Genomic DNA, 213577 nt, shown 5'->3' with positions numbered 1-213577 from the left:
GGGAAAGTGACTGAAATCTGGCAGCAAACAGAGCAAGCGCCATTGTTCCCTCTCGGACCCCTGCCCCCACATATAGAGTCACAACCCAGCAACAGGGTTGCCCTGCCCTGGTGAACACCTAAGGCTCTGCCCCTCACTACTTAACAGGCATGTCAGGACAAAAAAAATGACCCAAACAAAAGAATAGATCAAAGCTCCAGAAGAAATACAACTAAGCAACGAAGAGATGGCCAATCTATCAGATTGCCAATCTATCACAGTTCAAAACACTGGTAATCAGGATGCTCACAGAATTGGTTGAATTTGGTCGCAATTAGATGAAAAAATGAAGGCCACGCTAAGTGAAATAAAGGAAAATGTACAGGGAACCAATAGTAATAGAAAGAAAATTGGAACTCAAATCAATGGAGTAGACCAGAAGGAAAAAAGAAACATCCAATCAGAAAAGAATGAAGAGCCCTGGCTGGTGTAGCTCAGTGGATTTAGCATGGGCCTGCAAACCAGAGGATCGCAGTTCGATTTCCAGTCAGGACACATGCTTGGGTTGCAGGCCAGTTCCCAGCAGGGACACACGATACATTGTGTGTCCCCGGTAGAGGCAGCCATACATTGATTAAAAAAAAAAGAAAGAAAAAAGAAAAGAATGAAGAAACAAGAATTCAAAGAAATGAGGAGAGGCTTAGGAACCTCCAAGACATCTTTAAATGTTCCAACATCCGAATTATAGGGGTACCAGAAGGAGAAGAGGAAGAGCAACAAGTGGGAAATTATTTGAACAAATAATAAAGGAGAACTTCCCCAATCTGGCAAAGGAAATAGACTTCCAGAAGTCCAGGAAGCTCAGAGAGTCCCAAAGAAGTTGGAGCCAAAAAGGAACACACCAAGGCACAGCATAATTACATTACCCAAGATGAAAATGAAGGAGAGAATCCTAGAAGCAGTAAGAGATAAGGAGATAGTTACCTACAAAGGAGTGCCCATAAGACTGTCAGCTGATTGCTCAAAAGAGACCTTACAGGCAAGAAGGGGCTGGAAAGGAATATTCCAAGTCATGAAAGGCAAGGACCTACATCCAAGATTGCTCTAGACAGCAAAGCTTTCATTTAGAATGGAAGGGCAGATAAAGTGCTTCTCAGATAAGGTCAAGTTCAAGGAGTTCATCATCACCAAGTCCTTATTATATGAAATGTTAAAGGCACTCATCTAGGGGAAAGAAGATAAAAAACATGTACAGTAAAATGACAGCAAACTCAGAATTATTAACCACACCTAAAACAAAAACAAAAACAAAAACTAAGCAAATGACTAGAACAGGAACAGAACCACAGAAATGGTGGTTAGCAACAGGAGAGTGGGAGGAGGAGAGAAGGGGAAAAGGTACAGAGAATAAGTATCATAGATGGTGGGTAGAAAATACGGGAAGGATAAGAACAGTATGGGAAATTAGAAGCCAAAGAACTTACATGTATGGCACATGGGCATGAACTAAAGGGGGGAATATAGGTGGGAGGGGGTGTGCAGGGTGAAGGGGAGTGAAGGGGGGAAAATGGGACAACTGTAATAGCATAATCAATAAAATATATTTTAAAAATAAAACAAAACAAACAAAGAATCCCAGTATGATACACAGGCACAAAAAGCCAGTAAAGATGTTTGAGATAAAACTTCATTTATGATTACAGAATAAGAACCAACTTAAACTAGGGATAGAAAGGAACTTTCTTAACTAGATAAAGAGCATCTACAAAAACAAAAGCCAGCTAACAACGTGTGTGTTGGATGTGTCCACCCTATACTTAGCGGTAAAAATGGCACACTGTTCCCCTAAGGTAAAGAACAAGATAAGGATATCTGCTTTCACATTCTTTTTTAACATCACACTGGAAGTCCTGGCAAATGCAGTAAGGAAAGAAAAAAAAAGACATGCAGGTTGGAAAGGAAGTAATAAAACTTCCTATTGACAGGCAACGTGATCATCTCTGTGGAAAATTCCATGAAATCTACTCCCCCCGCAGAAGCCCCTAGAACTAACCAATGAATTTATCAAGATTGCAGGACACAAAGTTAATAGTTAAAAATCCATGGTAATTATATATACTACTAATAAAACATTATAAATTTAAAAAATTTTTAAAGATTTTATTTATGTTTAGAGAGAGGGAAAGTGAGGGAGAAAGAAAGGGAGAGAAACATCAATGTGTGGTTGCCTCTTCTGCACCCCCTATTGGGGACCTGGCCCACAACCCAGGCATGTGCCCTGACGGGGAATCAAACCGGCCACCCTTTGCTTCTCAATCCAGTACTCAACCCACTGAGTCACACCAGCCAGGATATAAATTTAAAATTTTAAGTACCGTTTATAACAGCATTTAAAATGATATAGTTAGATATAGTTATCATTTAGATTTAGATATAAATCTAAAGATATGTGCAGAATCTATATGCTGAAAATAACAAAGCCCTGATGAAAGCAATCAAAGAAGATCTAAATAAGTGAACAGGAGAATCATGTTCACAGTTCAGAAGACCAAAAATTATTACGATCTCAACTCTTCCCAAATCAGTCTATGAGCACAACACAACTTCAACCAAATCCCAGTAGGTTTTTTTTTTTTCAACAGAAACCAACAAGCTGATTCTCTAATTTATGTGGAAAGGCAAAGGAACTATAATACGCAAAAACAATTTGAAAAAGAAAAAGTTGGAGGACTCACTACTTGATTTTAAAACTCACTCTAAAACACCCTGGCCAGTGTGGCTCAGTTGGTTGGAGCACTGTCCCTTGACAGAAAGGTTGCGGGTTCAATCCCCAGTTCTGGTGTGTACAATTCCTAGTCTGAGCTCATGCGAGAGGCAAACAATTTTATTTTTCTCCTGCATTGATGTTTCTCTCTCTCTTCCTCCTTCTCTAACAGCAATGAAAAAAATGTCCTTGGGGGAGGATAAAAAATAAATAAAAATAAAATTCACTGTAAAGCTACAGTAATCAAGACAGTGTGGTATTAGTGAAAGGGTATAAACATAGATCAATGGAACAGAATGTTTCCTAGTTTATGGAAACCCACATAAGGCCAGTAGATTTTGTCGAAGTTACCTCTATCAACAAATGGTACTAGAACGGCTGCACATACGAACACAAAAAAAGAGAACTTCGACCTATACTTCACATTATACAAAAATTAACTCAAAATGGCTCAAACTGCAAAGCTATACCTTCTAGAAAAAAAGCCTAGAAGAACATCTTTGTGACTTTGGGTTCATTAAAGAGAAATTAGATATGATACCAAAAGCACAATCCATAAAAAAATAATCATTAAATTAGACTTCATTAGAAATTTAAAATTTTTGCTCTGCAAAAGCTACTGACTGTTGCCCTGACCAGTGTAGCTCAGTGGGTTGGGCACCATCCTACAAAGCCAAAGGTTGCCGGTTTGATTCCCAGACAGGGCAGATGCCTGGGTTGCAGGCCCAGTCCCCAGTCAGGGTGCGTGCAAGAGGCAGTCGATCAATGTTCCTCTCTCTCTCTTTCTTTCTCCCTTCCCCCCTCTCTAAAAATAGATAAATACATGAATACATACATTCATTTTTAAAAAGATACTGTTAAGAGAATGAAAAAACTGGAAGAAAATACTTGCAAATCATATATTCAACAAATGACTTGTATTCAGAATATATAAAGACATTTCACAACTTAATAAAACAAAAGCAACCAAGGTTTTAAGTGGGCAAGAGACTTGGACAAAAACTTTACCCCAAAAAATGCAGATAAAAAATAAGCGCGTGAAAAGATGAGCAGCAGCATTAGTCATTAGGGAATGCAAATGTAAAGCACATTGAGATACCATTACACAACTATTAGAGTGGTTAAAATTTAAAAATAAAAAACTATCAAATGCTGGCAAGAATGTGGAGTAACTATAACTCTCAAACATTGCTGGTAGAAATGCAAAAAGGTACAACCACTTTGGGAAACAGCTTGACATTTTTCTTATAAACACAATCCTTACGATACAGCCCGCACAAAGCAGCAATCCCACTCCCAGTATTCACCCTAGTAAATGGAAGTCTATGTTTATACAAAAATCTGTACATAACAAACTTTATTTGTAATCCTCAAAGATGGGAAACCAAATGTCCCCCAGGTGCAGAATGGATACACGGTGGTAAATCCACAGAATGGAATGCTGTTCAGCAAGAATATCGACTTAGCTGTTGATATACATAACAACATGGGTGAATCAAATGCAGCATGGCAAATAAAAGCCAGACTCAAAAGACTACATGCTGTGTGACTGCATTGATGCAATATTCTCGAAAAGACAAAGTTGAACAGAACAGATCAATGGTTGCCAGAAGTTAAGGAGTGGGAAGGGACTGACCTCAAAGGAACTGAGGGAAGAGTGGGGAGCTAGGGCCCATGACCAAATTGTTCTGTATCTTGACTCAATGCATTTTTCAAAACTCAGAGATCTGCACACTGTGGACTTTACTGTATGTAAATTTAACAAACAAAAGTTTGAGTCAAGTTGATTATTTTTAACATCAGTCTCTTCTGAAATGAAGCTTCAGGGTAATCATTCTAGAAATGGAAACTGTTACATGGCTTGGGAAACCAAGTTCTATCAAACTCATTTCCGCTCTCTCTCCTCCCTCTCTGCCCTCTTCATCCTATGTGTTCTCTTACATGAATGGTGATACCACCACCCTAGGAGTTATCCTAGGCCTCGTTCTCTCTCTTCACCCACACTCAGACTTGAGGCCTGAGCTTCCTACCTATGTATCCTTCTGGAAGTGCTCCTTCTATCGCCCTAGCTGTGGCCCTCATCAGGCCTCATTTCTTGCCTGATCCACCTGACCAGCTTCTCATCTGGGTCTCCCTGCCTCTAGCCTGGCTCCTCCAATCAGTCCTCCTCTCTACAGCTAGATCCAGCCATGCTGCTCTCCCGGCTTATAGGCTTCTGAGTGTCCCTGGCTCTTTGGGGGCAGCTACTGTCTTATTTGCCACTGTAGCCGTTACCAAGCACAGTACCTGGTGTCCGGGCACACTTGGTGAAAAGGTGGTTGAATAAATGCATAAATTAATAGAGTGGATGAAGGGGTTGTTAACAGGCCCTCCAGAAACTCATTCAGAGAGGTCAGAATGGCAGGAGGAAGCACCAAGGTCTATGGCCCACAGCAGCCTTCATCCTGATTCGACATTGTCAACTTAGCACCTACCACATCCCAGACACTGTCCTAGGTACCAGAGATTCACGGTTCTTCCATCTGAGGGTGGACACTTAGTCTTCATGCAAATGAATGCATACTTACAAACAGAAGTCCCTGAAGGAGAAATATTCCATGCTATGAGAGGAGGTGAAGCAGGAGGAGGGTCAGCGTCTTGATGGAGAATGTGATGATTAAGATCTCAGAGGATAAGGAGTGACTGGTTGTAAAGTTGAGGAACAGCATTCCTGCAGGTGGAGCAGCACAGCAGAAGTCCTAGAACGAGAGGAACTAAGACTCCTTCCAGGCAGCAAAAGGAGGATGGGCAACTGGAGCCACAGAGCAAGGGGGGGAGAAGGCACCCAATGACACCAGGAAGCTAAAGGGCTGGATCCCAAATCCATGAAGGATTGTAGGTGGAGACTGACATGATCAGATCAGTTCTGGAAATACTCTGGCTGTTATATGGGGGGGGGGGGGAATGGATTAAGGAAGGGGCAAATGTGGGTGCTAGAAGCACACTCAGGAGAAGTCCCAAAGAGAGATGCTGAGGGACCTGGGCCAGGGGCTCGGGGGTCAGTGGAGATGGAGAGAAGTGGCTACAATACAGCTTTATTTTGGAAGTGAACTTGACAAGCTTGGGTGATGGGAATGAAAGAGAATAAAGGGAAAAAGAAGCTGGGTGTCTGGAAGACTAGCAGTTTTCGAGTTTGGAATTTCCCCTGGGTGGCCCAAGGCATTCCTCATCCTTAATGGTGGTTTCTGGAAGCAAAAAAAAAAAAATGCCACAATTGCCAGGCCACTGAGTTATACCCCTTCCTCAATCTCATTACTATGCAACTGCTTTTCCATAAAAATGGGGTTTTTTTTTAGCACATCACTGTATTTGTGGGAAAACAGAATCAGACAATATAAAATGCATGTCATATGCTGCCAATGAAGACAGTAAGATTTGACAACTTGAAAAGATATGAGGGACCATATCAGTTATCCATACAGAAGGGGCCTGTTATTTATGGAAGCACAGAGAACCATGCCCTATGGCAGTTCCTTTGCTATACATTACTGCAGACGGCACAACATATACATGCAATACAGACAACCACCCTGTGAAGAGGGTAGAATTGTCTTCTATGAGAAGACAGATGAGGAAATGAAACCCAGATCGGTGAAGTGACTTGCCCAAGGTCTCAGCTAACAAGTGGCAGATTCAGCGTTCAGTCACAGGTCTACTAGACCCTAAATACCATGACCTTTCCTTTGGGCCACCATACCTCATTGACAACTGAACTGAAACATTCTGCCACCTGACTCTCCTTTTCTTTCATCCAGAATACCTTTGTGGCTGACCACTCCCACCCGGACCCAGGTAAGTCTCCAAGGCTCACCTCATTGGTCTCTTCCATGTAGCCCGCTTCCCCTCCCAACCAATCACCAAACACACAAGGCCTCTCTCAGGGCACTTATTCTCTGCCTGATTATATACCCATTTGTGTATTAGTGCACTCCAATAATAAACCACAGACCCCATGAAGGCACAGACTTCAACGTGTGTGGGAGAGAAGCAGTAGTGTGTCTATTTGAACACGTGTCCTAGCTTTTTTAAACAGGTCAACAGTTGAGAAATGAGGCTACAACAAATGTAGTATGGAGTAAGAAATGGGATAATTGTCCTGACCAGCATGGCTTGCATGGCTCTGTTGGTTAGGTCTCCTTCTGCAAAGGCCATCAGTTCGATTCCCAGCCCAGGCGTGTGCCTAGGTTGTGGGTTTAGCTCCTGGGTGGAATGCGAGCAAGAGGCAACCAACTGATCCTTCTCTCTCGCATCAATGTTTCTCTCCCACTTTCTCTACCACTCCCTTCCCCCCTATCTAAAAATAAATAAATAAGATCTTTTTAAAAATAGGACAGTTGTTTATTCAAGTTTTTATTAAAAATTTTTATTATAAAATATCAAGTTTACCCAATACATGCTAGTATTCCATAATTCATGTTTCTTTTCAAGCATACATTAAACTCATCTATATCTATATGCAGAAAGCCTTCTGAAAAATAGAAGAATGGTATTGTACCCGTGAATGTTTGAAACAAATCTTTCAATTACAAAAATCACTTTTAAGACATTTAACTGACATCTTTTTGTATAAACTTTTCTTCAAGACTTTTTACCTTTTATGAAAACTATACTTACCTTATTATATGACAAATGCGAAGACTCATGCAATGTCACAGTTAGAAGGGAACTTAAAAATCATTCAGTCCAATTCTTTTATTTTGCAGTTGAGACAGAGGTTTAATGATGCCATCTTAGTTCAAAGTCATACAGCTAGATAGCGCCAGAGACAAGACTAGAACTCACTTCTTCCAAAACCCAAACTCTGGGGTAGACACTGCACTGGCAGCCTATCTCAATATTGATTCGAAAGCCCAGTAACAGCACCCAAACTTTATTTAGGGGTCACACACAACCTCTAAAACACATTTCCTAGACTCCCTTGCACACAGATGTAGCCATATGAGTCCATTTCAGCCAAGGAGATACAAGGATAAGTGTGTAAACTTTTAGGAAGTCCCTTAAAAAGGGAGGGGGTCTGCCATTCTCCCTCTTCTTCCTGCTTGTTGCCTGAAATGCAGATATGATGAGCCAAGTTCTGGCAGGCATGTGGGGCCATGAGGATGAGGACCACACCTTGGGGTCAGGTACGCAGAGAGCTTCTTTGAAGGAGCCTGGATCCCTGATAACTTACCTGAGAGCTGCTGGCAGAATGTCGTGGAGCATAAAAGAAAACAAGCCATTAGTATCGACTCCGAGGCTTCTGGCCTGAGCAGTTGGTAGCGTGAAAAGCCATTTACTGAGATGGGAGAGGAACCGGTAAGTACGACCGGTTAGTTAAGTTTGACTGCATACAACTGAAAAGCTCAAAATAATAGCAGCTTACGGAACATAGAAATTTATTTTTCACATAAAAGAAGACCCAGAAGTAGGTCGTCTCACCCACTCTTTCTTCATAATAGACCCAGACCCGTCTGTTTCTCACCTATTTCACTGCTCACATGCCGGTCCAGGGCAGTGTCCTCTCTCACCTGGCTGACAGCAATAGCCTCCTGACTAGTCCCTGGCTTCCATGCCTCCTCTCCCCAGTCTGTTTTCCAGCCAGACTTAATTTCTTAAAACACAAGTGGGCCCAGATGATGTACTATAGAATTATATGCTTTAAACCTATGTAATTTTATTAACCAATGTAACCCACATAAATTCAATTAAAAATAAAAACATAAGCGGGCCCATGTTACTCCTCTGCTCAGAACTTTCCGATGGCTGTCTCTGACCCGGAGTAAGACCAAAGTCTTATTGTGGCCTACCAGGCCTGACACCATCTGGTCCCCTCCTATGTCTCTGACCCCGCCTCCCACTCTTCCCCTCACCCACTGTGCTCCCTCACCCTGTCCTCATTGCTAGCCCTTGAACTTGTCAGGCGCACTGTGGTCTCAGGGTCCTTCTACTTTCGGGAACTCTGCCCACAGACAGCTACTTACACTCCTTCTTACCTCCCAAAGGCAGAACATCGCTTCGTCAGGGAGGCCTTCTCTGACCACTGTCTCCAAGACAGGATCCCACCCTCCTGTCTCCTTGCTCTTCAGAGCGCTCACCACCATGGGACGTTTGCTTATGTTCATTGGCTACGCCCCCCATGAGCTTTGTTACTCTGAACTACCCCGCTGTCCCCGAGGAAGCCTGTTAAACATTCACTGATAACAACAACAAAGCCAACTCCATTTTATTAGTTAACTGAGAAGCTCTAAAAGGGTAATATGGTTTTCTATTCTAATAATAATCAGCACAGTTAATAGCAGCCACAAAACATTGAAGAATTAGACACAAGGTTGGTAGACAGCAGCACATCAGGCCGCTTTGTCAGACCGCCTCCAGAACCACGCGTCCTTCAAGAGCAGCCCCAAAGACACACAGCCTTTTCTTGCTGTTCTCACATGACCCCTGCAGTGAGAACGGGGGGTCAGACTGACCACTCACTCTCTGGTGATGAACACAGCCGTCCTCTCACAACTCTCCAGCTTTTATGGAAAATCCTGGTTAAAACACGAATACATAAAAGCCTACTAAAACAGATTTATCTTTTCATTCACAAACAAGCGATTTCTTTCAAAGTTGGGGGGGGGTGTTTCTGTTGAACTTGTAAAATGAAAAAAGAAATTTTTGTAGTAAATTTTACTCCTAAGTAGGTTTTCAGCTTGAGACGTTTTTAGAGACAATATATGACTAATATTTGTTTTCATGTGGAGAAGGAGCAAAGTCTGACAGAACATCACAGCTCCTACCTCCAAAGACTAAGAAGTCGAGCTTCAAAAAAAATAACAGGCTGAAATTTGCAAAGGGAAAACAGAAAGCTGTTTCTAAGGGTTTGTTTCCAAAATACATACTCCTCTCATACATTCCTGGTGAGTGCTGCTTCAAGCAGCTAAACTATTACTTCTCTAGGGGGAAAAGCAGAGCTCCCAAGAAAATGAAGAGCCTGGCTTTGAAGCTGGACCTCCCCTGCATCTGAATCCCATCTCCACTAGCTACATCCTTGGGTAGCGACATCACTTCTCCTGCCTCCGTTCCTCTTCTGGAAAACTTAGGTAATCTTCGCAACACCCCTGGAAGAGAAGTGACTGTTAAAAATAACGTGTGTAGAGTGTGAAGCACAGAGTCCCGCACCCAGGAGGTGCTCAATAAACGGTGCAATTATCACTCCCATGACCAATGATCTACAGAAGCCCACTGAAGCCATCAGCACTGGTAAATGCACCATATAAAAAAACTGATTTTTAAAGAACACTAGAAGATACCAAAAGTACAAAAAAAAAAAAATGCTCCCGCCAGTACTATGAATAAAACCTCCCCCAAACAAAAGAGGTGTGGTCGGGAGACAATTTTTCCTCTAACGACTTTGAAATAGTGACCTCTGCTGGCTCACAGAAAACATGAGTTTTTCAATCAACGTTTTCATGACTGAGCAAGGGTTGGGTTGAGTCAGCCAGGCTTGGTCCCTGTCCCTGGAACAAAAACCAGGTGTTGCATTACAAGGGACAGAACTCGTCACAAGGGTTACCACGATGTAATTGGGATGTTAGCAAAATTAAAGCCTGGCCTTTCCATTTGCTCATCCACCCAGAAGATTCTTTTTTTTGCAAACCCTGCAGTCTCCTATTTTTAAAATGTCATAATTGCATGCAAATGTTACAGCTGAAAAACAACACAAGGGGCATTAAAAATCAATCTTCCATGTAAGCCTCAGATTTTCCAGCATGAAGATCCAAAAGCAGAAGTGGTGACAAATGTGTAGAAAATAGAGTGAAAAAGTCAGAATGCATCATTAAGAATATTAAAACAAAAGGAGGGGGAAAAAATCTTTGGGAACACATGCCTAATTCAGCTGGGGTAAACAGCCAACTACAAAGACGGCTTTTAAAAACCTTGCAAACCTCTTACAGATATGACCCAGAAATCCAATTAGGAAGCAGTCATGACCCTTTCCTTCAGGCAGAAATATGCTTCATGGAAGAGGCTGCTGGAGAGTCTCCTGGCTGGAACGGTTAAACATGACACACATTCCCACCTCCCGAAGGTGTGAAACGGAACAGAGGATGCAAACTGGCAGCCACAGAACCATGTAATTTGGCTTGGCACTCACTGTATTATTTTTTTTAATTAGTTTCCAACACTTTAAAAATGGAGATTTCACATCAAAATCTGAATTCTTGCCTTCTGATAAACAAATGGGGAGCTCTGGACATTCCAGGCAAGCACTGTCCCGTGGCAACCACCAACCAGGGCGGAGCTGCTGCACAGTCGTCCTTCAGAGGGGCATGCCCTCTCTCCAGTTTGCCATGTTCCCTGTAAGTAGGTCGTAGGCCAGCCCCACTCCTTCACCTGCCTGGCTCTTGTAAACACTTGAGTTTGAGACCCTGGGTTTCTGACAACCCTAAGGCACTAAATTGACTTTAGTTCAAACAACAATCAATGGTGTGCAAGGTACTTTAATAGGCACTGGAGATAAAAAGAATTAAACACGATCTCTGAACCCAAAGAACTCACAGATCACTGTTCCCAGTGAGGGCATGCAAACTGGTTATTAAGACATGTGCATTGAAAAGGTATAGAAGTGGTAAAAACTAAAGTAATTCAATTAACTTTTATCTTTTTGTGATAATATTCAGCTCACTGATGTTCAGGTTTTTTCCCAACACGTGCATTTAAGGTATAAATTTACCTCTAAGCTTGGCATTAGCTATAGCTCACAAGTTTCCACATGTATATTTTTATTATCACTCCTTTAAAAACATTTTTCTAACTCCCACTTATGTGACTGCTTCTTTGACCTGTGGGCAATTTTAAATGTATTTCTTAATTTCCAAACATACAGGATGTTCTGATTACCATTTTTAACCAATGTTTAATTGCCTTACAAACATACTCTAAATCAGGGGTGTCCAACCCACAGCCTGCGGGCTGCATGCAGCCCAGGATGGCCACAAGTGGCCCAACACAAAATCATGAATTTACTTAGAACTTTTTCTTTCATTCATCTGTTCTTATTAGTGTTTGTGTATTTAATGTGTGGCCCCGAGACACCACAAAGTTGGACACCCCTAATAATTGATTTGAATCCTCTGAAATTTGTCTAGACTTGCTTTACAGTCCAACGCCATGACCAGATCAGTAAGTGTGCGATGAGAGCTTGAAGAGATGTTCTTCAGTTGTTAGGGGCAGTGATCCACGTGTCCATCTAGGCCAAGTCTGCTGATCATTCAAGTGGTCTACTCTATATCCTTACTGATTTCTAAAATCTACTTGTTCTATCACTTCACTGAGGATAAAATATCATGTTATAATTGTGCATTTGACTATTTCCCCTTATAAGTGATTCTGGTTTTGCTTCATGTATTTTAAGGTATAACATTCATAAAGTATACAATCTTACATATAAATTTCGATGCATTTTTGTATGTGTACACCCACACAAGGTTATCGAACACTTCCAGCACCTCAGGCTTCCTCATGTCCTTCTAAGTCAATATACCACCCCTTTCCATTACCACCACCCTGACTGAGGGGGATACCTGCTCCTGAAATGCACATAAACACAATCATACTCCTTTGCATCTGGCTTCTCTTGCTTAATGTTAAGTCTATGGGCTTGCTTCATATTATCACAGAAAGCAGTTCATTCTCTCGATTGCTGTTTCAAATTGCACAGGACAATTTATTTACTCATTCTATTGACGGCCATTTGAATTATCCCCAATTTGGGAGCTATTGTGAACAATCTTGCTATAAGCATCCTTGTAACCACTACTTTTGATGTGCGTACACTCATTTCTCTGGGGCATGTTTATTAGTGGGATTTAACAGACCCTAAGATAGGCATGTGTAGCTTTAGTAGGTACTGTCCATTTGTTCATTCCTTCCAGCAGCTGAGTGTCAGTTGTTCCATATTCTCAACACCTGTCACGTCAGCCTTTATTTTTAGCCCTCCTGATGGGTGTAGTGGTATCTCAGGATGAATTTGTATTTCCCTAATAATTAATGATACCAAATACCTACCCTCCTTTCTGAAGTGTCTGTTCATCCTTTGCCCATGTTGTTGCAACACACTTTGAGGCTATATTATTAGGTGCACTAACATTTAGAACTATCTTTCCTATGAATTGCATATTTTATTATTTTGAAGTGCCCCCTCTTTATCTCTAGTAAGGCTTTTTGCCTTAAATTATACTGTGTCAAAAATTTATACTACTATACCAGCTTTTAGTGCAAGAGAGTCACACTCATTTTCACCGGGGGCCACATCAGCCTTGCAGTTGCCTTCAAAGGGCCGAATGTAACTTTAGGGACTGTATGAATGTCACTACTCCTTAACAGTTAAGCGAGAACTTGGAGCTACCACCGGGTAGAAACAAGCTGCCAACCAGATAAAACAAGGTGGAGGGCCAGAGCCAGCCCACCGGCCTTTTTTAGTGTTTAATTTTCCCTATCCTTTTATTTTCAATTTATCCTTATGTTTAGATGTGATTATTAACAGCAAAGAGTTGGCTTTCTTTTATTTGGTTTGATGAACTTTGCTTTTTTTTTAAATCAGAACATTTAGTCCATTTAATGTAATTACTGATATATTTGAGGTTAAATCTACATCTTACTATGTGCATTTTCTTTGTCCTATTACAGATTCTTTTCCCTCCTGCTTACTTTCTTTCGTTTTTTGTTATTCCACTCTTTCCCTGTCTCAGCTTGACACTTTTACTGTTCTTTTAGTGGTTATCCTTAAGTTACAATGCACATCTTCAATATACCAAAGTCTATTGTTGGCACAATGTAAAGACCATAGGATATTTTAATTCGTAAATACTCTTACTTGTATGTCATTGTATTGTGTACTTTAATTCTCTGTACAGTTAAAACTCCATCAGACATTGTTTCTAAGTCAACAGTCATATTTACCTTGTTATTAATTTCCTCCTGCTTCTCTGTCCATCTTCTCTCTGGGGGGAAAAAACCCAAAACCTGCCTTTATAACTTAAGTTCCATCAGTTCCTCTGTTGATGGAATCTCTCGGCTTTTGTCTGTCTGAAAATGCTACTTCCCTACCACTTCTGTAGATTAATGCTGGGTATGGAATTCCAGGTTGGTGCATTTCTTTCAGCCTTTAAAAATTTCCATTCTATTGTCTTCAATCGTTTTGTTGAGAAATTAGCTATCTAGTTGTTGCTCATTTAAAAGTGGTCTTTCTTCTCCTCTTGCTATTTTTGTCATTAGCCTGTAACACTTTTACTATGATGTACATCAGCAAACGTTTTCATGTGTCTAGGGTAGACAGAGCTTTTCCAATCTGTGATTTGATGTCTCATCAATTTTATAGTTAGTGGGTATTAAATCTTCAAAACTGCTTCTGTACCATTAGATCTCTTTCCTTCCAGGAGTCCAACTAAGTACACTTATAAACTTTCTAATTATGACTTCTTGTCTCATGCTTTTTTCTGTAATTTAATATTTTTTATTTTCTAATGCTTTATTCTGGATTCCTTCTGACCTACCTTCCAAGTCATTTTTTTTCTACCTATGTCTCATCTGCAATAAGCCTATCCAATTAATTTTAGTTACTCTATTTTTGTCCTAGAATTTCTCTGTGGTGCTTTTTCAAATCATGAGCTCTGTCCAGAAAGTATCCACCCACACCCTACAAAAAAGACACATTTATTGAAGAAGATACAAGATACAAAAAAAAAAAAACCCACTGTACACAGGACAATGATACCTCAGGCCCCTTCCAATAGACACCTTGGGACCACACAGTTTTCCCAATCGTCATCAGCTGCCCCGCCCATTGTATTTTCCTGAATTTCTTCAATGGTCTGAAATCTCTTCCCTTTCAAAGGTGATTTTAGTTTTGGGAAAAGCCAGAAGTTTCAGGGCACCAAATCTGGGCTCTAGGGGAGCTGAATCACCTGGGTGATTTGATGTTTCAGCAAAAACTGCACAAGACATGATGCATAAGTGGGTATATTGTCGTGATGAAGTTGCCAATCACCAGTTGCCCATAGCTGCCTTCTCAATCATCCGAATCGTTTCCACGGAGGAATGTTCAAGCTTGATGCAAAATCCGACTCAGAATTGTTGCTCTACTTGCTCATTTTGAATGTGACCACGGCCACACAGTATACATACTCTCTTATAATGGCATTATGAAGTCTCCAGTGTTCATGCATGCTCATTCCAGTCCACTCTCCTTGGCTGCCAGGTTACATCAATGTCACACAAACCGTTCTCATTCTTTAACAATGGTTGAACTTTTCCCAAACAGACCTTACATATAGTTTACATATATACTGTTAATACATGTAGTTTCTATTATACATGTGTAGTTTCTAATACACTAGTTTCTAGTTCTCTAATAAAGTAGAATTTTTAATCTTATTGAAGATAGTAATCATAATTATTTTTAAATGTTTGATAACTCTTAATATCTGGAATCCCTGTGTCTATTTACTGTCTGTGGCTTTTGTTTTTCTGGTTCATGTTGTCTTGCCTCTTCCTGTGCCTGATTATTTTTAATTGTGTACAGACACTGTATTTGAAAACTTGTTTGTAGAAATAATTGAGGCCCAGAGTATTGTTTTCCTCCAGAGAGGGTATATGATATCTTCTCCCAGGACCTAGAAACACTGGCAAAGAGAGATTACTGCAATTCAATTTGATGAGGATTCTAACTCAACTACATACAGGTCAAGCAATCCACTCCCTCTTTACGTTCCTTCTAGAGTGCAGCCCTCTGAAGTTCCAAATCAAAGCAAGGGGACTTACCAGTTGGCCCTGAATCCTAAATTTTGTCCCCTATCTTGGAAAGCTCTGAGAACTGCCCCTACATTCCACTTTCTCCTAATGAACAGAGGTCTTCTCTTAGAAGGCATGTTGGCACTGCGTGACCTTATTCTTAAAGCCTAATAGACCCTTGGACAGGTGATCCACTTGGACTAATTTCTTTCAATCAAGAATTTGGCTGGCACTCAGAAACAGCTGGTCAGTCTCTATTATCTATAAACTCAGGAGCTAGAGAGCAGATGGAAAGAGAGGTAGAAAGCCAGTAGACAGGGAAAGAGAACTAATGCACTGATACACAAAGAAGCAGAGAGGAGCCATTTACATACCCTGAGAGATTCACAGATTCTTCATGGCGTCTGGAAGCAAATCGATCCTTGTGTCCACCATGACTTCCCTGTGCCCTTAGGGTCAGGTCAACTACCCCTTTTAAGGCTCAAACTAAGCTGAGGTGGGGATTGCATCCTTGCAACTAAGAGTCATTATATAGTTAGGGAGGGACTATTCATTCAAGCTGCAGAACACTGTTTTTAATACGTTGAGCCCTGGCTGGTGTGGCTCAGCAGACTGAGTGCCAGCCTGCAAACCAAAAAGTCACTGGTTCGACTCCCAGTCAGGGGACATGCTTGGGTTGAGGGCCAGGTTCCCAATAGCAGGGGGAGCATGAGAGGCTACCGATGGATCTCTCTCTCCCACACTGATGTTTCCCTCTTTCTCCCTCCGTTCCCCTTCTCTAAAAGTAAATAAGTAAAATCTTTTAAAAAATAAATAGAAAGATAAAAAGGATAAACCAATCAATAGTCAACGCATCTTCAAAAGACTATCAAAGCAAAGGCCTGTGATTGAGAGGTCACCTTCCAATGTTTCTCTGCCAGAGGCATCCCACACATCATCCAAAACTACTTTACCACCAGCATCACTTGCAGGGCACACTCAACGGTGTCTGGTAAGATATGTGTGTGCAAGGAGAACATGAACACTTTAGGGCAAGGAAGAGCCACACAGCTCCTGCAAAATAACACAAGTGACAAAGCAAGCTAGCACAAGGGCATTTAAGTAGATGCATTTAGTGCAGCTAAGAACAGAAAAGATGCTCCATCATCAAGGAGATGGTAATAGCAAGATACATCAATTTTGTAAGTAAGTAGAAAAAAGGTCTGTGCAAAGAAGCATTGCCTCCACTCACTTCATCCATACAAGGTGGTGAGCTTTGAGGCCAGTGGCTATGACTTTATACCAGCAGAGCCTATCACAGAGCCTGGTATACAGAAGGCAGGGAGTGAATGCTGAATGAGTAAATATAAGAATTAACAGCACTCTACAAAAGCAAGTCTATGACACATTGTCTTAAACTCCTGAGGCCAGACCTGTAGAGTCTGAACAGTACCTCATAATTAAACATACTACAGGCAATGTCAGCAGAGTCATACATACTACATGAAACAAATCAACAGTCTCACATAAGTTAAGATCAGGTTTAGCTACCAAATAAATGTTGATCTACTGAGAAAATGTAACTGGAACCCTGGAAGGAGGGTAAGCTCATAGCCTATAAGGGGATGAAGATTTATAATCAGTTAAGTTACAATTCAGTGTGATAAGGTCCAGAAAACTAGGAATGGCAGAGCATTAAAAAAACAAAATCTTTGGGAGTATATGGGAAGGCTAAGCTCATTGGGAAGAAGGAGAATTTTGCCAAAACAGGGAACAACATGAGCACCTAATGGTGTGAGAGAGCAGCTCATGTCCTATCACCTGCTGTAGTTTCAAGATAAGCAGATAAACACCTGAGTACATCTCAGCATTTCTACTTACAGGGTCTAATCATACTCTTCACGCTTCCCAGTAAGCAAATCAGATGGAAAAATTGCACCTTATAGCAAATGATGGCTCCTATGCCTCAGACACTCACTGGACAGTCCAGCCCACATGAGAGAATCCACTGGAGCAGGGGTTCCCAAAGGGTGCTCTGACTAGCAGCTTCACCTGAACGCTTGTCAGAAATACAGGACCTTGGGCCCTGCCCCGACTTTACACGATCAGAAACTCTGGAGGTGCGACCCCGTGTTTTAACAAGCTTTCCAAGTGATTCTGAGGCATGCTCAATTTGGTGACTCCTGATCTATACAAACCCTTCTCACAGCGTGATTCTGGTCAGCAGCTTGCTAAGAATAGCGAGATTGTCAACTGATAAATAAGGCCACCTTAAGCTATTTAGTTTTAAAGAAAGAGGACTGCACTGGGAGAGCAAAGAGGGGTGAGAGGGCCTTAGTACAGTGCATCAACCGGCTTGAGGTGAAGCTCAGACTAATTTAAGTAAAGCTGACAGATATAGCTGTTAGCCTGGGGGAATATGATCCGTTCAGAAACACTATTCTGGCAGGAAAAGAAACTTCTATTAAAAGATGGCTTTCAGCACCTGCCTCCTTTGTTTAGTTTTGAAAGGAAGGAACCAAGATGATGAAAAAAGAGATTTTTTTAAATTCACGCTCCTTAGAGTTACCATTAAATACTGGTCACCCATCAAATTAATCTAGTTAAGAGCAAAAGCTGATTTTTCAAGAAATTAAACTTCTTTTCAAGTTTTATAAGCAGCGACAGTAGAGAAGGAATTGAAATGGCCAAGGAAACAGACCAGAAATTAAGTAATTGACCTTGTATATACAAATTTCAATTAACAGCCCTATTTTTTTAAATGTCGATTTATTTTTCTACTCAATTCAGTGTTGGTGATATACAAAAAGATATAAACTGATTACCACATTTACAGGAAGACATACAAAATAATTACCAAAGAACAAACCCAGCAAAGTAATGAATTGTAGCTTATCCAGGTCCACTGAACTGTCCCAGGTTTACCCTAGGACCCTTTGGATGTCTACAAGAAGTTACATGGATTTACACCTTCCGTAAGGGACAAGCAAACATTACAAGAGCTGACAGAAGCATGTTTTATACTGACAAGAGAAAAGCTGCCAAAGAACACTAATTTTTAGGCCAATGTTATAGCACCAGTGGGGCTCAAGGCACGATACGACTTCATCAAAGGAAATGCTGCTCCCCTCCTGGCTCTCAAGGCCCCCCTCACAGAGCAGAAGGACCTCTCTTTAATAGCAGGTGACTGCACCACACCCTGCCCCGGCAGATGGTGTGGGGATTATCAACACACAATGGGGAAAAGGAACTGACTTCCTTCCCCACTAAATACAATCCAGATTTGGGGAGAGAGTTTCCAAATCCTACCAAGCAGACTTTATGAGACCGATATTTTGTACAAAGTACATTTTCTAGAGAGAGAACAGGAATGAACATCTCAAAAATGTTCACATTGCTCATCAAACATACCTTTGCCCAAAGTCTCAGCCAGACATTTCACGTAAGAGTTTAAAGAAATCATCCTATCATCAGTCTCAGGAAGAAAATGGGTTAAATACCATAATTCTTTATGGCAACAGAAGGTTAAGAGTCTTTCTCTCCCAAAATGTGTCAGCCAGGGGGAACACAGCGAATGGAATATAAAAAGCTCAATAGTTTTAAAACATAAAACTCAGCAGTTCTCAGTCAACTAGTCACAATTTTCTGGCCATCTGTAAGTAACTACCACATCCGAAATTCAACTTTCACATTTAAAAAAAAGATCAACTCCACTTCAGGGAGGAAAAAGCAACGGCAGTACCCTAAATCCTCCAAACCCTTGACAACCAGGGAGCTCTCACACAGACACTTTACAGGTTAGCAGGGCACATTTATAATCCGGCATGTGCTGGCTGAAGGGGCAACAAACAGAGGGAATAAAGATAAAATACATCAAGTAGTCAGACAAACTGTAGTCGCATATACCACATTAAAAAGTCATATACAACACTGTGCTAAAAAAATTGGGGGGACACCGGGGGAAAGATAATAGGAAAAAAATTACAATGAAACATTTCAGTCCAAAGCTAGTCCAGTGAACATCTACTAGTAGAATTTCCGATCTTTCCATTTACAAAGAAGTTGAGCGAATAAATTATAAAATGACCTCGGCTCACTCTAGGGACATACAACAGGCTAGCAAGTAATTCCTCTGATGTGTTAGTCTCACTTGCTAGTTGAGGACTAAGTCGTTTCTGGCTGCAAAGACTTTCCTAATGTATTTTAATTAGCCAGTTCCCTCTGTGAGGCCAAAAAAAGCTTCACAAAATGAAGATGAAGGGTAGGAAAAAAGGAAAGTTTCCTGGTTTTTCTTGCAAAACATTTTCTCTCACTTGAAAAACTCTACAATCACTTAATGTTTTGTTCCACAAAAAGAAAGTAAAACTAGATGGGAAAAGAGTCATACACGTATTGTTTACCAGCAAGATACAAAATAAATTCATACATGTCAGCCGTTTGTCTTTCAAAAACCAAATGCGAATGTTTAACCTTGTAACTTAAGAACTAAATTTTTCCACATTCCTTTATATAGAGTTAGCATCTGTAAATTGAGACTTTTTTTGGACAATCATGCAAATTTAATTTGTCTCTGGAAACAAAAACACAACCTAACATATTAACAAAATATGTCCTTTAGACAATATTTTTTCTGTGAACTTTTCTCCAGTGTTACCATTTTTATCCTTTAGCAAACAGCAGCAACTCTTAAAAAGTTTATGTATTTCAAGTTTACAGAGAGCTAAGCTCTCAGAACAATCAGGAAGGAAGACTGAAGCAAGTCAACCTACTTTACCTTCTGAACTGGCTCCACTCCTTTCAAAAGCAAATTCTAAAAATTTTCTAATTATTATTATTAAGCTATATAAGCTCGAGACATTTGCGCTGCCATAGATGCATCTGTGAAATTGAATATTTTATTATACCACACACACAAGGAGGAACTGGTACAGAAAAGGCCGTTTTCAGTTATTCTGTTGAGGATTTCTTTCCATGATTTCTCCCATTAAAGTATAGTTTTCAAAGCAACCACCACGACAAAGGAAGCATCTAATTAGTCCATTTTCTTCTGATCCAAGAATGCTGAACATTTACTGTCCCATCTGCAGTTGTATCAGCAGTGTAATGAACACAGTTTATATTACTTAACTACTCTTTGAACTCCAAGAACTGTTGAAGTCTTTTCTGATGTTCTGCAGATGCTTGCACAGCACTAAATGAAACATAAATTCAAAGCATAAGCTTTATTTTACATTAAGCATATTAAGTGAACCACAGAGCACAGAGTCAATATTTTTCAAAACAATTAAAAATGAAGAGAAGCCCTCACTTATTTAGTACTTCTGAAAAAGCTGGATGAAAACTCCCCTTAATCTAATGAGGAGGAGGGCTTCATTCAGTAATGGCACGCTTCCACCTTCTGAAAGACCAAAGCAAATTAAGACCGACAAGTAAAGGCATCGATTTTAACCTGCTCTGCTGTGGAACCTGCTGTGCAGAGTTCCAGGCCTTACAGATTTTCTGGATTTTATTATTTTATTTAAACCAGATTCCAACATTATCTTTGAGTTGTGGAGTATTTGAATTGCCTTTAATATAAAATCCTTTAAACTAAAATGTTTGGTTAAAACATAATAGACTCCACTAATCGTTTTCAAAGGTAACAGCTTGGTGGTTTAAATTTACTTTTCCCTTTGAAAATAAATTATGTCTTGGATGGGGAAATTGAGTTCTCTCTCAATCCTCAGCCCCACAAAAACACATTACCTTGACAAAGTTAGAAGTATATATTAAAACTAGCATAAAACTTCCTTTTACACTTCTAGGCAAAAAAAAAAGAAAGAAAGAAAGAAAGATTTTGGCTTTCTAGTTGTTGAATAGTAATATATTATTACTGAATGATAAAATTCTAGTAACTGAAAATCACCAGTTTTAAAAGTGCCTAAGAGTCTGACCGTAACAATGTTGCTGCAATCACTCTAAGACCTTACACATACAACTCTGCTTCCTTAAACCACGTAGCTGCCTCTACCTGAACCATCTCAAGTGCTTTTCTGTGCAGATTCCCACCGTGGTACTAGTGGGGTTGTCACCTCCAACTAAATGGCTCTGAACTCTCTCAAACACCAACTCTGCAGCTTTTTTCATGCGTCTTCTCTCCGCTAGCAGGCACTACACATTCTCCCAACTGTCAGTACTCTCGACTCTAATACCTGTCTCTTCCCCTCAAATTTTAACATTATGCACTAGTAAATCAGATTTACTTAATTTAAACCTGGTTCTCAGAAATAGAGCTCTGGGTAATGAATAAATGAGATATTATACAGTAATAAGTTATTTTCCAAACAACATATAATGGACAGTAGGGGCTTCATAAATTTATGGTCCCATTTTAACTCTATTAACAACAAATGGAACAAGGTAGGAAGAACAACCTACTGGTTGAGATTAGACACTGCAGACAGAACTCTCAGGTCAGAAAGTTCTGAGTCTGAAGTCTGTCTCTGCAATTTCCTACCTGCAAATTCTTGAGCAAGTTACTTAAATCATTAGAAAACTTGCCCACAACCAATGACAGTCAATGATGTAATCAGACACAAATCTAAACGTTTTAATTCTAACATTTTTTCACCCTGGCCGGTGTGGCTCAGTTGGTTGGAGCATCTTCCTATCAACCAAAAGGTCACAGGTCTGACCCCTAGTCAGTACGCATGCCTAAGCTATGGGTTCGGCCCCCGGTCCAGATGCACATGAGAGGCAACCAAGTGATGTTTCTACCCCTCTCCCTCCCTTCACCTCTCTTTTCTAAAATCAATAAGCATGCCCTCTGGTGAGATTTTTTTTTTAAATCTAACACTTTTTTCCACTATATCATTCTGTCCTATTTTTGTACAAAAGAGCCTGTATTAACCTCATCAATTTTAATGCACATATAAAATTTGGCTCTTCTCAGAGAAAAGCTACGGCAAAGGTTCATTCTCATAACTTGTTATCAGTCATCTATCTCCCTCCCTTTTTTTTCTAAGAAATCTCAATTTTCCCCTTTCTCCTGTTTTTGCACTGTCACCTGTATTGATAGGGATATCAGCATATCTCTTTTATTCTCTAGATTCATTGGGTGTTTGCTGAGAGTATTCAGCAGGACGGTTCACATTTGTTAGGCAGTCTAGTGGTGTGGTGGGAAGGAAGAATTTTAAAAGCAACAAAGACCTCAGTTCAAGTTCATGTCCTAACACCCATTGAACTGTGCTATTAAGCAAGTTCTTAATCTCTTTGGGCCTCAGTTTCTATTTCTCTACAGTTATGACAATCTCACAGGCCCTTTGAAAAGAATATATAAAAAGAAATATATGTATATTAAGTGCAAAGTTATTGTCTAGGACAGCACTATCCAACAGAACTTTCTACAGTGATGAAAACGTTTTGTATCAAAGTTGTACAATACAGTAGCCACTAACCATTGTAATTACTAAGGACTTGAAATGAGGCCAGTGTGATGAAAAACTAGATTTTAAATTTTATTTAACTTTATTTAAACAGCCATACATGGCTATAATTTTGGAGAGTGCAGATGGAGGCGGCACTCAATAACAGATTTTGTTTCTTTTTAAACAAGTGAATAACCTCTTAAGGAGAGAGGATTATCTACAGCCCTTCGGTACTCCCACTCAGAACCGAAGTGTTCCATAATACGTGCTGCTGCTACCGCCTAGTATTATGGAAGTAAAGGAAAATACACCACTGTTTCTAAAAGCAGGTGTGTGAAGAAGTTCTCAAGTATTAACTGACTGCATACAGAAAAAGCAGAGTAATCTCTTATCTTCTAAAGTTCATTTACAATTATGATATAACACAGTTTAGTTAATAAACTAGTATCCCTTATCCTGCTTAGCTAAATTATTTCAGGAGAAGAAAGCAGTAAACATCAATGAAGCTAAATATAAACAGGTTTGGCATTTGTGGTTTTCTCTCTGGCTCTGTGTCTAAAGGTGTTGTGATCTGTCACTGTTTTTCCAGCATGATTCACAAGCACCGAGGACTCATTTGTGGAAGACTCTGCTCACCCCCCGTCTTAGTTTGCTAACCAAGATGCAACAACAGAATTATTATTTTTCTGCCTTTTTTCTCCATGAAGGATGTTTTGGTAATTTTAAAACACCAATATCTAATTACATTTGCTGCTTTTATAACTTTCTCTCCCTGTCTTTTGGTCCATTTGAAAGAAGGCCTCAAAGCCTATACAATAGGCCAACTTTTAAAATATAAAGTCTCAACCCAAGCTGTTAACTCCAGGAGGAGCCATGAAGGTCCCAAAAGAACCCTTTCCATGTGTGAGCCCTTCTAATTTTCATACCTATTTCTCAGGAGATGAGAATGCACTATCTGAAAATGTACTATCATCAGGGATCAAAATGGGTCAACTTACTTTAGATGTTCACCAAATGTGGTAGTTATTCGATAGATGGCAGTTTTTAGTGATGCTCTGAAGGCAAATCTTAACGTTTTATAAGAAGTATCCACAAGGGTTCCTGAAGTCCGCGGTGGTTTACTGGAAGCATGAGGAAGCTTGAAGTACTTGTCAACGGCCTAGATCAAAGAAAGAAAACACATCAGAGCAGACTACGATGGAGGCCAACCTAGTCCAAAGGGTTAAGGTGGTTTTATTTAGGATAGACTGAGAGATAGACACATACTATCAAGTATTTATTTTGGACCACAAACCATTTGAAAAACAACGCAGTAGAAGTCCAGCCACTCCAGAGGTTACCTGAAAAAAGTCCTTTCCTCTAAAAAACAGAATCTGTATTTCACAACATCCTCGGCAATGCAAAGCTGGGAAGTGAAACACAGACATCCTACTCTGCTTATGTTTAACAGTATAAGTCCTTATTAAAAAGCTCGGCAAAAACAAGGCCAAAACTTTATACTTTAGATAAATAAAAGTCATTTACTTAACTATCTAATCTTCCTTTTTGATGATAAAGCACGGAGGAGCAAGAACAGATTGGGAGAGATAAAATTCAAAAGTGAAACTGATTTCATTTATAGTTGACAGAACAGAGATTTCAGTTTATCTTTAAAGGCCTAAGGTAAATAATATCATTTTTACATGACATAACTACAATAAGAGATGACAGGTGAAAATAGAGAAGTGTAAGTGTACTAATCTATTACAGCAAGATAACGTCCAAAGGGACAAGAATTAATAGTATAAGCCTATTATTCATAATAATGAATTTAACCACCAAAAGAAATAAAAACAAGCTATAATGTTTTTAATTTCAAGAGCTTTTTAATGTCATCTAGGTGATCCTTTTTATTTTAGCATCCTACTTTTGTTTCAAGGATGTTAACATTCTCTCGTTTCTGAGGATTTTGATTATTTTTAGTAATTTATTTATCTAATTTTTTTAGAGAGAGGTGAAGGGAAGGAGAAAGCGTGGGAGAGAAACATCATTGTTTGGTTGCCTCTCATGTGTCCCCTACTGGGGACCTGGCCAGCAACCCTGGCATGTGCCCTGATTGGGAATCGAACCATCGACCCTTTGCTTCACAGGCCCATGCTCAATCCACGGAGCTACACCAGCCAGGGCTGGATTTTGATGATTTTTTAATGTTTTTGGTTTTTGGTTTGTTACAGCTTTCTTCCACATCGCTTTCCCCTTCTTTGCATCTTTATCTTCATCTTCTGCATTAGAGATCTTTATCAGCAATCTAGTGATCCTCACCCTGGCCAGTTGGCTGGAGTGTTGTCCCAACACCAAAGGCTGTGGGTTTGATTTCTGTTCTGAGCACATACTTAGGTTTTGTGTTTGATTGCAGGTCAGGGTGCATACAGGAGGCAACTGATGGATGTTTCTCTCCCCCCTCCTCTCTAAAACCAGGCAATAAACATATCCTCAAGTGAGCATTAAAGAAAGAGAATGAGAGTAGGATGAAAGGAAGAGAGAGAAGGAGGGAAGGAGGGAGGGAGGGAGGGAGGGAGGGAGGGAGGAAGGGAAGAAGTTACCCTTGGCTCATGAATGAGTGTGGGATTTCCTATCTGACCAAAAGTTCTGAGTAAGGTTAGATTATTGACAACCCCCTTCACAACAGGTGATCTTTGTGAACTTTTGCGGGGTGAGCACCCAACTCAGTAACTCTAGGTCTTTCTTCTTGGATTGTCCAGAATTCCCAGAGAGGAGTTTTCCAGTCCTCCAGCCCCCAGTGTTCAGGCAGCCAAGTGGAAAACACAGCTACTAAGCTTTTAGTACAGTACCCAGAACTGTGTGTCTGGATGGACCCTCTCAGTCCAGAAACCTGGTGTTTTAACTTCTCTAGGGGATAAACTTCAACTACTATGGGAGTGAAGGGGAGCACCAGCAGCAGAGAGTCTAGAGATCTGTTGTTTTTTTTTAAAGATTTTATTTATTTATTTTTAGAAAGAGGGGAAGGGAAGGAGAAAGAGAGGAAGAGAAACATCAATGTGTGGTTTTTCTTGCATGCCACTACCTCTCAGGGACCTGGCCCAAAACCCAGGCATGGCCCTCACTGGGAATCCAACTGGTGACCCTTCAGTTCATAGGCCAGAGCTCAATCCACTAAGGCACACCAGCCAGGGCGGGATCTAACTGGTTTTGTAACAGCCCTCACCTAAACCTCTTTTGGTACCTGTGTCTTCATCCTTGATTCCAGAGGCACTTGGTACTGGCCCCACTAACAGCTTCAGGTCTGCCTCTGAGCTGCTTAGTCCTTTATCTCAACCATCTGCTTTCCAGCTTTGAAAATTTTGTTGCTGTTGTCTCTTCTCCTATTTATGGATTTATGTCTTTTTAAATGCCCCTTTACTATAGTTTAGCAGAGTTTGAGGGAAGGAACAAAATTTGATATGATATGTGTTCAGTCTGCCATGATAACTTCAAATCTAATCATTTATTCTTTCACCAGTAACTTATAAGAATATTTCCCAAGACTGGGACATACTTGAGATAATTTTAGGCACTAGGGAGGTGGTATTCCATAACATATTAAACAACAGTAAATAGCACTGAATCACAATGGGAAGTTACTTCCTCTTCAATTTCCTTGTAAACCCTCTAATTAACTCTCAGTATTATCAGGAAAAACAGTCACCATCATTTACACCTCGGTCTAATGAGCCCTTTTTACAATTTAAAGTTATTTTACAAACAATTTACAAAAAAAATGACAGGATAATGTAAAATAATTTTCTAGAGATTTAAATAAGAATATAAACATATTTTCCAGGTTTTGAACATACAGATATCTGAAATGGGCAATGCACTTTGAATGCAACTCATCAGCTATCATGCATAAACCTGGAACACATCCATTTTGTAATACTAATTTCAAATTGAAAATATATCTTCAATAGGTTCTGGCCCATCATTACTTCTGGTTCTTTTTCTTGCATTTGTATGATCAAAATGCAGTATTTTAAAAAACTTTTAACAGCTTTTAATTTTGTTGAAGAGAGTTCAACAAAATTGTCTTCACAGCACAATTGCAAACATTTTCATTCTTAGGTTTACAAAGACAAATTCAAAGAATTAATCCAGTGACTTTTTTCATTTTGCCATCATCTATGCCTTCCAATCACTTTTGCACCCTTTTAGCATTTACCCACTGATGAACTGTATAAAGTAAATTTTGGTGCACATGTATCATAGAAGATGAAGGATTATTATCATGTATACTTTTAGCAAAAATGCAATGATCTGAGCTCTAATTTATATTGTGGGACGAAGTTCTTCTTGTTAAATGACTTACTAGATGAGAATATCACATATACATATTTCCTTTTTCTCCTTAAAAATATATTCTTCTCATCAATTCTTGAATTTGTATTTTAGAAAATACATCTAGAATATTATCATTTGAAGATTTAATCTGAAATTCCTCTTGTATGATCAATTTCACCACCATTAAAGGGTATNAACAAAATTGTCTTCACAGCACAATTGCAAACATTTTCATTCTTAGGTTTACAAAGACAAATTCAAAGAATTAATCCAGTGACTTTTTTCATTTTGCCATCATCTATGCCTTCCAATCACTTTTGCACCCTTTTAGCATTTACCCACTGATGAACTGTATAAAGTAAATTTTGGTGCACATGTATCATAGAAGATGAAGGATTATTATCATGTATACTTTTAGCAAAAATGCAATGATCCGAGCTCTAATTTATATTGTGGGACGAAGTTCTTCTTGTTAAATGACTTACTAGATGAGAATATCACATATACGTATTTCCTTTTTCTCCTTAAAAATATATTCTTGTCATCAATTCTTGAATTTGTATTTTAGAAAATACATCTAGAATATTATCATTTGAAGATTTAATCTGAAATTCCTCTTGTATGATCAATTTTACCACCATTAAAGGGCACAGCCGTTCTGCCCACCGTGGTGACCACTAAGATACATGTAGCTCTTAATCACTACAAATGTGGCTAGTCTGCATTCAGATATGCTGTAAGTGAAAAATACACAGATTTTGAGAACTTACTATTAAAAAGGGAGTATAAAATATGTCAATAATTTTATACTGACTACATGATGAAATAATATTTTAGATATATCAAGTTAAATTAAAATAAACTTCACCTGGATTTTTAAAATGTTAACTACTAAAAAATGCACAGTTACATATGTGCATTGCACTATGTTTCTAATGAATGGAGGGGGTGGTCTGGAGTGCTGTTACCTGTTTGTATTCACCTTCTGATTTATCTCAATGATTAAATTATTGAAAGAGTATATTATAATAAACAGTTATGGCAAAACTATGAAGGCAGTATATGAATAACTTGATCTAGGAGATATTGGCTTATAATATGTAACGATGTGCTCCATGGTTAGGCAAACTGAAGTCCTTAACCAGCTGTGCAATTACACAGGTACCTGCTGAGGCTCTGCTCATGCACTGTCTGTGGTGCCTGCCCTGAAGACTTGGTTTACACACTAGGGTCTCAAATATTTAGTTAAGAATTATCCCGAACAATGAAAAAGGGGACGCAGTGAGTACAACACACCACTGAACAATGTATTCTTCAGGAAAAATAAAAAATTCCATGAAGGCCTTACTTTGGCCCTAACAGAAATTTAAAGCAGGCTGTACTATGAAAACAGATACTTTTTGCCCATTTATATTTATCTGCAGTAGCATATGCACAAAAGCCAAATAAAGAGAAAAGTCCAGCTGCTCTCTCCTGAATATTTATCTACCAGAGTTATTAACAAACATCCAATGTGAAGAGCTTTGGAAGTTCCTGGTCTCAAGGACCCTACTTATAACCTAGTTTAAACAAAAGTTTTACTCTACTAAAGCCTGAATCCCAAACAAGCACTAAGGATAAGAGCAGATTCTGTTACTGGAAGTTGGGACTACAGAGCAGAGTGTCTCAGCCTCAGGACTGCTGACATTTTGGGCTGGATAACCATCATGGGGACTGTTCCTGTGCACTGTAGGCTGTTTGGCGGTATCCCTGGCCACTGTACAATGGATGACAGTAGCACTTCCCTAGTTATGACCATCAACATGTCTTCAGACACTGACAAATGTCTCCTGGGGAATAAAACCACCCCTGGTTGAGAACCACCACTATAGAATAAAACTATTAGGTGATGACGATAGTCAAGTACCAGTGATATGCTACTGAGACAATGTCCCTGCCTCTACTCCAAAAGACAGTAAAGTAAATGCAGTGCAATAAAGTATTGAGATGAGGGGTATAGGGCAGACACAGACAAAAAGAAAAATATGTTCTAAGCAAAGAAAAGAAAAGACATCATGTAGAGTTAGAGTTAGGTTAAGAAAATCTATTTGGGAGGAAAAACTGAATAGTCCATGGTGGTTATTAGAGCAGAGGGCTCATAGGGAGAACAGGAGGCTGGAGTGGGAATGAAGAATCTCTGTCAAGAACGAGCAGGGACAAGAGGCTGCAGAAATAATTCAGGTCAGGAATGGCCCAAGCCTGCAGTAAGGTCCATGAGTAGGGATGGGCAAAAGAGAACGAATGGGTGGTGAATATGGGATTGATCTCTTGGGGTTTTGCCATATGGGTGCAGCTGAAGAACATGTGGACAGAGAGTAGAATTAGTAATAAAATGACTATGACAGACATAAGGTCTAAACTGGGTGACAGACAAGGACTACTCTGGGTAAGAGAGACAAAGATGTAGCCAGGAGGAATCTGAAAACACTGGTGAGGACAAAGTGCACAGAAGCAGCAAGGGAAGGAGAGGCCTGTGTTTGGCGCAAGGGCTCTTCCATGAACTCACAGACCAATGGGTAAAATACAGGAGCATTAACTTTAGGATAAAAACTGCATATTTACTTTCGCTAGAGGACACAATCCTTGAGTTTTAAGCTTTGGAGGTGGAGAACTCAGGTGACAATGAGGCAAGGATGACGGCCATGGGACGAGACTGAGGGCATGTAAAAGGGCAGTGAGGGGGACAAGTCAAAGAACCATGGTACCTGGTGTGGGGCAAATGCCCATCCACGTGGATCCTGAATAACTCATTATAATCACTCTGAGGATTGATTACGGGAAAAGACTGTAAGGTAGTTTGCAAAATCTAATGACTGCCAAGCATGATAAAAAGGCTGACTGCGGTGTGGCCTAGGGGAGAAGAGATACCACAAGTGTCACCAAGGAAGAGTTTCACACTCAGGACCAAACCACCAGGCCTGTTCTCTGTTCCTTTCACCTCTTTGAGTTGACAAACACTCTGCCACCTTCCACTCTGCGCCTCAAAAGTACCCTCCTGTCCAACTCCTGTTTCAAAGTAAAGAGGACCTAACTTTTGCAAATCTGTAACTCCTACCTTCCTAACCAATGGTATGAATACCTATAATCAAATAAACACATTGCTTTTCTTGTCATACCTAACCATAATCAACTACAAAAAAGAATTAGAAATACAGTGGAGAGGTGAGAAGAAACTAATCTGGGTACAGAATATCTCTGGGTAATGGGATTCCCTATGAAACCAATTGCTTTAACCAGCATTTAAAAAAAAAAAAGAAATACAATAAGCCCTGGCTGGTGTAGCTCAGTGGATTGAGTGCAGGCCTGCAAACCAGAGGATCGCAGTTCGATTCCCAGTCAGGGCACATGCCTAGGTTGCAGGCCAGTTCCTGGCAGTGGACACACAATACATTGTGTGTGTCCCCAGCAGAGGCAACCATACACTGATATTTCGCTCCCTCTCTCCTTCCCTTCCCCTCTAAAGATAAATAAAATTTAAAAAATACATATACAATTAAAAAAAATGAAATACAATAGAAAACATCAGAATGCAATACACATAGAAAAAGTAGGTACTGTTCTAAGAATCTTTAGTTCTTGACTTGAGGTGGTGAACACACACACAGATACACAGATGCATTATACAATTATACCTGAAATCTAGATACATTTATCAACCAATGTCACCACAGTAAATTCAATTAAAAAAGAATCTTTGTTACTGTGCCTTCTCCCCCCTTCTCCTCCTCCCACCCCCCAGTTGCTAACCCGCCATGTGTTCTTCATTTCTATGGTTCCACTCCTGATCTAGCTGTCCTCTTGGTTTGCTTTTGTTTTAGGTGTGGTTGTTAATAACTGTGTGTTTGCTGTCCTTTCACTGTTCATATTTTTCATCTTCTTTTTCTTATATAAGTCCCTTTAGCATTTCATATAATAAGGGCTTGGTGATGATGAACTCCTTGAACTTGACCTTATCTGAGAAGCACTTTATCTGTCCTTCCATTCTAAATGAAAGTTTTGCTGGATAAAGCAATCTTGGCTGTAGGTCTTTGGATTTCATGACTTGGAATACTTCTTTCCAGCCCCTTCTTGCCTGTAAGGTCTCTTTTGAGAAATCCGCTGACAGTCTGATGGGTACTCCTTTGTAGGTGACTGTCCCCTTATCCCTTGCTGCTTCTAGGATTCTCTCCTTCATTTTGGTCTTGGCTAATGTAATTATGATGTGCCTTGGTGTGTTCCTTCTTGGGTCCAACTTCTTTGGGACTCTCTGAGCTTCCTGGATTTCCTGGAAGTCTATTTCCTTTGCCAGACTGGGGAAGTTCTCCTTTATTATTTGTTCAAATAAGTTTTCCACTCGTGGCTGTTTCTTTCCCCCTTCTGGTACCCCTATAATCCGGATGTTGGAACGTTTAAAGATGTCCTGGAGGTTCCTAAGCCTCTCCTCATTTTTTTGAATTCTCATTTCTTCATTCCTTTCTGGTTGGATGTTTTGTTCTTCCTTCTGGTCCATTCCATTGATTTGAGTCCCAGTTTCCTTTCCATCGCTATTGGTTTCCTGGACATCTCCCTTCATTTCAATTAGTTTAGCCTTCATATGTTCCTCTAATTTGTGACTATAATCAACCAGTTCTGTGAGCATCCTGATAAACAGTGTCTTGAATTGTGCTTCTGAGAGGCTGGCAATTTCCCGGTTGCTTAGGGTTATTGGCTCTGGGACTTTTGAGTTCTTCTTGCGCCATCTTTTGGGCTGTTCGTGCCTGTTCTGTAGCAGGATTGGAGCCCTAAAGTGTTCACTAGAGTAGGGCAACTAAGTCGCTGGGTTGTGACGTTGTATGTGGGGGCGGGATCAAAGAGGGACAATGGCTTCCCGTCTGCCGCCTCCCACCGCATCCCCCACCGGCGCCGCAGCCGCCACCGTCACCAGGCCCACGAGTTTCATTCCACTGCACGCGAGTGTGCTACCACTGTCAGCCCTCCACCACTGGGTTCGTCCCCTGGGGCCTGCGTGGTCTGTCTCACTGTGCACGAATGTGCGATTGCGGTCAGCCTGCCCCACACCCCAGCTGGTTCCGGGCTGCCTGCGCGCCTAGGTCGGGGGTCTGTCCTGCCCGACCCAGCTCTGCTGCTGGCTCCACCTCTCTTACCGTCCCTGTTGAACAGTTCGTAGTTGTCGGACTTCCGTATAATTCAATTTTCTGGTCTTTGGGTGTGTCTTTGTTCTCCAAACCTTTGTTGTATTCAAACTTGGCTGTGGGAGAAGGCACAGTGTTTCCACCTATGCCTCCATCTTGGCGGAAGTCCAGAATCTTTGTTACTTATACACACGCATACACATTCCTAGTCTAATATAAAATAAATGTACTATAGGTCACAGTTCCAAACGTTTGAAAGCCATGGTTCTACTGGTAGAACCTCTCTCTCTGAAGAGAACCCCATGTGAAAATAAAAAGCCCTGAAGGAGAAACAACGGATCTGGACCTGTAGCTTTCCCTGGGGTCTACTACACTATTAACGTCCTTCAATCAGCTTCGGGCTCCAGGCCCAGCTCTGACACCCAAAAGACTTTGTTTAAGGAAGTCACAGCACTACCAAGCCTCCCTCTAGGAGAGCTAAAAACACCTACATCTTCATTTCTTCACAAGATAGTTACAAGGACCAAAACTAATATGAAATTGCTTCATTGACTATAAAGCATCATATTTTATTGTCATTTGAAACTACACAACCAGAGTGATAAAAAACAAACTATGCCATGAGTACCCAACATATGCCCAAATCATTATTACCCAACTGTGTAGTTAGACAACGCAAGTATTAGCAGTTGTGGAAAAGTACTAGAAAGTTGTTGCTTTAGAGAAAAGTAACTAGAAAAAGAGGACAAATAATGAAACATACATGTCTAAAGTAACATACATGAGAAAGTGGACACAAAGAGGACTCAAAGCAAAAAAAATCACTGGTTTTGATAAGTAACACTTTCTTAGAGGCAAAATGAACTGTGATGAAGAAAGGAACAGTGAAGCATGTTTTTTCTTCAAATCTTTAATTGCCTCCTAAGTCCAAAAGATGTACCCACTGTTATCCTTAAAGCCTTGTTCCCCATCACCTCCTCCAGAAAACCTACTGTACTCACCGGCCCTACTTCTAAGTGTCTCCAGCACTAAGTGTTCACATCCCACACCTGACACACACCAAGTACCAATAGGCAGTATAAAACACAGCACTCACATGACGTTAGGAAAAGCAACCAACTGGAAGTAAGAAGTATACATTTTACTTTTCTGCCTTTAAGTCTAGGACTAAAAAGACCTATTGGTTTAAAACTATGCACCTATCCTGATGATAGGGAATCCATCAGCCTCACCTGTATCCTTTTCAGCCTCTGGCCAATAGGTAACTTATCATCTTCGTGGGTAATTTAACTACAGGTCACTTTCAGTAGCTACACATTGTATAAGGATCCAAACTTGTACTATGAATGGAACTGCAATCTCCTAAATAACCTGTTTCATACCAGAGGTACAACCTATGGATTTAATATAAGTAATTCCTTTTTCTGTTAACTACAAAATCATTTATACATGAACTAAAATGATCTCTTCCTAGTCTCTCTTAGATTGCAATTCCTAAGGGTGAGAATAGTACCATTATTTTAACTTCCACTATATGTTTTGTTACTTAATAAATACCATGATATATAAAAAACAAATGAAAAACTGGGCTGGGTGGAGTGAGGAGGAGGAAAAGGACCTTTACCTCCACCCAACTCACATACTGCCTACCTCCTGCAGCGTCAACAAAGTATTGAGAATTGCTGGTAGAGTAGTCTGGACAACTCCAAATCTGTCTTCTGTAAATGAGGCTGCTACCAAGTGAGAGAGACCTTAAAGGGAAAAGAAAAAGTTAAAAGCAAGTTAAAATTAGGCATATCAATTTGCAATATATCTGTCTGATAAAGGATTGGTATTCTGAATATATAAAAACCTTCGAAATAAAAGAGAAGTAATACAGTAGAAAAATGGGCCACAGACCAAAAGAGGCACTGGAAAGCAGCTCAAATGCAGCCGGCATGAATAAGACACAGTCTGTCTGCTTTGTGTTCTAGCAGAAAAATGTTTTTTAATGTAATATTGTATTTGGTAGTGATAAATGCTAGGAAGAAAAACAAAGTCCCCACAGACTGAAGGTTGTAAGGGTACTTTCATTAGGTGATAGAAAAGGCCTCCCTGAAGAATTACCATTTAAGCTTTCAGAAGGAAGTATCTATAACACAAATACATAGTTTCTTTAACAACTAAGTTTTCATATTTAACCTAAGTTAAATATATTAAAATATATTAAATAAGTTACATCAACATAAAAAGTAAAAACATTCTATTAATTGCAGTTTTTATGAAGGGAAGATATGCAAAACTACCAGGCTCAGTTTCTCTGCTTACACAAGGTCTATTCAGAAAAAGAACAGCAATTGTTAATATGATGAGAACCACGTGACATCATGTAACCTGGCAGCCAAGGAGTAGGCTGGAATGTACATGCATGAACAACGACAACTTCACTGTACTAGTCAGTGGTAGCGGTAGATGCCATTGAGTGAGCATGTGTACTGTGTGGCCGTCACATTCAAAATGACTGAGCAAGTACAGCAATGACTCTGCATCAAATTTTGTGTTAACCATGAACATTCCTCCAAGGAATCTAATCAGATGATTCAGAAGGCCGCAGCTATGGGCATCGGTGATTGACAACTTCATCATGACAACACACCTGCTCATGCATCAGGTCTTGTGCAGAGTCTCCAGTGAAACATCAGATCACTCAGGTGACTCGGCCCCTCTACAGCTCAGATTTGGTACCCTGTGACTTCTGGCTTTTCCCAAAATTTAAATCACCTTTGAAAGGGAAGAGATGTCAAACCTTTGATGAGATTCAGGAAAATATGACAGGGTAGCTGATAGCAACTGGGAGAACCTGTGTGAGGTCCCAAGGTGCCCACTTGGAAGGGGACTGAGACATCGTTGTCCTACGTACAATGTTTCTTGAATCTTGTATTTTCTACAATAAATGTCTATATTTTCCATATTACATGGCTGGAAACCTTCTGGACAGACCTCACATACAAGGAAAATTTCTGCCCAGATTAAAGTGCATCTAAATATTTAAGAAAAATAATTTACGTAGAGCAAAGATATAAAAATATATCTAAAAATTCAAAGGTTGACATCAAAGTCCAAAACTGACCTTTAATGGATCACACTTCAAAATTTAACTGATAATTAAAATCAGACTTCCGGCCAAGATGGAGGCATAGGTGGAAACACTGTGCCTCCTTGCACAACCAAGTTTAAAGACAACAAAGTTTTAGCAGCAAAAATGCAATCAAAACACAGAAAATTGAACTGTACAAAGTCCAACAATGAACCATTCATCCAGACCAGTAAGAGGGACGGAGTCAGTAGCTGGTGGGGTGGAGCAGGGATGTGCAGGAAAAAGTGGCCAGACTGACCCAGGCCCGCAGGCGGCGGTTGGCAGATCCCAGGTGTGGGGTGGCAACAGGTGGACCCAGTGAGGGAGCAAGGCGGCTGGTAGACCGCGTTCACACATTCACACTCAGATAAACCAGGCGAAGGAGCGAGCAGTGAGACAGATTGGGCAGGATAGGGCCCCAGCGACAAGAATTAAAGCCTAAAAGCACCAATCGGTAAAACTTTCAGGGTCAAGGTGCTGGGAGAAGCTCCCAGGCTCACCGAGAGTTTGTTGGAGAGACCCTCAGGGTCCTGGAGGGTGCACAGGCCCACACCCAGAAGCCGGCATCAGGGGGACCTGGTTTGCTTGCGGGAAGTAGCAGAGGGGACAGAAATCTAAGAGAGAGCGGAACAAACACCATTGCCCCTTTCTGACCCCACCCCCACATACAGTGTCACAACCCAGCAACTGGGTTGCCCCACCCTGGTGAACACTTAGGCTCCGCCCCTCATAAGTAACAGGCGTGAACAGACCAAAACATTATGGCTCAAACAGAAGAACAAATCAAAGCCCCAGCGCCAACACTTCTAAGCAGCCAAGAGATAGCCAACCTATCAGATGCACAGTTCAAATCACTGGTGATCAGGATGCTCACAGAACTGGTTGATTTTGGTCACAAATTAGAGGAACAAATGAAGGCTAAACTAATTGAAATGAAGAGAAATGCACAGGAAACCAATAGTGGTAGAAAGGAAACTGGGACTCAAATCAAGGGAGTGGACCAGAAGGAAGAAAAAAACGACCAAACAGAAAAGAAGGAAGAAACAAGAATTCAAAAAAATGAGGAGAGGCTTAGGAACCTCCAGGACATCTTTAAACGTTCCAACATCCGAATTATAGGAGTACCAGAAGGGGAAGAGGAAGAACAACAAGTGGAAAACTTATCTGAACAAACAATAAAGGAGAACTTCCCCAGTCTGGCAAAGGAAATAGACTTCCAGGAAGCCCAGGAAGCTCAGAGAGTCCCAAACAAGTTGGACCCAAGAAGGAACACACCAAGGCACATCATAATTACATTAGCCAAGATTAAAATGAGGAGAGAATTCTAGAAGCAGCAAGAGATAAGTGGACAGTCACGTACAAAGGAGTTTCCCTCAGATTGTCAGGTGATTTCTCAAAAGAGACCTTACAGGCAAGAAGGGGCTGGAAAGAAGTATTCCAAGTCATGAAATCCAAAGACCTTCATCCAAGATTGCTCTATCCAACAAAACTTTCATTTAGAATGGAAGGGCAGATAAAGTGTTTCTCAGATAAGGTCAAGTTCAAGGAGTTCATCATCACCAAGCCCTTATTATATATGAAATGTTAAAGAAACTTATCTAAGAAAAAGAAGATAAAAAATATGAACAGTGAAAGGACAGCAAACTCACGGTTATTAACAACACTTTAAAAAAAGGCAAACTAAGAGGACAGCTAGATCAGGAGCGGAACCACAGAAATGGAGATCACATGGAGGGTTAACAACAAGGGAGTGGGAGAAGTGGGGAGAAGGTACAGAGAATAAGTAGCAATAGGCAGTAGGTAGAAAATACACGTGGGGGGCAAGAGTAGTGTGGGAAATATAGAATCTAAAGAACTTGTGACACATGGACATAAACTAAAGGGGGGGAATGGTGGGGGAGGGAGTATGCTGGGTGAAGGGGAATAAAGAGGGGAATGAGACAACTGTAATGGCATAATCAATAAAATATATTTAAAAGAAAAATAATAAAATAAAATCATAGNACACGTGGGGGGCAAGAGTAGTGTGGGAAATATAGAATCTAAAGAACTTGTGACACATGGACATAAACTAAAGGGGGGGAATGGTGGGGGAGGGAGTATGCTGGGTGAAGGGGAATAAAGGGGGGAATGAGACAACTGTAATGGCATAATCAATAAAATATATTTAAAAGAAAAATAATAAAATAATAAAATAAAATCATAGTGCAGTGCACTTAAAGTGCTTACCTTCCAAAGCCCAAATATGCATTTGGGCCTCTGAGAAAACAGCCTGAATGGAGGCCTCTGGGTGCTACAAATACAAACAAAAACAAACATTTAAGCAAGTTCTCCTGGGCAAAAACTCTTATTACTTCATCTGATCAACTATGCAGACTATAACAATAAAATGTTCAAGCTGCCTCTCAAGAACTAAAACCTGAAATTTTTATACAATATGATTTAACTACAATAAAGCATTCTGCCACCAACTTATGTGACCCTTGCCAAATCTCTAAATCTCTATTTTACTATGAGACCCTTGCCTCAGTTTCTCATTTAAAATAAGAGACACACTCAACCTACCACAAAGGATTAGTATAGAGATCGCTTAGAAGAATGATTACAAAAACTTAAAAACAAAAAACACAAACCTACCTAAATACAAACTACCTCTCTTGAATTGTCTATCTCAATCCTACTCCAAAGAAAAACCACCCAACCTTCCTTAATATAATAAGGCTGAGTAGCGTGGTGCAACAACGGGCCCATTTAAATGAATGCTGGCTTTGGTAACACAACCAATGTAGCCTATTAAGTACAACATGTTACACTCCTCAGCATCAAAGGGCACTGCCCATAACTCCTTATCATACAATAGATCCACCTGCAAAATTAGAATCAAAAGTAGCTGTTCACTTCCAGGGAAAAAGGACATCTTTTTCGGTGTCTGCTCTGCCACTTACTGACCACATGCCCTAAGGCTAGCTACCTGACCTCTCAGAGCCTCAGGTTCCTGATGTGTAAAATGAGAACAAAAAGACAACTCACAGGAAGATTGTTAGAAACAAATGAGGGAACTTAAGTGAAAAGAGCAAGAGTGAGTTCTCTGTAGCCTTGTGAAACAAAGCACTAAGTAAAACTTCAGACAGCCCCTCCTCTCTTGGTGGAAGGCCTTCCTCAGGGGTCAACTAGTTTCCCCAAAGCTCTGGACAGTCTAAGGTAAGATTATTTTGGATAAAGGTAATTGCTAAGGGGGTGATCTTCCCTGCCACCACAGTGAAAAAAGTTCCACAAACTTTAACTGATTCTTTGTTATGTGACAGGTATACCCTATCAGAGCTACTCAAATCTCTCCCCACCAAAGTACGACTCCCAACAAATAAAAATAATGTATATCAATGCAAACTTTCACTTGAAGGCATAATTGCATGCAATATTAGCTAATACTGCAATATCTTCAGAAAGAGAAAAGCTAGATTAAAAAAAACTAAAACAAAACAAAAATTCTTTCCCCTGCATATGGACAAAGGTTTTGCTCATCAAAGGATTAGCTAACACACAACAGCTGTAGCCAGTGAAAACAGGAATGAATTTTTAGCTTCTGCAACTGAGATTTACTCTCCTGTGGCAGGGGAGCAAGCAACTAAGAGACAAGTTGGAAAGTCATTTAGCTTTTGGCCTGAATTACAACTTTTTATCTAACATAAGTTTAACATCTGCTATCTAACCCAGTCATCTCTCTAATGAAGAGCAACTTGGCCACAAAGATGTTAGTGGGACAATGAGTCACGAAGGCCTGTCATGGATTTGCTCCTTTTGCAGGATGGGGTTGCCATCAGCACAAAGCTGCCTGCAGTCAAGAGACTCAGGAAGCAAGTGTAGTCAAGCCCCAGAAGGCCACTGAGGTGACATGTGAATTGACAGTGGGCAGCTATGGTTAAAATGGAAGTTCAGTGAAACACTAATGCAAAGCTGTTTGGCTTGCTAGGCTCAAGGTAAATATTTAGAAGACCAATCCTATCTCCTACTTCATTTCTTTTTTTTTTTAAGATTTTATTTATTTATCTTTAGAGAGAAAAGGAAGGAGAGAAGGAGAGAAATATTAATGTGTGGTTGCCTCTTGTGAGTCCCCTGCTGGGAACTGGCCTGCAACCCAGGCATGTGCCCTGACTGGGAATCGAACCGCGATTGTGTGGTTGTCAGGCCCGCGCTCAATCCACTGAGCTACACCAGGGCTTACTTCATTTCTTATTTCATTTCCTCTCCCCCTTTCCCCAATGCTGTAACTACATATTCTTACCTTACTGAAAAAATACATTATTAGCACCCGTTTTGACAAGAAATTCTTAATCTGAGTTGGAAAAAAAGAAAAAATTAACTCATTTACAGTTTTCAATTCTATTCAAATATACGTTTTCAACTTAAATAAAACAAACAAAATACAGAGAATGAACAGTATTTACAATAAACCATATAAGGAAGTACCTTTGTACTCTAAGTTGGATAACCAAGACAGGCCAGGCCATTGAACCTAAACTGCACCACATGTACACATTAAAGACCTCCAAATTAAAGACCTGTCATAATGAAAGGAATTCTAAGTAGACCTGGTATTATTTCCTAAGACCATATTCTTTCTCAATTCTCCACAGCTGTCTTGTCCTTTAACCTCTTAATACCAAAAATGAGCATGTTTTCCCTACTCCTCTCTCCCCCTCCTCAAATCTTAAGATGTGGAGTGGTTTTCTACTAGTTGACATTTACAGAGAAAATATCTTAGTATTATTATAAGCTGACAGTATTTAAGACACATAAGCATATTAGATACTGAAATCCATAAAATGTTTTCAGTTCTTCCCTCAATTAAGCCTTCCACCAGCAAATGTTATTATTCCTCCCATATTAAAAGGTAAAACCCTTTCTTGACCCTTCAACTCCCCCCACATTTACCCCATTGTTCTGCTCCCCTAGGAGCAAAACTCCTAGAAAGAGCAGGCTTTTCTCATGGCCTCCAATTCCTCTCCCACTCTCTCCTGACCCCATGCCAATCAGGCATCCATCCCCACTACGTCACCCAACAGCCCCAGACAAGGATTCCATGGCCTGCACATTTCTACCGCAACACTTCATCGTCAGTTTGACTCTCCTGCTGCTTATTAGCAGCAGTACCTGACACTTCTTGGTTCTCTTCTCACCTCAATGGCCACTTGGTCTCCTCTGCTATCTCACACCTCCCTGACCCTTATTACTGGAAGATCCCAATTCTTGCATCTCTTTTCTTCTGTATCTACACTCCACAAGAGTTTTCTTGGAGTCTCATAGTTTTAATACTGTCTATACTCTCATGACTTCCAAATTTACATTTCCATCCCAGAACTTCCCCCTACACTCCAGATATATGTCTAATTTCTTACTCTGTATTTTTACTTGACGATCTGCCAACATTGGTTTGAATTAACATGTTTGAAATCAAACTCTGGATTTCCCCCACCTTATCTCCATCAAAACCCTTCTTCCAGAATCATTAGCAAATTGCACTCAATAAAGTTTAACTGTATTATTTCAGATCCTTGGGCCAAAAACTTTAGAGTCAACATTTAGTCTGTATTTCTCACCACAAACAAATCATAAGCAAATCCTATTACATCTACCTTCAAAATATATCCAAACCGTGACCACATCTTACAGTCTCCACCACACCCAAGCTGGTCACAGACACCACCATCTTGCACTAGGTACTTCAAGCGCTTTACTACTGGCTCTCTGCTTCTACCCCTCCCTCTGAGAATGTACTGTCAGCACAGCAGGTTGAGCAGCACTCTCAATTTGTAAGGACAAAACCATACAGTGGCTTTCCAACTCACTCAGAAAATGTCAGTCCTACACAACACTAATGGGCCCAATGAGCTCTGGGTGCCGGTGACCCCTCTGACCTCATCACCCACCGACCTGCCACAATCCCCTCACTCACTCTGCTCCAGTCACACCAGTGTCCACATTCCTCACACAAACCAAGCACAGCTCAAAACCAGTTGACTGGTAATTTCATATGGGACAACTGAATATAGGAAGGCTCAAAAAAGTCCTACTAATCCCTAGTAGCTTACTCCTGTGAGATCCTTGATGATCAATGTTACATGCAAATATGAATCCTATAACCGTATCATCATACCTGTTCATGTTTATTATGAATCCATGAATATATCACACTGGGCTGTCTCACTGTCTTACCCTCAGCACTAAGAGTAGATGGAAAATTAGAAAGTTCATTCATTTGCTGGTCTATTAAAAAAAAAAAAACAAGGTGAAAACTCAGACTATCTGATTCTCTGCAACTATGACATTTCAAAATACACAAAATAAACAGTCCTCACCAGAAGCAGAAGTCCATAATCGTGGCCCTCTTCTTACTAGCTGAGAACCTTGAGGTGAGCCATAGCAGGTGTTTACATCAAAAATCCCAGCCATCCGATTCACTACACTAGAGCCAAATGGAGATCCAAGGGGGCTGGCAACACCAGGTGTAGATAATTTCGAAGACAACAGTGATGTCTTAATTAACGGTGTCATTGAAGGCCGAGGCATCTGGCTAGACGTGGGGGTCAAAAATGTAGTTTCTTCTGCAAAAGAACAGATCCAGCGCTAAAAGGGCAACCTAATCCAAACAGACCAACATGGGGGTTCTCAAATTTTACGCCTCTCCATTTTTTGTTTAATGCATATCCTAAGGCCCAGTAGGTTGTTTCCACTTAGGTTTATATTCTCAAGATCCAGTTTTTACTACTGCAATTCAATGGCCACTCAAGGAGCTTTAAACATCTTTTTCTGTCAGATTGGTATGGCCTCTCTTGTTTTTTTCTCCTCATGCATATCCTCATCTCCAAGGTCAGTTTCTCTAAGGTGTTTTGAATAAACTTCTCAATTTATATTTTATTTTTATATGGCATCAACTTTAATTACTGCAATATAATCTTTCCAGTTTTACTGCATGCTCTGACTGTAACTATTACTTGGCTAAACATAACCAAATTTATATTACAATAATATACAGATAAAACCCAATTATGAAATGGGCAAAAGACCTGAATAGAAACTTCCCCAAAGAGGACATACGAAGCACCTGTTGACATGAAAAAATGCTCAGCAGCACTATTCATCAGAGAAATGCAAATTAAAACCTCAATGAGATATCACCTATACCTGTCAGATTGGCTACCATCAATAAATCAATAAACAAATGTTGGCAAGGATGTAGAGAAGAGGGAACCCTAATGCATTGTTGGTGGAAATGCAGTCTGGTAGAGCCACTGTGGAAAACAATAAGAAGTATCCTTAAAAAACTAAAAATGGAGCTCCCTTATGACCCAGTGATTCCAATTCTGGGAATACATCCCAAGGATCCCAAAACACGAATACAAAAAAATACATGCACCCCTATGTTTACAGTAGCACTTTTTACACTAACCAAGATTTGGAAACAGCCTTAGTGCTCATCAGCAGATGAGTGAATAAAAAAGCTGTGGTACATTTACACAATGAAATACTACACAGCAGTAAAAAGAGAAGAAACTCTTCCATTTCCCAATACCAAGGATGGACCTGGAGAAAATTATGCTAAGTAAATTAAGCCAGTCAGTGAAAGAAAATTACATGATCTCATTTATTACGTGGAATCTAATGAACTAACAAACAATAAACTAATGACTAATATAGTGACAGAAGCTAAGATACATAAAACAGACCAAGAGCTGTCAGAAAGGGGGGTGGGGTAGCGGGACAGGATGAAAGATGGTGAAGGGACTAACCAAAGAACATTTACGCACAACCCATGAGCATGGATAAGAATACAGGACTGGCTCAGGAAAGGGCAAGGGTGGAGCTGGGGAAAGGGAAAAAGAGTGGGAGCAACTGTAACAGCATAAATGATAAAAATAAAAGGTGTACAGGAAAAAAATTATAGATAAGAGGGCTAACCTTATCCCATTTTCCCAAGTTCTTTCAAATTAACAAAAGTCACATCAAAGACCAATTTGCCCAGAATATGTACACGTGACTACAAATCTCATCTGTAAACAGCTTTTTCACAAATTAACTCTATGAACTTAGTTATAGTATCTGCTGTACAAAAACAAAAGAACATTTTCCCTGACACTACAGTAGAAGGCATAAAGACAAATCATACACTAGTATTCTATCTTCTTAATAAAACCACAATACAATAAGACATTAAACATTTAAAGTAGCAAATTTCCATTACATAACTTTTTAGAGTTGGTGGCAATTAGAACTCTCTGAATACTCAATTTTTAATACTGAAGTTTTTAAGTTCAGCAAAAATTCCTCAAAATTAGAGGTGAATTGTCTGCATGATGGGATAGGACAATAATTTAAAATAATGAAAATCCACCCCAGCTGGTGTAGCTCAGTGGATTGAGTGCTGGCCTGTGAATCAAAGGGTGGCCAGTTCGATTCCCAGTCAGGGCCCATGCACTCAGTCAGGGTTGCACCAGGTCCCCAGTTGGGGGTGCCCAAGAGGCAACTGCGCATTGATGTTTCTCTCCTTGTCTTTCTTCCTCCCTTCCCTTCACACTAAAAATAAATAAAACCTTTAAAATATAAAAATGATGACAATCCCATTTAGAAACATAAGTCCTCCAACCCCAAATTATAGTGATCTTTGTAAAATGCTAACTTGATGTACCTAGGCTACTCAAAATCCTCTACTGGTTCCATCTCCCCATGGGATAAAAATCTTTTTTTATAATGTACATGAACTCCTTTTATTACCAAAAATCTCCTTACCCATGCAGACTCCTCTTTGACAGCTTTCTTTTTAGCCATAACATTGTTTTATCATAATCTGTGTGCCTTTCACTAAAAAGTCAGTTCCAAGAATATTTTGTCATCTTTGATTCTCTGGCTTCTAGAACATTGTTTGGTATGTGGTAGGCAGTCAATAAATATCTGATCTATATATAAATACTAATCTGAAAGCTGATAATGTCTGAAACATTCTACAATATTTTAAAATCTGACATTCCTGGCCCTGACCGGTGTGGCCCAGTTGGTTGGGCATCGTCCTGCAAAGTGAAAGGTCGACGGTTTGATTCCCACTCAGAGCACACCAATCCGGGCACATGCAAGCAACCGACTGAAGCTTCTCTCCTTCTCTCTCTCTCCTTCCCTTCCCCACTCTAAAATAAGTAAATAAAGTCAACTAAAAAGTAAAAATTAAGCCATTGTTTAAAATCTGACATTCATACACTTATTTCAAGCATTTTTCAACTGTAGTCTATTTGTTTTTGGTATATGGTTTCTCCAGAGTAATAATGTAAACATGTTTGTCTTTTGGTCCACTGAGAAATTTTTTTAACTATCAAGATTAATTGATGTTTAAAAAGTGGAAGATTTCACATAAGATTTTTTCAGATTTTAGGCGTCTCTTTAAAAAAAAGACCAAGAGTTCAGCCCTGACCATCGTGGCTCAGGTGATTGGGCATTATCCCACAAAGCAGTTGCAGGTTCAGTCCTGGTCAGGGTGTGTGTGAGAAGCAACAGATCAATGTTTCTCTCCCTCTTTCTCCCTCCCTTTCCCACTCTAAAAATAAATAAACAAAATCTTAAAAACAAACAACAGGAGTTCAAATTCCCCTTCAGATGATGCCTGTTCTCTCAAGTTTACCACAGCTCACCTAGTCAGTTTCACCCATTTGTACTAAGTAAATGCTTAGCACCAAAAGACACTGAAGAGTCTTAAATTCCAAGGCATTTTCTACTAAAGGGATTTGGTAAAATAAAATAGCATTAAGTTTCTCTACCTGTATTTCTTCCTCACAACCTTCATCTTTCAAACTAAAGTAGTACTAACATTGTATTAAGGTATCTTAAAACAATGAATGTATTTAAAACATGAAGATTTATTCTTATGCATAACAATGTATCTTAAAACAATGAACTGCCAAGTTACTCATCATTTTCAGCTGTTCTTTGGACATTTTCCAGAAACTTCTTGTATCTCTGGGATACTGAAATTAGAACAGCATCCAATACTATTTGTAAAGATTTACCTGGCTTTGCATTAGGGTAAATTGAAGTCTCCTATTTGATAACCAACATTTTTTTATCCTTTTAATACCACCACCACTGGACTGCATTTTTTTCTACCTATCATGATACCAAATTCTTTTACTTGGTTCAGTATAATATCCCATATACTAGATCAGTTTTCCCTAAAAATATATATCCCCCACTCGCATACATATCTTTAGATTAACTACCACCGTTCTTAGGAAATAAAATGCAAAAGCTTTCCCCTCTCTTAGTAACACAAGCAGCTACCTGGAGAATTCACTTTCTTGGGTTCCACGGTGTATGATGAAGACATTACCCTTCCATTGGTAGCAGCAGCTTCTTGGTGGAGAACCAGCTTCTGAGTCATATCATTGAGAANATCAGTTTTCCCTAAAAATATATATCCCCCACTCGCATACATATCTTTAGATTAACTACCACCGTTCTTAGGAAATAAAATGCAAAAGCTTTCCCCTCTCTTAGTAACACAAGCAGCTACCTGGAGAATTCGCTTTCTTGGGTTCCACAGTGTATGATGAAGACATTACCCTTCCATTGGTAGCAGCAGCTTCTTGGTGGAGAACCAGCTTCTGAGTCATATCATTGAGAAGATTTAAACACTCCCTTGAAATGGCTGTCCAATTGTGGGGGTGTCCACCTAGAAGGTCCAAACACCAAATTTTAAAACTTAGATAATTGTAGTCTCTCAAATGAGGAGAAAAACCAATTAGAAATGCTTTGTATCAGGGCCCACTTTTCTCAGTTAAGCTATTATTTATATTCATGCCATCTAATACACAGCAGGAGTTCAATAAATATTTGGAAGAAATAATTTTCCAAAAAGTCTATAAGCATTCCTATTTTACCATAAAAAAATCTCCTGAACTGATCACTAAAATACAGCCAAGCACTAGAGTGTGGTGTGAGTGTGGGCGCCCAGGGCACTGCCCCAGCAGTGCTGAACAGACTGAGACAGCAAACGCTAGCATGTCTAACGAGACACACCTGGCCCCTGGTGACCTCTAAACTGTTGTTTCTGATCCACTGTGCTTCCTTATATTTTCATTTCTATAACAGTCTCTATTTGCTCTTACATCCACATGAGTCACATATTATTTTGTAATAATACTTTATACCTGAAGAGCTTACATATCTGTTTAACTCAAACTACAATGGTCCACACTCCTATTCCCTTACTTCTCATTGCCTTTTGATTTTTTATGTCCTAGAGCTGTCTGTGAAAATCAACTTTGCTTCATTATGTGTTATGAATAGCTGTAATCCGGACTTCTGGCCAAGATGAAAGTGTAGATGGAAATACTGTGCCTCCTCACACAACCAAAATTAAGGACAACAAAGATTTAGGAACAAAAACACAACCAGAACAGACAGAAAATTCAACTCTACCAAAGTCCTACAACTACTCAACCAGACTGGTAAGAGGGGCGGAGTTGGCGGCTGGAGGAGAAGGATCGTGGCAGGAAAAGGTGGTGGCAGGAGTACATGTGGCGCGGGGCTGGCAGACCCTGGGTGCGAGGAGGAAACAAGCAGAGCCTGCAAGGCTGCTGGCTGACTGCGGTCACACATTCACACACAGATAAACTAGGCAAAAAGGGGCAGTGAGAGACTGCGAAACCTAGGGCAACAGAGCCCCAGCAACCGGAAATAAAGCCTAAAAACACCGACTGAAAACGTGCCAGGAGAGACTCCTAGCCTCATAGGAGAGTTCAGTGGAGAGACCCACAGGGTCCTAGAACGTACACAAGCCCACGCAGGAACCAGCACCAGAAGGGCCCAATTTGCTTGTGGGAAGTGGCAGAGGGGACTGAAATCTAAGAGAGAACAGAACAAGCGCCACTGCTTCCTCTCCAACCCTGCCCCCACATACAGTGTCACAACCCAGCAACTGGGTTGCCCCGCCTTGGTGAACACCTAAGGTGTAACCCCTCATACGTAACAGGTGTGACCAGACCAAAACATTATGGCTCAAACAGAAGAACAAATCAAAGCCCCAGAGCCAATACTTCTAAGCAACAAAGAGATAGCCAACCTATCAGATGCACAGTTCAAAACACTGGTGATCAGGATACTCACAGAACTGGTTGATTTTGGTCACAAATTAGATGAAAAAATGAAAGCTACATTAAGTGAAATGAAGGAAAATGCACGGGGAACCAATAATGATGGAAAGAAAACTGGGACTCAAATCAATGGAATGAACCAGAAGGAAGAAAGAAACAACCAACCAGAAAAGAAAGAAGAAACAAGAATTCAAAAAAAAATGAGGAGAGTATAGTGGAGGTTCCTAAGAACCTCCAAGACCTCTTTAAATGTTCCAACATCCAAATTATAGGAGTACCAGAAGGAAAAGAGAAAGAACAACAAGTGGGAAAGTTATTTGAACAAATAATAAAGGACAACTTCCCCAATCTGGCAAAAGAAATAGACTTCCAGGGAGTCCAGGAAACCCAGAGAGTCCCAAAGAAGTTGGACCCAAGAAGGAACACACCAAGACACATCAGAATTACATTAGCCAAGATTAAAATGAGGAGAGAAGTCTAGAAGCAGCAAGAGATAAGTGGACAGTCACGTACAAAGGAGTTTCCCTCAGATTGTCAGGTGATTTCTCAAAAGAGACCTTACAGGCAAGAAGAGGCTGGAAAGAAGTATTCAAGTCACGAAATGCAAGGACCTACCATCCAAGATTGCCCTACCCAGCAAAGCTTTCCTTTAGAATAGAAGGGTAGATAAAGTGCTTCTCAGATAAGATCAAATTCAAGTTCATCATTACCAGCTCTTAGTATATGAAATGTTAAAGGGACTTATTTAAGAAAAAAAAGATAAAAAATATGAACAGTGAAAGGACAGCAAACTCAGTTATTAACAACCACACCTAAAACAAAAGCAAACTACACCTAAAACAGGAGCAGAGTCACAGAAATGGAGATCACATGGACGGTTAGCACAGGGGAGTGGGGGAAGGAGGAGGAGGGAGAAGGTATAGAGAACAAGTAGCACAGACAGTGGGGAGAAAATAGATAGAGGGAGGGCAAGAGTAGTGTGGGAAATGTAGAAGCTAAAGAACTTATGACACATGGACATGAACTACAGGCAGGTAATGGGGGGGGGGATGTGGAGGGGAATGAAAGGGGGGAATGGGACAACTGCAATGGCATAATCAATAAAATATATTTTTTAAAAAAGAATAGCAGTAATCCACTGAAAATTGGTTTCCCTATCCTGGGTGCCAAATAATCATTCTCTTTACTAACAGCCTTCCTTAAACATTTCCCTTTTATAACTCAAGAGGAGCATCACTTCACCTGCAAACAAAATGCTTCATCAGTAGGCCCTAATGTTTTGTACTGCTATAACTCAGGACCGCTAGAGAACTACGTTAAAGGTCTAATCAAATTTTAATAATATGCCCTAGTTCTCTGACAGAGAACGTGCCACCCTGTTATAGTTTCCTTGAATAGCTGGTGAAAATATTCAATGTACAGAGAACCTAAGTCTGATAGAAAAGTATTGCTACAGCCCTGACCGGTGTGGCTCAGTCGGTTTGGTGTCGTCCCGTGATGTGAAAGAAAGGTTACGGGTTCCATTTCCAGTCAGGCATATGCCTGAGTTTCGAGTTCAGTCCCCAGGCAGGATGCATGACACAGGCAACCAAATGGTATTTCTCCCACACAATGATATTTTGCTCCCTCTCTCCTTCCCTTCCCCTCTCTAAAATAAATAAATAGAATCTTAAAAGAAAAGTACTGCTACATTTATTCTCCATATTTTTCATGTTACTAAAAGTAGAATGGCTTCGATCATTTATATTTTTATATAATCCGGATTGTATTTCCATGTAACTTTTAACTATACATAAGGTTTATTTTACAATGTGGGAATTGGCAAGTTTGGCAAAATAATAAAGTGCTCACTAGACAGAAGATGAAAAGCTACCAGTTCTTTGTTCCCCACTGGTGGCAGGGGCTGGAATTTTCTCCTCCCTAGGAACAAAGCAGAACACTGGTACAATTAAATTAGTCTTGAAGAGGTTGGCAAGTAACAGAATTGCCGAGAGCACCTTTGGGTCACCATCAAATCTAGTTCCTTTCCACTCTGTTTCAAGGGAGGCAGATAACATGACAGCAAGAGGGAGCTCTGCACTTGCGAGTCAAATGACAGAATTTCTTATTCCAGCTCTGATATCAATTTTATTTAAGTTAATGTCAGTTAAACTTTATTTAAGTTTAAGTTAATGACACTAATCTCTCTGAGAATAGGAACACCTGATATTTAAGACGCCCTGTAGCATTAAAACTTTGAGAATTCTTAAACTGCTTTACTGCTCTAAAACTGTCAACCTACCAAGTTAAGAGAATAAGGGGACTAAAACAAATAATGTGAAAGTTTAAAAATACCTTTCTTGATGATGTAACTTCTAACCACAACACCAACACTTTGTTTCATAAGATTTAAATTATGGCTTCATTTAATGCACTCACTCATGTGTGATATTTTATTAACTATACCTATCTCACCAAAAGTGGAACAGTTCCTACACACATGTCAAATCAGGTCTATTACTTTTAGTTTTGTTTTTTAAAATTATTTACTTATTTATTTTTAGAGAGAGGGGAAGGGAGGGAGAAAGAGAAGGGAGAAACATCCCTATGTGGCTGCCTCTCAAGCACCACCTGCAGGGACCCGGCCTGCAACCCAGGCATGCGCCCTGACTGGGAATCGAACCAGTGATCCTTTGGTTTGCAGGCCTGTGCTCAATCCACTGATCCATACCAGCCAGGGCAGGTCTATTACTTTTAGCATTACCTGGTTGGCTAAGACTAAAAACTTCTTGTCTTCGTGAAGGAGAGTATTGAGAAAGCAACATCAGGTCCTGCAAGGCCAAATACTAAAAAGAAAAAAATACATATTGTTTAATTTTTTAAATCTTTNGCCTCTCAAGCACCACCTGCAGGGACCCGGCCTGCAACCCAGGCATGCGCCCTGACTGGGAATCGAACCAGTGATCCTTTGGTTTGCAGGCCTGTGCTCAATCCACTGATCCATACCAGCCAGGGCAGGTCTATTACTTTTAGCATTACCTGGTTGGCTAAGACTAAAAACTTCTTGTCTTCGTGAAGGAGAATATTGAGAAAGCAACATCAGGTCCTGCAAGGCCAAATACTAAAAAGAAAAAAATACATATTGCTTAATTTTTTAAATCTTTATATAAAATCTTACTTATGAATTGGGCTCAGCATAATATATCTAAGGGGGAATTAGTTAAAATTTTCATAAAGAAAACAATATTTATCTTTCCTTTTTATACTTCCAGAACTTTCTTGCCCCTACCCTCTATAGGCTACCCCACCCACTGTAAGTTCCAGCTACAAGGAACTACAGAACTCTCTGTTTTCCTACCTCTGTGGAGGGAAACTTAAACATCACTTCCTCCTGGACCTTTCCCTGGCCACCCCCACACTAACATACAACACAGTTCTCAACTGTGGTACTTAATTTATCGTAGCTGCCTGTTTACTTTTCTCACCTGGTTCCACCCACCAAACCGTGAGGCAGGAACAAAGTCTTGCTTGCTACCACATTCAAAGGTAGTGTCTAACACACAGCAGACACGCAACATCTATTGTACACTCTCACCGAAAATTTTCATTTTGTTCTCTGGCAAACCTCCTCACTCATCATGCAAGAGACCATCCCTTCTGTGAAGCTTTCTCATATTGGTCCCAAACAGAATAAGTGCTTCCCACTGTACTCACCACAGTAAATTTTCATTACTTTGTCTATCTGCCTTTTCCATTAAGCTGTTCTACATCTTATTCATCATTACACCCTAAGTAACTAGCAGTGACTAACACGTGCCCAGTAAATAAAGACTTGTTAAATAACCAAATGAATGATACTTTTGTTTATCTATTAAACTAGTCATAATTGATATTTAAAAGTAATCACAGCCTTAGTGGTTCATTTTCTTATTGATTTGTAACTTCCAGAGTACAATCAAAACTGTGGGTTCTAACTATTTCAATTCTTTTTTAATACTATGACTTCACAGGATCACTTATAGTGTAGATTTACTTTAAAATTTCAAAATGCAATTTAAATTAAAATTTATTTTCACTTAGTTTGATTTATAAATTAATTGCAACTACTTTAAACTTTTATTAAGTTTTGTTTTAAGGTCATTATCACTATTTGTATCTTAAGTGAGTCGCTGAATGTCTACACACTACCAAGCACCACCTTTGATCGTAACAGCCAACAAGAGTACAGGAGTAAAAACACATACTGATCCAATGATAAAAAAAGTTAGCAGTGGTTTGTTCTGCTACCATGAAGAGTTTATGAAAAACTAATGAATATCATACACCATGCTTGGAAATATTTTCATATCTACCCCGAATATAGAATTAACTTAACTTGTGCACATGCATTGCAGTACATATTTCATTTTAGTCACTTGGAAAGAAAAGTGAAAAAGTGAACTGCATTCAATGTAGCATGTAAGTGATTTTATACCAGTACCAGAATAGTCTAGGCCCTCAAAAACATATATTCAAATACCTAAATATACTAAATATTAAGTCCTTCCACAAGGTAAGTTAGCTGTGACTGTGTGGAGATACAAGGACAGTTCTAGTACCTTTATAATGAGGGGAGGACTGCTGTTTAAAACTTTTGGGAGGCATTCATCTGACTCTTCTGCAAATGGTGGCTGAACAGGGAACAGATGAGCCTATCAAATATAATCAAAAGGATTATGATAATGAGTATTTTCATGACTTTATTACATAAAGTACTTACGGAAATTAATTAGAAACGGAGGCAATACAACCAAATTAACATCTTCAGTGTTCCTTGAAAAAATAGGTTGTATTAGAGTTATATATAACCAAACATACTACTTTCTAAAATGTTACTCTCACAGTTTTATTAGATCTCTGGCTTCCAATAATAGAAACAAATTTAAGAAACAAAGGTTCTTTGAAGGCACTAAAGGACATAAACTTACAGAAATGGTAAAATGAAACAGAAACACTCATTTTCTAAAACAAACACTTGGATGATAAAAACAATGTAAATCCCATTCATTAAAAAACATTTCTTCAATATAAATTTTTTAAGTTTCATTCAAAGAACAAATATTTCATTGCCGTACATTTAAAGATTTTAATAGCATCTATGTCAATAGCACATAAAAATTCAGTATGTATTTATACTAGAAGGGAAAGGAAGGAAAACCTTCAGAAAAGAATTAGATAGTAGATAAAGCTAATAGTAAATAGAGACCACTAGCAATCCATTCAGTTTAGTTTCCAACAATTAAGAATACTAACACTGTTCCTCATAAAAATAAAAAGTAATAATAACAACGTAACTGATGGTTATAAATGATACATGCCTAATGAAGTCTCAGAAGAAAAACCAAAACTCAGTTTACCAAAATGGCTTTGGGCAAAATAGCATGCTAATCAGTGCTCTACTAAAAATAAATTTGTGTCCTCCAAAATGCAAACATAATAACAAAAACTCAGCACTAACCTCTGTAGCATAGATTTTGAAGAGTATCCATGAGATGTACCAAGTCGTCAGGAGAAAGACTCCACATAACCAGACGTGGTAGAGTAATGAGAGATTCAAGAGGCCACTCACAGTATCAAGAGGCCTATGAAATTGCCTATGAAAGCAGAAATTAACTGTTTAATACCATGGGAAACACAACTGAAGCACTTAATGACTTGAGGCTCAATACCGAGAAACAAACAAATCCTATTTGTAAATGATAATGATAATGGTAATGGACCCCTCTCACTTTGTACCCTATGGAGGTCTTTCCCTTCTACCTTCTAACAAGGAGCATCAAGGGAGCCTGAAGGGAAGAGCAGACTAAACTGGAGCACAGCTCCTTGTGTTCAAAACCTTCACTGCCATTTACTATGGAGGAAGAATATGCCAAGACTCTAAGCCAACCCCTGGAGGCCGAGTAAAAGTTTATTATTATTGCTTTTGTAGTTTGACACTTAAAAGTCATTCGACATAACTAGCACCTCTCCTGGGCCCCATTTCAGCTCTATGAAGAGTTTCTTACTAATTAAATGCACATGGTATTAACTAAAAAATCTTTACTTTTAAAATAAGTTAAGAAACTCTCATCGGAACGCTAAATAAAACAAATGCTATCTTACCAAAACCTTGAACAGCTCAATTAGCGAAGTCATCATGATCCTACAATCACACAACAAGCAACTGTGAAAAAGGATTTGAACCTCTGACTTTGCCATTTGTAAGTGTTGTGATTACACAAATTTCCTGGCCCATGCCCCTCTCAGTTTCTTCATCCAGGTAATGAAGGCCTAATCTCTTTGTTCTACCTCTAATGGCTATTTTGAGATTTAAAACACCTTATGTTAGGAGAGCTCAGCATAGTATTTGACATTCACTTGTGGAGTGGTGGGCACAATAAATGGAGTTATTTTCAGCTTTTAAGTAAACATTTACTGAGGACCAAGCATACATTAAGGACAGAATACCAGTCACATAGAAACAAAACATTTTTTAAGTGAAAGGAGGAAAAAAGTGTTGTTAAATTTCTGTCAATTATCATTATTATTTTTCTTTTTCTATTTGACCCAGTTTAAAATCTGGGCTAACATAATACATGACCCATGCATTTGGTTTCACATCTAGCAATTCATCAGAAGACAAAACTAAATTTTACCTAGGAATTTAAAAAAATTAGAGATTGACATCTACACTCAAGAAACCATAATGTCTCATAAACACCCATATATGCCAATGTTCCCACTCCCAAAAACTAGTGCAGTCTATATATGATACAAAAAGTCTCACAGTGAAATAATAATTAAAGGAGCAAACACTAATAAAGACATTTACATTTATCTGCACAATAAAGATTAACCCTTTAACTATGTACAGAGTGCATCAGGAATACACCTGATTGCCATACATGACCTTCAACTGGTCACATGACACTCACCAATTTTGGTATCCTCACAGGCAAAGTCAGAATAATGCCCACAGCACTGCAGCTGTCTGGCACAATACTGCATAGAATTACTACTAAGTAATGCAAAAAAAACAAAAGAGAGGCATGCTGTGCAACTAAAGAAGTCTACTTTTATGTAAGGGCTGTATCTAACAAAAAATGAATTACTTCTGGGGACAGTAACTGGGTGACTGGGGTGTCAAAGGGCAAAAGGAATCTTCTTCACCACATACCCTTTTATACATCTTTGGAATTTCTGACTATGTGAACTACACTTATTCAAAAATGAATACAATTTTTAAAAATCTTAAAGGCTAACCAACTGAAACACCTGGAAAGAAGCAAACATCTAAAAGAATGAAACCATCTAAGAAGAATTACAATTACACTTCTCATAGAGCACTTACTCATCTACTTGAAGGTCCATAGCAGTGCTAATCCAAGCTTTGGGAATATGGCCTAAGCGGGGGAAAATACAAAGCTATGAGTATAAAAAGTTATAAAAGCAAAGCTTAACCATGCTTAGAGAGAGGGGAAAGGAGGGAGAAAGAGGAGAGAAACAATAATGTGAGAGAAAGATCAATTGGCTGCATTCTGCACCCACTCCAACTGGAGACTGGAATTGCAACCCAGGCATGTGCCCTGATGGGGAATCAAACTGGTGACCTTTCAGTTGGTGGGCTGATGCCCAACCCAGCCACACCAGCCAGGCCTTAATCGTGCTTTGAAACATGAGTTTAATGACACAGCCAAGTAGACACCAAGACCTCAGTTTAAATGCTAGATTGTCTGATTAGGAATGGGCAAGAAAAAAGAATAATTTCTAATTACAGGCAATCCTTGCTTTGCAGTTCCAGTATGTACATACTTCACTTACCATGGTCATCTATTCACTAAGACCAGTCCTCTGACAACTCAAATTTCAGTTTCCATGGCATATTCACTGTCAGCAACTCAATACAGTACTTCTACCTTTTCAGTACACAAATCAGTATGTAGATAATGAATGTACACCATGATTGATGTCCAATCACATCTCTTCTTTCAAAGTATGTCTGTGACTGGTCACTCACGTTATTTAGTTCAGGCACAGACAAGGCATGTAGTTGTGTTGCCTCCTTGTCTCCCCTGTTACCCCCACATTAGAGGGAACCATTCCGCATGGCATGGCAAAGGTAGCCTAGCCCCTGACTTGGAAAACCGGGAGCCACTCGGCACACAGGAACCAAGCCCACCAATCGGTTTTCCCGTGGGGAATCAGGCCTGCATTGTACCCAGGCTGCTTTGAGGCTTACTTTTTGCTAAAACTCCCTCACCCAGAATTGAGGCAGCAAGTGTTTATTGCATATCTTCAAAGTACTTCATAAAATCTATGCCAAACCTTCCAAGCATAGAGTGTAACCAGTTCAATCACTTTTTCCTTTGCATTTGCAAATATCCTTTCTCTTTGTAGTAATTAGAAACTTCCTCTCCTCTGTTATCTGTAAAGAGTAACCACCTAAAGGGAACCTGTGCATAGTAACATGAGGACCATCCTCGATGTAATGTAACCAGAAAAGCAATAAAAGCCTGTCCAGGCGGGGGTGGGGGCCCCCTCTCTCACTTAGAGAGCAGCCATGCCGTCCGTTTCTCCACAGGACTGCTGTAGTTGGTGTGAATTGGTTCGTCATAGCCACAGCACACGGACCCCATGGGCCAGAGTCTGCATCACCATATAACATGTTACAAATATGAATAACTGAAAGAGGAAAATGGCCAAAAAACCCAAAGTACAACAAAAAAATGAAAAGTGGTAACACTGGAAATAAAATTTAAAAGAAAGGGAAGAAACAGCTGACCATGGAAATCCTGACATGGCCCCTACTTCAGCCCAACATACAACTGCAGGCACACCTCGGAGATACTGCGGTGCTCCGGAGTACTGCAATAAAGCAAGACGTAATCTGTTTGCTAGTGGAGGGTCTTGCCTTTAATTTGTAAAAAATACACTGCACCTGTGAAGTGCAATAAAGTGAAGCACATTAAAAAAACAAGGTATGCCTGTATGAGAGAACAGCTAGGCTGTTTGTAGTAGGTTAATACAGTGAAGGATTAACATTAGAATGCCATGTTTGAAAACTATGTAGACAAATGGATTATATAAACTACAACGGAAAAAGTACACAACAAAATGGCCTACCCACAATGAGAACAATTTTGTGAAATTATATCCACAGAATAAAATAGGATCAGAAAAAGTTATAGTCTGAAAACTGTTTTAGAACATCAAATTTTAGTTATATTATTATGTGTTACTACTGAGATTAATGTTTTCCATCTAACTTGTACTGTTCATTATATTAAAGAAGCTATAGTTTGCCCTGGCTGGTGTAGCTCAGTGGATTGAGCATGAGCCTGTGAAGCAAAGGGTTGCCAGTTTGATTCCCAGTCAGGGCACATGCGTGAGATGCAGGCCAGGTCTCCAATAGGGGGACACATGAGAGGCAACCACACATTGATGTTTCTCTCCCACTTTCTCCTTCCCTTCCCCTCTCTCTAAAAATAAAAATAATAAAAAGAAGCTGTATTTTTATATTTGAATTCATGCTAATAAATCCTACAAATTCTATAAATTCCCTTAGCAACAGGCTATTTCTGTTGTATTAATACCAAGTTATAAATTCATAAAAAGGAGTATGTTATATCCAGAGTAATGGATAACCAAAGTAACCAAATCACATACAGTATTTTCCTTTTTTAAAAAACACTTTTGCGGCAAAAAACACATAACAAAATTGTATCATATTAACCATTTTTAAGTGGGCACACACTGTACGTGCCTTGCTGTGCGCCAGATCTCCAGAGCTTTTTCATCTCGCAACACTGATGCTCCACACCCACTGAGCAACATCGTCCCTTTTCTCCCTCCCCTCAGCCCCCCACAGCCACCGATCCTACTTTCAGTCTCTAAAAGTCTGGACTGACTAGACACTTCATACACATGGAACCACATACTATGTCTTTTTGTGACTGTCTTATTTCATGTGCTATAATGTCCGAGACTCAGCCGTGTTGTAGCATGTGACAGGATTTCCTCCTTTTTTTAAAGCTGAATGATATTCCCACTGTATGTAGATTCTACATTTTCTTTAACAATATTTTCCCTTAATTAAATATTCTTTGACAATCTAAATAATGAATCAATTAGGCTAATTACACATATACAAATGTAGGAAATATACAAAAACAAGAAAAAATGACTTTGTAACTGACATTTTCTGAGCTATATGCTAATACATATACTATAAAAAGCATAAATTCTTACCAAGAAAATAATACACAATGCAGAAATTTCTAATCAGGAACAGTGATTCCATACAACTGTGTTTAACTAGTAAGGGCAAAGATCTCCTAAAGCGCAAGAACTTGTATTGCTGTGGAAAAAGAAAAACAGAATCGAGTAATACACCCAAACAGAGGTTCTACTCCATTCTAAAGCAAGCACGTAACTGTAAGAGTTCACATATAAACTACAATCATTGCATAAAAAATAAAGGTCATTTTATTGTAGAATCAAATTATCAATCATTTCTGATGTTAAAATAGATAATATTTATAACATCTCATTGATATAGACCAGAAGTAAGAAAATTTACAATATCAAACTATACTAAGGACTGTGGGAATAAAGTATGAAAATTATAATACTAATAATAGCATTTAACATTCTTTGGGTGCTTAACACCTAGCAGGTACTATTCTAAGCACTTTACATACATTAATCTATTTAAACTTCACAAGAATTCTATGAAGAAGATTCTATCATTATCCACAATTTACAGATGAGAAAATCAAGGAGGCAGAGAAAGGTTAAATAACTTAACAAATACTACCACAGAGAAAAAGGAAAATCTGAGATTTCTAATCCAGGTAGGCTAGCTTCAGAGCCTGCAATCTTCAAGATAATATATATTGCGTACACACTCAATTTTTTCACGTTATTTTCAGAAAAAAACAATAGGCAGTGAAGACGACACTAGCCTAGGAGTCAGGGGACCTGAGTTCTAGTGCTCTCTCCTCTTTATGTACAACACTGGGCAGGTCACGTCTCCTCCACTTATCTTCGAGATAAGAAGGCTGAACCAGCTACGTGGTTCCTTAGTGGATAGCTTCCAATTCTATCAATCTAAGTCAGTGATTTTCAGCAAGTGTGCCGCAAGAATTTTTAAAACATGCAATACCTGACTATTTAGTCAGGGGCACTGACCTCTTTTCCCTTACTTAGATTGCAAAAAAAAAAAAAAAAATCACACTTTTCCCTTACTTAGATTGCAAAAAAAAAAAAAATAGCCGGCTGATGTGAATAAATCAAAATTATATTTTTGATCAGGTTGGCAAAAAATATATTTTGGGGGGGCCCTGGCTAGTGTAGCTCAGTGGATTGAGCACAGTCCTGTGAACAAAAAAATATATTTTGGGGTATGCCGTAGAGTTTTTAGTAACTCTGTGTACCATGAGACGTGTGCCTTGAGATGATGAAAAAGACTGAAAATCACTGACATAAAAGAATCAAATAAGAAAAATATACAACCTTTCCTGAAAAAAACTACACTTATTAAACACAAGCTGTCTGACCTTCCCCCATCCCTGTCCCTAAAATGCCAATGAAAAATATTTTTAAATTATTAGAAAAAAATCTAAGGAAACCTAATGAACAATAGATAATCTTCCCAATTTCTGGTTTTTGTACTTATGATATTCCTATATGTATAAAAGAATATATATACTACACATGAATACATAATATGTAAAAGAACACATATATTATTTCATGCTTATTATAATATTACGGCCAATCCTTTAAGTATTTTCAGAAGCTAAAGAACAGTAAAATTGTTAGTGCTCAGGTGGAAGCTGTATCTCCATACTATGTCTGCAGACTCCTACAGTACTGTACTAAAAGCAGCCCATACGAGTACGTGGTCACTCACCATACAACTTCAAGTACACTGGCTTATTCAAACATTTGCCAAGTGCAAGATGTGTAACTGCACGATTCTGTGCAGTACCCGGGTGTTAGCACCTTCTCCCTTTGACCCCTGCCCCCAATAAAACCAGCACGGTTTCCATACTATTCTGTACTACTGCATCCTTTGCTTTAACCGTTACTCACAGGGCACAGAGAGGATAGGGAAGCAAGTAGACATTTCAGTAGATAGGCTCCTAAACTGAAGCGTTTTTCAATTCCCTGCTGGGTTTCTTATGTGGTTTGGTTATGAGCTACCCTTTACTGAATATTTAGTACGTGCCAGGTTCTATCAGTCTCATCTTACTTAATACTTTCAAACAGTCTCACTGGCTTAGAGCTTGCCAAACCCCATCTTGGTGTATATCCGTTTCTTTGCCCTCTACTTCCTGCTAATGTTCCACTTTTCCCTATTGTTAATACTTTTTTTTAAGTTACAATTTTTTTTTAAGATTTTATTTATTTTTAGAGAGAGGAAGGGAGAGCGAAAGAGAGAAATATCAATGTGTGGTTGCCTTTCACATGGCCCCCACTGGGGACCTGGCCTGCAACCCAGACATGTGCCCTGACTGGGAATCGAACCAGCGACCCTTTGATTTGCAGCTTGTGCTCAATCCACTGAGCTACACCAGCCAGGCCTATTGTTAATAATTGTATAAGGGCAATGCAACTGCTTTTAGTAGTGTAGGCAAATTTAATGGAAAAAATCAAATGGGCTAGTTCAAATTGGTTAAAATTAATTTATATTTTACATTAAAAAGTAGTTACTGAATACTATGCACAATATAAAACTACTTACAGAAACTTCACCCCACAAAATGTATAATGTTACAGATACATAAATGTACAGTCGGGGGTCAAGAAGAATATATACTAAACCAGTCACTATCTCTGAGGCAAGGATGGAGACTGGTCACAGAATAGGCAAGGACCTTTCACTTTATCTATAGTATCTGAATAGTTTATAAAAACAACACCACTATACTCTTGAGAAGCTAGGTGACAGGGAACACCAAAAATAAGGATAATAATAATAAATTTTAAGGTCTAACTTTCTCTGGTCAGCCTAACTATTAAGAATGAATAAAGAAATGGCTATAACAATCATATCACTTTATGGAGTTTCAGAAAAATGGGTTTGATTTCTCACATCAAGCTTGCAAGTTTCTGAAAACCAACCCTGCTTGAGTTAGCAACTTAAAACGCCTAAGGAACAGCCATACACTGTATGCCATGCCCTTAGGACTAATGAAAGAATGCGAAGCTATGGTATCCTCCTTCTCCCTTTGTTTTCTGAAGAGGCCAAATTACCCAACTAGGTAAACATAGATACTTACAAACTTGATGGACCCAAACTTTATGGTCCCAAGCACAAAAGCCATCATTTCAACTACTCTTCACTTACCGAAATCTTGCCTCCTGTCTCCACTGCACCCACCCACTGAAACCCCTCCAACACCAACCATCACCTCTCAGGGAGCAGCACCCACTGGGCAGACTAAGCACCACGGTACACCCACAGTTACAAGAGACACCCCCAGATTTTGGCCAAATACTGAATGGCCAAATGTTAAGAATCAACATTCTGCCAAAGTGAAACCTGAAGCCAAAGAAATTACAGAAAACTTTAGCAGTCAAATTTTACAAACATGACATTACATGGTAGTAATAATTTATCAGATTTAATTTATCAATAATTTATCAGAACTGTCAATTACTGGACTGCTCCTATGTTCACACCACTGCTCCTCCGTGATGTTAAATAAATGGCCACTTCCAACTGAGGCCCAAAGAGGAGCAACAGGTTTTACGCTATCTTACTTGCCTCTAACATTTTCTTTTCTCCATTCTCTATATTCTTAATTATGTATGGATCAAAGATAATTTACCATGGATATTTCTACACAGAATTTTGAAGTCTTTCTCCTCATGAAACTTTGAGGTGGCAAAGCTGACACTCTACTTTTTTATTTTTTAATATAGTTTATTGATTACGCTACTACAGTTGTCCCGTTTCCCCACTTCACTCCCCTCCACCCTGCACACCCTCTCCCACCCACATTCCCCCACCTTAGTTCATGTGCATGCTGACACTCTACTTTTAATTCATCTTCACGAGCTGTGAAGAGTCGCCAAACAGGACTTTTTATCTATAAGCTCACAGACTGCAGAGGGCTAAGGGCCCTCTGCGTGCCCTACCTCCTCGATGTATGTTGTACGTTCATCAGATTGTCCCAGTGAATGCCCAAGCACAGGCATGTTAAAAGGTTAGTTAAACCAAGAGTACCCTAATCCACCACACTCATACTTCACACTCTCATGACATATAATTTGTTTACATATCCTTCTCTCAACAAACTGGGTTCTAATGGGAAGATGCTGGTTCTAATATGTTTGCTCCAAAGCCTAGCCCTCAGCCAGCCAGACTGGGAATGAAGCAAATAACAGCACAGTCAGGAAACTGGGAATAGGCTGGGGATAGCCTTGATGGCACAGGGAGAAATCACAAGCAATCTCCTCCTCTCCCTCCCAGAGGTGGTGGTTCTGCATTTGAGATAGCACCTGCCCAATTAGTAGACTTTAAAAAACCTAACTGAAAGGTAGTTCAAATTGTCCCACTTGAACCAACAGAAACTATTTTATTCATACACATCAGGCTTTGTTCTGAAGAGAATTTGAGACAGTAACTGACATATTCTATACTTACTTGCACATCCTCAAGCTCATGAAGTTCTTAGGTTCAAAAAGCTGGCAGCTGCACAGAGGTACTTTGCATGAGTGACATCCTCATCCTGCCCCAGCCCTGCTAGGTCACAGCAATTGCCACGACCTAGCAGGGAGGGAAAGAGCGGAGTAAAGCGGAATTCTAAGAGCGGCAGCGGGAAAGGTGGCTACAGCTCTCAGACACATGCTCAAGTCTCAGGAAAACAAATCTCTCCTTTCCAAATGGCATTTTTAGGACATAAGTTTCAAGCCCTAAGTTTCACTGGTCAAATCTTGAATTAATCAGATGAAGCCAGTCATATACACATACACCAAGGCAATTTTAACTATGCCAAATTCTGATGTAAGGTAATGGTCAAATGATAGCTTACCTGTATGATGGGAAATGGAAGATAGTCCATGTTGTTAATAAAATAAAGGAGGCTATAACTATAGCCCATAAATGCTCCAGCAAGTAGGAAAAACAGATGATATTCATTTAAGCAGGTTTGTGCAGTAGGGCCATCTAAGCTGAAAAGAAAAAGTTAGGTTATTAATTCAACGGTCAGGGACACATATCTCAGTTTTACGCTCAATATTTAACACAAAGGTTTAACTTAATTACTTAAGAAATGTCTCAAATTCTAGCAAAATGATTTGTTTTAAGTAAGTACGGACAAAAGATTAACAAAACCCTTTTCCCTGACACATGAGATTTTGATCCTTAGTTAACTCTTTAGCTCTGTCTTCTGGAAATCTGGTACAGTGGAGAATGTCCCTTCGATAGTAAGCAACGCTACTTACAAACTGGTAAACTGCACCCGCACTGAGAGAAACTATAAACTATACACCGCACACCTGGCAGAGGTGCCACAACTCGAGCTTCTGTCTGTGTTATCTCTTACAGCTGGGCGGTCCCTCATGAGGACCCTCCTCACTAAAGAAAATGCATCATGGGGGCGGGGGGGGGGGCAGGAACTGCCTTATATGATAGTAGCTAGGGCACAAAAAGAAATCAAATATTCAGTAGTACTCTTGAACATTGTTTTAAAGTCAGTGGAGAATAGGGAACTTAAGATTATTTCAGTAATCTTACTTGATTTTCTTTTTTTAAAGATTTTGTTTACTTACTTTTAGACAGGGAAAGAGAGGGAGAAAGAGAAACAGCAATGTGTGGTTGCCTCTCGTGTGCCCCCCACTGGGGACCTGGCCTGTAATCCAGGCATGTGCCCTGACTGGGAATCCAACAGGCGACCCTTTGGTTCACAGGCCAGCACTCAATCCATTGAGGCACAGCAGCCAGGCCTTTTTTAAATTATTTTTAAAGTCACAGAATGATGTGCAATTTTTATCAATGCTATATGTTCAAGAACTGTTTAAATTTCAATGAAAGCATTTTTACTGGAGGGGTTAGTTATAATTATTTAATTTTTTCTTCATTCTTCCCATACTATCTTTCCTTCAAACTCCAATATAAATGCCACATCCTTGGCTCCTCAGAAAAATCAAACAGAAGACCCACCTATCTGTCTGTGCTTTCTCCAAACCAAAGGGAAAAAATCTTTTTCCAAGGAGGAGCTGGTTAGCAGTGATCGTGAAGGAACAGCTGGCAGTGGAAGTCTTTCCAAAAGGAAGGAGTCTTTCCCCAAAGACGAACCAGTTAGTGATCCTGAAGCGGCAGGTGAGAGGCGTGTGTCCGAGAAAAAGAGGACGTTCTCTTCCAAGGACAAAGCCCATCAATAGTGGAACAGAAAAAGCTGCTGGCAGCAAGAGCAGCAGCTCCAAGAAAAAATTCTAGCAAGTGCACCAGGAAGATTAGAACGGACATGTCCCTAGTGGGATACTGCCCATCCCACCCATCTTGTATACCTCAATAAAAACAAATTTAGAAGAAAAAAATGCCACCTCCTGTAAGAAGCTATGCCACTTCCCTGCTTTCTGAACTCTCCACAGGTCTTTTCTGCACATCTCACTTTCTTCCTAGTACCGCTTATTTCTCACACATTGCTATTTCTCTATATATCCATTTGGGTCTGTAGCTTAATTCCTCTCTCGTTCTCAACTCTCATGGAGTTTGAATAGCCTATGTGTGAATCACTCTTATAAATCCAATAGCATCTATATAGGACTGTGCATAGGACAAATGGTTCTAAAAAAACGTTGAATTCAAAATATAAAACATTTGATGTATGTAGAAAAGCCCCTTCTATAGGAGCCTAGAAAGCAAATAATTCCCTAAACTAGTAAACTATATAAGTCATCTTTGGCTAAGTAACTAAACAGGATTTCTTAGGAAAAAAATTAACACTACCTCTCAGTACGAGTGCAGGGAACCACGAGGAAACTGTACCGGCCCTTGGCCATCACCGCAGCGCACCAAGCCACCATCATTCCCATCGCAGCGTGAACAAACGAGTGCAGAAGCTGCGGAGGATGGACGACCTTCCCCACCAGTGCCAGTCTGGAGCAGGGGACGGAAGGCACAACTGCAGAAAGAACACATCCGTGTGGCTTTACAATCTGCCGTGTGACAGCAGAGGACCTAAATGATTCCCCCTCATCCTTGCACAAATACTTCAAAGGGCAGGAAGAAACCCAGGGTCAACGCAAAATATAGTGCAGAAAAATCCTTAGTTAAAAAATTCTAAAGTTAAAATAATTTGAGAAAAGATTAAATACAAGGAGATGCATATACAAAGTAAGAAAAACCAAAGAATCTGGAGCGATGAAATCTAAGGAGAATATGAGTAACATCTTTCATTTCTTTTTAAAATTCTTGATAGCTCAAATGGTGCCTACCCTGGCAATCTCCCAAGTGCCATAAAAAATAAATTATTTTTAAAAGACAGTGCTTGCCCTCTAGCAAGTTACCTCTCTTTCAGCATTTGATAATTAGCAACATATAGCCCATCTGTGAAAAACCACGAACTAAGTAAATATTGACAACACTGAATACAAAAATAAACATTTCTATGGGAATTTCCATTACCTTCCTAATAATCCAAAAAAGTTTTTTGGACAAGAGCTGGGGGTGGTGAGTGTGGATGTGAGGTGAGGGATGTTGGCCATTTAAACAGCTACAACAGGGTTTCCTAACCTACCTCTGTAGGTACTCCTCTTGTAACACTCACGGTGGACAGGTTGGGGGGGGTAGGGGGGTGGAGAATTAAGTGTGAAGGGAAAGGGCTTAGGTGCTTTGCACTTCGGGGAAGACGCTGCTATTCCTCACCCTCTTCACTAGAAAAGCCCACAAAGGGCCTTGTGAAAGAATGCATGCAATAGGCCAAAGAGTTCTGTACATGGTTTGAACAGAAAAAAGGTCCATTAACAAGTAGTAAGATTAGGAAAACAAAGGAAAAGGGTACATATTGTGAATCCAGAGTTAGATTTGAAACTTTATACCATATCTAACATGAAACTGAGGAAGAGCTAAAAAGAGGAATGAGTTACAGTCAAAACAAGTACTGCCAGAAAAAAACTTATTATATCTTAAGGAGAGACTCAAGGAATCTGAGAGGCAAGCTGAGAGGGGAAAAAAACTCTCTGGAATCTAACATGTGATTCTCCCAAGCAAAACACAACATTTTTAAGTTTTTTTTGGAAAATATAGAATTATAGACCTTTACACTTGAGAAAGACCTAAGAAATCACCTGGTCCTAATCTCATACACTATAAATGCTTTATTTTTATAATATTTACATAGGCTAAATCACAACTTGAACACGAGCTGTGAACCATTAAAAGACCTAAGTTTTTTTGTGGTAAAATACACTTCAAGTTTACTGGTTCAGCCCTGACTGGGTAGCTCACTTGGTTACGCATTGTCCCAATTCTCCAAGGTTGCAGGTTCAATCCCTGGTCAGTGTGCACACAAGAATCAACCAATGAATACACAAATCAGTGGAAAAACAAATCAAAGTTTATTTTCTTTCTCTCTCCCTCCCTCTCCCTTCCTCTCTCTAAAATCAATAAATACAAAATAAAAATAAAGTTCATCATTTTATCCATTTTTTAAGTGTATAGTTCTGTGGCAGAAGTACACGTACACTATTGTGCAAACATCACATCACACTTTCCCAGTTTCCCCAACTGGAACTCTGTCCCAGTTAAACAGCAATTCCCCACAATTCCCCAGACCCCCCTCCTCGAAACCCCAGGCAACCACGAGTCTGCATTCTGTCTCCATGCATTTGACTACTCCAGGTATCTCATAAATAAAACCCTATGTTTGTCCCATACAGAGAAACTAGCACTCAAATTTTAAGGTAAGATACTCAAAGCATATGATTCTGTACACATTTGTACATAAAATACAGCCTCTATTACACACACTCATATACAACACACATTGAGTCTGCCCTTAATAAAATAAATTCAGTTATTTTAAGGTAATTAACTTTTGAAAACTTACCTTTATAAAATTCCACATTGAAAATACTTATTATTATTATTACCACTGACAGCAGCAGGAGATAAAAGATTACACGGGAACTATACAGATCATTGAAAGAATCTAAAATACAAGAGAGGAGTTAGTAAGACCCATTCAGTCATGTAGTCATACTCAGTATCCTGCAATAGAAGAGGGGTTTGAACCACAAGTATAATTTTAACTTTACAAGTTGTCTTTTCTTTAACAGTATCCTTATAACCTGGCTGGCATGGCTCAGTGGATTGAGTGCCAGCCTGCGAACCAAAGTGTCGCCAGTTCGATTCCCAGTCAGGGAACATGCCGGGGTTGCTGGCCAGGTCCCCAGTAGGGGCACATGAAAGGCAAGCACACACTGATGTTTCTCTCCCTCTCTTTCTCAGTCCCTTCCCCTCTCTCTAAAAATAAGTAAATAAAATATTTTTTTTTTAAAAAGTGTCCTCGTACACTGCTGACAGGTCCTATGGAACATCCACTCAAGAACTACAATGAGACTTATTTGGACCAAGCTCTGGATCCTTCTAATTATATTAGAATTTCTTTCAAATGATTCAGATGTTAACATCAGACAAAATACTACCATATGCAAACATTTCATCATGTGAAACAGAGAAGTACCATATTTAGTAACATACCAACAAAGTAAATATCAGTAAATATTTTTCAGATATCCTCTTTAAAAATATGATTAGCCCCTATAGCTAAAAAAAAAAAAAAAGAATCATTTCTGGAGTTAGAATAAATCATCCAAATTAGCTGAATTTAAAAACAAACAAAAAATCAGGACATCCCCATTAAATACCAATGCACTGACATTTTATAGTAGTTCAACAATCACCCATTTCAAAACTATAACAAACTTTAAAATATGTATTTGTTATGCCTAAAAACATGATCGAAAGAAATAAAAACCGCAAGGACATATGCTTACTGAATAGACTACCTCTTAATGAAACCAATCATTTTTTAATGCAAAAATAATTTTTAAATTATTTTTAAATGCATAATTCATTAACTAAATTAGTGAACATTTATGGAGCATCCACAATTAAACCCAAGCATTGTTCTCTGCTAAAAAAAAAAAAAAGAAACTGATTCATGTGACTAAAATAAGTAAAAAAAATACAATTTCTCTGTAAAGATTTTGTGAAGCAAAAGTTGAAGAGAACAAGCAACATTTGATAGAATAAAGGCATAAATCAAATCCAGTTTATGAGATTGAAGAGAAACTGTTATTAGGATTAAAGAACACTTGGCCCATGAAATGGCAAAGTTTTTATCTTGAGTGCCAATTCTGAACAACTAAGAATGGCTCCAGATTACAATACTGAACACTGTGGGTGTGTTGTGACTAGACAGCCAAGATCAAAAGAATGTAAGTAATGCAGATTCAGGCAAAGCAGTTACCAAAACACTTGGCATCCCTACACTGGTTCTGTAACAGTGGGCATTAACAGTGGAGAGCTGTAAGCTACCCTACCCTTTTTTGACATTGTTTCCGTAAATGCTGACTCTAGTATTTGGCTTATAGAAAAACAGTATGTTTGTATAAGAACTAACTTCAAAAGACAGACCCCAACCTCCAGACATTCCAGCTCCAGATTTGCTGACCTTTGACCATGGAGCCAGGATGACATTAAGTTAGATGACGTGACACCAGGATGATTAAATCAGGATGATGCCCACCGGACCATCACTTTTCTCACGGGAATGGACTGTGCTCATCTCCACAGGGAGAACTTTGCAACCCCCTCCCCCTCCATCTCTTTGTTCCGTTTCCGTTTCCCTCTCCCCCTATGAAGACCTCTGTCTCCACTGAGAGGTGGAGATGCACTTAGAGCTGCGAGTCCCCATCTTCCCAGGAGATGGGGCTTTGAGAAATGAGTCCCCCATCTTCCCAGGGAGATGGGCTTTGTGACATGAGTCTCGCATCTTCCATGTTGCCGGCACCCGAAATAAAACCACTTTCCTCACATTAGCACCTGCCTCTCAACTCTTAAATATTGGCTTTTGAAGCAGCAGGCAGCTGGACCTGCATTTGGTTATAGTCTATGGCTTAATTTCATCTGACCTGTGGGATCCATCCAAGAAGTGATTGATATGTCTCAACAAAAATGTAACATGTCTTTAATTCTTTAGCAGAAATTATCTCCAAAGGCCACAAAGTAAAGCTTCAAACTCCCTGAAAATTGGCATTTTCTTCTGAAATATTAAGAACACACTTCCCATTTTCCAAAGCAAAAAATAATTTGTTATTGTTGTTGAGAGGATATAAAAAGTATTAAGAGAGTATTTGTTTCTTAGCCTTAGGCAAGACTTTAAAGACTTCAAAACTTAGTCTGGCAACATTTCTCTTTCTTTTTTTTTTAAATTCTAATGTGGCACAGTGGGAAGACATGGGCTTGGAAGTCAAAGACCAATGTTCAAATCCTAGTTCAGTTACTTATCAGCTGCGTGTCTCCAAAGACTGTAACCTCAGTTTCCTCATTTATAAAGTAGGGGGGTTAATACCTCTTTATTACACAGAATTATAGGAAGAATAAGAGGTAACTTACTTAAGGTGGTTAGCACAGTGCCTACCACAGAGTTCACAGTAATAACTGAAAACTTCTCATCAATCCTCACATTTAAGTCTATGTTCTTTAGTTTTTAACTTTTGTCCTTTTCTCCTCATCTTTCTCTTAGTAACTATAATACAGAAATGAAATATGCATAATTTTACACAGTTTTTAAAGGTATGTTGTATTTTCTATCAACAATTTTTAAATAGGTAAAAGGAAGCGTTCTCTTTAAAAAGACAATTTTAGCCCTGGCTGGTATGGCTCAGTGGATTGAGTCCCGGCCTGTGAACCAAAGGGTTGACCGGTTCGATGACCCATTGGGACATATGCCTGGGTTGCAGGCCAGGTCCCCAGTGGGGGGTGTGCAAGAGGCAACCACACATTGATGTTTCTCTCCCTCTCTCTGTCCCTCCTTTCCCCTCCCCCTAAAAATAAATAAAATCTTTTTTAAAAAGACAATCTCAATAAAGCTATCAAAGAGACAATCAAAATTAAGTTTTCATTTACGTGCTCTTCCCATGATTTTTTTTGTTCGTGCGATAATAAAGTGTCTAGCAGGTTTACTAATCTTATTATTATATAATGAAAATGTGGTTTAAGTTAGGAAGGGAATGCCTTAAGATTACCTCAACGCAAATGTTTTCCTATGTCAACATAAGCAATAACTGAAAGTATATTTGAAATATAATGCAATTTTTATGTTGAGAAGTAGATACTGCAAATTTGTTTTCCCAAACTGGACATCACTTACCAGACAGCCACTGTATAGGATGAAATAAATCAATGCTGCTTAAGACTATAAATACTGTGGTACAGATGGGTAGAAGCAGCACTGACCAGACAACACTTGAAACTATCCTCCAGCCCAAAACCTGTAACAAACAAAATCAACAAAATCATCCACTCATGAAGTCAGTTAAACTATTTCAGTTATGCAAATCCTATCTTTTCATACAGGATGTTAATTACTAATATTTACACCCAGGTCATAGTCCATGCAGGTATATATATTAATGGTAATGGTTATTACCATTAATACTCTAATTTGCATACCACTACAGAATCTTGTAATATCAGTGAACTGATGGTTGTATTAGTGGAGTCAGGTGCCACATTAAAAGTCCGGAGTGGGGAAAGAAGGAGGTATCTTTTAAGTTTTACAACTGCATTTTTACAGCAACTTACACTGTAGGCTTAATTGGCAAATGTGTCAGTATCTAAAAAGCTGTATGCATTTTATAAGAACCATCTGTACACTGTAGCTGTTTACAATGATGAGATACACACTCCTTATTGGGCAACTGACACATGGTTTTCATGCCTGTATCACCAGTGCCTACCATATTAAAGGCACAAGATTTACTGCTGACTGAAAGGTTTTAAGCACGAAAGTGACCATCGAATTTATCTTTGGAAGGTAAAATACCCTTGTGTATGTAATGTGGCTATGATGAAGAGGGATTCTAGGGGACAAGACCCGGACAGGAGGCAATCCACCGCAATTGCCCAAACCAAAGATTAGAGTCTGAAGGTAGCCAGTGGCAATAGAATAGGAAAAAAAGGGGGAATAATTGCAGCCACATTTGTGAAACACAATCTACACGACGTCGGTGATTGATAATATAGGTAGTAAAGGTTATGTAAGACTTGACTCCAAAGTTCGTAGTTTGGGATACAGGGTAGAGAATTATACCGTTATGGTAGTCTAAAGGGATATTACTCCTATTTCTCTTTGCTCTGCACAGAATGGCAGGGTATTCAACTTCAACAAGAAAGTATCTCCTCATCTCAGTCCGTCCCAGAGTGCACACATTCCTTCTAACTTAACAAAGAATACCTGTCCTCCTTACTTAGTTCCTAACCCCAGCCTCTGCTAAGGCCTCGCATTCACCTTCTTTTCAACTCTTCGCGCTTCTAATCCCAGGGATAAACAAGTTATTTAGGTATGCCTACTAGGTACACCACCCCTGCATAGGTTCTTCCTCCATTCCCTGCCCTAATTCCCATCCAGGTCTGCCTCCCACTCTAACTAGCTTCCACTCTGAATTCCCCTGTCACCACGTAACAAGTTTGCACTCAAGACATCACAGCACGCACACTCCCTGTATCCAGCTTTCCCTAGCACATTCTTCCCATCCTGTAATCAGCTTCCACTCACAATGTCCCCCCTACGACCTCGCAAAGAGCCTCCCGGCAAGAGGTCCCTTCCCCACGCGCTCCCCACTATACTCGAGCCGGCTCCTTCCCCGCCCAGCACGCACGCGCTGTCAGCGCCCGTCAGTCCAGCCGAACCCCAGCAGCGGCCAAACGCACACCACAGTGAGCGCAGCACTCACGCGCCACAAGATGTCCCGCGACCCGCCGGCGCAGGGCTGAGTCGCAACCGTGGCCATGGTGATGGCGGCCCCTACTTTGAGGGATGCTGGACACTGTGAGCCCGCCCGCCACTGTGGTTCAAAGGGAGGAAGGCCCCGGGAGGACCCCGTAGGGGCTGCCTCGAACGCCGCCTGAGCGAAGCCCGGCCCAGGCCCCAATCCATTCCTTCGAGGTTTCGTCTGGACAGGCCCAGCAGACAAGAATTGCCCTGGAGACACTTGTCCAAAAGCGGCCCTGGACTCCAGAATTCGCCTTCTGGTATCGAAAAGGTCCCTCCGAAGCAGGGTCCAGCGAGGCCCCAGAAATTGGGGGCGGTGCCGCTGCATGCTGGGAACTGTAGGCTCGAAGGCCCTCTGGGAGCAAGGGTGAGCGTTGCATTCTGGGAATCAGAGGTCCAAAGTACTGCAGGTTGGGAGCGGAAGTCTTCCTGAAGGTGCCTTGTGGCCTGCTGGGATTCGTAGTCTTTTATAAGGCCTATACTAGCCACAGTGTTAGTGTACAATCGGAATTCTACAGTTAGAAAGATCTGCCAAAATGATTTGCCCTCCTTTCTCCGGATTTTGCTTTAATGACCTCCTGAAAGTGAAATCAAAGCATAGTGTGGCCCTCTCCACAAAGGTGCTCACTAATTTTACGGAAATGGAAAATTCTCTTTCCCTTAAGGTGCGTTTAGTTTTGTAAAATCTGGTTTCTAGTTCCATCCAGCTCTGCCACTTGCTAAGGAGAATAATTGACCCTCTGTGAGCCTCTATTTCATCTATAAAATAAGGATAAAAATAAAGATGCCATCCAGTGATGTTGTAAAGATACAGTAATGCTATATAAATATCATCATTAATTTCCTGCCAGTGATGAAAACAGCTTTTTACCAGCCCAAGTCCCACTTAATGAAGTCTTTGATTGTATTCGGCCTCAGTGAGATACCTGGAGCCATAGTGCCTACACCTTTTAATGCCCAATTACATACCACAGTCAACATTCAGTACTCTAAGACAAACATAGATTCAGTGATTTACTCTGAAGAAACTCAGTGGAGAGAGACAAATTGAGATCGCCCATACTGCTCTGCAATGTTTGTTAATAATGGTTTCCTGAGTTGCTTTAAGATTGCATCATATTAACCTCCAAAGAGTTAATATCACTCATGTCTGAAGCACTGCAGGACAAACTGGGAATACAAAGGTAGATCAAGTACACTGACTGGTGTGGCTCAGTGGGTTGGGCATCTCTCTGCAGAGTGAAAGGCCAACAGTGCAATTCTCATCAGTGCACATGCCTGGGTTGTGGGTCAGGTCCCTGGCTGGGATGTTTGTCTCCCTCTTTCTCCCTCCCTTCCCCTCTCTCTTAAAAATAAATAAATAAAGTCCTTAAAAAAAAAGATAGGCAAAGAAGATCTAACATATAAATAATGGGAGTCCCTGAAAAATCTAGACTTTTTTTAAAATCAATGTATGGTTGCCTTTGGTGCGTCCTCTGCCGGGAGTTGGCCTGCAGGGAACCGGCCTGCAACCCAGGCATGTGCCCTGACTGGGAACCAAACCACAATCCTCTGGTTCGCAGGCCTGTGCTCAATCCACTGAGCTACACCAGCCAGGGCTAAACTCTCATTTTAAACCACTACTTTCCCAACATCATACAGAGACATGGGAATTATTTTTTCTTCTCAAATTATTCTAGTATTGTTAATGAGTCATCATTTTCCTAAAGTTTTCATTTCAAAACCTTCACTTATTCTATAGTTCTGGGTATCTTACAGCTTGGAAAATATTAGGGGGGGTGGCAAATAACTCTTCTTTCTCTTCATCTGTAACCTGGGTACTGTCAAATTCAGTCCTTCCTAGAGAGAAGGCTGCTAACTCTTGATAAATATGATTAGCCATTTCCAAAGGTAATTAAGACATTTATTTTGAAAGAACACCTGGACAGAACCAGAGTCTCTTGTGCAACAGAATTTTGATGAGTCAAACAGAAATAAATAAATTCAAAACACATGGATATTTTCTGGGGTAGAGGGCAGGAGAACACATATTTCTCAGGATAAACCTAAGTTGTTGTTGTTGTTATTTTACCAAACTCTAAACACCTTAGGGAAGAATTTGAAAGGGTCAGCAAATTGAAAATAAGGCTCAAACTCCTCCTTCCTTTGAAGCCCCTTCTCCGGAGCCAGGCTTTCCTTTAGTGGGCTGTTGGGTGGGGCTGCCCTCTGCTGCCTGTTTCTTGGGGATCAGATTCAAAGGAAAGAGAGTAAGGGAATATCCACATAGTAGAAGCAAAGTGTGAAACCCTGGTTTCGGGAATGGCTTTTTCTCCCTTTTAAACTGGCCTAGGTTATTTACAAAGCCTGATTTAACTTTCTGCCTATGATAGACAGTAAAATGAAGCCCGTGGACAAAGTTGAGTGTACTAGGTGCCTCGTCTCCAAGTATATAAGGAAGAGGCAGGATCAAAGGTTTTTCACATGAATACTTAAGTGCCTGGGAAGCATTAGGCAAAGATTTTGGAGAGTCAGACACATGAAGATTTGAATATCAGCTTCCTGTTTAATAGCAAGTTAGTGTAAGTAACTCAACCTCTTAGTGCACTAAACTGTACAAAGAGGAACAATAGTGTGCATTCTTTTGTCTTTTTATCCATGTGTCTAAGTTGAGCCCCATTACCCACCCTTCAAGGGTGATAGTCATTCATACAGCTCACCAAGTATTTCCAGCTCTCTCCTTTCGTGACATATAAAGGGATGGCATTTTATGGCCCTCTTTAAAGTTAAGTATGACCATGTCACTGTGCCTGCCAACAAATTGCCAGCATAAGTGTCCTATAGGTGAGAGATTTACTTGCCATTGTTAGACCCTTCAGAGCTCTCTGTTCCCCTGGCACAGTGACCAACAATATTTGAGATGGTGTTCGTTCCACTGACCCCAGGGACCTGAGTGATTAGAATGAACAGTTTCCCTGCTAACCTGTGATGGACTTGTAACATGAGCAAGAAATAAAACACTTTAAACTACTGATGTTTTGAGGTTGTTTATTATTGCAGAATAACCTAACCGATCCTGTATGACACAAAGAGTAAATCAACAAATGCAGTCTCATGAAGAGGGCTTCAAAGCCCTTGAAAACCTTTGTTTATGTTGCTACCTCATTAATTCACCCCACTAGCAGTTACTCAGCAATGATTATGGGCCAGGCACAGTGCTGAGCCCTGTGGGGGTGTACATTGGAGCAGAGTCCCTGCTGTCAGGATCTTCCTCTGGTATACAAGCCCCACCTTTAGACACTCACTCTCCTAAACCACACTCTCAACGAATGTATCTCGTAGAACTGGTTATCAGTTTTTAGTTTATAAGTTGTTCTTGGGGAAAGGATCGTACAGGCATAAGAAGCTAAAACTGGCTTGCTAACAGACCCCTCACCTCCTCACCAACATGACTTGCTTTTATTCCCCCTTGCCTCTGCTTAAACTGGACTCTCTGTATCTTCAAGGGGCCATGTCTTCCAGGAAGCCTTTCCCGTCCAATCTCTCCTTCCTATATTCCCACCATTTAGTGCAGAGACGTCAAACTCATTTTCACTGAGGGTCACATCAGCATCACGGTTGCCTTCAAAGGCCTGAATGTAATTGTAGGACTGTATAAATGTAACTACTCCTTAACTAGGGGCATGGAGCTCAGTGCTGCCACCAGGTAGAAACAAAGTGCCAGGCCAGATAAAATGAGAAGGGCCAGATTCGGCCCTGTTTTGCCACCTGTGATTTGGTGGATATGTCTTGCCTTGCACAGCACAGTACTGAAAGAGCAAAGTTTGAGGCCAATCATGTATTCAAGCCCCAGTTTTGCCCTCCCTCCCTGGCTCAGAAGGCTAGAGATCTTGCTTTGGTTGAACACGTATATCTTTTTTTTTAATTTATTATATCTTGGACACTAGAAATCATATCATATACATTTAATTCCCACACTTGCCCTTCAAGTGAAGCAAGAATTCACACCCACATCTATTGGAATGTTTCAACTTTCTAATATAGTTTTTTAGTGTGTGATCGATTTGCTTGCTCTCTCCTTTTTTTTAGTCTTTAAAAAGGTTTGTATTTTTTTCTAATTTATGTAACACCTTTAATCCCCTCTGTTTGGGAGGGCAGTTATTGTAGGTCATTTCTCTTATGAACAACATGGCATTTACCTAATACCTTCCTCCTCCCCCAGTATCTGATTTGAAGCAATATTCTTTTACCAAATAACTAAAGGGCAATCAGCAAGCTTATTCTGCCTTGTAAATGTTCCCCCTCTTCTTTTTCCATTTTTGTTCGCTATGCTATGTTTTTATTTCACATGCACAAAACCAGTGCTATTATCAAAGTCTAAAAGCAATCTGACTTTTCCTTATAAGTCAATTTGTCTTTTAGCCTGGATACTCCAAACGCTTTTTCTTTAAACTCCACTAATTGTACGCCCTGGCAGATGTGGCCCAGCTGGTTGAGTTTCCAGTCCGGGCACATACTAAGGTTGCAGGTTCAGTCTCAGGTCAGGGCGCATACAATCCTCAGTTTGAGCGCGGATGAGAGGCAACCAATTGAAGCTTCTCTCTTGCATTAATGTCTCTCTCCTTTTCTCTAAAAAGCAATAAAAACATGTCCTCGGGTGAGGATTAAAAATTTTTTTAAGATCCACTAATTTTACTAGAATGTGTCCATGTTGACCTTCTGGGTTGAGATCTCCAGGTATAAGGTATGTTCTTTCTATATGAAGTCAAAGTCTTTTTCATTTTTTTTCAGGAAAAGTTTATTATAGTTTTTTCATATTATTATTTTTTCTTCCAGGACATGCATGATACACTTTTAGAACTTTTTAGATTATCTTCTATATTTGTCATTTTTTCTTTGATTTCTCCTTATTCATTCTAGAATTAAAATTCTTTTCTTCTTTTCAATTTTTACTCCCTTAAGGCATTATCTACTGTGCAACAGCTATGTCACCCCGATATTCCTTCCAGTGTAGTCTTTTGTGAAGTAAGTTTTCCCTTTTCTTTCCTCTTCTTTACTGTTTTATTACCTAACTTCTGCTTTTTAATTCTGATGTGCTTTTTTATCTTGTACTATTTTTTTAATTTGCATTAGCTCATTCTGAAATATTATTAGAGTTTTTATCTGGTTTTGTGGACGTGTGTTTCTGGAATGCTTTCATTCATTAGGAATGTTATTCTGCTCCTTGTTCTCATTTTTTTTAATAACTTTGTTATGAGATTTGTTTGCAATCCTTTCAGTTGCTTGTTTTTACATGAAATTGTTTTTCTGCACATTTAGGTGGAAGGAGTGAGCCGGGAGAGCTTTGCTAAATTCAAGGCTCTGTAAGCAGGGGTGTCCAACCTTTCAGTGTCTCTGGACCACACTGGAAGAAGAGTTGTCTTTGGCCACACATTAAATACATTGAGACACGTAATCACAAAAATATCTCATAATGTTTTAAATAAACTTATGATTTTGTGTTGGGCTGCATTCGTGGGCTGCAGGCAGCCCATGAGCAGCAGGTTGGACACCCCTGCGACAGCTTCCTTTCCTGCATTTTCATGAAGTACTCAGAAATACAGCTCCAGATGCTCTGAGACCTCCTGGCTCTGTTCCCCAGCCTCGCTCTCATCTGGACTTCCGTTTCCTTTGCTCCTGATATCCCTGCCCTACCCTATTTGTATTCCATTCCTGATTTTTTCTCTCTGGTGTTCTGGAAAGACTCTTGGTCTGGTATAAGAGGTGACAAGACCTGGACTGCCCCAGCTTCTTCAGATCTTACTTCACAGCCCTAGCACTTACCAGCTGCAAACTGGGTTGTACAAAACTCCCCCAGCCCCAGTACCTGCTGCTGTTCTCCTATTGGTCCTCTGCACTTCCCGGGGAGTCCTTGCTGGCTATCTTGAGGTCCTCTTATTTTTAGATTTCTCAGACACCCTGTTGCTTCCCTCTGCTTTCCACAAAATTGCTTATACCATCTAAGTCTTGCAACTGACAGTGGTTTCCGCCTACATGAATTCTGGGGTTTGTAGCGATATCTTGTCACCCAGTTCTGTTGTAGATGATGTCCCTAGGTTTACCAAGGTGACCTTAATCTCACTATCACCTGAATTTGTGCGCATCTTTCTTCATCTGTCTGGTTGGCCTTTTAAGTACCAATGTGCTTTGTAGCCTACTCAGAAATACACAGGGAACTCCTGAACTGAAGAAGACAACAAACGGCAGGGAACTGGCAATCCTGACCTGGCAGAAGCTCAGCCTCCCAGATGGTGTGCATTTTGAATACAAAGTATTAAAAAATATCTTTGAGGTGTCACTGGTTTCTCCCCTGAATGCACTCTAGCCAGGAAGGCACGCCACCTTGCAGGGGCACTGCAAGGGCCCTAAAAGAAATGTCTAAAATCATCGTCAAAGCAGGCTCTAAACGAGCATGTTCTTTCAAACAACTGTTTCACACTCACAGGAAAAAAAATCAGGTGTGCCATGGAGTCCCCACACCACAACAGCTGGTGCATTTCATCAAATTCTTGGCAGCCTCCGGCATGCTGACGACAAAAATCAGGGAAGAACTTGAGGTCAAAGGCATGAGGTGCAGACACAGCTGTTAGGTGAGGTATTTATTTTGCAACCGTTAGGTTCGGTTGCCCAGTGTCAGGTCACTGAAGACAAGTTTTCAGGCGCCTAATGAATCGCAACCAAAGTTCATGCTGTTTGGCCACTTCAGGGTGGCAAGCATTCGGAGAGAGGAGGAAATCTGCACACAGTTCAGAGAAAAGACATGGGAAGTTGGGAGGGATCCACCTTGGGAATTAAGGATGTCCCGAGGGCGAAGCACATCACGTGAGGAGGCGACTCTGCCTGAGCCCACCTCGCCCACTCCCTCATATTTCACTCCAAATCAGTGTGTGGTCTCAACGACCACGGACAGTCAAAACAGAAGAGCTGAAAGACATAGGTGCTGAACAATGTTTAATTTCTGTTTGGTAAACGGGCAATCAGCCTTCAGTGTGGCACCATACGGATTGGATTATAGGGGGTTTTGTGCCATTCTCTCAGTTTTCCTGCTGGCTTTGGTGTCGGAAAGAACCAGACTGCAAAAAAAAAAAAAAAAAGTGAACTGAAAAACAAAAAAAGTAACTTTCAAGATAAAGGCTCCCTCATAGAGAAAGGGACTAAATTGTAGAAAAGTGTATCATTTATGTTTAAAGATGCAACTTCAACACCAAGGCAGTCTGCCGCCCCCAGGCAGCTTTTCTCATATAAACTATGTCACTGGAGAGCCAAGTGGTAGATGAAGGGCAGTCTCATAGATGAAGCATTCCAGTTAATAANACGGCAAAAAAAAAAAAAAAAAAAAGTGAACTGAAAAACAAAAAAAGTAACTTTCAAGATAAAGGCTCCCTCATAGAGAAAGGGACTAAATTGTAGAAAAGCGTATCATTTATGTTTAAAGATGAAACTTCAACATCAAGGCAGTCTGCCGCCCCCAGGCAGCTTTTCTCATATAAACTATGTCACTGGAGAGCCAAGTGGTAGATGAAGGGCAGTCTCATAGATGAAGCATTCCAGTTAATAAACAAAAGGAAAAGTAGATTTGAAATATCACCATTTTGGAGCTCCTAATACAGCAGTAGATCTAGGCATTGCTTATTAACAGCCACTAATGAAAAAAAGAAAGATAATTAGGCATTATGAGTTCATGGATAGTAGAATGTGACAGCATTTACCAAGTAGTTTTGCCCCCCCACCCCAAAAAACCCTGAATCTGATCAACTTTTTTAAAAAATATTTATTATTTTTACTCCAGTTACACAATGTGGCCTATGATGGCCTACACATCATTTTTTTACCTTCTTCTTTTTTCTTATTTATTTATTTATTTATTTATAGTTGTTTGGGATCAACTCTTTAGATACAACCACCAATTTAAAGAAAAAAAAGACAATAGGGCAACATGTTAAATGACACTGTGGAGATATAATCAGCAAACTGCAGATAGTAAGAAACTATAAGATAGACAATTCTTCAACAAATAAATGGCAAAGGGAGAGAGGGAGACAGAATAACATTCTGTATTTAAGACATTTATGCCCTCGCCAGTGTGGCTCAGTAGACTGAGTGTTGTCCCACAAAGCAAGAAACTGCCGGTTCGATTCCCAGTCAGGGCACATGCCTCTCAGTCCCAGTGGGGGTACTTATGAGAGGCAACTGATCAATGTTTCTCTTTCACATTGAGTCTCTCCCTCTCTTCCTCCCTCCCTTTCTCTCTCTCTAAATATGAACTTCTAAAAAGGACATTTAAGAGATACATCAACCAACTTCAATATGAAATTCAAACACTTAAGTATTGGGCTAGCCAAAAAGTCTGTTCCGTTTTTTCCATAAAATAAAAGACACATTTTTCATTTTCATAAATAACTTTATTGATTTGGATATTTTGAGTATGCCAGCCATCTCCTGCTATTGGCTTCTAGTGCGTAGAGGCCAGGGGTGCTGCTGAACATCTTCCCGTGCATAAGACAGCCCCACAGCAAAGAATGATTTGGCCAAAATGTCAATAGTATCAAGAAATTTCACCAACCACTTCTGACACATTCCATCAGTCACAGCACCCTCTCCATACACTGCACAAATATTTTTTTGCATTTCAGTTGAGTTTTTACCTTTCTGGAAATAATAAAGCATAATACACTGAAAATGTTGTGTATTTTCTTCCATCTTCAATATTAAAATGGCTACACAAGAAACAACCAGTTTTGATAAGTTTGTCTTCAAATGCACACTGATATGACAGCTGTCACAATGTTTCGAATTGTGAAACAGCTAACACAACTGTTCCCAATGAAGATGAGGACAACTAAGCGCTATCAGAGGAGTCATTGTACAGAAAAGACAGATGGACTTTTTGGCCAACCCAATATACTTGATATTAAAGAGTTACAATTTTTTTTAGATGTGACTATAGTATTATGGTAATGTTTTAAAGAGTGTATTTTACAGATGCAGAATTTAAATATTATGGGTAAAATAAAAGGATGCCTTACATTTGCTTCAAATGTTATAAGGGACAAAAGTGGGCGTACAGATGAAACAAGATCAGCCAGGAGTTGACGCTCACTGACAGTGGGGAGGAGTACTGGGGACTCAGTGTACCAGTCACTCCACTCTTATCTACATTTAGAATTTTGCACTAAATAAGTTTTTTAAAAAGAATGAAAAGTTATTATATTGGCCTACTTGCCACCTCAGATTCTCCCAATTTACCTAAAAGAAAGGGAAGAAAGAAGAACATTGAGAAAGAAATAGCCCAGGAATTGAGAATGGATTCCCTGGGCGGGGACATTTCAGACACAGCGTGGAAAAGAATAAGGGGCTGGGAGAAAGTAGTGTTAGCCGTGGTGTAAAGTCATGAGGTTTGGATGCTGTGTTAAAGGGGATTATAGCAATGAGTTAAAGCTGATTCAGAATAAAAGAACTGATGTGCGTAAACCTAGCAAAAAGGAGTGTAGCTTTGGCTCATAACATGAGCACTCTTGACGTGAGTGAAGAGATAGTTGCGTATAAACCCTGTGTATGAATCAGGAGGGTTTTAATTATAAAGGAGTCTCCTGATGCTCATCTCTTATTAACGTCCTCCTCGCACTGCAGGGTAATTATCTGCCCGCCGCGCTCCTCCGGACAGACCCACTTGTCACGGCCCTGGGAAGGCCACCCCAGTCTAGATGCAGCCCTTCCGATGTTCCCTCCCGCAAGCCGAAGTAAGACTTTTGGGGACAGTTCCCAGGCTTTACCAGGGTTTTGGCTCAGAGAAGACATGGCACTGGCCCTCAGGTGATAAGTTAAAATTTTAAAAGGAAGGAAGGAAAGAAGAACGCCAGATATTCTCAGTAACATCAGTGGCTTATGCAGGGGTAGCTTCCCTGATTACAAGTAGTTGGAGGTTTCAGAGAGAAATGGGGTTAATTTTCTCCCGGAATGCACTCTAGGCTAAGCCCCCAATGCACAGATTTACACGAAGAAGGTTATCTGCGAGATTGGAAGCCATTACTTTTTCAGCGAAAGCTGGGAGTCCAGAGATCGCAGGCGAGGGCACAGCCAGCCCATCGATCTGCAGAGCCTGGAGCTCTGGCGGCCCCTCTCCCTGGCAATGAGATTGATGCTTCTGCCAGGGAGGCTCCGCAGAAACTGTTCATCACGATCTCATTTGGAGACTTGACACCCAAATGGAGGTGCTGACACCCAAGTTTATAGATCTGAGCAAAGCCCAGAGGTATCAGACCTCTGTAAATCAGGATGGGGGGTCTACAAGGGCCCTGAGAGCCAGTGTCTTCTCAGATGCCAGCTTCTAACTCTTAAGGTTACAGCATCTGGGACACTTGGTCTGGAGCCTTCTTAACTGTATTATAAGGAAGAAAATGAAGTCTCAGCTCAGCAGCAGGCTGAGAGAGGCCCCCACCAGAGCCTCACCAGGGGGATGCCAGGTGTCCTGGGCCAAGGCAGGGACCCAGGCAACTGTCACCACTGTGTTCTCTACCTCTGCCTCTCTCCAGATTTCCTTGTTCTCAGTGATATGGCATCACCATGTCCCAATGAACAGTCCACGTCTTCACCTTCCCAGAATCATGGGAAGCTGACAACTCCTCAGAACAATGGGTAACTGCTTCTGCTCAACCTTCAAGACCCAGTTCAAACAAGAACCCCTCTGTGATATACAACACAGGGTGTAACAGGGTAGCAAGGTAAGTGATGACCGTTGGAAGGGAAGGAATGTTTTAGACATCTGGAACAGCAAAGGGAAGGCATGAGGAGTCTGGCAACAGCAAGAAGTTCGGTGTGGCCACAGCCTTGGAACACTGAGTAGGTAGAATACGGAGGCCAGGAACGGCCGTGGAGGGATCGGCGTTTCTCCTGTCCTCTCACCCACTAAGCTAACCACCAACAGTGGAATCATTGGAGGCCTAGAGAACGTACCAGGCATGAGAACTTGTAAGCTTTAGAGAAGCCATGGGTAATTTAAGAGAGGTCACATTCAGAGCCTGAGGCCAGGTGGAAAAGTCACAGGGAAACTAAAAAAAAAAAAAAAGCAAAAAAGACAAATAAATAAAAAAACCCACCAGGATTCTAACCAAAGGGAACAAACCTATATTACGCCACTGGGAAGGAGATAGGGAGTAGAGGAGAAGGGATGCTAGGCCCAAAAGGCAGGAGCACCTCTTCTAGGAGAACCTAAGTACTTGTGTTTCCCAAATTTATAAAGTCAGATTATGTGGACTTCACAACTGAAGACTTCAGCAAGAGGAACATGTGTGTACACAAACACCACACTAAATTGTGCAAAAAGATAAAAGGGTCTGGCCCTCTGTTCCTATGCTGACTGTACCAACTGACGCGCCTGCCCGTTTTCCACTGCACCACACGGCACGGAGATAAAATGTAGTCTCTTACTTTCCTCTTTAGCTGGACTTGGCTGCTATCACTGTTTGGTTTGGAACAACTGTAGTTGTTGGGAGATGTTCCATCTCTGGTGCATCAAAAAAGTATGCCTGTAGAAAAAGAAGGCCCATAGAGAGTTAAAACGCACTAAAAAACCGCACACCAGACTCCATGCCAGTAGTGCTTCTGGGTTCTTGGGGCCCCTATGCTTCCCCGTAACACACTGGTCATCACGCTGAACTACAGTCGTCTCTGCTTCCATCCGTCTCACTTACTCGGCTGGGAGTGCCTTTTTAAATTTCACTACCACTTACTGAGCATTTACCACATGTAACTTCATCCTCATAACAGCCCCATGAGTTGTTATTATTACCCTCATTTGGCAGACGAGGAAACTGAGACGCAGAGGGGCTGTTGTTCAGTCAGGTGCATGTGGCTAATGAGCGGTGAAGCCAGGACTCAAAGACGGGTCCTTCTAATTCCAAAGCTCTAGTCTCTCCTCCAAAGACTATCTTTCTGGGCTCTGCGCTGCCAGCTCCTCACTCGGGCCTGGCACACAATGTAAAGATTAATATTTAATGAATTGAACTATGATAGGCTGCTGCTAACCAGGTCGCTCTGTAAAGACCTGAAAAAGAAAGTGCCAGGCAGGCCGCACCTCATAGTTCTTCAGCTTGGAAATAAAAGGTTTGGTAAGTGCTTCCGCTTACCATCTACAATTTAACTGTCAAAAATCAGGAGGAGACGAACAGAAGAAACAGGAAGGAGGATCTTCCTACCTGTGTCATGGTCTGAGAATCCTAACTTTTAGCTCAGGAAAATACCAGTCTCACTAGCCTGGAACACTGGATGTTTAGACCACTGCACGTCCAGGGCGTTAGGAAGGTAAAAAAATACGCTGGTAAGCCAAGAACCATTTCACCTGCTCTGCTCTCTATTGGCCAGAAGGGGGCACCAACACGACACACAGGAGCTCTCCCAAACAGATTTTCAGTTAATAGTCCATTTCTAGCAACAGACTCCCTCTAGTTTGTGTTGTGTTGTCTCGAACACAATTAAAAAGTTTCTAGCAACAGACTCCCTCTAGTTTATCACATTCCCAGAGTAGTCCTATTAGCTTTAAAAATCTTCGTCTCCAGAACCCCTTCCAGCAACTTTTTTCTGAGGCAGGGAAAGAACAATCGCAGCTTAAGGTTGGGGTCAGGGGCCATGCTGCTAGTGTTGGGCCCCTGCAGTTACCTGGCAGGAGCTGGGAGCCACGGAGCTGCGAGGATGCAGGAACAGTGCTTTTCTCCCAGACTCCTGGAGGAAACCCTCATCGGATGGATGGAACAAGACAAGAGGCCCCAGTTCTAAACTGGGAGCTGCTAATAAGTCGCACTGTGACTTGGACAAGTCACTCCACCCCTCTGGGCCTCCGTTGTGTTTTGCTGGGAACTTTAAATTTGATAGTTTAATTTAACTTTACAGATTAAGTAAGGAATTCTCTCTCTTAAAAGAAAAAAGGAATATATTTTTTCCCACTGATTTTATTTTATTTTTTTAATCCTCACCCGAGGACATTTTTTTCATTGCTTTTAGAGAAAGAGAGGGAGGGAGCAAAACATGGATGCAGGAGCGAAGCATCCATTGCCTCCTGTACTCATTTGCATCTGGACAGGAGGTTCGCACACAGGGGGAGGGGGGCGGGGGAGCCACATGTACCCGCACCCAGACGGAGGATTGAACCTGTAACCTAGATGTGTGCCCTGACTGGGATTCAAATACCACACCCTTCAGGTTACTAAGTGACTACAACCAGATGAGCCACACTGGCTAGGGCCCAGATTTTAAACACATGTTGAACAAATTCTAATAAAAAAATGTGAATGTACCCTGTTATTTTTTTAAAAAAAACAATCTTTTAGCCCTTTTAGTTTTTTTTGTTTTTCTTGATTTAATCTCTATTGTATTTTTTCCCTTACCATTTAGTCCCTTTATACCCCACTCTCCCCTCTTTTTTGGTTTCTAAAAATACATGTGACACATAGGCCTTAGTTTTCTTAGCTGTAAAACAAAAGGATTGTAAAAAAACGACCTCTAAGGGCAAGTTACGATTGACTAGTTGCACAAATACCAAGGCACAGGGCCCTCTGCTACCAGTACTTACTGCCTCAAACGTAGGCTCACACATCTCCAATCACACCGGGCTCACCCTCTTCTGCTTCCTCAGTGGTCCCTGCCAGGTGTGTGCCAGCACCAACACAGAGCTTGTGTACAGGTGCAACACCAAGGGGACCTCAGTAGGTGCAGGGCTGTCACATGCCTCACTGGACTAAGGCAAAAACACCAATCCGCGTTCCCAGGGGAGAGTGAGAAGGCCCAGCTGTCTGGTTCAGCCAGAGTCCCTTGGTTCAACTAACCCCTGCCAACTCCTCTCCCTGCCTTTCCAATAATGTCTTCATTTGTACAGCTTACCCTACAGTTCACATTGCACATACCATTTCATCCTTAACAATAAGGGTGTTACTACAGCTCCTTTTTCCAAGTGAAGAGGTGGGGGTCTAGCGAGGGAAAATAATCAGAGCCCGGAATGATGGAGCTGGGACTAGAACCCATTCCTAACTTCTTCTTTGGCCCTCCTGCACTGCACATTCCCTCCAGGAGAGAAAGGAAGAGCGCTCTCCAGTGTGGAGAACAAAACCCTGGGCACTGCGGGCCCCACCACACACCTGATCACAGGGTGGCTCCCTTCTCTGAGGAGGAAAAAACTGCTGCCAGAAAAGGCCCTGCACCCGCGATTACCTCCCTGCTCCACCATCCATGCGGCCCTGCTCCTCCAAGTCCCTTAGAGCTCAACAGGGCAAAGCCTTTTCTCCTGCTTCCTCCCCTCCTCCAACTTCTCAACCAGATAATAACGGGTAAAAAGTTCAGGAGAGAGACAAAAAGATGCCGGTGCATGGCACCGATGAATGGGCACAGTCTTTAGAGTTGTATGACCTTGGGGCACTCGGGAGGAATACACAGCAAAGTGGTCCTGGAGGTTTCCGATGACACAGGGCTCTTAACCACTTCTTCGTATCTGAAGACACTGTCACGGTATATGAAGGGCTTTCGCAGCCACTTCATAATCTCCGAAAAAGCCACTGAAAACAGGAACCTCCCTGACAGACGGTTCTGAGAGTCGCATCACCTGCCAGGGCTCCCAGTGCTAAGCAGCTCCCAGTCAGTGCCCTTCCCACTCCATTACCGTGCGCTCTTTTACCAAGTTCCTGCCCTGGCCAACTCGACTCAGTTGGCTGGCCCGTCATCCCATAACTGAAAGATGGCAGGACTGACTCCTGGTCAGGGCACACACCTTAGATTTTGGGTCTAATACCCGGTCTGGGTGCAGGTGTGTGGGAGCCCCACCCCTAGGCTGGAAGCATAACAATCCCTGTCCGTGCACCAACCTCCAGGAGCATATGGGAAGCAACCAATGGACGCTTCTCTCTCACACTGATGTTCTCTTTCTCCCCTCCTCTCTCTCTCTCTTAAAAGCAATGTAAAAATGTCCTTGAGTGAGGATAAAAATAAAGAAAATAAAAATAAGAAGTTCCTGAGTAGCAAGATGGGCAGGTAAATCCTACCTTCAGTGTCATGTACCCCAAAAGGGAATAATAAGCCCAGGAGGTAAAGATCCTGGCCACACATACCGGTGAAATGGGCTAATAACAGTAATAACAACCACAACAACACCTCCCAGCTCCATCATCCACTCGGCCTTCCTCCTCTCTATCCTTTACAGAACCAAAAAAGGCAATGCCTTTTCTCCTCACCAACTTCCCCACCAGGTATGTAAGGAGAAAAAATTTCAGGAGAGAGATGGGAAGACGCCAGTGAGAGGCATTACACTCAGAGTTAGTTACAATAAACAGGTTATTCTTCGTTGAAAAACAGAAGGGTCCCAGCAGCATTTCAAGGGATAAGCCAGAGACTCCAAGCACCAGGAGTGAACAGTGTCACTCTGCCACGAGTCAAGTTCACAGTCCTCTGTCTCAAGGGTTCAAAGCTTAGGCACATGTGAAGTGTGTGTAAACCAGGTCCGTGTTCCCAAACTTGACACGTTTTATGAGACTTGTCCAATGATAAAGTATTAGAATCTTACCAATGCACTTAGGGAGACCATGGTTGTCTACATAAAAATTAAAGATCAAATGGTGCCAAGGAAGTATTTCCTCCCATAACTGCCAAACCTGACCAAGGGTTTGGACATGGGCTACGTGGACAACTTCCCAGGGGCACGTCCTTTCTTTCACCAGTGACCATTCACATTGGTGAACGCAGTTTTTTCAAAACCTGCTCCAGCCCCATTAAGGCCATGGACAGACATTTTTGTGCGCCACGTGTGCACAAGATACAAAGCCACATCTCCTTCGAATCAAAGGAAAGGCGTCTAATTCACGGGATGCATTCTACATTCTGTGCTCGCTCTACATTATTTTATTTTATCCTCAGAACATCCCCCTGAGGCAGGACCTATTATAGCAATGTTACTGATTCAGAGAAGTTCACCAGCCAGTGAGCGACAGGGCTGGTCTTCAATCTAGGCCTGTCTGACTCCAAAGCACATGTTCTCCCTAAAAGGACACCTAAACTCGGACTCAATAACTATTTTACATGTTGTTCCCCTTAAAACTAACTCTCCCCTTTCCTCTATTTGGCTGCATTCTCATGAAGCTTTAAATTTCAAAACTCTTTTCTAGTTATGTGCAGAAAACTGGCAAAAGCATACAAAGGCAGAACCCCCCAATCCTATTCACAGACACTGACCCACCCCAGGGCCTCTGGCCAGACACCAAACCTTAACCAGACGTAGGAAATGAGGTAAAGCTGGAGATGACAGTCAAATCCTCACGACTTTACCACCTCTCATCCAGCAGAGTCTGTCTAAAACAGGACTTACTTTGTGGAGCCAGTTTTTAAAGAACGATCAGGTCTACAGTTTGAGGCTTTTCGGCACCTGCACTTAAAGCACACAGTAAGGACACAGGAATGAGACCGTACCAAGCAGCCCACAGAAAGCAGCGTGTGCAGCAACACAATCATCACGATGGTGGCCAACGCGACACGCCGGCTATCCTCCCGAACGGCTGGCCAAAACGTCATTGCCAAGACAGAGCCTGAGATGCCCAGGGCCACCATGACTAGAATCCAGCGAATGGCCTTTTGGGGGATAATCCACAGTACCTGAAAGAAGAGAGGGAGGGGAAGGGTTTTTGGAGGCATTTCAGAGAGGCATGTGTACATTCCAAGGCCATATGTTTATAAAGGCCCGTGAGTCAGTCAGCACCAGGCCCCCACAGCCTCTCTGGTTTCTCAGCACAGCCTGGAGAAACACGACCAGCATGCAGGCTGGGGAAAGCTCTGGCAGGAAAGGGTTTGGGATCCACTGAAGGCACTTGGCCCTTCAGCCCCCATTCATGCTACAGCCCCCTACATTCACAGAGAATTTTTCAGGTGCACATCAGTATTAGGCTAGAAATAATGATCCTGGTGGAATACGCAACCAAGGACAGGACATCACTCAGAGTGAGTGTGGTACTTACTGCCGTGGGGATATAAATGAAGAGCGAGTATCCATAGACGCACACAATCTCCAAAAACGAATAGGAAACGATGTTCATGACTTTGCTGTTTCTCCACAGGAGGAAACCCCAGAGTGCGAGAGGGACCAGCCAGGCGTAGGCATAGATGACTGTGGCTGCCATGGACACTGAGGATGACAGGACTCAGCGTCACACCCACCGAGCCTGCAGCGCACTGTCAGAGCACTTCCAGTACCTCCCAGGCTGACCTCCCCCGACGTCCATCTACCACACTCGACCACACGATCGCGGCCGACTGGTCTTCGCGAATCCGAGGCTGGCCCAGCACCCAACACACAGTAGGTGTTCTAGAAATGTGCTAAACTGATGAATCTTTGGCATTTGTCTTGGTAGTGATGATGACCAGTAGTCTCTCATATGGTTTTTAAAAATTTAACAACTAACGACTAATATTATAAAATTGGTTACTAAAAACTAAATTATTCAACTGATACACGTCAGAGGGCCACACTGCAAGTGTTTGAATATACTAAGCATTTCAGTCAAATAAAGCCAAGGAAGAACACACCCTCTTTCCTAGTAGAACAAGAGCTGACACTGATTTCTTTAGCCAATTTATCAAAATGCCCTGGGTACAGATTAACTTGCTCTGCATGCTACTTAGGGTTCCTTCTGTCTCTGAAATAGTGAGTTCCAGCTCATCAATGAATTGCTTGAAATATTCTCCAGTTTCACTTCCTTCTTTAAATAATTCTGTCTCTGTGGTGGAAAAGCTATTTAGTGGCTCCTGAGAACAGCAACGTGCAGTGCAGTACTGCACCTCCCTCCTGCTCCGGCAGCAGCGCACCCTAGAGGATTCGCCCTCCCTCCTCTGGAGTGGAGGGCCATAGAGCGAGGCCAAGCCGGTGGCACCAGCCAGCCCTTCCTGCACGAAAACCAGCAGGTAATTCACTTAACGCTCTTGGCGAGAACAAAGGCACCCATCGCAATCACAGTCAGACTCTGGTTGAGACGTGTGATTGTCCAAAATTGTTAGCTCCCAGAGCAGTTTTCTTCACATTGGAAACTTCCTGATTAAGCCAAACGTAAACATGCTGACATACTGGGTTTTTTTCTTAGATAACTAAATGAAGGGGAGAGGAATCACCACTATGGTTACAGCTAGTCACTGGGTGTCAGGCGTCACAGTGACGGCTTTATCTAGAGGCAACACTGTGTAATAGTCAGGGGCACAGACTCTGGATGCAGGTTCCATGGGTTCTGATCCTGGCTTGCCACTTACAGCTACATAGCCCTGGGTAGAAGTCACTCAACCATCACCTCAGTTTCCTTATCTGTAAAATGGGAAAAATAACAGTATACTATACCTTAAAAGATTATTATAATTAAATGAGTAAAAACAGGTATACCTAAAATACTGATTGATGAATAATAAATAACCAATAATTAGCTTTTTATATCGTTAACAGATATGTAAACATATTATTTCATATAGTCTATATCTTCATTTTAGAGACGAGGATACAGGATCCGAGAAGCTAATGGTCAAGGTCAAATAATTAATAAGTAGTGGCAGCAGGATCTGAACTTGGATGTGTGATCTATAGTCTTTAGATAAAATGGAAACCTGTTTACTGACAGAGGCAATGACTCTCTTACTTGGACACTCATCCCCTGACTCCCGGATACTGGGGTGCTCAGCCAAAGAGGGTAAGAACAGACAAAGACCCTCCTAAGCGTCCAGACCCTCGGGCAGGTAATCAGCCCTTCTCTTCTGTCAGTATACCTGTACATACTTCCAAGACAGAAATTAACACATACTGTTCACAACAATGTGCATTTCCCAGTCTTTGTTTGATTAACCATTGAAGCTACTTGAAGGCAGGGTCTTTACCTCATGGGTAGTATTTATTGAGTTAACCTCTAACCAATGTCATCTGACAAATGGAGTTGGGAATGAATCCAGGTCTGAGTCTGTGATGGGAAGGAAAGAGAAGGGAAAGTGGGCATGGAGGGTGCAGGGGAAGAAAGACAGAAGGCCACAGAGGGGCACACCCACATACACACAAGAAAATACACATTTCTGCATGCATGTATGTATCTGTTCACACATGTGTATACACATGTAATATTGCTTTGCATACATCAACTCTTTATTCATATAATAGTCCTATAACACAGGTACTATTATTTCCATTTCACTGATAAGGAACCTGAGGCCAACAGAGATGAAGCAACCTGCCCAACAAGGTAGAAGTTACGGAGTGGAGGGGCTGGAACTTGCAGCCAGTGACCTGGTCTGCGAGACCGTGCTTCCACACCTGTGCACAACCTTGCAACAGGACGGCAGGCAGGGCGGGAGGAGAAAATTGAGGGGGTGGCACGGGTCCAGCTCCTCCAAAGCCAAACTTTCTCATTCTGGAGTGGCTCTCTTCTGCAAGTCCCTGAGAACTGTTTTTGTTTCTAATTATCCAATACTACCACAAGAAAGTAAGTTTTAAAATGGGAATGTCACCCACAAGCCCCCGGCTAGGACACATGCTCATTTCTGCATTCCCCCTTCCAGGCCCTGACCACGCACAGACTTCTCTTTAACAAAGCTGCTGACAGCACAGTCTGGACCGGTGACAGATATTGGTCTGGATGATTGACCTTCACCTTGCTCTAGACGCAGGGGTGGCCAAGCTTTTGGCGTCTCTGGGCCACACTGGAACAAGAAGAGTTGTCTTGGGCCACACATTAAATACACAAACACTAATAAAAACTGGTGAGAGGGGGAAAAAGGGGTTTTAAGTAAATTATGATTTTGTGTTAGGCAGTATTCATAGCCATCCTGGGCCGCATGCAGCCTGCGGGCTGTGAGTTGGACACCTCTGCTGGAGCTTCATAATTAGTGGCTGCAGACCCTGCTAGTTGAGTCATTGTGAACAATGCCCCTACTGTGCCCAATATTTAGATTACACAAATAATGCCACAATGGAAACTTTCATGCACACTGCTTTTTGCTTATTTTGCACATTTTTCTTTGAATTAATTCCAATTGCTATTAGGCACTCATTTACTGTTTTCTAGAAGATTATATGGATTCAAAATATTGTGACTTACTTAATACCACTGAATTTTACACTTAAAAATGGCTAACATGGCCCTAACCAGAGTGGCTCAGTGGGTTGGGCATTGTCCCCCAAACCAAAAGGTCTCTGATTCGATTCTTGGTCAGGGCACAGGCCTAGGTTGCAGCTCCCCAGGTAGGGGCATGAGAGAAGTAACTGATCCATATTTCTCTCCACACATCGACGTTTCTCTCCTTCTCCCTCCCTTCCCCTCTCTCTAAAAAATAAATTAATTAAATATTTTTTAAAAAGCAAATAAAAGTAGTTAACATGGTAAATTTTTGCATATTTTACACTTTTTATATTATGTGGGTTCACATGGATGGGTAGTAAATTCCGAGACACCATGTGTGCCTGAGCCCTGAAGCACAGAAAGCAGGGGTGCGGCACGGGGAGGCAGGGAACCAAGCACTCAGTGGGGGAGCCCGTGGTCACAAATGGACAGCAATCCAAACGAACCAAGCTATTCACCAACCTTTCCGGAATTCGGGTACATAATGGTACGTCTTCTCTCCCAGATGGATTAAGAAGTTGGAGAGATTCCCACTGATGGCGATGACAAAGACCAGCGTGGCACATATCCAAAAGGGGCCTGCGAGGGAAACCAGAAAACTCAGAGACAAGAAAGTGAAGCACCAGCCTTTAGGTTTTTAAAGAATATTTTCTTGTCTCCCTTGCCCTACTCCTGTAAGCAAGGGGAAACGATTTTTAGATGTATTCAATATTCATTTAGTGGGAATTTTCTCTTTTAAAAGGCCAAACGCAAAACTCAATAATTAGCTGCCTTAAAGATGGGGGACTGGAACGCAAAAGCCCAAACACCTCCCGTAATGAGGTGAACAAAGACACTAATTTGTCTACAGCTTCTTTTATTGGAGGATCACCAAAATAACTCACAAACATTGTGTTAAACTTTTACCATCAGGATTCAGGAGGCAAGTTACTTCCCTTATCTAAGTGCCAAATGTTAGTACCAGGAAACAAACCAACCAACCAACCAACCTAAAATCAGACAGGTCCTTCTGCAAAGACTGGGGCAAGCAGAACGCTTTAGGGAGGAGTTAGTGTGACCTACCAATTCACTATGTGTATTTAAGGCTTTCTTTTTTCCCTTGTTTCTTTTTAATAAAAAAGTAACGCTTGCACAGTTTGGTGTTTGAAAGGAACAAAGGGGAATACAGAGGAGAGTAACCTTTCTTCCCTCTCTGGTCCCTAGCCACGCATTTCCCCTTCCCAGACCTCACTATTGTCACCAGTTTCTGGTAAATCCTGCCAGAGATTTCTACACACATAAAAGCAAATGCATATTTGCATGTGTGCCGGTCTTTTTTTTTTAAGATTTTATTTATTTATCTTTAGAGGGGAAGGGAAGGAGAGAGGGAGAGAAACATCAATGTATGGTTGCCTTTCATGCATCTCCTGCTGGGAGTTGGCCTGCAGGGAACTGGCCTGCAACCCAGGCATGTGCCGACTGGGAATCGAACCATGATCGTCTGATTCGCAGGCCCGCACTCAATCCACTGAGCTACACCAGCCAGGGCTGCATGTGTGCCGGTCTTATACAAATGGTTACATACATATGTACTTTCACCGTAATATATCCTGGAGATTCTACCACAGCTAAGATAAAAATCATCTTTGTTCTTTTTCTGTGACTACAATACACTCCACTGAGTGGACGAGTCTGCCATGCTTGCAAATCCCTTTCATTGTTTCGTTTGATTTCATGAACACTGTCCTTGTTTCTCCTCATCTCAAAAAAGTTCTAGTAGAATAAATACGATTTTAAATCTGGAGGTTTTAATAAATTTTATGAATGTCATTTTCAATCTCACGAATATTTTGCAATACTTTTTGGGATAATTGCAGGCACCTTGACGCATCTTAAAATTAAGAGAATTACTGTGCTGGGTGAGAGGACGAGTGGAGACAGGTCAGCGCTTTTCAAAGCCACGCCGGGTCCTGAAGGCCGGAGAGGGAGCACAGACACTCAATTGGGCACTCCCAGAGTCGCCCTCAGCTTCCCACACACTGCTGTGTGCTCACTGTCCTTTAAGCTCTCTGCTATCGCCAAGGACTAAATCTTGTTCACTATTATCATTTTGAGAGCCTGGCACCTTAAAGATACAACAAATAAACAAAAAAAGACCAAACCCCTACAACCAACAATAATTTAAAAAATCTTGTCCTGGCTGGTGTGGCTCAGTAGCTTGAGTGCTGGCCTGTGAACCGAAAGATCACTGGTTCGATTCCCGGTCAGGGCACGTGCCTGGGTTGCAGGGCTGGGTCCCCAGTTGGGGGCATGCAGAAAGCAGCTGATTGATGTATGTCTCTCACATGGATGTTTCTCTCCCTCTCTTTCTCCACCCCCCTTCCCCCTGTCTAAAAATAAATACATAAAATCTAAAAAAAAAACCCAAAGCTTTGTAGGACAAATGAACGAAATTGACCTTGTACTGTTGATGGGGGGGGGGGGCACCCAAGCCTATCACCACAAGTGGCCACAGTATTACAAGTGGCCGCAGTACCACAGTACCCACGACAGAGCTGTCAGACATATTTACCAAGTACCCACGGCCAGCTAGGCCTGGCCCACGCTGCTGCCCCAGAGCACACGGGCACGATGGAGTCTTGGACTCCAGAGACACACACCCACTGTGCATCCCAGACCCGCGCGTTGCTTCACATCGCCTCTCTCTTCCCCGTTCCTGCCAAATTCCTACTCTTACTACAGGGTGGGGTGGAAATGAGCCTTAATTTAGCTTGTAGTATGTGGTTTTTATACAATGAAATATTTCTAACATCCAGAAAAGCACAAAGAATGACAAAACAAACCTCCAGTGTGTTATTTTGATAAGGCTACCCTGGAGTGTGGGAAATAAAACAGTTTAAGATATCACCTTTAAACTGTTGTATGAGCTTTGCACTTGGCACCTGTAGAGTACTCAAGAGAATGTTAGTTCTCTCTTCCTCCCCCTTGGGGGTGGAGACTACGGCTTTGTCTTTGAACCCTCAGTCTCTAGCCCAAAGCAAGGTGCTCACAAACTGTCTGGGCCAAGCCTGAGCCAGGCACTGGTGGCATGGACCACCCAAACACTGAGTCGGCCTCTCAACAAGCACTCAGGCTAAAAGAATAGTCCTCTCTCAAGCACTCAGGGCTGAAAAGAAACCACTCAGCACCCCTGGATGTGGGCATGGCCACGGCGATGGTCTCCACACCGTGCTCACTGGCGCTACAGGAATTCCGCAGATCGCTGGGTGGAACCCCTGGTCCTGTGGCAAAGAGCGGCGGCTGAATGGAAGGGGTCCCTCAGCCCCCAGAGCCATTACACTTACCCTGGTTTTAGATGTCGGACATCAGTGCCACACAATGACAAGTTTCTGTAGCTTAAAACCTCCAGGCTAACAGAATACGTCTCGGCTTTCCACAATACTGAACTGGGCTCTAGTTTTACTCTGTTTTGTTTGACAACTCTCAGCCTTAGTTTCCTCACACAGAAAACAGGATGACAGTACTTAATATACAGTCAGTCTCAGTTTAAGGATCAAATAATGTATTAATCGGCACCCAGAAATTTCTCTTGAATTCTTTTCCTCTTATAATCAATACATACAATCACTCTAATACTCGCTGTTTAGGATTGAGTATATATATTACTAAGCCCCATAGAGCATCAGCTTCCTCTTTTGAAAAACAGGATAACAATACCTATCCCAAAGGCTGTTGCAAGAATTAAATGTGATCACGCACACAAAGTCTCAGAGCACCTGCACACAAGCACTCAGAGCCACTGCCTCTCTTCAAACCCAGAAAACCGCTGCTGGTGGAGCCCTCTCCTGCAGGGTGCTGGGGGGTCTTGACCCTTCTCAGGCAGCAGGGACATCGAGGATGACAGTCATCTCCTGGCCACCACCCCCCCACTACAGACTTCTAATGCTACTGCCAAGTCCCAAGGGGAGGAGCCAGTCTGTCTGAAGGCAGAGATGGGACTCAATAAAGAAATGCTCTGCACACTCCAATTTCTCCAAACCAATTCCTCTAAAACCAAAGTCAACAATCTCCTCTTAGAAAACGTAGCTTAATTTGTCCAAGTTTGTAATGTCATTTGAAGGCTTTCAAAATATATACTATTACTTATAATCATGGCATTAATGGAACAAATAATCGCATTTTCTCCAAAATTTTTTGCAAGGGTTGCTGATGAACTCAGAAAAGTCCAGTAAAATGCTGCCCGCCCTGCCAACAGTGCACGCGCCAGCTTGCCAGGCATCTGCACACTCACCGAGTTCACCGGGCGCGTGGTAAAGAATCAAAAAGGCACGACACATACCATAGAGATCCGGGTTGCTGCGGATATACAACCTCACGAAGTTTNAAACGTAGCTTAATTTGTCCAAGTTTGTAATGTCATTTGAAGGCTTTCAAAATATATACTATTACTTATAATCATGGCATTAATGGAACAAATAATCGCATTTTCTCCAAAATTTTTTGCAAGAGTTGCTGATGAACTCAGAAAAGTCCAGTAAAATGCTACCCGCCCTGCCAACAGTGCACGCGCCAGCTTGCCAGGCATCTGCACACTCACTGAGTTCACCGGGCGCGTGGTAAAGAATCAAAAAGGCACGACACATACCATAGAGATCCGGGTTGCTGCGGATATACAACCTCACGAAGTTTTTTCCTGGTATTGGCAAAAGAGACCCTTTTATTCTGTCAAAGACCTGGAAAACAACAGAGCAGTAAGTCTGCTGAAGATCATTTCTAAGATTAATAAATTCAACGACTACAAAACTGAGACTCAGTTATTAGGGTTTTTATGACGGTAGTATTTTCAAGTACTGGTGACCTTTTACTTTTGTGAGACCCTGTGCAGTGTGCAGAAGCTTCCACCTCGCTTCAGTGCTTGGCCAAAGGAGAAACACGTCTCCACTCCATGTAACAGCAAAGGCAAAACTGCTTCACAAACCTGGTACGTGTCCACGTCGAAAAATGTTTGATAGTATTCAAAGGTCCAGAAAGGGGAGCTTTTCTTCTGTCCAGCAAGTAACTGTCGGAAGTAAAATAAAACATGATTTCCTTATTCCCAGGACAGAAAGGGAGCTGATCTAATGTGAAACCAAGAAGTACGAAAGACCAAGCTTTTCTGTACCCATCAATTGACTTTGCAAAAGCCACGCCCAACTCAGCCTGACAGGAAATGAGCATGGGTTTGGAAGTCTCCCCAAAAGGCTTCAAATCCTGGTCCCTCCACTAGGGGGCAGCTTCCACGAATCACTAGACTCCTCTCAGTCTTCGTTCTATTATCTACAAAGTGCTGCTAACAATACCTACTGCACGTGTAGACGTTAGCTAGAGACACATAGCTCATGTAGATCATGTTAATCCTCATAGGATTATAGGGAGGATTAATTATACATAATGTATGTGTTATGTAGAATAATACATACATGCATCTATTTACACACGCATAGACACAGAAGGCAGTCGGTGTATCTTTTCTTCCCTCACCCCTTCCAGACCCCTACTACTGTCACCACCTGAGTTCTCGAAAATCTGATACACCGCTTCACTCTAAAGTGCTAGAAACGTAAAATATACTCTCTGACAAAAGAAACAAAACTCCAGTATACAAGCGCCGCCCATGCGGGCCACACCTGCCCCAGCTGTTCGACAGCGGAAAGCAGCCACAGGCCGGAATTGTGACTGCCGCCTGCATTTCCCTGGGGAAGGTCCATGCAACAAAAGGAAAGATACCCTGAAGGACTCTGAAGGACGAGGGAAGGTGCTCCCGGCAAATATGTTTGCTCATTATACCCCAGCCAGTGTGGCTCGGTTGGCTGGGCGTGGTCCCACAAACCAAAAGGCCGCCAATGAGCTTCCCGGTTGGGTCACATGCCTGGGTTGCAGGTTTGGTCCCAGATCAGGGCACATATACAAGGTAACCGATTGATATGTCTCTCTCACATGGATGTTTCTTTTCCTCTCTTTCTCCCTCCCTCCCCCTCTCACTAAAATCAAAACAAAATAGAATTTAGCAAAAAAAAATTTTTTTTGTTCATTATAAAGGAGAAAATATTCACAATTAAGTTGTCCAATGGCGGCAGTGGCTGCTCTACACAGTAATCAACGGCCTGGTTCAGAAGTGTTTGTGTGTTGTCTTTCTGACCTATCACGAACAGCATCAATATCTGGGAAGGGAAACTGAACTAGAGGAAACGGAAGGTTCTCTCCAACCCTAGTATCATGAGATAGGGAACAACATAGACCCATGTTCCACAGCTAGGCAAAAAAATTGTCAGAATACTGGTAAACTCTTCCCAATACACAGACAACATTAAAATACAAAATAGAATGTTTCAAGATTTTTCCCCCTATACATTTCTTCCTAGACTTGAAGCCTGCTGTTGCTCAATGTGGTAACTAATATGCATCAGTTTCTCTGGGCCATGGTACCCAGATATTTGGTCAAACATTATTTTGGGTGTTTCTATGAGGGTGTTTTTGGATGACATTCACATTTAAATCAGTAGACTTCTTGAGTAAAGAAGATTGCCCACCAATATGTGAGTGGACCTCAGCCAATCAGGCGCAGGCCTACACAGAACAAAGGGCCGGCCTCCTGAGCAGGAGGGAATTCTCCAGCAGACGGCATGCAGGCTTGAGTTCCAACATCCGCACTTCCTGGTTCTACAGCAGAACGCCTTTGAACTCAAACTTCAACTTTTTCTGAGTCTGCAGCCTACCAGCCTCCTCCATCAGATTTTAGACTTGCCACCAGATTTCCACAGTCATGTAAACCAATTCTTTAAAATAAATTTCATTTCCTGCGTATTTACATCCTACTGCTCCCACGTCTCTGGAGAGCCCTAACAGACTTAACTACACTAATAATCACTCCTGTCTCCTGAGCAGTAAGCACGTAACATACACGAACACCAGGACGGAGGGGAGGAGCGCAGGCTCTTGGACTCGCACTGTCTCAGTTTGAAGTTATCTGCTTCCCGCCAGTTGCGTGTATGGGGCAAGCTACTTAAACTCTGTGTCTCAGGTCCTCATCTGTAAAATGAGGACAAGAACAGTTCCTGGCATCAGGGTTGTTTTGAGGATTAAATAAGATGATCCAAGTTAAGAACTCAAAATGTGTCTGGTAGATATTAAACACTGAATAAATATTAACTACTGTGATGCCAATAATGGCAACAGCCAACATGCACATCCTTTTATATTTCAGATGAGGAAACCGAGGCTGAAGGAAGTTCAAGTACCTTACCCAACACCACATGGCTATTACTACTGACCTGGACCAGGATTCGGAGTTGGGCTCCTGCATCAGAGCGCTTGTCGCAGTACCTAATATGTAATTTGATTTAGCATCAGCGTTGGTGCTTCTTTTGGTGCTTCGTGCAGTTCCGCCAAGAGCACCTGGCGCCCAAGCACTCTACTACTTAATAAGCCTGGACGGAACCCGCTGCTATACACCGGGTGCTTCTCTAGTGCACTACAATCGTGATTCCATCTACAAAATGTCACTAGAAATACCATTTCTTCTGGAACATGGAAAGTGCACATGGAATTAAATCTTTGTGGCAAAAAAAGCCACCTGACAGTCACCACCCGCCCACGTGCAGAAACCCTAGATCCTCCCTCTCTTCTCTCACCCCTTTGCCACCAAGTCCTGCCAAGCCCGCCCCCAAACACGTGTGTCCAACCCCAGTTCAGGCTTCATCCCTTCTCGCCGGGACCATTCTAACAGTCTCCTACCTGGTCTCCTGGCCTCCAGGCCATCTCCCCGCAATTTACATTCTGTATGGCTGCCACATCTTAACTGTCTTTAAATGTATCTGGCCATATTGTTTAAAATCTTTTAACAGCTCCCAATAGTTTTCAGAATATTCCTATTCACTGGGTTGGGTCCTTGCCTATCGGTGTAGCCTCATCTCCTGTCTCCACCAGGCCTTGTTCCCAATGTATATGCAGACGGGAGATGTGCTGTCTGCACCATGTTCCTTCACGTCTGAGACTTTGCCAAAGCTGCTGCCTCGAAGGCCCCTCCCTGCCTTCTCCTCCTGGCTACCAACCACTCTTTCATCAAGACCCAGTCTAAAGGTCACCGCCTCCAGGAAGCTTCCTATAACAGCCTTCCCTCTGCTCCCACAGCCCTGCTGCTCCCCCATCCAGTGTGTTTCCCATGGATGACAGTGGTCTGTGTGCCCACCTGTTTATCCCCCCCAGGCAGAGACCACCAGTGATGCCACATTGGGTTGGCACTGCCTGGCATTCTACCTGGCATACACGAGATGGTGAATAAATACACAAGTTCAATTTCAAAGAAAAGTGCAAACCTCAGTTTTGTCAGACTCATCGTTTCCCAGTAATTCATCATCCTCTTCTCTCCCAGAGCTTCTTGGGGGTCCTGGCTGATGTCTGGGAGTTTCCCCAGGACCCTCAATGCTTATCGTGGTGGCATCTGGGTTTGTCGCTAGAGAAGTGGCTACATCACCAAATTCTGAAATCAGTTAGAACACAAAGGCATCAAAGACCTTACCTACACGGGAAATGCTGTATCTTTCATTTAAAGGCAAACTGTTACAACCTCAACTCTGCTACAAACCCTATCTGATACAAATGACAAGAGTCTCTTTAAAAAAACCTCATCTAGAAATTAAGCTGACATAGAAAAATGATTATGAAGATGGCAGACGTTGAAGTCAGACCTAGATTGCAGTCCTAACCAACACTAACCAACTACATGAACCTAAGTAAGTAACTCAACCTGTGTGAGCCCCAGTGTTCTCATCTGTACAATGGGGGGAATAATATCAACTCTGAAGAATTTTGGGAAAGTCAGGAATATTGCCTAAATAGAGTGCTTAGCAGAGTCCCTGACCCACAGCAAGAACCCAATCTAAACTTTCTTCTTTGATTCTAGTACAAAAAATTTAATGAAGTTATTTTTTACAATAAGGTCTATGTAATTGTTGTAAAACACATGGGGACAAAAATGAAAGTAGAAACTGAAGAATAAAAGTTATTTTTAACCCCATCATATAAAGGCAACCACTACTAACTCCTATTATATTTCCTTTTCTTTATATAGTAAGATTCATGGGAGTGAAGAACATTGATTCATGCAACAAACACCTACTGTACGCCTACAGTGTGCCAAGTACTCATTTAGGGCATGATAATACTGTATAAACGATTTTGTACCCTGTTCGGTCTACTGGTGATTATATAAAGATGATTTTATATCAGTGTTTACAATGGTCATTTAATGCGGCTACATAATATTCTATCAGCCAGGGGTAGGGAGAGTAGGAGAGAGACACTGTAAGTTAACACAATTACTCCACTGTTATTGGATGTTTGGGGTGCTTTCAACTCTTCTTAGTACAAATAACACTGTGAGGAGTATCTGTGCAGAAAGAGCATTTTGGATTATTGCCTTAGGACAAACACCTCTCAGTGCAATCACTAGGTCGATCAAAGGGTGCAAAGCATTTTTAAGGCTCTTGAGCATATTGTTAAAACTGCTTTCCAGAAGAACCTCACCTATTCATGTCCACAAGCAATGACTGAGACTTCCTGCCTCTGGGTAGCCTAACGAACTTTATTTAGCTGTTCTCAAACACAATTCAGGGCATCTCTAGAACTAGGCAGGACTAAGACAGGGTACCAGCAGGGCACCATTACCACACCACAAGCACAGCACAAATCCTATGACGACCAGTAGGATGGGGCTCTTGGATAGCCTGGCCCTCTCTTATGGCCTCTCAGCTATGCAAATAGCTTCATGGAGAAAACTAAAGTAACGGAAAGTAATTAGGTGGCAGGTAAGTTACAATTACTTAAGCTTCAGTCTCCAGTGTTTTGGCTGCTGAAGCAGCATGAGACTCTGGAGCATGAGGTCCTTTGTTTGAATTAAGCTTGTAATACTCCATGACCCTGGACAAATTGCTCCATATCTCTGAGTCTCCATTTCTTCAATGGAGGACCTATCTTAAAGAGATAGGTCCACTCTCTTCACTCTCTTGTCATTTATATCAGATAGGGTTTGTAGCAGAGTTACATAGGACCTATCTTAAAGAGAGATTTTGAGGATGATATGAGATACTAAATATCACGGCAATCATTTATTGACAGGACATGGCACTGACATTTAAAGAGACAAGCACAACTTTGCCTGAGGGGATTAGACCAAGAAAAATATAGAACTGAAGTCTCATATTTAAATGCAGTTTACCAGGGGGAAGGCACTGCCAGAAAGAAGAGCCAAGTGTCAGGTTAGTGGTGCAGAGGCCAGGGAGGTCCGAGGGAGGATGAAAACTCCTCTGGCTGATGGGATTTAGAAAGGTCTCTTGGAAAAGCTGCCACGTGAGAAGGATGGTCGTGTGGTGGGGACGGGATCTCATGCAAAGTAAGTGGGATAAGCAAGACCCAGAAGGTGAAAAATGTGGCTGGTGTTTGAGGAATAGCAGACAGCACAGTTCGACTGAAGTGTGGACCGCTTGCATGGTAACTATTCACACTGCATGCTCTCTGTTGGGTAGTCTTGCCCATTTCTGCTCCTTGAGGGCAAGGTTAGTATGTTTCTTATTTCTGGCACCAACATTCTCTGCTTCTACACCCTGGCATATCCCACACTATGTTTTGCCTCTGTTCCTTTCCTGACACAATGCCTTCCACCTGAAGAGTCCTGAACTCCACTTGTTCAGCTAACACTACCACTCTTCCTTAAGGAAGCCTTCCATGACCCCTCTACAGCATCCTGTGTTCTTTTCTGAAGAGCAAAGTCCTTTCCATAGTTTTATAAAGTCCTGGGAGACTTGGCTCCTCTCCACTCTCAAACGTCACCTTGTGATGGCCTCCCACAACATCTGTGCTCTGGTACCTTGGAAAAAAACAAGCAAATTTCCTCCTTCCGCAGACACTTTGTATGTCTCACACTGTACTGAGATTAGATGGCCAAGGATGGCCTCTTTTATGAAGTGAGATCGGAACAGGGCAAGGGTACAAGCCATGTGACAATCTGGTGTCAGAATGTCCCAAACAGAAAAATGGCACAAAAGTCCTAAGCTGTGAATGTACCCGGTGTTCAGGAGGATCAGCAATGGGGCCTGTGTGGGAATGGCAGAGAAAGGGCAAGAGTAGTAGGAGGTGAAATCGGAGGCCATAGAGCGCTAGGTCGCGCAGAGTCTCCTAAGCACAGGATGGGCTCTGGCTTTCACTCCTAGTGAGACAGGAGCCACTGGGAGGTTTTATAGCAATGTCACAATCTGACTTAGCTATACAAAATCTCTCTGGCTGTAAAATACCTACTATAGCAGAGCAAGGGAGGAAGCAGGAAGACCAGAGGAAAGGTAAGGCTATAATCCAAACAAGGGGTGACTGTGATCTTGAGCATGGTAGGAAAGCAGCAGAGGTGGTGAGAAGAGGTCAGATGCTGGACGTATTTTGAAGACAGAGCTGATAATATTTACTGATAAAATGGATTTCTAATAGTATCTCCTCCTCAGATAGGAGTGAGGTAGCATGGTTATGAAAGTAGGCTGCCTGAGTTCAAACCCTGCTCTAGCACTTAGTAACTATATGACCTTAAGGCAAATTATTTAATTTTTCTATGCCTGAACTTCCTCTAATGAATTGAGATCTGAACAGAGTGAGGGTACAAGCCATGTGATTATCTGGAATAAGAATGTCCCAAACAGAAAAATGGTAAATAGGGAAAATATAATAGCTATTTCATAAAGTTGACATAAGGATTAAATGAGTTAATAATTGCAAAGCCCTCAGAACAGAGCCCACCACAGAGGAAGAACTACACAAGTGTTCACGAGACAAACAAGCATCCGTCAGTCCCTAGCACAGACCAGGCTCCGGGTTAGGAGTTATGAACTTTCCCCCCAGCACTCTCATAGTTTGTGGACTATTTAATATTGAAATAAGGTATTTAAATGACAACTTATAAATAAATGTCTACCTCACTAAACTAAAAGCTTCATAAGGAAAGAAACTGGTTGTTGGCTCACTCTTCTATCCCTAACAACCAGAACAACAGCCCAGCTCACGGTCACACTCACAAGACACTTACTGAGTCAATGAAGAAATGACCTGGTCACGTTTCATCATAATCATCTTTTTATTCTGTTATCTACTCGAGTAGCATAAAACATTTCTCCTTTATCTTTTTATTCTCTGCATCTAGCATAGTTCTAAGCACAAAGTAGGTGCTCAATGAATGTCTGTTGAACTAAAGCAGGAACTCAATGCACATTCTCTGTAATCACTGTACTAAATTTATGTTACTGTCTGAAGGGCAATTCGGCAAAAAAGGAACAGCTGCTGTGGACAAACGGAAAAACCTGGGCGGGACTAACATTCTTTTACCAGGATGTTTGAAATAATCTTCTTTAATATATGTGCCAGCATTGCGATGAGAATCTGTTGCTGTGACCACAGAAATACTGATCACAAAGACAAAGGTGGACACCCAACCGATGTACCTTCGAACTGCAAGTCATCTACAGCTGCCATTCAGCCCGTGGGTCTTCTTCCAATTATTAGGAAGCAAATTTGCAGAAGTCTAAAAGGGAAAAAATTAAGAAACTTAACAGATTACAAAAATAAAATATCTGCAAACAAATCTTATTTCAGCATGTTATTTGACATGTCACTTGCCTTTCTTTTTAGTGGGGTTAAACCAGATATTATTTAAACTGTTATAAAAGAAACTAAGGGAGGTGGTGTCCAAAGGGATTCCATCAACTTCACTCACTGGGTGTGTTTCCGGACCAGGTGCAGCCTGGAGGTGGGAGGATGAGGAAGGCGGGGGAGTATGGGGTTCAGAAAGGGGGTTCTGAGGACAGTGAGGGGCAAAGGCAGTTCTGCCTCGCTGGTGGTTAAGGTCACAGGCTCTGGGGTCAAACAGACCTGGGTTTCATTCTCGATTCTGCTGCTTCTTGCTGTGTGACTGTGGGCTCCTCGGGGCCTCAGTTTCCTCATCTGTAAAATGCGTTCATAATGGTATCTATTCATATGGTACTGGGTTGTGGGGGGGTGCACTTATGCATAGCCAAGCAATTAGCAGGTGCTGTAGTGAGGGCAACCCTGCAGCCTGGGATAACCTGAGCCAAGGTAGGTCTTGGAAAGAGCTGCCTAGGAAGCAGAGGCATTATTTTAGGTGGAGGAGCTGGGCTACAGCAGCCAGAATGGGCAAAGGATCCTGGGCCCCCTTTATCCCGGGTCGGCCCGCACGTCTGGTCTCCTCACCTCCAGGGCCGGGCGGGGAGGCGGCGGGGTACTCGGTGTCCAGCCCCAAGCGAAGGCTGGAGCGTCAGATGCTCCACGTAGGTTCCGGTCCCTCCGAGTTGCCGGAAGCCGGAGAGGCNGGGAGAGGCGGAACTTCTCCTCTGTGTAGAGCTCAGCCTTCTTAAAGAGACATCAACACCAAAAGACTTCAGCGGGCTGCGGCCTCTGGAACTCGCTCCCTTCGCTGCCTCTTCGGAGTGCGAGGCTCCAGTTCTTAAAGAGACCGAGAGAAGGTTCCTCTTTCTCGCCTCTCTCCCGCGGGACGTAGGGAGTTCTCGAGATTGTGGAGTTGACTTTCTCTTTGTTTATACTTCTTTTCTTATTGAAATCTAAAATAGCGTGATGAAGGACCATTGTGAAAATAAAAAGTCATCAATCCCCTCCCCCTAATCTTTAAGGCCATAAAAATTTAACTAACCAGTGAGGGAGGGAATGAGGCCATCGCTCTGAGTTTTCGAAGGAGTGATCAAAGTCAGGTTGAAGTCTGTGGATAAGAACACCCCAATAAGTATGGTCATTGTTCTTTCACTCCCAAGACAATCAGCCTTAGCCTAGGGTTAGTGTGGGGAGAAGTTGTTTGGGAGTGACGGTAAGGACTGCCTCACTCACCACAGGGTCCCCGTAGGGCCTCTGGCCTCGGACTCTAGTACTACCGGGCCCAATGACGGTGGAATTGCACTGAGTGGTCCTGGTTAGAAACGTTTTGCTCAGCCTGCTCTCTTTGTCTGCTCTCTTAATACCTACATAACCCTCCAGATTTGGATACCATCCACCTCCTAAAAGTTCTTTGCTCCCTTAATCCTCTGAGTAACAAGCTCAATCCACAGTTAACAATTGTGATGGCCTTGCCTCTACCACCACAGTTATTCCTGTTTGTCCATCTTTGCCAGCCTGTGAGTGCTTTCAGGGCAAAGATCAGGAATGATTCTCTGGGTCTCCAGTGCCCAGTCTAGAGTGGGGCACATAATAGTTGCTCACTGAAAGCTAAGTAGAGTGATCAAGTACTGGCTGTCTGAGCAGCATAAGCCAAATTCACAGACCACACAAGATGGACCCTGTAACTTTGGCCTCACCACAATGGGCCTTTGTTGTCAACTGGAAAAAATCTAAATACAGTATGAGTATAGCCCTGGCTGGTGTAGCTCAGTGGATTGAGCGCGGGCCTGTGAACCAGACAATCGAGGTTCAATTCCCAGTCAGGGCACATGCTTGGGTTGCAGGCAGTTCCCTGCAGGGGATGCACGAGAAGCAACCATACATTGATGTTTCCTTTCTCTCTCCTTCCTTTCCCCTCCAAAGATAAATAAATAAAATATTAAAAAATAAATAAATAAATAAATACAGTATGAGTATAAATATATACACTTTACATCAATGCATTTATTCATGTATTTATATGTATTAATTGTATGAACTGTATTATGTAATATAATTAATACATATATTTATGTATTAATATAGTGTACCTATTGAACTCACATCATAATTAGGCTTTACACATGCAAGATTTCTAGTTCTCAGAACAGTCCTGTAAGCTTGATCCTCCATTTATAAAGAGAACGCTGAGGCTTAGAGTAGGCGCAGGGTACTTTGCCTGAATATGTACCAGGAATGAATCTCAAGGCACAAATTCAGGTGTGTAGGTGTGTTAGACACCTCTTAGGCCCCATTTCAGATCCTCTGGCCTCACCTACTGCTTATCTCACCACCAGTGATCTTATTCTGGCTTCAGCAGGTAGAACCTAAATGAGCTTCTCCTCCAGCCCATACCTCAGGCTTCTTACCTTCTGCATCAGGGGTTGTGTCTTGGTACTGAGGGGTTAGGGGACTGCTGGGACCACTCAGCACCCAAACAGTTACAACCCAGTGGTGCAGGTATAGGGAAGGAGTGGTTAATGCCTCAGGGGGCACATCTTTGACCAATGGGGCTAACACCTGCTGAGTACGTGTTTCTTCCTTTTTCCCCTCAGAGAGCCATTCTGCAGATACCTCACATAGCATTCCAACTATTTTGCAGGATCAAGCAACCAAATGCCTTTGGAAGCGGCTGATGGGAAAAGGGTCCTCATGAGGGCTCTCCTTCCCCCCTGCCGTACAGCCCCTGTCCTGTATGCCTGGTCCTGGGATTCACACTTGCCAATGCAATACGAGCAGCCCACACTAAGGCGGTGCCACGACTGGCCCCAGGAAGTGACCCTCACGTTGGTATTTTGGAACTGGACTGCTCACCAGTTCGGTGGCAATAACAACCCGGCGGCTAGTGATAAGTGTGTGTGTCCTGGGAGGAGATGATGACACCGACTGTATGTTTCTTCTCTTGGAAACCTAAGTAAAAGTTATATTGATATATTAGTTATAATGACACGTAAGATTTGGCTCAAAATGAGACAAGAATCAAAGGTAACTGTACTGGTTCAACTAAAACAGTGATTCTCAACTGGGGACTATTTTGTTTCCAGGGGATATTTGCTTGGCAATGTCTGAAGACATTTTTGGTTGCCACAACTTATGGGGTGTTAGGGGAAGGGTGCTTCTAGACACCCGATAACACACAGTGTCTAGTTCAGAATATCAGTGGTGTCAAAGTTGAAAAATTCTGAGCCCTGGCTGGTGTAGCTCAGTGGATTGAGCGCAGGCCTGTGAACCACACGATCGCGGTTCGATTCCCAGTCAGGGCACATGCCTGGGTTGCAGGCCAGTTCCCAGCAAGGGACTCACGAGAGGCAACCATACACTGATATTTCTCTCCTTCTCTCTCCTTCCCTTCCTCTCTAAAGATAAATAAATAAAAATTTTAAAAAAGAAAAAAAAGTTGAAAAATTCTGAACTCAAGTGTTCAGGTTTCCTTAACTTGTCTAACTTGTCTGCCCAAGTATGGTAAGGTAGGTGAGCCCAGCGAGATGATTCTAATCAGACTTCTACTGCTCTGAGGGAGGAATGAACCATTGAGAGATAGAACCCACCCAACCTCACTTAGACAGAATGGGGAAAGGGGAAGGAGTGAAGGGAAGCTGTTGAGCTTGCTCTGATGGACAGGATAGGGGGTAGAGGGGACATGCTGAAAAGTCTGAGCCTTGGTTAGATGCTGCATTGATCCTGAATGAGTCTCCTGGCTTCCCGTGAAGTGGGAATCTGGAGAGCACAAAGCTGAGCCATGATCCTGAAGGTGTCTTCAGTGCCCGTGAGTGTTAGCCATCCCAGCTGGGGGAGCATCTCATCCTGGCTCCAAGGCTTGCAAATAAGGGGTGGGCAGTTGGTACCACTTTAATCTTTTTCTTTTGGAGTCTCAACAAATAGGCCTCTTTTCCTTTTTTATGTACCTGGTGTTAAGAGCTAAGATTGTTTGAAGCCATGTGTGGGAAAGGGAGAACTGAAATAGGCTGCATGCACTTTACATCCCCGTGACTATTTTGTAACTGCCAATTTTTACTTCCTAATCTCCTTACCTTTTTTACCCAAGCCCCTCCGATCTGGCACCCATCAGTTCCTTCTCTGTATCTATGAGTCAGATGACACACATCTTTAAAGACAAAACAGTAGACTTCAAAGACTTTGAAAACAGGGTGGTAACTTTTTGTTTGTTTCTTCCCTGCTCTAGACTACCACACCACTGTGATCAGAGAGTGCAGTATTTACACTCTGCCCCCAGCACTAAGGGAATCCAGAGGCCCGGTTTTCCCTGGGGACAGGGAAAACAGCCACAGCTTCGCCTCTGCTTGGGGAGCTTCCAGACCCAGATCCTCCAGGAAGAGCCATGACTCCAGCAACATTTAACCACCAGCTAGAAGCTACCAGTGGAAAAACCATCTTTCATTATTAAGAAAATATTTATTTTATTAAAAGAATAATTACCATTAGGACTTACTTGCTTGACCCTGGCTGGTGTGGCTCAGTGGACTGAGTGCTGGCCTGAGAACCAAAGGGTCACAGGTTGGATTCTGAGTCAGGGCACATGCCTGGGTTGTGGGCCAGGTCCCCAGTGGGGGCTGTGTGAGAGGCAAGCACACATTGATGTTTCTCTCCCTCTCTTTCTCCCTCCCTTCCCCTCTGTCTAAAAATAAATAAATAAAATCTTTAAAAAAAATAAAAGAAGCCCTGGCTGGTGTAGCTCAGTGGATTGAGCCAGGCCTGCGAACCAGACGATCGTAGTTCAATTCCCAGTCAGGGCACATGCCTGGGTTGCAGGCCAGTTCCCGGCAGGGGACTCACGAGAGTCAACCATACATTGATATTTCTTTCCTTCTCTCCTTCCTTTCCCCTCTAAAGATAAATAAATAAATCTTAAAAAAAAAAGAGAAGGACTTCCTTGCTTGCAGCCTTTCTAAAGGACCACAGAATCTCTTTAAGTGTTTGTTCTTCAAAATTTATCAGGGGGAGAATTTAAGATCTGAAGTCTTTTGGTCCAATAATCTCTCAAAGGTTAAGGCAAAGAATCAGAAGTGATAATAATTAGAACAGATGTGTGAGCACTTGGTTTGGGGTTTTCCATTCCATTGACTGCAAGGCAGGCACCTCCTGTCCTAGTACCTTCCCACTGCCCAGGGCTGGCTGCTCCCACCCTGCACCTTTGTTCGGCTCCGCCCAGTGGGGCCCAGCTGCAGCGTCTTGGTCCATCGGCCTCAGAGCCAGGTCTAGCTGTGCCGAGATGGGGCTGGCCCAGCCAGGACTGTGGCTGAAGAGGCTCTGGGTACTCTTGCAGGTGGTCCTGCATGTGGCCTTGGGCAAAGTACAACTAAAACTCTTTCCTGAGAGAGTCAAGCAGAACATCTTGGCCATGAACCGGAGGAACCCACACTTCTCCTATGAAAACTGGGTTCCAACCCTCTTTGGCATCCAGTATTTCTGGTTTGTCCTGAAGGTTCGTTGGCAACGATTGGAGGACAAGACTGAGGAAGGAGGTCTAGCCCCAAACTGCCCCGTGGTTCGCCTCTCAGGACAGACGTGTAACATTTGGGACTTCATCCAAGGTCAGGAGGCTGATACAGCTTGAGTGGTGCTTGGCACAGGGATGTTCAATGCGGGTGGGACGTGGGTTGGAAACTCATGAATTCTTCTACTACTCCAGCTCCCTTTTTGGCTTCTTGTCTTCTTCCTGCCCCCTGAAGCCAGGACTTTTCCTAGATTCTGCTTTTCTGAGTGTCATCAACATCTATGCAGGCACTCAGACCAGCCACTCTGGCCTTCAGCTCCTCCAGCAGCACTGCTGCCGCATGGTCGCTTCTGCCTGAGATGCACTTCGAGCCCCTCTCTGCCCAGTCAAGTCCTGTTCATCCTTCAGCCTTCTACCCAGTGACACTTCCTGTGACAAACTAACCCCAACTTCCCTGGACTAGGTTGACCCCTCTTGTATACTGAACTTCCTAAACTTTTCTTTATTCTTACACCTGTCCTAGTTTGTAATTATGTGTGGGTATATGATTAATGTCTTTTGCCCTCACTAGACTGCAAACTCTGTGCAGACAGAGGCCATGGCTCTTAACCCCCGGTTGTTCCCCCATGGCCGCTGCTGACTCGTGGTAGTTGCTCGGTAAATATTGGCGGAAGGTCTCTCGAATGCACTCCGACTCTTCCAGGCAAACCAGCTCTATCTGTTTGGGTTCTTAGAGACCTCTCTGAGCAGTTTTCTCCTTTTGTCCTAACAGCCGCTCTTCCCGCCAGGATCTCCTCCTCCTGCTCCTGCCCTCTGTTCCCACCCAGCTTGTAAATATCTGCCAGATTACCCGTCCACAAGCACATCCCTGACCCACGGACACCCCAACTCACCAAATTTTGGCAGCCCCACTTCTGCATTCAGGACGAATGCTCAAGGCCCTCCCAGGGCTGTGCTTTGTGTTCAAGGCCCTTCCTGTACAGACTCCAGCTTTTGTTTTCCCAACTCCACTTGTAAGCTTCCCCTCCTGTTCACTGCCTGCAGACAACTGTTGGGTCTTTTACATCCCTCCTGCGTTTCCTTCTCTGTCTTTGCTGAAGTTGCTGGCTCACCCACACCACTGCCAACAGCTCAGATACCCCGCATCGTCAGGGTCCTGCTCTCCTGCCTCCCCATCTGTGAAACCATCTCACATGCTTACAGCTGGGCGTGTGCTCTCTCTGTTGTGGGTTCTCTCCCTCCGTCTGCACATCTCCATGGAATCTGGTCGTTCCTCCTCAGCCTCAGACGGTCTAAGCAGCCTAAGCACAAGAGTGTTTTCTTCTTGTTCAATGGTTGTCTTGCAACAGGTCTGTATGTGATTCATCACTGAATTCCCAGGGCACAGCGGAGAAGGTCCCTGAGGCAGTTGACTAATCCAGTGTTCTTTGGAACACAAATCCTATGGATATGAAGTCCCCTGGTCAAAAAGTACTTTGGGAATCCCCACACACTATCCCCTCCTCTTGGGAATGCATAGTGAACATGAACATATAAAAGGCTCTGAGCAGCTTGAAGCTTAAAAACAAACTAACAAAACTTGAAAAACTTTAACACGGCATTAACAAATTTTCCTAACACACACACCTCCCCACTCTCCACCAGAAAAAATGCCTGTCATCATATTGATGGTTCCAAAGAACACCCTTTGGGAAATATTGATCTAATCCAGTCCTCTCATTTTAGAGAGGAAATGGAGAAAACTGAGAGGCAAAGGTAACAGAGCCAATGGCAGACTGAGTCAGACCCAGAATCAGGGCTTTCTTCTTCCCATTTTTTTTCACATCTCAACATTCATGAGCATCTCCTATGTGCCAACCCTTCAGCTAGAGGTCAGGGACACAGAGTTAAGTAAGAGCTTGCTCCTTCCCTCAAGGAGTTTATGGTTCTACAGAACAGATGGATGTAATAAACAAATTCTATGGTTCTGTGAGTTGGGGGAGGCTGTAGAGGCATGAACTTTGCCTCCAGGGCTTGGAAGTTTTCCTGGAAGAGGTGGCTTTGGAACTAGGCCTTGGAGAATGAGTAGGGTTTTTTCTGAGAATGGAAAAGGGGAACATGTTTCAAGGAAAAAGGAAAGCCAAGAGTTTTTGCTCATGACTTTAAACTAGGGTATACAAATGACTTCTATTTGCTCAACAAACGTTTACCAAGTGACTGCTGATAATAAGAGCAATGAGAATAACAACTAACTTTTTACTGTGCATCTACTATGTGCCAAGCACTGTGGTAGAACCAGGCAGATGGGCTGAATATCAGTTTTCTAGCGATCAATTCCATGAAAGACAACTTGCCGTGTGGTCCATTCACAGAATTTACTAGCCTGTTAATTGTTCATTTCAGTGAGCCTGTGTGCTCTTTAGGGAGACTGCTCTATTTATCCCTGTTTTTCTGCTGCTGTATCTGAGACTGAAGGAAGAGGGGGGAAGGAAACTAAAAGAAAAAAGAACACTCTATTTATGAAATGGGGTTGGCTTTCAGCACTTTGACCCAGGTCCCTGAAATAACAGATGCTGGTGGCACCGCAGTCAGCATAACTGGTCTCTGTCCTGGCAGATCTCGTAATCCCGAGAGAGATGGCATAGTGAGACATGGAGCCAGAGGGCTCTGGGAGAAGTGGGGCGGGTAGGGGGTAGTCAGAGGAAAGCTTCCTGGAGATGAGGAGGGTGAGTCGATTGTCTAGGGATGGTGGAGCCTCGGGGTAGGTGAGGAAGGGGGGACAGGGCAGGACAGAGTGGGGAGCAGCAGAGGTCTGAGGTGGGGAGGAGCATGGGTCAGTTTGGCAGAAGTTGGGTGTGGGAGGCATGAAGGAGTGAAGGATGAGACTGAAGACACCATCAGGGACTAGAGCTTAGGGGGCCTTATGTGTCTTACCAAAGAGTAGATTTTATCCTGAGGGTACTGGTGAGTTCTGGGAAGATTTTCAAGCAAGGAGTTAACACGATCAGGTCTACTTATTAGAAAGACACCCTGTAACTGCTTTGGAAATCCAGCAGGTCACTAAAAAACTCTGTTTGTATGCTTTGGGTATAAATCTGAACTCATCTGAGAGCCAGACTGGAAAGTCTAGGAGGGTCTTTATGGTACCCTAAAGCAGTTCTTCAATTGTTTAGATACAAAGGCCCAGAGAGGTAAATCACTTGCTCAGAGCCACACAGCAAGTTCTTATAGAGCCAGAACTGGAATTTGTGCCTTCTGACTCTCAGCGAGTGCAGTTTTTCTCATTGAGTAAGATAGCAGATGCTCAGAGAAATTCTCAGCCACCCCCATCCTCCGCATGTATATGCACATGCACACACATGACACACATGCCTTAGGACATACATACAGCAAAACACTGATTAACTGGTGTTATGTGGTTGAAGGCAAGTCTGATGATTTCTTTTCTAGGCACCTAGGAGTTAATCTGCAACCCAATATTTTAGCCCTTATCTAATATTATGTAAAATCTCTCCTATGAGGTGTCATCCAGTAATTATAAATGGGCTTTTCCCACTCTGAGAGCCCAGTGCAGGGGTTAATTCACTGGTCTGGGGGTCGTGACAGTAGGTTTGAGTCCATTGTGACCACAGAGCATTTCCCATTTGTACCAGCGAGTCGGGGTGGACAGTCCTTGCCCAACACCCTTGAAATGGTGTTCTCTGCACCATGGCCTGTGGACCAGGCAGGGTGCCAGCCCTCGGCACCCCTACCCCTTGTACTCATTTTTCCTCTCTTTGCTACCAGGAAAGCAGGGAACTGAGTTTAAACTTTGCCCTCAATGTTGATGACTGCACCTACCACACTACATATAGATAAACGAGCGGCTATGTCTCTTCTAAGGTCCTAATCAGTGGATGTTGAGCCTTTTTTCTTTTTTCAGTGAAAAACAAATTCCAGACAGCTAATATTTAACTCTAGCCCTGACCTTAACTCTTGGATTCTTATCTGATGGGTGAATACCTGAGGTCATTGGAAGCCAACGGCCAGCCAGTTGGCCATGACTGGCCTCTGAGCTTCTCCTGTGGTGGCCTGGGCGACCCATCACATGGGTGAGGACTCTGTGCAATCAACCAACACCCTGTATGGCTTCCTGTGAGAAGACCTCAGAGCCACAGACAAGGGGGACTCTGTACCTCCAGAGAAACTAGCCTGCTTTCTCCTCCTGTACTGACAAATGAGAAATACGAAACCAATTGTCTCCCTTTGTAGTTACTTGGTCACCAGAAACTCAGAGTCAAATATTAGCTCAGTTATAATGAATGCAGGGACTTGAAGGCCCATTTATTTGTGCACCACATTTCCCTCCTCTTTGCCTTCCAGAGGGGCATGATTTTTTTTACATTTCTATTTAATAATGTATTACATATATAAGCTGCTTCAAATCCTTTGCAGAAGTGGGAGAGGGACTAACTGACCGATGAAACCACGAGCGAGTTAAGATGCCCTCTACTCCCCTTCCATCAGCAAGTCCCATCAGTTCCAGTTTTCCCTTCTCTGCTGCCCACACACCAGCTCGTGTCCCCTTATCCCTCATAGTTCTCATTGCCACTTCCATTCCACATCAGCCCTTTCCCTGCTGAGCAGCCAGAGCCATCCTCTATGTAAATCTGATTATTTGTTTTCATTGCACAGCCCTATTGTAGCAGTCAGAGTGCTGGCTTGCAAGCAACAGAAGCTCACTCTGGTTTTCTTGGCCGCACACACAACCATAGATGAAGAAATGTAATAGAAAAGTATTGTAGGAGCTCCAGAACCAACCACATGGAGCACTGAGTCTAGTCTGTCTTTTAGCATCAGCAGTCAGGCCTGGATGCTGCCATCCATGTGGTTGCCATGGGAAACCATCAACACTGCAGGACCCCACCATTCCTGACAGGGGAACCACCACTGGACCATGGATGAATTCTGCTGCCTCAGTGACTGCAGAACCAAAGATCCATGTGGGAGGGTCCAGTCAGCCCTGCGTGAGTCACTGAATGTGCCCTGGCTGCTGGGGGGCAGAAAGCAGACCTGGCCATTCTGTCTTCCCCAGGGCAAGGCTGGGTACTCTGCCATCAACAAGGAGTACACAAAATAGGGAATTCCAAGTAGGAAGAAGAGGTAGCCAAAGCTGGGCAGCCAAAATCGTAACAAATATCCACCATCCTTGGTTTGTATCTTCTTGGCATCCTCTTCAGATTCCTCACAGCGCAGGAGAACCTGCCTCTCCAGCCACGGCTCTCGCTGCACCTCAGCCTGGCTTGGCCGAGTTGGCCTTGCCGGCCCTGGAACACACCGAGCTCTGTCTGGCCCTCCTCAGAGCCTTTGTCCTTGGAGTCCCTTTGTCTGGAATGCCCTTCTCCTCCCTCTGTCCCCTCTGGTTCATTCCTAGTCTCAGTTTCCCCAGTTAAATAGCCTCTCATCAGAGGCCTTCCTGGGCTTGCCTGTCTGAAGTAGATTGCTCCTTTATAGTCTCTTTCATAACACTTATCACAACTTGAAATTACTTCATTTGTGCAACATTAAATAGCAGCTAAAAAGCAGCACGCCAGGGCAAGAGAGGCCACGGGAGATAAGAAAAATATTTGTATTTTAATATACTAAATGGAACTTTCCCCCATTTTTTGAACAAGGGGCCTGCATATTTATTTTGCAACAGACCCAGCAAATCATGTAGGTGGCCCTGCTCCCACCCTTCTCTCCCCTGTGGAGTCCCTTTCGCCGCTTCCCCATTTCATAGCTCGGGGAGCAGGTCATAGCTAATGACAGCAGCTGGCATTACCTCCCATGGACCAGGCTCATTTTAACCCCTCCTCTGTGTTAACTTCTTTAATTCTCCTAACAATCCTATAAAGTAAGTCTTATTACTATGCCCATTTATGGATGAAGAAACAGAGGTGTTTTGAGTGGGAAGAGCGTTGAATGAGAGTCTGGGAGCCAGAGTGTTCATTTCAGCTCCACTACTGGCCTGCTATGTGATATGAAACGAGACGATAAACCTCAGTTTGTCCATAAAACAGGGGAAAAGTTGTCTACCTTGTAGTATACTGATCACATCACGTGAAAGAATGGATATGTGCTTGCCTTATAAACTGCATGAAAGGGACTCTTTTTACCCTTCTTTTCTTTCCCACCCAGGAACTGCAGGTGGTCCACTAAGACCACCTGATAAAGCCCCTCATTCTAGAGAAGAGGAAGCTGGCTCCACCTTCTGCTAAGTCATGCTCTCTATGCTTCAGCTCCTCACTGTGCCCTCGGCCTATCTTAGACCGGGGGGCGGGGGGATATAACAGAACTGAAGCAGGAGTGAAGGTGGGGCTGGCAAAACAACTGCTGTGTGTGGATTATTGGATGGTGATGGTTTCATTTCTGTTTCAGGCAACAGGCCACTGGTGCTGAATTTTGGAAGTTGTACCTGACCTTCATTTCTTTTCAAATTTGACCAATTCAATAGACTTATTGAAGACTTTAATTCTGTAGCAGATTTTCTCGTCATTTACATTGAAGAAGCACATGCATCAGGTATACAAGATTCCCTGTGCCTGCGTGCTCCTGCCCTCTCTTTTCTTGCTCCCCTTCCCCCAAGGTTGGGGGTGGGGAGAGGTGTAGGAGGGGAGAGGGAAAGGGTCCCCATTCCCCCACCATCTCCCAGTCCCTGCTAGATTTACCCACCTCTTGCTGACTTCAGTCTGTGCTTTCAACCAGGAACACAGAGCAGAAAACCTGGAGTGACAGGGTCTAGCTAGGGGAGCATCTAACATTCTGAATGGATAAATAGGGAAATCAAGGGAGAGCAGCTAATATAAACAGTTACAAGGAATTTAGACCTGAAATGCCACAAGTAAAATGGCTGCTGTTCAGTGACTTGTGAAATCCATCCTAAGACTTCTGAGCTCAGAAGCACATTGTGGTTCATCTGTCAGTGGTTCCCAAGCTTCAGTGACCATCAGAAACACCTCAAAGGCTTGTTAAAACACACTGTTGGACTCCACCCCAGAGTCTGCATTAGCTCTGGGGCGGGGCCTGAGAATTTGTATTTCTAATACACTCCAGGGGATGCTGAAGCTACTGGTCTGGGGACCACACTGTGAGGATCACTTCCCCAGGCCCGATTTCTACCTGGGACAGGATTTCTTTCTTCAGTCCCTGACAGGTGGTCACCCACCCTTATTACTTCATGGGAAATCTTGCTCCTTTGCTGACAGTTCTGTTTGTGAGAAAGCCCTTCCTTGCAATGAGCAGACACATCTCTCCCTGAAACATCTACAGCTTGGTCTAAGCCCCATGAACTTTACAAAATGCTCAGGTACACTTTTCTCTCCCTGGCTGTCATGGGGATCAACTCTTAAACCCACAAATTAAAGAAGACAAGAAGGCTTGGATGGCTGAGCAGAATGGATGTCATTTACATACCCACCTTCCCGTAAGACTCATCTTTGTCAGCCAGCACGAGGCAGAGTCCATGTCACAGACCTAGAGCTCATAAGTGCTGGGTGAATGAGGGTTTTAGGCCAGTATTGGCCTTGCTGGCTTATCCATGTGTTGTAAGTGTAGAGATTGCTATTAATTAATCATCAGCAAAGTTGGTCCAGCAGCACTTTCTCCAGTCCAGTCCAGTCCTAGGACCCCACGTGTCAGTGCCTCGTGAGTTGCTTGTTGAAAATGCATACTCAATTGCATCTCAATTTATATACACCCAAAGGTTTGAGAACTGCTTTTAACTTAATACCGTATTCTTTAATTGGCACCTCCTATCCTCATGAAGACTTTGGGGCAACTTAAAATATTAGCATATGGTAATAGGCACATACAGTGCTCTCAGCTTTTATGTATATTTAAAATTTTCTGCCCTGGCCAGGTTGGTTAGAGTGCTACATCCCAATACACCAGGGTTGCGGGTTCAATCCCTGGTCACGGCACATACAAAAAGCAACCAATGAATGCATAACTAAGTGAAACAACAAATTAATGTTTCTCTCTGTCTTTCCCTAAAAATCAATACAAAAATAAAATAAAAAATTTTCATAATAAAATTTAAAGAGCATAGGTTTCAGAAGAGCAAATACAAGCACTATGTACCCATTTGTCAGACACCCCTTTGAGAGCAGCAAGCATCAGTTAAAGAAAGAAAACTCGGATGCTCACAGGTGTCTGTGGTCTCCATGGCAGTGAGGAGATGATGCCCTGTCATCACAGCTGACAGCTGAAGCTTAGCTGGGGCTGACACAACTGTCTTGGGGCAGCACTTCTCAAACTTTAATGTTTGCACTTAAATCATCTGGGAATCTTACTAAGATGCAGGTTCTAGCTCAGTAGGACTTCAGAGGGGTCTGAGATTTGCCACATCTTGCCAGCTCCCCCCCGTGATTTTGAGACTGCTAGTGTAGGGGCCACACTTGGAGCAGTAACAAGGTCCTAGAGCAGGAGTCCCCAACCCCAGGCCCACAGAACAAATACCAGTCTGTGGCCTGTTAGGAACCAGGCTGCACAGCAGGAGATGAGTGGCGGGCCAGCTAGTGAAGCTGTATCTGTATTTACCGCCGCTCTGCATCGCTTGCATTACTGCCTGAGCTTCTCCTCCTGTCAGATCAGCAGGGACATTAGATTCTCAAAGGAATGTGAACCCTACTGTGAACTGCGCATGCGGGGGATCTGGGTTGCACACTCCTTACGAGAATCTAATTCTAGAAGGTCCATTGATTCTAGGAGGCCTGTGGTCTGTGGCCCAATCAGTTGGCTTCCTTCTCCCCACACACCACGTTTCTCCAGGTAAATTATGGGGAAGCACGGGGTGTGTAGCGAGGAACAGATTCTGGATTTTCAGGCCTGAATGTGAGTCCTAGCCCCATTATATGCTGGACACACAACCTGGAGGAACTTACATTACATGCTGGCTTCTGAGCCACTGAATTGGGATAACAACACTGATCTCACAGAATCACCTATGTAGCAATATTTACCATGTGCCTGCTGTGTGCCCACCTCTGTGCTAGAGATATAGAGGTGAAAGATACACACAGTTCTTGCCTCTAAGGAGTTCACAGCTGGAGTTCAGAGGCAAGGCCTCCCTGTTCTCAGCTGCAGGACAGGGAGGAGCCTCTGCCTGGCCCCCGTTAGAGGCTGCTGTGAAGCTCCATGGAGCAAAGGGTGGCCAAGACTTACTGCCTAACCACAATGCAAAAGAAGCTGGTGTTGTCATCTACAAAGTTTTGATGTCTTGGCCAGGTAATAAATACTTTAAGTACTAGTTTTTCTTGGGGGAAAGACTTTGAAGCACTGAGAAGGTGAAGTGAATTCTGCTGATAGGCTTAAGCAACTTGCATTACCCTGGGAGGCAACTATTATCGTGAATACAGGCCAGGCAGCTTCCAAAGAACCCATGACCACAGAGTCTGGGTTTCAGGCTCCTGAGAAATGGGGCAGGTAGAAGGGGACATAGCAATTTATTATTGTTTTTTTTCCCCCAATCTGTGGGCCTATTAGCTAATGAGCGCCACCTCCTGTAAGTGGGCAGAAGGGCACTCTGGCAAATGAGGCCAATTGGAAGTCCCTTTCTATTTAAAGTTAAGCAGCTTTAATTGGCTCCATTTAAGGGTGAGGGGAGCATCTCCAGGGCAAAATCAGAAAATCTGTGGTGTATAATAAAAACTGGGTTCTTTCCCACCTGTCTATTGTTTGGGGGTTGCCAGACGAAATAAAGCAGTATTTTTTAGCAGCTTCTATGAACCAGTCAGAGTACTGGGAATTCCACACGTTATCTCATTTAAACCTCACAGCCATCTACTAAGTGGGTTCTATTAATGAATAGTTTCTATTAATCCCATTTAACAAATAAGAAAACTAGTAATTTAAAGAGATTTTGAAGAGCTTGACCAATACCATACAGCTTACTGTGTCAGGGAACCCCTCCAGGAGAAGAGGATGTTAGAACTGTGATTCTCAAATGAGAGGAAATTTTGTCTCCCAGGGGTCATTTGGCAATATCTGGAGACTTTCTTTATCTTTACCTGAGGACATTTTTTTCATTTCTTTTAGAGAAAGGGGAAGGGAGAGAGAGAGAAACATCGATGTGAGAGAGAAAGTGACTGGTTGCCTCCTGTATGCGCCCGGACTGGGGTTTGAACCATGGCCTTTTGGTTCACAGAATGATGCTCCAACCAACTGAGCCACATCAGCCAGGGGTGGAAATATTTTTGGTTGTCACAAATGAAAGCTGGGAGAGTGCTACTGACATCTAGTGAAGAGAGGCCAGAGATGATGTTCAACACCCTACCACACACAGGATGGCCCTTCACAACAAAGAATTATCTAGCCCAAAATATCCATAGTGCCAACATTGAGAAGCCCTGCATTAGAGTTGAGCTTTTTTTTTCACTTTTTATTTTTATATTTTTAAAGATTTGTATTCATTTATTTTTAGAGAGGGGGGAAGGGAAGGAGAGAGAGAAGGAGAGAAACATCAGTGTGTGGTTGCTTCTTGCATGCCCCAAACCAGGGACCTTCCCTGCAACCCAGGCATGTGCCCTGACTGGGACTCAAACCAGCGACCCTTTGGTTCATAGGCCCACGCTCAATCCACTGAGCTATACCTGCCAGGGTCGAGTTGAGCTTTAAAAGGACATGTAGGATTTCATACATGGAAGAATTGTTAGGAGAAAGGGCACAGAAGTGTCAGCATTGTTTGAGGCAGAGTCCACTTTGGCTACACATGGAGGTACTAGCAGCTGCGACTGGAAATGTAGGTGGGGAGAGATGACAGAGGTGATTAAATGCCATACTAAGGAGTTGGTCTTGTAATTGGTGTTTAAGGAGAGAAAAACATATGATCAAATCATTCTCGGAGATTTTTGGATGATGATGTAAAACATAGTAAGATCAAGGGCAGGAAGACTGCGTAGGATGAAAATAAGCGGCATTGCTAGGTGAGCAGCTGTACTTGGCTCTAAGCTCACCCTGAATGGCTGCTTATCACGTGAGGCTGTCAGTTGATCTCACCCATCAGCTGCTGCAGCAGAAATCGAAGTATCCAAACAAAAAAATAGAAAGCCCTGCTCTACTCCCACTGCAGCTGGAGGCAGGAGCTGTGATGAACAGGGCGGAAGTGAGAGACAGCTTGAGTGTGAGCGGGTCAGGAGACCGAATGTTATACCCACCTTGCTAGAGCAAACAGCTGGAGGAAGACTGGAGAGACGGGCCAGCCCACTAAGGGCCTGGTGGGCCATACTGAGGAGCATGGGATTTATCCTGAAGGTCACAGGGAGCCACTGAAAGATCTAAGCAGGAGAGTGACACAGCCAGATTTGCGTTTTGGAAGGAACACTCCAGTGGAGAATAACTGGAAGAGGGAAATTGTCTAGACTCTGGAGGACTAGTTCTCAAACTTTGGCATGTGTTATAATCATCTGGAAGGTTGTTAAAACAGATTGTTAGGCCTCGTTCTTGGTCAGTCTAGGGTGGGGCCTGAGAAGTTGCATTGCTAACAAACTCTCAGGTGATGCTGATGCTGCTGGCCTGGGCAGCTCACACTTAGAGAAATACTGCTCTCGACCCTTGTCTCTAAGTGTGGTCCAAGCACCAGCAGCCTTAGCATCCTGGTAGCTAGCTAGACTCAGTGCCACCCTAGACAGACGGAACCAGAATCTTCCTTCAGCGAGGCCCCTGAGTGAGTCACCGGCACATGAAAGTTTGAGAAGCACTGGTCTGTTGGACTGCGTCAGTGAAGAGCAGGTGTCTGGGAGTCTGCAGCCATAGGGTTCAGTTCTGCATCAACCACTAACTCCCTATATGATCTCGTGCATTTACCCATAGTGCACAGTCTGGCAAAAGTAAGGCCTGCTTGAGTGTGGTTGGTAGGGTAATAATGGGGTTGTAATAATTCATAGTTTTAGTTTGAACATTTTACCTAAGATGTCATATGGTGTGCTTGAGTGTGATATTGTTATGTTACAGAATTACATGCTTATGAATTTGGAATAAAAAGGGGGCATTATCTGTGCTGAACCCTGTAGAAAACTGGGCCAAATCATGGACAAGGGCTCCTGTTTCTTCAGCCCGCCCTACCTGGTTTATAGTGAGGGATAGGGACTCAAGTCTTTGGGAGGTGTGTGCCATGCCTGTGGGGCCCACTGCTTGGCCTTCGTCTTGTAGATGGCTGGGCTTTTAAGAACAACGTGGTCATCAGGAAACACCGGAACCTCCAGGACCGCCTCCAGGCAGCTCACCGGCTGCTGGAGAAGAGCCCCCACTGCCCTGTGGTGGTGGACACAATGAAGAACCAGAGCAGCCAGCTCTACGCGGCACTGCCCGACAGGTTCTACGTGCTCCAGGAGGGCAGGATCCTCTATAAGGTAGTGGCCACCCTCACCCCTCCAACCCCACCCCAGGGGCAGGAACCCAGGGAGAGCAAAGGGCTTTGTATCAGGTAAATCTGGATTCAAATTGCTGCTCAGCCATTTACTAGCCATGTGACCGTGGACAAGTTCTTTGTTTTCTTGGAGTTTCAGTTTCTTCTTCTGCAAAATGAGGGTGTTGGCTCCCAGGTCACAGGGGATGACATAATGCACAGAAAGTCCCTAGCATTTAGACGGGAGCTGGAGCCTCCTGGCAGCCTTCTGAACCCAGAAGACTGGCCCTGGATTAGTCTGAAGCTGAGAGACAGAGAATGTTGTTTCCATTTCATAAACAATGCTCAGAGAGCGGAACTGACTTGCCCAAGGTCACACTGCACAAGGCTGATTTTAATTCTGACTCTTCCGGATGGGATGATTCCAGAGTGGGAGGGTCTGAAGCAGCTAATCTGTGAGGCAGGCCTTAACCTGGTGAGGCTGAAGGAGGCTGGGAGAAAGCAAATTCAGCAGTTCAGATCAGGAAATGCTGAAACAGGTATTCAAGACAGGAATTGAGTCCAGGCGCCCTTTTTCTGAAAGGACTGAGTTCCTCTCAAGGCTTCCAGCCTGGCTCCATGAGGGGCGTAAGCATGGCCTCTAACCGCCCTGAGCACCGAGGCCTCCTCTCAGAGGGAGAAACTGAGTGTGACAGCTGCTGAGGGGATCTCCAGCCTTGGAGAGCACATGAACCCCAGCCGTGTGGATACTCCTCTGCCCACAGGTCAAGCTGGCCCTGTGTATGCAAGTGAAACACGCAACAACTTGTAGATGAATCCCCAGAGTGCCACGGATTCAGGTCCTTTCTTCCTTTCTCCTTCTCAACACATGTTCTCAGATGGCTAGATTAAGCCAAGCTGGGCACTGTGTCCCTAGCCCAGGTTAGGCCCTGTGCAAACACTAAAAACACAAAAACGAATTTAAAATGGCCCACATCTTACTTGAAGGTGCTCACAGTCTGGGGGATAAGGAAGACCAAAATAGAGTGTTACGGTATCTCAATACTGAGACTCCAGGGTAGGGGTCACCAAACCTTTCCTATGAAGGGCCAGGTAATAACTATTTTCAACTTTGTTGGCCACACAATGCCTGCTGTGATGATTCACTTCTGCTGGCATAACACAAAAACAGCACAGACAAAATGTAAACAAGAGTGTGGAGGCATCAGGACAGATTTAGCTCTCAGACAGTTTTCCAACCCCTGGGGAACCGTGGGCTTTTCAGAGGAGGTGTCAATTTCTTGGCTACAGGGTAAGGAGCCACCCGTGTGAGCATGGTGAGTGGAAATCATAGCAAATATAAGGAAGAGGCGGGACAAATGCACTGTAGCACATTAGAGCAGAGTGTGAATGGAGAATTGAGGGCACTTGGGTTCAGGCTCTCATTCTGAATCAAGGAGACTTAGGGCAAGGGAGAGCCACTGAAGAGTTCTGAGCAGGGGAGAGGCATGCTCATATCCTTACTTTAAAAAGATCCCTGGCTATTGGGTAAAGAATGGAGTGGAGAAATCAGGGCAGAGTCGGGAGGTGAGACAGCTGCCTAAGTAGAAGAGGATGAGGGCTGAACGAGGCAGTGGGACTGGACAGGCAGAGGTGGTTCTGGTGTAGAATGAACAGAACTTGATATGAGGGGTGGAGAAGAGAAGGCCAGTTTGAATGTATGATTATGGGAGAAGAGTTTATTTGTACAGACCCCTTTCTCCTTTTGAAACTCTTTGTTTTATCCCCTCTGATTTTCCTCCTGTTTACATGCTGTGAACAACATTCTGTGAAATGTTGGTGCCACCCCATATGCTCTCCCTGGGTGATCTTGCACACCGCACCTGCCATCGACTACACCATCCCTATGACTCCCACCTGGATAGCACTAGCCCAGACCTCCTGCAAGTCAGAAGTCTTGGAATGATGATTCATTTCTCTTGCAGGGTAAACCTGGCCCTTGGAACTATCATCCCGAGGAGGTTCGTGCTGTTCTGGAAAAGCTCCACAGTTAATCTGGACAGACCCCCCAGTTCCAAGTGATCAAGAGGAGGGTTCCTCAAGGCTTGGCTCTCCCCGCAACGCAGCTGGATTTTACCTCTTGACCTGTGTCCCTGGTTAAATTCCTAGCTCAAATTTTTCTGATCTGAGCAAACAATTTTATAATCAGAAAACGAAGCAGCCAGAGAGCTGAGTGTTAAGGAATGTACAGGTCCACACAGCCTCCACTGTGGAGGCCGCTTTCGGTGCACGCTGTCTCAGAGTGTGACAGCAGCGGAACCCCGCAGGCATAGTGCTTCTGAAGGGTGGTCTCTCTGCAGTCGCTCTAATACCGAGGGGTTAGATATGGCATTCCTCACACTAGGTAAAAGCACTTTACCAAGTTGGTCATTTATGGCATTGATATTGAATACACTGAACTGGTTTTTAGAACCAAGCATGGGGAGAACCCCTGGTGTTTAGAGAGAGATGAGGAATTGGTAAAGGAGGGAGTAAAGGATGAGAGGAGAGAGTAAAGATGGTGATACTTTCCCTACCAAAAGACTGAAAAACCAGTCAATGGTGGTGGTGGTTGTCGTGAGGGGTGTTTCCATGGTAACCCATCTCCAATTCTACCATAGAAGAGGAGGTTACTCACTTTAGTCTTTTAATACATTTCAAAGAAATTTGGCTCTGGAACCTTTTACTATCTTATCAACAGAGTTACTAGGGGGCAGGGGAGGACTGACTTCCCCCAAACAGGATAACCTTGACCAAACTGGACAACAGGCACCAGCAAAGTGCATTCAGTTATGCAGAAACTCATACTTGAAGTTCCATTTCTCAGATTCCTTTTTTGCAAGTCTCCTAATGGTGATTTATGTTAAATTATGTCAGATTAATGAATAACCATTGGTATTCATCTGTTTTAACTCTGCTTCTTTTCATATTTTTTTATGACAGCCACAGCCTAAAGTACATACAGCTGTGACTTGATTTGAAAACAAAGTATTTTAAGATGCAGCAAGCTAATACAGAATGATTAAAATATATCAGCCTATTTAGGATGGCTTTAGTGTGATCTTTGTATTTTCTTCTCCAACTTGTGTCTGCCTGTGCAGTAATCTGATCGGCAAGAACACCATATGCTGGAAGGGCCTCGTGCCATGGGAAGAACGCTCAGTCTCTATGCTACATGTCCAGTGTAGTTCTGCCTTATGAACTCCCACTGGGGAATTTTCCCACCCTGGAATCAAACTACCTTCACAACGTGACATAAAAGAATGGACTTGGAAGACATTTTTCTAACATGAAAACACATTCTCCTTGGCTCTGCCTTTGTTTCTACAATGCTAATATTATTAATGTGCTATTTTACTCTTAAAACTAGCTATCTTTAGTCATCTACTAGACACAGGCTCTTTCAGATGTTATTTAATCTCTATATATCTCAGAGAGGAGCTTATGATCTCAATTTTACAAACAAGGAAATCAGAGTCCAGCTCTAAGTAATTTGTGAAGGGTCTCAGAATTAGTAAATAACAAGCTGAGATTCAAACCCCATCTCTAAATTCAAGGCCAGAGTCCTGGCTCTATGCCGGCTAGCTGTGTGACCTTGGTTAAGATGCCGTGGTACCTAGAACTATAATGGGACATCTAATTATAGAGTAGTGCCTACCCCATGGAGAGGACTCGTGAGTAAAGCACTCAGAACCATGGCTGGCTTGAAGAAAATGACATGGAAGTGTTGGCTATTACCATTAATATCACTGTTGCGGTTCCACGACTGCCTCCTTGGCTTCCTTTCTAAGGGCTGAAGTATGGAAAGAAGATAGGACAGCAGAGACAGAATAAAAATCCTTCAACTTACTAAAGCAACTGTTCAATCCTGGCCTGAGTGTGTGAAGGTGTACTGAGCGCTGAGTCACTGTGAATGTGGTAGAACCAAAACACACGTGAGCACTGTCCTAAATCCTAAATCCCACAAAAGGAGAGAGCCTTTGAGATCACGGTCCTCTGCATCACTGCGGATGGTCCTCCAATTCATGTCTATAAATGCACAGAAACCTCCCAGTTTTCAACATGTAACAGTAGCTGGAATCGAAGAGTGTTCAGAATGATAAAATAGACCCCCCGTGTTCCAATTCAGTTCTCTTCACTTTCATGCATTAGACATTAACTGAGCACTGATTCTTCGCTGGGTGCAGGGTGACGCAGAGATGGACAAGGTCCAGCTATCATCCTGCAGAAGCTTAACCTCACAGAGACCAGATGTACAGATGTACACCTGCACATCACAGATGTACACTGTGATGACCATAATTCAAGTAGGAAGTAGGATGGATTAGAGCTGAGGTACACACTAAATGCTTGGGGAGTGCAGAGGAGAGAGCAATCCCTCCGAGTCAGTGGATCTGGAAAAGCTTTATGGAGCTGGTGACCTCTAGGATGCCGGTACTTCCATGGTTTGGGACGGGGACTTGGAGAACATGGGAAGGGAGAAGGGTACTCAAGTGGAGAAAGCTACATGGGCAAAGGTGGAAAAAGAATATGTGTAGCAGACTGCAAGAGGTTTGGGCTCAATTCTAATTCATGATGAAGGGCTTTTCTCTTTGAAGGTGAACTTTCTGGGTCTAGATAGTAAGAAAAACCCTGTTCTGTTTGGCTAACGGTAAACTACTGGTAGGTGAATGAAGCTTGTTAATATGTTCTTTCTGTCTCAGAGTATAGTTTGCAGTCACAACCTCAACTGATTTGAAGGAAATACTTTATCGTGATATGTCCTTCTGCTTTTGACAGGTTTCCCCCCAGATCACTTATTCAGTGAGGGTGAAGCTCTCTGCGACAACTGGCTTTTGGTGGAGCAGTGAGGCCACACCCCCGCTCTGACAGATGCAAGGCACTGACTTGTGTGCCTGGCAGGGGGCCTAGCAAACCAAAGCTCCAGCTATCAGGAATTAGCCTATGCCCTCAGAACTGCTGCTTGCCTTTAATGCTTGTTCACCTCCCTGGAGGTAGGTTCTCAGTCCATTCCTGGCCACAGACTAGGTCCTTCCTTTCTGGTAAAGTCAGTCATTAATTTAAGAAAGTGTATTAAAGTATTTTATCCACCATTGTTGGGTGTTCAACAGAGGAAGGATTCCAGGATGTCTAAAAAGTTTCAAGACGTTTTTTCAAGGAGATGTAAATCCTGCATTCCCTGAAGTCTTCATGCTCACAAATGCCGTTCTGCAGTCTTTAAACCTGAAGAATACCTGGCTGGGTTTCAGAGTCTTGTGTTTCAATCTCTCTCCCTCAGAGATTTGTGGACATTGCTCCACTGTTGCCTAGCAGTAATGCAAGGAGAAGTCTGGAGCCAGCCTAATTTATTTCTCCAGGCACTTAAATTGCTTTTATTCTGCTTGGAAACCTATCCAATTCTTTCTTTATATTAGAATTTCACTAACTTCACCAAGACAAACTGCAATGTTGATTATTCTATATCAAAATTTCCTGGAATACTGCTATGATCTGAATGCCTGTACCTCTCCCCACCCACCCCACCAACACACAAATTCATTCCCTAAATCCTAGAACTCAATGTGATAGTATTAGGAAGTGGGGCCTTTGGGAGGTGATTAGGTCATGAGGGCTGATCAATAGAGTGCTCATCAATAGGATTAGTGCTCTTATAAAAAAGGCCCCAGAGAGCTGGCTAGCCTCCCAATGAGGGCAGGTATCCTTTGAGTAAGATTGGAAGTAAATAAGGAAGCCAGCTGTACAGAACCTAAGGAAAAGAGCCCACCAGGCAGAGGAACCTGCAAAGGTCTAAACTACATAGCACACACAGCATTTGGCAGTCAAGAGTTGGTGTGCAGGTAGAGAGATGGCCAAATGCAGGGGATAGAGGAAGCCAATGCGGGGCAAACCAGACTCTAAAAAGATGATAGTGTTCAGCAGTGAGAAACAAAATAAAGGCTAAAGCCACATACGATTACATCTATTGCTTGAAACTTGCAAGGTGAAAATGAATGAAGGTTAAAGGATGCTACTTTTTAGAAATAGTTTTTTAAAAGATTTTACTTATTTATTTAGAGAAAGGAGAAGGGAGAGAGAAACAGAGGGAGAGAAAAATCAGTGTGTGAGAGAAACATCCACTGGCTGCCTCTCCCACACCACCAACCAGGGACCTGGCCAGCAACCCAGGCCTGTGCCCCGACTGGGAATCAAATCAGTGACCTTCTGGTTTGGAGGCAGCTGCTCAACCCCCTGAGCCACAGCAGCCAGTGCAAAGGATGGTATTTTTAATATTACAAAATGGTATTCTGAGTATTACATGAACTTGTTCTGGGCATCCACAGAACACAGAAACAGAGAAGAAAGATTTAGAAATAATTTATTAGGACTTTGCCAAAGAGATCAATCAGATAATCTCTGAAGATCCCTTCCTGCAATCTCTAAAGCTCAACATGGTGTTTTTCACACAAAGAATTATTGACATCTCAGTTTAGGAAGCTGGCAGAAAGCAAATCCACGGTATTTCAATGTATTGAACGCAAACACAATTGCTCTAAGTCACCTGCCTTCTCAAAAACCTCAAGTGGCTACAGAAAAAATATCTGAACATATCAACGGCTTTCTGTGATGTGGTTGAAATGTGCAGTTTTAGTCTACTCTTTGCTCCTGTCCAATTTACATATTTATCATTCCCAAATGTACGTTATGAAAAAGTACTCACCTTCACATCTGATCACACCAATGTTGCTCTCGGAACTCCTTTCCTACTCTCCTCCATTTATCTAAAAGCTCCCTTACCAGGAGTAAATCTGTATAACAAATCTTGGTAAACAATTTATCTGGAAGTTTTTTTTTGTTTTATTTTATTTTATTTTATTTTATTATTTTTAATATATATATATATTATTGATTATACCATTACAGTTGTTCTATTCCCTTCATTCCCCTCCACCCGCACACTCCCTCCCCCACCATTCTCCCCCCCTTAGTTTATAACCACGTGTTTCAAGTTCTTTAGCTTCTATATTTCCCCTACTATTCTTGCCCTCCCCCTATCTATTTTCTACCTACTGTCTATGCTATTTTCTGTACCTTCTACCCCCTTCTCTTCCTCCCATTCCCCTGTTGCTAACCCTCCATGTGTTCTTTATTTCTATGGTTCCACTCCTGATCTAGCTGTCCTCTTGGTTTGCTTTGGTTTTAGGTGTGGTTGTTAATAACTGTGACTTTGCTGTCCTCTCACTGCTCATATTTTTTATCTTTTTTTTCTTAGGTAAGTCCCTTTGACATTTCATATAATAAGGGCTTGGTGATGATGAACTCCTTGAATTTGATCTTATCTGAGAAGCACTTTATCTGTCCATTCTAAATGAAAGCTTTGCTGGATAGAGGAGTCTTGGATGTAGGTCTTTGGATTTCATGACTTGGAATACTTCTTTCCAGCTCCTTCTTGCCTGTAAGGTCTCTTTTGAGAGATCCGCTGACAGTCTGATGGGAACTCCTTTGTAGGTGACTGTCCCCTTATCTCTTGCTGCTTCTAGGATTCTCTCCTTCATTTTAATCTTGGCTAATGTAATTATGATGTGCCTTGGTGTGTTCTTTCTTGGGTCCAACTTCTTTGGGACTCTCTGAGCTTCCTGGATTTCCTGGAAGTCTATTTCCTTTGCCAGACTGGGGAAGTTCTCCTTTATTATTTGTTCAAATGAGTTTTCTACTCGTGGCTGTTTCCTTTCCCTCTTCTGGTACCCCTATAATTTGGATATTGGAACATTTAAAGATGTCCTGGAGGTTCCTAAGCCTCTCCTCATTTTTTTAAATTCTCATTTCTTCATTCTTTTCTGGTTGGATGTTTTGTTCTTCCTTCTGGTCCATTCCATTGATTTGAGTCCCAGTTTCCTTTCCATCATTATTGGTTTCCTGTGCATTTCCCTTCATTTCAATTAGTTTAGCCTTCATATGTTCCTCTAATTTGTGACCATAATCAACCAGTTCTGTGAGCATCCTGATAAACAGTGTCTTGAATTGTGCTTCTGAGAGGCTGGCAATCTCTTGGTTGCTTAGAGTTATTGGCTCTGGGACTTTGAGTTCTTCTTGCGCCATCTTTTGGGCTGTTCGTGCCTGTTCTGTAGCAGGATCGGAGCCCTAGGTGTTCACCAGAGCAGGGCAACTCAGTCGCTGGGTTGTGACGTTGTATGTGGGGGCGGGGTCAAAGAGGAGCAATGGTGTCCTGTCTGCCACCTCCCACCGCGGCCCCCACAGGTGCCGCAGCTGCCACCATCACCGAGGCCCGCGCGCTTCGTCTCCCTGCACTCGAATGTGCGACTACAGTGAGCCCTCCGCCACTGGGTTCGCCCGCTGGGGCCTGTGCGGTCCCTCTCACTGTGCAGGAATGTGCGACTGAGGTCAGTCTGCCCCGCACTGGCCGGGGCGCGCTGCCTGTGTGCCTGGGTCGGGGGATCTTTCCTGCCCGATCCTGCTCCACTCCTGGCTCCGCCCCTCTTACTGGTCTGGTTGAAGGGTTCGTTGTTGTCGGACTTCTGTGTAGTTCAATTTTCTTTTCTTTGGCTGTGTCTTTATTTACTAAACCTTTGTTGTATTAAAACTTGGTTGTGGGAGAAGGCACAGTGTTTCCACCTACACCTCCATCTTGGCGGAAGTCTCGACAGTTTGATCTATCTGGAAGTTTTAAGAGCCTTAAAACAGTTCCTAACTTAGACTGAGTACTCCCTTTCTGAAAATCTCTTCTATGGAACTCATCTGAGAGGCAGGCAAACATTTATGCACAAAGATGTCCTTACTATTTTTCTGTTATGAAGAATTTCAAGTATACATTAGAGAGACTAGTAAAAACCACATATATCCATCACCCAGATTCAATGATTTGTTGCCACATTTGCTTCAACTAACACTTTTTCATTTACACAAGTATTTTAAAGCAAATCCCAGATATGTAATTTCAATTCTACATACTTATCTTTAAAAAAATACAAGCATTTTCTTACAAAAGCTTAATGCTAGCATCACACCTAGCAAAATGAGGAATGACAGTCCATAAACAGATTTTCCAATTCTTAAACCAACTGTCTCTTTTCAGTTGGTTTGCCCAAAGTGGCATCCAAATAAGAAACAACGTGACATGTGGTTATTGGAGCTTTCACATCTCTTTGGATCTAAAGTGGACCCCCTTCCTTAATCAATGAACATTTTTCATGACAAGGACTTGGAGACCCAGAGAAGAACTGACGTTGCAGGACGAGTCCAAAGGCCGTCTGGTGGCAGAATTCCTCCTTGCCCAGGAGAGGACAGTCTTTTGTTCTATTAAGGTCTTCAACTGATTGGTTGAGGCCCACCCACATTATAGAAGGCCCACAATCTGCTTTACTCAAAGTCCTCCCATTTAAGTGTTAATCTCATCCAAAAAATATCCACACAGAAATGTCCAGAATAATGGATCTCTTTGGAAAGAAAGAAGAAGCCTGCCTCTTCTCTGAGGTTTTCAAATCAGTACAAAATAAAATTAAAAGAAAAAATAAAACGACTTGTTCCATAGGGCCTAGCTCAAGTTCCATGACCACTGTGAAATCTTCCCATAAGAACTTTCTCTTTTCTGCACTCATACATCGTGTACTGTCTATATACTACTTACTCACTTAGACCCTTGCATCAATCAATAAATACATTTAAAAATTAATGCACCGAGACCTGAAGGGTCCCATGTTAGGTGCTGTGGGGATACAATGTATTATCAGCTAAGTTTTATGCGCAGTCACTTCCTCGATTAAGCTATAGACTGAAGCAAGAGCTTTCTCATATACTCCATGGTGGCCATCACTGCTGACCATGACACCAAATTCCTTTGCACAAAATATTAAAGAGAAAATAAATAATAACTGGAACAGATTCATACAAATCCCTTTAATAAACTATATCAAGGACAACTTTGTTTTTTAATAAATACATTGTTAAAATCACATAAAATCATTCTGTTACAATTACTAAGAAAGATCTGAGACTGCTGTCCCCTCTGCAGAAACGCTATACACAGCTGCAAAGTGATCAAAGGCTGATGTAACAATGAATCTCAAGTAAGTGGCGTGGCCATCATGCGCCTGTAGGGAAAATCGATAGGAATGCTCTTAGCAATTCGAGTTCCCTGTTAAGCAGTTAGCAGCAGAAAGGTTTGGTGCAAGAGTAATATTCTAAGTATATTGCAATATATGATGATATTTAGAAGAGAAGCCAGTCACATGTAATGATACAGTTGTTCTAGAACAGTCCTAGTGGGTATCAGCCAAATATCAGCTTTGCTTAGATGTAAAATAGCAGATAGAGCTAAAAATTGCAACTGTATATTTCTGATCAATGTTTTCAAAACTGGCTTTCTAAAGTATTTTTCATGATAAAAGATTTCTTTGGGTTAATGATACCTCAGAATGTGTTACCCTGGAACATTACTATAATTTTACATAATTTCTCTGGAAAGCAATTTGGCAATATATTTTTTAAAAGCTATAAATGTGTCTATATCCTTCAACCAAGGATTTCCATTTCTTGAAGTTTAATCTTAGAAAATAACTGAAAAGGTGACGGTTTTGGTACGGGAACATACACGTCGCTCGTAGTACTAGTTACAATGACAGAGGGACGAAAAGGAAATTAGGTAGCATTTGCCTGTTTGCATGCATTTGACCTTTTTTTCCCATCTGCCACTTCATTTATTTATTTTTATTTGCAGGATGACTTGAAACACATCTTTAAGGGTATTTTCCCCTCAACATGAATCACTCAAGTAAAACCAACTTAACTACAGAAATGTAGCAAAGTAAAGGGAAAGCAGCACAGCAACCCAAGAGGCAAAGGTTCAGGGGAAGGAGATGGGTATAGTCCGATACACCACACGCATATGGGCCATAGGCCTATGCATACCATATGCATATTCACCCACTCAGGACTGCCTCCCCAGAGGGCAAGCACAAGAACCCATTTTAGGAGGGTGTTTCAACTTAAAGCTTAAGGTTAAAAAAAAGAAGAAGAAAAAGAAAACAAAAACAAAGAAAACCCCATAAACCACCCAGCCATAACCATCTTCTGTAATCAATCATAGGAGTTTCTTTTCATTTTATAAAAAGATTATCATGATAAAAAAATACTGAGGCACAACCAAAAGAAGAACAACAAATTTAAAAACAAAAAATAGGCAGAACTTCCAGAAACTGTGTGGAAGTCCAACAATCGAGGAGCTAAAAAAGAAACATTCATCCAGACTGGTAGGAGGGGCAGAGATAGGCAGCCAGGGTGGAGGACATGCAGCAAGATGGTAGCTGGAGGACCCGGCAGTCCCACATTTGCATGTGGATAAACCAGGAGGAACAACTAGGGAGTCAGACAGACCATGAGATAAGGAAAGTTTCCAGCACAGGGAAAGAAAGCCTTAAAACCTTTGGCTGTAAAATCCTGTGGGGGTTACAGCAGCAGGAGAAACTCCCAGCCTCTCAGGAGAGTTCACTAGAGAGACCCAAAGGGTCCTAGAATGTGCACAAACCCACCCACCCAGGAATCAGCACCAGAAGGGCTCAATTTGCTTGAGGGTAGTGGGAGAAGTGACTGAGAGCCTCTGAGAGTTAAGCAAGCAGCCTTGTTCCCTCTCTGACCTCTCCCTGACATACAGCACTGCCTACATCCAAGTTGCTCTATCCAGCAAAGTTTTCATTTAGAATGGAAGGGCAGATAATGTGCTTCCCAGATAAGGTCAAGTTAAAGGAGTTCATCATCACGAAGTCCTTATTATATAAAATGTTAAGGGGACTTATCTAAGAAAAAGAAGATGATCAAAAATTTGAACAGTAAAATGACAACAAACTCACAACTACCAACAACTGAACCTAAAAAAACCAAACTAAGCAACCAACTAGAACAGGAACAGAATCACAGAAATGGAGATCACATGGAGCGTTATCAGCAGAAAGGGAGAGTGGGCAGAATGGGGGGAAAGCTACAGGGAATAAGAAGCATAAATGGTAGGTACTAAATAGACAGAAGAAAGTCAAGAATAGTATAGGAAATGGAGAAGCCAAAGAAATTACATGTATGACCCATGGACATGATCTAAGGGGGCAGGGAGTGCTGGTGGTGGGGGAGATGCGGGGCGAGGGGAATAAGGGAAGAAAAAAATGGGACAACTGTAATAGCATAATCAATAACATATATTTAAAAAAATAAAAAATATTGAAAGTTATTTTCTTATATTTGTAAAGATAATAGAATTCACAAGTTTCTTAGAAAACAGAACAGAACTTAATATTATCTGACCATAATGTTAAGTTTTAAAATGATACAAACTTGTTCATATATTACTATTTTAACTACTGTACTTTGCTGTGTATAATGTGTACTTCTTTGCCCAGATTTTTGAGGAAAAAATAAGGATGCAAATTATACATGGGTAGTACCTGAAATACCTTGCATCTGTTCTTGTGTTTTATAATTGTTTATTACATAAAATTTCTTGTATCATAATATGTTAAAAAATAAATGCTAAAATTCCTTTATAATACAGAAAGCAAGTATATAAATATATAAAATAAATAGAACAAGAAAAAAATATAAATAAAATAAATAAACATGCCCTGGCTGGTGTGGCTCAGTGGATTGAGCGTGGGCCTGCGAACCAGAGGATCACGGTTTGATTCCCAGTCAGGGCATATGCCTGGGTTGCAGGCCAGTTCCCAGCAGGGGACACACGAGAGGCAACCATACATTGATGTTTCTCTCCCTCTCTCCTTCCCTTCCCCTCTAAAAAATAAATAAAATCTTTAAAAATAAATAAATAAATAAACAATTTAATTTAAAAATTAAAATGAAAAATTTCTTTCCTAAAAGTTTGGGCCAAAAACATGGGTTCGCGTTATACAGGAGCACACACTGTACATGGCAAAATATGGTATATGTGATGCATACGGTTGACAACTAGAAGAAAGCAGGTATAGTAAAAGCTGTTGTGACAGGGTGATAAAATTATGAGTGATTTTCAGCCTCCCCATCCCCCTATATTATTTTCCCAATGCTCTATAATGATGTGAGTCTCCCTGATCCATAGTGGGTCCCAAAGCAAAGTATTCACAAAGACTTACTAATCATAACCCATTGGTAAAGGTGGATAAAAATAGTAAGATAAATTCAGTCTAATCATTTTTCAACACCTCCAACTCCCCTTCCTAGTCATTGGGCATATTTGCGTGGTGGAGAAAATTAACAGGGTTCAAAAACTTCCAAACAGATTCTTTTAAAATACTGATTTCATAGCAGCTCCCAACAAGTTATGATAAAGGAAATTTAACAAACAAGGTACCACTCTAACCCTCATTTCAAGAAACCTTAATTACACAAACAATGCCACCAAAAAAAAACCCCACCACACATTCATTTTGTTCACACTTTTGTGTTTGTCTAAAACCAGAGCCTGACAACTATCAGGAACAGAGAAACTCCTGATGAGGCAGCAGCTTCCCCATCAACGGGCATTCATTCCACTTGACAAGCAAAGCCCAATGGAATGTTGTCCAAAAAATGCTTATTCTCTTTCCACCTCATCTCTCTTTGGCTTAATTGTTGCTGATCCTATGCTCCAGTTCCCTTCATCTGAAACTCCTTTGTCCTTTCATAATTAAATTATCATCCAATTTTGGCATCTCAACCTTTTTCTGATTCCTACTCTAAAAGGTCTACACAATCAAATGAAAGAAAGCAAAGCAAGTAAATAATTCCAGTAAAAGAACAGAATTATAACAAAAACAAGTAAGTGAATTTTGGTTTACCCTTGCTGCCATTCTGTCTGTGAATAGATAAAAGCCTAGTTTATGAATGCTACATTTAGATTATAATATTATTGAGAATAACCTCTATTGATTAAGTACAGAAACTATAATATCATGAGAGTATTTATTAACTTTATGACTATAGAGATCAGTTTAAAATTTAAATATATTACTCTGGCTAAAGATAATGTTTATCTCTACAAAGTTTATTTACTCACCATAATTTCTTCATTTTGAAGCTGCCCCTCTGTGTGTATTAGATCTAAAACATAAATTTAACAGAAATGAGTTAGGGCTCAAAAATACATGAGGATTTGCTACTGAAATTTATATTCAGCAAAACATGATATCTGGTAAACTACAGTTAAATCAGATTCACCAGTGTTCGTTCTGGGGTTAAAATTTAACATACAAATAGAGATATTTGATATAAAAAAGTATGAAAGATAAACTATTTATGAGCTACCAAATATCTCTAGTGATCACAAACACAAGGTAATCCAAATGTAAATTACAGTAAAGGAATATAAAGTGAGGGATTGATAAAATGTGAAAATTCCTTTCAAGGATCGAGCTACTAACTGCAATTGCAGGCCCGAAAAGAGCCGTTTTAATGTTCCCACAGGCAATGGCTGGAGCTGTTTCTCACAATAAATTTTTACTATGATGCAGAATGATGCTACCCATGAATCGAATCGATCTTTTCTGGTATCTCAACTGTAGAAAACCTTCACTCATATAATTTCAGGACAGATTAATTTATTTGGTCATGAGTTAATCATATCAAACATTCTTTTATTTTATTTAATTTATTTATTTTTAGAGGGGAAGGGAAGGAGAGAGGGAGAGAAATATCAGTGTATGGTTGCTTCTCGTGAGTCCCCTGCTGGGAACTGGCCTGCAACCCAGGCATGTGCCCTGACTGGGAATCGAACCACGATCCTCTGGTTCACAGGCCCACGCTCAATCCACTGAGCTACACCAGCCAGGGCTCAAACATTCTTTTGGAAACATGAAATATTGGTATAAATAAAAAATACTGACATTATTTAGCAATTAATTTCCTTTGTATTAAAATAGCGTACATAATTTTAAAAGGCACATAGTACGAAAAGGGAAGTCTCTGGGAAGTAAGATTATGTACGACTTTCCTTCTGTTTGCTAACCTCGCTCTGAGGTCAGGAAACACAGTAATCCTCTGCTCGACCTCTCCTCTGTACTCTAATTCTGCTCCCTACCGGTAGGTAAACGTTTTCAATTCGTTAACATTTTTCCCCTGGAATTACACTATGTTTATATTCCTTTTCTTGTTTTAACAATTTTTTACTGACTTTTATTACAGTTGGTAAAAATTTAGGTCTCTTAAACTAATATCCTCTTCCTCCTCCTCCAATAACTTTTCCCTCCTGCCATCCTTTCAATTTCAAAATCAATACTTGATGACTACATTATTGTTTATATGTATATTATTTGTTGCTGAAATAAGTAACAAATTACGATCACATTTTCTTATTCAACTCCTTCCTAACCACAAGTTAATAATAACTTCTTATTCCATTTGTTTAGTTTTTTAAATTATGAAATATTAGAAAAATTCAAACAAATATAAAGCAGACAGAACACAATTCCTATATATAACTGGTCATCTAGATTTTACAGTTACTAATATTTTACCATACTTGATTTATCTAATATCTTTTTTCTAAAGTGCTTTAAAACAAGTCTAAGACATCATATTTCACTTCCAAGTATTTGATTATCCATCTCTAAATAACAAGGATATATTGTTACATAACCACAATACCATTATCACACTACATTAAAAATAATGCATTAAGCCCTGGCTCATGTGGCTCAGTTGGTTGGAGCATCATCCTGTAATCAAAGGATTGCAGGTTCGATTCCCAGTCAGGGCACACAACTAGGCTGAAGATTCATCCTGGCCTGGGCACGTCTGGGAGGCGAACAATTGATGCTTCTGTCTTGCATCGATGTTTCTCTTTCTCCCTTGCCCTCTCCCTTCTCTCTCTCTCTCTAAAAACAATGAAAAAATGGCCTTGGGAGAGAATTAAAAAAATGCTTTATTATCAAACAGTACCCAGTTTACATTCAAATTTTCCCATTGTTCCCAAAATGTCTATTTATAGTTGATTTATTCCAATCAGCACTGTCTCTTTTAAATTTAAACTGCTTTCTCTCCTGAGTGCACATTTTCCCCACGCCATTGGCTTATTGAAGAGACCAGGTCAGTTGTCCTGTGCAGTGTCCCACATTTTGTCACCTTGCCTCTCATGGTTTCACCTAATTTGTTCCTCTATCCTGCCTATTGGTTTGGAAAATTTCCTATGGTTTGGAAATTAAAGCTAAAGGCTTAGTTATATTCAGGGTTTGGAACTTTCATTAAATGTCTGGTGATCTCTGGCTGTTTCTTGTTACTTGTGAATAAGTCATTTGAAAACTACGTGCATGAGCCAGGCTCAGTGACTAGTGGACTTCAATGGGGTGACCAGGAAATGGGCTAGTCTTTGTCCACATCCATACATCTTTTTTCTGGGGCCATTCACTTTCTCCAAAAATAAATCTTCTCAGCTCCTGGCTAGGGCTATGTTCTTGGTTGCTGTCATAAACAGCAAAGCACAGGAGTTCCTTCTATTCAATGTTTAGGCTTCTACCTAAATCCCTGTTTTCAACTCCGTGTCCCATTCACTCTCCCTACTATGCCTGGCCTCCCTGAGTCCTGAGCCTGAGCATTCAGTGTGCCTCGGGAAGCACAAAGTCATCTCTTGGGGTGGTTTATGTGAGGAAGGAGTGGTCACCTAGCTTTTGGCAGTAGGAGAAACTACCTAGGGTCCAACCACTTTGTATATAGATATTCAACTAATGACCCTTTTTTTCTGGTTTATGTCTCACTCACACTTTGGTACCATTTGCCTTCAAGTTCTAGACCTATCTGGGGTTTTGTTGGGCAAATTGGCTTGGTTCTCATAAATTTTCTCCTTGGCAGGCACTTAGGCTATATAACCTATACCCTTGAGCTACAGAAGTTATTTCTCCATTTGTATCTTCTCTTCCATAATATATATTGATCTCTCACATCTGCTTTGGTCTCCTGCTTTTTGGTTTGTTTGGGGTTTTTTTGTCCTTTTAAGGTCTATGCCTCTTTTCATTCCTTTACAACTTTTTCACAGTATTTTGGGAAGGAAAGGAGATAGACACAGGAAGGCAGTATGTGTTTAACTGGAGGCTACAAATTCTGCTGCAAAGAAATCCAAAAACTAGTATCTATTGTTTGTCTGCCACATGGCAGACATTGTGTTCACAAAACCCATAAATGGTAGGTATCATCTCCATTTTTCAGAGAAGGATTCAGAAACTCAGAAAAATTAAGTAAAATGTTATCAATTACACAACCAGTAAGTAAAGAAGCAGTCTTATATTCAAACCTGGGTTTTCTAGGCTGTAAATATGTCACAAGAATCATTCAGGTCATCATTTTTCACCTAAATGCAGACTGATTTGAAGTAGAGTCAAAGGGCAACTGTCTACCCCCGCACGCTCAGAACAATGCAAACAATGGGAACAATGCTGGTAAACAAGCACATACCTCTTTCAATCCACTGCTCAAAACCAACGGGCTCATTAGATGTGCTCTTTTCAATCCGCAAAGTGCGCACTGACATCGTAAATAAACAAAATAAATAATGTATTAATTATCTAACTGATCCTACGTTGTTATCCCTATATTCCTGATTTCCTTTAAGACTGTCGGGATGGGTGGGACTGCACAAAGAACTGGGATCAGGAATACCTCGTTCTAAAAATCACTCACTTTCTCTGTTTCTCCCTAAGTCCCTATGGTGAAATACAGTCTCGTGTCACTGCAATCTTACAGATGTTTGCAAACATACAACACAGAGGTAGGGGAGCTTTTTTGAATGTGGTGGCATGCAGATGTTTTTGTATATTGGTATTTGTAGTCTTGGTCATACATTTTTACCTTAAGGAGAACCTACTATGAGGCAGGCACACTTACTCGTTCACTCTTGACTACAACCTTATGAGAAAAGTATTATTCCCCTACTGATGAGAAAGCAGGCTTAGAGAAATCAGGCAACTTAGAGAAGTCAGGCAAAGTGTTCAATGATAAAGAGTTACCAAGTGCCAGAGCTGAAATTCAAACTCGAGGTCTGTCTGACCCCAGAGCCTCTATAATTAATGACTGAAGAGAGACAATAGGAACGCAGTCATCTTCCTTCGGCACTGTTTTTTTTTTCCACACCCCTGACCCAGCTCCAGCTCCCCGAGATCCATTCTTTCCCTTCTCCATTCCCTGGGGAGATGAGTGCTGTTCACTGGCTTGCCCACTGGCTACTGGTCAGATCTGGCCAATGGGAGGGGCTGGGAGGAAACTGGAGAACACTGGGGAAGTGAGGTCACGTTGTTTTTTCTCCACTCCCTTCCTGCTTCAGTGCCATGTCTCTGACAGTGGCTGTGTCCCTTCACGACTACCACTCCTGCCAGGCAGGCCCTCATTTACAGGCTCCAGCTTTCACGGGGCTCCCATAACACTATTTCCCTCACTTGGCCCAGGGGTGGTAGTGACTTCCTGCTGTAGTCAGTTTCTGGGTGTCTCACCATCCCTGGTTTATTCTCTCAAGCCAGAACATAATTTTGTAAGTAGTCCCATCAATAAAATCTCTTCATTTGAACCATCTGGAATGTATTCTCTTTCCTGCTATGATTTTGTCTGATATACTTTATCCTTACATAAACATAAGACAAGATTAGAATGATCTTCCAATGGGAGATTTCCCCCCTAAATCACTGAGAAAATGTCATTATTAACAGAAGAATCAAAATTACCCAATGCAAATAATCAGGGTTATCAGATTTTCAGAAAGAATTTGACAGAGAACCACAAGCCAAATGAATTTGTAATAAATATGTCAAGGAACCTAGCATTCTGGCAAGCTGGCTTCTTATGTTCATAATAGGGTCTTTTGCCAAAGACTTTCACATAGTAAATTGCATGGAAATTATTATGTGCTTTGGAACAGTTTCAAAGCTGCAGTTTCATGGAATCTAACTGTGCTCAAGGCAGTTAAGCCATGCTCCTCACTCCTCCACCCCAATAATAAAGCTGGATTCCATGCTGCAAAGAAACATTAATGTTTGCCAAAGTTTATATATGGGCCCTCTGCCTATGGAAAGTTTTTAAAATGATGAAAATTAATGTATGATTTGCTTACCAAAGTAACTTCGGATTACAAGCTTTTCAATTTTTACGTGTTTGTGAAAACAAATAATGAACTCTTGGGGAAACATTCCTGTGGTGGTCCAAAATGTTTCTGGATTCCTATTGTTAATATGTAAAAGAGAGAGAGAGAAATAGCCAAATAAAAATGTAACATTCACAACATTTTAGTGAGTATTTTAAAAAAATAAACAACTCCTGAATATTTATAATCCTTTTCTAACCATTCATTCTGCCTCTAATCTTTTCCCAACTTTCATAATTCTTCTTTTTCTACTACCATATATATTCTGTAAAAACAGAAATTATGTCACTCTTGTCTAAAACCTTCAGTGGCCCCTTATTGTCTATAAATCTAAATGCCTTATATGCCATTTTATGACTCTGTAAATAATAATCTGGTCCCATCATCAAAATCCTATATCCTTGCCCGTCACACTATCCCATTACTGTACTCACACAGGGCCAGTTAAAATTCTGCAAACCCATCATGCAGACTCATGCTCTTGGGCCTTAATACATATGTAGTAAATCCCAAAGTACAATTTCTTTTCCATTAAGTGGTCAATTGTCTTTCAAAAAACTTAAAATAAAAAAGGTTGTTTTTTTATGTTATCCAAATATTTATCATTCCCAATGAACTTAATTTCTTCCTGGTTTGAATTTCCATCTAGTATTTTACATTTCAACCTACAGAACTTCCCTTGACAGTTCTTATGATGCAGGTCTATTTGTGATGAATACAATATCTTTATTCTATCCTCATTTTTAAGGATATTTTAGTTGGATGCAAAATTCTGGATTGACAAGCTTTTGGGGGTGGGGGGGTCTCTCTTTTTCAGCATTAAAAAGTATTGTTCCATTGTTACCCGGATCTCATTGTTTATAATGCAAAGTTAGCTATCACTGGTACTATTGTTCCTCTATATTTAATGTATTTTTTTCTTCCAGCTATTAAAAAGTTTTCTTTAAATTTTTAGCAAATAATGATATGGTCTCTTTGTATTTATCCCGCATAGGGTTTGCTGAATTTCCTGGATATTAAGTTAGCATTTTAAAATAAGATTGGAGAAATCTAGCCAAAAAGTAGAAACAACCCAGATATCTATGAGCTAATAAATAAATAAAAAGATGTGTTATATACATACAATCAAGTATCATTTGGCAATACAAAGGAATGAAGCACTAATATGCACCATAACATGGGTAAACCTTGAAAACACGTAACTGAAAGAAGCCAGTCACAAAAGACAACATATGTATACTTCCGTTTACATGAAATGTCTGAATAGGCAAATCTATAGAGACAGAAAGTAGATTAGTGAGTGCCTAGGGCTGGTGAGGGTAGGGAAAATACAGGGTGACTACAGGGGTTGCCACGTTTCTTTGCGGTGTGATAAAACAGTCTAAATTTGATTGTGCAGATGGTTGCAGCACTCTGTGAATACCCCGGAAGTCAGTGAACTGTACACTTTAAATGAGTGAACTGCATGGTATGTGAATAATATGTCAATAAAGATGTTATTTTAAAAAAAAGAAGGAGAATAAGAAAAAGAAGCCAGGTTTCCTAACTGATAATTCTGGGTTTTTAATACTATGCTTAATATTTTACAATTTTTTAATTTTATAATTATATGGCTTTAAATATTTATATAAGTAAATTAAATGACTTTCAATTGCCCTATGTTTTTTTCCTTTTAATGAACAAAACAAATAAAATCAAATAGTATCTATAGGTATGGATTTTAAAATTACATATTACTGAATCCATTTTTATTTTTTATTATGTATTATTTATTTATTTATTTATCTTTAGAGGGGAAGGGAAGGAGAGAGGGAGAGAAACATCAATGTATGGTTGCCTCTCGTGAGTCCCCTTCTGAGAACTGGCCTGCAACCCAGGCATGTGCCCTGACTGGGAATCGAACCGCAATCATGTGGTTCGCAGGCTCGCGCTCAATCCACTGAGCTATGCCAGCCAGGGCTGAATCCATTTTTAAATAAATTCTATTTATTTATGTATTTATTATTATTTTTTTATCCTCACTCAAGGACATGCTCATTGATTTTTAGAGAGAGGAGAAGAGGCAGAAAAACATCGATTGGTTGCCTCTTGCACATAATCCGAATAGGAACTGATCCTGCAACCTAGGCATGTGCCTTGACAGGGAATCAAACCAATGACCTTTCAGTTTACAGGACAGCTCTCCAACCAAGTGAGCCACATTGGCCAGGGCTGAATCCTCATATTTAATGAAGTCATCAAAATAATTTTCTTTTTAAATTTACCTTAATCCTTAACCTGAGAATATATGTTATTGCTTTTAAAGAGAGAGGAAAGGAGAGAGACAGACAGAAAGAGAGAGAGAGAGAGAAACATTGACTGGTTGCCTCCCATACATGTCCCCACTGGGGATTGAACCCATAACCTAGGTATGTGACCTGACTGGGGATCAAACATGCAACCTTTTTTTGGTGTATGGACAACACTCGAACCAACTGAGCCATCTGGCAAGGGGAAAGTAGTTTTCTTTTAAATAAGGTTTATAGCCAATGACTGTTTAGTATCTATTATCTTACATGACTTCTTTCACAACTCGCAGCTAGTAAGAGAAGTAAGGCATTCAGAAAAGGTGGTACTACCCCCATTTTGCAGACCAGGAAACTGAGATTCAAAGAGTAACACATCTACTCTTAAGCCCAAGGTAACACATATAGTTCACTTACCCAGGTGTTTTAACTGTAAATCTTGTACTCTTCTATACCATCCAAAAAGAACTAATTCTTTTCCTCTTAACTTATTTTATTTTCTAGTGCAGAACTTTTTTCTACCTTTCATTGATACATTAAATGCCAGAGGAAAAAGTAACATTAAGGGCAAGTAAAAATATAATCACCTTCTTTAACTTCCATTTCTGGGAAAGGGAGAGTTGGAAACACTGTCAAGTTGGGGCAAATTTATAGTACTGTTTTCTCCAAATAATGCTATGGTTACTTTCATTCCAACAAACCAATTTATTAGTAGATAATAACTTTTCATATCTGCTACATAAAGTCTAATTTTATTTGGTGGAAATGCATACAGATTAAAAGTCTGATGTGCTCTGTTTAGTTACCAGGTCAGTAACTTCTTTTATTACATGTGGTTTTCTGTACTAAGGGTTTTGTCTAATCTAAAACATATTGTGTCCTTAGTCACTGTTCATTGCTATGGACTGATATGGAAAGATCTCTATTTTTGGCAAACAACTTAATGCAAATCTTTATAGGTCTATGTATTCTTATAGCATTTCCCACGTTAGTTTCTCTATTGCAAGGCAGAGTGGGATAAATAACTATTATCTAAATTTCAGAAAGTAAAAAAATAAGAAGGATTACGAGCTACAGGCAAAAACAGGTATTAAGTTTTTGATGCAAACCTTAAGTTTGAGTTATAGTGTAGTACAGAGAAACCCAAACTAGGAGTTAGAAGACATAAATGTTAATCTTGATTATGCCACTTGGTTATCTGTGTGACTTTGTGCAAGTCATTTTATCTCTGACCATCTTTTCCCTCATCTTTACAATGAGGTCGAAAATACTTTTTTTGCCTCTTATTCCCCAAGCGTACAGTTTATGTCAATAACATATCACCTATGAAATTATAAAGCCCTATGTAAATGCAAAGTAACATAGTACATATATGTTTGTATGTGTGTATATATATATATGTGTATAAATACTCAGCTACTTTCCAACATTGTTAAGTTCAACTAGTATTTGATGGTCTAATTCAATAAGCTATTCAACATATATTTTAAGTCATCATGGAGTTAAAAATGAACAAATCACAGTCTCTGACTTATAAGAAGTCACCATTAAGAAACAAACATTAAAGCCCTGGTTGGTGTAGCTCAGTGGATTGAGCGTGGGCCTGTGAACCAGAGTATCGCAGTTCGATTCCCAGTCAGGGCACATGCCTGGGTTGCAGGCCGGTTCCCAGCAGGGGACACACGAGAGGCAACCGTGCATTGCTATTTCTCTCCCTCTCTCCTTCCCTTCCCCTCTAAAGATAAATAAATATAAAAAAAAGAAACAAACATTAAAGATAAATAATTATACAATAAAGGAATAAATAAAGTGATAGAGGTATCTACCAAATTCTACTGGATTCCAACAAAAAAGATAAACTCACCCTACCCAAGGGAGAAGAGAGATATCAGAGAGAATATAACTACCAGGCTTAAAGGAAGAGGTTGAGTTGCTTGTATTTATCTACATATATGGGCTTCACAATAAACCCAAAGAACAAGATCTGTATTACAATTAGCTCTGCCTTCAACAGTTAAACTAGTACTTGACCTCTTTAGGCTTTTCTTACCACAAGTCTAAAATGAAAGGTTTAGATAAATGAACTCATAAGTCTTTCCAGTTCTAAAATTACATGATTCTATTAGTCAAACTCTGGTCACTGTACAAATACCAAGGAAGAAAACTCAAGAGAGTGATAAAATAGCCAGAGTTACCCATTAACTATTTCTTCTGGGAATTTAAAAGTTTCAAAACAATAGTCATCTACCTAGAATAAGCTCTAGCATGGTGAAGAGTGGAAATTAGAATAATATCAAGAGGTCAAGAACCAAAGAAAGTCAGTGGATGGCGGATAGTGAAGCATTCAGTTTAGCAAAGATGTTGCTTGGGCTACTAAGTAAATAGGCAGTGGACAGGAAATTACAATGTTTATATACCTATTTACTAAGAAAAACTTGAAATAAAACCATAACTAGATATTAAAATATATACTTCCATAAAATGAGGTTGCTGCTGTTTGAAGTTTTATCTTATTAAACTACTCCTTAAAAAACTATTCATAAAGGTTAGTTTAGGAATTATACAGAAAAGGATCAAAACCAAAATATATAGAATTGAACTGGTTTCAGAAATGGGACCAAAAGTGGATATTGCCAAGTAATCTACTTCACCAAACATTTACTTATTTATTTTATTTTTAACCAAATGTTTATTAAACTATATTTAACAGGGCTAGTCATTATAAAAACACATGGTCCCAGTACTCAAGGGGTTCACTAATCTAATATCAAGACTTTAAGGAAGAAAGAATAAAACTCTTACCCATCAATCATATTTTCAGGAGGGTGTTTTTCATCACTTGATGTAGCTAAAATTACTTCGGCCCCTTCAGAGCTCAAACAGAGATCAACTTTTCTCATCTTAAATTGTTTAACCTGCAAACAAAACAATAACAACAAAAGCCACTTCTTGTTGTGAGAAAGGAAGAGAGAGAAAGCCTGTTGCCTAGCACGCGGCTTACCAACCCAGCTCTTCAACAAGTGGGAGGGACGCTATAACATGTTGATCTAAGTAAACTTCAGACTTCTCCCATGAATAATCTGTAAGATATGAGTATTTCCCCTACATTATTCCACAAAACAAATCCCTGACTACTCTAATTTTTTCGCTTAAAAGTCCTCAGTAATTATTTAGAGTTATTTAATAAGCTAAGGCAACATCAGTGGGTTATTTTTTTAATTACTTAAATTGTTATATTTCTGAAATTATTAAAAAGTAGCTTCTTTTTTATAATTCCATAAAAACAGAATTCTTTATGATTGTTCATTTACATATTTATCAACTGAGGTAGCAAACAATATTACTTACATCTTAAAATTTTAGACATAATCATTATTCTTTTTTTGAGCAGAAATGTAAGAGAAAAGATATACTTTTAACCTATTTTCAGATTCTAAATCACACTCACTTGGGTCATGGGCTTAAAGATATTTATGTTGATGGTAATATTTTAAGTTTAATAGAAGCATCCTGAAAAGATAGTATTGAATTCTACGATGAACAGTGGTAGGTAAGACACAGGCAGACAGAGAAGAGTCTGTCAGATCTCGCTCATCCTCCGCCTTGCTCTGGTGATTATACGGCAAAAACAAACATACAGATGCAGTGATCAGAAAAGCTGCACCTACAATGAATTAAAAGAGTGTTTGGAAAGATGAGGAAGTCTTCCAATACCCTTCACACCCTGATTCCAATCTAACATTTAAAAAAATGAAACTCTCAAATAAACAACAAAGCATAGAGAACATTATATATCAATATATTAAACAACAATGTACCACTGCCCTGATTTAATAAATGGTAATATCTTTGCCACATTTACTTTAAAAACTATTTTATTTTTTTATAAATTATTTATTTACCTTTAGAGGGGAAGGGGAGAGGGAGAGAAACATCAATGTATGGTTGCCTTTTGTGTGTCCCCTGCTGGGAGTTGGCCTGCAGGGAACCGGCCTGCAACCCAGGCATGTGCCCTGACTGGGAATTGAACCGCGATCCTCTGGTTCGCAGGCCTGTGCTCAATCCACTGAGCTACACCAGCCAGGGCTATTTTTTTATTTTTAAAAATATACAATATTTATTATATATTTGGATATTTTACTATTCTTGCCCTCCCCGCTATCTATTTTTTACCTACCGTCTATGATACTTATTTTCTGTACCTTCTCCCCCTTTCTCCTCCTCCCACTCCCTTGTTGCTAACCCTCCATGTGTTCTTCATTTCCATGGTTCTGCTCCTGATCTAGCTGTCCTCTTGGTTTGCTTTGGTTTTAGGTGTGGTTGTTAATAACTGTGAGTTTGCTGTCCTCTCACTGTTCATATTGTTTATCTTCTTTTTCTTAGATGAGTCCCTTTAACATTTCATATAATAAGGGCTTGGTGATGATGAACTCCTTGAATTTGATCTTATCTGAGAACATAAGATAAAGACACTTTATCTGTCCTTCCATTCTAAATGAAAGCTTTGCTGGATAGAGCAATCTTGGCTGTAGGTCTTTGGATTTCATGACTTGGAATACTTCTTTCCAGCTCCTTCTTGCCTGTAAGGTCTCTTTTGAGAGATCCGCTGACAGTCTGATGGGAACTCCTTTGTAGGTGACTGTCCCCTTATCTCTTGCTGCTTCTAGGATTCTCTCCTTCATTTTAATCTTGGCTAATGTAATTATGATGTACCTTGGTGTGTTCCTTCTTGGGTCCAACTTCTTTGGGACTCTCTGAGCTTCCTGGACTTCCTGGAAGTCTATTTCCTTTGACAGATTGGGGAAGTTCTCCTTTATTATTTGTTCAAATAAGTTTTCCACTTGCTCTTTTGCTTCCCCTTCTGGTACTCCTATAATTCAGATGTTGGAATATTTAAAGATGTCCTGGAGGTTCATAAGCCTCTCCTCATTTTTTTGAATTCTTGTTTCTTCATATTTTTCTGTTTGATCATTTTTTTCTTCCTTCTGGTCCAATCCCTTGATTTGAGTCCCTGTTTCCTTTCCATCACTATTGGTTTCCTGTGCATTTCCCTTCATTTCAATTAGTTTAGCCTTCATATGTTCCTCTAATTTGTGGCTAAAATCAACCAGTTCTGTGAGCATCCTGATCACCAGTGTCTTGAATTGTGCATCTGAGAGGTTTGCTATTTCCTGGTCGCTTAGAGTTATCAGCTCTGGGACTTTGAGTTCTTCTTGAGCCATATTTTGGACTGTTCATGACTGTTACGTATGAGGAGCAGAGCCCTAGGTGTTCACCAGGGCCAGGCCACTCAGTTGCTGGGTTGTGACACTGTATGTGGGGGTGGGGCCAAAGGAAAGCAATGGCTGGCCCCCTCTGCTGCTCCCCGCAGCCACCATAGGCCACACGGGTCTGTTCCAATGCGCTCGAATGTGTGACCGCAGCCAGCCCGCTGCCCTGAGCCCTCACTGGGTCAGCCCGATGTGGAGCTGCCTGGGTGCCTGGGGTCAGGGGATCTTTCTTGCCTGTCCTCGCTCCGCTGCTGGCTCCGCCCCTCTTACCCATCCGACAGGTTTGGACAGCAGTTAACATTAGTTAACAAAAGTTACACCATATCTATGTGGTGTAAATGTGGCAGCAGTTAACATTAGTTAACAAAAGTTACACCATATCTATACATTTCTTTTCGTTTGTTTGATAGAGTTACTACCAATTAGGGACACTTTCTGAACTTTCAACCAAACTTCAGACAAAGCTTCTCAAGATACCCTGCAGACCAGATGGAGAAATGTGAGTTGGCTGACAGGCAGTATTTCAGGTAGACGCTAATAACTCTCTGAATGGCTATACTAAAAGAATGATTAATGGGACAAAATAAACTGTGGAGGACCTCCATCCTTAGCCAATTCAACATTTTCATGAATTAAGGATGGGAAGCCCTGGCTGGTGTAGCTCAGTGGATTGAGCGCAGGCCTGTGAACTAGAGGATCGCGGTTTGATTTCCAGTCAGGGCACATGCCTGGGTTGCAGGCCAGTTCCCAGCAGGGACTCACAAGGAGCAACCATACATTGATATTTCTCTCTCTCTCTCTCTTTCCCTTCCCCTCTAAAGATAAATAAATAAAATCTTTAAAAAAAGGATGGGAAAAGTAAGCTTATCAATTTGCAGATGACACAAAACTGGGGTGTTAGCTAATACACCAGATGACAGAATCAGCACACAAAAAGATCTGAACAAGCTAGAAAGATGGGCTGCAGTAAGTAAGTTATTTAATAAGGATAACAGTAAAAGCCTATATTCAGACTTAAAAAATCAATCACACAAGGATTGTTCAAAGTTGGTTTTGGCAAACTACTGCTTCTGAGCCAAATCCAGACTGCCACCTATTTTTTATGTCTCATGAGCTAAGAATGCTTTTTATAACAATGAGGTCTGGTTCATTACAAAGTCACTCACTATAAGGCAAAAGTGTACTGTATCCGCCCACAAAGGTAAAGGAACTAACTATACCCCATGAAAATTTTTGAACTCATACTAAGCACTAGGCACTGCACTAGTAATGCAAAGATGACTACAACCTAAGACAAAGATAGTGACTAAGACTTAATTCTTGCCTTCAAGCTCAGAGTCAAGGAAGATGGACAAGCATGCAACAAATAATATGTTATATGCTAATAGTGTGATCTGTGTTCAGAATACTGTGTTCAGTTCTGGGTAGTATTTTTTAAGTAGGACATTATCAAGCTTGATATTGCTCAGAGGAGAGCCAAAAGTTCATGATAATCTATAAACTATGTTACATGGAGAAAGCTAAAAGAATAGGGATTGAAACATTTCAAGAGAGAGATGAGAAAATGTGACTACAATTTTTAAAAAATATTTTTAAAGTATTTAGTTTTATCCATAGACAAAAACTAAGGCGGAGGGGTGGGAAATGGGAGGGAGATGGGGAGCACTGGTGGGGGAGGGTGGGCTAGGATGGGAGTATAAGACAGAAAACTGTACTTGAACAATAATTAAATGAATTTTAAAAAAATAAAAAAATTTAAAGCAAAAAAAAAAGAATTGCAAAGTAGTGTTGATATACCTTGTTAATGAGTTCTTAAAATTGTTTCAATAGAATATATCAGAAACAAATAGAATAAAGAAATGTCAGGTTATTTAAGTTGGAGTAAAAAAGTATTTAAAAGATTTAAAAGATTTAATTTATTTTTAGAGAGAGGGGAAGGCAGAGAAAGAGAGAGAGAGAAACATTGATGCATGAGAGACACATCGATCAGTTGCCTCTCCCATGTCAACTGGGGACCTGGCTCGCTGCAACCCAGGCATGTGTCCCAACCAGGAATCAAACCAGAAAACTTTCTGTTTGTAGGCCAACAACAATTTTCAATATCACAAGTGTACACAAATAGAAAAATGGCTCAATTTTTCTTTTACAATTCCAAGGAGAACTGGATTCAACAAATGTGAATTTTAAGCAGGAACACTATATACACATACATACATGCTTTCTGGCAAAGTAAAGATTTTAAATTTTTTTCATCCTTGAAAGTGTCCAACAAGAGTAGATGATAATCTATGAATGAAACTAAAGAAAGAAGTCCTACATCTGTTAGTTCTTTTAATCAATCAAATTCTAGAAAAGGTAGATCACACACAGATAATGAAGGATCTTAAAACTAGGTCAAGGACAATGGGTTTTACCCTATAGTGCAGTGGTTCTCAACTGTACTAGGGTGTGATTTTGATAAGGGTGATTTTGTTCCCCAGGGGACATTTAACAATGACTGGAAACTTTTGGGCTGTCACAACTTGGGAGGGGGTTTAATGCTATTGTCATATAGTGGGAATTTTGCAATGCTGCTGAACATCCCAACATGCACAGGAAGTTCTGCACAACAAACAATTAACTGATCAAAAATATAAACAGTGCAGAGGTGGGAAAATGGTGTGGTAATGTATCTGGGAGTGGAAGTTTAGGGGTTGGAGGTATAGGAAGAGAACTTGCTGTATAAAGTTATATATTTTTTAAAATATTTTTAAATTTGTTTTTAGAGAGAGGGGAAGGGAGGGAGAAAGAGAAGGGGAGAAACATCAATGCAAAAGAGAAACATCAGTTGGCTGCCTTTCCCACTCCCCCAACCAGGGATCTGGCCTACAACCCAGGCATGTGTCCTGACTGGGGAATCCAATCAGTGACCTTCCGGTTCAAAGGCTGGTGCTCAATCCACTGAGCCACACCACCCAGGACAAAGAGTTATATTTTAGAGCAGCAGTTTTCCATCTTTTTCATCTCATGGCACACATAAATTACTAATATTTTGCAGCACACCAATATATATATATTTGTTGATCTGACAAAAAATAGGTACACTTTTGATTAATTTACACCAGACACTACTGTGATGGCTGTCAACATCTTTTTATTTGACACTAACGGAAATGTGTTTAGCACTCCTGATGAATATTTTAAACAATTTTGCGGCACACCAATGTGCCTTTTGTAGCATCATTGTTTTACGGGAAAGTATCTAGCATTGTTGCATAATGTATGAATAAGGAAGTGTACTACTCTCCAAATGTTGTTTTTCTTATCTCACATTCTTATCACCTAAGTGGCCTGAGGGAAGCAAACATGTCCTTTTATAAAAACTCATTTCATACCTCCTATATCCATTAATATCCTTCCTATTTCCTGTGTTGGGTAGAACTGTTTAAATAACAAGTCATAAATGGCAGAAGATGGGTTCCCTTTAAAGGTTCCTTTCTTGTGGTTGATGAGAAAGAGGCAAACCAACCCCAAAGAAACTCATGGAACAACTCATCTGATATGTTGCTTCCACAACTCCAAAACGCAGGTTTGGGGATGTAGTCTAATATCAACTTGGGGTGCCTTACTCTAAATTCACATTCCAATGGGGCCACAGGCTGTGCACTCTGGGGTGCTATCCTTTGCATTTTTCAAGATCCCTGACATGGACTTGTTGTGTCAGAGACCTCTGATGCCTTGTCCTGTCCTGTAAATCCAGTCAGTTAACTATCCTTCACCTGCAGCTCATGTGCCCTTTCAAGTCCTTTCCAAAAACCTCTCTGGGGTAGTCCTCAGTTCACTTTCTCCCTGAACAGCCCCTTGGTTCTGGTACTCTCTCCCACGACATCCATTGGGAACTTCCACGTAAATTAGAAACAGTCGCCCTCTGTCCCCCATGCCACAATCTATGCTTGGTATCACTTTAAAGGCAAACCAGCCCTCACACCACCTCTCACCTCCATTCCAAACAAACCCTTCTCCTCAGTCCCAGGCCATTTCAAGACCTTCAAGGGCCCAAACATTCATTCCTTTTTGGATGCCCTGCTCCAAACTATATAAAATACGTTAAATAAATCCACATCCTACATTAAATGTAATGCATAACTATACGGGTTACGTTGTAGTTGGTAGGCTACATTTTGGTAGAGTTATTAATTTCGATTTGCGATTGTCTTCTCCTTTTGGGGGTCAAAACATTATTTCAGAACTCAAAAGAGTTGTGGGCTATCACTAGCGTCTTTAGGGCTAAGGGGAGAGAATAGACGTTAGACTTTCTCCATCCCATCCCCTCACCAGCAGCCCCTCAGTGCCGTCCCGCCGCCTGCGTCCGCACCACGTACTCCCTCACGACTCCTTTCTACTCTACTCAGTTCCCACTACACCCGCATCCCTCTCCGTGGGCCTTGTCCAGCCAGGTTCCCACCTCCCCGGGTGCCGACATAGCCCGCCACACCAACCTACTCGCCTGGACCTCGGGTAGCTCCAAAAGCGTAGACAGTGGGGCCTGGAGACCTCCCTTCTACCCCGCCCTCAGCCCCGCCCCTACCCCCCCTCCCGGCCTTCACTGAGTCCTCCACTGAGTTCCCCCGCTCGCGCTCCTCTTTACCCCAGTCTTCGCTCCACCCCAGCTCGCAGGCCCCGCCCCGCCCACCCGGCATGTTCCAGCCCCTCCTAGCCCTGAGCTCTACCCGCCCCAGGCCTCCTCGGATCTCCCAGGCTCGCACACGTCTCTACTCTGGGTTGTTCTCTCCATCTGGCCCTCATGCACCACCTCTAGACCACACCACTAAGCTCATCTTTACTTCATCAGAGCTGCGCAGCCCCGCCCAAGGGCCTCTACCCAGGCAGGAAACTGAGTACACGCTGCCTATCTTCTCCCCCGTTGAACTCGATCCCTAGGGCAAGCAGGACCCAAGGGACCCGCCCCCCCCACGCACGCGCAGTCCCCACCTCTCCGAGATCCGAGCCCGTGGCCCTCAGGTCGCCTGCCCATGGCTCGGCCCCTCCTCCAGGTCCGACCCCGCCTCCCATGCCGGGTACCGCGCACGCGCGTCTCCCTTGCCCAGCCTACCCTCCCCCCGCCCCTGTCAGCCCAGCGGTCCCAAGGCGCTAGGTCGCCCCTAGCCCTTTCCCTCCTCCCATCCTTTCTCTGTCCCACCCTCGATAGCTTTGTGCCTGGAGCACCGAGCCCCTTTCCCTCTCAGCCGCGCCGGTGGGAGAGCTGCAGCTCACTGCCCTGGGCAGGGGCACAGGTAGGTGGCGGCCTCGGGCTGGGCCGCCTACGGGGCCCTGGGCCGAGAGTGGGGGCGGGAGCGGGGCGTGAGAGAGGGGCGAAGTGGGGGAGGGGAAGACCCAGAGAGATGCGGTTGGGGTGTGGTTGGGTGAAAGGTGTGAAGAAGAGGATAAAGGAGTGTGGAAGATGGATTTAAGCTTGAGGTAGTCTTTGGGTATGTGGGCGTGTGAGAATTGGGGTTCGAGGCGGTGGGGGAGACGGGACCAGGATTTTTGGGGTGGGCCCAGAGAGGGACATGCGTGGGAATTTAGAGAGATGGAGAACTGCAGTGGTGGGGAAGGGGCTTTGAGGAGTGCAAAGAGGAAAGGATATAGGATTGAAATAGGGTCTTGTGGGTAGGAAAGAAAAAAGTTGGGGCTGTGGGTTGTGAAGTTGAGCATAGTGAGGCCTGAAGGAAGGGGATTTTGAAGGTTGAAGACAGAAGACAAGGAAAGACATGGAGAGATGTGGCTCCTAGGAGAGGGGATCCCAGAGAGGGGGAAGGGTGAATAAATGGTGACGGACAGAATAGGTGTTGCCTGGGGATGAGAGTGAGTGGGGGGAATGATGTGGGGAAGGAGGGAGAGGCTGGTGGAGATGGGGTTGAGTCTGAGAGGCAGGGAGCCAGATTTCAGGAGGGCCATGGAAGGATCAGAGGAGCATAAGGTTTGAGAGGTGGGGGCAGAGGAGCTGAGAGTGGGAGAAGGAATGGGGAGGTTAGGACTTTTCCTGTGGAGATTGGATTTTGTGTGTGAAGATGTAGAGTTAGCAGGGAGAGAAACTAAGTCACAAGATGTGGGGGAGATTGGTATGTTCCTGGAGGAAAGTAGAGAGCTGGGTATGGTACCATCATCCTCTGGAGCTTGGGAGAGGAAAGGGTATGGGTCAGGAAAGGGAGAAGGCAGGTAGAAAAATGCGAGCTATAGGACCAAAGAAATAGGAGTTGAAAATTGAATAATGGATCTGACACAAAACAGTGAAGGTAAGATTAGTTAGTTGCTTATTCATGGTTTGAAACTTGTTTCTGTTCAGGTTTTTACGTTGGAAATTTTCTCAAGAATTCTGAATTTTCAAATTAACCAAGGGTGTGTGCAGCCTTGGGAGGAAGGCCATGAATTAACAGATGTTTTCCTGGTGTGTGGATGTGGGTAATTTCTGCCCTGGCAGAAGGTAGAAGGGAGGCCTCAATGTAGCTCCGTCCTGGCTCTGTTCCCACCAGCTCTTTCCTCACATGTCCACTGTTTTTTGGTTTTGTTTTTTAATCTCCTCTCTGTCTCCCCATCCCCCAGCTTCAGCCAGTGAATACCAGAGGGATCAAACAGGTGGGTGACATTAATTTTTAACATCTTTTTTTACCTTTAAGACTTATATCATGTTTTTATCCTTGAGAGATAGCATCATGCAGTGGAAAGAGCTTGAACTTTGGAGTAACACAGCCTTGAGACTGAATTCTGGCTCTGCCGCTTACTAGCTCTGTTCCTTAAGTAAGTTACTTTATTTCTCTGGGTCTCTTCAACTGTTAAATGGTAATCCTGATCTCAAAGGATTGTGGAAGCTAACATGAGATCATTTAATATAGTACCAAGCACAGTGCTTGGCAACTGGTAGCTGCTTAATAAATGGTAGCTATCATACCCACTATCATTGTCATTGTAATCTTTACTATGATTTTTTATTACGGGGATCATTAACTTTACTTAACTAAATTTAGGCCCTGGCTGATATAGCTCAGTGGATTGAGTGCCGGCCTGGGAACCAAAGGACTGCAGTTCGATTCCCAGTCAGAGCACATGCCTGGGTTGCAGGCCAGTTCCCAGCAGGGGACGTGCAAGAGGCAGGAGAGAAATTGATATTTCTCTTTGTCTCTCCTTCCCTTCCCCTCTAAAGATAAATAAATAAAATCTTTAAAAAATAATAAATAAAGTTAGGTGTTTTCTTCTCTTTCTCTTCAAATTAGATATCCTTAGACTTACCTCACAATTTTAATCCTGTTACCTCCTACTCTCCCATCTGCCTCCCCACCCCTTGACTAGGATAGCCATGCCCCTTGATTGATAAACTGGCTTTAAGTTCTAAAAAAACATGTTTAGTTATCAATTGTTTTATTTTGCTTCTTATTCAAAGAGGCTGTAGTAACCTGAGATATTAATGGAGTAAGGTTATATTTTATTGGTTTGATGAAATGGCATACTCCGTGGTGTCGGTTCATTTATGGGGGCCAAATACTAGAACACGCACAATCATGATGTTTTTCTGCAGCGATGTATCAGTTATAAACCACCCCCCTGTAAGGAGCTGAGAGAGTATTAGAATGCCCCTGCTACTGTTGATCTAACATAAAATACAGCTAATGCAGATCTACACTGGACATTGTTTCCTTACAGATACTGATTATTTTAATTTTCCAGTTGTATGGGGTTTTTGCCATGGTATGTCTCCTGAGAGGGCCTATTTATAGTAGACTACCCCATACAACAGCCAGGCAGAAGCAAAAGCCAAGTACAGAAACTTTGTGTGGAATTCTCTTGCCTTTGTGGTTCTTAACCTTGAAAGGTTTAAATATTAAAGATTATAATTCTTAGATCATTTTATAGTACCTCACAAATGCTCAGGAAGCTCCTTGTTGGGAAAATACAAAATGCCCAAATTCAGTTGTAGAAATCAAAGGTCACCAGGATTCCCTGAACCAAGTTCCTCAAGCACCATAGTTGAAGAATAGGGAGGCGTTGGGGTTTCTGGACAGATGATGTAGATGTACTCTTTAGGAAATATTGGATTTCTTTTCATAATTTAGAAAGAGAACTAGCATTTGATGAGTAATTTAAAAGTAAAATATAGGCAGAACTGTGCCCATTTTTTAAAATGATCCCTGGAAGCAGAAGCTGCCAGGATTGGGGGCAGCCTGGGTTAACATCCTTACTCCTGTCCCAAGCTGCTGTGCCCTCTGCTGGATAGAATCAGACTTTTCTGACTTTCACCATATTAGTCATCCATTCATCCATTTGTTCATTTTACTGCAAAGTTTGTGGAAGGCACTATTGGGGGGTAATACAGATGGGCAGACCCTATTTCTTTGCCAGGGAGCCTATAATATGTTGATCCATTATAATGTTATCTTCCATTGAATTGCCTTTCTAGTAAAATCAGATCATTCCTTTTTAGGATGACACCTGGTATCTACTTTCTGATCTATAAGTAGAGTGGGGCTTGAATATCCAGTCACAGGGACAAAGACCAAAGGGGGTCTGTTCTATCTTCTCATCAAGATTAAAGTCTGTGAGATTGAAGGGGCCAAATGCTTGCTTCTACTGGAAGAAGAGCTTAGAATTCTAAGCCAGGTATCTCCTTATCAGCAGACTGAATACCAGCAAGACTATGAGTTTTAAGAGCTGGCACTGTGACAGTTTTTTTTTTCTTTTTCCTGGTTTGTAGATTCTTTCCCTGGTAGTACCAGTAGCAGTATACTCCCGTCATCTGCTTTGCTTCTACCACCTGCAGAAGGGTCTGGCAAGTGGGGGAGGAGCTGCAGCTGTTGCCTGGAAGAGGAGCTGGCTCCTAGCAACAGTATCAGCAGGCCCTGCAGCTCAGACCACTGAGCCTGTCCCTTTTGAGGTCTCACCCTTCATCTCATTTGGATCAGCAAATATCTATCGAAAGCTTACTCAGTACTAGGCTCTGTGTTAGGCCTTTGAAAGAGAAACGGGTCAAATGAATACCTTGCCTTCAAAGCGCTCACAGCTCTGGGGATATTAGTAAGGGAACAGACATAGTACATGATGCTAAGTGCCATGCAGAAGGAGTCATTGGTGCTTTGGGTAGGATCAGACAGGCCTATACTGGTACAGGGGTTAGGGAATGTTTCCCAGGAGACAGAAGGTGGCATTAATGATGAGTAAGAATTAGCTAGGTCAGGGAAGCAGAGAAGGATATTCCAGCCAAAGGGGCAAAGGACAGTGGGACAGGCAGTTTACCTAAGTAGTATTGCATGGCCAGAGCAGGGCATAATAAAATGATCAGGAAAAGGCGAAGCTCTCAACTTCAGCAGAGCCCTCTTTTCTCATGTGTTCTACACACACAATTATCCTTGGGAGAAACTGAATTATACTGATGCCCACAAACAGGATCCACTGTTTGATCTCCAGAGATGCAGCATTTTTTATCACTGAGTTGATTGTTGGCTGACACTTTTAAGTGTCATCATAGTTACATCCTAGCCCTGCACTGATGCAGAAGAAGCTGGGTTGGTTCACTCTAAACGTCAATGGGCGTCTTTCAGACATAATAGCTTTTTGACCTACATTATATTAAATTTCACCCCTCTTCTCCCTTTAAATTGGTGTAGAAATGATAAATACTTTGATGTAATGTAGCAATTTCTTAGGTATTTTGAAATCTTCTAGTTCTTCAGGAAAACAAGTATTTATTCCAGTTAGTACTTGGGCACAAAATGTCACCACATGACCACATAAATGCCCAACTGTTTTTGATATTTTGCCTAACGTCAAAAGTGCCATAGAAGAGCTTTAATGGAAGTGATGCTTCAAGGGGTAGAATAGCTTTTATTTAGCTCTTGTGATGGAGGTCTTTATTTTTAAACCCAATAAAAATTTTGTTGCTTGTGGTCTGTGTAAAGTTTAGCAAACGAGTAAACTTGAGTTCTGCCAATATCTTCTCAAGGACTGCTAACATGCCAGAGCACTTCGCTAGGAAGTCTGGTTCAATTAAACATGGTCCCCTTTCTCAGGAGCTCAAACCAGCAGAACACAGACCCAGAAACAAATCAGTAGCAGAACAGTGAGCCAAGTACAACAAAGAAGTGCGTGGAAGGTGCCATGGTAACAAGGGAATTAATTCATTTCTAGTCTTTGTTCTCTGCATAAACGTGGTTTAAAAAACAAAAAGTAAGTTCCAAATGTACAATTTGTAACTTGCAAATTCATACAAATTTTACAGTTGTAATGGCTGCATGTCATTCCATGGTATGGATGTATCATAATGTATTTAATAACACCCCTGTTTTTGGACATTTAGATTATTTCCAATTGTTTTGCTAATATCAACTGTGCTTCCATAACTTTCCTTGTTGATTCTTTGCCCACTTCTGCAATAAACCTTCTTAGGGTAAATTTTAGAAATAAGATTTGAGTTGGATTTTGAAAGATGAATAGAAGATCACCAGACAGACCAGAAAAGGGGTGGGGGTAAGAAAGGGCATTCCAGATAGAGGCAGTAGAAGCAACCTCCAGCGCCATAATTCACGGGCAACTGATGAGCCTCATTTTCCAAAACTAGCCACAGGGCCTACCTGGTAGGCTGATAAAGCTGTGGGCACAGTGAGATGATGTTACATGTTACAGATGGCACTTTAATTGTATTTGCTTCCTCTGTGCCTTGCTTTTACAGTCGCAAGCAAGGCAATGTCTTACTACCTCAACTCAGAAAACCACCTGGACCCAGGGCCCATCTATGTGCGGGAGAATGGGCAGCTGCACATGGTCAATTTGGCCTTGGATGGCGTCAAGAGTAGCCTCCAGAAGCCAAGGCCTTTCCGGCTGTTTCCCAAAGGCTTTTCTGTGGAGCTCTGCATGAACAGGGAAGACGATACTGCACAGAAAGAGAAGACTGATCATTTCATCTTCACATACACCCGGGAGGGGAATCTTCGGTACTCCGCCAAATCCCTCTTCAGCCTGGTCCTGGGCTTCATCTCCGACAACGTTGATCACATTGATTCCCTTATTGGCTTTCCTGAGCAGATTGCTGAAAAGCTGTTCTCTGCTGCTGAAGCCAGACAGAAATTCACAGAGCCTGGTGCGGGGCTGAGAGCTTTACAGAAATTCACGGAGGCCTATGGAAGTCTGGTGCTTTGCTCCCTGTGTTTGCGAAACAGGTGGGTATTCTGATTAGGATATTGAGTATTTTATTGGGTGTTCATTATGTCAGGCTCTGGGGCTTAGTAGCGTTGAGGGCTTCCCCATCAAGTAGCACTTCAGTTTTGAACTTTCAGACACAAAATGATGGGCCATTTTGAGAAAAATCACTGTTTGCTTTCACCTCTCACTCTTTCAGACAACATTTAGCTTTGTTTTTGAAACAATTTAAAAGGATTAGTCGAAAACCACAACTCCATTAGGTAGAAAATACTCTTCTACCAACTTTTCTAGTAAGAGAAAGTAGAAAAGACAGTATGTGATCTGCCAAACATCTCTTGGTATGCTTTTGGGGATATGAAAATTAGTAACTAGAGTACTCGGCCCTGTTCCAGTTTTTAGACCAGTAGGTATTGAGCATTAGATAAAAAGAAACTTTTAAAAAAATGAGTGGTTAAAATTTCAAGTACCCTAAAATTTCGAAATTTTCAGAGAAGTTCCCAGCACTGGGAACATCTGTCTTAAGAAAGACCCGGCTTTCCTCATGGAGCACGTACTTCTGTGTGTGGGGCTTGCCTTGCTCTTATCCTTTTATGATTCATTAGATTCATTAAAATTTTGATCCCACTATCATATAAAATGACTTTCAAAGTAGCTTACTAACTTAAAAGAATACTTTTAAAGAATATACACAGAAAAGAATGTAAAGCAAACACAAAAAAAGTAGAAAGTGAAACATAAGCCTCATTCCCATCTCTTTCCTGTTTCCTCTCTACAAAGGCAACTACTGTCATCAATTTTTTTTACATCATTCCAGAAATATTCTGTACATACATATGCACATATAGTTCTTTCCTTTTTCATACAAATGGCAACACACTGCTTACACTGTTGTGTACCTTGCTTTCCTCTCATATCTGGAAAATTATTTGTCAACAATACTTGTAGATTTTTTAAATAGCTGTATAGTATACCACTATATGAATGTTTTTGTGATTAGAAAATCTGAGACTTCCAGTCAGGATGGAGGTGTAGGTATGCATGCTTTGCCTCCTTGTGCAACCATAAAAAGAATTAAAATCAGATCTCAAAACTAGTAACACCCAGAACCTTCAGAAAACCAGGTTGTATGGAAGTCTGACATCCAAGGATTTAAAGAAGACACATTTATCCAGACAGGTTGGAGAGGTGGAGTAACAGACGGCTGCAGAGGCCGTGTGGTGCAGCAAAGCAGAGTGGTATGGCAGCGGTGGAACAAAAGGGAGGGATACCTTGGGAGTGGGCGATCCCAGCCCCAGGCTAGACTGCACAGCCCAGGGTTCCAGCACTGGGTGGATCCCTGTTACCTCTGGCTGTAGAAAGCAGGGTGGGACTGGGACAGTGGAAGAATTCTGGATTTTTGCAGCACAGTCTTAGAATGTATGTAAATCCACCCACTCCAGGACTCACCACCAGGCCAGCAGCTGGAAAGGCTCCGGTCCCACACAGCAAGGGGGTGAAATGACTGGAAACAGGGTGAACTACAGAGGCAGGTGGCATCGTCCCATCTCTGAGCCCTCTCCACACAGCCACAAAGCAGTGAAGAGGGTTGCAATTACTTAAGGCTCTGCCCCACACAATTTATAGGTGCCTTTTCTATAATAGGTTATGCTACTAATACAGGGAGTCAAAGCAGCTTTACCTAATACACAGAGACAAACATAGGGAGGCTACCAAATTGAAGAGACAAAGAAATAATGGTGCAAATGAAAGAACAGAACAAAACCCCAGAAAAAACTAAGCAAAATGGAGTTAGCCAGCCTATCAGATGTGAAGTTCAAAAAACTGGTTAACAGGATGCTCAGAGAATTCCTTGAGTACAGCAAGCAAATGAAGGAAGAAATGAAGGTTTCACTAAGTGAGTAAAGAATAATCCACAGGAAACCAACAGAGAGGGAAGGAAGACAGGATTCAAACCAATGATTTGGAACATTAGGAAGAGATAAATATTCAATCAGAACAAAAAGGAGAAATAAGAATTTTTAAAAAATGAGGATAGGCTTGGGAACCTCTGTGACACCTCCGAAAGTGCCAAAATCTGAATCATAGGATACCAGAATAAGAGGAAGAGCAAGAAATGGAAAACTTACTTGAAAAAATACCGAAAGAAAACTCCCTAATTCAGTGAAGAAAATAGACATAGAAGTCCAGGAAGCACGAAGAGTCCCAAACAAGTTGGACCCAAAGAGGACCACACCAAAGACACATCATAATTAAAATGCCAAAGGTTAAAGACAAAGAGAGAATCTTAAAAGCAGCAAGAGAAAAGTAGAGAGTTACCCACAAAGGAGTGTCCATAAGACTGTCAGCTGATTTCTCAAAAGAAACTTTGCAGGCAAGAAGGGACTGGCAAGAAGTATTCAAAGTGGTGAAAAGCAAGGACCTATAGCCACGATTACTGTATCTAGCAAAGCTGTCATTTAGAATGGAAGGGCAGATAAAGTGCTTCCCAGACAAGATAAAGCTAAAGGAGTTCATCACCACCAAGCCATTATTACATGAAGTGTTAAAGGGACTTATCTAAGAAAAAGATAAAAATGATGAACATTAAAAAGGTAATAAATTCACAACTATGAACAACTGAATCTAAAAACTAAAACTAAACAAACAACCAGAACAGGAACAGAATCATAGATACTTGGAGATCATTTGGAGGGTTATTGGTGGGAGGGGGAGGGGAAGAATGGGGAAATGGTGCTGGGATTAAGAAGCATAATTGGTGGGAACAGAATAGATGGGGAAATTAAGAATAGCATAGGAAATGGAGAAGCCAAAGAATTTAAATTCAGGACACCTGGACATGAACTAAGTGAGGGCTTGCTGGAGGGAAGGGGGCAAAGGGGGAAGAATTGAGACAACCGTAATGGCATAATCAATAAAATACACTTAAAAATATATAAAAGACAGCTTACTATTAAGATACACAATCAGCGTCGTCATTAAAATAAGGCGAAGCAGAAAGCATATAATAAAAGAACAGAAAGTCATACCTGAAAGTGTAAGTTAAGCTCATATGCTCAAAAAAATAAGCAGTCTTTATTTAATTGGCTCATAGGATTAATGTTTTTACCCCAGGCCAAATATTGTACTTTAAAAAGAAAAGACATAAACAGATGCAGATAAAAACAGAACCTTAGACTCATGAACTTTGCAGACACCTCATGAAAACTCTGTCTTTGTGCTGTGTTCTCAATTCTGGCTCGGCCAGTGGAAAGGAAAACATTGCCCAGATGAGTAACATTTCATTGCAGCTCATACATTTGAAATACATTTTATTTTTTTAATCCAAGGTCTGTCTTTATGTTTATTGTAGAAAAAATTGAACAATGAATAGAATTATGATGTACACTTTGTTTTAAAATTATGTTTTAAAGGCAATACATACTATTTAGACAATACATAGAACTGTGATATTAAAAAAAAATAATTGTCCCACCATTCACGGTAATCATTTTCAAATATATATATTTGTGGATTTGGAATATACCCTAATCTACAAATTGTATCCTGTTTGGTTTTCCTTCACTTACCATTATGGCTTAAGTATTTCTCATGATAGTGAAAATGCTTTTCATCCATTTGTGAGGTTTGCCTACTACACCAGTGGTCAGATGCACAAATGGATGAGAATAGTACTTTTATTCATGTTTGATGAGCATGTAAATTAGTGCAGCGTTTCTGGAAAGTAGCTTAGCAAAAAGTATCAAGAGCCTTTAAAAAACACCCATACCATTTATTAGCCCATTAATTCCATTTATTTACAATCTCTTCTAATGTAGTAAGCACATATAGGAACAAATATTTTTACATGAAGTGTTCGTTATAGGAGTAGTTGTAATAGTGAAGCCTGAAAGCTGACTATCCAACACTAGGAAATTAAGCAAATCATGGTACATTCCTATGATATATAACTCTAGATAATATTTAAAGAACATTTAAAATGATATGGTGAAATGTTCATTATATACTAAATGAAAAAATAAGAAAGTTACATGTGCTAATGATCCCAGTTTTATTAAAATAAGAATTTTTATAATTGCATGTAGGGAAAGAAAAAAACCTCCTGAACTATCTAAATGGTGGGATTGAAGTTGGTTTAACTTTCTTCATAATTTTTCACATTTTCTTAATTTTTTTTCTCCATAACCTTTTGGCTCATATTATAGCATTTTCAATTTTTGCATTCTTATTTAGATATAAGTAAGATTTTCAACTGTGATCAAAAACTTCTGTTTTCCTTTTGAAGTCCCAAAGGAAAAAGAAGAGGGCAGGAGATTTGGGTTTGCATTTGCAATTCAGTACTGAAGCTTCAACAGCAAAGGTTTTACCAGCACAAAAGGGTTGAGGTGAAAGGGAAAGAGCCTGAAAAAATAATTGAAAATAAGATAATTGGTTAGGTTCCCCGGCTTGCTGTCTTGGGATTGAGTCTCAAAGCTGTGCCAGAAGGAGAAGCCAGTACCTTTGCAAGTGGGTTCCACCCCTACAGAATGGTCTCCTCCCTGTGTTGAAACCCCAGTGATTTGCAGTCCCACTGGTGGTTTCAGGGAGACAAGTATGTTTTCCTTAAAATATCACCGTGTGTAACTGAAGTAATTATAATAGCTACCATTTAATGAGGGACTTAATAGTCTCAAAAAAAGTAATCATCAGCCCCATTTTCTAGCTGGAGGAATTGAGACTTAAAGAAGTTAACTTCTCCCAATCACACAGGTAATTAGGGTTGTTAAGAATCTAAACTCACTCGATCCTGATTTAGGGGGGAAAAAAATCTAAACTTAGATCTTTCTGATGCTAAAATATGTCTGTACTCTGTTGCTTCTCCACTCACTGTTTTGAAACTGTTAAAGGGCAGATTGAAGACTAATTTTGAGCAAGATTCTAGAACTTGTTATAGATCAGCGATTTTCAACCAGTGTGCAGCAAGAAGTTTTAAAATAATGCAATACCTGACTAGTCATTTTTCCCTTTAGATCGTCAAATAAAAAAATGACAACAGCCAATACAACAATTGGCATCCAATGTGAATGCCTTGTCTTGAATCATAAATATATAGGTCATATAATAGAGTTGCATCTTATTAGTCATTTTGCATAAGGTTGCATCTGATTGGTTAATTCTTGGTACTAGAAATTTTTATATAGAAATATTGGCATCTGATTTTTTTTAAAAAGTCACTTTGGAGCAAAATGCATAGGTAATTGCTATTATTGTTACTATTGTAAATCAAAATTGCATTTTTTGTCAGAAGGGCAAAAATATATTTTTTGGTGAGCTACAGAATTTTAGTAATTAGTTTATGTGTGCCATGAGATGAAAAAGGTTGAAAAATCATTGTTCTAGATAAATATCTAGTAAGGTCTGTGGCTTTGCATGTTGGTTTCTCAGCTCTGATTTTTGTAATGTTTGTTAATTATGTTATCCTTCTCAGATAACCCATTTCAGAATTACTAAAAATCTTTTGGTTAGTTGATCAAAGGATGTGTGTTTTTCTTTCTCTGATTACTAGTAATCCCCCAAATCCCCATTAACCCATTTCAGCGCTGTGATTGTAAGGTGGAAAACAGCAGCTTTATTTACAGTGCAGTTAAAATAGTCTGAGTAAATAAGGCTCATTTGTGTACCCAGCTGAGCTCCTCAGGCGGCTTAGAGCGGATGTCAGGGCCCGGGCCATCTGTAGCTAGCAGTCAGGTCAGTGACTGCTTGTTGGAAGTAAAAAGAAAAGAGATTTAACTTCCCTCTTACTGTCGGAATGTTCCATCCTGGTTTTGGTCATTATGATCCTGCTGACTGAGATGTGAACTGTTTTAAGTGTAACCCCCACTGGTCCTACCTTGCCATCTCTCTGTGGAAACTTCTAGACATTCTTGAGGAAAGTGAATGAGAAAGGCATGCTTTTGTCACAAGTCAGTTTCCCTATTCTTTTAGGATCCTCTCCATTTCCGGTTACACCTAATTCCTTTTCATTTTTTTCTCACTGACCACATCTAACAGAGAAATGGCTAGAAAGCAGAGTGGAGGCCACAGACTGGGATGTGTACTGCCTTCCTAGTCTCCTTTTCTTCTTCAGAGGCCTCCCTGAGGCTTCCCGACAAACTTGGGCAGGGTGCTCCAGTGTGATTGGTTGGTTGTGCTCACTGGTTTGCCTGATGAACCATCTAGATTAGAGTGAGTCCTCTCAGTAATCACGCTGCACATGCTTTCAGGGTCAAGTTAGCAGGTTGACAGGGACACAGTGGAGTGGGCAGCTACTCAAACTTGGGTTTGAGTAGAAAAGCTAAAATGTGATCTGCCAAATACTTCTTAGTATGTTCCTGGATGTGAAGATTAGAAGCCAGAGTTCTTGGCTCCATTTCAGTTTTCAAACCACAAAATATTGAGCATTAGATAAAACACAGCCTTAAAGAAATGATTGATTAAACAGTTTTGAGTACCTAAAGTTTGGAAATTCTCCCAGAAGGTCTCAACAGCACCAAAGTCTGTCTGTCTTCTAACAAAGCAGAAGTTTTTTCCTGTGACTTGTCCTTGCTCATATACTTTTATTTATTTATTTACTTAAAATGTTTATTCCACTTTTATGTAAAAAGACTTTCTAGGCATTTACTAATGAAAAAATCAGCCAGTGTCCACATAATAATCAGTGAAGTCTGCTTATTACATGGTACTTTGTCCTGATGGAATGTTGACTGGCACAGAGCCACATTTAGTAATGTTTTAAAAAGAAGGAAAAGAAAAACTGTTTCTTGTTCTTCATGCCCCACAGATATCTGGTGATTTCAGAAAAACTTGAGGAAATTAAGTCTTTCCGGGAGTTGACCTGCCTGGATCTTTCCTGTTGCAAGCTTGGAGATGAGCACGAACTTCTAGAACATCTCACCAATGAGGCCCTATCTAGGTATTGCCACCATTTGCGGATGAATTCTTTTATTTTTTCAAAGGATGGTCTGGCCTGGCTGGGTGACTCAGTTGGAGTGCTGTCCCATGCACCAAAATTTGTGGTCAGGGTACATAGCTAGGGTATGGGTTGGATCCCTCGTCAGGGTCCATACAGGGTACGTATGGGAGACAACCAGTCGACCTTCCTCTTACACCAACATCTGTGTGTCTGTGTGTCTGTCTGTCTCTCCCTCTCTCCCTCCTTCTTCCCCCCACTTCCCCCTGCTACCCTGCCTTCCTCCCTCTCTCTCTAAAATCAATAGACGTATCCTCAAATCAGGATTAAAAAATAAAAAGGTATGATCCAACAGGGTCATCTTGAAGAATGCCCATTACTTCACAAACCTGTGTTTATTTGCTAACTTCTTTTTCGTAAAATTCTCAATTTCCATATACTTGGTAGAAGCAATGTAGACTGGTCAGCTCTTACAAAAGTAAGTCAGTTGGCTCATTTTTCTAAATAAATTTTATCATAACATGTACTGCTTGAGGAGTACATCGGTTAAAAAATGATTTTAGCTTTTGTCTAATCCTAGTTCATTCTAGCAAAAGATGAGAAGTTATATAATATTCCACAATTATCATTTTTGTTTTAACTATTAATGAATTATAAATTATTTTAAAAGTAAACTACTGAAGACAACCAAATACATCCTTTTCAAAAACACCATAATTTAAAGAAATCACCCAATTCATACTGATTACAAATAGTCCGGCTGATCTCAGTCTGAACAGCAGAGAGGAGGCCAAATGGATTCCTCTGTGGTTTCATAAGCACCCAGAGGGATAACAGCATTACAAACCCGAGTTGAACCTGCTTCCTGGGGCCTTCCTAGGACAGATACCCACATACTGCTCTGTATAAAGGTATTTTTATGTGAATTAGTAAAAGTTCAGATTTCTTCTTGTGTGGGGGACAGTGGAGCACATTAATACACCAGTGTCAGATTAGCTGTGTGGATTGAGTTATGGATATACCTTAAAAGCCCAATCTGAAAATCTGGATTTATAAAGCTAAATTTAGAGGATTGTTTGCTTTGCCAAAAGAATTCCCATAGGAGTTATTTAGGAGACTTTTCCTGACATATTTGGAGTGTTTTTAGTTTTTACACAGCATTTTTTTAGGAATGCAGCTTTTGTGTTTAACAAGGTATATTCATCTCCTTACTGAAATCCATTTATCTCATTTCACCATACGCCTTTAGTGCCTTCGCCATCTGAGATTAATACTACATGACACTCTGTTCCCTAAGGTAATGCTCACTGGGTAACTGAAATAACACCAACAGATATTTAACTCCATTAAGTGCATTGGGTGTGAAATAGCAGGGGCAGAGGATATTTTATATTTTTAAATGAAATTTATGAAAGCTTGTTAAACCTAGACTTTCTCACACTCTCCGAGTAATTTACTTACAGACTTTGTTTCCTTAGTGTAACTCAGCTCCACCTGAAGGACAATTGTTTATCCGATGCCGGGGTACGGAAAATGACAGCACCCGTTCGAGTGATGAAAAGAGGCCTTGAAAATCTAACGTTACTAGACTTATCTTGTAAGTTTTACCAGAAATTAGAGATTATTAATGTTAGAAGAATGGCCTTAGAAATCATTTGGTTCTTCCCTTCATTTTAGAGGTGATAAATTGAAGGGACTTTCCTAAGTGCCACAGCAAGTTAGTGGCAGAGCAGGACTAAAGCCAGAGGCTCGGGACTCCTGGCCAAAACCTCTCTGGCTTGCTGGCACCTCATTACGGTAGGAAAGGCCCTTACGGTTTCATCCATGCCACTCACTGTGCAGACAGGGCAGCCTGTCATCATATTCATAGCATCTATAAAGCACATTTTGTTCACCTTTACTTTCTTTGAGTTGCTTGTCTGTCATCTAGGTGTTTTTTATCCATATTTGCTTGATGGAAATCTGGATGAATCCACAATTGTGATAACCTACTCAGGATTAACGAAATACTGACACCAATGGTAGATAGTTGATAGAGATCATTTACAATTTAATTGTGCATCCGTTGAATGTATGAATGGCAGGATGGTATGATTTCAGAGGAATAGAAGGAGCAGGGTTTGAGGTCAGAGGATGCTCCTGGCTCTGCCGCTCTTATTAGCAGCTGTGTGCCCTTGGGAAAGTTATCGAACCTCTCCGAGCCTTGGTTTTGACTTCTGTAAAATGAAGATGGTAATGAGTGTTCTGCCTTCCTTCCAGGAAAGTATATTCATTCAAAAAATATTTGTTGAGCATCTACAGTGTCCCAGGCACCGTGCTCATGGCTTTGAGGACTCAGTGCTAAATGTAATAACTCTCTAATATGAGATGATAATATTATATAAGAGAGGATTCTGGAAAAAAAGTAAGAGTAGTAATAGTCCCTGTGTCTGAGGACTTTGGAAAACCCTTTTAAAATAAATCTTTTTACTTTGGAAGTGAAATGGCTGTGAATAAAGTCTGATGAACCTTTTTTTTTCTTTTTTATTGTTGTTCAATTACAGTTGTCCTCATTTTTCCCCATTCCTCTCCCCTGCCCTACCCGCCCCTGATGAACCATTTTAATACATGTTTATATATGTTGATTCCATATGGTTATAAATCCATCCCTCTGGGGTAACACCTGGTTCATTTTTTTCTGCTAACCCCCCAACTCCTAGAAAGTTAGAGCTACAGAGGACCTTCAGGACCATCTCACATGTGGCTCTTCATATTACACATAGAATAAAGATCCCTATATTTAATTTACTCGGAAAAGTTTGTTCACTCAATATTTTATATTTTTTATCATCGTTTGGCCTTTTTCTGAGCTTACTGTTGGCGTTTTGGTGAAATTTTTTTGTGACTGAATACCACCTGTGTTTTTGACACCTAGGTAACCCCGAGATCACAGATGCAGGAATTGGATACCTCGTTTCTTTTAGAAAACTCAACTGCTTAGATATCTCTGGGGCGGGGCTTAAGGTAGGACCTTTATTCCCTTCTCTTATTTTTCCACATTCCCAGTTTGATATTTTGCTTCTGTTAATTGGTGTTTAGAAAGGGCCGGTGTTTATTTCCTACTGAAAGCAAGTGCTAATAGATGTGTGGGGCCCCGTTCTGCCTTTCCCTCCCTAGGACATCAAAGCTGTCAAACACAAGCTCCAGACCCACATAGGCCTTGTCCACTCCAAAGTGCCTTTGAAGGAATTCGATCACAGTAACTGCAAGACTGAGGGCTGGGCTGACCAGGTACTGCATGGTTTTTCACATACAGTTAATGTGGTTTTTCACTGTAACTCTAAGAGTCTTATTCAATACTTTGAACAAATGTTAATCCTTTTAGTATTTCTTAGCTGAATTGTCACCTTCATGTCAAATTACAGACACTGATGGCCTGCAACTGACCCAACTACTAAAGGAAAAGTGTTACATGCCTGTCCTGAAATCTTGTGCTCTGGTCACTAGATTATGCCTCATACCTTATTGGACCTCAGAGAAAAATGCCATTTATAAAGATTCTGAAAATAAATGCATTATGGCTTCCATGAAAAAAGCAGGATGACCCAGCCTCAGAAGGACAGATTTCTCTTAGCAGTCTAGAAAGAGTTAAGTCACGCTGATAACGATTTAAATCTGACTCTTCCTCTTTTGGGGGCAGTTTTCCTACATCTCAGAGCCTTAGCGAGGACAGGTCTTTTTGTCCTTCTCTCACTGAGCATTCCCATGTTCATCTTCTTGACTGAACTTTACTTTGAAGAGTCATCTCATCTTGATGGTCTCCCTCAACTTGGTAAAGTACAGACTTAAGTAGGAAGTCAGAAGGGAACCAAGTATACAGCACCAGTAGGTGCCAGCTTGCCTGTGGCTGGTGCCTCTCTCCTTCACACACTTTAATAAACTAATGTTTCTTGGTGGAGACTTAGAGAACTCCCTGAACTGTTTTGTTCTGGATGTTTCCTTGGCTGTAGCTGTAATGCATAATGGTGGGCCTATCCAACTGCCTGATTATAGTATCACCTCCCTAGTGGTAAACAGGAAGGGGTGCTGGTGAGTCACTGTTTCAGAAGCACTTTGAAATTGGTCCAGAAAATGCGTGCTGAAATAATTATCATAGTGCATTGCCAGACACAGTCTGTAGCACTGGGTGAACCCCACACATAGCCAGTAGTGGACTTGGGGCAGGTAGGTGTGGGATAGCCACATAAAAGCTTGATGTAGCTTGGTAGCAGGTGTGGTGGTGGAAGGAGCACAGGCTGTGGAGTCAGGGAAACCTGGGTTTGGCATCCTGGCTTGATAGCCCAGCAGCTGTGTGACTTCAGGCAACGTTGAGTCTCTGTTTCTTCATCTGTAAAATGCAGAAGCCGGGACTTCTCTTGCAGAGCTTGGTAAGGGTGAAGGAAAATACCTAGCAGCCTGACCTGAAAGGAAGTGAATGAGCCTCTGGGCAGCTTCATGCCATGCAGCCTCGGCCCCGCCTCTTGGGCTCGACTGCAGAGCTTTCTGTCTCTTGTTGATCACTTACTGAAACTGTTTCAGGCTGACTGTGCTCCGCCTGCCCCACTCAGCAGGTGACACAGAAAGAATGAGACTGTCTGACAGAAGTCCTCTTACTTCCCTATCTCTGTCTTAACTTTTCTTCGTTTCTTCAACTATATTCTACTTCCCTCCTATCTAAGGGGTACAGGGACATCACTTTATTCCAGAGATAAGCCTTTTAGAGGGTTTTTTTTTTCAGTTCTCTTCCCTAAGATCACCAGCTTTTTCTGTAGTTGCTCTAACAGTTATTTCCCTCTCCTGCCCCACCACTGCGTCTGCAGTCTCACCCTAGGCTGGCTATTTCCTTTCTCTGTATAAACGTACTTGATCCACTGTTAGTCTGATGTTCCTCATTTCCCAGCAGAACTGTGAATTGTTTTTTATTATCTTTCCCACTTCCTCATTGCCTACTCAGTTCTTAATCTTTTAAAAAAATATATATATTTATTTATTTATTTTTAGAGAGAGGGGAAGGGAGGGAGATAGGGAGGGAGAGAAACATCAATGTGTAGTTGCTTCTCATGTGTCCACTACTGGGGACCTGGCCCACAACCCAGGCATGTGCCCTGACTGGGGATCCAACTGGTGACCCTTTGGTTCGAAGGGCAGCACTCAGCCCACCGAACCACACGAGCCAGGGCTCAGTTATGAATCTTTTGTAATCTAGGTCTGGCCTCCACTTCCCTATTGCAGGCATTCCCTTGAAGGTAATGTGTGAGCTCATTTTCACCTGAGTTGGCTGCTCTTCAGCTTTGATGCAACATGCCCGCCCCCTGCGTTTTCCTCTCGGCCTTTCTCCTGGCTGTCCCCGGACTTTTTCACTTCTCCGTCTCGCTCTTGCTGATTACTCGCCTCTTCTCTGATACCTCCCCCTCTCTCCTGGTGATCTCAACTGTTCTCAGAGCCTTAACTGTCCCTGTGGGAAGGGTTCCACCTTCTTTCATACACTAGACCCATTCCTAAATATCACCCAGAAATCTCTGCCCGACACCTCAGATTCAGCATGTCTAGAACCTAACTTATTTTCTCCTCCCCTGTCCCCGAGCTCTTCTGTTGACATTCTGGTTTCTTAGTGGCAGCACTGTTTGCCTAGTTGCCCCGAGTCACCAGATTCAGGAGATCTGTCTGCATTTTCCATAATCAGAAAGAATCTTAGAAGGGATGAGAGCGGGTATTTATTGAGCGCCGTTTGTGTGCCGGTTACTGTGCCACACCCTTCGTGTGTGTTGTCTTGTTTAACAGATGAAGAGAATGAGACTCAGAAATTAAACCACTTGCCAAGGGTCCTCTGGCTAGGAGGTAGTAGAGCTGACTCTGCAATTGTATTCTTAGACTGTTGTACTGCCTCTATGTCCTGGAGATGTTTTTCTTTATGATCATTCATCACATACCATGATGAAAAATATTAAATTTAGTTCTTGTTTCTCATGGTATAAGTGAAATAATCATTTATTTATAGCTGATACTTGGCCAGATTTCCAAAAGAATTTGAGGTAGCTTATAAAAAAATACATTTGCAATGGTTTTAAAAACAGAAGCTGATCATGAAGTATCTTGAGAATATGGAGATGTGGACATTTTACACACAGACTTTAAGTTAGAGTTAGTGTATTTTAAGGCATGAGACTAAGAGTGTATGACTAGTAATCAGTAAGGTTTTGGTTTTTTCTAGATTTAAAAAATTTTTAATTTACTTATTTTTAGATGGAGGAAAGGAAGGGATAAAGAAAGGGAAGAAAACATCAATGTAAGAGAGAAACATCAATGAGTGTTTGCCTCTCGAACGCCCCCCACCAGGGACCTGGCCTCAACCCAGGCACGTGCCCTGACTGGGTACCAAACTGGCAACCTTTCAGTTTGTGGGGTTTGCAGTACGATACCCAACCCACTGAACCACACCAGTCAAGGCATGATTAAAGTTTGAAATTTTAGTATTTAGTTTAAGGAAATGCCGTTTATTTCTAGCTTGGAATAGAGATGAAAATTGGGAGTGAGCTCTATAGATGTTTCCTGAGTAATGCCAATGCACATATCCAACACACTTGCATTCTAACCCCTCCATTAAAACAGGAAGTCCAGGTCTGACTTGATTCTTACTCTTATCGTCCTCTGAAGTAAGAGTACCACAGGGGTCTGTGTTTCCGGAAAGGGAACAAAGGAGAACAAGGAAGGTTTGAGATGAAAAGCTTGAGATTTTGTTCAGATTCACATCTTTTCAAATATGTTTTAGATTGTTCTGCAGTGGGAACGAGTGACTTCGGAAGCTGTGAAGCCAGGACAAGCCGTAGAACCTGGAAAGGCAGCTCAGCGCTTCTGTGAGAAATTCTTTTTTTCTTTGGAATTTTTGCCCTTAGGTTTTTGTGCCCTAACTTAAAGCAGTTAGCTTATCTTCACAAAGTGGGAAACTTAACTGTGATAGTACTGACTTAATTAGGTCACCAGGACTCATGTTCTCTCAACATAGCTTACAGGGCTAGGTCCACACTTGGCTTTGAGTGCCAGTACCAGGAAAATAGCCTATTAAATGTATGTGTGGATTTATACTTCATCTGGTTCCAAAAGTGACTTGCCGTGGCACCAAGGTAGATGTATTATAGAAGGTTCAGAAGGGATTAAGTGTAGCCAAAAGGTAGAAGCAACTCAAGTGACGCAGACACTGGCCCGCAGTGTCCGAGGCATCATGGATGAGATATAAGACAGATTCACACGGACTATCGAGTCCTGTGGAGGAAAAGGGACGGCACAAGTACTCCCTCAGGGAGAGCACGCCTCGGAGCGGCCTGGCCACTCTCAAGGGGAGAGCGCCCCGACCTTGCCTTGACAGGCTTTTATTGGGTACGTTTTGCTCAAGAATATGGTAAAGCTCATTAATCATAATCAGGCAGTGAGAATCAAACATACAAAGAACTCGGGGCCTATTTTGAGTCAGAGACAGATAGCTAAAGAGCCGTAAAACTTTGAGGAACAAACTCCCTTCTCACTTGGACTCTTACCATTTAGTTGAGGGCATTCTGAACAAAGAAGGTTTCACAGGATTTTATGCATTCTTTCTTAGGTCTGATTGCCCTAGGGAACCTGCCCTTTCCAGCACGGAGAGGCACCCACCACCAGCATTGTTTCAGGCTTAAGTCAGGCAGGGGGAGTAAGGCAGCCAAGAGATTAAGAGACTTCTTGCAGACAGAATGAGGACCCAGGCTATGTCAAAGCCGAGGGGTGAGGGTCCATCACTCTCTTTCTCCATAGCCCCCCCAAGTCCTTCCCTGGGGCCTCCATGTGATCATGCCTGTCTTATGTCATTACCCCCTTGGGGAATCTTACCCATCATTGGCTAACTGGTCAAGCATTGGGGGCCAGTTATGAAAAAAGGAGCAGAAGCAGCGCTCCTGCCAGGGAGATGAGCTTTGTCTCCTTAGTAGCTTATGGTCCGAAGGTCACTCACTCAGCCTTAGCCTTAAGGGGTTTACAGCTTCTGAAACCAGGCAGGGCAGTTCCCAACACTGAAGTGCCCATACAAATGAGTAGATAAACAGAATACATTATTTACGTACAGTGGAACATTATTTAGCCTTAAAAAGGAAGGAAATTTTAACACATGCTTTAACATGGGTGAAACTTGAAGACATTGTCCTTAGTGAAATAAGCTGGTCAAAAAATAGACAAATATGAGTAATAATTCTTTATGAGGCTCCTAGAATAGTCAAGTTCATAGAGACAGAGAGTGGAAGGTGGTCGTCAGGGGCTGGGGAAGCGAGTGTCGGGATTGATTATTTAATAGGCTGGAGTTGCAGTTTTGCAAGACAAAGTTCTGGAGCTGGACGGTGGTAATGGTAGTACAGTAATGCAAATGTACTTAATGCCACAGAGCTATATACTGAAAAATGGTTAAAATGGAAAATTTATTTATGTATATTTTACCCTAATTTTTAAAAATGAGGTTAGGTGATGAAATCAAAGTGAAGAAAAAATAAAGGTAACAAAATAAGAAGCCAGAGTATACCAGGAAAAAACATGTAACGTTGTGTTGTCTGCTAGAGTTGTGCCGTAAATTTGGCTCATAGAAGACAGTCACGTCCGGACTTTGAATAGTAATAGCTAACATTTTTTAGCTTTTACTGTGTGCCCAGCATTGTCCTAAGCACTTTATGTACATTAGTTCATTTATTTTCACATCACTCTGTGCAATAGGTTTTATATCCCTGTAAAGATGAGAAAACTGAATCTCAGGTCATTTGCCCAAGGCCTCTTATCCATGAAGTGGCTCATACATGCCTTCAGCCTGTGCTGGTGATATGCCACTGTCACTTTATAGGGACTCAGAAGGGAATAAAATTAATCCAGGCATCGCTCTGTTTAGGCCATTGTCATTTTCTTTGGATCAGCCTTCCCTGCTGTCGTTCTTACAGACGGGAAGCGGGCGCGAACAGAAACCCCGGCGAAGTGCCCCCTGGCGGACCCCCTCTCGAACTCTTCTGAGAAGCTTCAGTTCTATAGAGAGAAAGCCCCAGACTGCCATGGGCCGTTGTTGACTCTCGAAGCTCTCTCAAGCCAGGAGTCAAAGAAGAGCAAGAAGAGAGGTTTTGAGGAGCCAGAAAAGGAGCAGAGCAATTCTTCACAGTCTTCAAAGCAGAAATACGTGTGTCTTGCTGTGGAAGACTGGGACTTGTTAAATTCCTATTGATTGGCAGAAGTTGACCTTTTTCCCCCAACTCTAATGTATGAGAGAAGGGGGCTGATGTTTTCTTTTTTGTTTGAATTTACCTATGACATTAGTGTAGCAGGCAGATATTTCTACTTTTGTGGTGGGGGAGGGGAATACTATGGAAGTATGTAATAATTTCTAATGTATATTTTCAATACATAGTAATTTTTTCAAATAAACATTTTTTGCTGTCTTTAAGTTCTACATATGAAATACGGACTGGAGCCATAGGAAGTAACACTGCGGTTTGAGGTGAAAGGCCATCTGAAATGACAAGACACCTTAGCCTGATTCGTTGCTACTCCAGTTTGGCCCGGCCATTTATGTATTCAGGGTCCAGCACAAATAACACTGCTTTTTTACTACAAAATCATGAGCATGTAATTCTGTAACAACAGTATCACACTTAAGAACACCACATGACATTTGAGGTGAAATGTTCAAATTAAAACTATAAGTTATTACACCCGTATTGTTACCCTGCCAGCCACACTCACGCAGGCCTCCCTTCGGCCGGACCCTGTATGTGGCTACCACATTGAATGCCTCCTACTGCCATGGTCTGTCCTCCATGGAAGGAAGATGTTAGCCCCAGTTTAGAGTTAAGAAAACTCAGCATCAAGTTAAGTGAGCTGTTCAAGGTCAGAGAGCTGCTAAGTGACAGAACCAGAATATGTGCTCCTTTCTGTCCGACTCTAAAGCCCCCTCTGCTACAATGCCTTTTAAATAATAGTTCCCATTGCCCTGGCCGGGTGGCTCGGTTTGTTGGAGTGTAGTCCTGATAAACCAAGGTTGTGGGTTCAATCCCCAGTCAGAGCACACACAAGAAGCAACCAATGAATACATAAATACATGTGACGAGAAATTGATGTTTCTCAAATTTTTTTTAACAATCCCAACTATTATGTCTACAAAGTAAAGCACCAGGAGTCTTCACAGCATTCTACAAAGTAGGTACAATAGCCTGTATTTGGCGGATGAGGAGCCTGAGACCAATACCTGCCCTGAACCAAACAGTGCTCCTCAAGCTTTATTGTGCATGCGAATCACCCAGGGGTCTTGTTAAAATGCAGATTCTGATTCAGGTCTGGAGTGAGACTTGAAATTCAGCATTTGTAACAGGTTTCCAGATGATCCCAGTGCTTCTAATTTGTGGACTACACTTTCAGTAGCAAAGCTCTAGACCACAGGTGGCAGACACAAGGCCCACAGGCTGAATCCAGCCCTCCACCTTGTTTTATCCAGCCTAGAACCTTGTATTTACCCAGCAGCGCCGAGCTTCTTGCCCCTAGTTAAGGGCTAGTTACATTTATACAGCCCTACAATTACATTCGACCCTTCGAAGGCAATTGCAAGGCTGATGTGGCCCCCTGGTGAAAATGAGTTTGACACCCTGATCTAGACCTTCACTGTCTAATTACAGTAGACCCTAGTCACTTATGGCCATTGAACACTTGAAATGTAGCTAGTCTAAATTGAGATGTACAGTAAAATACATACCGGATATCAGATTGAAAAAGTGCAAAAGTATGAATGGAAGATGATGCATTTTGAGCTGCATCTTGTGTCCCCATGTGTATGTGCTTATTCTCAGCTGGTCTGCCAAAGACCCCCTGAGCGCCAACCCTAGGTCCCCCACGCAGCCCCGTTTTCTCTCCAGTAAGATGAAAGAAACTATGGCGAACCAAGAGAAACTCGCCTAACCGCAGGCACAAGTGTGCACTGGTGGGAAAGGCACTGCTCATAGGAAGAAAAAGTGGTTCACAGAACAGCTACAGCAGATGATAAAAAACTTCAGTTCTCAAAGGAGGTAGGGGTAAACAATATCTCTGGTATTGAAGAGGTAAATACGTTCACAAACAAGGAGCAGTGACCCACTTTAACAACCCTAAAGTTCAGGTGTCTGTGGCCATGAACACTTTCAGCGTCACAGGCCATGCTGAGACAACGCAGCGGACAGCAATGCTTCCCAACATCTTAACTCAGCTTGCTGCACACAGTCAGACTAGTTTAAGGAGACTCACTGAAACCCCGCCCAAACAATCTGAATGGAAAAGCACCACTTGCTACAGGAGAGGCGGATGATGATGGATTTCCAGATCTTGGGGAGAATTTTGATGAGGCTTCCAAGAAGGAAGCACACTGAATTCAGTCAACTTCTGAAAAAGATGAACTTGAAGAAGTCACTAGTGGCTGCGATTTTATATTATGATGGCCTTTTCCAATTTTTTTTATGGATCTGATAAAATCTACATCTCTAATGTTTTTAAGCCCTAGCTCCTTGGACACTGCAGCTCTTTTCAGTTTTTGTTCATATGCAAATCATTCTTTGCATCTAATTAAGCTGAGGAAGCCTGGGATAAAGTTTGAAACCAAGGTTCATTTTTTTCTCAAAAAGACCTGCATTTTTAAGTATTGCTTACATATTAAAATGGTAATTTGGGGATTAAAAATCATCATTTCACCTGTTTTTATTTTTCTAATGTGGCTACTAAGAAACTTAACATGGCTTGCATTTGCGATTTGCATTGTATTTTCATTGGACAGTTCTCTTCTAGACCATATTCCATCCTCAAAAGGCAGCTTAAAGCAAGACCTCCTGGCAAGTAAAAGGGAGACAAGGTTACCTTAAGGAATTAAGAAAATTGATATGACAGGTTTGACATTTGCAAATGCTCTAGAGCAGGGGTGTCCAACCTTTTGCCGTCTCTGGCCCACCCTGGAAGAAGAAGAGTTGTCCTGGGCCATACATTAAATACCTTGTGACATGTAATCACAAAAAAAAATCTCTTGTGTCTCTTTGCCAATGACACCTTGGACAAGGGCTTGATCTCCAAAATACATAAAAAACTCACACAACTCCACTCCAGGAGGACAACCCAATTATCAAATGGGCAAAAGACTTGAACAGACACTTCTCCAAGGAGGACAATACAGAGGGCCCAGAAACACATGAAAAGATGCTCAGCATCACTAGCCATCAGAGAGATGCAAACTAAAAACACACTGAGATACCGCCTCACACCAGTCAGAATGGCAATCATAAATAAATCAACAAACAAGTGTTGGAGAGGATTCAGAGAAAAGGGAACCCTAGTGCACTGTTGGTGGGAATGCAAACTGATGCACCCACTGTGGAAAACAATATGGAATTTCCTCAGAAAACTAAAAATGGCACTGCCTTTTGACCCAGCAATTCCACTGCTGCGATTATACCCAAAGAGCCCTGAAACACCAATCCAAAAGAACTTATGCACCCCAATGTTCATAGCAGCACAATTTACAATAGCCAAGTGCTGGAAGTAACCTAAGTGCCCATCAGCAAATGAGTGGATCAAAAAACTATTGTACATTTACACAATGGAATTCTACGCAGAAGAGAGAAAGAAGGAACTTATACCCTTTGCGACAGCATGGATGGAACTGGAGAGCATTATGCTAAGTGAAATAAGCCAGGTGGTAAGGGACAAATACCATATGATCTCACCTTTAACTGGAATATAATCAATACAAGAAAAAAGCAAGCAAAATGTAACCAGAGTCATTGAAATTAAGAACAATCTAACAATAGCAGGGGTGGGGGCAGAGGAAAGAAGGGTTTTCGGGAACTGCTATAAAGGACACATGGACAAAACCAAGGGGGAGGGTGGAAGCAAGGGAGGGAGGTGTGTTTGGAAGGGGTGGTGGGGAGGGGTGGGGAGAAAATACAGACAACTGTAATTGAACAATAATAATTTAAATTTAAAAAATTTAAGAACCTCATAATGTTTTAAGTAAATTTACAATTTTGTGTTGGGCTGTATATGGGCCATGGCCACAGGTTGGACACCCATGCTAGAATTTAACTAAGATTTTAATTAGTGTAGATTTTGGATCTGATAGGTATTTGCTATTCAGAGCTAGATGAAGGGCTAGCCTGTTGCCCAGGATAATATCAAAAGCTCCTATTTGTGAAATGATAAAAAGAAAAAGGTGGTGTAGATAGTTTTCTTTGTAGAAGTAAACTTGAGTTTTAAAGTGTCATTTGGGTGGACAGTAGCACACCTTGCTAAATTCCTAGTGCTAATAAACACCTTGTCAAACTTGGCACATATGGTTAGTCAAACGTGAGTCTAATGTGATCACTGCCACCACCCCCACCGTGGAGCATGGAGTCGCAGTACTCTGCCAGAAAGTGACCTCTGGAATGACTTAAAATGTCCCACCTGTTCAGATCATTTTGGAAGGCAAATCTTCATTCAAAGCAACTTCTAATTTCTTATATAAATACAGCTTACTTTTAGAGCTTAAGTTTCATTCTTTCATCTTCTTTTTCTTTCAAGAATCTCATTTTCCTCTGCTGGTGATTCCCTTAAGCAAATATGTCTTGTTTGATCTGAACAATTCATTTTAGTCATTCAAATGGAGTTATGAAAGTCTAGGCTTTGTTTTAATGATTGAGATCAAAGTCAAGAATGTATGACTGGCATAAGATAGATGAGGTGATTTGTCTGTGCGTGTCTAACTTACATGTGAGGATTAGCTATTTTTACGTTACAATTTCTTCTTAGAATTCACTTGCTGACTTAAGAACTTTGGGCAAGTGACTCAATTCTGTTAATCCTCAATGTACCTCTTTAGAATTGGGCCACCTACTCATGCTTACAAGGATGAATAAATCAGTGTTTCTCAAAAGTATGGTCTATGGACCTCTGCTTCAGAGTCTGCTGGGGTATTTCATTAAAATGAAATTCTTGGACCCCACTCATATTCAGTGAATCAGAGTCTTCCAGTTTGCTAGAATTACATATGAGTCTGATGTTAGGCCAAGTTTTCTTCTCATACATTCATTTAAAAAATGCTGAGCTATTGATTTGGGAGAGTATATATTGAACATTTAATATATGCCAGGTACTGGGATTCATAGTGAGCAGGACAAAGGGTAGTCTGGCCTTCAAAGAGCTTACACTGGGCGTGGGGTGGGATGAGACAGACTAAGAAGTAAGTAAATAGGACATAAGTCAGTGAGCCAAGTTCACATAGTGATAAGTACTTTAAAGAAAGTAGAACAGGGTAATGGGGTATTGGGGTGGGGAGACAATTTAGATTTTTTAATTAGAGGGTTACAGAAGGCACCTCTGAGGAAATGATGTTTGAGTTGAGAGGTATGATAATAAGGAGGAAATCATACAAACATCTGGGTGAAGAGAGTCTCAGGGGAGGAAAACAACCTGGGATCGTTGGCACATCTAGGGACAAAAAGAAGAAAAAAGTGGAGGTCAGGTGGCTAGTGCACAGTGACTAGGCAGTGAAAGATGCACTTAGGGGAGAGACAAGTGGAAGATCCAGGCCTTATGAGTCAGGGAATTTAAATTTTCCTTCAGTAGAACACAAGGCCACTGATTAAGCATAAACCACATGTGATATGATTTCTACTTTGAAGAGTGGATCCCTGTTGTTTGCTGGACCCACTGGGCGGAGCATGGATTACGGTGGGGGCAACAGTGGAGCAAGAAGGCCAGTCGGGACCAGTAAAGTCCAGGTGAGAGATGGTGGCGGCTGGGAATGGAGTGACAGCAGTGACGATGAGCAGAGGTTGGATTCAGGGGCTATTTTGGAGATGGCACTGCTAGGTCACGTTGATGCATTTGGTGTCAGGGAGGAAAGGAACAGGAGTAAAATTGAAGATGATTGCTTCCCAAGGTTTTGCCCGAGGGGATAATGGCGCCATTTACTAAGATTGGAAAGTACAAGTAAACAACAGGTTCGGGGTCGGTGGGAAAGTCAAGGGTTCTGTTTTAGACAAGTTGGAGGTGCCTCATGGCAATTAGGCATAAGAGTCCAGAGTTCAGGAGAGTGGTTAGGACTGAAGATATAAATGAAGTTGGGGTTCAACAGCCGAGCTGACATTTGGTGCCCGTGGCCGCATGGGATCACCTAGGGAGAGAGAACGGAGAAGAGGCCTGAGGGCAGGTTGGGGCCTTTCCATATTTAAGATCAAGCGAAAGGGGAATGTGTGTTGAAGTTAAAGATAAAACCAGGAAACCAGGAGAGTTTATCTTACAAGTCTAGAAGTGAAAATGTTTTGACAAGAAAGGAACAGTGTTCATGTTTCTGGCAGGTCAAGTGCTTAATGAAATCCTAGGACATTATCACAGTCTTCATTTTACAGATGGGGAAGCTGAGGCTCGGAGGGAGAAAGTCTATTTGTTATGATGTTAATTTTATAGGTCCTGTTGGCTAGGCCATGGCGCTCAGCTCTTTGGTCAAACACCACTCTGGGTGTTGCTATGAAAGTATTTTATAAATGTGATTAACATTTAAACCAGCAAGTTTTGAGTAAAACAGATTACTTTCCATAATGTGGGTAAGCCTCATCCAGTCAGGGGTAGGCCTAAGGGAAAAGACTGAGATTCCTAGAATAAAAATTATTCTCATCTCTCTCTCTCTCTCTGTCTCTGTCTCTCTGTCTCTCTCTCTGTTTGCACGTGACCTGTTAGTTCTGTTTCTATGGACAACCCTTATTAATACTTTAATCCTTTCACTCACATGCCAAACAATTATTGGGCACCTACTGTGGGCTCTGCTAGAGTACATAGGACAGGGTCCCTGCCCTCAAGTAGGGAACAGACAAAGGACTTTGCAAGTACAGCTCTGTGATCAGCACTGTGATGTTTGTGTGTCCAGGGGCTTTGGGGCCACAGCAAAGGAGTGCTAAATGGGTAACCAAGAGCATCTGGGCAGAGATGCTTTGTAAAAAGGCAATGATGCTTGAGTGAGTTTTTTTTCTTAATTTTTTTTTCAATTACAGTTTACATACAGTGTGATTTGGGATTAGTTTAGGTGTGGGTTTTGAAGGACGAATGTGAGTTAGCACACCAAAGAGAGGCCAGCATTTCAGGCTCCGTGACCTGCCAACGAGAGTAGCAGCCTTTCCCCATGATACTCTCAGGAGTGCTGGGTGGCTGGAGCCAATGAGAGCTGGAGAGAGTCCAGTGTTGAAGCTGTAACAGTCAGCAGGGTCCACAGCAGGGGAAGACAATTATCCTGAAAATCATAGGGAGCCATGCCAGGGATTAAAGCAGGGGTAACGGAGACCTGTGTTCTAGAAAGATACCTCTGGCTACTTGGTGGAAGCTGGCCAGGAGGGGGAGTCTGGTGAGGAGCCAAGGAAGGCCTGAGGTGAGCCTGGGGACGCAGCAGCGGGGATGACAGTGAGATGCCATTCGCTCAGTCTGTGTTTGTTCAGCATCCACACTGCTCAGTGATGGGATCCATAAGGAACAACACAGACACTGCTGCTCTGGAGCTTGGTGGTGGAACTGGAAGGAGCTGGTGGTGACCTATGGGAGAGGAATGGTCAAAATAACCTCCAGGTTTTCTAGCCTAAAGTAAGTACTAACCACTGAGATGGAGCACTGGAGAAGGAACAAGATTTGGGGGCAGTTGAGTTCAGTTTGGAGCTTGTAGAGTTTGAAGTGCCTGAGGGACAACTAGCTAAAACTATTCAAGAGCCCACTGATCTGTTAGCCTGAAGGTCAAGGAGAATGAGTGGGAAGAAGCCAGAAGGGGGAATGGAGGCAGGCAGGAAGAACAGGCTTCAGGGCCAGAACCTTGAATTATACACAAAATGTGTATTTAGATAAATGTGGGGTTTCCCCCCACCCTGTGGAGTGGATCCACAACCCTCATCACATTCTCAAAGGGGAGAAAAAATGTCCCACCACTACCCCGACTATGTGCCACTGAAACAAAATGGGGTGAGCAGAGAGCTAAAGATGGGGCCCTAGGGAAGGGCAATATCTAAAAGGAAGCAGAGGAAGATGGAGCTGAGAAGAAATGGTTGCAGAAGGAGGACGCCAGGACAGTGCACATTCTGAAGCCAAGACAGGGGAGTGTTCCAGGACAATGGAGATGCTCAGCCATACCCCCTGGTGCAAAGAGGGCAGGGGAGATAAATACAGACGGATACAGGCAATGTGGAGTTGAGGAGGTAGACAGAGGAGGACTTGATACAGAAGAAGGCTGATTTAACATCAGAAAGTTGAGACACGGTGCATGTTGATAGGCTACAGGAACAGGCCAATAGAGAAGGGAGTGGTCTGTAGCCACCAGGCTCCAGGCTGCATCAGTCCTTACCTTCAGGAAAGCAGTGGCCCTGCCAGCTACCAGTGGCCCACATGGAGCAGGAGGAAGCCTAGTGACAGATGAGTGAAAGCAGCCCCGTGCAACTCTGCCTGCAGCCTGGATCCCAACAGGAATAGCCAGTGACTTGGGTTTTGTGCAGCTTGAGAGGCCTCAGGGAGGTGGCTAGCTGTTTTCAGAGTAAGGGCTTTCCCGGGGTAGAGGGAACAGATATGTTTTCTGGATCCAGAACTAATTAAAGATACATTTAACTCAGTAGCAGAAGGAAATTTCTAAACTCACAGATGGAAGGAGAGGTAGCAAACTCCTCATCTTCAGAAGTGTGTACCCAGAAGCTGGGTGATTCTTTGATGAGGCCGGTATATAGGCAACCGAAACATCAGGTTGGGGCTGGGGGCATAGATTAGTTGCCCTATAAAAGCTCTTCCAGGCTTGGGAATCTCTAACACATCAGGCTTCCCTGGCCATCTCAAAGTATTTTTGTGAAAATGGTTCAAAAGAGTATTTTGATGCATTTTATTAAAAATAATTGTGCCACATAATTCTCATGAGGGCAGGAGTAGAACAGGAGGGTATAGCTTAACAAGATAGTACACCTAGCGAGTGTTGTAGCTCTTAGAAGGAAATCACTGGCTTAGGATTTGGATCAATGATTCCCAGAAGTATGAAGGGCCTCTCGGGGAGCCTGTAGTAACAGTGCAGATAACCCCCACCCTTCCGTTCTGATTCCGGAGAGCTGGTTGGTCCCAGGAGCCTAAATTTTCATGAAGTAACACCCTTCCACGCCACCCCACTCCCACCCCCAAGAATCTGACGTGGCAGATCCCAGGACTCCTCTTTGAGAAACTGGATGAAGACGATGGAATGAGGATGGAGGGATTCTCCAAGTACTCCACAAACCTCAGTGTGCTTTGCAGATGAGAAACCATGCTCGGGTGTGTGCAGGACTTGCTGGGAAAGTCAGGGTGCAGATCTCAGATGGGCTCTCAGGTCCAGCATTCCCTGTGGCACTGAGCAGGCTAAATGGACAGCTTCTCAGGCCTTAATCTCAATCACTTCCACTCCTAACTGGGGAAAATAGCAGACTCAAGTCATTGTCTCAGACCTCAGCTTATAAAACGAAATCACAATGCTTTGGCCTGTCTTCTCAATGAATGAGGCAGAACCCATCTCCAAGTGTAGACCCTGACTCCCACCCCAGGCCTGGCTGGGGCTGGAAAACTTCCAGGGAAACATCTCTCTCCACCTTTCTCAAAGGATTCAGAAAACAGCCAAGATGGAGTAATGGGATTAACTTCACCTTCCTGCCTGGAACAACTGGAAAGAATATGAAGACTATCAAAAGCAATAGTTTTAAAACACTGGACATCAGGCAGTGAAGGACATTGAACCCTGAGAGACAGAAAACAAATAAGGTGAGCGCTACAATTGTTCCAGCTTACTGCTTGAGAAAGTTTCCAGGCTGCAGCACAGAGAAGAGAATCCAAGCAAATAGAGCCCAATAGAATCTATGGATTACAGAGATGGGCTGTAGAATTCAGGGAAAGCAACGCAGCAGAGAGTGGTGGGGAGTAGAGAGCTGCAGACACAGAGAGCTCCAGAGATATGTAGAGAACGCCCCTCAAGTATTCAGCACAGGCATAGAAACTGCCCCAGTCCAGGAAAGAACCACCCAACAGGACTAGAGGAAATAGTACTTGATGGCCACACAGGGCTGGGAAAAACTGGTTTGGCTAAATTAATATCAGATGGATAGATTTCAGAGCAAAGACTCTTACCAGAGAAAGAAGAGCACTTCCTAATGATAAATGGGTGAGTTCCTTAATTATATATAACAATTCTGAATGTGGATGCAACTAATAACAGAGCTTCAAAATGTATGAATCAAAAACTGATAAACCTTCAAGGAAATAATAGACATAACCACAATTCCATTTGGAGATTTTAATACTCCCCTGTTCTATGAATTTAAAAATTCATAGAACAAGTAAACAGAAAATCAGCAGGATATAGTATACTGTCAACCAACCAGACCTGACTTATAGAATCCCACGGTAGCAGAATGCACCTTCTTCTCAAGTGCCCACAGAACAGTGCATTTCTAGCAAGACCAACAAAGAAAAGAGGAGAAGTGAAATTCTTTCAGTGAAATAGATAAACCTCTAGCTAAACTTCTTAGGAGAAAAAGAGCAGGGACTCAAATTACAAATATCAGAAATAAAAGAGGTGGCATCACTACAGATTCCACAGATATTAAGAGGATAATAGGAGAATATTGCAGATAACTTTATGTTAATAAATTCAACAACTTTGAAGAAATGGATAAATTTCTTAAAAGATATTACCAAAGTTTACTCAAAAAGAAAGAAATAATCTGAGCACTCCTATATCTATTATAGAAGTTGAAATTTTAGTCTAAAACCTTTGTACAAAGAAAATCCCAAGAACATATGGCTCCACTAGTGAATGTTGTCATTCATTCAAAGATGAAACAATACCAACTCTACAGAAACTATTACAGAAAACTGAAGAGGAGGGAGCAGTTCCCAACCCATCTATGAAGCCCACGTTACTCTGGTATGAAAACTTGACAAAGACATGACCTTCACAAGAAAAGAAAAATATAGGCAAATGTCCGTCGTGAACACAGATGAAAAAAATCTTTATACAAAAGATCATACATTATAACCAAGTGGAATTTATCTCAGGGAAGCAAAATTAGTTTAATATTTGAAAAGCAACTCATGTAATCCTCCACATTAACAAACGAAACAGAACAGATCATCTCAATAAATGCAGAAGGACCTTTGACAAAATTTAATATCCATACCTGATACAAACTTTCAGCAAACCAGGAGCAGAAGAAAACTTCCTGAACCTGATTAAGCTCATCTGCCAAAACCTGTGACTCACGTACTCAGTGGTGAAAGACTGAGTGCTTTCCTGTCTAGAGCAGGAATGTATGAGGCCAGCAAGGCAAGTGTCTGCTCCCGCCACATCTATCAAATGTTGTAAATACCTACTGAAATAAGACAAGAGAAGAAATAAAAGACATCCAGATTGGAAACAAAGAAATAAAACTGTCTTTAGTCATAGGTTCTATGATGATCTACATAGAAAATATGATGAAATCTACCAAAGAAATCTACTAGAATTAATCTGTGAGTTTAGCGAGTTTGTATGATACATGAAAGATGTGCAAAAATTTACTGTTTGTATATACCAGAAGTTAAAACTTAAAAATACCACTTACTATAAAAAATATGAAATACTTAGAGATAAATCAGACAAAGGAGGTATAAACTTGTATGCCGAAAGCTATAAAACATTACTGAGAAGAACTGGAAAACAAAAGGAGAGATATAATGTAATAATCATGGGTGAGCGATGATGTTACGATGGCAGTTCTCCCCAAATTTTATCTGTAGTTTCAACGCAACCCCAATAAAAATTCCTGCAGGACTTTTCCACAGAATTTAGCAAACAGATTCTGAAATTCATATGGAAATGCAAGGAACCTAGACTAGTCAAAACACCTCTGAAAGAGAATGGAGTAGGAGGACACTAACACTGAACAATTTCAAAACTTACAGAGGAACAGGAATCAAGACAGAGTGCTATCAACATCAAGATAGACAAATAGATCAATGAAACAGATTGCAAATAAATGGATAAATGATATTTTACAAGGTGGCAAAGGCAATTCAATAAAGAAAGGAGCAACTGGATTCCACGTGCAACAACAATGATAAGATAGAATTCTGATTTGTTCTTTGCACCATCTACATAAATTAACTCAAAATAATCATAGACCCAGTTATAAAACCTAAAATTATAAACCTTCTTGAATAACATATAGAATAAAATCTTTGAGACCTTGGGTTAGCAATAATTTTTTAAATACAAAAACATGATTTATAAAAGAAAAAATTTGATAAATTGGACTTGATCATGAGAAACTTCTGGAAGACACTGTTAAAAGAATGAAAAGATAATCCACAGACTGGGAGAAATATTTTCAAATCACGTACCTGATAAAGGATTTGTATTTATAATATGTAAAGACCTCTCAGGACTTCGGCCAAGATGGAGGTGTAGGCAGATACTTTACTTCCTCACAACCAAAAGAAGGGTGACAACAAATTTAAAAACAAAAACAACCAGAACTGCCAGAAAATCAAACTGTATGGAAGTCAGACAACCAAGGAGTTCAAGAAAAAACATTCATCCAGACCAGTAGGAGGGGTGGAGACGGGCAGCCGAACGGAGAGGTCTCACGGCAAGGCGGCGACTGGTGAACTGGGCACTCCCACAATTGTGTGTGAATAAACTGGGAGAAACAACTGGAGAGCGAGACTGACCACACAACCTAGGGTTCCAGTGAGGGGAAATAAAGCCTCAAAGCCTCTTATTGAAAACACCTGTGGGTATTAAGGCGGCAGTAGAGACTCCCAGTCTCATAGGAGAGTTCATTGGAGAGACCCACAGGGTCCTAGAATGTACACAAAACCACTCACCTGGGAGCCAGCACCAAAAGGCCCAATTTGCTTGTGGGAAGTGGAGGAAGTGACTGAAAGTTGGCAGAGAGCTGAGCAAGAGGCACAGTTCCTTCTCAGACCCCTCCCCCACATATAGCGTCGCTATGCAGTGATGTACTTTGCACCACCCTGGCAAATACCTAAGGCTCCACCCCTTACTACATAACAGGTGCAAGACCAAAAAAAATGGCCAAGAAAATGAAAGAACAGATCAAAGCTCCAGAAAAAAAATACAACTAAGTAATGAAGAGATAGCCAACCTAACAGATGCAGAGTTCAAAACACTGGTAATCAAGATGCTCACAAAAACCATTGAGTATGGTTGCAAAATAGAGGAAAAAGTGAAGACTATGAAAAGTGAAATAAAGGAAAATGTACAGGGAACCCACAGTGAAGGGAAGGGAACCAGGTCTCAAGCAATATTTGGAGCAGAAGGAAGAAATAAACATTTGATCAGAACAGAATGAAGAAATAAAAATTCAAAAAATGAGGAGAGGCTTAGGAACCTCCAGGACAACTTTAAATGTTCCAACATCTGAATCATAGGGGTGTCAGAAGAGAAAGAAATTAAAAACTTATTTGAAAAAATAATGGAGAACTTCCCCAATCTGGCAAAGGAAATAGACTTCTTGGTGGTCCAGGAAGCTCAGAGAGTTCCAAAGAAGTTGGACTCAAGGAAGCACACACCAAGACCCATCATAATTACATTACGGAAGATTAAAGATAAGGAGGGAATCTTAAAAGCAGCAAGAGAAAAGGAAACAGTTACCTACCGAGGAGTTCCCATAAGGCTGTCATCTTATTTCTCAAAAGAAACCTTACAGGCAATAAGGGGCTACAAAGAAGTATTCGAAGTCATGAAAGGCAAGGACCTACATCCAAGATTACTCTACCCAGCAAAGCTATCATTTAGAATGGAAGGGCAGATAAAGTGCTTCCCAGATAAGGTCAAGTTAAAGGAGTTCATCATCATTTATCATATGAAATGTTAAAGAGAGTTATCTAAGAAAAAGAAGATCAAAATATGAACAGTAAAATGACCACAAACTCACAACTATCAACAACTGAACCTAAAAAAAAATGAAACCAAGAACAAAAATGAACTACAAAAACAACTGAAATAGGAATAGATTTACAAAAATGGAGATCACATGGAGGATTAGTAGTGGGGAAGTGGAGTGGGGAGAATGGGGGAAAAGATACAGGGGATAAGAAGCATAAATGGTAGGTACAAAATACACAGGGGGAGTTAAAGAATAGTATAGGAAATGGAGAAGCCGAAGAACTTATGTACAACTCATGGACATGAACCAAGTTGAAATAATGCCGGTAGGAGGGGGGTGCAGGGCAGAGAGGAATAAAGGGGAGAAAAAAATGGGACAACTGTAATAACATATCAATAAAACATATTTTTAAAAAAACAGTTGATAACCCTAGCGATCTAAAAAAAACAACTCTCAAAGCTCAATAATGAAAAAACAAGCAATCTAATAAAATGGGCAAAAGATTTGAACAGACTCTTTACCAAGGAAGACAAATGGATGGTAAAAGAACAAATGAAAAGATGCTGAATATCATTAGTCATTAGGAAAATACAAAGTTAAATCACAATGAGATGCTAGCACACCTGTGAGAATAACTAAATTAAAAAGGCAGACCATGCTAAGCATTGGCAAGCATATAGAGCAACTGAAACAATCATATTCTAATGGCGGGAATGTAAAATGATACAACCACTTTGGAAAATAGGCAGTTTCATAAAAAGTTAAACTATACACCTACCACATCCAGCCATTCCACTACCCCATGATGAATAAATACATTCATCCAAGCCCTGGCCAGGTAGTTCATTTGGTTAGAGCATCATCCCTATATGCCAAGGTTGTGAGTTTGATTCTTGACCAGAGCACATACCAAAATCAACAAATAAATGCATAAGTAAGTGGAACAACAAATCAATGTCTCTCTGTCTCTCTCTCTCTCTCTCCTTTCCTATTCTCTCCCTCCATCTCTCTCTCCCAAGTCAATTTTTAAAAAGCATACATTCAAGTCAAGTCAGAGACCTCTGGTCAAGGTGGAGGTGTAGGTAGACACGCTTCACCTCCTCACACAACCACAGAAAGAATTACAACTAGATCTCAAAATATCTGATGCCCAGAACTGTCAGAATTGAGCTGTATGGAAGTCCAACAACCAAGAATTTAAAGAAGTCACATTCATCCAGACGGGTAGGAGGGGTAGAGTCATGGAGATAGGTGGAGACGCGGTATGGCAGGAAGAGGTGGGGACAGCAGTGGAATGGATGGTCCCACATTCACAAATAGTGGATAAAAATCGGGAGGGATACCTTACCAGCGATCCCAGCCAGAGCCCAAATCACACAGCCCAGGATTCCACCACCAGAAAGATAAATCCCCATAAACTTCTGGCTGTAAAAAACAGTGGGGGTTGGGACGGTGGATGAAACTGCCATATTTTCAGGAGACCCCATTTAAAGGGCCCACACGAAGTTAGAACATATGCAAACCCACTTGGGGGATTGCCCTGGGACTCAGCGCCAGGGCAACAGTTGCATACAGGAAGTGGGTGAAGTGACTGGAAACGGGGTGAGTGCCGGGAAGCTCTCCAGAAGCCAGGCAGTGGCACTGTTCCTTCTTCAAGTCCTCCCGCAACACAGAGCCACAAAGAGGTGGAGCAGGTTGCCCTGCCCTGGCAATTATCTAAGACTCCACCCCACACAAGTTACAGGTGCCTTTTCTACAACAGGCCATGCTACTAAGACAGGGAGTCAAAGCAGCTTTTCCTAATACACAGAAACAAACACAAGGAGGCTGCCAAATTGAGAAGACAAAGAAAAATGGCCCAAATGAAAGAACAGAAAAAAATCCCAGAAAAAGAACTAAAGGAAATGGAGATAACAAACCTATCAGATGCAGAGTTCAAAACACTGGCGATCAGGATGCCCAAAGAACTCATTGAGTATGGCAACAACATAAAGGAAGAAATGAAGGTTACACCAAGTGAAATAAAGAAAAATCTGCAGCCCTGGTCAGTGTGTCTCAGTGGACTGTGTACCAGTCTGTGAACCAAAGGGTTGCCAGTTCAATTCCCAGTCAGGGCACATGCCTGGATTGTGGGCCAGGTCCCCAGTAGGAGGCGTGTGAGAGACAACCACTCATTGATGTTTCTCTACTTCTCTCTCTCCTTCCCTTCCTTTCTCTCTAAACAATTAACTAATTAATTAATTAAATGTTAAAAAAAAAGAAAGGAAAATCTACAAGGAACCATCAGTGGAGGGGAGGAATCCGGATTCAAATCAACAATTTGGAACATAAAGAAGAAATAAGCATTCAACCAGAACAGCAAGAAGAAAAAAAATTTTTTTACTGAAGATATTTAAGGACCCTTGGGACATCTCCAAATGTACCAACATCCAAATCATAGGGATGCCAGAAGAAGAGGAAGAACAAGAAATGGAAAATTTATTTGAAAAAATAATGAAAGAAAACTTCCCTAATTTGGCGAAGGAAATATACAAAGAAGTCCAGGAAGCTCAGAGAGTCCCAAACAAGTTGCACTCAAAGAGGACTACACCGAGATATACCATGATTAAAATAAAAGAGAGAATCTTAAAAGCAGCCAGAGAAAAGAAGAGAGTTGCTCCCAAAGGAATGCCCATCACACTATCAGCTGACTTCTCAAAAGAAACTTTGCAGGCAAGAAGGGACTGGTAAGAAGTAGTCAAAGTGATGAAAAGCCCAGATTGACCTACAACCCAGATCACTCTATCCAGCAAAGCTGTCATTTAGAATGTAAGGGCAGATAAAGTGCTTCCCAGACAAGGTAAAAAGCTAAAGAAGTTCATCATCTCCAAGTCATTAATACATGAAATGTTAAAGAAACTTATTTAAGAAAAAGAAGATCAAAACTATGAACATTAAAATGATAACAAATTTGCAACTAACAACTGAATAAAAACAAATAAACTAAGCAAACCACCAGAACAGAAACAGAATCATAGATATAGAGATCATTTGGAGAGTTATCAGCTGAGAAGGTGAAGAGGGAGAATGGGGGAAATAGTGGAGGGATTAAGAAGCATAATTGGTAGGTACGAAATAGACAGAGGGAGGTTAAGCATAGCACAGGAAATGGAGAAGCCAAAGTACTTATATGCACCACCCATGGACATGAACTAAGGGGCAGATTGCTGGAGGGAAGGGGTGTACTGGGCGGAGGGAGGTAAAGGGGGGAAATTGGGTCAACTGTAGTAGCATCATCAATAAAATATGTATTTTTAAAAAGCATACATTCATATAAAGACTTGTACTATAGCAGCTTTATTTGTAATAGCCAAAACTGGGAATAACACAAAATCCATGAATGAATGGGTAAGTGAAGAATGCATTTCTTCAACCTGGAAGGCACAAATGATGGTATATCCATGCCACAGAATACTACTCAAAAATGAAAAGAATAACTATTGGGCATGCTACAACATAGATAAATCTCCTAATAGTCATCCTGAGTGAAAGAAGCCAGACAGACAAAAGAGTACATATGTATGATTCCATTTCTGTAACGTTCTATAAAAATACAAAGGGATCTGTACTGAAAACATCACTCTGTGGTTGCCTGTGCATGGTAGTGAGGATGGGGAGTGAGAGCAAGGCTCACAAAGTCTACGAGGACACTGGAGAGTGATGGATATATTCATTCTCTTAACTGTGATAGTTGCATAGGTCTATATGTGTGTCAGAACTTATGAAAGTATACATTTTAAATATGTGCCGCCTGTTGTATGTCAGTTATACTTCAGTAAAGCTGTCGTAGAAAACTCATTGCACTGTATGGAAATTATACCTCAATTAGAACATTTTTTTAAAGGACTCAGAGAAATCACTTCTGCCTTGACTTTGGTGGCCCTCATCATGCCAGCGGCAGCCACCAAGCAGTGCTGCTTGGGGCCAGTCCCTTCTCTCTCTGGGAAGCCGTTTAATGTGTGTAGTTCATGAGTCGGAGGAGGAACAGAGCCTCAGGCAAACAACAGGGGCAGAGGATTCAATCAGACCGGATTTCCAGTCCAAACCCAGGGGGAATGCTGAGCCACTTCAAATTCCATCCATCTATCCCTGTGTGTTTGTACAGCAAGAGCCTGTTGTACTTAATGTACTGATCTGGGAGCTTGGGCCAGGATGCTGGGGGAGGGCAAATATTGATGCTGGCTGCCTGGGTTCTCCCTGCAGGCTGTGGCACTAAATCCCCTGCTCTGCTGATGAGAGCCGTGGGAAGGGCCTGGCTGGCCCCAAGGGGTGTGTGTCTTTCTGGACCCGGCTTATGGAGTGCTGTTTGGGAGGTTGCTAGGGCATCTGCCCTTTCCAAAAGGGAGAACCAATAACTAAGACAAGAACAAACACTGGTCTGGAGCCACCAATCACCTCCTGTCTTTTCAGGCTGCCACCCCCTGGCCTGGGCCCTGGCTTCCTCTTCTAGGGAGTCCTGGCCAGAAAGGGTGAGATATTAAGGAGATGTATGGATTGGGGCCTGTCGAGGTTTGATCCTGGTTAAGTCCTCTAAAAGCTGTGTGATCTTTTGTTTGTTTGTTTGTTTGTTTTTTGGTTTTTTGGTTTTTGTAGCACAATTCAAGAGCTGTGTGATCTTAAGCAAGCAGCTTCATGCCTCTGGGAAGTGCACGTGACCAACCCAGGTTCCTAGAAAGGTTGTGAGGAGTGGAGACAATGAGCTACAAGAGATAAGGCACACAAGTTTGCACTGGTGTTTGGCATGTACTAACTGCCCACCAAATATTGGCTCTTGATATTTACTAATCCCTTAACACAGCACTTGGCACTCCCCTTTCTTCTGCTTCAAGCTTTATTGTTTCCAAGTGGCCTTCACATTCCAGCTCTCACTTTTTCTTCTTCATAAGCCTGCAAGATAGTCTGGCCATGACCTCCTTATTCCTAATGTACAGAGGAGGGATCCTTTTTTGCAGCCCCCGCAGAAGGAGGAATGAAGTGTCTCCTCTGCCAGCTCCCTGCAGCCTCGAGCCAAGTTCACTCCCTGCAGCTCAGAGTCTGAGGCTCATCCTCACACTCCAGCCACGGGGGGCTGCTTCACACCGCTCAGCCGGGACTGCCCCGTCCTGCTCCCCACCTGGCTCCATCCTGGCTCTGCTCAGGCATCATAAACCCTAGAAGCCTCCAGACCTCATGAGACATAGCATAAAACAGCAACTACCCTGGCCAAGTGCCCAGACACCTGGCTCGATGCCCCACAGTCAGATGCCCTGCCACGGGCTGCCTGGGCTCTCCAAGCTTCGTGGAAAAATAGTGTCTCCCTCAGAGCGTTGTGGCGAGAATGAGACGTGAAGCTCTCAGCACAGCGCCTCTTTCACAGCCAGTGCTAATGTGTGTGCCCGGACACCTGGCTTTCATATTAGTGACAAGTTAGATGTTGAGAGTATCATGCTAAGCAAAATAAATGGGATGGAGAGGACAAAACCATGTGATTTCACTCAGGTAGGATATAAAAGAAACAAATAAAACAAACAAATAAACTCATACTCACAGACAACAATATGGCAGTCACCAGAGGGGGAGAGGGATGGGGGAGGGGATTAAGAGGGCAAAGGGGGTCAAATATTTGGTGAAGAAGAAGGCTAGACTGTGGCACACAGGGCAATGTATAGATATTGTATGACAGAGCTGTGCACCTGAAACTTATGTACCATTACTAACCCATGCCACCCCAATACATTTCATTATATTTTAAAAAGAAAACAAACCTGACTTGTAGCCTATGTGCTGCTACTGACATGCTGAGTGGACTTGGACAAGCAGGTCTCAGCCTTGGCTTCTCGATCCTGTAAAATGACACTCTGTACCCCAAGGGGCCCATGCACGGGCTTAGTTGGGAGGGGAGGCTAAAATGATGTGCAGTGGTGATGCTGGTGCCTCTGGGAGTTTTCAGAGAAAAGAGCCACAGGCACTGAAAGAGCCTAGGCCTGTCTGACCACCAAGACCCACCCGCCTCTCTCCCCTGAGGCCCAACCACAGCACCGCCACTCTCTTCTGCAGAGCACCCCAACCTAGCCCTAACACTAATTCTAACTTTTACCCTAACCCTAAACCTAACCCCCACCCAGGGCAGAATCCCCGAGGTGACCCGTTCTAGGAGCTGGTCCTCAGTTCATCAGGGTCAGGCCCCTCTTCAGGACCCTCAGCCTAGTGTTTCCTGCTGTCCCCCAATCCTTTTTTGGGAGCAGGTGCCTCCTCCATGAGACCCTGCCCCCCTGTCATGCTGGGACTCAGGTCTCTTCCCTCCCTGGTGCCTGGCACCCAGCTTGGCCCAGAGCAGGTGCGTAGAGACTCTTCTTCAAGTGATGAGTGAACCAGAGCTCACCTGTCTCCCAGATGGCCATTTTCAGTCCAAACTCCCACAAGGCTGGTACACAAAACTGATTTCATTAGTTTGCAGTGGGGATAGGTCTGCCCCCCTCAGTAGGAACCCTCTTGCTGGCCAGATTCCAAGTCTCACTTTGTGACCATGAAGCTAATTTTAAAAGTACTCCACAGGGACTCTGCATCCCTCACTTCCCCCCACAAGCCAAGACGCAATCATATGGGTAGTGGGTAAGGTTTTAGGCTTAGGACACCATAGAATATGTTTCATCCTAGTTTCAGTACTGACTTTGCTGTACGATCCTGGGCAACTCATTTCTCCCTCCAGGCCTCAGCTCCCTCATCTCCCTACTGGGAGCAATGATCCTTGTGTGTCTGGGGGCTGGAAGCCTGGAAAGGTATGGAGAGGAATGACTCATTCACTCAGGCTCTGGGGTCAAAACACAACCCCTAATACAAGAACCCTGGGCGGATTGTTGGGCCCGGGGCACAGGGTGGAGAGCGGGACGGACGGGAGAGCTGCTCTTTCTCCAGACCTTCTACTCTACAGCTCAGAGCCTCCAGGAGGGCTTCCCCCTGGCAGGTGAGACGTCACGTGGTCAGCCAATAGGGCCTGATTACTGAGACGAGAAAGATGCTGAAGCTATAGCCAAACCCACACTATCTGCCTTAGGTACAAAGAGGCAGGAGGCAGTACACGCGCCACATAAGGGCTAAATTCCTCAGCTGAATGTTTGAGCCCCAGACTTGTCTTTTCTCCAAGGGGTAATGAGGTCAAAATCTGTGAGTCTGTCTTAGAGAAGAGGAGCAAATTTCCTCTGCGTGGCCCCTGAAGCAATCATGGGAGCAGTTTCTCATCATCTATGTTAATGAGCTCCCTGTCACTGGAGGCATTTAAGGAGAGGCTGAACATTTTGAAAGCAGGAGAGGCAAGTCTTTTTCAGAGACCACAGTGTGTAGATTTCACTAGATGAACTTGAAGGCTCCTTCCTGCCCTTGTGTTCTTCGACTGGACGCTCATTCGGAGGCTCATCAGTGCCACTCTGCCAGCCTCCTGCTCTGGCTTGCGCGCCCAGCTAGGGGCCCGGACAGGAATCCTCATCAGACCAGTCAAAGCAGTGCTGCACACGGTCCCGGCAGAGGCTCCTTGGGACACAGCCGCAGTACTTGAAGAGAGTCGAGGGGCAGCGCCACCACCCGGGGCCACAGGGTGGGCAGGCAGTCACTGGAGGAACAAGAGATGGCAGAAGAGCAGCTGTGGTGTCCTGGAATGTCCAGGGCACTCCCCACCTCTGATGCCTGCCGTGGCTCCCCAGACCCCGTCCCATCTGGCATGGGTTGACTGTTTTCCTTGTTCCCTGTGGGAGAGACTCTAGATCCCAATTCATGGGCTGTGTGACCTCGAGCAAGTCTCTTACCCTGTCTGAGCCTCAGTTTCTTCACCTGCTCAAGGTTGTTATTAAGAAATAGTGCCAGGCACAAGATCAGTGTTCAAATATTAGTGGTCAGTGCACACTGTCTACCCCAGTCCATCCTCCCCTCTCACCCTGACTCAGCCATACCAGCCCTCAGCGTGCCTCATAGACTTCCCCCCTTTGCCCTGAACCCTGGGCCTCCCGCACTCTTCCCTGCATGTCCAGCCTCTGCCTATTAAAACCCTGTCCAGCCTTGGCTTGTGTGGCTCAGTGGACTGGGTGCCAGCTGGAGAACCAAGGTGTCCCTGTGTCGATTCCCTGTCAGGGCACATGTCTGGGTTGTGGGCTGGGTCCCCAGAAGGGGGCGCATGAGGGGCAACCACACATTGATGTTTCACTGTCTCTCTTTCTCCCTCCCTTCCTCTCTCTAAAAATAAATATATAAAATTTAAAAATAAATAAATTTTAGAAATCTTTAAAATAAAATAAAATAAAACCCTGTCCATTCTCTAAGGTCTGCTTGAATACGGCCTCTTCTGAGAAGTCTCCCTTGATTCTTACATGCTCCCTTCCCTTAAAAAGCCTCCCCAGGTCCTCGTCACTTCCTTTTGGCATCAGCGGGATGTGAGTCCTGTGGGCAGGACTCACGTTTGACTCCTGGCCGTCCTCCAGCAGGGCCTGGTACAGGCCTAGCCCCAGGCAGCGCTCAGGCCACGTTTGCGGATTACACTGGGACAGTGAAAAGAGGCCAGACTTGAAGTCAGGAGACTGTGAGTCAGGGAGGGCGTCCCAACTTCCCTTCCTGTCATTCGTTGTATTAAGTTCCTTCTCTCTGGCCTCAGTTTGCTTACATACAAAGTAGGGCCAGTGGTTCCTGCCTTGTTTTCCTCACAGGGTTGTTGGGAGGTGATGAGGGGGTTAGGGGAGCCCAGGTTCAAACCCCAGTTGGGCCACACACATACTTCTTGCCCAGTTACCCTCTGAGCCCAGTTTCCTTATCTGTTAAGTTCCCCACCACAGAAGAACACAGCTCCAGTGGGAGTCATTTGGTATAGGAGTGAGCACCCTGCCAGAGGAGGCATCCAAAAATGGGTGGAAACTTCTTTCTAGGAGGCAAGGAGAGGAGGCAAGGGGAACCTCAGAGATTCCCTGGTCAACCTCTGCTCTCTGGTCGCTACCCGGACACCTGCTCTGCCCAGCCCAGCCCATGCCCAGACCCGCACCTGGGATCAGTTCATCCGAGCAGTCCCCGCAGTTGTTGGTCCCGTCACACCTCTGGTCTGAGTAGATCCAGGATGCGGGGTCTCCACAGTGGGCCACAAGGAACTGGGGGAGACTCCGGGGCACATCTCCTGCAGAGGGCAGATGAGGCAGGGGAAGATCCGCATCTGGCCACAGCTGTCTCAGGGACATCTGGAGGGGGTGGTCACGGCCACCCTGGCTGTTGCTGAACTCAGTGCCACTGCGCACCCACCCCAGGAAGGGCACAGGGAGAAGGTTTCCCAGGGAGGAGGTCAAGTCAAAGGAGAGACGTGTTCTTTCCCTGTACATCCAGCAAGACGCCCAGAGCCCTGCCTCTCCCTTCCTCGTTCCCTGCACCGCTCTCGTGCATCCCCACCCCACCCCACCCCACTGCCTGCACTGTCCTCCCTCCAGGAATGCGCTCCTTGACACCTATCTAAAAACACTCCAGTCAAGTCCAGGAATGGAAGATGAAGGCTTTCCTTCATCTCCGCAAAGCCTTCTCCAACTGGAACATAACAAGAATAGGTGTGAAGTCTCGCACTCGGGTCCCAGAACTCAGAGGATGTGAGTTCACATACCTTGTGAGAGGGAGTTACAGCACTTTACCTGAAAGTGTGTTCTGTTTTAGGCAGCAGTGCGACAAGACTACCAAAAACTAACACAAACTCAGGCCACATCACTAGAGGGGTATCCCAGACGTGGGGGTGGGGAGCCTTTGTTCCTTGGACTAGCCAGAGCCGGTCAGAAGTATCATGAATGTTCTGGAGCCTGTCCAGGGACATGGACATGATGTGCGTTCTGTGGAATGCTGGTGGAATGGGGAAGACCCGTCACAGGGGGAGGACTGGGGGATCAGAGTGTGGCCCAGGGAAGGGGACACCTCCGTGGGGCGGAAGCAGCGGCTCCAAACCCGTGCAGTGCCACCATCATGGAGACAGATTAAGACCCAGCTCCTGGCAGGCAGGGTGATGAGCGGGCAGAGCTGGAAGCCGTCAAGGATGCCAGTGACATTCCCATGGACAAACCATGCAGTGATGGGAGCAGCTGCCTCAAATGGTAGTGAGCTCCCCGTCCCAGGACTATGCAAGCTGAAGCTGGGGGGCCTCTGCTGGGTTTGTTGTCAGGGGGATTTGGGCACGAACTGGGACGTAGCTAGATGACTTTTAAGTTCTCTTGTTGTCTTGAGGGTTTATGATGCAACGACTCTCCCCTCATTGGCTCCCCGTCTCCGCCCACTCCAACTTACCAAGCTCTCTCCCTCCTCCATGCAAAGGGCCTGGCTCCTTTCTCCTGAGAATTGTCAGGTCTTTAAGGTCTGGGACAAGATCTTCCCATTCATTCACTCATTTACTCACTCATTCCATCATTCATTCAGCAAATCATTCCGAATACCCTGTGTGCCAGGCACGGGGACCCAAGGTCAAGCAGACCAGGCCTGACCTGAGGAGTTTACAGCCTGATGGTCATGGCAAATATGCCAGTTGCGGGTGACAAGGTGACTAGGGCTGGGACACCGGGAAGCACAGGGGATGTGGAAGCCCAAAGGTAGAAGTTTAACCTTGCTTGAGAGTCAGGAAAGGCTTCCTGGTGGAGGTAATCCTTGAACTCTGCCATGAAGTTTGAATACAGATTATCTGGCATGAAGATGCACACAGTGAGGCCATTCCTTAACATGGGCATTCACATATGTGTGTTGGGGGAGAGGTGCTCCCGGCTGAGGGTACCAGATAAGCAAAGGCCTGAGGACACAAAGGTACCTGGTAATTTCAGGGATGATTGAGCTTCATTTTCGCTGCAGGGGTAGTGGGAGTTGGAGGGGCAACGCCAAAGGGCCCTGGAAGGCCCATTCGGGGCAGGGGCAGGGGCCAGACTGGGCAGTACTCACGGCACAAGGTCTCATCCTCGTCCTCGCCATGGGGACAGGTGCGGATGCCATCACAGACCCCGCTGGCCGAGATGCAGCTCTTCCGGTCACGGCACAGGAAGCCTGTCCTGTTTGTCAGTGTCACACAGGCCTGGGCCACTGAGTGGGCAGGGGGTGGCCCCGGAGGGTCAAGGATGATGTTCGCAAGGGCACCACAAGGTTCCCACACCTGAGACACCACCGCCACTGAGCTGGCCTGAAGGGCTGGGGCAGTGATGAGGATACTGGGCTTGGCACCGGAGGCCAAAGTCCCAGCTCTACCATTTGCCAGCTGAGTGACCTTGGGCAAATGACTGGACCTCTCTGAGCATCAGGTTTCTTGTCTGCAAAATGGGGACCATACTAGACACCCACAGGACTGCTGGGGAGACTTCTGTAACCCCAGAATGTGAAGTGTGGCAAGTAGGTCATGGTTCCCCCCTTCACTGAGAGCCGTGGACAGGCTCCCAGGTGGCTCCCAGGATGGGACTCCAGCAGCAAAGTGACTTACATGGTGGGGCCCCCAGCACCAGGCCAGCTTACCAGGGACGATTTGCTGGGCCTGGCCTGGGGCTGTCAGGTCGTCACTCCGTACCAGTGCATCTGGCCACACCTTCACAGTCTACAAAGCACTGGCACGGTTTTGCTCTGCCCTTTCCCTACTCCCCCTGGAAGCATCATCGTTAGCCCATTTCACACAGGAGAACAGGAAGACTCAAGAGGTGTGATGGGCCCCGGCACAGCTCACAACCCAGGCCTGCTGACCCAGCACTTTCCTGAGGCTGGGGCTGCCTCCCCAGTGTCCAGGAATGTTGGGAGGCATCTGAACACGTCTGCCCTTCTGACAGTCCTCCCACAGCCACAGGAGCTGCTACAAGGAATTGAAGGAGAGAAACTGTCGGATGAGCTGGGAGGTCACCCCAGTCCCACAGGCCACAAATGGAAGAGTGGTTTGTGCATGTGTGCCTGGGCACAGGGGACCCAGGTCCCAGCTCATGTGAGGGGGACTTACTCTCAGAAAATCTCACATTGTCACACACACACATTAATGCACATGCACACACAGACACATGCACACATAAGCACACAGACATGCACACACATGCAGACATGCATCACACAGGCACACACAGACACAGAGGCACATGTGTGCATACACAGGTACAGGAATCCAGCTCCTCAAGGATGCACGCCTGTCCCAGATGCCTGCGTCTCTGCACAGGTGTGCAGAGAGCTGCAGGTTTACCCCTCCCTTGCCTTGTCCCTTACACACCCAGCCTGGCTACAGAGCCCTGTGCCAGAAAGGGAGATGTGGTGACACCTGCCCCCAGCGAGCTCGGCTCCGCCCATCGTGCTCTGGAGGGACACCCCCCTCCCCAGCACAGCCTTTGAGGCCCCAGGCCCCTGGCCCTGCCCACCACTCCAGCCCCATGACCACTGGCCCTCGTGCAGTCTCCCACCCTTTTCCTCATGTTCCCTCCCACCCTAGGGACTCCAAGCATAGTGTTCACCAAGCTTGGGATGCTTTTCCTGCCACCCCTTCAGCTAACCAATTCCCACGTCCCCTTCTGGCCTCAGCTCCCTTTCACTTTCCAAGTGCCCCGTCTGACTTCTGGACTGGGTCAGAGGCCCTATTCCAGATTCTCAGTGTCCTGTTAACCCTGCCTCAGTGCACTTAGTTGGTTAACATTTATGTCACTCTCCAAACCGTTAGCTCTGTGAGGGCAGGGGCCATGTTGGGACTCACCACTGTAGCTGGGCCCCCGGGAAAGGGTCAGACACACTCTTATCCTGTATGATGGAGGCAGCCACACAAATGGATGGCGCCACCCAGGACACAGGCCAGGGGAAGAGGCTTCTAACCCAGCCTGGAGGTCAGGGCAGGCTTCCTGGAGGAGGCTGGTCATCAGAGCTGGGACCTCTCAATAGCTCATATTACAGGTATGTAAATGGAGGCTCCGAAACATGGAGACATGTTAATGTCAGTTTGTGTGCCCGAGTCTGTGCACACATGCTAAGGAATTGTCCGAAAGTCACTTCATGGAGAAACCAGGCAGGGTCAGGGTTCCCCCATGTCTCTGCACCCCAATCCCTCCCGGCAAATCGGACCCACCCTCTCTTGACCACCCTGACCTGGTGTACGTGGTGGGGATCCAAAGATGGTGACCAAGGCAATCAGGGCCGCAAGAGTTGTCAGCAGGAGCAACAGGAAGGCCGAGAGGCAGGCACCTCGGCGAGAGCAGCAGAGGGGCGTGGTGCCCGCTGTGGGGGCAGGAAACCAGTGGTGCAGCAGCCAGCACTGGGGCTCAGGGATCCCCTCCTCTGGCCCTTCCTGTAAGTGGCCTGTCCCTGCCTGGGTATCCGGGGGCAGAAAGAGGTTCCCTGGAGGAGGGGCCGTGATGCTCTCAGTTCTGCCTGCGGGCCCAGCCCCACTGAGCACCAGTCCCTGGCCCCGGTTCTGTAGCTAGTGGGTGGCAGTTGGCATACAGAGGGTCCTGGGCCTCTGCTCCACCGGCCTTACACTCCTGTCCTTCTGCAAACACTGTCATCTCCTCAGGAGGCAGTCAGAAATGGACACCTGCTTCCTGGGCCCTGTTCCTGGGACAGAAACTACAGCAGGCCCTTCTATATAGCCATTGTTTTTATTTTCCAAAGCAACATTTTATAGATGAGGACACCAAGGCTCAGAGAAGGCAAAGTTCAGGTCACCTCGTGCAGAGCTGAGATGTGAGTTCACAACTATTTGCTGCCCAAACCAGAGCCCTTTCCACGTGCCAAGTGAGTGTTCATTCCGCAGCCTGCCGGGATGCTGGTTGGATGCCCAGCTGCCCGGCTCCCCAGCCCGGCCCCACTGAGACATCACTTCACTTTGCCTGATTCCTTATGTGGGAAATGGAGGTCATCACACCTACCACAGGGTTGCTGAGAGGATTAAGCTAGTGGATATATTAAAACAGTGCTTGGCATAGTAAGTGCTATAAAGGTTTTAGCTATTGTTAGTGTTTATTGAGCACCTACTATGTGCCAAGCCATATGCTAAGCAATTGTGGAAATCACTGTAATAGGAAACACCTTGATCCTTTCATTTTTGCTTGCTTGTGAAATAATGAAGGAAAGCATATTGAGGACCTACTACGTGTCCTGCTCTTAGAGGACACAAAAGCAGTCTTAGCTCAGGTCGTTGCAGCACATTTAGAAGGCAAAGCATGGGCAGGTCAGAAGGGGAGTGTGGGTACAACTGCCATCCGCTGCGCCCCAGTTACTCCAGAGAAAGAAGCAGGGCAGGTTGGGAGCATCTGTGTCCCCAGGATCCAGCCCAGGGGCAGGGGCACCATAGTAGGTGCTGTGTGAATATTCTGATCCAGGGCTCCAGGAGACTAGGGAAGGGCCCCAATTCAGGGCAGGGCGGGCCATTTCCATCCAATCCACTCATATTTGCAGAGCGGTCCATTCTGCTCGCCTGCTGGTAAGATCTGTCCCTGTGCAGCTCACAGAGCCAGGCAGTCAGTGTGGTTTAGGGCGTGTGAGCAAAGTGCCATGGAATTTCCACCAGCAGAGGAGGGGAGGGTGTAAGGAGAGAGCACTCGGAGTATAGGAGGAGAAAAGGCCTTGTGGGTGGTGTTGGGGGCGGACAACAAGTGGCTTTGTTCGGCGGGAGCCTGGGGTGGGTGTGTGCTGGGAAAGGAGACAACAGTAGGAGATACAGCATAAATCTAAAATCAGTACACCCTCAGGCCCTGTCGGGTGGTTTCCTTGTTGTCAGCAAACACAGGGGAAGCTCCGGTATCCAGAGAGACAAGACCATGTGAATCTGGGCTAGAACGCTGCGATCGGCCCGCACAGGCACTCCTCAAATATTTGTGCAGCGCAGGCCGTGGGCAAGATGGACCACAGGAGAGACTCGGGCAGAACTGAGGCCCACACCCAGGTGAGGATCCTGCTCTCCAGGGCGGGAAGGCCCTGAGGTGCCAATCCCCACTTGGACAGATGGGAAAAGAGGCCACTGTTCCACAGCCATGCCCACTAGGAGCCAGGACTTGGAAATCAACGCCCCCACTGCGGGGCAACAAAGGCACCGAGGCTTTGCAACCAGATGGACCCCAATATGAACTCAAACCCTATCTCTCCCACCTCTCAGCTGTGAGGGATCCCAGCTTGGCCAAGCGACCCCACCCCTCTTAGCCTCAGCTGCCTCTTCTGTTACTGCCCCACAACAGGACCCCTCTCAGCGCTGGTCTACAGACTAAAAGAGGCCGGGCAGCAAGGCCCTTTGCAGACACCATGAGTGTCTGCCTTTCTGGGTCTTTGGTCAGATGCAGTCGAGTGAATATGTGTTCCTTGCTTTGAACTGTTCTAGTCACACAAGTCACTGGCACACAGCAGGTGCTAAATAAGTGTGTGGTCCCATCTACTTTATCCCTCAGTAGTTAAGAGAATTGCCCAGGTCAATCACTGGGTCAAGTATTTGACTCCAGAGATCTTTCCTTTATGGGTTACAGGTGGACTCTGTATGTGGCGCAGTGCCTGTGAGGTAGGCGATATGCAACAGGTGCCCAATGAATGCTTGTGCATGAAGAGATGGACAAACCCATTAAGCAGCTGGCTGTCAGCATGGCCGGCCAGGAAGATAAGGGTGAATGACATCAGCATGGGGGGCGGAGGTCTGAGGGACAGGGGGAACCTCAGGGTGCTCCCTTGTGCCTCTGTAGCACCAGCCCAACCTCAGGGAACCCTACCTGGGGAGAGCCTGCAGGGAACTGCCCCTCCCCACTTTACCTTCGTCCCCAGGGAGGACGTTGGTTCGAGCAGCATCTTTGCCTTTGATCTCCACCTGCCCGAGAGAACACAGTGAGGAGTGGGCTTAGGTGAGGTGAAGTCGGCCTGAGGGAGCCACACCAAAGAGTTTTTCACGAAACTTACCGAGAGCCTTAGCTGGACCCACTGGACCCACACACAGAAAACTCATCATGCCTGCTTCACACTCCTGCACCTTTGCCTGGAATGCCTTTGTCCCCACGGGCCCCTGTAATCATTCAGCCTTCAAACCAGCTGAGGCGGCTCTTCCTCAGAGAGGCTTTCCCTGGTGCCCCCTCCCATCCTGTGGTTGGATCCCCCCACCCGCTCTGGAGCAGCGGGGAGCTGAGCCATCTCAACATCCACCCTCTTTATTGCCCACTCCTACCCCAGGCTGGCTCCCCTGGGTCAGGAGCCATCTCAGGCAGATCTTACCTGGGGGAAGATCTTGTTCATGTCTCCGGTCCCCAGCTCCCAGCTCTCAGCTCTGGGCACTGTGCTGGTGTGTAGAACACAGCTCAGGTTCCCTGCCTGGTCACCAGGGTAGCCTGGAGGAGGGTGCCCAGGAGGCCCTGCTTGGCTGTACCCACCCTTCCTGTGGGCAGTCCCTTCCCAGGCTGCCTGCCAGCTGGAGGAAAGGGCCGGAGGGCCATGGTCCTGCTCAGCCTTTCCTCATTCTGTGGCCTGCTGGCAGTGCGCCAAGGCAGTGCGTCAGAATCCTCCTTGTCCCCATTTGACAGACAGAGGCCGACCTATGGAGAGAAATGGCCCTCACGTCACTCAGTCCAGGGAGCTTCTCAGGATGTGCGTTTTCCTCGACATCAGTGATGAGACTGGAGGATCTCAGGCCCCCAGCTGCTTGAAATACCAGGCAGGTCCAGGCAGAAATACCCGGAATTAACATTCCCGTGGCTAAAAAGCTGGAGTCATTTTCTCATCAATGTTCTGTTCCATTAATTAGGTAATCTAGGTTGAAAGAATATGCATTTTCCACTAAAATTATAAAGAAAATATCATTTTAAATTGTTTTCTTTTAAAAAGTGACCATGTGCATTTAAATTTTTCTGGAGATGGTGCCTATGATGAAGGAGGGCTAACTAAGGTAAGCTCACCCCACGAGGTATGAGTTCCCTGCGGCCTGACTCTTCTGCTGAGGAGACCAAGGCCCTGGGAGATTAAGAGACTGGCCAGAGGCCCCAGACCATGAAAGGAGAGGTGTCCACGGGGGTTCCAGGGAAGATCCGTCTGCTTCTTTTTTTAAAAAAAGATTTTATTGACTTATTTTTAGAGAGAGGAGAAGGGAAGGAGAGAGGGAGAGAAACATCAATGTGTGGTGGCCTCTCACGTGCCCCCTACTGGATACCTGGCCTGCAACCCAGGCATGTGCCTTGACTGGGAATTGAACCGGCCACCTTTTGGTTCTCTTGCTCAAAACACTGAGCCACACCAGCCAGGGCTGTAGCCTGCTTCTGATGCCCATGGGTTGGTTGTCTAGCCTGTGACAAGTCTTTTCTTTTTCACTGGGATATAGACTGCCCAGTCCCCCAGGGTGTGGCGGGATGGACAGACACAGGGCCAGCAGCACTGGGAAGGGCTAAAGCCTAGGTCAGGAGAACAGGGTCCCTATAAGAGCCCCACCATTGGCCCTGGCTGCTCTGAGCCGCAGTTCCCTTGTCCAGAAAATGTAACAATTAGATTAGACAAAGGGGGCATCTTTGTTTGGGGATCCCCATAATCAGGTCCTGAGACTAAGGGAACTGGGTTTTTTTTGCCAGCTCTTGCAAGTCATTGGCTGAGAACTGCCAGGGGGTATTCATTCCTGGCACCACTGGCCTGCCTTAGGCAAGGAGATGCCTGTGTTGGCAGCTATGAGCCGGGCTGATACGCCCTGAAATGAAAAGGGATGAGGGGATGGGCAGGGCACCCATGGCACCTACTAAAGATGCCAGCTAGACTTCGTTTTGCGTGCCTACTTCAATGAGCGTAGAGGGTATCCGGAACAGGGGGTTCAGAGGGTTCTGAGGTCAGGACTCAGAGTTTTGTGGTTGATTAGAGATGTCTTGCCGTGGGTATAAGAGTGAACAGTGGTATCACACATAACAACCATTCGTGTTTCTGAACCAACCCATGCCTTTCAATCTCTGGATTTCCTGGCCTCTGGTTCTTAAGTGTTTCTTTATGAAAAGACTCTGTAGGGATGTGGAAATGTCCCTTCCTCTGGAATCCTGGCCCAGTGCAGATACGGCCACATCTGGCTACGCTGGAATCATTGCATCTCTCCTCCAGCTCAGGGTGCCACCGAGAACCCTTGTGTGAAGGGCAGCAGGGGGTCCTGGCAAGATGGAGGAGAGCCTTGCTGCCTCAGTGCCAGAAATTCCTGGGTTGACAGCCAAGCAATGCCTTGGAGAAAAAACGCTTGGGCTGCGTTGTGCAACCTCCACCTCCGTCCTGCTGGGCTCCCTTGGCTGTGGCTGGGGTCTGCTTGACCTGCACCTGGATAAACTTCTGGCAAGAGCAGAAACTTTGGAGCTGATAGTCCAAATGGCTCCACCACTAGCTGCGTGACCTCCGAGAGGTAGGTCCCTTTCCATCTCTGACCTTCAACTTCCCACCCTACCTCTTTAAAGCCCTTTTCCGCTCCTGCCTGAAGACAGGCAGTGCCCTGCCCACACCCAGCGTCCAACATTGCACCGTTCTCTTCTCCCACGTGCTCCGACCTCTCCCTTCCTTCCCCTAGAAAAGAAGTTTCAAAAACTTAAGAAAAACACAAAAAAGTAAAAAGAATAATGTAACAAATAATCACATACCCACCGTTCAGAGTTAACAAATGTTAAAATTTAGTCACTTGTTCTTCAGTTTTTTTCTGTTAAGTATAGCAAAACTGAAAGAGTATTTTCTTCCCCGCCAATTGTATTCCCTCTCCTCCCTCTCCAAAGTCAACCGTTCCCTAAATGGGCCATGTATGCTTCCAGTGGCTGTTTTTTACTCACTGCTGCTCTCTAGACACACACACACCCCTAGAATCACACCACAGGGGCACCTCAACTTTAGCAGATACCGCTGAACTGCTTTTCCTGGTGACCGTGCCAATTTGTACTTCCACTAGCAGTGTGAGTGTTTCTGCCTCCCAGCTCTGAAGTTGTCAGACTCCCTCACATCTGCCAGTCCGGTAGGTGTGAAATGGCACCTCAGTGGGGCCAGTTTGCATTTCTCTAGCAATTACTACTGCTACCACCAATTGCTAACATGTATGGAGTACTGATCTTTGCCACATGCAGCACTACATGCTTTACATTATGTTAACTCATTTAGTCCTCCCAGCCACAGAGTGTGGGGACTACTGCCCAGCAAAGTGAAAGGTCATGGGTTCGATTCCCAGTCAGGTCACATGCCTAGGTTGTGGGTTGGGTTCCCAGACGGGGCATGTAAGAGCGGCAACCAATCGATGTTTCTCACATCAATGTTTCTCTCTCTTGTTTCTCCCTCGTTTTCCCTCTTTCTAAAAATACAATTTTAGAACATAAAAATAAAAAAGAAAAGAAGATGGAGACTATTGTCATCTCCCTTTTACAGATGAGGAAACTGAAGCACAGAGACATTAAATTACTTGCCCAACGTTCACAACTGAAAAGTGGCAGAGCCAAGCAGCAAGCCTGGGAGGTCCACGCCCTTACCTCAACCTATGCCCTCTCCGTTCTAAAGGGTGGTCCTCAGACTAGCAGCATCTGCACCGTCGGGGAGCTGGTGAGAGGCAGGTCTCACCCCAAATCTACCAAACAAGACCCTGCATCTTTTTTAAATTTTTTAATTTATTTATCTTTAGAAGAGAAGGAGAGAAATATCAATGTATGGTTGCTTTTGGTGCATCCCCTGCTGGGAACTGGCCCCTGCTGGGAATTGGCCTGCAACCCAGGCATGTGCCCTGACAGGGAATCGAACTGCGATCTTCTGGTTCGCAGGCCCGTGCTCAATCCACTGAGCTACACCAGCCAGGGCAAGACCCTGCATCTTAACAAGATCCCCAGGAGATCTGAATACAGTTTGAGAAGCCCCGGCCTACACCACACTGTCTGGCTGCCCTTTTACTAAAAATATATTGGTCACATGGATTTCCTACATGGTGCATTGCTTTTTCACATCTTTCCCACTCTTTTGTGGGTGATTTGTCTTTTTCTTACTGATTTATGGATTTCTTTATGCTGAGTCCGAGTCATTTGTTACCTGGGTTATACATCTCTCCCTGTCTATAGCATGTCACTTGCTTAGAGTGACTTCTGCTGGCTCCATCTTTCTAAGTCCATCATTCTTGCCTGGAACCAGGTGGAAGTCTCACTTTGCAAAGCTTTCTTTGACTCTCCTGCTCCCTTGGATTTACCTTTCCCTGTATCTCTTATGGTCTGGGATTCCATCTCAGCCTGGCTATGGCCAGGAGAGACCTCTGGACATGAGATCGGCGAACCCCAGCTTGAGTCAGACAGACCTGGGTTTTATCGACTCTGCCAAATAAATATTGAATTTAAGGTGGCCAATCACAGCCTCTCTAAGCCTCAGTTTCCTCCTCTGAAGAATGGGGATAAGAATACTTACCTCAGAGTTGTTGAGAGGATGAAGTGAGCACACACATGTGAACGTCTTTTCCAGCCTTTGAGGGTACAGTATTGTTTCTGGATGCCTTGGTCTGTCTGCTTTTACAGAGAGATCTAGCTTGAGGGCTGGGACTGCTTCTCACTCCAGGGCCCACCTCTGGGCTGGAGAAGGTGAAGTGGACACCACAGTCAGATTGACCCAGGGGCCAGGAGATCTGCTTCCAGACCTGGCTAGAGGTGAGGCCCAGACCTTGCTTCAGTATTTATCACTCCTCCCCTCTGCCTCCACAACTTGGGGAGCCATGGCCGGTCACCTCTGCTCTCAGAGACTCTGTTTCCTTAACTCCAGAATGAGGATGTTAAACCCCACCCTGCTCTCCTAGAGGGAAGTCAAAGAATTTATATGTACGACCTATGAACATCCCCCCCCCATAACTAAAGGGGGGGATGTGGGTGGGAGAGATGTGCAGGGTGGAGGGGAATGAAGGGAGGGAAATGGGACAACTGTAATAGCATAATCAATAAAATATATTTTTTAAAAAAGAAATCTTTAGCACTAAACTTCACAAACCACTTTTGACACATTCGATCAGTCACAGCACCTTCTCTATACACTGCACAAATCTTTCTTTTACGCTTCAGTTGCGTTTTTTCATTTCTTGAAATAACAGCGTACAATGTGCCAAAAATGCTGTATATTTTCTTCTGTCTTCAATATTAAAATGGCTACACAAAAATTCACCAATTTTGCTAAGTTTTTTAGAAATGCACAGTGATATGAAGGCTGTCACAATACAATCTAACAAAACTGTTTCGAATGAAGTTAAAGACAACTAAGTGCTACTAGAGTCATCTTATGCAAAAAAAAAAAAACTTTTGGGCCAACCTAACTACATAAAGTAAAATGAAAGGAAATAGGATTATTTAAGTCTTATTTTTTAAAATAAGAACACTGGGAAGGGAACATAATTTCCTATTTCAATGTGGCTGGGTAAATAAATACTTAATAGATGCTAGAGGTTACTACTAGAGATAAGGTATTGATGGCCTCTCGACTTGTCCCCCGGTCTATCCTCCACACTGTTGTTCAGTCATTCTAAAACCCCGTGACTGTCGTGCTTAGGACCAACCCCTCTATGGCTTACCATCATGCTCAGGATCAAGTTCAACTTTAATAAGGCCTGTTATTATCTGGTGCACCCAGACCCATCTATTGCTATGCTTTTGTATGTTCCACCTCAGCCTGCTAGACAATGTGCAGTTACCCACCCTCCTACCTCTCCATCTTCAAGCACACTGTTGCCACTACCTGGAATCCTGTTTGGCTTTCCCTTTTCCTCCAAGTTACACTTGAGGTCACTTCCTCCCAGAAGTTAGGGCCCTATGGCGCATCCTCACAGTACTCTATGCTCATCTAGTCACAGCAATCATCACGTTAATTAACAGTCTGTCGCCTTTGGACTTTGCCCAGTGGGAGTTAAGCACCTGGCCTTGTTTGTTGTTGCAGTCCCGGCACCCAGCCGCCCAAGTGGTTGTTGAATGGTTCAACTGTGGGTCTATTACAGGGTGTCTGGGCAAAACTGCTACCGTGGGGTGGTGGGGACATGGCCAAAGATGCTTTTGTAATAAATTGCTCCGAAGGTGAGTGGGGCTGATTAACTTAAACAAAAAAGGTCTAGAAACCTCTAGATCAATGATAGGTATGTGGTCCCTAAGAGACCACAAAAATTAGGATTTTATGTATTTCAAAAGTTACAATGAAATGGCACATTTACCTAAGAAAAGACAGACAACTAACAAGGGATAAAGTTGTTTGCTCTTGGCTGGAACATCAGCTCAGAGTAAACATACTGGTTTCACATGCTGATTAGCAGCTGATTGGCTTATGATGCATCACATAAATTTCTAAGAGTGATAGGCTAATCTGACAATTTCTGATTTAGCAAGATATACATCATAAATAAAAGGTGCCCACGGAATTTTGTGAGGACTGGGAACCTTGGGCCTGTATCATCCATTATGGGGGGGAATGCCTACGCAATTGCCTGAATTAATCTGTCTTATTATACCAAGGCCCTGAACAAGGACCTGAGGATTCTGGGAGGTTTGAAACAGAGAATCACGGGTCTTGAGATGCTGCCTAGGGCCGAGACAAATTTCTAAAGATGCTTTTAATGTGGTAGGAAAGGTGATACCTGTCTCATGGAAACAAGTGAAGTTGGGCCCATTCAAGAAGGGCTGAATTGTTACTTTAGGAGAAGGGGCCTCTCAGTTTCGTTATCTTTATTAGGATTTTTAAGCCATTTTTTACAATGCATATAATTTTTTTGATGGGAAGAATAATTTTCCTTTTTTAAAGTGAAGTTCTTTTTGAAAAGGTCAGTTCGGTTTAATCATGCTAAAATAAAGAGGACAGGACACGTATGTTTGAGTGCCTGCTATCCATCAGGAACGACTGGGTTCTTTCCACATACAGGGTTATCAACCGAAAGGGAAGGTCTGCATCCATGTGGATCAGTATTTTCCAGACAAATGAGGGCATCTCAGGGTAACCTTATTTGGGAAGTGAAGAAAAATAGTACCAAGGGCAGGTTTCAAGAATACAGTACAGTCATACAGTTGTTCCTCATCTACGTACTCCTTTCATTGTTAGTTGGTAAGGGAAGGCTTTCCTACGAATGGGCTGACTCCTATAAATCCGCAGCATTTTGTATACTCCCCCCTCAGCCTGTTTCACTGGGTGGAGTTCAGTTAACCCTGTACCTGATTCCAAGCATGTACCACAGGCGGGAAATAAGCCAGCCGCGTTTCCAAAAGTGGACTCCACTTCAACCCCCGTGCTCTGTGACTGTTTTCTCGCAAGTCGGAGACCACAACTGCTTGATGGCTCCTTCCTAATTGCTCCCCTTCCACATCTGGATGTAGTTACCTTCTAACCACTGGATGTGGTTACCTTCTAACCCTCTATCTTCCAAAACTAGACAAACTATTCTAAAACCAAAACCTGTATTTTGTGACCAAAGTCTTACTTGATCAGTTTTTAATTGTATGCCTTCTTTCGACTCAGAGAAAGCTGATGACCAGGCTGTAAGATGCGTGACTCACTCTTCGGTCAAAAAGCACTACAGCAGGTGCCCGCAGTGCCCTGAGTGTAAGGAAAGTATTGGTTTGCACAGGTTTTTAATGTTTCATGGCAAAAAAGCACTGAATGATGTTAAAATTCTGGTATACTATGTTACCTGATGTAACTCTTATTTTTTAATCTGTATCATTATAGGTAAAGGAACGATAATAG

General features: G+C 42.5%; 6 protein-coding genes and 1 pseudogene across 24 annotated transcripts; 3 read left to right on the top strand and 4 right to left on the bottom strand.

Moving 5' to 3' along the window:
* Positions 1-18271: 18271 nt before the first annotated feature.
* Positions 18272-72779, bottom strand: NDC1 (NDC1 transmembrane nucleoporin). 3 transcript variants are annotated; one of them, XM_037043224.1, is made up of 19 exons: positions 72775-72779; positions 71613-71686; positions 70028-70148; positions 66698-66799; positions 64597-64771; positions 62678-62816; positions 57882-57990; positions 54985-55036; positions 53113-53248; positions 52214-52306; positions 50655-50736; positions 46055-46213; positions 41859-42104; positions 41657-41766; positions 39785-39835; positions 37732-37795; positions 34038-34138; positions 23922-24082; positions 18272-20708 (listed from the first exon to the last, which is right to left on the bottom strand). In XM_037043224.1, exons 2-19 carry the CDS (start codon positions 71667-71669, stop codon positions 20645-20647), a joined length of 2022 nt encoding a protein of 673 aa, XP_036899119.1. In that variant the 5' UTR covers positions 71670-71686; positions 72775-72779; the 3' UTR covers positions 18272-20644. The 3 variants fall into 3 exon arrangements, with proteins under 3 accessions (XP_036899119.1, XP_036899118.1, XP_036899117.1); XM_037043223.1 differs by lacking the exon at positions 72775-72779 and adding an exon at positions 45823-45933 and having other exon boundaries at positions 46166-46213; positions 71613-71987; XM_037043222.1 differs by lacking the exon at positions 72775-72779 and having other exon boundaries at positions 71613-71987.
* A 5475-nt stretch (positions 72780-78254) lies between these two features.
* Positions 78255-105556, bottom strand: YIPF1 (Yip1 domain family member 1). 6 transcript variants are annotated; one of them, XR_005066021.1, is made up of 12 exons: positions 105491-105556; positions 105034-105401; positions 104695-104766; positions 104268-104347; positions 100107-100270; positions 96731-96811; positions 96398-96485; positions 92236-92352; positions 88648-88814; positions 88106-88288; positions 82619-83190; positions 78255-78738 (listed from the first exon to the last, which is right to left on the bottom strand). XR_005066021.1 is itself a non-coding variant. In XM_037043211.1 (12 exons), the coding sequence occupies exons 4-11, from the start codon at positions 104296-104298 to the stop codon at positions 83101-83103; spliced, it is 921 nt and encodes a 306-aa protein (XP_036899106.1). In that variant the 5' UTR covers positions 104299-104347; positions 104695-104766; positions 105034-105401; positions 105491-105556; the 3' UTR covers positions 78255-78738; positions 83093-83100. The 6 variants fall into 6 exon arrangements, 4 of the variants coding, with proteins under 4 accessions (XP_036899106.1, XP_036899108.1, XP_036899105.1 ...); XR_005066022.1 differs by having other exon boundaries at positions 83040-83190; XM_037043211.1 differs by having other exon boundaries at positions 83093-83190.
* A 4098-nt stretch (positions 105557-109654) lies between these two features.
* Positions 109655-125345, top strand: DIO1 (iodothyronine deiodinase 1). Of its 5 annotated transcripts, none has more exons than XM_037043215.1 (4): positions 109655-110039; positions 111095-111291; positions 114755-114906; positions 116321-116401. In XM_037043215.1, exons 1-3 carry the CDS (start codon positions 109718-109720, stop codon positions 114863-114865), a joined length of 630 nt encoding a protein of 209 aa, XP_036899110.1. In that variant the 5' UTR covers positions 109655-109717; the 3' UTR covers positions 114866-114906; positions 116321-116401. The 5 variants fall into 5 exon arrangements, 4 of the variants coding, with proteins under 4 accessions (XP_036899110.1, XP_036899111.1, XP_036899112.1 ...); XM_037043214.1 differs by lacking the exons at positions 111095-111291; positions 114755-114906 and adding exons at positions 122090-122289; positions 124250-125345 and having other exon boundaries at positions 109676-110039; positions 116321-116464; XM_037043216.1 differs by lacking the exon at positions 114755-114906 and having other exon boundaries at positions 109665-110039; positions 116321-116430.
* Positions 120509-153949, bottom strand: IFT25 (intraflagellar transport 25). 4 transcript variants are annotated; one of them, XM_037043219.1, is made up of 7 exons: positions 153414-153477; positions 146460-146572; positions 141343-141449; positions 139698-139766; positions 136312-136355; positions 121096-121215; positions 120509-121023 (listed from the first exon to the last, which is right to left on the bottom strand). In XM_037043219.1, exons 2-7 carry the CDS (start codon positions 146555-146557, stop codon positions 120934-120936), a joined length of 528 nt encoding a protein of 175 aa, XP_036899114.1. In that variant the 5' UTR covers positions 146558-146572; positions 153414-153477; the 3' UTR covers positions 120509-120933. The 4 variants fall into 4 exon arrangements, with proteins under 4 accessions (XP_036899114.1, XP_036899113.1, XP_036899115.1 ...); XM_037043218.1 differs by having other exon boundaries at positions 153406-153463; XM_037043220.1 differs by lacking the exons at positions 120509-121023; positions 121096-121215 and adding exons at positions 132238-132388; positions 147253-147321 and having other exon boundaries at positions 153406-153456.
* Positions 153950-154001: 52 nt separating this feature from the next.
* LRRC42 (leucine rich repeat containing 42) lies at positions 154002-176472 on the top strand. 3 transcript variants are annotated; one of them, XM_037043208.1, is made up of 9 exons: positions 154002-154200; positions 155510-155542; positions 159624-160110; positions 166890-167021; positions 168497-168615; positions 169933-170021; positions 170175-170288; positions 173806-173890; positions 175979-176472. In XM_037043208.1, exons 3-9 carry the CDS (start codon positions 159638-159640, stop codon positions 176251-176253), a joined length of 1287 nt encoding a protein of 428 aa, XP_036899103.1. In that variant the 5' UTR covers positions 154002-154200; positions 155510-155542; positions 159624-159637; the 3' UTR covers positions 176254-176472. The 3 variants fall into 3 exon arrangements, with proteins under 3 accessions (XP_036899103.1, XP_036899104.1, XP_036899102.1); XM_037043209.1 differs by lacking the exon at positions 155510-155542; XM_037043207.1 differs by lacking the exons at positions 154002-154200; positions 155510-155542 and adding an exon at positions 154870-155202.
* A 1147-nt stretch (positions 176473-177619) lies between these two features.
* Positions 177620-178952, top strand: LOC118984973 (transcription factor BTF3-like; annotated as a pseudogene).
* An 18101-nt stretch (positions 178953-197053) lies between these two features.
* On the bottom strand, positions 197054-206526 carry LDLRAD1 (low density lipoprotein receptor class A domain containing 1). 3 transcript variants are annotated; one of them, XM_037043206.1, is made up of 6 exons: positions 206132-206526; positions 205639-205733; positions 203036-203131; positions 200885-201022; positions 198978-199106; positions 197054-197564 (listed from the first exon to the last, which is right to left on the bottom strand). In XM_037043206.1, exons 2-6 carry the CDS (start codon positions 205712-205714, stop codon positions 197416-197418), a joined length of 588 nt encoding a protein of 195 aa, XP_036899101.1. In that variant the 5' UTR covers positions 205715-205733; positions 206132-206526; the 3' UTR covers positions 197054-197415. The 3 variants fall into 3 exon arrangements, with proteins under 3 accessions (XP_036899101.1, XP_036899099.1, XP_036899100.1); XM_037043204.1 differs by having other exon boundaries at positions 203036-203164; positions 206132-206525; XM_037043205.1 differs by having other exon boundaries at positions 203036-203164; positions 205679-205733; positions 206132-206525.
* Positions 206527-213577: the final 7051 nt, after the last annotated feature.

The sequence above is a fragment of the Sturnira hondurensis genome, unplaced genomic scaffold, assembly GCF_014824575.4.
Source record: "Sturnira hondurensis isolate 20B ecotype Veracruz unplaced genomic scaffold, ASM1482457v3 Scaffold0004068, whole genome shotgun sequence".
NCBI lineage: Eukaryota > Metazoa > Chordata > Mammalia > Chiroptera > Phyllostomidae > Sturnira > Sturnira hondurensis.
Note: the sequence above shows the minus strand (reverse complement) of the source record. Positions and strands in the feature narration are given on the sequence as shown.

What these genes read in the sequence shown, in the direction of transcription:
- IFT25 (XM_037043219.1), bottom strand. Translation starts at nt 146,557, where the DNA reads ATGAGAAAAGTTGATCTCTGTTTGAGCTCTGAAGGGGCCGAAGTAATT. An exon ending in TGTAATCCGAAGTTACTTTG is followed by an intron (nt 139,767 to 141,342) that starts GTAAGCAAATCA and finishes TTACGATGTCAG; the next exon opens with TGCGCACTTTGCGGATTGAA. An exon ending in TGAGCAGTGGATTGAAAGAG is followed by an intron (nt 136,356 to 139,697) that starts GTATGTGCTTGT and finishes TTTATGTTTTAG; the next exon opens with ATCTAATACACACAGAGGGG.
- DIO1 (XM_037043215.1), top strand. Translation starts at nt 109,718, where the DNA reads ATGGGGCTGGCCCAGCCAGGACTGTGGCTGAAGAGGCTCTGGGTACTC. An exon ending in CATTTGGGACTTCATCCAAG is followed by an intron (nt 110,040 to 111,094) that starts GTCAGGAGGCTG and finishes CCGCATCGTCAG; the next exon opens with GGTCCTGCTCTCCTGCCTCC. An exon ending in CAATGGTTGTCTTGCAACAG is followed by an intron (nt 111,292 to 114,754) that starts GTCTGTATGTGA and finishes TCTGTCTTTTAG; the next exon opens with CATCAGCAGTCAGGCCTGGA.
- LDLRAD1 (XM_037043204.1), bottom strand. Translation starts at nt 205,714, where the DNA reads ATGCTGCTCGAACCAACGTCCTCCCTGGGGACGAAGGTAAAGTGGGGA. An exon ending in TCCCTGCAGGCTCTCCCCAG is followed by an intron (nt 203,165 to 205,638) that starts GTAGGGTTCCCT and finishes CTGCCCCCACAG; the next exon opens with CGGGCACCACGCCCCTCTGC. An exon ending in ATCCCCACCACGTACACCAG is followed by an intron (nt 201,023 to 203,035) that starts GTCAGGGTGGTC and finishes CTGCCCACTCAG; the next exon opens with TGGCCCAGGCCTGTGTGACA.
- YIPF1 (XM_037043211.1), bottom strand. Translation starts at nt 104,298, where the DNA reads ATGGCAGCTGTAGATGACTTGCAGTTCGAAG. An exon ending in TCGACGTGGACACGTACCAG is followed by an intron (nt 96,486 to 96,730) that starts GTTTGTGAAGCA and finishes GTTGTTTTCCAG; the next exon opens with GTCTTTGACAGAATAAAAGG. An exon ending in TGCTTTCTGTGGGCTGCTTG is followed by an intron (nt 83,191 to 88,105) that starts GTACGGTCTCAT and finishes CTTTTTCTACAG; the next exon opens with GCATACTTTTTTGATGCACC.
- LRRC42 (XM_037043207.1), top strand. Translation starts at nt 155,178, where the DNA reads ATGGATCTGACACAAAACAGTGAAG. An exon ending in TCTGACACAAAACAGTGAAG is followed by an intron (nt 155,203 to 159,623) that starts GTAAGATTAGTT and finishes TTGCTTTTACAG; the next exon opens with TCGCAAGCAAGGCAATGTCT. An exon ending in AAAGGCAGCTCAGCGCTTCT is followed by an intron (nt 173,891 to 175,978) that starts GTGAGAAATTCT and finishes TCGTTCTTACAG; the next exon opens with ACGGGAAGCGGGCGCGAACA.
- NDC1 (XM_037043222.1), bottom strand. Translation starts at nt 71,978, where the DNA reads ATGCAGCGGCACCGCCCCCAATTTCTGGGGCCTCGCTGGACCCTGCTT. An exon ending in TTCCATTTCCCATCATACAG is followed by an intron (nt 57,991 to 62,677) that starts GTAAGCTATCAT and finishes CTTTTTCCACAG; the next exon opens with CAATACAAGTTCTTGCGCTT. An exon ending in TCAAAATCTATGCTACAGAG is followed by an intron (nt 52,307 to 53,112) that starts GTTAGTGCTGAG and finishes TATATTTGATAG; the next exon opens with GCTCATCTGTTCCCTGTTCA.